Genomic DNA, 230924 nt, shown 5'->3' on the forward strand with positions numbered 1-230924 from the left:
TATATTCTTTTTTCAGCAAGAGTCCAAAAAGACTGAATATCTTGGAAAATATAGACGATACACTGGGACTGAAGTTCAAATTAGTCCAACCTGGGAAAACCCGCTGGCTTTCTCATGAGCAATCCTTGGCTGTTGTCTTAAAATTACTCCAGCCGTTATTACTGGCTTTGGAAAGTATCTACCAAAATGGGATGGATCTAAGTAGTGAGGCTGGTGGATTACTTTTTCTACTACGTTCAGAGAAGACTATTGCCCTTCTCTCTCACGTAAGTCTACTGTTGAAACCACTTGGGTCATTAAACAATGCCATTCAGGCATCTGCTACAACAGTAGTAGATCTTTGTCCAGCAACAGAAGCTACTTGGATCAATCAGAGAGGTATCCATTGAAAAAGTTCTGGAAGAAGCAAAGACTTCAGTCCAGAAGTTGACTAATGAAGGCATTTATATTGAAACCTTAAGTGAAGAAGACAAGAAGTGTTTCTTAAGACAACTGAAAAAGTACACAGACTTGATTCTTAAAAATCTACAACAGTGACTTCTAGATTCTACTCAACCTCTATGTAGCTTTTACAGATGCCTGTCCTATAAAACACCGACAGTTGAGTGGAGTGAGGCAGTACCAGCAATGGGGCTGCCATGTGCTCAAGACAGAATAGAGAATTTGAACACAGAGTGGAATATCATACAACATATGAATGAAGATTTCACTTCAACTTCTTTTTTATCATCACTAGTGGCTCAACCCGATGATCTTTGTGCTCTGTTTCCTGGGATGAAAGAAGTAGGAATTCATCTCTTGCTACTCCCAGTCACAACAGCTACAGTTGAGCGTTCTTTTTCATCATTGAACAGAATTTTGTGTTCTGAAAGAAGTCGCCTCTGCCTGATCATGTGAATGAACTAATGAGCATATCAGTTGAAGGAATGGAAGTACCGGATACACGAGAAGCCACCAAAGATGAACGCATTGCATTCCAGAAGTTCATTAACCGAGTTGTGCAAAATTATAACAAGAAACCAAGAAGGATGTAGACATAGTGCTTCATAGAAGGCTTGAGTAGCTAACTTTAATTTGTGTGATGATTTTAAAACATGAGTTAAATCTAATAAAATGGTCATGAAACTGGTCATGAAACCTTTTTCAGTTTTTACTATGGTGCCATACAGCCCACCTTCACCCTTACAGTCTCACCCCTCATCGGCCCTGACACCCACCCTGTAAATTCGAACACCCTCCCCCCATAATTTCAATTCCTGGGGAAACCACTCCTTCAAACATGAAGGTGGATCACTGCATTATTTCAGGGAGGCTTAATACAGGTGTAAAGGTCTGCTTGTATGTACCAGTTGCAGGATCAAGGCCTTAGCCATTCACTGACTTACTGCTTTGTGTGTCAAGCTTAAGACATTTAATTTAAAAATGCTGAATGCAAGCACTTAAACATTTGCTTAACTTTACTACTGTGAACAGTCCTCTCGAAATTAATATTTGTATTCACTAGTATTCTCATTTAGTGGGCCTCCAAGATAAATTTAAGAAACACATTTCTGAACTTTTAGTTTGAATGATCAGCAACTTGTTAGAAATAATTTAAGAGTTAGTTGTGCACAGTTCCTTTTCCTATTTAGATCCCACCTCTCTTCACCCACCCATTTATTATCCAACTGGTCCACAAGCAAACTGTGCACAAGTTACATTCCTCTTAACATCTTTAGGGTGGATTGGCATACAATGTAATATACACCACCGAGAAACCCCAAAGTAATCTCAGACCTGCCAACATTCACTCATTTGGAAAGAACTACTTACTCATTTGCATTGAAATTGTGGAACCCTTCAGGAGGAGGGATAGCTCAGTGGTTTGAGCATTGGCCTGCTAAATCCAGGGTTATGCATTCAATCCTTAAGGGGGCCATTCAGGGATCTGGGGCAAAAATTGGGGATTAGTCCTGCTTTGAGCAGGGGGGGTGAACTAGATGACCTCCTGAGGTCCCTTCCAACCCTGATATTCTATGATTCTAACCCTTACTCATGTTGGTGAGCATTTACTCTTATGATTATTTCTATTTAATAGGAAAACTTGGGAAAGCAAGTACTCACCAATGTAAGGGTTGCACAATCTAGCTGTTGGTATTAATTTTGAATCTGCATAAAAAACCTATTAAAAGGGATTTGGTAGAGTGTTTTACCAAGACAAAAACATCAAGGAGTCCTTGTGGCACCTTAGAGACTAACAAATTTATTTGGGCATAAACTCATTGAGTTTGTCACAGCTGGATCATCCCATTACAGAAGGGGCACTGCAGTCTTCTTCACTATCAGCTTCCCAAAAGCCAACCAAAGCTACTTTTTCTCTGTAAGATTTGAAAATTACAGTTAATTTTATTCCAAAAGCATGACAACAGCACCAGCATCTAGAGGATCTCTAGCTCCTCTTCTTTGCATGTTATAACAAATCTGCTTTCAGTTATTGATGCTGTTCATTGTCCAGGAGCTTTTCCAGTGAGAGCAATGTTCTTTCCTTGCCTCTAGTGTAGTTTGTCCCCCTTTTCTCCAGATTGTTTACAATGAGAATTCAGCATGGGAAAGCACTACACGGCAGGATGTTTTCAAGGATTTCCCTAGCTGGGAACACCCCAGACCCCCTTAAAAGGAGTTTCTCAGCTGCTTGTACCCTGCCTGCACCAACTCTTCCTCCTCTCTCAGACAGCGTTGTCTGAAGAAAAACTCTCCCAAAATCAAGAGACGGTTTATGCTCCCAAAGACACCTTTCCCCTAGCAGACTCTCCTTCTCTTTGATCTCTTATGACAGCTCAGGAGGTTTCTCCGTGAAATACCCCCTGCACCGGGAGCTCTTCCCACTCACGCCCCAACACACGGCGTTATTCTATTACATATGTTGTCGCCCCCCACCGCCCGGCGCGGGGACATTCTGCACCCCCACATCCCACCCCACAGCCCGGCGCGGGGACAGACACCCTGCACTCCCCACCCCATCGCCAGAGCGGGGACGCTGCCTGCCTGCACCCCGGTGTCTCTCCCAGCCCAGGCTGCCTCAGGCGGGGTTCGCCGGGAGACGTGAGCAGTGGCTCGTCGGGCGCTGGGGAGGCCGCTCCAGCGGGCGCGGTGCGCGGCTGGCTCCCGGCGCTGCTCTGCGGGGAGGGACGGGAGGCGGAGCCGCGGCCGGGCCGGGGCAGGCGGCTCTGCCTAGGGGCGGGGCGGGCTCGGCGTCAGGCTCGGGGGAAGCGTCGGGTAAAGCAGCGGCCGCGGGCAGGAGGAGCCGCCAACGCCAGAGCCGCCGTGGGCAGCGGGTGAGTGCGTGGGGCTGCGGCCCCCGGGGAGTTGTGTCGTTTCCTCCCTTCCCCAGAGCTGGGTGCGGCCACCCCCGTCTTCTCTTCCCCGGGCATCTGCAGCGTTCTCCCCCGCCCGCCTGGTACAAGCGCCCCCTGCCCAGGCACCCCCCGGGCACGTGTTTCCCGGCAGGGAAGGGCACCTACCCCGCCGCGCGCCCCCTCGTTCCCTGGCCCGGGCTGGGCCACTGTATGGGAGCAACTTTTCCTGGGGGCTACCGCCCCCGCGTCTGGCAGCGGCCGGGCCCGGGCCGGCCGGGCTCGGCTTGGGCAAGGGTAGAGCGTGAGTCGCCCCTAAGGCTTGGAGGCCACCAGCTGCTCCGCTCCTGGGCCAGGGCTTCCCCCGCTGGTTTCCGGGCCGAGGGTCTGTGCTGAGTCGGGGGCGCTCCTCGCCCAGCTGCTGCGGAGAGAACGGGTCCCTCTGCTCTTGCGGGCGGGGGCGGTAGTTGGGGTTTCTGTTGCAGCCCCTGTTGCTTAGCGGTTTGTGTCTCCTACGAAGAAACGACCATTTTTTTGTGTTTTCCTGGTTACTTCGGGATTTAGAAAGTCGCTTTATGGCTTCCCGTTTAATGGAAGACTCACACCCCTTCCTGTGTCTGGAGTGGTGGATCAGCGCTACTTGACAAGTGTGTGTTTCTCATCCTCTAGCTGTACCTTCATATGCTGTTCTTTCTACCTTGCCCAAGAAACACTTCAGTTTCCCTTTGACCAAAGTTTCTTATGCTGCATTGCTTACATATATACACACACAGGTACATCTTTGATATGATAGTAGCACAACAAATCTCGTAGTATTTGTCCTGGGGTGAGAGGAAGAGTCGGTAGTAGAGTCAGGTATATTAAAGGTGGTGGTGCAGCTTTTTAAATTGCAGTTGTCGGTAGTGCCATCTTGTTTATCATGGACCTGACTTATCCGCTATTGAAAGTGCTTTTCATTCTTACACTTCACGTTTGAAATTGTTTATGTTCTGACTTCTGTGCACTTACAAGGTGAGCAATGAAAATCAATTAAATGTATGCTTTTGGTCATAGTTTCACTTTAAGCTACCCAGCACTACATGTTCTGGCTTCTTCTGTCAACTGGAGAACACTTGTTTTAAAAACGTCTGAATTCCCCATGTGAATATTTGAGAATTAGAAACCTTTGGGTGTTAGATTTTTATAGAAGGTTGTTTTTGAAAAACATAGCCATTAGGCCAAAATGTAAATTGACACTATCCCTGTAAAGTTTTGCATCAGCATATTTTGGAAGACTCTGTAAAGATGATATGAAGACATAAAAATGCTCACATGAGAAATAATGAGTTACACACACACAGAGCTCTCCAGAGAAACACAGTATAAATTACCAAATGTTAACCTACAATGTAACTCAAGTATGGGTATTAAAATAGAAACACTAATTATCGAAGCTCCTTATTCAAAACCAAACAAAAAAATAACAAAACCACAGGCTCATAGCTTGGTATTCTGAATCCTTCCTACAATGCCAGATGTCAAACAAGGCCCCACCATCCCTATCTTCCCTGGGCCATACTTTACATGTCCTTTTTGTGTGGTAGTGTACTGAAAAAAATATAATGAACCTTTGATGGTCCCAGATTCCAGAAGCCAAATGCTGACTTTCCAGAAATCTTAACTATAATTAGCACTTTTTTGATCAATTTAGATTTAATTAAAAATAAAACATAAAGTTCCTATCTGATGATTTAAAATTCACAGTACAAAATAAAATATAAATGACTAGTCATCTCACCTTGTTAACAGAATGAATCAACTAATTCCTGGATGACGAAATAAACTCAGAACAGCATTAGGGGTTAGATGATGTGGTGATTAAAACACTCCTGACAACCTGGCACCTTCCCTGGTCTAGTGCTCCCACCATGGGAGTTGTACCAGTGGTGAAAAGATGATAAATTGTCGGGAAAGGGCTAATAACCAAAAGGTGTGTGTAATATCTAGGTCTTTCTACTGCAACTAGGTCAGTGCAAGTGGAGACCTGCACAGAACTCGTTGAACTCAGTAGAGGTTTGTGCAGGGTTCTAAATCTACAGATTGAGTTGCAAAAACAAGGTCTTAAATTGTATTTATTATCCTGTTAAATTTGTTTATGAAGCAAGGGAGGGAGCTCCAAATCAGGGGACTTCCAACGGGGGTTTAGTTTGAACACCTTACTTCCTCTATTATTTTGGAAGTGACTTAAACATGTGCAATGGGTGTCACAGTGTTTAGACTGAGACAAAGTTTGGTCTTGAATATATGTCTACAATTGCCATGATTGCAATGAATTATACGCATGTATGTAAGGGCAGAACCTCTGTATAGCATATTACCTCCTTGTTAAGTATTGTTATGGCTCAAAGTCAGGGGTGAAAGTAACACAGAGGACTTACCAAAACGGGGGCTGGCTCTGGCCCCCAGAAGGAGTGGGGCCTGAGGCGGAAGGGCAGGGAGGGGGGGGTCAGTGTCCCCCAGCCAGTGCATCCGCGCTGCCTGGCCCCTGCTGCCCAGGGCTCTGACTGTTGCCACGTCAGCAGCAACCAGAGCCCCAGGACGTTTTAAATTGCCGGCCCTGGGGCAGCAGCTCCTTTTGCCTGCTGGTCCCCCCCCCCCCCCCCCCGCGAGTGCTTTAAGCTGGGTCCTTTGCCACGGCAGCGCTTTAACATCACCTGCGTTTGGGTCGGTACCGGGGGCCACTGTTTACTGGTACCGAACCGGCTTACTTTCACCCCTGCTCAAAGGGAAACAGGTTATAATCTTGTCATTGTCTCAGTGCAAGAGCATGGGGACCTTCAAAATTAAACTGAAAGGTTGCAAAATCAAAATTGTAAATGGAAAAAATATTTTCTGCTCACACATAATTGGACTGTGAAACTCACTCTCACAGGATGTCAACAGAACATAAATTTAGTAAGATTCACAGAGGGATTGGATGTTTATATGGATAATAAAGATATGTAGTGTTAATCTTACTTCCGAAGTTTGTCTACGTTAAAATCTCATGCTTCAGGGGTTAAACCAGGGTTTAAATTCTCATAGAAGTATTTCCCAGAGCTTGCAGCTTCTGCCTTGCGGATTTGAAAAGCTCTGAACAGCTCCGGCTGAATTTAAACCCTGGTTTAAGCCAATATCTAACTTTTAGGATGAGACTTCATGGGGGCAAGTTATACCTCACTTATGTAGTGTGGGTTTTTGTACCTTGTCAGAGGCATCTGGTTCTGGCCATTGTTGGAGACAGTTCACTGGACTAGATCATGGGTCTGATCTACAATGGCAATTCCTATGTATATTATCAAAACTTGCTTTATTATTATTTTTTTTTGTATTTATTCAGTTTCTACCATTTCAATCCAAGTTGAAATACTTCCAGGCAAAAAGAGAACTCTAGTGTAAGACACAGAAATAACAATATAGATTATTTGTAAAAATAATCATAAACATCTTACAGTCCATTAAAGTAACACAAGTAACTCCATCTCCTCCAAGTGTGTGTGCACACACACAGTTCAGAGCTTTTGGGCTGATGTGAGAAGGAAAGATCTACTCTATATGCAGCTTCGGTTTTGATCTTACTCTTTGCTGGATACCTCCAGTGCCTTTCTCTAGCCTGTTTTTGTGGATATAGGGAGACCTTTTTCCAGATTTATCAATCTGATGTTTTTTTAACAAATACTCATTTCATTCTTTTTCCCCTCTAAACTGTTAGGTGGTTTGTGGCAAAGAGATATCTTAAAATAAATAAATAAGACAGGAAAACTTAAATTGGTGCTCATAAAAGCAGTGTCATTCAAAATTATTGCCAGTTATGGCACATTTCTTTAGTTTTTAAGGGCTGAATTTTCAAAACTCAGCTAAGTTGTGGTGAGGTAAGAGTGGTCTGTAGTTAAGGTACACGACAGATATACCCCAGTGAGATTTGGGATTCAGTTCCTTCTTCTGTTTCATACTTCCTGGGTGCACAAATCTCATCTCTTTTTATCTCAGTTCGTCATTTTTTAAACGTATATAAATACATCCCTACCTCAAATGGGAGTCGAACATAAATTCATGAATACTTGTGAGAAGCCTGGACACTACAGTGATTGGGAGGAGGAATATAAATACATAGTTAAATGGCCAAAAATGCTTGTTGCACATGAAAAATTAGTATCTGCGTGCACAAGTACAATGTTTGCATATTCAAATAGTATCTTTTGAGCACAATGGTTGAAAGTGTGTATTTTGGAGCTGCAGTGTATGCAGTGATTTCTTAAAAGCTGATCGTAAAATCTGCACACATAGTGGAGACCCTATTGGTATACAGAGAGCTGGTGTCTGAACATGACGTGACCGTAGTTGAAACAGGAATAGGTAGAACATTTGTAGACGGAAATTATTTCAGTGGGTGTTTCTGCTTTAAAATCACAGTAAACTGGCATATTTCTTTGCCAGTATGATCATGAGTTTAGTGAACGTATTAGAGCTGGTTAGGAATTTTCCATTGCAGTCTTTTCAGTGAAAAAGTCAGTTTCTGCAAAATAGATGATTTCTGCAGGGAAATCTCATATTCCCAAAAACATTTAGATTTTCCATTGTGGGAAAAAATCAAAATGAAGTATTTAGTTTGGGAGCTGGTCAACATGAATCAAAATAGTACAGTTTGTCAAACTAAATCAAAATGTTTTTGTTTTGTATCCATTAGACCTTGGTTTGCAGCTTGTTCAGGGTAAGTCCCTGGTGGGCTGTGAGGTGCTTTGTTAATCTGAGCATCCGCAGGTGCAGCCATTCGCAGCTTGCAGTGGCCACGGTCACTTTTTCCAGCCAATGGGAGCTGTAGAAAGTGGTGGGAACCAAGTTTGGGAACCCCTGCATTAGACGTTGGTCTGTTTTTGCTGGAACTGTTGCAGTGCATAATGTGAAATGAGGTTTGGATACTCATGCCCCCATTCTCAATGAGCTGGGTTTCCCAATATCAGTTCAACAAGGGGGGTGGGAGGGTAGCGGAAAGGGAAGGGGGTTTTCTGCTGCATTGTGGGAAATGCAGTCCGCTCAGGAAATTTTGCTGGTAGATGAGAATAGTGTGTGAGGGAACCAAAACCAGAATTTCCATGAGTTACCACGGCAGCTCAGGGGTCACAGATAAATGCTGAAACAAAACATTTAGATCTAGTTTGACAAACCAAAATGAAATGTTTCTATTCAGGAAAGTCATAATGTTTTGGTTCAACATTTTTGAACCAATTTTATTTGAATTTTCTGTTGCATGATAAAATTTCATATATGACTTTGTCCCAATTTAAGATAAAAACAAATGTCAAAATATCAGAAGGGATGGGAGTAAATATCGTAAGTACATAGGAGTAACAGACACTACAGAGAGCTGCTCTTGTACCTAAGGTTGTAGTGAACTCTTTTATTATGAGAAAAAGAATATGACCATGTAATTAAAGACAAAACTGTAATGTACGTACAAAAAAGGCAGGGTTAAGGTTGCATGGCCCACCACAGCTTTTGGATATTAATGTTCTCGAAACATAAGTTTTTGAGTGGAACTTATTTTATGCTTGTCAATTATCAGTTTTCCTTACAATGAGTGGAGCAGAAGCAGCTTGTTTATAACTTTGTTGCACATCAGGCTATTTCTGGCCCTTTTTGTTCAGTGTCAGATATTTCTGCTTTGTTTTTCAAGTCTGTTATCTATACTCTTCTTTTAAGAAGATATTTTGATATTGTTTTGGTCTGTAGTCTAGTGAGCTACCCTAACTGTGCAGATAAATAATTTGTAAATCGTTTCTAGAAGGATGTAAGTAGACAATGTGCAAAGAGCCTTCTGTTAGGAAGAATTCTTTTCACAGTGGTGAACAGAAATGAGACGCTTGACCTCTGTCTAAGGAAAGGGCTCTGCAATCGTCAGTGTAGAAGAGCTTTCTCTTCACAGCAGGCATCCAGTTATAGACCCCGGTGGCTATAATAATGCCTAATAACTATAGCCCACTGTCTTTTCCTCCCATAGCATTAATTTGCTTCATTATTGTTATATCAGGATATTAAATGAGATTAATCCACAGGTTTAGGTAACAGAGATATATAGTGCTCAGTTTTTCAGAGAACAAATGTATGTAGACAATAACTTAGTTCGTTTCTGTTATGATATTAAACTCTGTGTTCTATGTGATACATCTTTCTGCAACTGACAAAACAATTTAAATAGTCTGTTAAATGAAATTACAAGGTTGAAAAGCTTCATGTATCTTATTTCTATTTCTAAAGTTCATATAAATAAATATACCTAAATGGTCCTTGTTTTTCTTTTAATAAAATCCATGCCAGAAGTCCAATACTCATGACAAGCCAGACAATAACAAAAAATTGTCTGTACAATAGCATTGAGGAATTGAGAGAGAGGGGATCTTAACACCAAGTTTCAAAGGGTTCATGCAATGAGTGAGTTAAAGAAATGTCAGGTTAAGAATCTTAGAGGTTAAAAAAAAATCCTCATGTATTGCTACTAACATACCGTACATTATTAAACTGAATTTTAAAAAAATCTGTTTTTTTTCTATTAATGCTGTTTAGTTTACTATGTACACTCAAGCACTCAGACAATGAAGATAGCCTAGTCAGTTTTAGTATCTCCTGCACGAGCACAATGCTGTAGATTTCAGATGCTTCAGGAGTGGGAGTTTACTGTAAATAAGTGGGGTTTTTATTGGCCGGGGTAAAAACCTTGCTTTTACAATGGTGATATGCTTATGAGTAAAGATGTGCCTAAACTGACTTATGAAGCATAAGGACAATTAATTAAATGACTTAAGACTTCTTCTATAACTCTGATAAGTAGTGTTTGAAGGTACTTTTACAGGTGAAAATAAAGCTTTTTAAACTGTTGCAGGGACTTCTTTTGAAGAGTGAAACCACAATTGTGTCATCAAGAGGCATGATAGAATACCATGACTGCTATGTTGTATGGAGGAGCTGGTTTGCTATGCTTTTGGAACCAGACATTTAAAAGACTTCCTTTTTCGTGCTGCAAATTATAATCAATTACTATTCACAATAGAAATTGCTGTTTTGCAATTTTGTATGCGGTTATGAATCTATGCTACCATAAAATTATCCTTTTACAACTCTATTGCTTTCTTCATCTACATCTGGCCAGCAGGCTACAGGGCTTTCTTACAGAGGCAGAGCTCCTTTACTGGTGGATGCTTTGTCCCCTCAGTATGCTCTGCACCTTTTAGCCTGTTCATATTCTCAAGTTAGTGCAGAATGTGGCTGTGTGCTTATTGAGCTGAGTGTTTTGTCCCTGAATGTCTGTGTTCCAATGCTCCCGGACTGAAATTAAGGTGTTGATTTTTGAGCAATGAAGCCTTGAATGGTTTTGGACTAACTTAATTGACAGAAACCTTTTCTCCCCATGTGGTATATTTATGGTTACAATCAATAGAGGCTCCTAAAATAGAACATCTTCAGACGGGCAGAGCATTCTCCATGAGGAGCCCTTAATCAGTGAACATTCTTATCAGACCACCACATTAATGAATTGCCTGAATGCCAATCTTCAGGGCTGGCAGCAAGACTCCTCTATTTCTTGGGCTTTTAGGAAATGTTCCGGGAGGGTTGATATCTCTCTTTAGAATAAAGAGGTATTTTTCATCTCATGGCAGATTTTATGTGGATGTGGTATATGTTTTTACATTTCTTATGTAGACCATAATTTTAAACAAAATCTTCTAAATTTTTGGAAATGACCTTTTTAAAATAAATGTTGTCTCTATGAAGGGTAACATTTTCAAAAGTGCCCAACTCCATTTTCAAAAAAAGTGAAAATATTACACTGTATAAAAATTTTTAAATGGTCATTTCCAAGCAGTTTAATAGAAAACAAGTTCTGAAAAGATTAAACACAAGTAATCCCTTCTAGATAACTTATATATTTGTATTTATTTAAAATCATTGGTACACTATTAACTGGCTTTCAAATATATACTCGCTATCTTCAATGGGCTTTTTGAAATTGAGGTGACTTTGGTTGAAACCAGTTTTACCCCAGTTAGTTTTATCTTTGTGCACACATGTGCTCTGTGAAGTCCGAGATGCTGAATATAATTGGACTAGGAACTACTTCCTCACTGCAGTGGAAGCTGAAGGTTAGAAATACCAGTGTGTGGGGTTTGATATTTTTGATATTTAAGACATTTTTCTCATACTTCTAATATACTTGATTATGAGTGTTCAGATTAGAAAATAGTGTCAGGTAACTTGCTTCCAAAATTAGAGGTTGCTCTCCTTTTCCAAGTTATTGCATCTGAAAATGATGGTAGCCTAGATAGGTGCTATTGGCAAGGCTATTTGCAACATTTCACTGTGGAGAGGATTTCTCTTTACTCCATCTGTATATAAAGTACATAAGCATTGCTAGTTATGTCCCTCTGTGACAAGTTGATGTGTGTATTAGTTGAGTAAAAGGCAAAATGCACATTATTCTGGCTTTCTCGTCTCTTTTTTAATATAGAGAGATCAAGTTCACCAGTCGAAACTCACTTTAAGGGGTGGCATTCTCTCTGAAGACACTAGTTAGGAAATAAGTGGAAGTCAGTAATTATGCTAAAACGATTTTAAATTATAATTCTCAGTACTATCCTAGTTACCGTTCTGGAAACTTAAAGAAATGGTGGGTCCTCTTCCAGAGGTCTGTTAATGATTGACAGCTTTGACTGCCTCCTTTGCTGCTCAATAAAGGCCCCCTCCTATAGGAACAGATTGATGATTGTGCCATTTCTGATAAGAATTTCACAGGCATGAAAAGGTTTTCTTTATGACTCAATCACAAAATCTAAAGTGGGTTTAAATTGTTTGTTAATAAGGCACAGTGATTTATATAAAAATACCTTCTAATTCCATAATAAAAAATTGCCCATATAACTTACTTGGGAAGGGCAGTTATCTTTCATATTACCCATAACTCTAAAGCTGTGATGATGGTGGCAGTGAGTTGTTATGGCCTTTCCTTTGTGGAAAGGAGCTTAATAACTTTATCATGCCAAAGGGGTGTCCATAAATTTATGGATCATGGGAAAAATAACTCTTCTTGGTGAGAACAATGTGTATTTCTCTCTAAGTGGTCAGTAATTCACAGCAGTGGATGCAGAATGGTCACTTGCTGTAGCCAGGGTAGGGGAGAAATGTCTGTGACACGTCAGTCTCTTCTGAACATAGACTGATATCACTTGTTCATGTGAATGCTGGTTACATTTTCTTAAAGTTGCTGAATAAAATATTTTTATAACTGTTAGTTATGGTACAATAAACCTATAACACTGAAGACTGCTCTTGTAGATCCTCTTTGTGATGCATCTGGAGCTGCTTTGTAATTTCTTAATATTGTATGTTGACGTGGTTATTGAGATGTGTTCTGTATGACTGTTGGTTTTAACACAAAGTGAGACTTTCTGAAAAAACAAGCAGGAATAGAAAGAATGGCTCAAGATAAGGTATCTCTCTGCAGACCTGTGAGCGGTTAAGGGGCAATGCCAGGACTACTAGCTATGGAGATTTTTGCCTTCTCTCCAGATAATTTACAAAGCTGGCTTAAACCAGGACAGGAAAAGGCACCACAATGCAGGTGATCAAAAGAACTCTGGCAGGCTTATTAAAGAACACATTCTTGAGGGAAACACAGTGGGGAAGTTAGTTGTTTTGGAGAGTCAGGCTGAGCCACAGGATGGGGGTCTGAAGAAGTTAGGGCTTGCTAAATTATTAGGGGATGGTAAGTCTTTAGGTAAGATAGACAAACATGTAGGCTGTTTGTTTTAAAACAATTTTTCTTGAAATGCTTTGTTCCTACTGCAAAATAATCAATATTGTTATTTTCAGAGAACTGTCTGATCACCATATACCACTGGGGAAGAACAGCAGGTACCTAAAGTCAGCCGGACCTGCTGGGTAGGAATGATTGATACACAGGGTACTGTAGCCCAGGGCCAGGTCCAGGCATGGGAGAATATCTGAATTCCATTGCAGGATAGGGAAAGGGATAATGGTGCAGTTAGCCCTGAACATTGAAACTCTTGTCTTAAGAGAGATCCTCAAGCTATCACTAAATGTAATGGATAGTTTTATATTTCACCTCTTTAGGAGAATGTCCTTTTGTTGTTGTTGTTTTTGTTTTGATTTTGTCCATCAAGTAGCTGCTTAAGGCAGCTTTCAATGGCTCTTTGTTTGAGTAAACCCTTAATTTTCCAGGTTTGGATGTATGCATTTCAGAAGTAATGTCTGTCACAATATTTAACTTTAAATTACTGTATCAAAAATATTCTTTGCAGCTTATGCAATGGTATTAAAAATAACACCCAAGAATACACAAAGGCAAATAAAAATATTATCAATCTGAAAATATGCAATCCTAGAACAGCAAAGAGAAGATAAAGGAGCCCCAGCAATCAGGAGAGGAAATATACATAGTCTTTCATATGCTTAATTATGTTGTCCTCTTTTTAAAGAGCAGGCAAGAAGTTGCTACTGCAATGTGCATGAGTAATAAATATTTCAGGTTGGAAATGACTGGACATATGTAATACAGGATTTATATATTGAATATTTTTAAATTGTTGTGTGAGTTGATGATGATCTCCTGGTGAATCACAGCTGCCCCAGGATTGGTGGTGGTTAAACTAGTTGAAGGCTAGTATATCTCATTGTTTGGAGTGCTTGACTTTCTGGCTTCTGTCCACAGTTTGACTTTATCAGTACAGAATGCCTGCCTCATGGTTTAATGATAACTTGAATTTAAATAACTTAACCAGAGGTTTGAGAGGAGATGGCATATGAACTTTTGCAAATTAAACTGACTTCTTTATATACATAATTTATGCAGGCTTATAGGAACACTGTTCTTGAGGCTAGGAATAGATACAGCAAGTAGTTAACCATAGATGTTGTGTGGTGGCAAATCTGATGTAGCTGGAATATCTCTAGCCTTGGACAAACATACTAGTAATTCAGTCAGGTGACAATATACTGTGTGATAAGCAGAGTAGAAAAACCTGGATAGAGTCTCTCTCTTTGAGACTTTTTTGGCTTTCTGTGTGGAGAAGATTAATCAGGTAGGAACATCCTGTTTATCTGGCTGAGTTGTGGGCCATCTTTTTTTTTTTTCAGAGGAACAGCCGTGTTAGTCTGTATTCGCAAAAAGAAAAGGAGTACTTGTGGCACCTTAGAGACTAACCAATTTATTTGAGCATGAGCTTTCGTGAGCTACAGCTCTGCTCAAATAAATTGGTTAGTCTCTAAGGTGCCACAAGTACTCCTTTTTTTTTTTTTTTTTTTCTCTCCTCTTACTGGCCTGAGAAGTTTGATATCAATCCTTGTTTCTCATTTGGGATGCTCAAGGCCTACCAGCTCTTTTTTCCCCTCATCATCAAAGGTGAGCTCCAAATCAGGTTCAGAATAAATTGAACAGAATGAGCAGTTAATTCACCAAAAGCTACCATTGATGGTCTGGACTATGGAATTATATCACTCCATTTGAGCACAGTCACAAGGGAATCCACAGCTTTTCTTGACTAATCCAGTTGATGCTTTAAAAAATGGATTAAAAAAAAATAAGGGGCTAATTTGAGTCTACATCCCAAATCTTGTCATGTGATGTGATGCAGAGTTATATTGTTTCCTACTCATATTATTCAATGTTAAGTGATGCCTTAACATTGAATAATAACATTGTAGGGTACAACCAGATCTTGTAATGTGTTAATAAATTGGAGATGGTTCTTGGCTATTCACAATCTTAAGGAATCAGTTTTCTGAGGAAGTCAGGATGTTTCTACCAGACTTGTAACCTGGGAGATTCTCCTTCCTCACAGTGATCTAGTTCCTGTCACAGGATTTTGCCATTGAAACTCCTTCTGCTGTGAGCTACCAGCAGGGCATCTCCATCACAGGCAGAATGTGGGAATTTGTTTATTCTCTTACGTGACCACTTGTGAACATTCTTTGCATTGGCCGCCAGTAGAAAAAGGAGTGAATTGCAAATATGATTTGTTGAGATGCAAAGGCTAAAAAAGACTGGATCCAACCTATGTGAAGAAACTACTCTGAAGAAGGTTTATTGGCCTTTCTGGACTGTGCTCATCTTCAAACCTCCACTTGATGGTGCTGTCTGCTCACCTTAGTTTGGAGGGGTGGTCCCAGAGCTATGAGGGAGCCCACAACTGGAGGTCTGTATTAATCCTTCTCTCAGGAGGAGGAGGGAAATTAGACAATAAAACTTACTTTATTTTGTAGGTTGTATGGTGCTTGAGGAACTACTAGTATTTTTGTTTGTTATTGGCGTGTTTTGTACATATCTAATTGTATTTTTAATAGTAAAGCACTTTGCATCAAAAGGACACCTATTTTTTTTCCTGTATACAAATATTTTAGTGCCTTAGTTTTATGTAACTTATGTGGGAAAAGAATTTCAGATATTCTTTGTAAGTTGATTTTTGGCTTTATTTATCTGACAGTGTGTGTCATTTAAAAATACATTTACATTTTATATTTGTTTGCTGTGCAACACTTTCTGTGATGAACCCATCACATGTTTCTCAATTTCCATTACACTTTATCCTATAAATGGTAAATTATGTGGAATATTGTGGGTCAATGTCCTGGCTGCTGCTTCTTGCAGCCCCCGTTGGCCTGGAGCAGTGAACCGCGGCCAGGGGGAGCTGTGATCGGCCAAACCTGTGGACGTGGCAGGTATGCAAACTGGTCCGGCCCGCCAGGCAGCTTACTCTGACGGGCCACGTGCCAAAGGTTGCCGATCCCTGCTCTATCCCATAAAGCTATGCTCCTCAGGCTCCCTGGACTACTAAGTTATGCCACTGTTCCTTAAGAACTCTCTAGGGCAGTAAAAGCTAGAGCTAGGAAAGGTGGGTGTAGGTAGTGGCTCTGGAGAGTTTTTAAAATTAGTCAACATTAGGAGGTGAACTTAAACAAACTGTAACACAATTTAGAAAAATAAATATTTGTGAATTTCACATAAGATTTATTTTTGTTCAACATTGCTTTGTAATTATAAAATAAACATAAATCCCCTTAAACATTCAGGATGACCTGTATGAAATAACTAACATGTAGTACTTTCCTGAAGCCACGCTGAAGTGTTTGTCTTCTAAAAATAAATAGTGATGTCATTAACCTTGAATCCATCTCTTTATTTGTATGCGTGTTGTTTACTGTCATTTTGAGTCAATTTGTAGATTTTTGAAGCTATAAATAGTGTGCTTGAAACATTTACTGTTGGCAGCCCCCCTTTCTTTTTTCCAGATTGCATTCTGAACTCCATTTTGTATGTATGTTCATATTGAAATTGGGTTACAAATAATTATCTTGGTACTACTATGAAATATTTAAAATACTGTTGAAGTTCTTCAATTCAGTGTACTATGAACCTGGGGAAACCTTTATATTGTTAGCTCCTTTGGATGGTGGCAGATTCAGTTTTAAAAGATGCAATTTATCAATTGCTAAGATGAGTCTGTAAATTTTTGGGGGAAGATATTATGCAGCAGAATGAAGAGCAAAGGTTGCTTTAAGTCCCTTCCCATATTATTGTCCCTACTAGGGCCATACCCAGCCGAAGTTAGAGCAGCCTTCTGGATGCAGTTGCACAAGTACCCTTGCCCATGTCTCCTCTCCCACTGGCTCCCAGTCCCAGTCTTTCTTCCTGGGCTCCTCGGCTCCTCATCCAATATCCGTGTGTGTCCCTCTGACGTTTGTCTCAGTATCTTTGTCTTCCCTGCCCCATTGGTTTTCAGTCCCAGTTTTCCCCCAGCTCCTCATCTGATCTCAGACTTCTATTCCTCCCTCCCCGATTTCCCTTGCTGGCTCCAAGTCTCCCCCTTCCACTCTAAGCTTCCATTCTCATCACCCCCACTCCTCCCTAGTCTCCTGGTCCCAGTCTGTCTTTTGTCCCATCTACATTTGAATTAGGCAGCTTCCTCCTCCATGCTGCCTGAACCCAGCAGAGAAGTAACTGAGAACACAGGTGAGACATTTTCTCTGCTCTCATTTCAAGTGTCTGGACTGGATCTGACATAGCCCACTGCAGTGCAGAGGTGCAGTTTCCTGGAAAGGGCTTCTCAACTGTGTTGTAACAAGCCCAGTCTGATGGAATCTTCAGGGAATATAGCTGCTAACATCTAGGTAGTCTCTACTAAGCATGTGTGAACTTCCATTATTTCCCCCCCAAAGGCTTATAACTTGGCCAAATTGGGGCCTACTTTCATGGAGGTGTTGCATCTGCCAAAGTTCAAAGCATGGGGTCATGAAAGTTGTTCAAAGAAATGGTCGCTAAAAATTTTTATTGTAGGAAAAACATTCTTTTCCCTAGCCTTGTTCTTGGAAATGGCTCGACAGTTTTGGATGAAATTATCTCAAACAAATTCACTTCAGCCCAAATGGTTAAAATATGGCAGAGTTTTATAAGCAACTGAAAACAGGGGCTTCTTTTTTATAGTGATGACGGTCAGCAAACATTAGTGATAGGTGGTACCACCAGCCCCATCAGTCATTAATTTAATACTACAGTTGAGAATCTTACTTTTCCTAGGTAGCTTAATTTTCTCTTTTTTTCCAATAACTCCCATCTCTATAGCCATATCATCAAAATATGTATTACCTACACGTGCTTGTCTATAGTTGGCTCTCTTATATCTGACTGTTTTCCTACATGTTTGAGTTTCCCGTGTACTGTAATTTGTGAATTCTGCACCATCTGTTGTACTAGGTTTACTTTTGTCACATGGCTTTTGGTATGCCTAATTAACTGTTAATGATTTTCAATTACTTAAGCAAATTAGGGAAGCCAACACTGAAGTGTTGCTTTATTGGGATTTAGAAATCTTCTATCTCAGAATACAAGTTTCTCCACTTTAATACCTATCTTTAGGTATGTATCCTTTTTCTGAATCATATTTTTATTAGATGAAGTCAGCCTGACTGAAGTTCATAGTTATGGAGCAGATTAGCATAGAATGGAGCATGCTTCCTGAGGACATTTAAGACTCCTTATCTCAGCACCGTTGGGAGATTGTAGGCAGGACAAGACTCTTTCTACAATCATTATGAACTTCCAGTAGAACAGTAAGCTTATGTTCTTAGGGAAAAGGTCTTTCTTCGGAAGAGTCTTTTCAGTGCTGGGTTCTCTGGGTTCTAACCACTTGATAAAGTTGGCTGCTTTAAACACTGATTTATGTCTCCATTGTTACATTTCTTTGGTGCGTATGAAGACTAACTTGACCTACCTGCTATCTAGGTCAGTTTGTGGTTGAACAGATGTATTTATCCATGCTAGTAGTTCAAGAACTTGAATAAGATCATTAAAAACATCAACTCAACACTGTGATAATACCTTTGGAAGTTAATTATTTGAGGCCTGAAATCCTACAGTATCAACAACTGTAATAATTTTGTATATTAGCTTTCATTAGACGCTACTCTTCATTGCACCGTCTCTTATGAAGGGCTGGGAATATTATCAAGGACAATAATTACAATTAATTACAAATTACACCTACTGATTCTAAACTTGTGGTAGTTCTCAAATTTCACTAAAAGGGACATTAGATTAACGTCCCTTCTGAAGCTGGACTACTTAAATTAACTTACTACATTTCTACTTCAGTGAAGTCAAGAAAGTTTATTGATTGTTTGTCACATTGATAGATCAGTGTGGACATGTCTTGGTCGTACCTTTCTGTTTGTTTGTTAAATCTGTGTTGCGGAGAGTTAGACTGACACAGCATTACTTCCCCTAACTAAAGCCAGGTCTGCACTACAGATGTATATCAGTATAACTGCGTCGCTCAGGGGGGTGAAAAATCCACGCCCGAGTGACATAGTTATACTGACCTAACCCTGATGCAGACAGTGCTGCATTGGTGGGAGAGCTTCTCCCATTGACATAGCTACTGCCTCTCGTGGAGATGGATTAGTTATGCTGACAGGAGAAGCTCTCCTGTTGGCGCAGGCCCCTCTTCACTTCAGTAGAGCAGCTGCATCGGTGCAGCTGCGCCGATGCAGTGTTTTAAGTGTAGACCTGCCCTAAAAGGGATTATTGGGGTCTACATTTCATAACTTTCTTTTAACTTTTTTTTAATTTTGTGGGTCAGTATTTTACTACATGTCAGTATTCTATGTATTGCTAGCAAATGCATGCCACTGTTGAGGCTATTTACTTAAAAACTGGCTGGCTGGCTGTTTTTAACTTACTGAGTGTTTCCTATTTTCCTTCCAGTTTTTAAGATAGGCAAATTAATCTATTGGTCCATTTCTGAGTTGTATAGAGTTACTTATATACACATCACATGGATATCAACCACTGTTCACCCATAATTTAGCAGTCACTTATTTCAGTGGCTGCCATTGTTACCAACTGTGCTTTACCCGAGGGTAGTGTTCTTACTTCTGATGTACACTATAGTCAGCTGTCTACTTTGGAGCGTTTGCTTCTTCCTGTCAATCCAGTGTCAATCTGAAGACAGATGAAATTGCTTTTAAAGAAAAAGCATGTTGGCCAAAATATCACATGTCCCAGGTAGGTGACTAGACAGTTATTTCAACCCCTGCAGCTCTTGTCGACTTCCATTTAATCTGAATAACAGAATTGCGCATACTGGGGATTAAAATATACATTGTATTAGTCTTTGTGTTTACTTAGGTATGTCATCTGAGCCAATTAAAACTACTACTGTAACACTCCTATTATCAATAATTTAACATATCCACCAGAAACGGGGGGCACTAATGGAGACCTTGCAAATCAGCTAACTGGATCTTGTCTTAAAGCAATCTAGTATGTTACATATCTGAATCCTCTGAGGCACTTTTTTTTTTTCAGTACATGAGCTGTCAGTTTCTTTCTTGTCCTCACAGTTTGAGGTATCCATAGTGGATACAAATTATATACTGTACATATTTCCAAGGAAATAAACCCTTTAGTTAATCCTGCTGTAAAAGCAAAATACATTTTGGCACAGTTTGACACAAATATGAAAGGAGGGGGAAGGGAAGAAAGTAGACCAACTAGACTAGTTGGCTTAGAAACTCTCTGTTCTACAGCACATGGAATAGGGAAAGCAAATACATCCCTTTCTCTTCCCGATGATGATTTATTTAGAAAAAAAATCTTTTAGTCTTGCTTCAGTCTGATGTCTTCTGGAGTTTATTTTCCAGGTCACAGTTTTGTTTTGTTTTTTTTCTCAAAAAGCTATTCAGAGTTTTCAAGAATGACTGTTGTGATGCTGTCTAAAGGGGAAGGTGACAGTCTACACTAATATGGTCACCACTGTTACAAAATTGTGATAAATCTTGAACAAGGTGTGCTTTGTGAGGTATCGTTCAGAAAGTCATCGTTTGAGTATTATCATCTTGTTATAATGTGTATATTGAGTTACAATCCTATAGCAAAATTTCATAACTTCACATGCAGTGTTGATACAGGAGCACTCATTTGTTGCTGGTTTGGTTAAATCTCTAGAATATACCACCCATGTGGGAGTGTCTGCCCAGTTTTTTAACAGTCTGACCTGCTGTGGCTCTCTCGGCTGTGTTCCATAGCGGGTATGCTGACAACTATATCATACCCATCAGTTATCCTTTGACAACTCTGGTTTATTTCTTGGCAATATGAAGGATTGTGGATTTTTTCTTCCCTGCTACTAAGAACAAAAGTTGGAAAAAATCTGGGTGGGCATAGGTATCCTGGATCCATAGGGTCTGGTCTATTCCCCAGGCTGCAATGAATCTCTTGTGCTGAATCCCAAAGAGTGCCACAGTTCCAAAGGGGCAGGCCTTTGGCCTTCAAGACTCTGAGACTGGGCCTTCCAGTACCAGTACTGTCTCTCTATCTCTGGCTCGCTTCATCAAACCCAACTAAGTCAGGCCCCTGTGCGAGGGTTGTACTAGTCCCCTTCAGGGTGCGCTGCTCTCTTAGTATTTGCAGCAATCAGCCAGCCAAGCTGTTATGGACTCCCTTTCTGACGCTGGCTCCCTTCCTTTTGTCCTTAGTACCAGGTGAGAGCTGCTGAGGCCCTCCCAAAAGCAAATTCTTACCCCATATTCTGACACCTTTCAGTCTATTGATCTCGAGCTGGGGGCAGTAATTGCCATTCTCTGCCCACCCAGCTCTGAAGGCAGTGCAGAAGTAAGAGTGGCAATATGACAACCCTCCTACAATAGTCTTGACCCCCAGCTCCCTGTGTCCCTCTTTTGGATCAGACAGTTGTGTGACCTAAACAAGCACAAGAGCAGGTTCTAAGGATATGTCTATGCTTAAAATGCTATGGCGGCACAGCTGCGCTGCTGCTGCACTTCAGTACAGACACTACCTGCTCTGATGGATTCTCCCATCAGCATAAGTAATCGACTTCCTAGGGAGGCAGCAGCTAGGCCAACAGAAGAATTCTTCTGTCGATCTAGCACTGTGTATGTACACTGAGGGTTAGTTTTTGGCTTAACTATGCCACTTAGGGGGTGCGTGGGTGTGTTTTTCACATCCCTGAGTGACTTGGTTAAGACAACTTAAGTTTCTAGTGTAGACCAGGCCTAACCTTTCTTCAAGAAATGCAAACTAGAGAGGGAAACTGAGGCACACATAGGAATAAAAATATTACAGAAAATTGTCACTTTGTCACAATGGGCTTAAGATCATAAATCTTTTTTTTTTTTCAAAGGACAACTTCAGAAACTCTTTCTTGTATGCAAGGGTATATTGCTAGAACATTCTCATTTAAGCTTCACTCCTCTCAGTTTTCTTTTTAAAAGAATACTGGTTCTTTTGTAAAATTTTTGGCTCATGCCAACAAAAGATCTAGTACTAGTTAAATAGCAAATTTTCTCCTGGAAGCAATTTTTCCTAATATTTTCCAGTCTAGTGCATACTTAAAGTTTAGTATTCTTTTGTGGGAGACTAATTATACATATTCTACACAGGCAATTTTACATTCAAGGGATGAGGAGTAGGGAGGTGATATTTGGCCTCTTTTTGTCTTGCCATAGATCACTGTTTCCAGATTTATTTATCTTTGTTGGAAAAATCCCACTTCAAATATTTTTGTGGTGATAAATTCTGTTCTTGCGGTAGATTCATAGTGATACTATTTATCCTTGGAATGTCAAATTTTCAGTCTCCAATCTCACTTGTTTAAACACACACCCTTTATTTGAATTAATTAAAAAAAAAAACTTGTCCATCCTCCCTTTAATAAAACAAGCAAACAAAATTGGATATTTTGAATCATCCTTTCTAATAAAAACCTAAGAAAATAGGCCTTTCAGTGTGTCCTGAAGGTGAGCTAAACTTGGGTCACGTTGGATTAAAGCGGGGAAGCAAATTCCAAAGTTGAGGACCCTCGAATGAGAGCTCCTTGTCACAGCTGAACGAATCTATGGATTGGCAGCCTCCCTGCTAATCTAGGCTGCCAGATGGCTAGAGCATGTAGAGAGAGGGTGGTTTCCCAGATGCCTGGTAATCAAATAATAAAGTCCTTTATTGATCAAAACTAACACTTGTAATTTGCACCTGGAAATTATTTGGTAGCCAATGCGTGGAACACAGGTACAACATTCCTCATGTGTGAAACACTGTAAACCAGTAAAGAGTTTCAGCATAAAAAAAAACTCAGATGCATTTTACCATGGTCTCTGAGAATTGTATCTCTTGGTCACAGGAACCAGACAACAAACATCAAAATTGAACACAAAAATACTCTATAGCTTGGGATTTCTTTCCCACACCCACAACTTCTGGGGCTTAGGAGAATGGCCTTCTCTCAAGCAGTCTCTCCCTACTTGTTCTTGGAGCAGCTGTTATGGCCCCTGCCTGGAGTATGTGTGTGAATCAGGAACAGGTTAGGCATTAGTGTATCTGCACACTGTTACAAATGCATTGTAATTCTCACTTTAGAAATAAAATCTGGAAGTGTCCAGAAGCATGGATAATGAAGACAAGATCTGCTGTACCCAGAGGAAAAATGTTCAACCTCTCTGCTTAGCGTAGATATAGAAAGCACTCTTGGCCTCTGACACTTTTTTTGGACATCCAGAAGCAGCACAGAATTCAACAGAAGCCCCTAGAATATGAACTTTGTAAAAAAGTGGGTATATTCAAAGGAGCAAATATTCTTTTTTTGCCATCCCCTCTGGTTTTCCCTACAGCTAACCAGCATCTCCTTTCTGTTCTGGATTGAGCTTTAGTCAGTTGTCCGTCTTCCAAGCACCAGTTTCAGCCAGACGCTAGGAAAAATCAAACAGTCTCACTGTTTGTGTCCAGTGAAAGAGACGTAAAGCTGTACTGTCATATCAGTGACTGTACTGGAAGCCATCTCCTCAGGCTGAACATTGAACAGGAAGGTTGTCGGAAGAGAACCTGTGGTTCTCTACATAAATGGTCCTTTAGTGTTAGTATATGCCTCAGAATAGCGCGCGCGCGCTCTCTCGCTCTGTGTATATATTCATATAAAAATGGGGGGTTGGAATTCTTGACTAACACAAAAAATGTAAACTGAAATATAATTTGAGTGGCAGCACTTTTATTATTCCTTCATAAAGAGTATAAATGTGTACTGCTGCACCTTCTCAAACTTTGCTGGGTATTGTGTGCATTGCTGTTCCCGCCTTTCTGGTATATTTTTAAAAGGAAGTGCTGGCTGTCTTTGGCAGTACGTTTAAAGGATCAATGTTTACAAGCAGTGAAATGCATGTGGGTATTGTAGTGCTGTATTCAGGTGCAGACTTTAATCTTCAGAGCTGTGCTTGAACTGCAGGAAACATCTACTGAACATCTTTCTTCCTGCATGCTTTCTCATATGGATATATTAATATAAGTGTCTAGGCACACGCTGGTTGTAAACACATTACACAAAGCATTTTAGAAGCAAAAGTGTTACTTCAGACCTTCTGAAATCTCCCCGCCCCCATTTTCTTAGCTATGGAGCAAAGCAAACCAACTGAGACAGAAGCCTCTTAAGCAAGATCCTAATTGAAGTGGTGCATACTTCAAAAAACCCATACAAACGCTCCCCTCCCCCAAACACCCCTTTCACCTAAACGTTGATATGTAGATGTGAACTTTAAAATGATAAATTAAGGATTGGAATAACTTGGTGAATATCACAATGTTGTTACCTGGTGTCATCTAGGATTTTTGATCATGCTGTGAGCAAGACTTTGTTTCTGGTATTATAGATAATTTATCGGATTGTCTCTTTATCAGGTAAAAGACTTTCATGAAGGAGTTATCTTGAGTTTAAGGAAGAACAGTAAAATGTTTCCAAAGGGGTGTGTATGTTTCACAATGGGTGGAACATCTGTGCCACAGTGGTATGTGCAGGAATGAGTGGAAGTGCTGCATTTAAGTCTCATCATGGTCCTGAAAAAACTTGGGAGCACTGTTGTCATGTTACATTGGCAAAGGTCTGTCTGGCAGACCCTACCTCCATAAAATTCTTTGTAAAGAAAAAGGCAAATGTGGTCACATGTCTGGCACTACAGGGCCTGAAGTGGACCAGACCAAGTAATTGAAATAAATATGCTTGCACGTGTAGTCCATATGTTCCATAACCCAAGACATGTTGATGTTGAACGATGAGGTGAAGTGAGCTCCAAACTATGTTGTTGGAATGTGGTATTCTGGAGCCCATTTCCAAAGCAACTGTACAAACACTACAACAGTTCGTTCTCTGCACACAAAGATGTTGGGGTTTGTGACAGACAATGCTGTTTACATGAGCACAGACTGGAGAGAGAGCCTGGAATGAACTGTTTAATACCATGTAGTTTGTGCAGTATACTTGCTAAGCTAGTTTTATAGGGCATTTAGGTGAACTTCTCAGTGTAAATGACCTTGCTGTCTCTTTGTGTTTATATATAGAAATACATCATTTTGACAAGATTAGCTCATGTGACAGCGTTGTAATTTTGTCCTAATTACAAAATATCAAATGTGATATTAAAGGTATATCACTGCATACAGCTGCATTATTGCAAATGCTTAAAAAGTATAAATAAGGTTCAGTGAAAAGTCGCCTTGTGTGTGGCAAGGCACTGGGGATTTTTAACCTGAAGTCACAGGGGAAGCATTCAAGCAAAGAACTACCAAAAACGTCATGGCAGGCTATGGACAAAAGCTGCATGACTACATTTTGCAGATAAAAGTGACCATTCTACTCTATGTAAAATTCATTGAAGCCTTTTGAATTTTTAACCCTTCAAGGTATTGTAAACTTTTTGAGGAGAATCAGGTCTATTAGAATTTGTACTTGGTCAGTGTAAAGAAAAGAGAATAGTTCAAATTTAGTAGTTAGGCCAACACTGAACTAGGAGAGGTGGATTTAGGTGTGAGGTAGGTGTGTGGGGTTGGCTTTTAAGTGTGACCATTATATTAGGTGGGGTATTGCTAGTATAGAGGAACTACTGCTTCCCTTATTACTTCCCCATGTTTATAAATAGTGTAATAAAAACAGTTACGGTGCATAACTACTCTTCTAGATTTAAAAAGTGACTGATAGTAGGATCTTAGAGTTATAAGGCACTGATTCATAGGGTCCAAGGCCAGAAGGAACCATTGTGATCATCTCGTCTGACTTCCTGTACAACACAGGCCATAAAATGTCCCCAAAATAATTTCACTGTCAAGGATTCAATGGAATGTTGTTACTTCACAGACTATATCTCCCAATTCCAAATAATGTACAGTATAACATAGAGTATTTTAAAATTTAAATTAGCCTTTATTGAGCTTTGATTTAGAGATGTCTAGCTGGTTTAATGCAAAACATGCTTGCTTTTTTGTGGCGAATTGGATTAATTAATCATGAATGGTATGGATAAAGTGAATAAGGAGGTGCTATTTACCCCTTCACGTAACACCAGAACCAGAGATCACCCTATGACATTAATAGGCAACAGATTTTAAACAAACGTAAGGAAGTACTTCTTTACATAACACCTAGTCAGCCTGTGGAACTTGTTGCCATGATATGTTATGAAGGCCAAAAAAGAAGTTCTTGGAGCATAGGTCAATCAATAACTATTAGCCAAGATGGTCAGGGATGCAATCCTACGCTCTGGGTGTCCCTAAACATCTGATTGCCAGGAGCTGGGACTGGAAGATGGGATGAGTCACTTGATAATTGCCCTGTTCTGTTCATTCCCTTTGAAGCATCTGGAACTGGCCCCTGTTAGAAGAAGGAGACTGGGCTAGATGGACCATTGGTCTGATCCAGTATGGCAGTTCTTATGTAAATTCTAGCAAGACTCCATAGATGAACGATTGCTTGAATCGTTTTATGCAACAAATTCTCCCTTTTGTCTTGTTCAGAATAAACATTTCATTGACATGGTTCAGTCATTATGACCAAGTTACGTTCCACCCAGCTTAGCAGACATTGTTGGAAGGTTGCTGCATAGAGTATGAGAGAAGGAAATTGAACAGTGTACAAAAAACATTGACAAGAAATTTGTCTTGATGAGTGCAGCAATGTATACAATGATCCAGTAATTTGCTTGTGTGACAAAAGAATATGGGATTGTCTGTCTTAAAGGTGTAAGTGATATATCAGGAAGTGCCTACACAGCAGAATACTTAAAAGCAGTAGCAGTAAAAGCTTTAACAAACTTGGAATAAAAATCCAAGAGTCAGGTACTGTGTGTGACTTTGTCATAGACAATGCTACAACTGTAGTAAAGATGAGGATAAATGTAGAAGAAGATAATGAAGAGAACCTGAAACTTTCAACAGGTGGGGGTAGTGCTCATTTGATGCATCTTTTAGTCAAAGATGTGAGTATAATTTTCCATGAACTGGAAATCTCGAGCTTTGCCTAGCTCTAGCAGTGACATTTGAAAACTGTCTGATTTCCAAGCTAAGAAAGTGACCTTAATTGAATTAAACTCAAGAACTAATTGTACAGTAGAACCTAATAGATGATTTTGTAACTAAACTACAACATTTAGAATGTCTGCACAGATCTGTTTTGTAAGAGAGACAGCATGAAAAGATGGGTTCCTAAACATTTAGCCAGTAACACTGTCAGATGGCTCCAGCTCTCTTAGCTTCCTTGGGTTGGTAGGACTTTCCTTTATCCCTCTGATGCTTTGTAGGGATGCATAAAATCCTGTGGTCAGAGAGATGCTACTTATCTGGCTACCAAGTGCATAAAAGGCTTAAATTTGTTTTCTCTGCCTTATACATAATGCTTCAAAAAGTGTCTGCTTGTATTGACTTCTGTATATAAATACTGGTCTTCTAGTCAAAGATTTAAGGAAGGTTAAAATATTAGAATTTACTGAGAGGTACTAAAACTGGGACTTGATTCCCACAGTTTTAAATGCATTCATTCAGGAAAGGTCACTGCTGATGTCCTACAATTCTAAAATGAATTAGATTTGATCTGTGCTAACATGGTATGAATCCGATACTAAAAGAGAGAGCCATGAACAAGCTGGACACGAATAGTTGAGAGTGACTGTTTTCAACAAAGCTAACATTTTTACCGTTTTGCTATAACTGTATAGATTTCATTGTTTCCCTTTTATTTAGGATTGAGAGTTTGGATGTAACATGATGCACAAACCCTTAATTTCATTTTGTGAGTCTCATTTCTCCTCCCTTGGTTTGTGCTTCACACTCCTTCTTCCTCTCTTGCTCCTTGTTTCCCAACAGTAGAGGATTAGGCCTTTACCCCTACACATGTTCCTGGGGTGGGGGGGTAGAGGGTAGTCAAACACTTTTATGGCTTGTTATGGCAAATCTGGGGTCCCCTGCAAGGCCATTTGATTCAGTCTATAAATGGAAAGCCTGAACACTCAGTATGCAATCTGCCCAGCTGCAGTTCTCCTACCTGTCCAAACCAGCAGTACCCCTACAGTAGGAGGGACGTGGAGGGTAATTAATATGACAGGAAGGAAACTAGGAGTATGATTTCTCTGGGTATTTGCTTAAAGTTCATGAACCTGTTTAATAAATAAGTATGATCAAATAAGTATGTCTTCAGCAAGAGCTATCAGCCGTGTTGTTAGTGTTTCTAGACACTTTCTCAATAGGTGTGAGAGAATTCAGTCATGTGATCTTTGAGTTAGACATACTTATCATCGAGCTCTGAAGATGGGACTTAGGTCAAGAGGGGACACTGCCCAGTCGTGGACTGGTGACAGTCATGCTACCAGTCTTGATTACTGATCTGATGCAGCCAGGTTAATTACCTTGTGGAGTTCTTAGATGCCTGAAATAAAGCTGTACAGTGTGGTCATGGACACCCAGCACTATGGACCTCTGCTGTGTAAGTGGTGGTGGTATGTATCATGCTTGTATCATGTTGAAGACCTCCTTTTGAGAATTTTGTATAGAATCATAGAATATTAGGGTTGGAAGAGACTGAGAAGTTGCACCCCATAATGCTTTATGGAAATATACTTATGTAAATATAAATGACATAACTGGAATATGTTTTATGCTACATATGCCATGTAACATATCTCTGGAAAGGTTATGATCTACTGAATATATTCATCCTATTTGTATGCATGTATCATTTTTGTATTCAAAGTTATGAATCTTGGCTGTGCACTTGTTTGATTTTAAGTAACATTAGCAAGCCATTTGGGCAGCTTCTTCAGAAAGGAATTTGCAGGTTAAGTGCCCAATCAAGAAACGCTTAACCGACAATGGATCTTGGAAGGATCCAATCCACATAAGAAGTCTACTTGAGGATGTTCAAGGTAACATGTGAACAATGACTGCTAGCTGTAAGTTGTGAGTCATGCATGGATATGTGACTCGCCCATGTGACTCCAAAACTCCATCTTGTAGCTGGGATTCTACACAGGGGGAGGGAGGGGTGTCCACCCACGAGAGAAAGTGTATTTAAACCACTGGGAGGACCCCTTCATTTTGTCTTCAGCTGGCTCAAGAGATAGGATACCTAAACGAAACTGGAACAAAGGACACTAACCACTGGGATGTGAGTGATTGCTGGACCCAGACTAAAAGGAGACTAGTCTGTAAAAGGAAGCTGACTGGAACACCTCTGAGGGTGAGATTCCATTTGTAATCACTTCTTACTGTATTAGGTTTAGACTTGTGTGTTTTATTTTATTTTGCTTGGTAATTCACTTTGTTCTGTCTTTTACTACTTGGAACCACTTAAATCCTACTTTTTGTATTTAATAAAATCACTTTTTACTTATGAATTAACTCAGAGTATGTATTAATACCTGGAGGGGGCAAACAGCTGTTTATATCTCTCTATCAGTGTTATAGAGGGCGAACAATTCATTAGTTTACCCTGTATAAGCTTTATACAGGGTAAAATGGATTTATTTGCGTTTTGAACCCCATTGGGAGTTGGGCATCTGAGTGTTAGAGACAGGAACATTTCTTAAGCTGTTTCAGTTTAGTCTGCAGCTTGTTGTTCAGGCCTGGGTCTGTGTTTGTAGCCAGCAAGCATGTCTGGGACAACCAGGCAGGGTTCTGAAGTCCCAAGCTGGCAGGAATAGCAGGGGCAGAAATAGTCTTGGCACATCAGTTGGCAGCCCCAAGGGGGTTTCTGTGATTGAACCAGTTACAGAGAACTCAGGAGGTCATCTAGTCCAATCCCCTGCTCAAAGCAGGACCAACACCAACTAAATCATCCCAGCCATGGCTTTGTCGATCCGGGCCTCAAAACCTCTAAGGTTGGAGATTCCACTACCTCCCTAGGGAATCTATTCCAGTGCTTCACCACTCTCCTGGTGAAATAGTGTTTTCTAATATCCAGCCTAGACCTCCCCCACTGCAGCTTGAGACCACTTGCTTCTTGTTCTGTCATCTGCCACCACTGAGAAAAGCCTTGCTCCATCTTCTTTGGAACCCCCCCCCGCCCCTTCAGGTAGTTGAAGACTGCTATCAAATCCCCCTTCACTCTTCTCTTCTGCAGACTAAATAACCCCAGTTCCCTCAGCCTCTCCTCGTAAGTCATGTGCCCCAGCCCCCTGATCATTTTCGTTGCCCTCCGCTGGACTCTTTCCAATTTGTCCACATCCCTTCTGTCATGGGGGCCCGAAAACTAGACTCAGTACTCCATGTGTGGCCTCACCAGTGCCAAATAGAGGGGAATAATCACTTCCCTCGATCTGCTGGCAGTGCTCCTACTAATACAGCCCAATATGTTGTTGGCCTTCTTGGCAACAAGGGCACACTGCTGACTCTCATCCAGCTTCTCATTCACTGTAATCCCAAGGTCCTTTTCTGCAGAACTGCTGCTTAGCCAGTCGGTCCCCAGCCTGTTGCAGTGCATGGGATTCTTCCTTCCTAAGTGCAGGACTCTGCACTTGTCCTTGTTGAACCTCATCAGATATCTTTTGGCCCAGTCCTCCAATTTTGTCTGGGTCACTCTGGACCCTATCTGTACCCTCCAACGTATCTACCCTTCCCTCCAGTTTAGTGTCACCTGCAAACTTGCTGAGGGTGCAATTAATCCCATCATCCAGATCATTAATAAAGATGTTGAACAAAACCAGCCCCAGGACCCACCCCTGGGGCACTCCGCTTGATACCGGCTGCCAATTAGACATCGAGCCGTTGATCACTACTCATTGAGCCTGACAATCTAGCCAGATTTCTGTCCCCTTATATTCCATTTGTCCAATCCATACTTCTTTAACTTGCTGGCAAGAATACTGTGAGACACCCTATCAAAAGCTTTGCTAAAGTCAAGATATATCACGTCCACTGCTTTCCCCATATCCACAGAGCCAGTTATCTCATCATAGAAGGCAATCAGGTTGGTGAGGCATGACTTGCCCTTGGTGAATCCACGTTGACTGTTCCTGATCACCTTCCTCTCTTCCAAGTGCTTCAAAATGGATTCCTTGAGGACCTGCTCCCTGATTTTGCCAGGGACTGAAGTGAGGCTGACTGCGTTTTGCCCCCCCTCTGTGGTTTCATAATACTTGTAGTGGGGGAGGGGAATTGGTTTTCAGAATAGATGAAAATCTGTTTAACATTAAGGGAAAACATTACTTTAAATGAATGTTAGATTAAAAGCAATTTGCTCAAGTATGGAAGAAAATACTGGTGCAAACAACTATTTTCCTATTAATATATAGGTATTTTTTGAAAATGTACCCCTTAAATGGATTCATATTAAAAAAATGAATGGTCACAGGTGTTATAACTAGAAATATAAAAATAGTAGTAAAATATATTTGGATTTCAGTTTTCAGGTTGAATTAAAAGAAACAGATAACACTGATCCAAGTTTTTGTGTTAAAAATAGAAAGGGATTTTTAATTGTTCACTTGTGCTCAAGCAGAGCTATAAGTTGGGAAATAGCATGGGAGGGGGAATGTGTGCATGCTCCACATACACTAAATAATTAAAAGCTGAGCAACCGCTTGAATCATCGCTTTCAGGCCAGTATCTTAAATGTCATAAGCTAATAAAACTGATTTCAGATTAAACTTTGTCATAATTTAGACAAAGCTATAGGAAATGATTTTTCTAAGAAACAAAAAGACAAGCTGTTCAGTACTAAACACCTAAAATCACCTGTGGTTTTCCTTAAAAGCAAACAAAAACCCTGAAAACCAGGATGAATTGTTTATGGCAAGCTATGATGTGACATTAGTGGGTTTACTAGAAATCTCTACTAAAGAAACCTTGCTATACAGGCTTCTTTTGATATCTTGTCACTCCGCATTTCTCTCTGTTAACTTGAGCTTTGTCCTTCCAAAGTAATGTATTGGCAGATTAGTCATCGAAGCTGAGACATATGAATGTAGGATAAATATAATGTGGTGGTGTATGGAAGCTTTAGAGCGTGCCTGTTTGTATTATACAGTACCTGACCTATAAGTAAATGGGGGGCTTCAGTTTCTGTTGCTACCAGTATGTTGACCCTTGAAAGCATACATGTACATCCTATTAAAACAATGTCTTCACTTTGAAGAAAAGGACGTCTGCCTTAATGTAATAATATTAATAGTGTTAATTGGGAAAACAATATAGGACTGCTTATGAAATTGATACCTGACAATATTATTACTTGATCTGTGACTTCTGTAGATGTTGGAAGAATATCAGTAATGGCTTCAAGCGGTGACTCTTATTAAAAATCACATCACAATTTAATAGATTCAGGATTCATTGAGTTCTTTCAGCTCAGTGTCACATTCAGTGCCTCTGTGACAACCTTCATTTCCTGCTTAGCAAATCGAAGCCTGGTAGCTAGAGCCCCAGGAAGTTGTTAAAGCAATTAAAGGCTTCTGTCTCTCAGCACATTGCATGGTTACCATAGTATCCTCTGCCTCCAAGTCTTTACTGATGATGTCAGTATGCATACAGGGGTTATTCAGAGCATCTACATGAAGATGATTCACCCCTCGCTAAAGATCATAAGCCCTACTCCATATGCTATATCTTCTAGTATTATTTTGGAAACTTATGAGCTCGGAAGGTAAGTGGCTTCTGCTTCATATTTAACCATTTAAACATATCTTTCTGCTGTGTGAAATAGGAGGTGTTTTTTCCTCATTGCATCACTAGCTTAAATTCAGAGTCTCTGTCTTCTAGTATTTGAACCAGTTTCCTAGAACACAGCATTTAAACTTCCCAAAGCTTTTTTAACCTTATAAAATGTGCAAACTAAAAACAAACTTATAGTTAGAAATTGGTCAGCACCCCAGTTAGTAAGCAAATCTAGTAAAGTCAAAAAGGACTTTTTATTTTTAGTGATTTAAAATAAATGCAAATATCTAATATAAACAATTCCCACTCTTAGGACAGTGGGTGTCTTCATAAGCAACAAAAGCATAAACAAAATGTTAAACATAACTCTACTACTGCATGTTCAGACTGAAAAAAAACCATAAGAGATTTAAGTATAATGGGGATGCTTAGATGCTCCCTCTAGCCTCACAAATTAGCTTTCCTGTAGATTGTAAAAATCAAGCTTGCACATTTGTTAGATTTTTTTTTTTTTTTTAAAAACCTGAAGAGGCATCCACATGTGATGCCTCTTTAATCATCTGCCCACTTTTGTGTGGACTTTCTGCATGCCTCTTCTTTTGTTTTATGTAGTGGTATTGTAGCCGTGTTGGTCCCAGGATGTTAGCGAGACAAGGTGGGTGAAGTATTACCTTTTATTGCACCAACTTCTGTTGGTGAAAGACAAGCTTTCGAGCTTACACAGAGCTGTTCTTCAGGTCTGGGAAATTTACTCAGGTGTCATAGCTAAGGCTAAGATGTTGTCATGGTTATTTTTAGTACAAGTCATGGACAGGTCATGGGCAATATGTAAAAATTAATGGAAGCTGTGACCTGTCTGTGACTTTTGCTGTTGTGCCTTCCTGGTTTCCCTTACCACCGTGGTGGCTGAGAGTTGTGAGGTTTCCCCTCTGCCTGTGGCAGCTGGAAGCTGCAGGAGGGCCCCCCTCCGCTCACAGCAGCTGGGAGCTGCAGGGTGACCATATTTCCCAAAGAGAAAACGAGACACCCCCAGCCTCTCGCCCGAGGCATCCCCCTCCTTTGTAAGGCTGTCACCCATCACTGGAACCTTGCAGGGGGCCTCTTGTTGATGCTGTCACTGGAACCCTGCTAGGGCCCCTTTGGCTGCCAGCTGCAGAGTTCTGCGGCCCCTGGGGCTGAAGCCAAGAATATCACAGAGGTCTCTGGAAGTCATGGATTCCGTGACTTCCATGACCTCTGTGACATAAATGTAGCCTTAGTCATAGCTAAATACATGGTGGAACAGAATATTTAGCATAAGTAGTTAACACATGCATATATCCTAGACTTTCTCTTTGGAGCATGTTCTGTGGTATCTGAGTTCCTGGGTGTAGATAACAGATTTCTTAGTGTGTTTGGGATGGTTACTGCATCTGTGGAGGTAAATGTGGTGATCCGTGGGTTTCTTGTGTATATAGTTGTCGAAGCTGATCATGGCATCCTGCAAGTTGATGCTGGTGTGGGAGCGTTCTAGAGAGAGTTTAATGAATGAGTGATGATTGTTGAAATTGTGGTGGAAATTTATCGTTAATGTGTATCAGGGATATTGTCTTAACACACTCAAACCTACCTTCACCAAACAAGGACACTCTACCAGCGAAAAGAAAAGGAGTACTTGTGGCACCTTAGAGACTAACCAATTTATTTGAGCATGAGCTTTCGTGAGCTACAGCTCACTTCATCAGATGTTTACCGTGGAACACTTCATCAGATGTTTACCGTGGGATGTTTCCACAGTAAACATCTGATGAAGTGAGCTGTAGCTCACGAAAGCTCATGCTCAAATAAATTGGTTAGTCTCCAAGGTGCCACAAGTACTCCTTTTCTTTTTGCGAATACAGACTAACACGGCTGTTCCTCTGAAATCTACCAGCGAAGTAGATCGCATCATGGAATGGACCACCAAAATACTCCAAAGGACATGCTTCAATACAGATATGAAACCCCTTTCGACCACACACCACTATGTGGGTATCCTCAGACAACTACAGCCAAACAACTTTCATCCCACCCTGAAAGAAATCTGTCCTGAACCCTCTCTTCTGGCCTTCAAACAACCCCCAAGCCTCTCCAAGCTCATCATCCAATCAGGTTCCTCACAAACCAGGACACCAATTCAAAGCGGCACCAGACCCAGCCAGAATACCAGATGCAAAACCTGCAGACATATCTTCACTACTACAATAAGCCACACACCCTGCAACATACCTTTCAAGATCCTGGGATCCTACGGGTGCCTATCACAACATGTGGTGTACCTTGCCTAGTGCAATAAATATCCCATAGCAACTGTGTGAGGGAAACCAGACAATCACTATGCTCTCGAATGAACTCACACAGGAAAATGATAAAAGACAAAAGCATCACATCACCTGTGGATGAACACTTTTTACAAAGGTCAGATATAGAGTATCAGGGGGTATAGATATAGAGTGATCACTATCAGTCCTCATCATTAAAGGAAACCTGCACAACACCTTCAAAAGACGAACCTGGGAGTTTAAATTCATAACTAAGCTAGACACTAAAAATCATGGACTGAATAGAGATGCTGGATTTATGGCTTATTAGAACATTCTATAACCTAATAAACCCCCAGCTGCTTTCTGTCCTCCCTCCCCACCTTTCCTGTCTCTGAATGGAGGGGTGTTAACAGGCCACTTCACCTTGAAATATATATTAACTACTTATGCTAAATGTTCTGTTACACCTTGTATTGATCTGTGACACGACTCAGCAAAGAGCACTGCGCTGGCCCATGCCAGCTGACTCATGGAGGCCGGGCTCCAGCAATGAAACAGCCTGAGCCCAAGTTGGCTGGCGTGGGCCAGCCCTGGGTTTTTCTCTGCTGAGTAGACATACCCTTTGAGTAAGTGTCCCAGATCTGAAGAAGAGCTCTGTGTGGCTCAAAAGTTTGTGTGTCTCGGCAACAGAAGTTGGTCAAATAAAAGATATTCCTTCCCCCACCTTCTTTTTTTTTTTTTTGCCTTTTTTATATGAACTCCATCCTTGCTACCTGAGTGAATGTAAGTTATTATTGAAAGTTGTTATACCTGTCCTGATCAATAGAAATATTTTTATTGTGTACCTTGAAATCTGGAATTATGTACAAAATGTTACAGAAGCTCTACTCTTTCTGAGGAGAAATTTGCATGACTTCAAAACATTTTGTTTGTGTATATTAGGTTTACAATTATTTATATTGACAGGATCCCAGGCTGTTGTCTTCCCCTTGTTTTTCAGCTTTTCTTTCAATCTCTTTACATGTCTGATATGGCAATATTGTAAGTTGTTTGTTGGTTCATTTTTAAGAATAAATATCTTTTAAGAGAAGATATTTGGCAACTTATTGGGATGAGTTGAACTTTCATGATTGCACTACAGTACTTGTATTAGGTGAATTGAAAAATACTATTTCTTTGTTTCTTTACATTGCAAATACTTGTAATCAAAAATAAATATAATGTGAACACTGTACACTTTGTATTCTGTATTGTAATTGAAATCAATATATTTGAAAATGTAGAAAACATCCAAAAATATTTAAATAAATGGTATTCAATTGTTTAACAGTGTGATTAATCACAATTTTTTTAATTGCACGATTAATTGCAATTAATTTTTTAATCGCTTGACAGCCCTAATTTATTTAATGATGCGTCTTTGTCCAGAATACCATGTGCAGTACTAGTCACCTCCTCTCAAAAAGGGCATTGCAGAATTAGAGGGAGTTAAAGGGAGTTCAGAGAATGTTAACAAGAATGAGTAGGAGGTGTGTAAAAACTCCTCTGAAGAAAGATTGTAAAGATTGGGATTGTTTACCTTAGAAAGTAGATGAATGGGAGGGGACATGATAAAAATATATAAAATAATGAGTGGTTTAGAGAAAATAGATGGGAAGCTTCTATTGTCCCTCTCTGATAGTACAAGATCAAGAGGACAGTCAATGAAATTAAAAAACAGAAAATTCAAAACCAATAAAAGAAAATATTTCACAGAATATGCAATTAAATTGTAGAACTTATTGCCACGTTATGATGTTGAGGCCAAAAACTTTGCAAGATTCAAAGGGGATTGGACATCTATATGATAACCAGGATATCCAAATTTAGAAAATTAATGCCAGCAATTTTTGAAAAATATATTAAACCTCATGCATCAGGTCTTAAGACAATAACTGTAAAAGATAGGGAAGACACATACTGTGTGGGGCAGATTATCCCACATCTGTCAACATTGGGGTTACTTATATCTTCCTCTGAAGCACCTGGTGCTGGCCACAGGTAGAGGCAGGATGGACCACAGGTCTGATCCAGTCTGGCAGTTCTTGTTTTCTAAATCCCTTTTTCAGAAGTTTCCGTTTTCTTTTGATCTCTAGCAGTTTTCTCATCCTGTTTAATGCTTTAAGACTGAGTGCATATAAAGAATGTCATATGTTAGCAATTTCACTTAGCTTGGTACAGTACCAGAACAACTGATGGTTAATGAAATGTCAGGGCCGAGTAGGTATATGCATCTCTACCTGTTGCATAGGTTAATTTGACCTTTCAGTCATGCAATTAGTTACTTGTGTCAGTGTTTCTGTGTTGGGTTTGTTTTTTGATTCTCCAGTAGTGGACAAGTTTCAGTGACTACTCAAGTGGCTAGCATCCTTGTGGACAAACACTCAGTCCTGAGACATTAGTTGGGTCTTGTATAAAAACTCCACATTGGCTTTACAACATGAATTACACATCGTATTTCATCCACCTTAATGTAAAAGACACACTTCTGTATACTTGTTTAAAAGTTTTTTTTTCTTGACACTTGTTATTCCAGTGAACTATTTGAAAACACAGTGTTCCACAGGCAGCTTATACTTGCGGTTATGTAACCCACTGGTGAGTGTGTGTTTACAGGTTCCCCTAGTGCCCAGTCCACAGAGGACATGAGCTATTACAGTCCCGGCTAGCGAGCCTGAGCTATTTAGGTCAAGCTGTAGCAGCTTGAGCTCAGGCTCAGGAAGACTGAGTTATGTCAGCAGAGTAGCCATGATAGCCACCATCCTGGTGTATCATCCAGGATAGTGGCTGTCATGGCTACTCTTGTTGACATAACTTAGTCAACCTTATCTAGTCTTTTCTTTCAATAACTATTTAGATACATTTTAGAAAATGAAGATTTTCTCTTTCCTATCACCATCTGTTTTGTGGTGAGCTTGACCCTTCCTAAATTCCTTATGCTGAACAACCACTGGTCAGCGCCTAAAAATGTTAGCACCAGAAGATTTTAGGTTAGCCTCAGAGGCCAAACTCTACCTTGACAGCGATAAAATTCCTTTCTTATTACGATACAAATAATACATATTGTAGAGGTCTGTTTTACAAAATGAGAACATGCCAATATATTTCAGAACAAAAATATATTAGGGGAATCTCTGCTAAATGAATAAATGAGATTGAAGATTCAACTTTAGTATTCTGTTGCTCTTTAAACTGATGGTGAAATTTATCATAGTGTCTAGGCAGCAAGACTAGGGAAGACCTGTCAATGACAAAGACTTCAAACGTTTAACTTAAAAAAAAAAAAATTCTGCTTCATTATAATCCACTCTTCAAAAAGAGTACCCCAGTGCGTTAAGCCTGTTTTGCACAGGTAGACTATAGAAGAGTGGACATAGATAAATCGTTTCCTGACTCCTTTTTTTAAAAAAGCACGTAGCATCTGCCTTCTCTCTACTAGATTACAGTAATTATAATGAAAAAAATGTTCAGCCTTTAATTGATTTTTAAAGATGTTTGCTATCTACCTCCTCATTCTTTTAACTTGGGGGGAAAAAATTGCAGCTCGCCTTTTTAAGAGCCAAGAGATAAAGGAATTAGGCCCCAATCTTGCAAAGGCTTACACCCTTAATATAAAAACAACGAGGAGTCTTTGTGGCACCTTAGAGATTAACAAATTTATTTGGGCATACGCTTTCATGGGCTATAACCCACTTCATCAGGTGCATGGAGTGAAAAATACAGTAGGCAGGTATAAATATACAGCACATTAAAAGATGGGAGTTGCCTTACCAAGTAGGGGTCAGTGCTAACGAGGCAGTTCAATCAGTGTGGATGTGGCCCATTCCCAAGAGTCAGCCAGGGGTACCCAGAAGTCACCTACTACAGGACCGGTCCAACAAAGAAAGTAATTAAAACCTCTCCAACTCATCATCAAGGGTCTACAACCTATCCTGGAGGACAATCCCTCACTCACAGACCTTCAGAGACAGGCCAGTCTTCGCTTACAGGCAGCCCCCCAACCTGAAGAAAATACTCACCAGCAACTACCCACCACACAACAGAAACACTAAACCAGGAAGCAATCCCTGCAACAAACGCTGTTGCCAACTCTGTCCACAAGGGACAACATGATACGACCTAACTATGTCAGACACGCCATCAGGGGCTCGTTCACCTGCACATCTACCAGTGAGAGATGTGCCAGCAGTGCCCCTCTGCAGTGTACATTGGCCAAACTGGACAGTCTCCACGCAAAAGAATAAATGGACACAAATCAGACATCAAGAATTGTAACATTCAAAAACCAGTAGGAGAGCACTTCAGTCTCCCTGGATGTTGTACCAATAAATTAAAACCAGCAGGATCTTATTAAAGGGGAAAAAGGCAAAATGCCACATTTATTGTGAATACAGAAAGAATCATAGTAAGCAGTTAGTTATAGTTATAACATTCCATTCAATCTCATATTATTCACACATTCATTCCTACACACACACACACACACACAGAGGTTCTGCAAGGTTGTCGTCATAGGTAGCAGCCTTAGAGTTGCTCATGCCAAGCCACTGGCCGGTAGTCTGGACATGAGGAGGGAGCAGGGCCTTGTCAGATGCTCATTGATATGCTACTGGAAGTTGGTTTGCAGAATCAGACCCCCAAAGTTCTCACTTTCCAGAGTCCATTTTTATAGGAATTTCTTCCTATGCCAGTCTATGGGAATTGCTTCATCATGCTGTTGCTGAATCAATCAGCAGATAGCACATTCCAGACAGCTCCATGCTGCCAGATGTTATCTTGTTCTTTGGTTCTCCCGTTCTTGAGGCTGTTGGGTGGATTCCAGTCTGCCCTCCGGGGGTCCTCTGTTTATTTCCACTTGATGCCTTCTTCAGCTGATGGACACTGGATTCTTAGGCTGGCACCTCCCTGATCATTCAGTTATTATCCACACCAGGCATCCATCCACATACATCGTCTATCTCTATTTTAATCACAATTGTTAATACAACAAAAGGGCGAGGAGTGTCTGGGTGCTGTTTCTGTTGTTACAGAGTATTGCTTTGAGTCTCTCTGTGTGAATTGCTTTGAGAACAGACTCTGTCTTAGAATGTACTAACGCAATTAGCAGCTTGCAAGTTTCACACACAGAGGGAGAGAAACAGCACCAAAAACCAAGAGACCTCTTAATTAGTAATACCCTGGGATTTAAACTATGGGGAATCAAACTCATTTGTGATTTTAATACAGAACTTCTTTAATATGATCCAACATGGATGCTCAATAACAGACTTAAAAGTGGCCATTTTTCAACAAAAGAACTTCAGAAACAGACTTCAGCAAGAAACTGTAGAGCTGGAATTAATTTGCAAACTTAACAGCATCAAATTAGGCCTGAATAAAGCCTGGGAGTGGCTGGGTCACTACAAATAGTAATTTTCCCTCTGATACTCACACCTTCTTGTCAGCTGTTGGGAATGGGCCACATCCACCCTGATTGAATTGGCCTTGTTAGCACTGACCCCCACCTCCCCACTTGGTAAGGTAACTCCCATCTTTTCATGTGCTGTATATTTATACCTTCCTACTGTATTTTTCACTCTCTGCATCTGATGAAGTGGATTATAGCCTACAAAAGCTTATGCCCAAATAAATGTGTTAATCTATAAGGTGCCACAAGGACTCCTCATTTTTTTGCTGATACAGACTAACATGGCTATCCCTTTGAAACCTGACACTTTATGTACATGAAGTTGGTAGTTCCATTAAAGTCAGTGAGACTACTTAAAGATAAACTCATGCATAAATCTTGCAGGATTGGGGCCTTTATCAGAAGGGTCACCAGATTAGACTATAAAAATGTGTATTTATCTTTTTCATAATTCAGAAAATGGTTCCGTATCTTCCTGAAAACTGTTCAAATGCAAGTGTGGGGCTTATCATTGGCTCTCCATGCTGGTGTGGGTGCAGTGGAAAGGAACATTGCGTGACAAAGTTGTTATGGAATTTGGCTTATATTTTAGTTGTGTGTTTCTTTCTTACAGACTTTTTTCCAAATCAGTTTGTAGCAGAAGCGTGATCCAGTACAAACCTAGAACTGATTTTAGAATTGGTTTGTTGATTGTTAATATTTCCGGTATATATTGATTGGTAGCTGATGTTCCTTTATGTAGTGCAGTCATTTTCATAATGGTATTTTCCTGTTCTAAAACTATAATATTCAGGGGCTTGGAATTCTATTGGAATACTATAGACAAGGGTTTATTTTGTGTTTGTTTTTTTTTAAATAAAGAAACTTCAATACAAGATTCTGCCACAAGGAAGCAGGTATATTTCAAAGGAGATTTTCTTGAGAGAACTGAATGTTTTGGATGCAGGTTTGCTTGACTTTATTTTATAGTTGATATATTGCCATTTTTTGTGAGGTATGTTGTATACTTTCAATTTAGAAACAGTACTCAAGCTAGGGTGGGGTTCAGGAGTAAGGCGGTATAGTTGGATTCGCTATATCTTCTCATTCCTGCCTATTGGAGGGTGCGTGTGTGTGAAATGAAATCCTTTCTCACTTCCCATCCCTCTGCCCTTTTGAACATGATTTCCATTCCCATCAAAATAAAAAATTATTTTCAACCATAATGGATAACTTTACTGTATCTGGATTATCTCTTGGGGGAACAAGTATGGAATTATAAACAAGAGATGGTGGTAGTAAGAATTATACTATGCCATACTGTGGAATTGAGGTCTTAACTAAATTCCTAAGTACTGTACTTTGTCTACCCTTCATTAACAGAAATGCCTAATAGTGGAGGAGTTTATGCCCTGGTCTACACTAGGACTTTAGGTCAAATTTAGCAGCGTTAAATCGATGTAAACCTGCACCCGTCCACACAATGAAGCCCTTTATTTCGACTTAAAGGGCTCTTAAAATCGATTTCCTTACTCCACCCCTGACAAGTGGATTAGTGCTTAAATTGACCTTGCCGGCTCGAATTTGGGGTACTGTGGACACAATTGGATGGTATTGGCCTCCGGGAGCTATCCCAGAGTGCTCCATTGTGACCGCTCTGGACAGCACTCTCAACTTAGATGCACTGGCCAAGTAGACAGGAAAAGAACCGCGAACTTTTGAATCTCATTTCCTGTTTGGCCAGCGTGGCAAGCTGCACGTGACCATGCAGAGCTCATCAGCACAGGTGACCACGATGGAGTCCCAGAATCGCAAAAGAGCTCCAGCATGGACCGAACGGGAGGTACGGGATCTGATCGCTGTTTGGGGAGAGGAATCCGTGCTATCAGAACTCCGTTCCAGTTTTCGAAATGCCAAAACCCCAGGGCATGAAGGACAGAGGCCATAACAGGGACCCGAAGCAGTGCCGTGTGAAACTGAAGGAGCTGAGGCAAGCCTACCAGAAAACCAGAGAGGCGAACGGCCGCTCCGGTCAGAGCCCCAAACATGCCGCTTCTATGATGAGCTGCATGCCATTTTAGGGGGTTCAGCCACCACTACCCCAGCCGTGTTGTTTGACTCCTTCAATGGAGATGGAGGCAATACAGAAGCAGGTTTTGGGGATGAAGAAGAGGAGGAGGAGGAGGAGGTTGAGGTTGTAGATAGCTCACAGCAAGCAAGCGGAGAAACCGGTTTTCCTGACAGCCAGGAACTGTTTCTCACCCTGGACCTGGAGCCAGTACCCCCCGAACCCACCCAAGGCTGCCTCTTGGACCCAGCAGGCGGAGAAGGGACCACTGGTGAGTGTACCTTTTAAAATACTATACATGGTTTAAAAGCAAGCATGTGAAAGGATTACTTTGCCCTGGCATTCACGGTTCTCCTAGATGTAGTCCTAAAGCCTTTGCAAAAGGTTTCTGGGGAGGGCAGCCTTATTGCGTCCTTCATGGTAGGACACTTTACCACTCCAGGCCAGTAACACGTACTCGGGAATCATTGTAGAACAAAGCATTGCAGTGTATGTTTGCTGGCATTCAAACATCCGTTCTTTATCTCTATGTGTTATCCTCAGGAGAGTGAGATATAATTCATGGTCACCTGGTTGAAAGAGAGTGCTTTTCTTCAGGGGACACGCAGAGGAGCCCATTCCTGCTGGGCTGTTTGCCTGTGGCTAAACAGAAATGTTCCCCGCTGTTAGCCACAGGGAGGGGGGAAGGTTGAGGGGGTAGTCACGCGGTGGGGGGAGGCAAAATGTGACCTTGTAACGAAAGCACATGTGCTATGTATGTAATGTTAACAGCAAGGTTTACCCTGAAAGAGTGTAGCCACTGTTTTATAAAATGTGTCTTTTTAAATACCGCTGTCCCTTTTTTTTTCTCCACCAGCTGCATGTGTTTCAATGATCACAGGATCTTCTCCTTCCCAGAGGCTAGTGAAGCTTAGAAAGAAAAAAAAACGCACTCGCGATGAAATGTTCTCCGAGCTCATGTTGTCCTCCCACACTGACAGAGCACAGACGAATGCGTGGAGGCAAATAATGTCAGAGTGCAGGAAAGCACAAAATGACCGGGAGGAGAGGTGGTGGGCTGAAGAGAGTAAGTGGCGGGCTGAAGACAGGGCTGAAGCTCAAATGTGGCGGCAGCGTGATGAGAGGAGGCAGGATTCAATGCTGAGGCTGCTGCAGGACCAAACTAGTATGCTCCAGTGTATGGTTGAGCTGCAGCAAAGGCAGCTGGAGCACAGACTGCCACTGCAGCCCCTCTGTAACCAACCGCCCTCCTCCCCAAATTCCATAGCCTCCTCACCCAGACGCCCAAGAATGTGGTGGGGGGGCCTCCGGCCAACCAGCCACTCCACCACAGAGGATTGCCCAAAACAAAGAAGGCTGTCATTCAATAAATTTTAAAGTTGTAAACTTTTAAAGTGCTGTGTGGCATTTTCCTTCCCTCCTCCACCACCCCTCCTGTGCTACCTTGGTAGTCATCCCCCTATTTGTGTGATGAATGAATAAAGAATGCATGAATGAGAAGCAACAATGACTTTATTGCCTCTGCAAGCGGTGATTGAAGGGAGGAGGGGCGGGTGGTTAGCTTACAGGGAAGTAGAGTGAACCAAGGGGTGGGGGGTTTCATCAAGGAGAAACAAAGAGAACTTTCACACCCTAGCCTGGCCAGTCATGAAACTGGTTTTCAAAGCTTCTCTGATGTGTACCGCGCCCTCCTGTGCTCTTCTAACCGCCCAGGTGTCTGGCTGCGCGTAACCAGCAGCCAGGCGATTTGCCTCAACCTCCCACGCCGCCATAAACGTCCCCCCCTTACTCTCACAGATATTGTGGAGCACACAGCAAGCAGTAATAACAGTGGGAATATTGGTTTCGCTGAGGTCTAAGCGAGTCAGTAAACTGCGCCAGCGCGCCTTTAAACGTCCAAATGCACATTCTACCACCATTCTGCACTTGCTCAGCCTGTAGTTGAACAGCTCCTGACTACTGTCCAGGCTGCCTGTGTACGGCTTCATGAGCCATGGCATTAGGGGGTAGGCTGGGTCCCCAAGGATACATATAGGCATTTCAACATCCCCAACAGTTATTTTCTGGTCTGGGAATAAAGTCCCTTCCTGCAGCTTTTGAAACAGACCAGAGTTCCTGAAGATGCGAGCATCATGCACCTTTCCCGGCCATCCCACGTTGATGTTGGTGAAATGTCCCTTGTGATCCACCAGAGCTTGCAGCACGATCGAAAAGTACCCCTTGCGGTTTATGTACTTGGCGGCTTGGTGCTCCGGTGCCAAGATAGGGATATGGGTTCCGTCTATTGCCCCACCACAGTTAGGGAATCCCATTGCAGCAAAGCCATCCACTATGACCTGCACATTTCCCAGGGTCACTACCCTTGATATGAGCAGATCTTTGATTGCGTGGGCTACTTGCATCACAACAGCCCCCACAGTAGATTTGCCCACTCCAAATTGATTCCCAACTGACCGGTAGCTGTCTGGTGTTGCAAGCTTCCACAGGGCTATCGCCACTCGCTTCTCAACTGTGAGGGCTGCTCTCATCTTGGTATTCATGCACCTCAGGGCAGGGGAAAGCAAGTCACAAAGTTCTATGAAAGTGCCCTTACGCATGCGAAAGTTTCGCAGCCACTGGGAATCGTCCCAGACCTGCAACACTATGCGGTCCCACCAGTCTGTGCTTGTTTCCCGAGCCCAGAATCAGCGTTCCACAGCATGAACCTGCCCCATTAGCACCATGATGCATGCATTGGCAGAGCCCATGCTTTCAGAGAAATCTGTGTCCATGTCCTGATCACTCACGTGACCGCGCTGACGTCGCGTCCTCGCCCGGTATTGCTTTGCCAGGTTCCGGTGCTGCATATACTGCTGGATAATGCGTGTGGTGTTTAATGTGCTCCTAATTGCCAAAGTGAGCTGAGCGGCCTCCATGCTTGCCTTGGTATGGCGTCCGCACAGAAAAAAGGCGCGGAACGATTGTCTGCCATTGCTCTGACGGAGGGAGGGGCGACTGATGACACGGCTTACAGGGTTGGCTTCAGGGAGCTAAAATCAACAAAGGGAGTGTCTTTACATCAAGGAGTATTTCAGGCAGGACTTCACGGAGGGTTCCAAGAAGAAATGGTGCATCTAAGTTATCGTTCTTATTGGAACAAGGAGGTTAGCCTGGCCTCTGATTGATACATGGCTAGATTTACCTCGCTGCACCTTCTCTGTGAGTGACTGCAGTGTGACCTAGAGGAATGAGTCCCCTAGACAGGGGAGGAGGCAAATGAGTACAAAACAAATCTGGTCTCTTTCTTGTTTTGACCCACTCCATCTATCTTTTAGATCTTTGGCTGGCAGCAGACGGTGCAGAAGGACTGCATGCCATCCACATCTCATGGCTGCTCGGCAGAAGATGGTACAGTACGACTGCTAGCCATCCTCATCTCTTGCCTGCCTGGCAGAAGATGGTACAGTACGACTGCTAGCAGTCCGTATCGCCTGCCCGCTGACCATAAGACGGTTCAATAGGACTGACTGTAGGACTAAAGAGAATGACTTGGTCAAGTCACTCCAAATTTAGTCCCTGCACCCATGTCTGCCCAGGCGCTCCCAGCCGACATGGCCAGGAGCACCTCGGACACGACGAGGACAACTACCAGTCGTGTTGCACAGTCTGCTGCCAGAAGGCAATGGGTTGCTGCTACTGTGTAGCAAAGCCGTACCGCGTCTGCCAGCACCCAGGAGACATAGGGTGACGGTTACCTGAGCGGGCTCCATGCTTGCCGTGGTATGGCGTCTGCACAGGTAACTCAGGAAAAAAGGCGCGAAACGATTGTCTGCCCTTGCTTTCACGGAGGGAGGGAGGGAACGGGGGCCTGATGATATGTACCCAGAACCACCCACGACAATGTTTTAGCTCCATCAGGCATTGGGATCTCAACCCAGAATTCCAATGGGCAGCGGAGACTGCGGGAACTGTGGGATAGCTACCCACAGTGCAACGCTCCGGAAGTCGACTCTAGCCTCGGTACTGTGGAAGCGCTCCACCGAGTTAATGCACTTAGAGCATTTTCTGTGGGGGGACACACACTCGAATATATAAAACCGATTTCAAAAAAACCGACTTCTATAAATTCGACCTTATTCTGTAGTGTAGACATACTCTATGGAAGCAAAACAAAAAAGCAGAGTAATTCAGGCTTCTTCCAGTTTGCCCTTTGTGAGCAGATCCCATAGGACTAAATATTCAATGATTTGTGAAATCCTCCCCCCAGTTATGAATAGAAATTAGCTAAATTCTATATTAGCAAATGTGAATTCTAAAATGTATGTTTTTCATTCCTCTGGTAATTCATATTTATGGTGCCTGCAATTTTATTGTTACATACCATTGGTAAAAAATATAAGCTGTTACTCATAGTTCAATTATACATGTTCAGAAAAAGGTGAAAAACTTGCTGAAGTAATTACAGTATTTGTTTGCCACTGTATTATTGATGGTACATGACTATCCAGGAATAGGTAAGATGACTTAACAGGTATGGTACTGGACTGGAATTCAGGAGACACATCTTCAGTTCAGCTGCAGGGTACCTTGCATGTTACTTAGTTTACACTGTGACTCACTTTCCAATCTGTAAAATGACGACAGTGTTTCCCAACATCACAGAGGTGTTAATGATAGAATCTATTAATGATTACGAGAAGCATGGATGTTAGTGATAAAAACAGAAGTACCTAAATACACAATGAAATAGAAACAAAGCCTTTGTTTCATAAGTGCTGAAAAATGTACCTTCTTTTATCTCATCCTTCTGTACTGTTCTCTAGGAATAATTTTGTAACTCTCATGACAATGGACAAATAGATTTATTTTTTCTCTTGCTATACAAAGCTTTAATTGTTAGTTCAGTGCTTTTCAATGTGTGTTTTTTTTCCAAGCACGCTTTAGTATTGCACAGACTTTCATTTTATATTTGATCTAACGAAAACAGTTCAACTCTTTTCTGTGTAATTATTTAGTTATGCTCTTACATGTAGGACACAGCCCAATAGTGTGCAATGTTACTATGTCTTTGGAATTTTTATCCTGGACTTTGGACAAGAACTTTTCAAGTATAGAAGAAAAAAAGTAAACCTTTTTGCAATCATAATAGTTCCTTTAGGTGTACTTTGATGCTAAATATGAAAATAAGTTAAAACGTTTATGTTTAAGCCTATTTTTTTAAATGTGTGGCTAAGAGGGAGGATGAGTTTATTTTAATAACCATTTTACTATATGCATTTATGGAAAATATTAACCTTATTTAAGGTATAACAGCTTTTCGAAAATGTTATCAACACCTTAATTTTTCTTTTAAACCTTAGAACTTTTTATTTTTGCCAGAAATATTGAACATGGTAATTGTAGTAACCTTCTCTTATGAAAAGAGTATGGGTCATGTTTCCAAGACTGTGAAAATGTGGAGCTTTGGCAGTTACAGTGGATGGTTTTACTATAGTAATTAAAACACAGATGGAGCCCATTTCTTTCCCAAATGGTTGATTGGCAGATACACTGTGGTCAGCATTAGTCTGTGCTGAACACATAGGCACCATCTGTCTTCAGTCTGCTTACATAGGGTGGTCTCAGTAGAATTTTTATGATTGTCACATGAGCTAATTTTAACCTCCCCATTTAAGCAAAATATCCATCTTCTTCAGCCAGAGAGTTCAGGATTGCAGTATCAACAAAGACAGCAATTAAAGGGATTCCAGCAACAGGAAAATCTCACATCTGAAAATTTATATCCACGCTTAATTACAAATGACACCCAAGTTTACTGTAATTGAAAGAAATTAGTGGCAGTGGGAGTGCATATTCTTTATTTTTATTTCATAAAAGTGGGCTGGTTCATGGAAGCTTTGAGAGACAGTTGTTTTTTTCTGGCGATTGCTATTTTGTGCCTTAGAATCTAAGGCTTTGTCTACTTAAATTGGTTTAAAAAGTGATTTCATTAGAGTACAAGGATCAGAAGCCGGCTTGGAGCGGGTCTAGGATGTAATCTGATAGGTATTCCAGTGATTGTAAACAGTGCTTTCAATAAGCTTACGTGGAGGTGCAGGAGAGGTCATTGGAGAGGCAAGTGGGGTCAAGCGTGAGTTTTTTAAGATGGGAAAAGACTAAAGCACGTTTATATTTGAGAGGAAAGAGCCAGAGGGGGAGAGGTTAAAGAGAAGAGTTAGGGAGAGAAGGAGGGGAAGAGAGTGGATACGAGGGAGATCAAGAGGTAGGATGGGATGGGATGAGGTGACTGGCACAAGTGGTGAAGGGGTTAGAGGTGCAGAGCAGACAAACTGATGGGAAGAAGGAGGAGAAAACTGTGGGAGGAAAAGGGAAGTCAAGCTGAGGCGAGGAGGAAGGCTACATTGTATATAGTCCCCTTTCTTTTGGAAGAAATTGGTGATCTCCTCCTGTGCAGAGAGAAGTGGAGACAGGAGGAAGGGAAGGTCTGAGGAGTGAATCAAAGGTGGCAAAAATGCATCTGGGATTGTGGTTGTGAGATTCAATTAAGTTGGAGAAGTAGAGTTGTTTAGTTAGAAAAATGACAGAACTGAAGGAGGAGAGAATGAATTTGTAGCCGAGGAAGCTGGGCAAATAATGGTCTTTCGCCAGAGAAAATCTGCATGGGAGAGCTGGCGCAGAAGAAGCAGGTGTTGGGGGTGAGTGGGGTGGGGGGTTGGCAGGGCAGACCTTGAGATGGGAGAAAGGGACAAGAGAGTTAAGGGTGGAGGAAATCAACAAACCATATCAACGGGGAGAAAAGGGAAGAGAGGTCAGGGAGAAGAGGGTTGAGAGCAGGAGAGAAATCCTCATCACTGATGATGTAGAAGTCAATGAAAGGCTGAGTGACAGGACAGGAATGTGGGAGCTGTCAAATCAACCTTTTTTTGCTTGTGCAAAGCAACTCTGGCAGCAAATAGAACCCTTGGATTTACTCAGTTGTCCCCAGTCTGCTTTTGGATCTATGTATAGGTCAGAAGTTACATTGATATTATTGGATGATCATTATTTTCTAGCAGCTAATGGGAATCATTTGTTTGGGTTTTTTTAGATGCATCAGCTTTGAGCAGGAGTTGTATTCGTATGCGCATAGTCCCTAGGAGTAGATGGAATTGCTCTGGAGTTGGTCTGCTTTTACTTATATGAGGACCAGGATAATTGTGGATGGTTGTTAGGCCTAAGGATTCATTCTGTCCACAGCTGAAAGTGTGTGTGATCACTATCAGGCTTAGTAAGGCAATGTGGGCTGTCGTGCCATCTATAGTGATAGCCAGCAATATGTTACTTTCTCTGGCTGTAATGAAACAGTGGGGAGCAAGAATTAGTTTTTTCTATTGCATTATTTTTACATTCAAACTTTCTACCTGAAGACTTGTGACACATGCTTTTAGAATTGGTGTTCTCGTGTTAAATCTCCTCTCTTGGAAAAGGGAAATTAAACATGTTCCAACATTAGTCACATGTGATTTATGGATTAGGAGTCTATCTTCATATTGCTGAGAGAGCTTATTTAACTCTATCTTCCACCGTATCTATTTCCAGAGTATTTTTTTTTTTCATTATGGTTGTTCATTCTTTGATGTGGCTCTTCAGAAGAGCAGGAAAACATATATATCTCCATAATCAGACTTATTTTAATTACCTCTGGAAAATACTTCCTTCCTTAGGTTGAGGCAGGTGATTATCATTTTTAAATATGAGAGGGAGAGTAGAAAATATATTGGTCTTCATTCTATCTGTATTTTTTAAGAGTTTATTGGTAAACTCTAGAAAGATAAATTAAGCATATTTTACATATCATGTAGGCATTGAAAATAGCTGCAATTTTGTTTGCTTGTGTTTCAGACATCACTTTTGTTGGTCTGCCTCAGAAACTCTTCCAAAAGCTTAGTTCTACAGAAACTAGGGGAAAACATATCTCTGCTGGAGCGTGTTCTTGCAAACTTTACTCCTCACGTGGAGAGTGAGACTTGTATGACAGATCCATTGTCTTCTTCCTGGTTTTCAAGCCACTAAAATCTCAGTGGTACCATATTCCACTGAGCATATTCAATGGAGCATATTCAGTATGCAGGCTACCATGCCAGCCCACTGTATTCTATGAATGTTGGTTTTATTTATTCAGGTTTATAAGTAGAGGTCTACCAAATTTGTGGCCGTGAGGTACATGTCATAGGCCGTGATTTAAACTTTGAGAGTGGTCCGTTTGGATGAGCTGTTACCAGCAGGAGAGTGAGTTTGTGTGTGTATGGGGGTGGGGGGATGTGAGAAAACCTGGATTTGTGCAGGAAATAGCCCACCTTGATTATCATGCACATTGTGTAAAGAGTTGTCACTTTGGATGGGCTATCACCAGCAGGAGAGTGAATTTGTGTGGGGGGGTGGAGGGTGAGAAAACCTGGATTTGTGCTGGAAATGGCCCAACTTGATGATCACTTTAGATAAGCTATTACCAGCAGGACAGTGGGGTGGGAGGAGGTATTGTTTCATATTCTCTGTGTGTATATAAAGTCTGCTGCAGTTTCCACGGTATGCATCCGATGAAGTGAGCTGTAGCTCACGAAAGCTCATGCTCAAATAAATTGGTTAGTCTCTAAGGTGCCACAAGTACTCCTTTTCTTTTTGTGAATACAGACTAACACGGCTGTTACTCTGAAACATCTCTGGGAAATGTGGCCTTTTGTGTTTTTACCCTATCTAAACAAAAGTATACAGCATTTCTTAAATTGGGGGTCTGGACCCAAAAGGGGGTTAGATGCTTTTTGTAGCGGTGGTGTATTGACAACCCTTACTTCTCCACAGCCTTCAGAGCTGGGCACCCGGCCAGCAGTCGCTACTCTCTAACCACAAAGATCTGAAGGCAGAGCGGAAATTGGTGGCTGCTGGCCAGGGCCCCAGGTCTGAAGTCAGTGCTGCCGCCAGCAGAAGTAAGGGTGACATAGTATAGTATTGCCACCCTTACTTCTCCACTCCACTGCATTCAGGGTTGGGTGGCCAGAGAGCAGCAGCTGCTGGCCAGGCGGCCAGCTCTGAAGGCAGTACAGAAATAAAGGAGACGTGGCATATACAACTGTATGAACACAGCCGTGAAATGTGCTCTTTATGCCCTGACCAACCCACGAAAAATGTGATATTTCTCCATGATTTAAGCAGACCCTTATTTATAAGTCTAGTTCAGTGAATGAACACAGTATACTGCTGTGATTGACTCTCAGGCTGCATTTCTGGCCCCATGGTCAGATTTTCCAATGCCAGCTGCTCCAGAGAAATGGAAATGGCTTTCTTCAGTTTCTATATTGAATCAGATGTGCATGTATACCAAAGGGGAACCTGTTTGACCGTCTCAACATTAGTGGGCTGCTAAGACATGACCGTTTCTTTTTTTGGAAAAATCTTTAAGTGTGAGGAGGTTTTTATTGTTTTTCCTTCCAAGATTTAACACAGCCAGCTTCTAAAAGGTTTCAGAACCCAGCTAGGAAATATTTTTTTTCAGGTCCTTAAATGGGCCCCCAAACACAAACTAAGTACCTTTCACCAGAGTGCCCATCTTTCAGAGATTAAATGAAAGATATCACTGTTTGGTTTCACTGGCATTTAGAAAACTTTAAATGGTATTATAGAAGAGAACGTTATTAGAAAATGGCCACTGGTACTTCTAAAAGTTGGCTTTAGCCTTAATTTAATTAGATATAAAGTAGACACTACTTCTGATGCTACCACAGTCATAAAGTGAGTGTCAGACTCCTCTGTGTGTTATGAATAATGAAGCTTGGAAGATGGGGACTGGCTCTCTTGGGTACTTGTACAAATTAAAGTTAAGAGGAGAGAGTTTTTTTTCTTCAGACAGCCAAAATCTTACACCTTAGATTAAAATGTCAGCAATGTCTATATGTTGTAAGTTAATATGTGCTCTGACACACAGATTCTGTGAAAGACCCCATTGGTCTAGATGCAGCAATTTAAAATATTTATAGAATTTGTTTAAAAAAGCCTGTGTTTGCAATGGGAAAAATCAAGTTTTTAGCAAGAAGCAATATTTGATCTTATCCTGATCCTACAAGTGAGATTTTCATCTGAACTGTGTGTGGCTGCCTTGCTAAAGAATGCTTTGAGATACATGTGAGATTGCCCATTTCTCTGTCGCTTTAAAAAAGTCAATCTCACACCTTTTGAAAGGTAACAGTATTAGTAATCCGTACAAAAATATAAATTAATCTCTTGATCTGGCTGGTAATCCTGTGCTTCTTGGAAAGTTTTACAAAATGATTGACATGTGAAAGGAAAGTTGAGACCGCTTCCTATCTACTAGTTAGATATAACATGTACAGAAAAGTGCATTTAGCTAAATGGAATTACTTTTCACAACCTAAAGCCTTATTTCTTTCAGTCCGTATGTTTTCTGTAGAATTTAAGATCTCATTTTAAAACAGATTAGTGGGATAGGACTGTAGAAAAAGCACTGACCTGGTAGAGGAGTGGAACTAACATGGTCTGAAAGACATCTGACTACAGATGAGAATGGTGGTGGTACTATCTGCCAAATCAAAAGTGCCAGTTTTCACTTGGCCCAGATAGATAATTCTACTCCAGCAAGGATAGTCTGATATCTGGTTTCTGAAAAGCAGTGCCATTCCATACTGTGGATATTCCTTCTCCTATAGCCCTCAAAGCATATTTGTCTGCGTTTAGAAATGGGCTTTGTATACTGACAGCACCTACATAAAAATGTGTGCATGTATCTATTATAATTGAAATCTTCTGTAAATCTAGTGAAACCTGCTCATCGGTTCCTGGCAGTGTTCCAGTGCAGGCTTTCTGCTGTGAGGGCTGTGCGCTGCTGTTCCTTTCTAAATAAATTAATAAAAAATAGTTTCCAGTGCTGCTCCCTCAGGTATCTTTCCCTGAAAAACTGTTATGGGATGCTTTGGAGACAGAGAGCAAGTGTTCCCGACAGATCAAGTTAATGGAGGATATTTTATGTTTGGTGTTCTCTAAGTTTTTAAAGCATACTTCAAAAGGCAAAACAGAAATTTTTTCTCTCCATTGATCAAAGATGTTTGAGAAAGCAAAGACAAATAATTATATTCATTGCCAAAAGAGAACTGATCAGTAAATATTCCCATTTGGATTTGGAGCCTGTTACGGAGGGCTGGGTTTACCAGTAGCATCTCCAAGTGGTTAAGACCGCCACTTCCTCCATCTTGTCGACAACTCCTCCGGTACTGTGAGGTCTGCCATTCGGTGCGTGGTGACTTGGTCCTTGGTTGGGTCACCATTTTTTGGTTTACCACCTTCTGGGATAACAAAGTCCAAAGTAGCATGGCTCATCCTCACCCCGGGGTTTTCTCATTATCTTTATCCTCCCTTCACTCCTGAGAGGAGAGATATTACGAATATACGAGCATATTACGAATGCTACACCAAGAGTGTATGTAATGTGTTCTATCAAAAGGTAAAAGCAACAGAAACAAATAGTGATTTTACTTCTGCAAAATGTGTGACTCAGCTGGAATTCATAAATTGCCTTGTAGAGGCTCTAATGGATGGGAAAGTGGTGGGAATAGCCAATGCGGAGGCTAAGTACACAGAAATATGTGCTTTGAATAGGAATGAAGAGGAATAAATGCTTAACAGGCTCTTAAAGCACTTACTGTGGGATATGAATGTAGTTTTTAGAAATCCTGTCTGCAGAAATGAATCAGTGTATATCCTTAGCACCACATCTTTTGATGCTTTTATCAAAATTGGGAGTAAAGTGCTGCTGTCAACAGTAATATGGAGACTCTGTTTGCAGCTGCTAAACTTTTATGGAAATGCAGTCATGTCACTGTTTGCTTGGCTCCTGCTCATGTGCAGATCTCAGCATGATGTTGATCTACATGAGACTTTAGGAATGTATGAGTTCTCTATGGTACCACAATTGGTGTTTGAATGTGACAGAACAATGCATATGTGCCAGGTGAAAAGCAAACTAATGCATATCTTGCATGATTTTCCCAAGTCAGCACCTATTGACAATATGACTAGTATCTTATGCTAGCAGAGGCCTTTCAGTGTAGCAGCCATAGATGATATAGCTGAGGTACAAGCTCTCAGCAGTCCAGAAACTGTTAACATCTACTGAGATTTGGCTGGAATCCTCATGATGTGGCTGCAGAGAAAATACTGGACCTATGACAAAGTCCACCTCGTGTGACACAGATGGAGATGAGACTCCATGGTATTGCACCTGTCCAGTACAACATCATTGACTCCACGAACATCTCCAATGTTACAGTGAAGATGCTATTGTCTCATAGTTACACGAAGGAAGAGTTCACTGCATACCTTGCATGAAAAAGCCTGCAGCATGCTATGAATTGCTCAAAGAATTCTGTCATATTGCAAAGCTTTAGAACATGGTATACAAAGTTGCACCTGTAGCTCTTCAAGAGAATCTGTCCTGATTTGTTGTCCCTATACTTCTGCTAACTGCAGTTCCGGACCAGTCTAAAGTAGACACTGCCATCTGTACCACCATGGGAGCTATTTCTATGATGTGAACATATGTCCATCAGGGACGGAAATGAACTACCAATAGTTTTCTTTTATTAGCTAAGACAGAATTTTAACAGAGTGAAAGTGCATTAACACTTTGTGCTCATTTAGCCCTCTGAGCAGGTTTTTCATATACCTTTTTCCTTTTATAATGTAAAACCAACTCTAATATATTCAAGGGCAGAGTCACTCATTCCATTTTGCTTCCATGGATTTAAGTATTTTATAGAAGGTAGACTTCCTTTAAAAGACCTGCTAAGCTTTAGTTTTGGGATGTGTACTTTTGCTCTGAGTTAACTGATTCCTGTCCATTGTAATCCCACCACTATACACAGGCCTGGCTTTAAAATTTTGGAGAGGACCAATGAGTTTTGTGCATGCAATAATGAATGAACTTTGGGAACACCTAGAATTTAAGGTAATAGTAGGCCACAAATTGCCTGTGGTGGAAGTTTTACATGACTCAGTCTAGCAATTGGCATGAAAATATATCCATTTTCAGAATGGAAGGAACCTTAAAAACTGACTCTTAATACTTTTAATGTTTTCTAAAAATCAGTGAACTACGTGCATTACATGCCTCAGAGATGTATTTGGGGATGGTATGGTTTCTTCTGTTAAACTGACTTTCTACTGTGTGGTGGACCGTGGTAGAATCATAGAATCATAGAATATCAGGGTTGGAAGGGACCCCAGAAGGTCATCTAGTCCAACCCCCTGCTCAAAGCAGGACCAATTCCCAGTTAAATCATCCCAGCCAGGGCTTTGTCAAGCCTGACCTTAAAAACCTCTAAGGAAGGAGATTCTACCACCTCCCTAGGTAACGCATTCCAGTGTTTCACCACCCTCTTAGTGAAAAAGTTTTTCCTAATATCCAATCTAAACCTCCCCCACTGCAACTTGAGACCATTACTCCTCGTTCTGTCATCTGCTACCATTGAGAACAGTCTAGAGCCATCCTCTTTGGAACCCCCTTTCAGGTAGTTGAAAGCAGCTATCAAATCCCCCCTCATTCTTCTCTTCTGCAGGCTAAACAATCCCAGCTCCCTCAGCCTCTCCTCATAACTCATGTGTTCCAGTCCCCTAATCATTTTTGTTGCCCTTCGCTGGACTCTCTCCAATTTATCCACATCCTTCTTGAAGTGTGGGGCCCAAAACTGGACACAGTACTCCAGATGAGGCCTCACCAATGTCGAATAGTATGTGGGGGCTAGTAGATTGAGCAAGGTAGAAAGTAGACTGGCCGGCCTCCTGTCACCTCTTGTCCCTACTTTGGGTCTTACATCTGAAAAAATACAGAGTATAAGGAAAATGTGAAAATAAACTCTCTCACCTCAGAAGATGAATACTACTGTGGTGTACACCTAACTAGATAATAGTTATGGGAAGGTCTCAGGTATCAACACTTAAGTCAGAGTTTTTCTGCCTCTTGAGTTTATGCAATGGGAAATTAGATCTCATTTGAGCTGCTATTCAAGTGAACTGTGAAGACTTTCTGTCTTCAAAAAAAGTTTCATTTCTTCCAGGTAAACATTTTAAATCAAATTTCGGTCTGATGCCAAGCTCCGTTTAAATCCCATTATCCAGATGAAATAAGCTACCTCCCTCATTTCTAGGTAGAGTTAATGTGATTAAAATCCATGTGTTTTTTTCCTCAGCTACTGTATTTCATGTGCTACCTGTGATTCTGTCCATCTGGGGACTCCATTATTTGCACAAACAATTCACAGGTTTCATTTGGAAAAAGAAAACACTCAGCATTTAGTTCAGTGAGGTTATGTTTACTATTGACCCATAGGCACTAACGCATTGGTGCTCTGGAGTTCAAGCATCCACTGGAAAAAAATAGGGGGAGCACAGTACCTGCAGGGCCAGATTCATCTTTTCTGGGCCCCAGCACCCGGACTGTGGCTCCTCCCTGAGGCCCTGCCCCCATTCTGCCTCAAGGCCTCTTCCCCACAAGGCCTTACTTGCTGCTGAAACAGGTGGGAGGGGGAGAGAGGAGCACCCACCGGCAAAAACAAAAGTCAGCACCTGTGCATTGAACAGTCTACATTGGTGTATAAGAGTAAAGAAGAGAAGGATAAAAGATATCCTTTCTGAGAATACGGGTGTACAACCAGGTAGATTGCTCAATGGAGATTATTTTAATCTGATTCACAATTTAAGGGAACGATCTTCAGTGAAATGGAGAACCTCTGTTTATGTGTTAGAGCCTAATCTTATAGCTGTGCTGCACAAGCCCATTGATTAACTAGGTAATGGATATTGTTACATTGCAAATTCAGTGACAGCTCGGCCCTGTAAATAATTCAGCAGATAGATCTAAGATTTTCTATGGTTGGGTAATTTCTATGGATTTTAATAAAAACAAAAGATTTAAGCTTCTTATTTATAGCTATAGCAGACCTGAGAAACCAAATAGTATCATATTGGCATTTTAAGACTTATAGTTTACTATTATTCTTTAGGAATTCAGGAAACTTAAATCCACTTAGATTTCTAAAACTAAGATTAGATTTTATCTCATAGCAGTACTATGTATTTCTTCCTTTTTCAGAAATGTAGCTCGCTCAGTTCTGAACACTGATACACAATTACCTATCTGCCTGATTTTAAGTGTTTGTTTGATAAGCCAGTCATGCTTTGTGTTAGGAAATTGTATCTGAGCCTCTTAGAACTTTTCCCTTCACAACTTCAGTGTTGACGTATTTTTTTAAAATTAGTTACCATTATAAAAAATTTATTGATGTCAGCCCCTTCTAGTCTAGTTCATTTAAAAAAAAAAAAATCCTTTTCCTATGTATAGGCTATCTAGAGGTAATCTGTCTTCATAACCCTAAAATTCTAAGTAACTATGTTTTCCCTTGCACTGCCGGGGTAAATTTTTTCCAATTTATCATTGTGGAGTGCATCTGTTGCTCATGTTCCAAACAGATTAGACTGAATGCTTTCTGTTCATTTCAAGAGGTGGCAACATGAGGATGTAGTACAGTTTAAATGTATACAAGAAGATGGCACCAGTCCTACGTAAACATACTCCATAAACCTGGAAATAAAAATAAGAATTTGTTATATTATGTCTAACTTTTTCCCTGCTATGAGTTCCCTATTTTTATATATCTTCCCATTTATCTCATTTAGATCACAGAGGAGATTGCTTGTGGTTTTCTAATTTTTATTATTATTATTTATTATTATTGTCTACTACCTCTATAAACTAAATAGAAGGGAAAATCAAAATTCTTGTCTAAATCCCATTGGAAGTAGTTACCTTTGTTTATGCAGAGGACAAACACATTTGATGTGCTATAACAGTTTCTTATTTCATTTAATCTCCGTTTTCACAGACTGCTTTTAAAGTTATGATGATTTTCTAAGGATGCTATGAACTTTATATTCTCTTTATTATAAAAACGTACAAGGCCAATCAGCGCCTGATGGCTTCCTGAGTAATAGCATGTGGGTAGGACATGTTTCAGAGCAGCTTTGGAACTCTTGTCCTTGATGCTAGTTGGGAACATCCAAAATACATTATGAACCTATTAATCTGCAAACAGGAAGGGCACAATATAAACTTTAGTCTTGAAATCTGTATCCACTGGATGTAGAATGGTTAATGTAACCTTGACAAGAATTGTTGCTTCTTTGTCACCTTATTACTGCAGATCTATGCTGCAGCAGTCTCGTGCCCTGCTTCTTGTGCCTTGGGACTCTTGACAAAGTATTCAGTAAGGGGTACAGGTGCACATCCTAGGGTCAAACATTCTGGAATTGAAGATTATAAAGGCCCTCATGCCATTACTATCCTCAATTCCTTTACTTCTGTTAGCCCAGTGGTCTTGGCACTGACCCCAAACATTTGTTTGTACTGAATTACTAGTGTAAGAATGGTTTCAGAGTAGCAGTGTGTTAGACTGTATTCGCAAAAAGAAAAGGAGTACTTGTGGCACCTTAGAGGCTAACCAATTTATTTGAGCATAAGCTTTCGTGAGCTACAGCTCACTTCATCGGATGCATTCAGTGGAAAATACAGTGGGAAGACTTAAATACATAGAGAACATGAAACAATGGGTGTTACCATACACACTGTAATGAGAGTGATCACTTAAGGTGAGCGATTTACCAGCAGGAGAGCGGGGGGGGGGGGTGGACCAGCAGCTGAGCCTCTTCATTCATGTTCCCTCCTATTATCCATCATTCAAGGTTGGTTTCTTAGGTTCTGTAATATAAGACAGAGTTTCTGAGCTGCAGGCTTTGACAGACATTTTTGAAGCAACTTCTCTTAAGGATAACATTGTTTTTAGACCTCACAGTATTACCAAGTTTAAGCATTCAAAAATCATGAGTAAGAATGAGATTTTACAAATACATCTTGGATTCTTTCTATTTGCTATCTGTTCTTTGAGCCTCTAGCATTTGTTTTCAAGCTTTCCCCCACAATCACGAGGGCTAGAAATGTCATTTGTTTTTAATGAAACCCGAGATTCTCATGTAGTAACATGACTCAGGAGCTGTGGCTTTAAGAAAAAATCATCAAATATTGTGAGATTCAGTTACAAAAGTTGGCCAACATTCACCTCATCCAGAAGTTTTTGACTACAATACTTTCCAAATTTTATATAAATCAATTAGTTTGTCTGTATTTTTATCTTCCTGAGTCTTTTAATAGCAATATGAGTATATCTTGGATGTTAGATGAGCAAATAGTTGCTAGCTAGAAGGAATGAAGTTGTTAAGGAAGTCTCCTATTTATTTGTCACTTTTGATGCAAAGATTAAGGGACCAAGTTATTTAAATTCAGGGATTAGACAAAATTTATTAAATTGGGCCGTCATCTGTGTTAGAACATCGCTGCCATTCCTTACCTGTAGGATTTAGAGCCTATTCTACTGTTGTGATGGCAGACCTTTACATCTTTTAATTACCAGTTTTGCACAGTTGAAATCTGTAAAGCTGACACCTGGAGTTCAGTTCAGATTCATGAAGAATTCTCTCAAAGTTGAGTTCAGAGAGAATGATCAATTTGTATTCTTTGCTGCCTTTAATTAAAATACACCCAAGCCCTCCACATGGGGACTGTCACTCTTGGTTCTTCTATAGTATGGATTTGCAGAATTCCTGTGTCATGAAGGAGAAAGTTGATTTAACAGCATAGGTGTGAACTCCATGGGTGCTGCAGGGCTGGGGTGTGGGTGGGGCGGAGGTGGAGCAGGTGTCAGAAGAGGCAGGGCTGGGGCTTGGGTGGGGGCGGGGCCTAGGGCGAACAGGGGGGTCAAGCACCCTCCGGCTAGAGAGGAAGTTAGTTCCTATGTTTAACAGTATGTGTGTAGTTCTAATGTAATGTCTCTGCAGATCTTTTTCTTAAGTTAAGCCCCTTCTCCCTTATTCATCAAAGATTTAAGGAATCTAAATTTAAAGGAATTGGAAAGTATTAGAGGGCAAGCACCTGCATTCTTGATTCCATAGTGCTGGATCTGAAGTACAAGTGTATGAACTCTTCTTATGGACCAGTGTGTCTCTTGGACTGCAGGTAGTTTCTAGCTGTCCAAATGAGCAATGTTGAAAGGAAAATGCTTTTTTGGAAGAATAAAGCAAGTGCATATGTGCTGCATATTTTAAATGAATATTTCTTTGCTAGAATTGGCCTGAAATGTAGCTTTTCACAGCAAGAAACAATTGGTTTAATGTTAATATACCAAGTTAAGAATTTAAATCACCAACTGTGTTGATGGTGCTGCACAAAATCAAAGAATGTTATCTGCTTTCTAACCAGGGGAAAATTCTTTGATCGAGTATGGTACAGAGAGAGTGAGGATATAAACTGATGATTCACATATAGTATAGGCTTTTGAGTGAAAAAGTAGTATAAAGTATACAGATAGTAGAATGCATAAGGACAACATGACTAGAAGTTTCAATAACTGAATATTTGGAATCCTGCACTCAAGTGAGATGCAAAGCACCAATTATAGAAAATTGTACTTATAAATGTTCCTATCATGTGATTTTAATATTATACTTGCATACTTAAGACATTTTTAAAATACTAGTTTTAAAAGATTGTAGACAAATGTTCCCCTTTAATGGGTATCAAAATAAAGTACGTAACATATTGGTAGGGCCCTACCAAATTCAGGGTCCATTATGGTCAATTTCACAGCCATAGGATTTTAAAATTGGTAAATTGCCTCTTTTCAGATGTTTTAATTCTGAAATTTCACAGTGTTGCAACATGGGGGGGGGTCCCGACCCAAAAGGGGATAGAGTGTGGGGGGGTGTCATGCGATTGCCACCCTCACCGCTATGCTGCCTGAACTCTGAAGGCTGCAACTATGGAGCTCCCTGCATCCGCAGGAGGTTCCCAGAGTTGATCTGGTCTCCCCTCCCACCGCCCCCCCCCCCCACAGCACCTATGTAGGGGAAGAGCAAGTCCTGTCCCTCCCCTGCCCAGCTGGAGTTAGGAGTCCTCTTTGCTGGGGCCCTCCCAACACCAGAGGGAAGATCAGATCCAACTCCAGAAGCCTCCTCCAGCTGCAGGAACCTGTGAGGTATCTGGAGTTGTGTCCAGAGAGTGTCCTGCAGCAGGGTGAGGTATCTGGAGTTAGGTCTGCCCCACCCCCACCCCGCAGCAGCTGTGCAGGAGATGGATAAGTCCTGTCCCTCCCCTGCCCAGCCAGAGATAGGAGACCCCTTTGCTGTGGCACTCCTAGGAACAAGGGGACATTTGGCTTATTTTTCACAGTCTGTGAGGCGTTGTTCACAGCTGTGAAATTGGTAGGGCCCTATGACTGGGAATGGCAATGCAATATGCTCTAGGGAAGTGGTGGTAATGCCTATTTTAAATTTCCCTAAACTTTCTATTATAAAAATTATTGTGACCTTCTCGTAGGAGATCTCTGTGAGGATTCTCAGGGCACTCTGGGCTGTGTCTCACCTTGTTTCTTCTGGCCTCTAGTGTGACGGAGTCTTTCCTGTGCCTGGCTGGATGTCCGCTCCCTAACACCACCAGCCGTTCAGCCACTCGAGCACTCACTTCTGGGCTATGCGTGCCCTGTCTTCAACTTGCAGGTTAACAATAGGCACATCTCAATCCAAAAAAGAAAAGGAGTACTTGTGGCACCTTAGAGACTAACAAATTTATTTGAGCATAAGCTTTTGTGAGCTACAGCTCACTTCATTGGATGCGTGGATGCTGTAGCTCACGAAAGCTTATGCTCAAATAAATTTGTTAGTCTCTAAGGTGCCACAAGTCCTCCTTTTTGCGGATACAGAGTAACACGGCTGCTACTCTGATCCCAGTCCAAGAATCCCTTTGAAGCATTCCTCTGTGATATCTAACTCCTGACACTGGGCTACTAACAGAAATCTCAGATCCAAGTTTACCTTAAATCACTGCTGCTGTAAACCACACAGCACCTGTGAGCTCTTACAATGAAACAATAGTAGGTTTGTTTTAAAAAATAAAGTAACTAGAAATAAGAGAGAGTGGTGGAAGCAAATGGTAACAAAATGAAATAATAAAACACCTACCTGAGTCTATACCCATTAATAATTATGTTTCCTAATGAAGTAGTTTTCCCCCAAAAGTTCAGTCTATTGAAGCCTCTGATGGTTTTCCATTGAAACTCTTAGTAGTGTGCAAGATAAAACAGTTGAGCCTTGCATCACATTGTGGGCTTAACAGGATGGGGTAACAATTCCCCTTGCCTGCACGGATCCTCACCAAGAAATATTATCCCCGGTAACTAATTTAACTTCCAGAAATGGAGACAGTTTCATCTTCATTGTAATTGACATCTTTCACCTGGCACAGTCATCTCTTTCACAATCTTAGATTACTTGATGGAAAGACATCAGAGGGCTGTCTGAGTTCCATCAAGTTTCATTTAGATCAGTAACGGCTTTGCACTCACCGGTAGGTTTCTCGATTTTCTTTTTCCACACATCCAGCCACAACAGGGTCTTATGAATCGCTTTCTTCAAATTAGAGATCTCAATCTTGTTCTTACTGTCTTATGAAACAGCCATTTGAACCATGAGCTATGTGCTCCCTGTTACATTTGTCTATTAAGACATCCTTTTTGATGGCCATCGCTTCTTCCCAAAGGGTTGCTGAGCTTGAAGCTTTAATGGCAGTCCCTCTGTTCACTGTGTTCTCTAGGGAGAAGATATAGTTAAGACCACATTCCAATTTTTTTTTGCAAGATTTCTTCTGAGTTTCATGTTAACCAGACTATTCGCCTTCCTGTTGTCTTTCCAAAGCTGCATCAGATTATCCAGGAAACTACCTTCCATATACTTGATGTCAGAAAAGCTCTAGGCTTTTTCTTGCACAGAACCAGATGATTTAGAAAGTCCCCTAGGCTTCTTATGTCTATTGCAGATAGGTCCAAGGGATCCACTCCAAGCAGAGACATACTAAATGGAACTCTGGGTATATTTTTACCTGTTCGGCTCACGTCCAACTTCCTCTACAAGTGACTGCATATTCTACTAGATCTCAGTCTACATCTGTAGCTTTATTCAAGGATGTTCTGGTTGCTGAAATCTGCAGAGCTGCAACAGGGACCTTGGGGCATACTGTTTCCAATCATTATGCTTTGGTTCACAATGCTAGATTGGATACTGCAGTTGGCAACACAGTTCTCTCTTCAGTACTGGACTCTGTTCTGAACCTCCTGCCCCCTTAGGGTGGGGTTACTGCTTGGAAGTTACCTAAAGTGGGACACTCATGGAACACACACCTCAAAGAAATCCAGGTACTCCACAGGGTGAGTAACCTCTCCTTCTGGTAGTTTAGACCCCAAATCTAGTCACATATCCACGTTGCCTCTCCGAAAGAGCCAGTTGTTGTTATTGTTGTTATTATTATTATTATTATTGTCTTTGTCCTTAGCTTTGTTGTCTGTTATATGGGTAACATACTGTTTCCATGTGTGTTAAGCTGTTAGATATTTGTTTACTTGCTTCATTTAATGTGCGACCATGCCTTCATTTCTGCACACCATCCAAATTCTAAACTGAATATAGAATTGATTTTCTCCTGGGGTTTTCCATGGCACTCATCATTGTCATATCTGAGTGCTTCATAAGTACTAATGATTTTATCTTTATAACTCCCCTGAGACAAAAAGAGGGGGACTGTGCGTATTATCCCTATTTACCAAATGGGAAAAATTGAGAAAAAGACTAAGTGACTTGCCTGAGGCTGCACAGTGATTTAGTGGCAAAACCATGATTAGAACTCAGGACCTGCTGACTCCCCACCCTGTTATAGTTTCACCCTGGCATGCTACCCTCCTGGCAGAAATACTAAATATCCACAACTTCCATTAATCTGTGTTTCAGTTGCAAGTGCTCAGTACTACTGAAAATCTGGCCCAAGGCATCTCAAGTTGGGCAGCTAGAAAACAAGGAATCACAGTTAGGAGGCGCATGTTAAATCAAAATTTTTAAGTTGCTTGCCTGGCATTGCATAGGAATCTCTGTCAGACAGGAATAGAGGCCAGTTCTCCGATGGCATCATAGAAAATAGGGCTGAAATGGACCTTGAGAAGTTGACTCCAGCCGCTGCACTGAAGCAGGACCAAGTAAACCTAGACCATCCCTGACAGTGTTTGTCCAACCTGTTCTTAGAAATCACCAGGGATGATTCCTTGCAAGCCTATTCCAGAGCTTAACTACCCTTATAGATAGAAAGTTTTTTTCTAATATATAACCTAAATCTCCCTTGCTGCAGATGGAGCCAAGTACTTTCAGTGGACATGGTGTACAAATGATCATCGTCCTCTGTATAACACTCGTAAACATATTTGAAGACTGTTGTCAGGTACTCCCTCAGTCTTCTTTTCTTAAAACTGAACACGTGCCTGGTTCTTTTGGCCTTTCCTCATAGGTCAGGTTTTTCTAAACCATTTTTTATGATGTTGCTCTACTCTGGACTCTCTCCAGTTTGTCCACATCTTCTTTAATATGTGGTGCCTAGAGCTGGATGCAGTATTCCAACTGAGACCTCACTGGTGCCAAGTAGAGCAGACCGCTATCTCCTGTGCCTTACATATGACACTCCTGTTCACGTGTACTCCAGAAGGATATTTTCTCAGCTATATCACACTGTTGCCTCATGTTCAATTTGTGATCCACAGATTTTTTTCAGCAATCAGTTTTATTCCCTATTTTGTAGTTGTGCATTTGATTTTTTTCTTTGTAGTACTTGTCTTTTATTGAATTTCATCTTGTTGATTTCAGAAAAATTCTCCAATTTGTCAAGGTTATTTTGAATTCTTACCCTGTCCACCAAAGTTCTAGCAATTCCTCCCAGCTTGGTGTCATCTGCAGATTTTATAAGCATACTCTCCACTTCATTATCCAAGTCATTAATGAAAATATTGAATAGTACTGGACCCAGGACTGACCCCTGTGGCACCTCACTGGGTACGCACTCCTTGATTGACAGTGAACCGTTGATAATTGTTCCTAGAGTATAGTCTTTCAATCAGTTTTGCCCTTATCTTAAAGCAATTTCATCTAAAACATATTTCCCTAGTTTGCGTATGAGAATGTCATTTGGGATTGTGTCAAAAGCCTTACCTCCAGGAGGATGGACAAAAACACAACCAGGGCCCCTGACTCCTTCACCCTTGCTCCCAACACCCTACAGTCACTGCTGATCAGCTCAGGATCATACCTGGCAGTATCATTAGTGCCCACATGGATAAGCAGCATGGGGTGTTGCTCAGAGGGATGGATAAACGTTGGCAACCTTTATGTAACCTCGTGGATACAGGCTCCAGGCAAGCAGCACACCTCCCAGGACATCATGTCAGGTTGGCAGATGGGTGTGCCCATCCTCCTAAGAAGGGAGTCCCTGACCACCAGCACCCTCTGTCCCCTCCTGTAGGGTACAAGGGCTGTCAACCTCCCAGCCTTCGAGTGAGGTGGCTCCTCCTCCTCAGCCAATGGGGTCTGCTCGTCATCTGTTGCCATTACAGAATTGCCAGTTCTTGACTGCAGTGAACGTGGTATCTGGGTGGGTGGGGATGGAGCACTGTCTGCTGCCCAAGCTGGTGAGCAGCCAGTCTCCTCCCTGTAGAGCCACTGGTTCTCTCCTTCCTCTTCCAGTGCAGATGTAGTCATCTGTAGTTGGCTAACAGTCTCCATCCCAGATGTTTCCATGTGTGTCATGCTGAAGAAGTTCTCATGCTCCTGGATGCTACACAGATTGAGCCGTCTCCTCTTGCAGGTCTCTTTCGTGCTTACTGGGGGACTCCAGTAATAGATACTTCTCACATTAGGAGGTTTCCTCTGCTGGCTTTCATTGGTGGGGACATGCAGCCAGCATTCCCAGCAAGTCAAGACCAGGGACTTGGAGGAAGCCTGTATGATCAGGATGCCAGTCTGGCAGGACCCCCATAGGATGCAGGCAGAGGAAAGGCTAGCAGCAGTTTGGCGACACAACCTTTCCCTCCCACTGTGGGTTCTCCCTCATGGAATGCCTGCACATTAATGACAGGAAATACCCTTCTTGGATGGTATTAAGCTGCTTTAACTGCATGACAGTCTTTCTCTGCTCAACTTACAGGTTTTAGAGCAAAAGAGGCAGGAAACCTACAGACAACACCCCTATCTTTCACTATACTATCTGATTCATTCCCTGAACACCATCTATGCTGTGCATAGAATGATAATGATCATTCAATTAGAGACTGTCAGAATGAGTACCTGGTGATAGAATTAAGGTTGCATCTTCTTTCTGACATTCTCAGTAGGGGTTTGTGCTAGAGTTAGACCCCCCTAGTCCCAGTTCTCAAGATAATAAAGGAGAGGAAACTAAATTAACAAGTAAAGAGTAGCACCAGCTCCTCTGTCCTCTGTGTGCTTCCTAGAGATGAACAAAGCTTGGATCTCTGCTTGCTCCTTTCTGGGAGCTGAGGATGAAAGGTTGTCCACCTCCGCAGGCTGATCCCTTCTGAACTAGACTTCTCTCTTTTTAAGTGTCCTCCTCCAAGACTGGCATGTTTCACAAGTGAGATGGAGCAGGGCTGTCTGAGCCCAAAGTTGCTCTTTAACCCCTTCTTGCCTGGTAAAGAGTTTGTACCTTCTGTCATGTGCATAATCCATTGTAATTGTTTTCCATGTGGTCAATTATTTACTTAAACTTTCCTTTACTGTGGGTCTTAACATAGAGAAATAGAGGAGAGAGAAAAAAATTTTTAAAGGTAATTGTAAACCCGCAGAGACGGGAAGAGGACTCAGAAATGTTTTCCACGGTACTGGAAACTGTTCCTAACTACTTTTTTTTTAAAATTGACTAGAATTCCATTTGACTGTTTCTTTAAGAAGGAACTTCATTGAAGAGAACGGAGAACTCTGTAGCCAACAAACTGAGCTCCTTTTTAACTAAATTAAATTTTACAAATGTCTTCCATTTAATGGTTTTAAAGCATTATTAAAATATTATAAAAGCTCCTTTAAGATATGGATACCCAAGTCAAAAATGGAACTATAAGGACTGTTAGATAATTGTAAAAAAACAAAACACAACATCATAATGCTTTCTAAAGATGATTTGCAAAGCATAAGCACTAGCTGTCTTTGAAATAAGTCTTATTCTGATTGGAAAGGTGTTACACACTTGGTTAGAGAAAGCACAACAGTATGTATAATTCACTCTGAAGTATGTAAGAATTTTATCTTAAGGGCTACTTAATTTTATAAGATATTGTACACAGTTTCATTTTTATTTTTTCTTTACATGTATTAAAGCTAACTTTTGCACACTATTTCAAAATGTATGAACTGCATAATAAATATGCTTTTTAGAAACCATTTCCCAATTGGGCTGGGAAGATCAAATGAGAGAAAATAAATGTTGAGTTGTGCTCTATGCACATAATTTGTGTAATTTTGTTAGTTGTTTTTCTCCGCCTTAAATGTGGACATCTGGAATTTTAAATTCTTTTTAGGGATCCTGCTGACTTGTTAATCATTTCTGTGCTTTTTGTTAAATGGAGTATTTCTTGCATGTTTCCTGCTGGGAAAAAGGAGTAGCTTTAGAACAGGACATAACTGGATACTGTACATATCTGAGAAGTCTACTGCATTATCATCAACCAGTAAATGCTTTCTAGTACAGTGTGAAATTCTCCTGAGGACTGTAGAATGCAGATTCACAATTTAAAGGGAAGAGATGATGTATGCTGCTAAAAAGGGGTGTGTTTTGTTGTCTTGGGTGAAACCCACAAACACTGAACTTTTTACACATGGTGTGAAGTAGGAGAGCATCTAATGATATTGGTCAAACATTAAAGCTTTCATGAAAAATTTGTTTGGTAATGTTTTCTGTGGGGATAGTCAAAGAACAGAGAAGTTTGAAGACCAAGGAATACACTTAATTGAAATATATCATTGGTACAGTATACTTTATATAGATACAGATGTGTTATGAATGTAATATAGGCTGCTAGCCTCTATTACATTTTATATCTGTTTGAACAGACTCTGGCTATGTTGGTTCATTATACCACCCTGACATAACGGAGTTGGGAAAGGATTTCTTTCTAGGGGGAGAGGATCTACAAGTGTGGGCTGAACAGTTCTAAGGGATCTTAAGAGTAGCAAAATCTAACAGAAAAGTCTTGAACTGAACTTGTTTATTTGAGCATAAGCTTTCGTGAGCTACAGCTCGCTTCATCGGATGCATTCAGTGGAAAATACAGTGGGGAGATTTATATACATAGAGAATATGAAACAATGGATGTTACCATATACACTGTAACAAGAGTGATCCGGTAAGGTGAGCTATTACTCGGGGGGGGGGGGGCAGAGATTCCAATTCAGCAGTCTCTTGTTGGAGTCTGTTTTTGCAGTCTTTTTGTTGTAATATTGCGACCTTTAGGTCTGTAATCGAGTGACCAGAGAGATTGAAGTGTTCTCCGACTGGTTTTTGAATGTTTTGAACGTCTGATTTGTGTCCATTTATTTTTTTACATACAGTGTGTATGGTAACACCCATTGTTTCATGTTCTCTATGTATATAAATCTCCCCACTGTATTTTCCACTGAATGCATCTGATGAAGTGAACTGTAGCTCACGAAAGCTTATGCTCAAATAAATTTGTTAGTCTCTAAGGTGCCACAAGTCCTCCTTTTCTTTTTGCGAATACAGACTAACACGGCTGCTAATCTGAAACCTGAACTTGTTTTGTTATTAAAGCCAAATGCCAGGAAGGGAATGGGGCTTTACCTCTGCATAGTGTGGATTTTGTTTTAAAGCTGGTTCAGAGGCACCTACTCATACAGTATTATAAAAATCAAAAAGAGCTTTGAGAAATGGAAAATGCTGTGCTTTGCAAAAGAACATCCTATTTTGACAGATAAAAAGCTCTGGAAGAGCAGAAAGAATGCCCCTTCACCCCCCCCCCCCCCATAAAAGTCTGTGTGGTGGCTGGGATACAGATGCAGTTGAATAATTTGCAGCTGGCTATTCTGCCATCCAACCGTCCTGTTACATTTTATAAAATCCCTTAATTTCACAGCACCCCATGTATTAGGTGTCAATCAATATCCACATTTCACTGATGCAGAAACTTGAGTTGCACAGGTTAAATGCTTTGTTGAAGATCACATGTGCCATCTGTGGTGGAGCTGGAAAAAGAACCTAGGTGGTCTCACTCAGTATCGTGTGTTTAATATTTATGAAACAAGACGACAAACAGCATTTGTGAAAGAAAAATTAAAAACTGGAAACAGGCACTATGTAAGCTTCCCAGATAAAGCTTTATCGGTCTACTTGACTGTGGTCATTTGCCTCTCTTCCTTGCATCCTTGTCAAAGGAGAGAATACCAATTGCACTGAATTGTTTGGTGTTTTTGTGCTGTGGACGAAAGATTTTAAGGGCTAAATTGAGACTACCGAACACTTGCAACCCTTTTTCAGATGTGTTCTTGCGGTCGACACTGAACTATTGGAGTGACCAAGTTCCTGTCTGCTCTTCCATTCTTCAGTATTGATAATTCATTCCTTCTTGTTGTTCCTCTGAACTGCTTGCTTTGGATCCTTATAAATTTATATTCCGATAGTATTGTTAATCTGATTTTGTATTTTATCATTATGGAATTCTAGCTTCTTGGCCACTTTTTCAACCTAGTCTGTCAGGGCCTCATTCTCTTCCTAGCTGCTCATGACGGTTCTTCCACTCTCCCACGTTCCCCCTCCTCCCTAAATAATTCTCATTTTCCTTTCTGTACCTTGGGCTCTAGTTTCTCTCATTATTTCCATCCTTTTACTTCTTTTCTCTTGCGCCCTCTGGAGAACCCGTGCAACTTGGAAGCAAAACCACAGTTATCAAGATGTGCATATAATGAACCTAAGTAACAGTATAATCTTATTGTATCCCTTGTCCTCATTTTTCTCCCTCTCACTGCCTGGTACTCTCACTCATTGCATCATCTCTGAAATTAGACTGCAATCATAGAATATCAGGGTTGGAAGGGACCCCAGAAGGTCATCTAGTCCAACCCCCTGCTCGAAGCAGGACCAATTCCCAGTTAAATCATCCCAGCCAGGGCTTTGTCAAGCCTGACCTTAAAAACCTCTAAGGAAGGAGATTCTACCACCTCCCTAGGTAACGCATTCCAGTGTTTCACCACCCTCTTAGTGAAAAAGTTTTTCCTAATATCCAATCTAAACCTCCCCCACTGCAACTTGAGACCATTACTCCTTGTTCTGTCATCTGCTACCATTGAGAACAGTCTAGAGCCATCCTCTTTGGAACCCCCTTTCAGGTAGTTGAAAGCAGCTATCAAATCCCCCCTCATTCTTCTCTTCTGCAGGCTAAACAATCCCAGCTCCCTCAGCCTCTCCTCATAAGTCATGTGTTCCAGACCCCTAATCATTTTTGTTGCCCTTCGCTGGACTCTCTCCAATTTATCCACATCCTCCTTGTAGTGTGGGGCCCAAAACTGGACACAGTACTCCAGATGAGGCCTCACCAATGTCGAATAGAGGGGAAAGATCACGTCCCTCGATCTGCTCGCTATGCCCCTACTTATACATCCCAAAATGCCATTGGCCTTCTTGGCAACAAGGGCACACTGCTGACTCATATCCAGCTTCTCGTCCACTGTCACCCCTAGGTCCTTTTCTTTGAATTTACCCAAGAGAAGAGGTGATCAGAACTTACATTTCTCTTCTCCTCCATGTGATCACACACACTCATGATTTTTTTAAAGGCTGTCTGATGTACATGGGCCGAGAATTCTCTTTTAGTACAATCAAAGTGCCAGGATGCTGTACAGTTAGTGACCCATAACCTTATAATTAACATTTAAGTGTATGCTTATCTGCCCTCTGTTAAGGGATCAGTTTTTTGTCCGAGGCTTGTCTCTCATATGTCTCTTATTTTGATAGTTGTTACTCACTTTAGTTCCAGAACTCCCTATTTTCCCTGTACCTGTTACCACAACCTGCCCACATACCCCCCACATCCCGTACCCTACCGCCTCCCCCACATCCACACCCCGTGCTCCCCCACACTCCCTGTACCCTGCCACTACAGCCTCCCTGCTCCCAAACTCAGTCCACATCCCCACACTCTACCCACCCACTGTAGCCTGCCCACATCCCTGTATCCTGCCACTACAGCCTCCCTGCCCCAAACTTGTCTACATCCACACCCTGCACCCCCATACCCTGCCCAACCCCGTATTTCTCTTCCCCCTTCTCCCCCCCCCCCCGCCATTTGCCACTGTTTTTGGTATTCCATCACTTTATTCTTGAAAATCATGCACATCACAAATAAAGAATCATGAAACTAAAGTCATGGACAGTTACTTATGGTATGAATATTGGGGACATCTTTGTCCTATGCTTGGGCCTTGGCAGGTTAAGAGCTAGGGGGTTGAAGTCTGAATATGGTTATTTCTCAGTAACCATATACTTTGTATCGTCCTCAAATGAATAAAATACATGCAAATGAATATTATGGTTAAATTATGTATTTTTTTATATTAAAATGAAATGCGGTTTACTTTAAATTCAGTAATTTAAGTTAAACATTTCATTTTAGATATTTTATTATCTTTCTTTATTTGGTTTCTTTCATCACAGTCTCTGGTTGCTGGCAAAAAAGTTAATTTATCCTTTAAAATTTATTTTATACGAAACACCGGATCGTATTTCAGAATTTTTATACGTTCTTTAGAATTTGATGTTTGTATTTACTGCTGGAAGTGAAATTTTCAAACTGATTTTTTCCACTTCCCTTTGGAGAGAACTAGTCCATCTGCAATATCACATGGATTATTTGGTAGTTGTGTTTCTTAAATTTTAAACTTTGTATTTATAACCTTAAATTTAAAATACAGAATCTCATAAATCAGAAGAATGAGATTCCAACAGTTTTAAAGCAGTGAATGGAATAGTACCTTAAGCTTAAGTTTCTCTAGTTTACAAATGGCTGGAACACCTATTTACTAGATGAAAATAGCATGTTCTGCTATCACATGCTTGTTAAATTATTTCCTAAAAATAATTCTTAATTAAAATCCTGTGTCCATTCCTAGCTAGTTGATAACTGCAGTACCTACAGTATAAAAATTAAGAAACGTGTACTTTTGTGTGGATATTATTTCAATGATATATTGAGTAAACGGTATGCCATTTTGCTATAATTGTGTATTAAAGGTTTAATTAAAATATGAAGCATTTTATTCTCTAAATTTACAGTATCTGCAGACATTTTTGTGTATAATAATTTTTGTCTTTATTTACAGTATTTACAACCCTTGATGCTTGTCATGTGGGTTTTCCCTCAGTATGTTGAATGCATTGATATGTTGTGTGTATGTGTGTATAATGTGCTTTGTTCTTTAAAGCTTCTTTCCTTACCTCATATGCTCCTGGGTCTAAGCACTATATATTTCTCTTTTCACATGCTACTTAGCCATCTTCCATTTGAATAACTTTCCCAATATATAGTGTGGAAATTGCAATAGTTTTTGTGCATTTACGATGATGGAAGGGTAGTGAGAGACTCGGTGCATTCTTCACTGGGTTGGGCTAAAGCTTATGAAAGTACTAATGTATTAAAAAGCTTCAACAGGGATTTGCTGAGGACTAATGTTGTAATGTTAGTCATCCTTTATCTGCTTCTGTTTTTACAGGTTCTGAAGGATGGCTGATGTTGGTTTGTGTGATGCCACTCGGAGCCTCTGTCACTGTGGACTGACAAGTAACCTGCAGGTTTAACAGTACAGCAGGTTAAAAAACCATCAGGAATGCCACTTGCTTCAGCTCCTTAACTGGACAAAAGTACAGTGTAGCCTATTTGCAAAGCGAGAATCTTCAACTGATTTCTTTTTTGCAGCTAATAATAAAGACAACCTAACATCATCTACCTTCCTGGTTTACAGTGCTTCACCTTCCAAGACAGATGGTGTGTCAAAAGCTGTAAGATGCCTGCCGAACACACAATAATGAAGTAGTGAGCTGCTGCTGCCTAATTGTCAGGAACACAGCCGACAGAGCTGCACTACCCTTTTTCTGCTCCCTTAATCGGTCCAGGAACAGCAGGGTGGACATGGCTGGCCTCATTAACAACCTGCTAATACTGTTGCTTGTTTTTCAAAATAGCTGTTCGGGTTTCAGAAACCCACTTTCTGTCTTTAAGAGGTGGGTTATGCAGAAAACATCTTTTGGTATTTTCAGTGCATGCTGCTTAGTGATGCTATCACTTTGTCTAATGCAAGTGTTATAAAGATTAAAAAGTATGTACTAGCTAAAAATTATTTACAGAGAAGACACATTTTTGTATAGCGAGCTTCCTTTGAACTGAGATCCTCTTTAGAGTTTAAAAAGACGTTCTTTTGTTGTATTTTGGAGTCATGAAAAAGAAGAATCTGTTGAACCCCTTCTGTTGCTCCTTGAAATATGAATCTGCCTTAGCAATATGATTAAGATTAAATAATAAAAGAATAACTTAAGATTTGTGTGTAGCCCCACTGACATAGTTAACACATAATATATAGGTTTCAGAGTAACAGCCGTGTTAGTCTGTATTCGCAAAAAGAAAAGGAGTACTTGTGGCACCTTAGAGACTAACCAATTTATTTGAACATGCTCATGCTCAAATAAATTGGTTAGTCTCTAAGGTGCCACAAGTACTCCTTTTCTTTTTACATAATATATATTGTCCCTGTCCCCATGAGCTTACTAGCTAAACTGTTACTTCTTCATGAGATAGTGTCAGTTAGTTTGTAATGAGGGATCTGGTGTTTATTGTTTTAGATCTTTGAACACTAAATTATGTAGATAAATTTGGGGGTTGCATGTGTGGGGGAAATCCACTGTATTAGCACATAAGAAAATATAGCATTATATATTCAATGTACACCCTGTAGTTACCCCATCACATTTATCAACTGATAGAGTTAGAATTTACATTACATTAAATGTTTTTGTCATGTAGTCCTCATTAGTAACAAGTTGAATATTTGCTTTGTTTCTTTGGTTACATGTAGCATTTACTACAGACCCACTTAACTCCCACATATGAAGTTGTAAAATTTACTGGTAGGTAGTCTGGAGATACTGTAGGCAAATATGTATTCAATTATAATAAATCAACATCTCTAGAATCTAAAATCAGAAAGATTTTGTTTTTCTGCCCCATTCAAATTGAATTCTATATAAAATCTGAACTTTTAAAAAGCGTTGCTATTTTCCCTCAGCTGATAACACTATATGATATGTTTTGGCATATTAAGAAAAAATGTCCATATATGTATATACCTTAAACTGTAGTTCATATAAAGAGCTTATTTTTAGTAGTAAACTTTTTTTGGCTAGTACTTCATAGTTCAGTCTATTCTAATGAATCCCATGAACACCTCCAAAATATTCAGTAACTCACTTTTTAATCAAAAGATCATAAGGGTGTTAGACTCCCAAATTACATTGAAAATCAGTGGGAATTACATGTCTAATTCCCTTACGATCTACTGATAATTCCAATTTATACATATTGCTGCTTTTTTTTTTTTCTGGTAATATAAAAATACCAACTCTTGATCAGTAAACTTGAAACCATTTTTTAATTTTCTTCTCTTAAGGTATAAAGATACTACTAGATCTCTTTCAAGTGAATGCCTTGGAAACAACAGGCCGGTGATTTCTCTTGGTCTAACAGATTTTGCATTGGATATTCGCATGCCTGGGGTGACTCCTAAGCAGGTGAGACGAATATAGTATTTCATTGTCCCTCTCCATTACACTTTAAAACCAGAGGAAATGAATTTTGCTTACAGCATTAATAATTTTCTAAAAAGCAACAGGCTAAACTTTCTAGTCCCCTGAATACAGACAGAGCTATAGATTCCTACAGGAAGAGTCTAAAATATTGAGTAAAATAAGAGATTATAACTTTCAAATTACATAAGATGTTGTCATTTGATTCATGTTACTTAGATTATACTTGTTTTATAAACTGAATCCTTAAAGCCTAATTGTGTTGTGTTTTCAATAGAATAATATTCACAGTGATGGAGTATGCATTAACAAAGGAAAATGACTCTTAAAATGAAAACCTCTCCAACTGTGCTTTAACACATTAGTTTATATAGGTATGTGGTTCTCCAATCTGATTGCACCGTGATCCCCTTCTGATAACAACAATTACTACACGACCCCAGAAGGGGAGACCGAAGCCTGAGCCCACCCAAGTTCCGCCACCCCGGAAAGGGGGGGCCAAACCCAAAGCCTGACCCCACCGCCCTGGGTGGGGGCTCAAAGCTGAAACCCAAGGGCTTCAGCCCTAGGCAGGGGGCCTGTAACCTGAGCCCTGCCACCCACGGCTGAAGCACTCGAGCGTGGGCTTCGGCCCAGGGTGGTGGGTCTCGGGCTGGGGCCTGAGGCCAAAGCCCAAGTCTCAGCCAGTCCTAGCAACCCCATTAAAACAGGTCCCGACCCACAGTTTGAGAAGCGCTGATATAGGTTACAGCTAGATACACCAAGATACACCTATTGGCTCTGGTGATGGAGGGTGTCCAGGAGGCTCAGGTTACAGGACCTAGCTCTTATATTGCTGTTTCAGGCAATTGTGCCAAACAGAAAGGAAATAGAATGCATGCAACGCACAAACCCCCATTTGTGCTGCAATATTTATGACACTAAATTCAGTTCAGGAAAACGACCCTAACATGCGGTTCATTGCATAGTTTTCTCAGCATGATTTTCTTATCATATCCTGGGCAAATATAGATTGATATGATTGTTGGCAGGGAATATTAAAAAAAATATATAATTTTTTTTTAAAAAGTACCTTATTTTTAAGGTGTGTATAAAATAGTCAAACTTTCTACTGTCTCTTTTACAGTTTTACTAAGCATGATAAATTGTGATTAATTATTGTTTGCGGCCAGGCAGTGCCTGGGATTATGTCCTTTATTAAAAGATAGTACTTTTTTCCTTTTAAAGGGCTGCAGTGGCATGAGAACAGGATGTTGTGCTGCAGTAGATGACTCATTGTTGCAGATAGCACTTCTAGAAAAACTATTGAGGAAATATAAGGATTTCAATTACTGGGGACCTCCCTCTTGGAGCATATAATTTTGAGCCAGCTGTGACATTTTAATGATTGCAAAACAAGTAAAATTACTGCTATTGGAGCCTCTGACTGCATAAAAAGTATTTGAAAATATTCTTTTGGAGGGGGTGGGGGGGAAGTGCTTGAAGAATTCTGAGGTGCATGTATGGAATTTCACAGGTATTTGCTAGCAAAGCACAAGACCCATTAGTCGAAGATATAAAAAAATGTGTCTAACTCTGAAGAGCTATCTGTTTTTACTTTGCTCATCTAAAATCCATTAGTGCTAATAGAAAGAGAATCATGATAATTAAGCTTAAGATTCTGTCATAGGTATTTTTAGAAAAAGTCAGGGACAGGTTCATGGTCACTAAACAAAAATTCACGGGAACCCACAACCTGTCCCTGATTTTTACTAAAAATACCCTGGGGACAGGGCGGGGGACTAACCCAACCCTGGCTGCTGCTCCAGCAGCCCCAGGGCAGACAACTGCTTCAGTCCTGCCCCGTAGGAAGTCCTGGCGGTCCCAGAAAGTCATGGAATCCATGACAGAAACATACCCTTGATGATGATCATATATTTACGTGACACCCATATTCAAGAGCCTTCAGACAACTATCAGAAATATAACTAAGATGTAAAATGTAAGCAAAAAAAGATAAGAGAACCCTACCCAATTCCCAAACAGGCAAATGAAAATAAGTAAAGATATCTTCCATAAAAGAAACAAAGAAATCCTTTACAGTTTGGAAAGGAAACTTGGTCTTGGTCTTTGATCAGAATGTCACAGATAAACTTTGGTATGTTCTACAAGAGTTTATGTAGGAGTCGTCCTCCCCAGGCTGAGAAGGTAGCCCCCTTCTGCCCAAGGTTACTGTGTGGGATGGCTAGCAGCAGCTTTATCTGCAGTAAGCTCAGTTGCTGTGACAGGGCAGAACACTGGTGGAGGGTAGATATCTGTTCATTGCGTATGTGTGGGGTGGGGAGCTATACAATGGTCTCTTTGCTGTCTCATGCCTTCTGTCATCCAAGTGCAGGAGACTCTTGCTCCTGGCTGTTGACTGACGTGTGCTGCTTAAGCATGGCTCTACTGGAGACCTCTCTATTAAAGCCATTCATCTTGATGGATAATTTCAGCTGCCATGTAAAAGCATCATAGTTTCTCATCCTTTGGGGCTCAGAGTGGGAAGGAAAAAAGTGGTGCTACTTTTCTAAGTTCCACTCATGTGAGTTGCCAAAATAAGATACTGCTCATAGTAGATCGTGCAGATATTCAAAATGTAATTGTGTTCTTGCTTCATTCCTTCTTGATTGGGAGGAAAAAATAAGTAGTGGTACATTTCAAACATTACCTACCTACGATGCCAAAATGATACTTAACTTGCGGTAAAGTCTGCAGCATTATGATCCACCATCTTCCTCCTTACACAAGGAATTAAATAATTAAGTGTTGACATTTATCAGGCATCAATGAGATGTATGGGGCAGTTCTCACCTCTCCAAGCTGCTATTATGAGTTCTGTGTAGACTTGTCTCTGCTTTGGTTACACATGGCTCACATTCTTGCGGGTTTTTTCACAACCATAACAGTTAGACTTTCTTTTAAAAAAAAAATGAAAGCTGGGATTCAGGGGGGCAGGTTAGTAACTTTAGAGAAGTGCCAGTATGGCTTAGGGGTGCATACCTTCTGTTTCTGAGTCCTGCTTTTCTTCAGAGAGAAATGTGTTGACGTTGCATTATATTCTATAATATTGATGTGCACAAACTGAGAAGTTCATCATTCTAACCAGCAAGTGCAGTCTAATTTGAGTAAACAGGAGTAAGCTACACTTATTTGTTCTGGGGCAGAACTTTCCTCTCTGAACATTGTGTTTTCTATGAAGGATAGAGAAGTAGTGGTGAAGATATAAAAGTTTCTTGGATAATAGTTGAGCAGCTATATCTAATCAGTATCAATGGCAAAGAAATAAGACTATGGCATTTCGATTATTGGAAACTAAACTAATTTTAAAAGCTAAAGAAATCTGCAAAAATAGACAAAATTGATTATAAATCCACTTGACGGTAATTTCTCCTCTACATCTTAATGATTTTTTTGTTTAAATGTTTTTAAAATAATTTATAGCCAATAAGAACAAAGTTACTGTGGAGTATTACATCTTCTTGTACAATAGAGCCCAATGTGGGACTATTTTTTAATACCACTCCCATTCCACTTTACAATACCCACTCCCAACAACTCCTGCATTGTTTCTTGCATTTTTATACCACTCCCACCTGCAAAAACCTTAGATCCTGCAAATGCTACTAGAAACAAACAAAAAAATGGTTGGTTACTATGTAAACGGAATTCAGACACAATTTTTGCCACTCAAAGAATAAAAGATATCTTGCTTAAACCACGTAAAAAATACTTTAACTCCTCTTATAATAGACATGAAATCTTTCAATCCCTTGCTTAAATTTAAGTATTAAAAGTATAAAGTGTTTCCCACAACAAAATACATTTTACCCGCTCCCACTATTATGGCAGCAAGATCTGCGGGATCCCTGTCTGCTATGCAACACAGGCTTATTGCAAAGACAGGCTTCCCTGCAGCCCTCACTCCCCAACTCAGGCTCATATTCTGAGCTCCTCTTGCTTCCTGTTTCCTCTCCTTATATTCTCCCCAATTATCTTGTTAACACAGTGGTTATCACTCAGGTGCTCACAGTCCCCCATGGAAAGTGTGTAATTGCCCTCAGGTAGGACTGCATCTGCCTCCAGACTGCAGCAATGTCAGTGATCAGTGTGCTGCTGATAGCACCCTGTCACAGTCTCTCAAACAAACCTTTCCCCTCTCCTGTCTTTTTTGTGAATACTCTAAAAAGAGAAAACAAACTTTGACAACTAATTAGACATGTTCTATAGCAGGAGTGGGCAAATTTTTTGGCTTGAGGGCCACATCGGGGAATAGAAATTGTATGGTGGGCCATGAATGCTCACAAAATTGGGGCATGGATGAAGGAAGGGGTGCAGGTTCCGGCTGGGGGTGCGGGCTCTGGGGTGGGGTTGGGGATGAAAGGTTTGTGGTGCAGGAGTGTGTTCCAGGCTGGGATAGAGGGGTTTGGAGAGTGATCAGGGCTGGGGCAGGTGGTTGGGGCATGAGGAGAGGCTCAGGGGTGCTGGCTCTGAGTGGCACTTACCTCAAGTGGCTCCTGGAAGTAGTGGCATGTCCCTTCTCCGGCTCCTACCCGGAGGCACGGCCAGGCGGCTCTGCACACTGCCCCATTGACAGGCACTGCACCTGTAGCTCCCATTGGAGCGTTTAGGAGACAGAGTGGGGCCATGCTGCGGTTTCTGGGAGCTGCACAGAGCAGCCCCGGCACCCTGGCCGAAGCGGGGCTGCCCATGACCCTGCGCCCCAGCCAGAGTGGGGCTGAGCCATGTGGTGTGGCCCCTGACTCAGTGCCCCAGCTGGAGTGGGGCAAGCCCAGATCCCGCTTCCCAGCGGGAGCTTGCGGGCTGACTTAAAACGGCTCGTGGGCAGTAGTTTGCCCATCCCTGTTCTATAGGACTACTGTATGATCCTCAATTCATTCCTTTATTTATGATCAGTGGGACCAATGCACTTTGTAGCAAACCTTACTAACAAGTCCTACCAAACAAGCAAAGACAGTTTAAAAGGAGGAAAATAGAGCTTTTCCTAAGAAGTTCCAGTGGTGCTGGAAAATATTTTATAGTGGGGGTGTTGAAGGTGGAAACCATGTATTTGGGTTGTAATTACTACTTCTAGCCAGGGGGTGTGGCAGCACTCCTTGTTCCAGCACCTATGAAAAGTTCTGGTTTATTTTCATCCAGACAGATTTCAAAACAAAATCTTCAACTCATGGCTGTTTAATCAAACTAAGGCCACAACCCAAAAAGAAGTAAACTAACAGGTGCACACATTCTTCAACAAACGGTGTTATGAGGAGAGATCTCCTTCAAGCAGCAGCAGCCACCTTTCACTGTATTGGATGCCTTATTAAAATCTTTGTTTATAGGGTGCTGCCTTCTTCCTCTTGAGCTTCGGAGTGTATTTCTCTGACCTTAAGTTACTCTTCCTCCACCACAGGCAGATGTTGCCTCCCTAGGGAAACTGAGGCATGGGTAGACTTAAGAATCTGAGGGTACCCTTTTGGATCCTGAAGGGTCTGCACTGCCCATAACATATCCTCAGAAGACTGATTTAGGTCTCTGGCACTACCAATGGATAATGATATTGACCTCCTTTGTAAAGCACTTGGAAATCTATTGATGAAAAGTGCTAAATAGGAGCATGGTGGTGGTGCTTAGAATTCTTAATACAGGCTCTGGAAACAAAATGTACGTTATGGGAAAATGACTTATTGACATATTTGTAATCTTTTTTTAATCCATCCTACTTCTTTCTTTCCTTTGCTCTTATTTATTTACTTCACTGTCCCAAATATTTTCTTTTTGGCATTTTTTCTGCCCAATAATTTACTGAATACAAGTGAGTGAAGCTTTGTTACTTAAACTGCATGCAGCTAGTCCACATATGGGTCCTGTAAGTAGTGGGCTTTTTGATATATTGGGCAGTTTTCTAACAATGGAGAAAAAACATAATTTCTTTAAGGAGTAACTCCATGCTCCAGGCAGGTGAAGGAGTTCAACAGCAGCTGCATTGGTGGTGCCCCTGTATGTTGTATGCTAGTATGTTGCATCCTACTAGGAGCCAGCTGGTGTTACTTCTGGAGACCCAAAATTTAAAACTATTGCTAAAGTTAAGATGTGAATGTCTGCCTCTTGCAGCTGTCCATTGGATGCATACCCCTATAGTTTCCTGATTATTATTTTTTTTTAAAGATAAAACTTGTGGATCACGTTTTCAAACCATTTATTAATTCTGTGTGCTAGAATTCAGTGTGAAAGATCATTTAAGAAAAAATATATTTTGTATTTTATAAGTCCTGTGTAGGCTATGTGAAGCAAAGGTTACCAGGGTAAACATACATTTGTTTTAATTGAATACCAGAATTGTTAAGCACATGATAATCTACGCAACATATTGGCATGTCAGATACTGCAGCCCTGCCATATCTGAAGTGCCCTCTTTTAAATAATGTTTCCATTTTTTTTGGATTTTTGATTATGATGACCTTTTTTACGTACGAGAACTACAAAAATCTTCCTCGTTGAATCATTCAGAACTGTCCCTTTATGTCTGATTAAGGAGAGTACATTAACTGTGAAAAGCAAGCTTTGTGTTGCAAGAGCGTTGTCTGCACTTTGTGTAAAGAATGCAACAGTCATGTGGAATAGTTCCAAGCAGTTCTTATAATGTTCATTGAAGTACAAATTCAGGCAATATAAATCTGGAAATAAATGAAATAATTCTCCAGTTTGGTTAATAAATGTGAAGTGGTATATTTTCCCTGTTGATCTGATAGGAGTTTTAATAGGTGACTTTGAATAATGCATTATCTCAAACATGTAAAAAACCAACAACCCATAGTATGTAAATTTCTTCTGGTATTTATTACTAACTATACCAAAACTTTCAGATGGCATTTGTCCCAGATGTTCTGTATAGTAGGGTTACATGAGAAGTACAAGTAAGATGTGTAACATAAGGACTTCACATTGAATGCATCCAATGGTGAGCTGTAGCTCACGAAAGCTTATGCTCAAATAAATTTGTTAGTCTCTAAGGTGCCACAAGTCCTCCTTTTCTTTTTATAAGGACTCGAGTACATCTTACTGCTGGAGGTTCAATACCTAATGGGTTTTATCTGGGAGGAGTACTGGGGATTTTATTTAATTTTTAGGAGGATGTTCTTAAATCTTTCTTTATTCAGCAAATTGTTAGAGGTGGTAGCAGTACAAGAAAATGATTCATTATGGGCTTTGTTCATTGTTCACCAGTGTGGGACTTTTAAAGATAGAATGAAAATAGATGTACGAGTCTCTTTCAGAGACAGTGTAAGTGGGAATGGATGGGGGAGATGAATTTAAAAACATTTGGTCAATATGAAAGATGGAAAAACAACACTTTCAGGCAAGTTGAATGCTGTTTATGAAAATGTTTTTAAGTATGCAGAGTATAAACATGTTCAATTTGCAAGCTTTAGCAAACCAGTAATGCTGTTGTGATTGTACACATAATGTTTGTTTATAATTTAATATGAAATAATGACAAAAGATTGCAGGGCAATTGACATTTGCTTCTCTGCAGTTATATTGTTCATTAATAGCAGTGTCTCCATTAACTGAGGGGTTAGTATCAACCACTGGCAGTTTGGAAGATGGATAAAGGGAAATAGTGTAAGAATTATTCACTGTGAATTGATGAAATGGGCAAAAATACAGCAGTATGAATTTGAATTTGTGGTTATGCAGTTAAGTGCTTAAAGAACAGATCAGTGCCCCAGAGCTAGTAATAATTGATACTTTCTTCACAGTACTTCACAAAACTTAGAATTTAATGAATCCTCACAACATCCTTGGGTAGGGGGGAAGTAAACATATTATCCCAGTATTACACATGAGAAAACTGACATAAAGAGTTGGCTTACCCAAAGCACACTCGCATTCACAGCCATTGTATAATTATGGGGCGGGGCCAACAGAGCAGGAGGCCGCATACCAGAGCTGGTCAGACAAGTGGGCTCCATTCTATGGGTCTGTCCAAATAATTGTAACAAGCACCAGTGTTGGCTAGTTGGAGTTTTAGTGACAGGAAGTGGGCCTATTCCTGCTTCACCTACAAAGAAAATGCTTTCACCAATCATGTGGATCAAGTTCATTAATAGAAGCTCATCTTTTGGGGCCCAATCCTAAAATGGTGTAAATCAAAATCATTAACTTCAAAGGAGCTATGTCAGTTTACACCAGCAGAGAACCTGACCCATTATTTTTATTGTAAGTTTGATCCAAGTTTTGGTGTAACCTCTTAAATAAAATACTTAAGTTCCTTTTTGGAGGACACCATTGTTCCCATATTGTGTTACAGCCTTAGAGGAAATCATTTTTCTATTAAGAAATCTATTAATTTAACAAATGAAATCTAAAATTCTTTCCTCATTTGGACCAATAATATATCCTTCTCAGAAGCAGCCATGTCCACAAATTCTCAAAATGGAAATCTGTCTTCTCCTCACAGGATATCAGAACTGGGTGTCATATTGATGGAGGACCAATGCTGTGTATTCAGCAGTGATGAGGTAGTATTAAAAACAGTCCCAGCCCTTATCCCAAAATTTGATTCTTGCCAATTTTAAGTGGTAACAATATTATCCTATCCAAATCCTAAACCCAAAAAAAAAAAAAAAAATTCAGGTCCTAGTTGGATGTAAGAAAAGTCATCAAAACATTCTTAAAATACACTCAGTTTTACTAAGACCATCATGCTGATGTTGTTTATTACGAATTAGTAAATCAGAAATAATGTATTTAAAGCGTCAGTAAGTAGATATCAGGTTAATTGTCGGAGATTTATAAAACTAGTAGCCAACCCAGTTGTAACAAAGTACACTTCATTAGAAAAATGGCAGCTTCCCAGGCAGAACGAGTGGAATTCATGTAGGAAGAAAAATGAATCTTGCTCGAAGGTTCCTGGATTTAGGGGACACTATAAACTTGACCAGTTGCTGCTGGCTAATACAGCTTCTGACAGGAGTGACCTGAATTTAGTACATCTCTCTAAGTACTTCTGTAGAGATATTGCTTAATTTCTTCCTGTCCTGACTGTTTTTACTCACTTACGGCAAAATGTTCAGAATGTGAACCAATGAGCAGACAGTAACAAGATAAGAACTTTTCAAATAGATAAGAACAGATTTTCCATTCTGCACCAAACATGGGTATTCTAGACACAAATAATAGTAATATGCCAAAATAGTTGAATTAAAAAAAAACATTATTTACACAGAGAAAATTGCATATGATCTGATGCATCACAAACTTGGCAAACATATTCCTGAACTCTTACTATTAAAAGTAATGTTATTGCCGGGAATGTGGGAGCAACAACCGATTTTTCTTCCCCAATGTAAGTGAATTTACAGTTTCTGGAGCACAGCTGATTTACCTCTGGAATGTCATTTAACTGTCCTCTTAATGCTTAATGCATTAATGCTTTAACTGTCCTCTTGTTGACTCACTTCCACAACCTTTCTGAGACTAAAGAGAATGAAGTAAGTGTGTGTGTGAGAGAGAGAGATGGGGGGGGGGGGGGGAGGGCACTTGTCAGCTAGTAACTAGAACAACTTTCCTATTGGCCACCTAATATCCATTTAAAAATGTTTTACTTTTAATGTATTTCCTTTTATTCTAGAGTGCTTTTACAAACCATTGCTGTATTAATTTTAATTAAATGGGCCCAGTGAATCAAAGGTGTTAACATGACCTGGAAATTGTCAAACATTAAACAGTTCTGAACAAGGTCTGGGGTTTGGTATATGGAGACGTCAGTCTGCTTAGTACCATAGCAAACACACCATTAAACGTCCTTTTAACCTTGTATTAAAGATACAAAAAATAAGGGAAAGAATTAAAGCATTTAAAATGTTTCTTTTTAACAAGATGTTAAAATGTTAAGTATTAAATAAGTCTTTCTTTGTTCCCTTTCCCTTTAGGTGTAGAGAACATTTTGAAGGGGGAGTGGGAACCCTTGTTTGACAGTGTCTCAGATGTTAATAAATGTCCTTTTGTGGGTGTCATAAATGTAAAGGGAAGGGTAAACACCTTTAAATCCCTCCTGGCCAGAGGAAATACCCTTTCACCTGTTAAGGGTTAAGAAGCTAAGACAACTTCACTGGTATCTGACCAAAATGACCAATGATGAGACAAGATACTTTCAAAGCTGGGGGGGACGACAAAGGCTTCTCTCTGCGTTGTCTTTTGCAGGGACCAGAGCAGGAACGCAGGTCAGAACTCCTGTAAAGGGTTAATAAGCAATCTAGTTAGATATGCGTTAGACTCTGTTTTCTCCTAGAGCTCCAGGAAGAAATCACAGCCAGCGTTTCACCCTATCTGTGATTTGGGGTGTGTGTCATAAATATAAAAGGAAGGGTAAACACCTTTAAATCCCTCCTGGCCAGAGGAAAAACCCTTTCATCTGTAAAGGGTTAAGAAGCAATCTAGTTAGATATGCGTTAGATTCTGTTTTGTTTAAATGGTTGAGAAAATAAGCTGTGCTGAATGGAATGTATATTCCTGTTTTTGTGTCTTTTTGTAACTTAAGGTTTTGCCTAGAGGGATTCTCTATGTTTTGAATCTGATTACCCTGTAAGGTATTCACCATCCTGATTTTACAGAGGTGATTCTTCTACTTTTTCTTCAATTAAAATTCTTCTTTTTTAGAACCTGATTGCTTTTTCATTGTTCTTAAGATCCAAGGGTTTGGGTCTGTGTTCACCTATGCAAATTGGTGAGGATTTTTATCAAGCCTTCCCTAGGAAAGGGGATGTAGGGCTTGGGGGGATTGGGGTAGGGGGGAGGGAGACGTTTCGAAGTGGGTTCTTTCCCTGTTATGTTTGTTAGATGCTTGGTGGTGGCAGCAATAAGGTCCAGGAACAAAAGGTAAAATAGTTTGTACCTTGGGGAAGTTTTAACCTAAGCTGGTAAAAATAAGCTTAGGAGGTTTTTCATGCAGGTCCCCACATCTGTACCCTAGAGTTCAGGGTGGGGAAGGAACTTTGACATGGGGGAAAAGTTAGTTTATTTTGGCAGGAGCTGTTACGGTTGTTAAAATCCAATCCCATTCCTAGAAGACAAAACTAGGCAATAGCAAGAGAGGTGGAGAACAGAACAGCAAAGATAGAAAATGCAGCTTCTGTCTCTGGTGTTGACTTTGACTTGCAGTTTCATTGCTGAAAAACAGAGGCACAGCAAATGCTCTTATTAGCAATTCAAGACCTAGCAAACTTGTACAAACATTGGGCTGGTTAGGGCATTGCTTTTTAGCTGCCTTTCTGGTCACAGGCTTACAGCAGTGTTGCACAATATGCAGTCTTGGCTGGATAAGCCAGACTCCTACTGAACAGAAGCAAAAAGGAGCGGGATAGGAAAGAGAAGAAATAAGGCATCAGGGAAGGAAAAGGACTCATTGGCAGGGGCGATGACATTCCGGGTAGTGGATGGATTTTAGCTGAAGTTGATGGAGGTGTTGATTTCATCTGGGTCCTTCTTGCTGGTTTGGCCTGGCCTGGTCTGACCTACTGTTGCCAACCCTCCAGGATTGTCCTGGAATCTCCAGTCATGTGATGAAGCCTCCAGGAATATGTTCAACCAAAATTGGCAGCCCTAGCCTGGCCAGAACATCTCTCGGGATCAAAACAGAGAAGGTACTATGGTATATGCTGGAGTCTCAGGAGACAGTGGCAGACATGATGGTGAAGCTTGTGCCTTCCCCTTCTTTCAGTCAGCAATTGTTGCACTTTCACATCGCTGATTTCTCCCTAAAGTCTTCTCTTTTAAGGACCCTAAATTTTGGTTCATTGATTTCCACACTTCTTTTGTTTATCAGACATGATCTTAACACAATCCTTGAGTTATATCAGTAGGGATTTTAGTTTGAACTAATTCAGTCTTTGACTCCCTTTTGCATTTTTTCCTATTAGCATTTATTGTTACAGATTACTGAAACATTTTGTAAACTTACATCCACTTTCCCAGAGTTGAGCTCACAATTAGGATAAATTTGTAGGCCCAATTATTATAACATCAGCTATGTACAAAATAACTGAAGGTCGGTCACTTCTGAGATAGATGGTGGCAGCCAAACAGACAGATGACACACAGTTAATCCCAGTAACATGAAATAAGGTTGAATGTTCATTTTCTGAATTAATTGCTTTGAGATTACACAAAGTATTCTCTTCAGAATTCAAGACTGCTGCCCAGCAACTACACTGGAATGGAGATATTGTCTCCTTCTCGTAAACCCTCATAACCTATCCATAAATATTACTGAACAGTTAAAAAGGAAGTGGTGAAAGGTGGAACATGTAATTATGGTCCCCATCACTGTTTGTAAAGTATCTGGCATGTAGAACTGCAAGTAGGTTAGCATTGACTCAAACAGCTTGTGTTAGGTTGTTTAACTTTAGCTTTGCAGGCTAGTAGTGTATTAATCTTTTGAGAACATTGTATATAGTTGTGCTCCATTGTCCATAAAAATGGCCATACTGGGTCAGACCAAAGGTCCATCTAGCCCAGTATCCTGTCTTCCGATAGTGGCCAATGCCAGGTGCCCCAGAGGGAATGAACATAACAGGTAGTGAAGTGATCCATCCCCTGTTGCCCATTCCCAGCTTCTGGCAAACAGAGGCTAGGGACACCATCCCTGCCCATCCTGGCTAATAACTGTTGATGGACCTCTCCTCCATGAATATATCTAGTTCTTTTTTGAACCCTGTTATAGTCCTGGCCTTCACAGCCTCCTCTGGCAAAGATTTCCAAGGTTGACTCTGCGTTGTGTGAAGAAATGCTTCCTTTTGTTTGTTTTAAACCTGTTGCCTATTAATTTCATTTGGTGACCCCTAGTTCTTGTGTTATAAGAAGGAGTAAATAACACTTCCTTATTTACTTTCTCCACACCAGTCATGATTTTATAGACCTCAGTCATATCCCCCCTGAGTTGTCTTTTCCAAGCTGAAAAGTCCCAGTCTTATTAATCCCCCCTCGTATGGAAGCTGTTTCATTCCCATAATTCTTTTTGTTGCCCTTTTCTGAACCTTTTCCAATTCCAATATATTTTTTTGAGATGGGGCAATCACATCTGCACACAGTATTCAAGATATGGGTGTCCCTCTGTTTATCTTTTGCTGTGGTGTATTCTAGGTTAGAAATGCAAATGTATGAAAAGGTTTCTGTCATAATAAGAACTTTTCAGGTTCTTGAAAAGTGACAACACCTTAAAAACAAATATGGAGGTATACCAAATAATAGACCATATTAGTTTGATATCCGTTATTTCCCATTTATAGCAAAATACACAGTTGCAAAAACTTTCAATTCCTGATACCCCACAGCTCACACCAACATTGGAAAAAACAACAGTAGGGATAACTTAATGGTGGAACATCTCAAAAAGTATATCTTAATTATTCATTAAAGAAGGTGGACCTGTATCTATGAGATATTCAGCGGTTCTCAAACTTCTGTAATGGTGACCTCTTTCGCACAGCAAACCTATGAGTACAACCCCCCTCCCCAATAAATTAAATGTAAACCATCTTGCATAATTTTGCTGATATATAAATATTGAACAGCAATAGTTGACTAGTTTACTATAGTTTACTATTGCATCTTTCTCAGATCCTGTTAGAGGAGAGGCGCGTGCACGGGTACACACCCTACCTACAGCAGAGAGAGAAGAGACAAACATAGAAAAAACAGAATTAGTGGTGTTCCTCCGAAAATTAATATCCCATGTAACTTTTTTCTGTGGAGAAGTGTGGGATATTAACATTTAGAGGTGAATTACCAAAACTGGAGCTTTGTTTCGACAGAAGGAGACAGGTGTGGAGCACGGAAGTAGGTCTGAGAGTTATCCACAGATAGTTGAATTTGTTTTTGTGGATCAGATTACCCAGAGATAAGGGGTAGAGGAAGAAGAGATAGGAATAAGGACAGAGTGATGTGGAACACCAATAAAAAGCTGGAAGGCAGATGAGGGGGATCATCCAAAGGGCACACTGAAGCAGTAATTAGAGAGGTAGGAGGAAAACTGAGAGAAGACGCAGTAACAGAAGGCAAAGGAGGACAAGATTTCAAGAAGAGGAGCATGGTTGACTGTGTTGAAGGCAGCTGACAGGTCAAGGAGGATGTGGATGGAGTACCGGTTCTGAGACTTGACTAAGAAGTCACCAGAGGTTTTGATGAGAGCAGTTCCAGTTGAGTGCAAGGGACGGAAGCTGAACTGGAGAGTGTCCAGGATGGAATAGTGGAAGAGGTCTGCAACTACAAGCAGTGCATTCAATGAGCTTAGAGATGAAAAGAAAGAAGGGAAATGTGACAGCAGATGGAGAGGCAAGTGCGGTCAAGGATTTTTAAGATGAGAGAGATGCTAAAGTAAGTTTGCATTTTTGGGGGAAGAGTCAGAGGAGAGTGAGAGGTTAAGAGTAGTAAGGGATGGGATGAGTGAGCCTGAGGGAGATCAGGCGATGGGATGGTATCGCTGAGGCTCTGTCTCCAAACAGCACATTGTCTGCAGCAAACATTCCTTATTTGGACAGTTCCCAGTGTTGCTTTATACAGCAAAAGAGAGAAGTTGAGCAATATTCTGGTACAAAATGTCCCATAAATTCTTGCAGTTTATCAGGGAAACTTTTTGTCTCAGAAAGTGTGCAAAGTAACCAGGGGGCATCCATTTTAGACTTGATTTTGACTAACAAGGAGGAATGGGGTTGCGAATCTGAAGGCTGAAGGCCATTTGGATTTGATCATAAAATGAAAGATATGATTCTAAGGAAAGGAAGGAGTGAGTGCTGCAGAATAAAGACAGTGGACTTAAAAAAAAGCAGATTTTAACAAACTCAGAGATTTGGAAGGTAAGGTCCCATGGGAAGCACCTCCAAGAGAAAAAGAAGTTCAGGAAAGCTGGCAGTTTTTCAAGGAGACAATATTAAATGCACAACTGCTAGCTATTTTGATATGAAGAATAGCAAGAGGGCAATATGGCTCCATCAAGAATGACCTGAAAGTTGTAGAAGAATCCCACAAAGAGTGGGAACGTGAACAAATTGCTAGGAGGAGCACAAAAGAACAGCACAAACATTAGAGACAAAATCAGAAGGGCTAAGGCACAAAATGAGTTACTCCTTGGCAGAGTTATAAAAGGCAATAAGGAGAGATTCTTGAAATATATTGGGAGCAAGAGACAGACAACGAAAAAGTTGAGGGTCCTCTACTTAGCATGGAAGGAGAGCTAATAATAGAAGACATCAGGAAGGCTGAGGTGTTTAATGCCTGTTTTGCTTGTCTTCACTGAAAAGGTAAACTGTAAACCAGATACTTAACACAATCAATATTAAGAAAAATAGCAATGTATACGTTCAGGCCCGGGCTGGAGCCTGAGCTCTCAGACTCTTCCCCCCTTGTTGGATTTCAGAACCTCGGCTCCAGCCCTACTGTGAACATTTATATTGCTATTTTTAGCCTTGCAGCCCTAACCACGCAAGCCCAAGTCAATTGACCCAGGCTTTGAGACTCAGCATTGAGGGTTTTTCTTTGCAGTGTAGACATATCTTGTGGTGCAGTTGCCAGGAAGGCTAGTATTGTTCTGGAGCATATTAACAGGAAAGTTGTGTGTAATACATGGGAGCTAATTGTTACGCTCTGCTTGGCACTGGTGAGACTTCAGATACAATATTGTGTCCAGTTTTGGACACACATTAAGAAAGATGTGGACAAATTGAAGAGGGTCCAGAGGAGAGCGAATAAAATGTTAAAAGATTTAGAGATCCTGACTTTTGAGAGAAGGTTTAAAAAAAACTGTGCATCTTTCATCTTGAGAAAGGAAGACTGTGGGAGGGGGACATATAAGGGTAGTTAAGCACTGAAATAGGCTTCCAAGGGAGGTTTTGGGATCCCCATCATTGGAAGGATTTTAAGAACAGGTTGGACAAACACCTGTCAGGGATGGTCTAGGTTTACTTGGTCCTACCTCACCACTGTGAGTTGAACTAGATGATCTCTTTAGATTCCTTTCAGCTCTACATTTCTATGATTTTATGATTCTAAGACTTCAAGTTTTGTTGTTGCTTTAGGACTGGCAGAGTACCAGAGTGAGAGACCCTAAAGCAATGACTGTGATTAATTCCTTCCTTTACTGTGTCATCCGTTTTCAGTAGATTAGAGTCTGAGTTTTCTGACAGATTACTTAAGAGCCTTTGGCAATATGCTAAGATATAGAACACTTCATTGTGAGCGTAAGTGTAAAAAAAGAATGGGTGTGAATGTGTGTGGTGTTAGGTTGGATTGTGTGTAGAATAATGAAAACCTTGCCCAGGACATTTTACTACTTGGTTACATACTGTAATAGTAGGGCAGAGAATCACCATTGTGATTCAACAACAGCTGAAACAAATGTACATCACACCACCCAATTTGGTGCCCCTTAATTTCCAATGATGTGTATGGATTCATATATTTCTTAATCCAGAAGAGGGCCAATAGATCATCTAGTATGATCTCCTTTGTAACACAGGCCATAGAATTTCACCAATATACTGAGCCCAATGACTTGTGTTTGGCTGAATCATCTCTTCCAGGAGGCATCCAGTGTTGATTTGTAGAATCCAGGAAATGGAGAATCCACCATTTCCCTTGGTGGTTTGTTCCACAGGTTAATCACCTTCACTATTAACATTTTGTGCCTTTTTTTATATTTTAATTTGTCTGACTTCAGCTTCTACCTGTTAGTTCTTGTTGACTTTCAAAACACTGAACAGAGTTTGTTTCTTGATTTACTTGAAGTTTTATTTTTAAACATGCTGCTTGTGAACCCAAAGATTTAATGAAAAAAAGTAATGTGCAGAGTGTGTTGCTCTTTCAGTTCCTTTTGAGAGTTATGTTTTCAGTGTTGACTCCACAAAGGCACCTAGCTAGAATATATAACCACACCCAACATCAGCTGTATCATTTGTCCTTCTCTGCTTTTTCCTAGCTCCTGGCAAAAGACACAACAACTTAGCATATTGCTTTTTCTTATCTAATAGCGTACATAGCTGATCTATGTAACCACATAGTCTTATCAACGTTACACCTGTCCTTCCTCCTCAGTTATATCTGATTATTATTATTTGGGCATGTTTGCTGTATTTTGTCTTTAGGACAGAAACTTTATCTTGCTATGTATTTTGTACAGTGCTTACCACAGTGAGGCCCCTGTCCTACTGGAGCTTGTGGGCGCTAGTCTAATAAAAATAGATGATCTCTCTCGTTAAGAAATTATGCCCTATAAAATGTTCATGTTAAGATGCAGTAGTGAATAGTATCTTTTTTTTTTCCTCATCTGATACCATAATATAAATATGATATTGTTGGCCTCAGAGACAAACTGATATCTGTTGGATATAAAGAAACCATGGTAGCAAGCTAACTCATACATCATACAGTCTCCTTGGCCAAGATCTTTATAGAAGAGCATTGCTATTAATTGTGATTTTTGCTGGACAGAGTTTATTTTTATGGCGCCTGTCCTATAACCGGCGGGCAAAGATGGGATTGACTATTTAATTCACGTTGAGGCCAGTGCAGTCCATCACATCATTATTCTGTTTTGCACTATAGTTCACACACCATAGCAAGCATACCCCATGCTCTGAATTGTTAGGTTATTGCCCATTCTACTGATGAGCCTCCTGATATTATTAGGTTGACAGGGATCCAAAAATTTCCATTTAATTCGGTCCATCTTTTAATGATTTTAAAATCCAGTCTGAACCCTCAGGGTAAACAATGGATTTGGCAACCTGCCTTTAAAATATGATGATAGCTTTTACGTCAAAAGGACTGATATGCAGTCTTTTGGTGGTTTTTGGAAGCTTTCGGTTTTCATAAAAAAAAACTTCCTTTAGCATTGTTCTTGTTCATTCTTTCCACCCCTCTCCTTCCCTACCAGTGACTTCATTTGGAGTTCTGGGTACTCAGCATCTCTGAAAATATGAACCAAGTTGTTCATAACTGCAAAAGCAGTTGCTGATACTTCACTATGGCCACTATCTTGGGTTCACAGTGACTGCAACTGGCATTGTAGTAGTTCACGTTTAATTTTGAAGTATCTACTTGAGCACTTCCAATTTTTAAGTGATGTGCATTTAATGCTAAAACAAATGTTTTATTGCCCCAAAAGCATCAGTATAGACTTGAAGATGGTAACCATGAATTACATGTGATGGCTGGACTTCCTATTGCATCTCATGGGACCATTCTCATGTCTCATGGGAGCAGTGACCTAATTGCTCTTGAAAATGATGGTTCTGTACAATTAACAGTTGAAGAGAACTGAAAATAATATTTTGTGTTGCTTCTGTTCTTTTCCATTATTTTTTCTTAAAGGAGTACATTCTTTTCCTGATGCTCTGGCATAGTTCCAATTCATTCTAATTGGAGTGAGGTGCATGTATTAAAAAAGAACATATAGTTTTTAGATTGCTGCTGCTGCTGCTCTAGCACACATTTTCAATATTAATAAGCTTTGTGGCAGAAATAGACCACTTACTTAAGTCTAGGGACAAGCAAAGAATTTCTGATTCAGGTAGATGTGTATCTAGCCATGACTTACTGCTGTTTTCTAGAATGCAGTAAGTTATAGATTATAGTCAAATAGAGAAAAAATATTCAAATGTCCAATAAGGTGTTGTTTTATTTAGTGCGCTCCTTTGATTTACTTTGTATGATTGGATTAGAAGGCAAGTAACAAGTCTCCCTTTCTCTATGTTCTTAGTTGTTGGTTTTTTGGATAGCCTTAGCAAATAATTTCCATTTATGAGGCTATAAGTTTGGACAATTGCTTGTTCCCATGTGTCAGTAGAGCAGAGTTTCAATGTTAGAATTATTTTATTTCCATTCTAACAAGGTACAATTTTAAGATAATTTTTATTCTTTTTTGTTTCTTTAATAGTCTGATACCTACCTCTGCATGTCATTACATCTGCCAGTGGATGAGGAAGCCTATGTAGGTGAGTATGAGCTAAAGGGAAAAACCTGATCAGGACTTTTTGAAATCACTCCACAGCTTTCTTTGACTCATAAGAACTTAATCTTTTACTGTCAAAGTTTCTAAAATGCATTCATCATGCCTAATGCAGAAACAAACTAGAAAGAGCCACTTAGAGTCAAGATAACAAACTGTATCTGGGGAGATTCATGAGTAATAGTAGTTAAGGAGCTGCATGCAGATGCCTATGGCAGCTAATACCAAGCAGTCCCATTTGTGAAGTATTGGCTTTCTGTCTGTGGCTGGATATTTAATTCCATTCTACTGAACAGACTGTTTATTTACCTGCTAGTACAGGCAGTAAATCCTCTGCACTTATCATCAACAATGGCCACAGTAAGATTTTACTCGTCGGCAAAAAATGTCGTGTTTTTGTTGTTGTTTTTTTAAAATATATTCTGGCATGAATGAGATGACAAATAAATTGACAGGACCTACTATAGTAGTATCAGTGTTTAAATCAAGTAAGTAGATCACTAAAGTAAGCACCAGATGTTCAGTATGTCTTCTGGGTAGCTTCAATTTTATTCTACTCTGCTTCTAAACAATCTAGTTGTTCAGGAAAGGAAGGAGACAAGCAAATGGTTCATTTGACTGAAGTTAGTTTCATTTTCATGATGCATTGTAAATACTGGGAAAGGAAAACAATGGTAAAGGTAGAGCCCCTGTATTTTTCTACTTCCTTCTGCCAGAACGAGTCTTAGTGCACTGTATGAGGTGATCAATAAATGGGTTGAAAAGTATATATAGTTGCTGGTGGCATATTCTGAGTATATTTTCATGTGGAGCTCCCCACAGGAACTGACCCACAAATCTGCAATAGGACAATACCCTTGAATTTTTCACCCCTATATAGTTCTAATTGCCATATCAAAAATAAAAAAGTAGGAACTGTCAAGAAGCGAAGCAGCCCATAGCTGCAGCATTATTTTGTGGCTGTGAGATTGATGCCTGTAAAGAAAAAAGCATGACAGGGTTATCAAAGTAGTTCAGTCTTTAATAAACTATTACTCACCATACAGTGTGTGTAGTAGACTGTGCTGCTTTAGTTTGGTTAGAAAAATGTATATTAACCTAGATTATAGGCAAGTTTATGCGTAGTACTTCAATTAATTTCAAAATTGCAGCAGTTCCTTTCTTAGGAAATTTACTGTGAAAACCTTTTTTTTCTTTGCAGTACTTTTTTAAAATTTTTGTATTTACAAGCATTAAATATGTATGAAATGTTTTGTTGGTTGTTGTACGAGTGACTTACCAAAGAGCATGGTTTTTAAAAAAAACACAACCGTGGGCGAATTCACAGTAGTTGTGAATCATGTAAGGCGTCAGTGATGATCCAGATGAACCCCTTCATGTCTGTAAAAAGGCAGAAGCATAGCTTTTGGATACCTGTGTCTCCTGAGGAATTGCTCTTCTTGTTTTTAGATGGTTTAAACCCTTTGTTTCACTTGTTCCATAACATGCATATATTACAACTGGACATGTAATAGGTGAGTGCCTTAGGTGAATTAGAAATTCCAATTTCCACCATCCAGAATGATTCACTGCAGCTTAGTGACGTGTGTGTGGGCGATTTCAACAGCACAATGATATTCCTATATCTGCCTTGTATCGATGTTGTGGGCATCTTAGGTCTCTAGTGCTCTTGCCTCCACAGATGTTGTCATTCTCATTTTCCTTAAAATGCCTTCTTTTTCTTTAATTTGAGTTCTGTCAGATACCAGCAGGCAGCAAAGTACAGAGACTCTTATTCCCTCTTCCTCACGTGGTTTCTGTTTAAGATCAGAATCTTGAGGATATTCCTGTGTGCAGCAAAAGGACCAATTTATCCCTACTTCTAGGGGTATGTCTACACTGCGGTGAAAAGTATGATTGCAGCCCAGTTTGGCATACCTGCACTAGCTTTGATCTAGACACACTGACTAAACATAGCATTGAACATAGCATAGTACGTATCCTGAGTCCCTGGGGTGCTTGAGCAACCCACACTGCCTGTGGTGCCATGTCTTCACTGCTGTTTTTAGGCATGTTGGCTAGGTTAAAGCTAACGCTGGTATGCCAAGCTCTGCTGCCACCACACCTTCAACTGCAGTATAGACATACTGTAGGAGACAGAGATACTAGTCCATGAGGTATTTGGATGCACTATTTCACAGCTCTTTCTGGAGCAAGGATGTTGACTACTCAGTACCAGGTGCTCTGGATGATTATTAATAATGCACAAGTTAATGTTGTGTAAACTCGCAGTTCAATCAATCAATGACATAGAGTATGATACAAGGCAAGGCAAAGCTTGTATAGATCCACCAAAAAGAAACTGCTCCAGATGCCAATCGATATCCAGGAGAACAAGAGGGAATGGATCCGCAGAAATAAAATTCTCAAACTGCAACCATCATAATTTAGATTCCCAAAATAAAATATTACATTTTACAAGCAAAGTTTACTTTCTAAAAATAAAATGTGATATATTCCATTGCTCTTTGCAGTGGTGTTGTAGCCGTGTTGGTCCCAGGATATGAAAGACACAAGGTGGGTAATATCCTTTTTTGGACCTGAAGAAGAGCTGTGGAGCTCAAAAGCCTGTCTCTTTCACCAACAGGAGTTGGTCCAATAAAGGACGTTATTTCACTCACCATATCTCATTCTAAAAATAAAACAGTTGGAAGCAATAGAGTCACACTTGCAGCTGTATCCAGTGTATGTTGTGCATAGATAAAAGCCACAAGAGTCCTCTGTCTAAATTGACCAACCTGATCCAGAGCCTGTCCATAGACTATATTGACTAGAATTATAAGTTAACTCTTCATAGAATCATAGAATATCAGGGTTGGAAGGGACCTCAGGAGGTCATCTAGTCCAACCCCCTGCTCAAAAGCAGGACCCATCCCCAATTAAATCATCCCAGCCAGCGCTTTGTCAAGCCTGACCTTAAAAACTTCTAAGGAAGGAGATTCCACCACCTCCCTAGGCAACGCATTCCAGTGTTTCACCACCCTCCTAGTGAAAAAGTTTTTCCTAATATCCAACCTAAACCTCCCCCACTGCAACTTGAGACCATTACTCCTTGTCCTGTCCTCTTCCATCACTGAGAATAGTCTAGAACCATCCTCTCTGGAACCACCTCTCAGGTAGTTGAAAGCAGCTATCAAATCCCCCCTCATTCTTCTCTTCTGCAGACTAAACAATCCCAATTCCCTCAGCCTCTCCTCATAACCCATGTGTTCCAGACCCCTAATCGTTTTTGTTGCCCTTCGCTGGACTCTCTCCAATTTATCCACATCCTTCTTGTAGTGTGGGGCCCAAAACTGGACACAGTACTCCAGATGAGGCCTCACCAATGTCAGACTTCTATTAGAAGATGAACTTCATAATTAGCTGTTGAGTGTTATTCTAGATGGCCTTTTTTAGGGATAGCTATGTATATTCTGGTAGACATTGCCCATTCGCTGTATGATGTTCTTGGGATAGAGTCAAAATGTCAGGATTGGATGCTTATTGGAACTTGTTGAGCTTCCACCTTTCTCTCTCCTCTAGGCCCATGCATCTTGACTAAAGGCTATTTCTATTTTTGTTGTGTAGATCCCACCATTGACTTTAAGCTGAATATACATATATATCATGTAAAATGAAATTAAATGCCTGTGAGGTAAACCAGATGAGGAGAATTGTCTTGAAGGTATAAGTGACAATCCCTAATATACTTAAAACAATCATCAAGATTTTTTCTAAATATCTTCATAAATGTTTGGTTATTTTTATTTGGGCAAATAGAAAGTGTCTTCACTCCGACTGGTGCTGGCATTGCTACAATCTGTTTTTGACTACTGAGCAGTTGTCATAGCTGAAGGGTGTTCTACAGACACTCGGAAGAATTGAGTCTGACAGCAAGCCACTCAGCCAAGAAATTTGACTATCATCTTCATCCCTTTACTTTTGCTCACATGGCTGACCAGTAAATAAATGTCTTTTTCTTATTGACTGATGGTGAGCCTTTATCTGTCAAACTGCACTATACAAATGAGATGGAGCCTATTTGCAGATGGAAATAATTTGATTTATTGCTTTTTTCCCCCATACTCCTGAATGTTGCTGGTTTGTTACCACAGTATTGCATATTTAAACATGCTCATTGCCAGGTGACATTGCTCACTGCTAAAGTAACACATCTAGGTTCCTTTGTAATCCATCTAACAGTGAGTGTTCATATATCCTGGTCAGTCTTATTACATTCCTGAAAAATATGATAGAAAATTATTTTTAGGGAGTGGGGGGGGGAACTGTTTTTTAAAAGGGTAAGAGATATAAAGTTAATATCTTTAAGGATAGCCATATTAGAAAGGATTAGTTTAAATTGTTAAACTAGACACTGTTAGAATCAATTCCCCCCCCCCATCTCCCTCAGAGTTCATAATACAATTGATGGGGAGCTCTGTGTTGAGAAGTGAGGCCAAGTTTCTTTATATAAATACAGATATTTAGTATGTCCCTAGATTGCAATTCTTAATTCGGCTAATCTCCTTGTAGCATAATGGCATTTATAAATTATCACTTTTTTATATTACAAAATACATTGAGGTTGAAGTTAAAATCCCAGCTGGAAGATGTATGAGTGAAGATTTGAGCAAGAATATTATTTTCAACTACATAATGCACAAACTGTGTTTGCTGGGTGAATTTAATAAATAACATAAAGGGATTATATACAGAGCTGGTTGGAAACTTTACAACAAAACTTAGTTTTGTCAGCAAATGCTGATTCTCTGGAGCAAAATGTTTCACTTAATCTAATGCAGATTTGTCAAAACTTTCTCTGAAACACAGGCAAGCTTCTGTTGGAAATCTGCTGGTGTTCCAGGGTCACAGCTCTTCAGCAGACAACCTAGCAGCCCCCGGAACCCCAGCTAGAACCAGATCTTTGGGGGCCACGAGGCATCCTGCTCTGTGGCAGGGATCCTGCCAGAGCCCAGGCTGAAGCCATGGTTTCCTGGGGCTGTTAGGCTCCCTATTTGAGCCAGGGGTCTCAAGGCTTCCAGGGTTACTATCATAGAGCTGGGAGCCTGGAAGTCCTAGAACCATGTCCCAGTGACCTCCCCTCTGGGGCTGTCCCACCGTGTAGACTGCACAAGGTTGGGGACTTTCAGATTCCAGGGCCATCTGGCTCTCTGGGCTGCCTGCTTGGGAGTAATGGGATTGGAGTGGGAAAGAGGCCTAACTTAATGGATGAGTTTATGGTTGTCCTCGGGTAAGGGCATAGGTGCTATGGTTTTACACCTCAATCTTGAGGTCATCTGCAAATATCATTGCCACTCTGCTCCTGTTACCTGTCTTGTGTTGTGCTATACAAACTATTCAGGTGTTTACAGCTAAACTCATGTTCATCGCTTATGCCTGAAGTGCAGGTCTGTGGTTTACAATTGTGGATAGATAGAGGAGAGGTCAGAGAAGGGAGGTAGCTATAGTCATATATCTCTATGTAGAGGCTGGTGATTTCCTGCTGTGTCTCATGCCTCTAGTGCCAAAGATTTAGGCACTCAGGGTGCAGCTGGAACACAGAATTGCAGGACAGCAGTCTTGGAGAGCTCCCTTTGTGGGCTCGTCCATTCTCTCCCCACCACAAGGTGGGCTTGCAAAACTTAGGAACTCCTTGAGCCAAAAAAAACACTTACAGTCCAGACCAAAGTTCAATGACGTCAATGGGAGCCTTTCAAATAACAGTGGGTCAGGCCCTTACATTGAGTATGCATGCATATCTAATTATCCATTTGTTTTCACCTTTAGACATAAGGAAACATTCTACTTAGTGTTCTCAGCATGCAGTGTTCTAATAGTTGTATCTGTGGCTTAGATTAAAACATCCCAACAAAGACCTGAGGCAAAACCTTGATCACCTTGATTGATCGGTCTTTCAGCACTCATATAGATTGTGCCAATCACAACGCACCACAAAACATCAAAGAAAAAAAATCGCAGTCCTACTGGTATCAGACCAATAGATTGGATATCTATTGGTGTCAGACCAATACCACTGTCTTTTTCTTCAGTGTATAAAGTAACATTCAATTTCAAATTGTGCATTATTGTGAGAATTTAAAGGGAGACTATCAATTATGATTGACTGTAATCAGTTAAAAAAAATAGTTAAAAGCAATTGCAGGTATTACTGTATATATTACCGTATATATACCGATGGATTCCTTCATCAAGTAGTTGCTGAACCGACTAGAGGGGATGCCATTTTAGATTTGGTTTTGGTGAGTAGTGAGAACCTCATAGAAGAAATGGTTGTAGGGGACAACCTTGGTTCAAGTGATCATAAGCTAATTCAGTTCAAACTGAATGGAAGGATAAACAAAAATAAATCTGCGACTAGGGTTTTTGATTTCAAAAGGGCTGACTTTCAAAAATTAAGGAAATTAGTTAGGGAAGTGGATTGGACTGAAGAACTTCTGGATCTAAAGGCTGAGGAGGCCTGGGATGACTTCAAGTCAAAGCTGCAGAAGCTATCGGAAGCCTGCATCCCAAGAAAGGGGAAAAAATTCATAGGCAGGAGTTGTAGACCAAGCTGGATGAGCAAGCATCTCAGAGAGGTGATTAAGAAAAAACAGAAAGCATACAGGGAGTGGAAGATGGGCAGGATCAGCAAGGAAAGCTACCTTATTGAGGCCAGAACATGTAGGGATAAAGTGAGACAGGCTAAAAGTCAAGTAGAGTTGGACCTTGCAAAGGGAATTAAAACCAACAGTAAAAGGATCTATAGCCATATAAATAAGAAGAAAACAAACAAAGAAGAAGTGGGACCGCTAAACACTGAGGAGGAGTGGCGGTTAAGGATAATCTAGGCATGGCCCAATATCTAAACAAATACTTTGCCTCAGTCTTTAATGAGGCTAATGAGGATCTTGGGGATAATGGTGGCATGACAAATGGGAATGAGGATATGGAGGTAGATATTACCATATCTGAGGTAGAAGCGAAACTTGAACAGCTTAATGGGACTAAATCGGGGGGCCCAGATAATCTTCATCCAAGAATATTAAAGGAATTGGCACATGAAATTGCAAGCCCATTAGCAAGAATTTTTAATGAATCTGTAAACTCAGGGGTTGTACTGTATGATTGGAGAATTGCTAACATAGTTCCTATTTTTAAGAAAGGGGAAAAAAAGTGATCTGGGTAATTATAGGCCTGTTAGTTTGACATCTGTAGTATGCAAGGTCTTGAAAAATATTTTGAAGGAGAAAGTAGTTAAGGACATCGAGGTCAATGGTAAATGGGACAAAATACAACACGGTTTTACAAAAGGTAGATCGTGCCAAACCAACCTGATCTCCTTCTTTGAGAAAGTAACAGATTTTTTTAGACAAAGGAAACGCAGTGGATCTAATTTACCTAGATTTCAGTAAGGTGACTGATACTGTGCCACATGGGGAATTGTTAGTAAAATTGAAAAAGATGGGGATCGATATGAAAATTGAAAGGTGGATAAGGAATTGGTTAACAGGGAGACTACAGCGGGTCATACTGAAAGGTGAACCCTCAGACTGGAGGGAGGTTACTAGTGGAGTTCCTCAGGGATCGGTTTTGGGACCAATCTTATTTAATCTTTTTATTACTGACCTCGGCACAAAAAGTGGGAGTGTGCTAATAAAGTTTGAAGATGATACAAAGCTGGGAGGTATTGCCAATTTAGAGAGAGACCGGGATATCATACAGGAAGATCTGGATGACCTTATAAACTGGAATAATAGTCATAGGATGAAATTTAATAGTGAGAAGTGCCAGGTCATGTATTTAGGGATTAATAACAAGAATTTTAGTTATAAGATGGGGGCGCATCAATTAGAAGTAACGGAAGAGGAGAAGGACTTTGGAGTATTGGTTGATCACAGGATGACTATGAGCTGCCAATGTGATATAGCCGTGAAAAAAGCTAATTCGGTCTTGGGATGCCTCAGGCGAGGTATTTCCAGTAGGGATAAGGAGGTTTTAGTATCGTTATACAAGGCACTGGTGAGGACCTCACCTGGAATACGGTGTACAGTTCTGGTCTCCCATGTTTAAGAAGGATGAATTCATACTGGAACAGGTACAGAGAAGGGCTACTAGGATGATCCGAGGAATGGAAAACTTGTCTTATGAAAGGAGACTCAAGGAGCTTGGCTTGTTTAGCCTAACTAAAAGAAGGTTGAGGGGAGATATGATTGCTCTCTCTAAATATATCAGAGGGATAAATACCAGAGAGGGAGAGGAATTATTTAAGCTCAGTACCAATGTGGACACAAGAACAAATGGATATAAACTGGCCATCGGGAAGTTTAGACTTGAAATTAGACGAAGGTTTCTAACCATCAGAGGAGTGAAGTTTTAGAATAGCCTTCCAAGGGAAGCAGTGGGGCAAATGACCTATCTGGCTTTAAGATTAAACTCGATAAGCTTATGGAGGAGATGGTATGATGGGATAACATGATTTTGGCAATTAATTGATCTTTAACTATTCATGGTAAATAGGCCCAATGGCCTGTGATGGGATGTTAGATGGGGTGGGATCTGAGTTACTAAAGAGAATTCTTTCCTGGGTATCTGGCTGGTGAATCTTGCCCACATGCTCAGGGTTCAGCTGATCACCATATCTGGGGTCGGGAAGGAATTTTCCTCCAGGCCAGATGGGAAGATCTGCCTGATCACTGGCACTGATAACTTGCTGGAGGATTCTCTGCTCCTTGAAGTCTTTAAACCATGATTTGAGGACTTCAATAGCTCAGACGTAGGTGAGAGGTTTATCGCAGGAGTGGGTGGGTGAGATTCTGTGGCCTGCATTGTGCAGGAGGTCAGACTAGATGATCATAATGGTCCCTTCTGACCTTAATATCTAGGTATCTATGAATCTTTCCAAAGTTTTATTATAAAATTTCAAAAGGAATATGCATTTGAACTGTCACAAATAGGAAATATGGACAGAACACCGATGACATTTGATCTTCCAAGTAACAGAACTGTAACCAGTGTTGGTGAAAAAACAGTTTTAATTAAAACCACTGGCTCTGAAAAAATCCATTTTACGGTGGTTTTATCATGTTTGGCAAATGGATCAAAGCTCCCTCTTGTAGTTTTTAAAAGAAAAACCTTGCCTAAAAACATGAAATTTCCTGCTCGTGTCATCATACGTGCACACAAAAAGGGATGGATGGATGAAAGTGCAGGACAGATGGATGAGGTGAAAAATGTGGCCAAAAATATGAAAACTACTTTGGCTGTAATACCTGGAGGCTTAACTACAGTTCTACAACCACTTGATGTCTGCCTGAACAAACCCTTTAAAGACAGGCCACGCAACATGTGGTCTGAATGGATGTGCTCAGGCATGGTAAAGTTGACAAAAGGCGGGAATCTTATGAAGCCCAAAATCAATCTGGTTGCCCAGTGGATCAAGGACGCATGAGTGTCCATTCCTCGGAAACTATAGAAAAATCATTTGGGAAATGCTGTATCAGCAATGCACTCGACGGGTCAGAAGATGATGCCATATTTGATGATGACACAACAGAGGCTGATGAGAAGGAATCTGAGTCTGAAGACGACACTGCTGACATCTACAATGACAATGCAGGTGCAGCTGTGACTGAAGCAGAGTTTAATTAACGGGTTGGTGAATCAGAGACTGATTCAGATTTTGAAGGATTTTAAGACTTTTTAAAGTCTCATATTGTTTTGTTTTTAAATGTCCATTTACTGATTTTAAACATTGACTGTAATTCTGAAGGTGAATACATATTTGTTCAGTTATTATTATAACAGGTTTTTCGTTAATTACCCAAAAGTTTTGCTAGAATTATTTTAATGTATTTCTTGTGATGCCAGCTTTTAAAATATAGCATGGGTTGGAAAACTTTGGCTCCCAGCCCACCAGGGTAAGCCGCTGGCGGGTCGGGATGTTTTGTTTACTTGGAGCGTCTGCAGGCCAGGAGCCCCTTGGCTCCCAGGGGCCACAGTTTGCCATTCCCAGCCAATGGGAAGCATCCTGCAGCTCCCGTTGGGTGGGAACGGCAAACCGCGGCCACTGGGAGCTGAGGGGCTCCATGCCTGTGAACGCTCCAGGTAAATAAAACGTCCCGTCCCAACTCGCTAGCAGCTTACCCTGATGGGCCAGGAGCAAAAGTTTGCCAACCCCTAAAATACAGGGTATTCTTATTAAAGGGTCATACAGTTTATACTATTTTTACCTATCCGGTCGGGGGGTCGGCTTATAAACAATCAGGCTAATGAACGAGTATATATGGTATATTTGCGCCTGCTAATTTTTATGGTTTTACAATTACATTTTCCAGTTTTTAAAAGAAACATTTTATTTTCTCTGAAATTACTACAGTTGAAATATTAGATGTTAGTTAAAACAGCAAGTAAAATTATTCAGACAGAAGTGTGGTGTGTTTTTTGATTGAGATTTTTCTTTTTTTTTAAGTAACACAGAAAGGCCAGCCTTCAAGAAAGTAAATTACTCACAATATAATTTCCACATGTGTCAGATTCTACAATAAAGATAATCCTGTTTCACATTTATGAACTATTTACGACCTCCTTTAGAAAACTTATTTCTTGCTTAAGTTGTCAATAGCAGCTTAAAATGCTTATGAATCAAGTTGAGAACTTCACATTAATGACACATTGTCTCATTCAAGAGTTAATTGTAATTTCACTATTAAGACACAGTGATTAAAAAGGTGGAAACAAAAGGTCTTTAATACGGAATTGTTCTATGATTATGGAATAAATAGAATTTGCAGGCAAAAATGTTGTATGCTGTTGCTTTGAGCTTTTGTCTTGCTTGCAAATGGACTACAGGTAAAAGTAAAACTAACAGCACTGAATACATATTTTTGTAATGTGCCTGTTACAGTGGGATCTGGATGCTCTGTATACATGGCTTAAACTGGATCACTAGCATTTAAAATGTGAAGAGCAAAACCACAATGCTATTAGACAAAGAATCGAGACATTTGAACATTGACCTTTACCCATTTGTCCAGGATTTCAAGGCACTCAGTCACAGAAAGCTTTAGGCAAGGTGGCCATATTCACTTTTAAACACATCTGTAGCTTAGCAGGAGCAAATTCTGTAGATGTAGACCATATATGTGGTGTTTTGGAAGGAGAGGCAGTCTTAGCTAATTTTGATAAGCAATTTATTTAGGCAAGCTCCCCACTTTAAAATCTATTTCAGGCTTCTTAATTCTTTCTGAAAAGTACTAGTTCTTAGCAATCCCCCAGTCACATAACGTAGGAAGATAGACTTGGATTTTTAAAGAATTCTAAGGGCATTAGGCACCAAGCTCCCATTGCACTTCATTGGGATTAATTCTTTTAGGCACCTTAGAAAATCCCAGTTGTAGCCTGTATTCCTGTATGCATCTGGTGCCCAGCTGACCTTTCTCATAGAGTGAGAGGTTTCACTTGAATAAGGTTTAGTAAATTGGGAAGAGTGAGACCCAGAGCATGAGTATTTGACCCGTGCTTGAGCTGGTAAGGCAATTAGGAGAAGGGCTTCTGTTTCCCCATCAGCTAAACTTTCTCAGATCAGCTCCAGTGTAAGAACACATGCTTTTTTGTTTGTTTGTTTTAATTTTGGTTTGTTTATTTTTCCCTACCTCCTCTTTGAGTCATCTAAAATACATATAGTCCATATCCTGTCTTTTCAGAAAATGAAGCAAAAGGCTGGTCTGTTTTCTCTGAAGTTCTTTAAGCATCCACTGATAATTTATCATTTAATTGAGGTCCTACGGGCAAAATATGATGATTTGATGGCATTAACTGTGAAGTCAAGGGACTATCCTGAGAGATTTTACTCCACCACTACTGAAAATAAAGATTTGTAGCCACTTATAAGCGAATGATTAATAGTGATTAACAGCAAGTATCTGACATGGGGAGCACAACCAGTGTTCGATCATTCTCAGGACAGGTGGATAATGAGGAAGAAATCATGAAAATATTTGGATGTCAAAGGCAAATAGAGAGAGAGCGAGCATGGCTGAGGAAGACAAATGGTTAAGAGGGCTTCTCAAGAAATTCTAGTTTTTATAAAAATAGCCTAATTTTTGGATTTTGAGATATAGCTTGACTTGATGCATGTATACTTTCATAGAGTTTAAGGCGGAAAGGCACTTCATCAGATTATCTCATTTGACTACCAGTATATCACAGGCTGTTAGATTTTATTGATATTGCCCTAGATTATGCCCAAAGACTTTAGTTAGACCGAAAGAAGATTCTATATTCAATTCTTTCTTCCCCTTTCTACTATCTTACAAGACTATAGTATTTTCTCTTTGGAAAAAATAAGTACGTAGACATCTCACACCATACTTTGAGTTGTTTTGGTGATACTGTGCTGTCAGTTTAAGTATCACAACTCACAGATGATTTTGTAGCATCCTGAGGGAATTGTTAAACTCCAGATGTCACCTTGGAATTGCTGCTTCTATTATTCCTTTGCTGATTGCTTTATAGCTTTGTTTTCCGATGCATAAGCATAACTAAAATATTTAAATATTCTTTTGTAATATTAAACAAAGCTTTAAAATAATGAACTGGCCCCAGGCATTCTTCTCCAAGAGAGTGCCTGGCTGTAAACTGCTTTTGCACAGTCTTGTGGCTCCTGTGGGGCAATGCTTTTTAAAATGTCAATAGACCGCATTTCAGTATTGCCTCTGATTGATTCTCCCCCCTCCCCGCCCCCCAGTTGTGCAGTGGTTAAGTACTTAATATATTGCCAAAAAAACAAGATGGGGCAATCACTTGAAAGGTGCTCATTTCTTCAATTCATAACATTAAATTAAGGGATAGGGTAGTTTACATCCTGTTGTTTTTAAGTGATTCTATCAAGTTAAAAATGATATTAAAAATGCTCTGCTTGTACTTGTAAAGCACTGTCCTTCAACAGTGGACGTTTTAAGAAACAGTTGAAGAGCTGTGTGTGGCTTGAAAGCTTCTCTCTCACCATAGAATCATAGAATATCAGGGTTGAAAGGGACCTCAGGGGTCATCTAGTCCAACCCCCTGCTCAGAGCAGGACCGATCCCCAACTAAATCATCTCAGCTAGGGCTTTGTCAAGCCTGACCTTAAAAACCTCTAAGGAAGGAGATTCCACCACCTCTCTAGGTAACACATTCCAGTGCTTCACCACCCTCCTAGTGAAGACGTTTTCCCTAATATCCCACCTAAACCTCCCACACTACAACTTGAGACCATTACTCCTTGTTTTGTCTTCTGCTACCGCTGAGAACAGTCTAGATCCATCCTTTTTGGAACCTCCTTTCAGGTAGTTGAAGGCAGCCATCAAATCCCCCCTCGTTCTTCTCTTCTGCAGACTAAATAATCCCAGTTCCCTCAGCCTCTCCTCATAAGCTCATAAGCACAGCTACAGACTAGGGACCGAATGGCTAGGCAGCAGTTCTGCAGAAAAGGACCTAGGGGTGACAGTGGACGAGAAGCTGGATATGAGTCAGCAGTGTGCCCTTGTTGCCAAGAAGGCCAATGGCATTTTGGGATGTATAAGTAGGGGCATAGTGAGCAGATCGAGGGACGTGATCGTCCCCCTCTATTCGACATTGGTGAGGCTTCATCTGGAGTACCGTGTCCAGTTTTGGGCCCCACACTACAAGAAGGATGTGGATAAATTGGAGAGAGTCCAGCGAAGGGCAACAAAAATGATTAGGGGTCTGGAACACATGACTTACGAGGAGAGGCTGAGGGAACTGGGATTGTTTAGTCTGCGGAAGAGAAGAATGAGGGGGGGGATTTGATAGCTGCTTTCAACTACCTGAGAGGTGGTTCTAGACTATTCTCAGTGGTGGAAGAGGACAGGACAAGGAGTAATGGTCTCAAGTTGCAGTGGGGGAGGTTTAGGTTGGATATTAGGAAAAACTTTTTCACTAGGAGGGTGGTGAAACACTGGAATGCGTTGCCTAGGGAGGTGGTGGAATCTCCTTCCTTAGAAGTTTTTAAGGTCAGGCTTGACAAAGCGCTGGCTGGGATGATTTAATTGGGGATGGGTCCTGCTTTTGAGTAGGGGGTTGGACTAGATGACCTCCTGAGGTCCCTTCCAACCCTGATATTCTATGATTCTAAGTCACGTGCTCCAGCCCCCTAATCATTTTTGTTGCCCTCCGCTGGACTCCTTCCAATTTTTCCACATCCTTCTTGTAGTGTGGGGCCCAAAACTGGACACGGTACTCCAGATGAGGCCTCACCAATGTCGAATAGAGGGAAACGATCATGTCCCTCGTTCTGCTGGTAATGCTCTTACTTATACAGCCCAAAATGCCATTAGCCTTCTTGGCAACAAGGGAACACTCTTGACTCATATCCAGCTTTGTAGATATTGGTCTACAGACAGAATTTGGTCCAATAAAAGACATTACCTCACCCACCTTGTCTCATTTTAAGAAAGTCATTTAACTTTCACCATTTTGTTTGTTTACTAGCAATTCCTTCAGCTCTGACAAAAAGCTTTTACTCTTTTTTCTTTTGTGGTTTCGGGCATGAACTAGAACAATGTTTGGGTTGCAGAAGCTGCCAGAGTTATGTTTGAAGCTGGGGTGATGGTTGTTAGATTTTTTTTCAGAATGTAATGGGAACTTTTTGGTACCCCTAAGTCTTGACTCATTTGTATCGTTGTATGATACCTGATAGTATATACTGATATCTGTGAGCAAAACTAGCCATTTGTTTGGCTATTTTGCCTAAGCATGTGAGCAGTTTTAGTGGGGCTGCTCTCCCCTCTCCCCACATCGATTAGTTTGGGGGAGAAGGTTGAATGGGTGTTCAGGGGATGTGACACAGTGCTTGGAGGAGAGGAATGGGGAAGATGCAAGAGCCTTGCTTGGCAAGACTGGGGCTGGCCTGTCCTTCTCCTTGGGTTCTCCATCTTCATACTGGCTGTGCGAATGGGCTGGCCCATTGTCTTTCACATGCTTCCCGTCCCCTCACCCTCTATTTAAAGTCTCTCCCGGGATTTTCAAAAGTCTCTAACTTCTATTAGCTGCCTCGTCTGTCCTACAGGAGCTGTGGCTTTAGGATTCTGTGGGTCTGACCAAATGCCTATTTTTGGATCAGGAAGGATTTTTTTCATTTTGGGCCAAATTGGCAGAGGTCTGGTAGGGTTTCTTGCCTTTCTCGCAGCGTCATGGAGACACAGTTGGATTGAAAGTGGTAGGATTTGAGATATGATATTTAGAAGTATGTCTGGACAGGGAAAAGAAGGTATAATCCATTCAGTGTAATTCCTTTTTGTCCTGTAGTAAGAAATTGACATTGAAAAACAACAAAAACACAACTTGCAATATACAGCTCTTCTTTCTGTTACTTAAACACTCTGGCAGTGCTGAGCCCACACATCAGAGTGAACACAAAAACCAAAAAATTATCCCTGTTCATGACACCATGAACAAACGATGGTATAACAATATCTTCATTATGCACCGAATGGACAATCTCAAAATGGTCTGCTGTAGTGAGAATAAAACTCACATTTATACTAGTTTATTAATTTGTCTTTCAGTTGACTTCAGGCCTCAAGCAAGCATGGACACGGTCCATCACATGTTACTTTTTGGATGTAACGTACCTTCTTCTACTGAGAATTACTGGTAAGAATTACAGGCTCATATCGATTGTTTTGCTTTAACATGTCACTAATGCTGACTTATCTTCATGCACACATTTTATAAGGCTCTCACAGATTTTAATTGAGGAAAAAAGAAGGAAAGGGAGAAGAAACACATTCAGTTCTTATTCCTTCCAAACCTTATTTTTGAATGTTTTTTGTTAAACATTAGATACAAATATAAGCCTTACATTTTTGGTCCCAGGAAATTTGCAAGATTTACCAATCCACAGCAGTGGCTCATAAAGAAGAACAGTTAAAAATTTTCCCAACATCAGAATTTGAGTTGCCCCTTGTTGTACTGTTATCTGCTGTGTTCAAGTTACTGAGAACTCCTTAATTCGAAGCACTAAAACTCAACACTGAGGCATGGAGGCCCAGATTTTTAAAAATGGGAGCCTAAAGTTTAGGCTCCTAAGGCCATATTTAGGCTAACTAAGAGACCTAACTTTTACAAATGCTGAGCATCCAGAAGCTCCCTTTGAACTATAGTAAATAGTTATTTGACTATGGGAGTAAGAAGAGCAGGATTTGGCCCTTAATCTGGAAGGTTCCCCATTTATGGTAGTTTTATGGTGAGGATGTGAAAATTGGTTTTGTTTCAAAAATTTCAAGTTACCCCTAAACTTACATCCAACTGTTGCTCCTCTAAACAAAAACTTTTTAATAGAAATGAAGTGATGTACAGTGAAGGAAGAAAGGGCTCTACCTCCTGAAAGCAAAGAAATTCAGAGGAAAGAAAATTTTTCCACTTAAAATTAATGGATTCAATTTTCTTACATATTATCAAAAATGTAGTTTAGATTTTACTTTTTTTTTTTTTCCAGTTTAAACAAAGTGCCAGTTATGGCCTCTCAGTGAACTTACAGCAAATAATTACAAAATAATATGAATATACAACCACAAGAAAAAAAATCAGATCCTTTTTCAAGCTATACTTGGAAAATGCCCGAGTAAATAGGACACGTTGCAAAGACTTGTGCTCTTAGGCTTAAGGAGGTTAGCAAATTCCCAAGCTGAGAACATTTTCAGCCAAATTGTTTTCTCTCACATTTATCACCCAGTTCTGGTAACCACGATGAATGCTGCCATCTTGTCTTGAAAAGCATAGCTTTATTTTTATTTTTTTATGCTCAGGTTAAGTGATTAATTTGAAAGTACAGAGTTTCCATGGATTCCTCCTCCTAGCCCCAGTAAACACTTTTCTTTGTCCTCAGTAACTGCCCCTTCTGTCATTTATTAAAATATATTTACAGTTATTAAGTTTACATGAAAAAGATATACACAGCATGAAAGAGTTCTTAGGATGTAGCCTCTTCAAATTAGTTTGTGCCTGCCCATACTACAGCCTTTTATGTCTTGTTTAAAACAAGCAGATTGCATTAATAATGTATGTAGTTGTTTTTTTTATATATATGGAAATCTGCTACATTTGCATGAACTTGTTAGTGCCTGAAGCTTTTAATATACTGTGCTGTGGTTCCTGTTTAGATTGACTTGGTGCTCAGTTCAAAATAATAGACTGTGAGGAAGTGATTTTTCTACTTGGATTTGAACTATAGATATTATGATTGTACAAGAAAATCTCCTGTAGCTCTTATTCAGTTAGTAGCATTTGTATACCTTTTCCTAAACTTTCGTCCACCAGAGAAAAATATGGCAGTGCCTGAGAACCTATGCAAAAGTAGTCTTCGGCTTCTCTCTCCCGTCACAAGGTCAGCCCTGCCAGACAACAGCCCTGGCTTAACCCTCTGCTCCTGCTCTTGCACTGTGGAGTCTCCCGCTGGTGGAAATCCTATGGCACTGCTAACTTCCTCCAATACAAATTTGTTCTCTCCTCTTTTAGTTCTGCCTGCACTTAATTTCTCTCCCAACACAGGAACTCACTGGTCTGTTTCGAAGAGAAAATTGACATGATATGAAGGATCTTCCCCCACCCTTCAGGTTCCCTTCCCACATTTCTGTGTCTGAGATAGGAGAAACGGAGGAGAGATTTTCATCTGCTCTCCTCCTCTAACCCCTTTGCTTGGCCCACTAATCCCATTCCTTCCCCTGGTCTCACTTGTGCCTGCTCTTGCCTTCTCCCTTACCCCTTACTCTTCTTCTTAACCTCTCCCTCTCCTGTGGCTCATAAGAACATAAGAAAGGCCATACTGGGTCAGACCAAAGGTCCATCCAGCCCAGTATCCTGTCTACCAATAGTGGCCGATGCCAGGTGCCTCAGGGGGAGTGAACTTAACAGGTAATGATCAAGTGATCTGTCTCCTGCCATCCATCTCCACCCTCTGACAAACAGAGGCTAGGGACACCATTCCTTGTCTGTTCTGGCTAACAGCCATTAATGGACTTACCTCCATGAATTTATCCAGTTATCTTTTAAACCCTGTTATAGTCCTAGCTTTCACAACCTCCTCAGGCAAGGGGTTCCACAGGTTGACCGTGCGCTGAGTGAAGGAGAACTTCCTTTTATTTGTTTTAAACCTGCTACCCATTAATTTCATTTGGTGGCCCCTAGTTCTTATATTATGGGAACAAATAAATAACTTTTCCTTATTCACTTTCTCCACACCACTCATGATTTTATATACCTCTATCATATCCCCCCTTAGTCTCCTCTTTTCCAAGCTAAAAAGTCCTAGCCTCTTTAATCTCTCCTCATATGGGGACTGTTCCAAACCCCTAATCATTTTAAAGAAAAGGAGTACTTGTGGCACCTTAGAGACGAACAAATTTATTTGAGCATAAGCTTTCATGAGCTACAGCTCTAGCTCATGAAAGCTTATGCTCAAATAAATTTGTTCATCTCTAAGGTGCCACAAGTACTCCCTTTTCTTTTTGCGGATACAGACTAACACGGCTGCTACTCTGAAACTAATCATTTTAGTTGCTCTTTTTTGAATCTTTTCTAATGCCAGTATAACTTTTTTGAGATGAGGGGACCATCTCAAAAAAAGAGAAGGGGCTCTTTCTCCTCACGATACAAACATGTTTTAGTTTCTCCAATCTTAAAACAAAACAAATCACCTTTGACCCCACTAGCCCCGTCAGCTACCACCCTGTCTACCTTTCAACTCTAATCTCATTGAACGCAGTGTTTCTAATTGATGCCTGGAGTCCCTCTCCTCCATTTACACCCTTGACCCTTTCTAATCTTGCTTCTGCTCCTTGTACTCCACTGAAGCCACGCTCACCAAAGTCTCTAATGACCTTTTTGTGGCTAAATCTCAGAACCAGTATTTCATCCTCATCCTGTTTGGCCTGTCAGCCACCTTGGACACCACCAACCATGCTCCTCTTGAAATCTTGTCCTTCATTGGCTTGCTTGACTGTCCTTTCCTGGTTCTCCTCTGACTCACTAATCATTCTTTCAGTGTGTCCTTCAGAAGACCCTTCCCATCTCCACTCCAGCTTCCTGTGGTTAGCGTACAGGGCTCTTTCCTTAGTCCCTTTCTTCTGCCTCTACATCCTCTTTCTGGGTAATCTCCTCTGAAAACACAAATTCAACTACCTATGAGGATGACTCAAAAATCTACCTCTCTGCTCCAGAACAGTCTCCTTCTATCCAAACTAAAGTCTCAGCTTGTATTTCTGATATCTCATGATGTCTAGCTATCCATTCAAGCACAACATGGCGAAAACAGAGCTCTTAATCTTTCTCCCTGCTACCTCCTTTCTTGATCACTGTGGACAACTCTGTACTGCCTGATATTCAGGCCCATAACTGGGGTGTCCGTATCTATTCAGACCTCTGTCAAAGTCCTCACATCGAGCCTATGTCTAAATCTTGACTATTCTTTCTGTGTAATATTTCTAAGAAACAGTCTTTCCTATCCATCCCACAGTTTAACTTTCATTCAGGCTCTTTTTATATTCCATAATGATTACTACAACATCCTTCTCTCTGACCTTGAGAAATACAATCTTGTATCTGTCTCGTATCCACTCAGAATGCTGCGGCAAGGATCGCTTTCTTAGCCTATCACTTTGACCACGTCCTCCCTCTTTTTGCTTCCGTCAGCTGACTTGCCCTTCTGTATCACAACAAACATAAGCTACTTGTCTTTACTTTCAAATTCCCTTATGGCCTATCCCAACCCTACCAATCATCTTTCATTCAGTATCACGTTGTCAACTCCAATTGGCCCATGATGTCGGCCTCCGCTACCACTTATTAAATTTTGTGTTTTCTCCGATGCTGCGCCTCACGCTTCGGAAGAACTTTCTATAAAACTAATGTATTATCTTCCTTCAAATCCCTCTTTAAAACAATCCTTTCCATGATACCTACAGAAAACTTAACAGTTAGGCACTGGTGTGCTGAGGACCACTGTTTATCATGTTAACCAATATAGTTTATTTTTTTTACTCCCCTGTCATTCAGTCTGTATTTATCTATTGTCTCATCTTACATTTGACTGTAAGCTCGTTGGTACAGGACCATATTTTAGTTCTGTGTTTGAACAGCTCTTAGCTCAATAGGAATCTGGTCTATGACTGGGGCACCTAGGTACTTTGGTAATACTACTATAAACAACAATACTTTTCTCACCAACTCCTCTGGATAACTAAGGAACATGAGTGGTGAAGGGCTCTGGAACAATATTGTACAATTCTCAGCCAAATCATTTGGGATGTGAAGAAGGTTTAGGAAGAATGAAATAATGGGAAAAGGACATTATCAGAAATTATTATTATTATTATATGTAACAAGATTTTCTTAACAATCATCTTTCAGTATCAAAAATTAGAAGAAGATATAACTGTGTCTTTTCTCTGCTTCACAACATCCTGCACGTACAAACCGGAGCATAGTCTACTCCACAAGGATTCATAGACTTTAATGCCAGAGACAACCATTATGATCACCTGTCAGGTCTGACCCCCTTCATAAAACAGGGCATAGAATTTCACCCAATAATTGCTGCATCGCACCTTTAACTTCTGTTTGAGTTAGAGCATGTGTTTTTCGAAAGGTACAATTACAGTAGATTCAACTCTTCCAATCTGAGATGATTCTGTTCTCTGTGACAGGCACAGATAGTCAAAACAAATCAAGTTTATTCTCTTGACGTACTGTAATATTTTTCTAAACCAGTAAATCGTAGAAATCCGAGAAATAACTGCATCAATAGCCCCAATAATGATTGGAAGGACAATGATACATGTTAAGTTATCACTGCTTGACAAAAATAGAACTATTTACGTTTTCAGATGCTATTTCTGGGTGCAGTGTGGCCATCCTTGAGTGCAACATAACTGAAATAAAACTGGTTAGTTCATGTTATCCATAGCATTGTGTGAATTCAGAGGATCTTTTCCATCTATTGTCAGATCTTTTTGAAAGGTGGTTTTTGGGGAGCATGCTCAAATATAAATAGCCCAAAAAGAAATGTATACAAATTCTGGATTTCAGATTTGTGTATATGAATTTCATCACCAGAGGAAGTTGGATAGCATTACAGAACACTTCATATAAACATTAGCAGGTTACTTTATTGTTATAGAGAAACTGAAAGTTCCCCCTACTGAATTGTTTGAAACAGGTGCATCTAATATATCTGGGGGGGAAAAGCAGTTGGGTATAATAAAGAGAAAAATCTGAGAATTTCCCAAAAAACTGCAAGTATTCATTGGCTTTAACAAAAATGTATGGCATTCTTGTTGGAATTTCATATTTGTTTCCTCTAGTTTGCTTAATAGTATGCTTATGTTTGTATTTTAATATCCAGATACTATTGCAAGTCACAAGTAGAGTCATTCAGAAATCTTTAAACAGCAGGATTATTAAAAAGATCATCCTTTTTGGTTGCCTTCTCGACCTTTATCAGCCTGTGCATTCCAGCGATTGTCCCCTGTGCAGAGCTGGAACGATTAATCCAGAGTTTAGAATGAGTAGATAAAAGCTTAAGACCTACTTATCAAGTAATTCATTCAAAATAAAAGATGGCTGTTCCCGTTTTAAAAAAAAATAATTGAAAGAGCGGGATGTTGTGGAGACTTCCAATTTTGTAAACTTGGTAAGATTTGAAAGCTAGCCATTTGAACTTTACAATGCTACAATGTTTTGTGAAGATTAGATTTTTGCTCCAGTTCTCTCTTTGGATGTTTTCAGGATAACTTTGGAACTTAAATGTACTTTAACAAAATACAAGAAGAGGCTGCTTAACATGCTAACCCTCCATGTTAGGGTAATTCAGAGTGACAGTCTAGCACTATTTAGTGACTGACCCAGTTGAAGGCACTTACGCTATAGAATGGTTCCCTTACGCGTTGGAGGTTAAGAGGTTGTCAAAGAGGATATCAAAGGTTCAGGAACTCAAGACAATTAAAGTTGCAGACGAACATTCTCATCAATATGGTATGAATATTAATAAGTCAAAAGGGGGCTTTGAAACACATTTTAAATTTTGATTGGGACATTAATATTTGAAAAGGGCAATATAAATGAGAATCCTATGAGGACTAACCTGAAATAATAACCTAGCTGCTAGGAATGAGAGCATTGGAAAGCAGCTTTGCTGTAAATTGCTGGAAATAACACAATTCATTGCTACTTGGTCCTGAACTCCATGGTGTTTTTGTCTTTTCCTGTTTTGTAACAATTTTAGTTTTTGATTTTCAATTTTCCGTTATTAATTCACACTGTATAAGTTCATATCAGGTCAGACATAGCGTATGCTCGGATAAGACTGTTCACCATCTTGTCAGTTGTATAGTTTCAGTTTTGTTCCATTTAGAGAACCGAGCCCACATTCAATCTGCACCAAAAGTTTAAAATATATGCATGTATCTGTACACTTTAGAAGATCAGAAAACCTGGAGTTCTTGAAATACAAATGTAGCTTTTCCATCAGTGTTTTGAAAACTCTTTGTTTTTCCTCAGCTATTATTATTTTTTCTTCTTTTTAAGAAAACAATCTCTGGTCATTTTCTAGCTGCTTGAACAGTTTAGCATAGTTGGAAACAGTTCTTGCAGATTTGTTCCCAAATTCATGGTCTGCATATTTTATTTTCTTCCATTATTAGGAAGGCAACTAATGTGTGGTTGCACATGCATACCAAAGCAAATTCAGTGGCAAAAAACTGTATTAACTCAGTGTTAAACTTGTTTGGTGGAATGTCATTCCCTGGCAGAACGTTCAGTTGACCAAAACAGGTAACACAGGAAAACCAGGAAATGCAGAGTTAAGGTTGCCCATGTTTTAGACCCCAAATTTGCAATACTAATATGCCCCAGAAGGCCTACCAAATTTCATAGAAATCTGAGTAACCATTTGGATTTTAGATGGAAGAAATGGAAAACTCTTAAACATTTTTTCTGCATTGGCACATGTGCAGTGTAAAATATGTACATTTTCTTAAATACTGTTCTCAGTTTGGGTCCCTCAAAGATTTAATTGATGCCATGCCTACCATACGTAAAATTCAACAGACTGAGGCCATTTCAACCCACATCACATCAATAAAAAGAAAAGAAGTACTTGTGGCACCTTAGAGACTAACAAGTACTCCTTTTCTTTTTGCGGATACAGACTAACACGACTGCTACTCTGAAACCTGTCACATCAATAGTTTGATATAAATGGCTGTTTGCAGGAGGCTTATATCTCCACACCCCCTGGTTTAACAGATTCCAGATTTGGGTCATTAACCGTACCCTGCACTGTTCCGAGGCACAGCAAATTTTAAAGAAATCTAAGCATGTTGATTTTAGGGGACTTAGAAAGGCCCACCCTTAAACACACATAATAATGCACCCTTAACTATTGTGGCACTCCCACGATAGTTAAGTGTGGACCTTGCTTTGGTTATCCCACTTTTGGTTGGATCAGTTAGTATTCTAGTATGGCCTACAGGTTCAAACCCTCTAGCGTCTGCAGTTAGTGTTAAAATTGGTGCCCTGTTTTGTGATCTGTCACTTGACAAGAACATTACACCTCTCCTTTGCGATTATTATGATTTAATTTTTTGCACACTCAAGAAAAGTGTTAGAAATCTCTCACAAATGAGTAAAATACAGCCACTGTCCTAGAGAGCATACAGTCTAAAATAATCCCGACCTGATAAAGTGAGGGTCATAAATAGATAGGTTGAGGGGAAAGGCAATAAGATCATGCTGTTCTTTGATTGCATTGCTATTTTTCTTATCTAGTGCTTTCTACTCCCCACCCCATGCTGTAGACAGACTTCCCTTTGCCACCTGCACTTATTGCTAGTGGATTTCTGGGGTAATTTTAAAGTGTTGGTTTTAATCTGAAACTCTGATTTGTCTTCTTTCTATGTGGGACATCACGGCTTCTATCCCCATGTGCTACTTTGTTAGCTGCAGTCATATGAGGCACTTGAGCTAACAGCCTCTTGGTGTAATTGGATGGAAAGAAGTGCTGTCTTAGTAAGGATTCATGAGCTACGGAACTCATTTCTCACCTTGGTTTGCCAGATGGACAGTTTGGTGACCATCGAAACGTTCTGCAAGGCTCTCTTGTTCCCCAGTCTCTTCCTGGGGGGAGAGGAAAGGAGGTTGTGATGTACGCTGCAAAGGTGGCCATATTGGTAGCCAGGAAAGTTTTCTTTGTCGGAGCACTGTATTTAGGGTTCATGAAACGTATTTTGGTAAAATTAGCATTTCAATGTACATAGTCCACCTGGAGCTTGAGAGAGCTGCAAATGGCAAAATCAAAATATAATAAATTATATTTTCTTTTCTCTATGGTTTTAGGGACTGTGATGAAGGAACGTGCACAGACAAGTCCAACATTTTATATGCTTGGGCAAGAAATGCTCCTCCCACCAGACTACCCAAAGGTATGGTACCTTTCATTTTATGGAATTCCCTCTTTGGGCAGGAGGGATAGGAGAGGAGGAGGAGGCGCTCCCTGCTCCCTCCTGCAATCTCTTTTTTTCTGTCTTTCATTTAGTGGTTTCAGTTGGTTGAAAGTGTACATACTTCAATCTCATTAATTGTGGTAATTAATATTATTTACTTTGTAGGCACTAATGAACATATGTGGTTTTTTTATTCCATGTAACATTATGGATTATAAATCAGAACTAACGGAGAACAATATAATAATTAGCTCTTGCACAACACGTCATGCATAGGTCTCCGAGTGCTTTTCAACTAAGTGAAAGTTTCATTATCTTCATTTCACAGATAGGGAAATTGAGGCGAGAGAAAGTGACTTGCACAGTGTCCCAGAGCAGGTCAGTGGTGGAGCTGGGAATAGAACCCAGGTCTTCTGACTTCTAGTTCAGTGCCCTTGCCACTTGAATGCACTGCATCCCACTACAATGGGGGAATGCAGGAGGGGGGGCTGTTTGTTTTTGAAGGAAAAAGAGAAAGCATAAATACAGATTTCAGAGTAGCAGCCGTGTTAGTCTGTATTCGCAAAAAGAAAAGGAGTACTTGTGGCACCTTAGAGACTAACAAATTTATTTGAGCATAAGCTTTCATGAGTTGCATCCGATGAAGTGAGCTGTAGCTCACGAAAGCTTGTGCTCAAATAAATTTGTTAGTCTCTAAGGTGCCACAAGTACTCCTGTTCTTTTCATAAATACAGAGTTAGAGACCCTTCAACTCTTAAGCGAGAATTGTGAGATTTTATATAGGGACATACAGTGGCAGTCCACCAGAAGTTGCCTGGCCTCCACTTGCATCTTTTTTATTCCTCTGGAAGCAACGCTTGTATAAGGTGGAAATTGTGAACTCGTTCTTTTCATGTCCCCAGCTGGTTTTATTTATTGTCCATCCCCTTTGTCTTACTAGACGCCTTGGAGGAGTTGGAAGATTCTCTGTATTCCTTCCTTATTCTTCTGTCTGTGCTGGTTTGGGCAGGTGGTAGAAGGAGGGCTGTTAGGAATTTATACATGCTGTCACTGAGGTCTGTACAAGCACCACCTCTGAACTGGGTACCTTTCAGTGATCTTGCAATTGCAAAATTAAAATCTTTATAGCTTAAATAAGCTGTGGGCTGGGGAGTTACTGGAAAGTTTTGTGTACATGCTCAGGAATTTGGGTTATTTTTAATATGATGATTGAAACATGTAAAGTTTTAGGATTCATATAAGCATCCTAACTTCTGTGTGCCTAACCAAACCTGTTGAGGGACCCACAAAACCCTGTGATTCCCTGTCCCCAACCACACCTCCCTTAGTGGGTGCCGTGGACCTGCAATTCTGGGACATTGCCTGGCATATGTAGGTAATGGATAGATGGGCTTTCCCTCACCAGCATCTTCAGGGTGATTTTCCCCTATTCTCTTTCTAGGAGCTGGGACCTCTGGGGCTTCTCTCTTCCCTTATTGTATCTCTTCTGGGAGGCATCTGGTCTTCTCTGTCTGCCTTTCTTTTGGAAGTGGGGAAGATTCTGGGATTTCTGCACCTTGTTTTCCCTTCTCCTGATTCCTGCTAAAGTGCTTGCCAGCTGTCCCTGTTGCCTCTGAGTGCTAAGATGAGAATCCGGGCAGAGGTATAGAAAAGGACTGGACAGACAGTGTTTTGCTCTGGTTTCAGAGTAGCAGCCGTGTTAGTCTGTATCTGCAAAAAGAAAAGGAGTACTTGTGGCACCTTAGAGACTGACAAATTTATTTGAGCATAAGCTTTTGTGAGCTACAGCTCACTTCATCGAATGCATTTTTTTGCTCTGTGGCTATTATCCTTCTGTGCCAATCTCAGAAGCCCAACAGATGGGACAGAGCAGGGAAAAGGGGAAGGAATGCACAGGCAGCCACAGACCTCCTTGCTCCTCACCACAGCTATAGGAGTTTATCAAAATCTTCCTTAATAAAAAAACCTTATTTTGTAGAACTCAACTCACAGCCTAGGACTGGGAATTTTCCAGGACAGGTATCTGAAAACTCTAGGCAGTCACAGCCTTAATGAGATGATTGACAGGCATGCCTTTGTGACAAATGCATGGTGGTGGTCTTTTCTCTTTGATTCACCTTTCCCATGTTTTAGGTGCACCACTACACACATTTAAAATCACAGATGTAAAAAAAAAAAAACTTATGTAATGTAAAAAAAAGAGATCATCATCATAGCGACAATGACAAAATCCCACAAAAATCTATATCGCTTCTGCCGTAACCTCTCTTACGGATTCAGTCACATTTTCCCTCCAATTGTGCCATCTCTTCTCCTCTGTGCCTCTTACCTCTGAGGAAAAGCTTGGGCAAATAGATGCATTTTTAATGTTATCTAAGGACTATCCAAAATCCTCCCTGGATTAAGTGGAGAAGATTGAGGAAGATTTTGATAAACTTTCCCAACTTTAAAAAGAATTTAACTTGGAAAAGAAAAATTTGGAAGCAGAGCTTGGTGGTTGACAAAAATTATACAAGGAGTTGGGAGCCTTTAAAATGCCAGATCTATCCCCTTACAACACACACCACTGTGTATGTAGATAATGGGTCCTGTTTGTAATTCAATAGCACAAGTGCATTTCAGACAAGCTCCAAAAAGAGAGAGAAACTATCTGATTAGAGGCTTCCATGTAAATATATGTGTCTTTCAATTTTGTCGTGTATTTTGAGTCTGGGAACTTACAGATCTGTAAGGCCTTTCTGTACACAATCTGTTTCACAGCTTGATGTTTTGAAACAATTGGAGAGCACATATATGCCTTCATTTTTATATGACATTGTTCTTTGGATGAATCCCATCAGATTTTCAGTGGGCCACTCTCAGTGTAATACTCTGTTGCATTATTCCAGGACAACCTCTGGAGTGTACTGGAAATATATTCACAATCTATGGAAGATGTAGCTTTTGTTTAAGGATATCTTTATTTTATTGCAATCCCTTTAAACTGAGTCATCTTTCCCCTTTATCCATGAGTTCCATTTCCATGAACAGTGACTAGCTTTTCTAGAAATCTCCTTGTATATTAATCAGCAGGGACATTACTTGAGCTCTGAGTATATTCACTTGGATGGGGGAAAAAAACTTGAATTGTAGCTACAGTTGACCAAAACTGCACAATCCAGGGAGCCACGGTGCTAAAGTACATGCCAAACCCCAGCTGGCAATTTGTTGCTGTCTCTAAACCACTCATGACTGCAGATGTTTAAATGAGATACCAGTCTTCCTTTCTTTCCTTATTTTTTTCTTATTGATATTATGATTGTGCGTAGAAATTCTACAACCCTCTTCACAGAGAAGCTTTGCCACTGGCAGTTATTAATCTAGTGGGATTCACAGGCTGAATAGGCAAAGATTGCCTTTTCTGCTTCTCTCCAAGTATTTTAATTGTTGGGCAGGTGTGGAAAGATCCTTATCAGTGATGCTGGTGCTCTGTAATTTGTGTTCATTCTTTCAAGTTCCTCTGTAATATCTATTGATGATTTGTTACCCCATTGTTATTTTACTTGGAAACCTGCACATTTTGACAACTTCCATGAAAATAACAATTTTTGCTGTGTTGAACATTTTGGGGTGGAAAATTAAGTTTCCGTATTTCTAATCTTAATATTTTATGCATAAATACATAGCAATTTACATCTTGTTACACTTAAATTAACTGTTTAAATGGGAAATGAAAATAAACATTCATTACATTAGGATCCTTTATGGCTAATCAAGAACACGTGCATCTTCTTGTTTTATAATCCTACCTAATATGCATTGGAATGAAGGAATTATTTGCCTAAATCAGTCTACTCTTCATTGATGACTATGACTCAGACTGATGAATATCAGAAGTTTATGTTCCGTGACACTTCAGCTCCATTTTATTTATGTATTTATTTTGTAGTTTCTATGACCAGTAGTTTTTTCAGACATCTTAAAATGAAACTTTCCTCCTCCATTGCCAGTCTAAATATTCAGTCTTGGACTTTTAGACAGTGTTACTAGTGTCTAACTATTTAAAATACACCTTTTGTATTGTTTCCATAACCCTAACTCATCTTCTTTATTTTAAGGTGTTGGATTCAAAGTTGGAGGAGAAACGGGTAGCAAATATTTTGTGCTCCAAGTACATTATGGGGATGTCAGTGCATTCAGAGGTATGTATTTTGGAAACTGTAGTCTGTAAATATGATTTCATATATTCCTTTCTGAAAAAATTTAGATTGCTTCACCAAAAAAAATAAAAGCATTTGTTACCTATTAAAATAATTTCCATTGGAGTTGCCACGAGTGGGGGTAGAAGAAAAGGGCATGCTGTGTTCAGGTGAGCACCTAAAAAGTTAACTTAAAAATATAAGCTTGACTTAAACTTTTTAAAAGATGTATGGAAAGGAGAAAGACAAGGTTATATTTTAATAAAATTTCAAAGAAAACAACAAAAGGCAACTGTGGTCATCTTCACGATTGGCTCTGTAAGCAGAGTCAGACTCCTTCTCAGAACAATTTAACATCTTTTTTCCTCTGAGAAAGTTATTTTGCATCTTTCTTTCAAGTTTATATTTTAGTGTAAAATACTTTAAAATAGAATAGCATATTAGAATAGATTTTGTATTCATAAACCTTGATTTTTCAGTTCTGTTAATGAGTGCAATAAATCAGTGCAAAATAGCTATGCCTATATCTGGTTTGAATCTTGGTTAAGGAGAGAGACATTAGTCAATCAATCAGTATTCAAAGAAGCACAATACTCTCAAAATACTCATGTTATTAAGAAAATATAAACATTGCTCTTTGGTTTGTTTTTGTTGATGCATGTGGATAGACTCTACAGCCAGAATATACGTTTTTTTGCTCTAGTATATCTATCTAATAGAACATCTAAAATATACACCAGTACTACCAGCATCTGTGAGAGGCTGGGAGGACCATAAATTTATATTTATTACACATTTTTTGTGAATTTCTATAACATAAGGGGCAAATACCCACCTTGTAAGCCTCCTGTTTTCTGCACATTTTTCTGAATTAGGAGTTTTGTTCTCTAGTCACGAATCAAAAATCCAGATGGTGGCTTCCCTGTTTACCGTCGCCTAAAGGGACAGACTGCATTTGATACACTTTCATATAAACACCACAAAAATCCAATTTATGTGAGGCATGAGTACAGTCAGCTATTCAAATATTAATCCTTTTCAAAACTGGAGCTAATATGGCTCTTATAAATTAGGTAGTACACCTGTGATCAAATACAGTAACAAGTTTGGATCCGAAAAGTAATTTGTTAGTGAAAGCTTTGAGGCAGGATCACTGACTTTTATTTGTTTGTTTCATTTTGTAAAGTGCTGTTTACTTTCAAAATCCTTAAAGCATTCAGCTTTGCTAAATTGGATCAACATGCATTTAAAAGATTTGTCAATTCTATACGTTGTTTCAAAAACTTAAACTGCATGAGTTAGGAAACGATTCCCCTTTTTAAATGGTAAATCCAAATCTTTTTTTTCTTTTTGATGTAGAATTACACCATTATTAAAATATATCTCTTGCTAATATTTTGCCAGCATAGTTTTATTCCCTGTCCTTAAATTAGCAAGGACTTCACTAAAATGTTCAGTACTGGGTCCTGAGGTAAAAAAGCAGAGTGACTTGAACCTACCAAGAACTATACCAATCTCAGAAACACATTGAAGTGTTGTCTTCTTGCTTTACAGTGAAATACTTGCACAAAAAAACCAAAAGAATTCATTATATTTCTGGTGACATGGATATGATATCTTGATATTTAATAGAAAAGCTGTGACCAGAGTTATAAAAAATAATTAGTTTTGCTGATTTCATTTTTGTAAGTATCTTTTGATATCTCAAATTAATCATCTCAAACATAGCTAGTATATTGTTAACTGGTATAAGTGAGCATTTGTATTTCATTATTATAAATCCCTCTCGAATCTATTTTTTGGACAAGGGGAAATATATATAGTAGCAGTGTAACTAATGCAGAACTTCAAAACAAACAAACATAAAGTGACTTATTCTGACATTTTTCAGATATGTGCATTTATTTCTCCACACTTGAGGATTGTTTGCAATACAGGATTGGTGCATTAGCCATATGGCCTTCTGTTATCCTTTAACAGACCAAACTGTACATTATTATGCTGCTGGATTTTGACCATGATGTATTACAATGTGGCTTTTAAACCTGGGTATGAAGATCCCTGATGATTTAGGGTGGGAAATACAAATATTTGTAGGCGCTAAAGAAAAAAAAATGAAATAGGGGAATTGCATCATTTCATACAGTGGCATAAAGGAGCATGACTAGTTTGGAGATTAAACAAAGAAGTTTATATAACAGGAATGGGGGTGGGGGTTGAATTCTAATAGCAAGATACAGTATGTTACAAAATTGAATAATCTTCCAGTATTGAAAACCCTGTCATTTCATGCACTTAAAAATAGATTTCAGTATACAAAGCATTAGAAATTGTACTATAGAAAATAATTCAGCACAAGCAGGGAGATGTACTCAGTGATTGAATAAGTTCCTGCTACTTCTACTTGTTTTTATTTTTAAAAGTTTTTAAATGTTTGTGATATGAGGGGATATAAGGCTGTAAAGCCTCATAATAATTGACAAAAAAAAAGTCTGCACAAATGGCAGTGCTGTACCTGTTTTAATTTTATGTGGACAGTAGAAGGGTATATTGCACAACTGTGGCTGCTCCTATCTGTGCTCAGAAAGAATCTGTTTCTACATCTAACAATACAGGTGAGCCAGTGCAAACCCTTGGGAATCGTCATTTGCCAGAAGAATTTATAATTAAAATCACAACCCTCCGAAGAAAATATATTAGGAGAGAGCCTGCTCTTCGTTATTGCTTGGGGAAGTTGAGAGTTCCTTTTCAGTATTAAGTACAAGTCACATGTGGGATTTTTTTTTTTTTAAAAATTTCTAATAATAAAGCTTGAGTAGGTCTGGTTTATTTTTTAAATGGAAAACAATGAACCCCTGAAGTTGTTTGCCTGCTACACGAGCATTTAAAATTTCTTAAATTAGGGAATGAATCTGATAGTTTAATCTCACAGTTAATAAGATTTTTGTTCCTCTTCTGTTCTTTGTCACAAAAATCCATTGTGGTGACTGCTTTAACTTACACAACCTATCTTTTCAAGTTTCCAAAGTAAGGTAGAAGAAAGGGCTTGGGGGAAGATTATCAGTATTTCTGTTAATCTCAATAGCTCTACTTTTTGTCAGTAGTTGATGGGATTGTTGGATACTACTGAAGTTGTTAGAAGAGAGAGATTAAAATAAGTATGACAAAATACCATACTTGTACTGTGTGCTCCAACCTTTTATTTTTAACATGCAAAATATTTCATTTTTCTTCTGTGATCAAAAAAAGCTTCTAATTTAGCTTGCTTGTGATAATCTCAGTCTGAGTAGGGAAAAATGTAATCTGATATAATTCTCTCTAAACCTTGATTGCACTCCTCAAGCAGATTTAATGTTGAGCTCTGTGAACAGCTTTAGAAATATTTTTAACACTTCAGAAATTATCCAAAAGAAACTTGTCTTATATGTGCCAAGACTTAAACTGCTAAGAGAGGGATTTCCAATTGTAAGAATATAATAGTTGCACTTTTTTACAAAGTAGAGTACACATAATGTGTAATAATTCAGAATGAAGGATGAAATCTATTCACTTAATTCATGTCATCTGGCACTTTCTCAGTAATGAAAACAATAGTAACAGTCCACGGATTCAGTAGCAGTATTCAGAGTTCAATGTACTGTGACATAAGACATTACAGATATACTTTTTTACTGGATATATAAGTATAAAATATTTGGCTGTAGATATAGTAATGAATTATGCATATTTTAATTATTCAACTCTGCTCCCATTTGCACTTTCATTCTTTTCTCCCAAAGTACACACACAGATCTGTACTGTAATTTTTCAACTGATTTCATTTAACCAGTTAATAAGCAAATTATGCTATTTTTCTCAGATACAGCCCAAATGATAATGCTTCTGTATTTAGTTAAACATTACTGTTTTGTAGTCAGAGACTAAAGTTAAAGACCACTACATGTGGTCCAAAACACTTATGGGTTAAAAAATAAAGCCTAACTGCAAAAAGAACAAACTTTGCTATATAGAGTGAGATCTGTAAAAACAGTCCTGTTTAGAAAAGTGTTATCAAATTGAATGACGGGGGGAAGGAGAATCAGTTTTTTGTTTTATTACTATTTATGCCCCTAAACAAAAAACTACATTAAGGTGGAGTTATGGTTGTAGAAGTACATATGATGAAATTAAGGGTGAAAAAGATGTCAATTATTCCAAATACAAGCATTACAAAACCAGGACATTCAAAATTAAGGTTCAGTGTAAATGAAATCAGAATATTTTAAGGTATAGAAATGCACAATTAAGGAACTCAAACAACTTTAACTCTGCCCTGTAGGGATGTGCAATGCTATAACACTGCTACTATGATTAATCTGTTTCAGCGTGAATGGATCCAGATTGGATTAAACTGAGTTTTAAAAATATATTGGGAGGCGCAGGGATTCCCTCCGCGCCCCCGCCCCCCTTTCTCATACTGTTGCTACAGGGCAGAGTTAATGTTATTTGGCTGCTTGTAATGTGTGTGCCTTAATCCTTCTCTGCATATACCAGGTTGTAGTCCCTGCCCCCAAAGAGTCCAAAACAATTAAGAATAACAAAGGCCGAGGGGAAAAAAATACAACTCGCAAGTGAAGCGGTCAAGCTGACTACTTAATGCACATTTTTTGGGATGGTAATCGACTAAAAGAGGAGAAGAGGTTTATGGCGTATGGGAAGTGAGAGAACAGAAGAAGAAGAGGGAGATGGGAAGCAGTCATGGAAAAGGGCACATTGGCACCTGGATCTGTACTTCCCTTTCTGCTTTGGTTTCTAGGGAAACTGAAATGTTTTGACCCAACAGGTCCACTGAGAAGTTGGAAGCCAAATGGTTGGGGGCTGAAATGGGGCCAGTATTGCAGGGCATGAGCTCCCTAGGCTTGGTGGGAGAAGTCAGGCAAGATACAGTTAGGACCTATTTTATCTTTATTTTAGGGTTCTTAAATGCACACTATGTAGCTCTGAATTTTGGACATACCAAGTTACCCTGTGTTGTTAAACTTGATCATTTAAAAAGCTGATTCTTTCCTAATAGCGATTTTTTAAACTTGTTTTATCCACATGAAATGTTTTGGATCTGACATTTTTCTTTGCTTTACATTGTAATTAACTTACTGCATTGTTTGAAAAATCTAGTATCTTTAAGTACAAGTGATGAAGACTTTTGGGGCAGATTTTCAAATGCACAAATGACAGACCCCATCTGCCATTTGTGCCTTTGAAAAAATCTCCACTTTCATAAGTTAAGTCTAGAAACCTCTGCACCCACCATTGGGCTTCAAAAGGAAGAGAACATGTGGAGCGCACAGGAGCTAAAATGCTTCTCCCACCCCTTTCTCAACAAAATAAGTGTTGTCACATATTTCAGTGAGGTGGACACACCTATATAGATTCACAGGTTTTTAACACTAGAAGGAACCATTGTGATCATCTAATATGACATCCTGTATAACACAGAGCATAGAACCTCCCTATTTTAATTCCTGCTGCAAATCTAATCGTTGTACTTGTGCTAGAGCACACTTCTAGAAAAACATCCAGTCTTGATTTTAAAATTTCCAGCAATGGAGAATCCATCACAGCCCTTGATAAACTGTTTAAATGGTTAATTATCCTCTTTCTAAAAAATTTTGCTTTATTTCTAGTTTGAATGTATCTATCTCTAACTTCCACCCTTTGTTTCTTGTTATACCTTTCTCTGCTAGATTGAAAGGTCCTCTAGTATCATATTCTATTCCCTGTATAGGTACTTAAAGACTGACCAAGTCACCCCTTAACTTTTTCTGTGTTAAGCTAAACAGATTGAGTTCTTAGAGCCTATAACTATAAGGCATGGTTTCCAATCATTTAATCATTCTTGTAGCACTTCTCTGAACCATCTCCAGTTTTTCAATGTCCTCCTTGAAGGGTGGACACCAGTACTGGACAGGGTATTCCAATAGCAGTTGCTCCTGTGCCAAATGCAGAGGTACGATAACCTCGCTATTGCTATTTGAAATTACCCCGTTTATACCCTCAACGTTTGCATCAGCCCCTTGGGCCACAGCATTGCACTGGGAGCTCATGTTCAGCTGGTTAGCCACCATGATCCCCATGTCTCTTTCATGGTCACGGCTTCCCAGGATACATTCCGTAATTATGGGCTACATTTGTTGTTCCTAGATACAAGTCCGTATGTTTAGTCATGTTGAATCGCACATTGTTTGCTTGTGCTCAGCTTACCAAACGATCCGAATCGCTTTGTATCAGGGACCTGCCGTCTTACTTATTTACCATCCTCCCAATTTTTGTGTCATCCGCAATGTGTCATCAGTGACAACTTTATGGTTTCTTTCACTTTCATTAATAAAAATGATAGTCTAAATCCAAGAACCCATCCCTGCGAAACTGCACTAGAAACATAGCCACTTGAAAATGATTTCTCATTTAGAACTACATTTTGGCAGCTATCATTTAACCAGTTTTTAATTATATCATGTTTGCCATCTAGATTTTGTATTGTTCTTGTTTATTAATCATGATGTCATGCAGTACCAAGTCAAATCCCTTACAGAAGTCAAAGGTAATAGTACTAATGTAATATACTTAATCAACCAAATCTGTAGTCTTATGAAAAATAGATGTCAAATTAGTTTGACAATATCTAATTTCTGTTATCCCATGTTGATTGACATTAATTGTATTACCCTTCATTAATTCTTTATGAATCAAGTCCTATCTCAGCCATTCCATTATTTGCCTCAGATTGACAGGCTGGTAGTTACGTGGGTTTATTCTTTTTAAATATAGGCACAGCCTTAGCTTTGTTCTAGTCCTCTGCAATTTCCCAGTGTTCCAAGACTTATTGAAAATCAACATCAATGGTCCAGAGAACTGCTCAATCAATTTTTTCAGAATTCTCAGATGTAAATTACCTAGATCTGATGATTTAAAATATAGCTTTAGTTGTTGCTTTTTAACATCATCTGTATTTACTGTTGGGAGTGGAAATTGTTTCATCATTATGACATCTGCTTTTTGACACCCAAATATTTCAGTTCTGTATTTATTGAACACTGCCCCCTTTTTTTGCATTATTACTGACAATTCTACCATTTTTATATAGCGATCAGTCAGTACCATTGTTAGGATGCCTGCTGGCCATAGATTTCTTCTCTTACCAATTTTCTACACTTCCTAGCTTCTAACTGATATTTACTGCTATCCATTTCCCCTTTTTTTACATTTGTTTATATACTGCATAGCTATTTTCACTTTCTCTTTATACCAGGCTTGCTTTTGGATTGTGGCTTTTGAGGTACTTAGTAAAGTGCTCGTAAACGGTTCAATTTTTCTGTTTAAATTCTTTTTCTGTGATGATTTGGCTCATAATTGTTTTCAACCCTGTCAATTAGCCTTTTTAAAGCAGCAAGTACACATACTACTGGTTTGAATGTTAATCTGTTTGAAGGATGCAGCTCCGGATCAACAAATCTGTGAGACCTTTTTCCAGTCAAAAGTGGTGAATTGGAGTGCTGCTCATGCCAGCTTTAAGTCCTCTGTGGCTCTACTACGCAGATGCAATGGCAAAATAGTGGCTGAACCGTTCATTGCTGTTTATTGTGAGGGGACTGGGTGGTGCATGAAGGGCAGGCACTCTGTATGGATGTCCCAGAATTCAGAACTTGGAAGTAAAACTGGTTAGGAATTTTTCAAAAGGGTTTTTTGTAAAAAAAAAATGCCAGTTTTCTCACAAAAAGTTTCAATTTTGACAGATACCAGATTCAGCTAGATGTTTGTCAAGTCCAGAGTGGGAGTTGTGGAGGGAAGAAACAGGAGGGAAACTCCCTGCCCCAGAATAGCTAATGACACTCACCTGAGGATAGGGGTGGGAAACCCAGGTTCCAGTCCTTCCTCGGAATAGGGTGGTACAGTGACTTAAACCGGACTCCCCGACATCCCAGGTGAGCTCCCGTTACAATTCCAAGAGGAGACATTGGGTATATCTATACTGTGGAAAAAAGCCCCACAGCAGCAAGTATCAGAGCCTAGATCAAATGAGTTAGGCTCATGCTATGAGGCTAAAAATAACAGTGTATTTTTCCCAACTTGAGCTGGAGCCTAGGCTCTGAGACCCTCCCCATCATCAGGTTTCAGAGCCCAGGCTCCAGCCAAAGCAGGAAGTATGCTGGTATTTTTAGCACTGTAGCACAAGCCCAAATCAGTTGACCTGGGCTCTGAAACTTACTGCTGGGGTGAGGGGGGTTGTTGTTTTGCAGTGTACGCATACCCATTGAGATCCACTCCCAAACATGTCTAACCGCTAGCCTATGGGATGGTGGGTCTCTCCTGCTCCCAATAAAAAAAAAGTCAAGAGGTGTCAGTTTTGTCCTGATGTGAAACTGGAAAAATGTCTGAACTCTCAAAATATTGACAGGATGGGAAAATCATTTCCCACCCAGCTCTACTTTGAAGCTGAGATTTCTGTTGGATTTTCTGGCTCCATGCGTTTAGACACCCAAACACTCCTTTTTGCAGCTGCCATTCTTTCTCATCCAACATGTTTTACATTGTGCACATTCCTTCTTGGGTGTAACACTTTTCTGTAGATTATTTTTTTCCTTAGGAGGAGTTTTATGGTGCTTAAGTACTACAGTGATATACAGTTTACAAATACAGTGGATAGATGTGGTTCTTGGTTAATGGGCATGTGATTTGGGCATTGCAGACCTACCATAATTTTCCTTTAAAAACATAAGTGACTATAGAATTTACAATACATTGTGTGTTGATTTTCTTGATAAGGTTAAAATTCCCAGCTTCCTGCAAAGATCTGCATGATGATTGGCTTGCTGTTGAAAAAATTATATACAGTATTTGTGTAGTCTATCCACATGCAGTAGTGTGTTGACTATAAAGGTTTTATGCTACTTAGAAGAGTGACACTAAAATTGCATCACGGGATTTTGTGTTTGCATGTCATTGTTTTGCATATCCAATGTTCTCAGGTCACAAGGAAAAAAGACCAACAACCTTGCAAACTAAACCTGGAAATTAACAGTCAGTGAGGTTTCTCCTTTTCATACGTCCTCATGACTTCAAAGAACAAAACAAAACAAAAAAACTGCAGGCTAAATTATGACATCATAGATACCTGTGCAACTCCATTGCCTTAACTAGTTTTGCATAGGTGTAACTAATCGGGAAAGTAAAGTAAACCATTCTATTGATTTATAAGAAGAAATAGAATCCAGCTAGCATTCTCTTAGCTGCGTTGAGTCTGCAGAGCTGACAGAAGCATAAAAAAGAAAAAATCAGTGCAGTCTGTTTTATCACTGCAGTAAGCATATGTGACTCTGAATACACACAGGGACAAGATCTGTTTGAGCATTTTTACAGCATCATTTTTTCAGAGTATAACTACACTTTAAGTGCTGAAAATGACTATGATATGACACAGAGAAAATGGATATGAAGATCTTTTATCAAAAATATAAGCCCTACAGGATTTATGTTACTATGATCCAAATATAAGGCAAATACTTTTACTATTAAGCTAGTCTCCTTGACTAATATAAAAGAGAATTCATAGGTGTTAAATTATTCAGCAGAAGAAACACACATTGTACTATGAATAAAGTAGGAACAGATTGGAAATTACAAAGAAAAAATAATCAAACATTTTATCCAAAGGCAGCAGAGTGAAAAGTGGATTCCATAGAGAATTTCAGAAACCTCTTTTTAGAAAAATGTAATGTAAAACAAATTGAATGGTGTGTATTGAATTTGATTTTTTTAAACAGATTTTAAGTGTTTTCATTAGATTCTGCATGGTTTGGATGATGATCATGATTGTGTTGAAAATGTAGTGATTTGTTTGACTCTCAGGGTAGAAAATTAAGAATTTTTAATAAAAATACAATCCTTACAGGGTTGAAATCTAAAGAAGATACTTAACTGAAGACAGTTGTAGCCCAATGGATAAATATATATATAAATGTATAGGTATTAAATTGCCCACTTAGAACTTCCCATACTATTCACTGAATCCTATGCAAATATTATAAATACATAGGATAAAATAATGAAAATATTGAAGATAGATTTCAGACCAGGTTTCTTAATTCATAACAAATACCCATGTAGGCAAAAGGCACTAAAAATTAGACATTATGTTTGTTTCCAACAATAGATAAGATCTCTAGAGGAAGAGTTTTCTCAAGTATTTAGTAGATCTGGCTGAGAAACTGAATTTCTTTTCCTCAAAAATTTGACATTTTGGAAAACATTTCACCCTCAGTCAGGATAAAATGCCAACACTTGAATTTTTTTATGGAAGTGAAATTCCTCAATATTTTGTTTTGGAAACTAAAACAATCCCAGAAGCCCTGGGAGCTCTGGTTCTGTGTCAGCCCACCTGATTGTATACAGCCAGGGAAGAGTCCAGGAGGGTGACCTCTCAGGAAACCTGCCTAAGTTCCATCAGAATTTTTGCCAAAATTGACACATCTTTTCAGAACATTTTAAATTTTGAGAAATCAGCATTTTCTGTCCAAAAAAACCCTTTCTGTCAGAATATTTCAACCAGCTCTAGCATTTAGTAACTCATTTCTCCATTAAAAACTGGTGAAAAGTGACATAGGTCGCCTGCACAATATCATTTCTTTACTGAATTAAGCACACATTGGCTATTGGACTTAGTTTTAGTAATACTTTTTTAAAAGTAAATCTTAATATGGTGATAAAGAAAATGATCTCTGTTTATATTTCAAACCATAGTGCTGCATTTTAACCTGCACCATTATTTTTGCATTGATAAAAGATATGAACAAAGGCAGGATTCTTCTTATTTGATCTCTGTTGGAAATCCAGCATAGAGAATCATCTTGAAAGGAACCTGCTTCTGAGGTGGATGAATGTATTTTCTTGTATGTGCCATAGGGCAAAATGGAAGCTAATAATTTTTTTGTCCTAGAGCAATGTGTACTTGCTCTATAGCTGAAATGTAAAATTAAAGCAGTTAGGCTAGCCAGAGTGACAGGTTGGAAAGATGATTTTAAGATTTTGTTGGATTTGTGCAATATTTCACCACCGTTGCTTAGTTGTAACAGCATTTATTAGAAAAGCTCTATTGGAGACTGAGACATCTGCTGCCATTGCTTCATTCTTTTCACCTGTGCTGAACTGAGCGCTCAGCAGCTCTGATAGTTTCAGGAATGTGAGTTCTGGGGAGGGGAAGCAGTTGTTAAAGAACATTTATCTCTGCAGACATTTTGAGACCATTTAGAGAAATGCTCGTATTTACCTGCAAAAATTAGCAACTTCTCTAGGCGATCACTTGCACAAGTCTGGAATCTAGCCCAGTCTTTGTATTAATTTGCTTTTGCTGTAGTGCACTGTAAGTCAGCTTTCTATTATCTACAATGATGTGATTCTCCGAGTTGAGTAATACGAGTGCTTTATCTTGTGGCAATACAGGTTAGCTTGTTCGCTGATAGTTTTGGCTTTACTTTGGTATTGCTAAATCCAGATTAAAGAGGAACTTTGCCTGTTTGCTCAACTCTCTGAAAGTTGTGAAGGTAGAAAGCATTTGAGCAGGAGTAAACTGAAATACATCTGACGTGTTTATATAGGAAAACCGCTATGCACTAAAAGTGAGGGCCAAGATTTAAAAAAGTGACTAGTAATTTGGGGTGTCTGTTTTTTCGGTGTCCAACTTCAGACAGATTTTTTGCTGCTTCCTGAAAATCAGCCCCCTAAAAGTGTCTCAGGTTAGAGACCCCAAAAATAAGGCAAAAAAAAATTACTAAACATGCTTGAAAATCTGGCCCTTAGTAAAAAAGGGTGTATCCAAAACATTCTCTATTATAGCAAATATTTTCCAACCTTCATTACACCTGATACAGAGTAATCTATTATACAGTTTCAACCTTGTACAAGCCACGATTTGTGGCACTGCAGCCCGTGCCATAAAACAACAACAAAAAAATTTTTAGCACAATTTGAAGTGGGGGAAGGTGAAATAGAGAAGACCCCAAGAAGGAACTGAATCCTAAAAATGAAGATTGTGGTACATAGAATGAACATGGTGTTAATTACGGGGATGAGGCCAGGCAGGATAGGTATTTATTCCTGAAGATTGTGAGAAAAATAGATGTAATCTAGAAGCACTTTAATGCCTTAGAAAATTAAACGACCTTTCTCTCTCTCTTTCTGTCCTGTACTTAGTTTTTCTTCAGTTTTCCTACTCAAGGTCCAATAACTTTCCTTCCCTAGTGTTTTCTGACCCTGGACTTGGTTCTTTTGGAAGCAGCATTTGTTTTGTGTGATTGACAAGTATTGCTCTTTCTGGCATGAGGTATGTTCACCACTTTTTTTCCCCTGGACCTCAGCAACTGCTTACTGCATTTTTTTTCATGGTCTACTTTAGCTTTCAATCTTGCCTTCCTCCTCTTTTCTCCCTATATATCTAAACTATGTGCTCAAAATAAACTGAGACCTATGAGCATGGAAAATAAATTCTCGCTTTCCATAGAGACCCCCCCAATATGTCAGTATTAAAATCTCAAGAGGGGGAAAAATGGAATTTTTGAGAGAAGATCAATAGATCAGGGGGAGGAAAGACTTCAGTGTGTCATCACTCAGAATTTAATAGGACAAGTTAATTTTTGATAGAGTATTTCATCGTTTGTGAATGTATTGATGCATTGCTCACTCATTTGAATGTGTTTCATACACAACGTGGTTTAGTACTTGCCCTGTTCTGATTAAAAGAATTCTTTCAAGGTTAAAATTTAACCAATGTTCTACATGCATTAATGTTAGTGCATTTGAATTTGAATATTATGTGTTATATGAAACATCTGAAGTAAAGGTGTTTTAAACAGGTTTAAAGTTCACATGCAGTCCCATGCACATAATTTTTTGAATAACATAATAGTTCAAAATGTGAAAGCCTATTCCTTAAAAAGCATACATGTTAGTGATCTGCATTTTTCCTGGTTTTTAGAATTCTCAGCAAATAAAAATCCATATTATAGAGCACATCTTTCATTATAACGAGCTTTGTTTTATAACTCTCTGTGGGAAAGTACTGTCTTTCACCCTCATTGGGCATTATGATTATCTTAACTAAAGCTTTGTTTAAACGATTAGTACTAAACCAGTCATATTACATAAAACGTATGTGGTATTTAAAAAAGAATAGCCCTCATCAAAAATCTTCATTTCCCATTGTTCATAGTGAACCATGTGTATTTGGCAAGTTGTTTTGCTGTTTTGTAATATGGAGAGAGATGTGACAACAATAATGGCTAATTTTGAGTATATCATTGTGTTGCTGTGGCGATTTGCAGGACTGTTACTTTGAATGTAATTGAAATTCTGTGCTTGTGGTTTCTGCTGAAACCATATTTCACCCACTGTAAAAGAGCATTAAGAATTACAGAATTCTTTCTATTTCAGGCCTTACTCTGCACAGTTTGAGATGCAGTCAGAGGTTCCATTTATATTGAAAGGATCTGCTTTTCTTATCTGTGTTGACACTTAAGTTTTCAGCTGCTTTTGTTTCTCCTTCATCACACTTTTTTCTTTCAAGAAGCCTCATTAGACATTGCTTTCTGAACATTTGATGTGACTATAGTAAATGGGTCTTATCTGGCTGATAACAGTGATCAAGATAAGAAAGCTTCATTCAGTTCTGTTTCCTTTATACATATTAAGAATTTTTTTGCTTTGTTTCTGTGTGTGAAAGATTCAGCACCAATGACTTGCAGCTTCAGTTTGTTTACTGTAGATATACCTGTTGAAAAAATGTAACCAAGGAAACATAAACGCTCAAATACCATGGTGATGGGAATAAGTGAGAACCTAGAGAGGTTGTTTTGACAACTTTCTTTACTGATGTAGCATTTTTAATAATTCATGAGTACACAGTACTACAAAAAGAGTTAGTTACTTTCCACCATTGTCCATTTTATATTTTCTCCTAAATTTGTTTGTGTTTTATTTAAGGAAAACTCAAATGTTAGTGAAAGAAAGCTGAAGCAAAGATTATCAGTTAATCGTGAGATGTTGTACGCAACACAATATCTAGTTATAAAAAAAGTTTATGCTGATTTTATTTAAATCTTAACCCTTTGTAACTAGCCAGACTGTGATCACTCTTTTTCTCATATCTGTATATGTTCACCACTCTTTCTTGGAGTAAGGGTGTGAAGAAAATACACCACACTGTTCAGATTGACTCTTTTTTTTTAAAGTACAGTTACTTCCTGATTAGCAGAAAATATCCCCATTCTTTTTTAATCTGTCAAATTAATTCTGTAACAAAAAGCTTGATCCTGCTTTTAGTCCAGAGTAGTTATCTAAAAAATGTCATTAGCAATTCTGTCTCTCCTTGTGCATCACAATGAACCACTTTACATGCACCTTATTTCTGGTTGATTATTTGAAACATTTAAAGATACTATCAGTTAAAAAAATTCATTTGTTTTAACACTTTTCACCTATAATTGTTACAGTTATCACATAAGATTAACAAAAAGATTAGGAGATAAGAATTTTTGTCTGTGTTTTTTATCCAGTTCATTTACTTTGTGTATTTAATAGCAGTTGTTCTTCAGACACTTTCATTATCTCAGTATAGCCGGTTTCTATGTAAAACATTTTCTAGAATAGGAAGATATGGCTGTAAAAACAAAAACAAAAAAAGTCAAGCCGGTTAAAAACCGGAAACTGTTTTTAACTCTGTTTCAAATTGACTAGATATCAAGTTAAGTGTCCTTTTTAAGTTGAAGTGTTACGATCGTTGGGCAATGATTACATAATACGTTAATGATGTTGAACATAGTGGAGGATGGTGAATGAAATGATATTTTTTTTCTTCAAGTACAATATCTAAGTGCAAATGCTGACTTTATAATGAGGCAATGTTGCCATTTCTGTCACAGTGAATTTTGTTTTAATGGATAAAAAGTTTAGATTCCCCTCTGCAAAATCATTTGTTTTCAATCCTTTTTGCCAAACTTAAATTAGCTGGTAGTGTAGCAAAATGACTGCTTTTGAGCTTTACAAAAATGTCTTCCCGTCAACTCACATATACATTTCAAGGCACAAAGTTCTGCATTTTTTAATCTTGCCAAAAAATGCTGTCTCTGTTACTTTTTCATGCTGGAGATCACTCCTGGTTTTGCTTTAAAAACTAAGTGCAGCATTATGATTTCAGACTGCTGTAGTTCTGAACAATAAATAAAATAATTCGAAGCCTTACACAGTTCAGAGGATTGTGATGCAAATACAATTTCACCATCAAGACTGGTGCAGGGAGAATAAGTGTAACATGTATAGCAAAGACGTCTTATCTTTTGACACTTTTTTATCCACTAAGTAAAAATCACATAAAACTTAGTTACTAATCATTAAATAAATTAACTCCTGTTTCATGTTTTGTGCAGATAAACACAAGGATTGCTCTGGTGTAACATTACATCTGACACATCAAAGGTAAGCACTTTTAATACATGTAATGGAATTCATCCAAATTTAATTCAACAGGGCTCCCCTGTTGCCGTAGAAGCTGATGTGAGTTTGGTCACTTATTTCAGTGGCAACAGATCCAAAATTATTTTGCACAGCCTGAAATGAACACACATGAACACAAGCTTTGAATAACATTATAGTTTTACAATAAAATGCACCATTTATTGCCTATTAGTCAAATGCTCTCACATTAGGTAACTTTCTTATATTTTGCTCCACATAACATCATAACCGTTGGAAGATGTTAGTTTGGGAGCCTAGTATGGTATTAGAAATTAGGGGTGGGAAAGAAGCTAAAGAGGAATATACATGTTAATGTTGTTTTAGTGTTTGCCCTATTTCTTCTCAAACTTGTGAAAAAATCTTTCAAATTTACTTCCTCTTTAAAAAAAAGGTGGGGGAGAAAGGCTATGACATCTCATTTGACATCACAAAGACTTGGTGGTATAACACATATGACTGGAATATTGGTATAGAAGGGTACAGCTTGCTCAGGAAGGACAAGCAGGGGATAAAGGGAGAAGGTGTTGCCTTGTATATCCAAAATATATACACTTGGACTGAGATTGAGATGGAAATAGGAAAAAGACATGTTTGAAAGTCTCTGGGTAAGGATAAAAGGGGTAAAAAAACAAGGGTGATGTCATGGTAGGGTTCAACTACAGACCACCTAACCAGCAAAAAGAGGTGGATGAGGATTTTTGTAAACAACTAACAAAATCATCCAAAGCACAGGAGTTGTGAGGGTACACCGCAAGAAGGACAGGAGACTTGTTATGGGTTTTAATCAGGCTGCAACTTTATTATATAGATATCTGGGACTTCCCTGCTGATAAAGTGTACAGTGCAGGGAAATCCATGCTTATTCAAATCAATTCTCCAGAGCTTCCACCAGCCCCCCCTTTTGTTTAATCCATGCTTATTCAAATCAATTTTTTGGGGCTTCCGCCAGCCCCCCTTTGTTTCCATCCAGGTCCCCCAGCCGACCCATGGCTTGGACCTTACCATCCACCAGCCTCGTAAGAGGGTTAAGGAGGGCTATGAGAACAGAGGGGGAAAGGGTTGGCTCCCTGTCATACCAATTATCAGAGTCCCTGAACCCCCTCCCCCCATTCTGTTCCTTTATCCAGTACCTCCTTTTAAGTCCTTTACCAGGCCATTTATCTGGTCACTGGCTGCCCTCCCTTTGGAGTACCTGCACTGAACATCCGCCACAACGAGGCACCAGCCATTTGCTAGGCTGCCTCCCCACTTCTCCGTGCCCCTGGAGCCATGCTGCTTAAACAATCCTGATTGTGCTTCCCTGGAGACATGCTGGCTTCCTCACTGCTTGGACATAGAGAGTTGCCCCACCCAGGTTTTGTACCTTTATGCACGTTCCTTGGGGGGGGATGGGAGGGGAGTCATTGCTACAAAGCTGACCACAGAGCGCCTTTTACAGCAGTTTCTGACCTTATTGCTCTCCCCCCACCTCCTCCGTACCACCACAAAGCAGAGCTGCCCTTCTTTGGGTAAGCTGAGACAAATTCTGCCCCCTTTAGTTGTGGTGCAGTCATTGGTAGCGATGGGGGACTTCAACTACCCAGACGTCTGTTGGGAAAATAACACAACAGGGCACAGATTATCCAACAAGTTCTTAGAAAGTACTGGAGACAATTTTTTATTTCAGAATGTGGAGAAAGCCACTAAGGCAGAGGTGGGCAAACTAAGGCCCACAGGCCACATCCAGCCAACGGGACCATCCTGCCCAGCCCCTGAGCTCCTGGCCCAAGAGGCTCGCTCCCGGCCCCTCCCCCGCCGTTCTCCCTCCCTTGCATCCTCAGCGCACCATGCTGCTGATGTAGTGTATTAAACTGCTCCACGTAGGAATGTGCTACTGGTAGCAGTTACAGAGAGCAATATACTACACTAAACACCATCGCAACGCTCTGGGCGGCCGGGCAATTCTCTGGGCAGCGCAGCTGTAGCACCACCAGCCACTGGTGCTCTGTGCTGCACAGTAAGGGGGCAGGGAGTAGGTGGGGTTGGATAGAGGGCAGGGGAGTTAGGGGTGGTAGTCAGGGAGTGGGGATGTGGATGGGGTTGGGGCGGTCAGAGGGCAGGGAACGGGGGATGGGGGGGTTGAATGGGGGCAGGGGTCCCGTGGGGCAGTCAGGAAGGAGGGGGGGTTGGATGGGCAGTGGGGGGCATTCAGGGGCAGGGGTTCCAGGGGCGGTCAGGGGACAGGGAGCAAGGAGGGGGGTGGATGGGGCAGGGGTCCTGGGGGGGCTATCAGGGAACGGGGGGGTTGGATGGGGCAGGAGTCCTGGGGGTGGGGGGCATCAGAGAGTGAGAAGCAAGGGTGGGAGATAGGGGGAGGAGGCGGCACAACCTCCCCTAACCGGCCCTCCGTACAATTTACAAAACCCGATGTGGCCCTCAGGCCAAAAAGTTTGCCCACCTCTGCACTAAGGGGAGAGGCTGTTCTACATTTGATTTTAACAAATAGGGAGGAACTAGTTGAGAATTTGAAGGTGGAAGACAGCTTGGGTGAAAGTGATCGTGAAATGATAGCGTTCATGATTCTAAGGAATGGTACGAGGGAAAACAACACAATAAAGATAATGGATTTCAAGAAGGCAGACGTTAGCAAGATCCCATGGGAAGCAAGTCTAGGAAAAAACCGTCCAAAAGAACTGGCAATTTTTCAGTGAGACATTAAGGGCACAAGAGCAAACTATCCCACTGTGTAGGAAAGATAGGAAGTATGGCAAGAGACCATACTGGCTTAACCAGGAGATCTTCAATGATCTGAAACTCAAAAAAGAGTCCTGCAAAAGGTTTTTTAGGTCAAATTACAAAGGATAAATATAAACAACGTAAGCATATAGGGACAAAATTAGAAAGGCCAAGGCAGATTGATTAAACTAGCTAGAGACATAAAGGGTAACAGGAAAACATTCTACAAATAAATTACAAGCAAGAGGAAGACCAAGGACAGAGTAGACCTTTTATGCTGGGGGCGGGGAGGGGAGGAACAATAACTGAAAATATGGAAGTGGCAGAAGTGCTAAATGATTTTTTTGTTTCAATTTTCACCAAAAAGTTTAGTAGCAATTGGATATCTAACTTAATGAATGCCAGTGAAAATGAGGTAGGATCAGAGACTAACTTAGGGAAAGAACAAGCTAAAAATTGCTTAAACAAGTTAGCAAAAACAACAAAGAGTCCTTGTGGCACCTTAGAGACTAACAAATTTATTTGGTTATAAGCTTTTGTGGGCTAAAACCCACTTCATCAGATGCATGGAGTGAAAAATATAGTAAGCTCTGTGTGTGTGTGTGTGTGTGTGTGTGTGTGTGTATACACAACACATGAAAAGATGGGAGTTGCCTTACCAAGGGGGGTGGGAGGGGGCTCAGTGCTAATGAGGCAAATTCAATTAAGGTGGAAGTGGCCTATTCTCAACAGTTGACAAGAAGGGGTGAGTATCAGCAGAGGGAAAATTACTTTTTGTAGTGACGCATCCACTCCCAGTCTTTATTCAGGCCTAATCTGATGCTGTATTTTTCACTCTGTGCGTCTAATGAAGTGGGTTTTAGCCCACAAAAGCTTATGCCCAAATAAATTTATTAGTCTCTAAGGTGCCACAAGGACTCCTCGTTGTTTTTGCTGATACAGACTAACTCGGCTACCATTCTGAAACCTTAAACAAGTTAGATGTCTCCATGTCACCAGGGTCTGAGGAAATATATTCTAGAATACTCAAGGAGCTGATTAAAGAGAGATCTGAGACATTAGCATTATATCATAGAGCAGGTCCTCAAGGAATCAATTCTGAAGCACTTAGAGGAGAGGAAAGTGATCAGGAACAGTCAGCATGGATTCACCAAGGGCAAGTCATGCCTGACTAATCTAATTGCCTTCTATGACGAGATAACGGGCTCTGTGGATGAGGGGAAAGCAGTGGACGTGTTGTTCCTTGACTTTAGCAAAGCTTTTGACACAGTCTCCCACAGTATTCTTGCCAGTAAGTTTAAAGAAGTATGGGCTGGATGAATGAACTATAAGGTGGATAGAAAGCTGATTAGATTGTCGGGCTCAACGGGTAGTGATCAGTGGCTCCATGTCTAGTTGGCAGCTGGTATCAAGCGGAGTGCCCCAAGGGTCGGTCCTGGGGCCGGTTTTGTTCAATATCTTCATTAATGATCTGGAGGATGGTGTGGATTGCACCCTCTGCAAGTTTGCAGATGACGCTAAACTGGGAGGAGAGGTAGATACGCTGGAGGGTAGGGATAGGATACAGAGGGCCCTAGACAAATTAGAGGATTGGGCCAAAAGAAATCTGATGAGGTTCAACAAGGACAAGCGCAGAGTCCTGCACTTAGGACGGAAGAATCCCATGCATTGCTACAGACTAGGGACCAAATGGCTAGGCAGCAGTTTTGCAGAAAAGGACGTAGGGGTTACAGTGGATGAGAAGCTGGATATGAGTCAACGGTGTGCCCTTGTTGCCAAGAAGGCCAATGGCATTTTGGACTATATAAGAAGGGGCATTGCCAGCAGATCGAGGGACGTGATCGTTCCCCTCTATTCGACATTGGTGAGGCCTCATCTGGAGTACTGTGTCCAGTTTTGGGCCCCACACTACAAGAAGGATGTGGAAAAATTGGAAAGCGTCCAGCGGAGGGCAACAAAAATTATTAGGGGACTGGAACACATGACTTACGGGGAGAGGCTGAGGGAACTGGGATTGTTTAGTCTGCAGAAGAGAAGAATGAGGGGGGATTTGATAGCTGCTTTGAGCTACCTGAAAGGGGATTCCAAAGAGGATGGATCTAGACTGTTCTCAGTGATACGAGATGACAGAACGTGGAGTAACAGTCTCAAGTTGCAGTGGGGGAGGTTTAGGTGGGATATTAGGAAAAACTTTTTCACTAGGAGGGTGGTGAAGCACTGGAATGGGTTACCTAGGGAGGTGGTGGAATCTCCTTCCTTTGAGGTTTTTAAGGTCAGGCTTGACAAACCTCTGGCTGGGATGATTTAGTTGGGGATTGGTCCTGCTTTGAGCAGGGGGTTGGATTAGATGACCTCCTGAGGTCCCTTCCAACCGTGATATTCTATGATACTCCACTTAGGAAGAACAATCAGTTGCACACATACAAAATGGGAAATGACGATCTAGAAAGCAGTGCTGCGGAAAGGGATCTGGGGGGTCATAGTGGATCACAAGCTAAATATGAGTCAACATTGTAACGCTGTTACCAAAAAAAAAAAAAAAAAAGCAAACATCATTCTAGGATACATTAGCAGGAGTGTAGTAAACAAGACACGAGAAGTAATTCTCCCGCTGTACTCCGCGCTGATTAGATCTCTGCTGGAGTATTGTGTCCAGTTCTGGGCGCTGCATTTCAGGAAAGATGTGGACAAATTGGAGAAAGTCCAGAGAAGAGCAACAAAAATTATTAAAGGTTAGAAAACATGACCTATGACTGAAGATTGAAAAAATTGGGTTTGTTTAGTCTGGAAAAGAGAAGACGGAGCAGGGGTCGGAGAGGGGACATAACAGTTTTCAAGTACATAAAAGATTGTTACAAGGAGGAGGGGGAAAATTGTTCTCTTTAACCTCTGAGGATAGGACAAGAAGCAATAGGCTTAAATTGCAGCAAGGGCGATTTAGGTTGGACATTAGAAAAAACTTCATAACTATCAGGGTCATTAAGCACTGGAATAAATTGCCTAGGCAGGTGTGGAATCTCTGTGATTGGAGATTTTTAAAAGCAAGTTAGATAAACACCTGTCAGGGATGGTCTAAATAATACTTAATCCTGCCTCCAGTACAGGGCACTGAACTAGAAGACCTCTTGAGGTCCCTTCCAGTCCTATGATTTTATGATTCTCCACCCTGAAAACTGATTTTTAATAGTAATACTACATTTTAAGTTTGCTATCTATGGAGACTTTTTTACTTGTTACGGATTTTATCGCCTGTAGAGGACCATTTTCCAATTAATTGGTTTATGGAGCTTTGAGGTAAATGTGATTATTTTTCTGCAGGCAGCCTTTGATTGCTGGCATGTATCTTATGATGTCTGTGAATACTGTTATACCACCAGGGGAAAAAGGTGAGTGAGAACCTTATAAAGCAATCTGTGTAATTTTTATCTTCTGATGTTCATCTGTCTAATATGGAAAATATTTTCACAGAGACTCTCTGAATTGTAAAATCATAGGTGAAAGAGTTTATTGCTAACTAAAATAAATACTAAAAAATACCTACACTCTTCAATTTATATTGCTGTTCCATCAGATTAGGTTCAAAGAGTCTAACAGTATGGAATAGAAGAATAATCATCAATGTAACATAATCTGAAAATTGTTTTTGATTTTGTTTTTAAAAATTACATAATCAATAGGCAACTATTTTATTTATATATAGCCTAATTCTTCTCTTTAGAGAAACAAACATTTTACTTTCCAATAAAAAGTTCACTTCTTGGGGAAAAAGTAGGTGACTATTTTTTCTTTAAAAAATGTAATACATGCAGGAACATTTGCTACTGTCTAAGATTGCAGAATTTCACTCTTTATCCCTTTTCTGATTTCATCTGCAACCCACTGAAATCTGAAGTTTCTGGGATCTTTCTCTTAATCTGCTACAGCACGGGTTGGCAACTGTCGGCATGCAGCCCATCAGGGTAATCCACTGGCGGGCTGCAAGATATTTTGTTTACCTTGACTGTTCGCAGGCACAGCCCCCTGCAGCTCCCAGTTGCTGAGACACACTGGCCGCCACTTCCCATACCTTCAGTTGGCCAGGAATGGCAAACTGTTGTCACTGGAAGCTGAGCAGGCTGTGCCTGTGGATGGTCAACATAAATAAAATGTCTTGCGGCCCGCCAACAGATTATCTGATGGGCCTCATGCCAAAGGTTGCCAATCCCTGAGCCACAGATTTCCTTACTTACTAAGAAGTTTATCAAAAATTTGAATTTCTTTCCCTGCAGGAATTTCTCATATTTCAAAATGCTGTTTTTCTCCCAAATTGAGATGAAAAGTTGAAATATTGAAATTAGTTCAAGGAACAAATATTTCCAAAACATTTTGGTTCAGAAATGGGAAAATGTTTCATTGTGGCATTTTCGATCAAAATATTCTGATATTCCCAAATCAAAATGGTAAATTTCTGTTTATTAAATGGACTTAACATGTTTCATTTTGAGCAATTTAACGTTAATTTGCAGTTTCCTATGGTGGTACATTGCCTCACAGGAGCTGTAGCTTGGATGTCTGATTGTCCCGATTGTTTCCTAACCACAACTCCACTGGGGCAATGCACCACCATATGGAATGCAGTCGAATATTCAACTGTCACTGAATTAGACATTTTAGGTCAGTTCAGCAAACTAATATTTTTATCTGAGTCAGTCTGAACCAAAGCTAAATATTTTGATGCATTTTCAGACAGAAAATAAAATTTAAAAAAATCTGAAAAATTGAAACTTTCTCACAGAAAATTTTCATTTTGCAGAAATTGAATTTTCTGTTTGGGAAATTTTCATCTAAATGATTTTTTTTTAAATCAGCTGAACTAATAACTTTGGACCTCCTGGTATTCACCCAGTTTAACAGTTCTTTATAGGCTGTTTTACTCTAACCTGCCCAGAAATTTTGACATGGTAAAAAGAAGAGATGGTTGGTTACAGGAGGCCCCAGTAGAAGAGCTGTCTGCTGGGCAACATGTCCCTTGTGCAGGCTGGTGCCTTATTTTCTCCCCAGATGATGGCTCCCAGTCTTCAGGCAGGCTGGAGTCTTTCCCAAAGGAAGCCCTCATCCACAAAAGCATAGGATTGTGTGAGAGACACAGGAAGACAGGACCCTAGACGTAGCCCTGTTAGTGTCCATGCCTGAATCTGACTCTCTGAAACTGCCTTGTGATTATACGTGGTTTTTATACATTAAAATGAAACCTCCGTTATCTCTTTTACTACTCTTAATTTGCCTATGTGAGTTTCCCCAGTGTGTTTATCTTCTTTGTCTCTTATCTATGTTTTTTCTGTACTGTTCAACCCGATAATATATTAGCAAAATTATTGTTCTAAATTATTGCAGAGCTATTTGCTATAGCTTCTAGGTTTCAGCCCAGAAGTAGATGCATTTCAGTAGTGCTTGAAGTGATCCATGTGTATAATTTGTATGTCAGCTTCTTAGTGAAAGTATGTGGGGATCATTTTGGCCTAAAGTTCCTATAGAAATGTAAGAGATTATTGTCCACTGCCTTTTAAACCTGCACCTACATTGCAGATTTTGTACACTACTTCCAAATTTATGTTTCAGTGAAGTACTGTAAAAGTCACTTTCCTTGAGTGAATAAGTAGCATTTTTAAAATGTTTTATTCTTGTTTGTTTTAACAGTGGTTGATGCAGATATTGCCTGCCATTATCAAAAGTATCCAATGCACCTCTTTGCCTATAGAGTTCATACACACCGATTAGGTAAGAGTTCATTACCGCTATAATTCAGGTATTTGCCTCTCTTTTATAACTAAAAATGCTATACAACCTTAACTTACAATCTGAGTTAAATATAGATCCAAAAATCTTCTTATCACATTATTTAAACTTGAGCAGAAAATGTACATAATTGTTTAAAATATTTCTTTCTTTAATCATTCTATTAATTTAAGTAATACATCTTTAAGAGAAAAATAGCTAATACAAAATATGTTGATTTTCTAAAGTATTACATCTGACATTCATGCAGTGGTAAATGTTTATTGTAGGTAAGGTGGTAAGTGGATACAGAGTGAGAAATGGTCAGTGGACCTTGATTGGTAGACAGAGTCCGCAACTACCACAGGTTTGTTTAGTTTTTTCTTGTTTTTAATTATGCTTATTTAAGTCTTAGCAGCAAAGTCTAATAAATTTGTTTTATGTATTTCTGCTTTAGCTTTCCATGATATATTCTTGTGTTTTTTAAAATTTATAGGATTCTGTTCAGATATAACATGTAATTAACTTTTCTCATCAAATGGAGTTGGAGAGCCACAAAGTTATCATACTGTGACAGTCATATTTGCATCGTGTTTCATTGATATGTGATTTTGTGCCATCACTACCGAATGCTGCTATGTTTTGCTGCAATATTATCATAGAATCCTAGAATATCAGGGTTGGAAGGGACCTCAGGAGTCATCTAGTCCAACCCCCTGCTCAAAGCAGGGCCAATCCCCAATTTTTGCCTCAGATCCCTAAATGGCCCCCTCAAGGATTGAACTCTCAACCCTGGCTTTAGCAGGCAATGCTTAAACCACTGAGCTATCCCCCAGCCCCATTATGATGTAGACATCACAGTGTAATAGCATGTTGTGTTTTTTATGACACACATTGATTGGCACAAGTGTCACAATAGCCAAAAGCAATCTTCTTTCCTCATATCAGGCAGCTGGCAGGAAAGGAGATAGAAACAGTAGAAGAAAGTGTCTCCTTTATCTCTTTACTTCTCCATTCGGTTACTTAAAAGATGGGGAGGGAATCCTAGTTGCTCTCTTTACTTTCCTATCTCCATCCTTCACAAAGGAGAACAGCTCCTGCACTGACAGTCTGCATTCTCAGCAGTGCCTTGCATATATCTAGTAATATAGGGAGCAGTCTTGTGAGCAAGATTCATAATTCATTATTTTATATCCTTGACATATTTTTACCTTTTTAAAACATTGTGAAGTTGTACCAGAGAGTCAAACAAACAAAACCAGCTGTTGTTTATTCACCAGCGAGCTAGTATACAGTGTTCAAAAGGTTTTTTGCTAACTGATGTCACCATCATGATTTGTGTTGAGACACGTAGTGAGAGCCACTGAGAGAGAGGTGTGGCACTTAAAATAATTTTAGTTTTGTTGGGGTTTTATGTTCTGTTCGTTTCTTTCACTGAGACTGATTAGTCATGGTAGAATTATGTTAATTGTTCTGTGGATTACCTTTAAAGCATTTTAATTTCAGACTCATATTATTTTTGTGTGCATATATTTTAATGTAGAGAATGAAATTATATATATGAAAATGATTCACAGATAAAATAAGAAAACAGAGGATGTCACCTATTGAGAGTGTTCACTAATTCTAATACATCATTTTCCTTGGATTCTCTTTCAGGCCTTCTATCCTGTGGAACACCCAGTAGACATTAGCTTTGGTGATACTTTAGCAGCGAGGTGTCTTTTCACTGGTGAAGGTAGAACTATGGAGACGCACATAGGGTATGATTTTTATACTTTATTAAAAAACCTCTTTTACCATTGTACTGGTTGTGTAGAACATGCATTCATGTTTTCGATCCCCTCAAAGGTATCTGAACAAACTTCTTCATTCTGTTGGGATTGTTTGGCTTGCTCCCCAGACAGTTAGGAATATAAACATGGTCAGGAAAGGGCCATTCAGGCCTACATAATTGCCTGTACTTTGGCTAATAATCCCCCTTCTAACCACATTGCTCAAATTAACCCATTCAGCCAAATACCTGATTTAGAAGTATATCTAAAAGGACTATTTCACAGGAGTATTTTTTCAAAAACTCCAAGTTAAAAGTATTTTCTGTCACTTGGTGGCATTGATGGCTCAAGATAATTTAAGGACAACATAGCACATGATTAACTACACATTACAGATTTTCTGATATTTTCTTCCAGGAGTAATTATTACCTAAGTTTATTATTTTGGGTTACATTTAAGAAATCTTAAGTACCAAAAAGGAAAAATAGTATTGTTGGATAAAAGACTGAGTTTTTCTTTCATGTACAGGCTGACAGGCGACAATAAGATTCAAATTTTCTTCTGAATGATTTATTATTTATTACTTTTCAGTGGTGCTATTCAGCAGGAGATAATGCCTGGGCTGTAAATTGTCCATTTTACTATGTATACATTTTTATTTTTAAAATAGACACATTAGCTTCTCACGTGAGAGTCCATTTTTTAAAACATTAATTCTTTCTTCACTCTGTGAGATGTAGTAGGAAAAGGGATATGTACGAGGTTGAGTCTTCCACTTCTGGAGTTAGATACTGCAGCTGTTAAAGGGGCTAATCCTGCAGTGTGCTGAGCACCCTCAAGTCCCTTGACTTCAGCACAGATTTTGATGTTCGGCACTTGATAGTCATATTTCTTTAAGCAAATAGTTAAAGTACTTGTGTGGGTAACAGCAACTGAAGGAGAAATGAGAGGGAATATGTTGGAAAACTGTTTTTTATAAAGCTCACAAAATTAGTATAAATATATCCAAATGTAAGATACAAACTGAAACGTTGTTTAAAAAAAGAAATGTAAAACTTGCACAATGAATAAAATGTACCCCACTATAAAATAATCTTAAGACTATTATTGAACAATAATATCGTTTTTAATGGTAGTAAGAGGATATCTTGTCTAGGGAAGATTTTTTTGTATGTGCTAATATCCTTTCAACGATTAAGAGTAATATGAATCTCATGTTAATTTCTGCTAATTCCTTTAGTTTAGGCATTGGAATTACCTCCCTCTCAGTATATATCTGTCCAACCAGACATTGTAGCCATACTGTAGAAATTTCCAAATCCATTGCTATTGCATATGAAAACTTAAACCAGTAAATCGAAACATTATTCCGTTCGAGAATGTTTGAATATTTCCTGCACATAAAAGCTAGAAATAAATATTGGGAACAGATGTGCCCTGACACTAATGCTAAATGTTTAATATAAAAAAAACTTAAAAATTCATTATGCGGCTTATACTTGACGTCCATTAAACTGGAGCAAAAACACATGCACATTAAGCAGTTACACAGAAGGCTGAAACATTTTGTGGAAGTGCACAAAGATACAGTGGTAAGAAGAAATTACCACCATAATAAGTATTAAAAATTCTAGATGAAAATCACACAATTAGATCCACAATTAACATTACTGAGTACTGCACTGGATATCTGTGAAGTTACTACTAATACAATTAAACTATAAAGAATGCATGGATTACGTATCTTTCTTAAAAACAAATGAAAATGTTGTGAAACTGAAAATAGTCCCCTTGACTATTTTAATAACAAGTCTTTGAGCCACACACATTATTTCCTGGAAAATGGATAAAGTAGCCGCATCTTTATTTCTATTGTTCCCGTTCTGAGCTTTAAAAATCATTTAACAAGGAAATATGTATCAAAAATCATTGGAATTTATATTTGTCAGTAAATACCAATGATTGATTTAGCTATATAATGTTTATAGATTCTTTTAAGGCCAAAAGAGACCATTATGATCATCTAATCTGACCTACTGCATAACTCAGGCCACAGAACCTTACACAGCAATTCCTGCATCAAGCCCACAACTTCTGTTTGAGGTACAGCTTAGCAGTCCTTGTTTAAATCTTGGAAAACAAGGCCCTGATTCTGCATTTGCCTTGTCTTCATGCACATTGAATTGCCTAGTCAAGACCGAAAAGGTTCATCTTGTTTTGTTTAATTCTGTTTCTTTGTGCAAAGGATAGTAATTCTAAATTTGCACTGATTCCTAAAAGAAACAAGTTTATCTTGGTTTAATCAAATTTTGTCCTATCCACACTGGACTGTATTTGTCAGACAACCCGAATGCTGCTAGAGCTAGCTCCTTTGCTGTTTCTCCTCTGGCTTCAGTTGCTTTTACCATTAACTTATTTTTCCCTTGTCATACAAAAGCCTACATTAAAAGAATGTTACAGTTGCACAGTCAAACCCTCAAATGTTAGGAAATGCAAATACTCCTAACATTCTCCCTGCCACCTCTCCAGACCCAACTCCTCATCTCTCTGCATTCTAGTGAGACTACATTCTTCTTTTCCTTGCTGCCTGAGCACCAACAGGGAGAGCATTTGCAGAAACCACTGACCTGTTTCAGCTGAAATTTTCCAAACTAATTCAGCATGAGGCATGCTACAGTTAGTTTGGCAAAATTATAAGCAACTGAAAGCTTAAAATGGAAAGTGTCAGATAACTTTAACTATAATCATTGCTTCCCATGCCTCCTATCAAATATATGTAAAAATTCATACACACACCACTTACTACACTTTAAAAAAAATAATTCAATGGGGATTTTCTGTCTAAAATTCAGATTTTGTTCCCTAGTTCTTGACTCTTTTAACCGTGTAAAAATTTCTTGTTAATAGGCATTCAGTCTCTTTCATATCAGTGAAAACTTTCATTGGGTCCTCTCTTATCCAGCTGCATTCAACTTTACTCATAAAAGATTCTTCAGATATGGTCATACTATTGTGTTATACTTCACCTCTTTAAAGTCAACAAAGACTTAGCTGTGCTAGATTGTTCATGCAATGTTGTTGTAGCCTTGTCAGTCTCAGGATATTAGAGAAGGTGGGTGTGGTAATATTTTTTATACTTCATCGTGAATAGTCCCTTAGAATATGTGCTAACTACTTATGCTAAGCTGCCTGTTCAATCTTGCATTTAGCCTATGACACTTTTAATACGTTTTCCCAGACCTGAAGAAGAGCTCTCTGTAATTAAGAAGTTTGTCTCTCTCACCAACAGAAGTTAGTCCAATAAAAGATATTACTTCACCCATCTCTCTGTACACTGTTCATGGCTGCGCACAATATTCCATCTGGAGTCTAACAAATGTCTTGTTCGGTATTGTGACGGGGCAAGGCCAGATGGCTACAGAAAAGTAGTGGGAGATAGATATATTAGCTCCAAGCTAAACAAATCACTGGTACCAGGATAAGTGAAATGGCAGCTGCTCCAGGTCAGTTAAGACACCTGGGCCCAATTAAGAACTTTCCAGAAGGCAGGGAGAAGGCTAGGTTGATTGGGTCACCTGAAGCTAATCAGGGGCTGGCTGAAACTAGTTAAAAGACTCCCAGTCAGTCAGGTGGGTGTGCATGTCAGGAGCTGTGGGAGGAAGCTGCACTGTCAGAGAGACTGAGTAGTACACACCATATCAGGCACAAGGAAGGAGGCCCTGAGGTAAGGGTGAAGTGGAGCTTGAGGAAGTGAGGGCTTCTGTGGGGGAAGTAGCCTAGGGAATTGTACATGTCATGTTTCTAAAAGGTCAGCTACCATAGCTGATACTATTAGGGTCCCTGGGCTGGAGCCCGGAGTAGAGGGTGGGCCCCCCTCCACCTTTGCCCCCTGATTAATCACTGAGATTGGGAGACAACAGAGACTGTGCAAGGAGGGATAACTTCTCCTCACCTCCCTCGCTGGCTTATGATGAATATGGCTCAGTGGACTGTGACCCTTGTCTCTAGAGAGAGAAGGGTTACATGGAGGGTCACAGTGAGCCACTGAGGCTAGCGAAATCTGCCAGGAAACGCGGGAACCACGGAGGCAAGGACAGAGCTTTTGTCACAGTATCAACTCTGGTTTATTATTCTATTCCTCTGCTAATACATGCCGGTATCTTCTTTGATTTTTTTTTAACTGCTGCTGTGCACAGAATGATGGTTTTAATGATTTTTCTACCATAACCTCCAAACTCTTTTTTCTAATCAATGTGCTGGATGATTGTCCTGTTCATCACACTTTTTTTTCAGTTTGATTCCTTCCTCCTATATTATTTACTTTTATATCTGGATAAATAAAACTGAATTTGTCATCTTTTGGCCCACTTAAGTTATTTAGAATCTAGCTGCTTTTTTCCCATTAAACATTGTACCACCCATTCCTCTGCAAAGTGAAAATTTCTTGGTCTTGTTTTTTAATGTTTGTGTTGAAATATATAAAGAAAAGATCTTCTGGTTTGGAGGTGATCTTGAAAGCGTGGAAAATATTCTTTAACTTGCACCTTATTTTGTAATCTTATTCCATGATTCTTCATCTTAACTGTTAATAATGAGTGCTGAATTTGACAAAAAAATCCAAGTATGCACCCCACTTGGATGTATAAATAATCTGAATACAAAGGTAACTATTAAGTAGATTTCTACTGTGTATGGCAAAGAAACTTTTATTTTATCGAAGAAACAAGTTTTCCTATTCCTCTTCTATTAACTCCTTAGTCAATATTTATTCAAAAGTAGACACAAAATTGCCTGCCCAGAGCTCAAGGAACTTTTTAAAGAATTTGACATACACACAACCAGAGGAATAAGAAGACATACCCCCAACATTTTAACTCCTGCACATCATCTTGCTTTATGAATTTAAACCTCCCCAGTTTCCTCATGACATCCCTCAATCTGCCCTTTCCCCACTGTCTGTTTCCCCACTGAAAATAGATGGGTCATGTTGCACATGTCAAAGATCTGTCTATGTGGGCCCTGACAGACCAGATTCAAGGTTAATTTGTGGGCCCTGATTATGAAAGTAACTGGGCAATTGCAGAACCATTACCTCAGTTTCCAAGATTTATTGAGGTGAGGTACAGGATACCTCTTCAAAAATTGCCTGACATCAGTTACCTCTGTAAGCTTGAGTTCCTCTGCTGTTCTTAACTGTTACAATATAACATGGGTAGAGAGTTTTACTTTGTGCAGTAGCTTGGTCCCAAAGTATTCAAAGATTCATAGATCAAGATCACAAGTTTTTAAACTGTGTCTGGAAACCAACAGGCAGTGCTTGCAAATATCACTACCAACCATCACTCAAAGAACTATGGTGATAGACATGGTATAAGAAACTATCAAGCTTCTTATACCATGCCTAACACCAGAGTTCAAGTGATAGTCCAGATCATATTCCACAGCTGGTGATTGCACATCCTGTGTGCATGCATCAGAGAATCTTCTAATTAGCAATGCCTGTGGGGAGGTGCCTTTCATTCCCTTGTGTACTCAGGATGGGTATAAAGGGCAGAATCACCCCCTGCCAACATCCTCAGGTCCTTCTTACTGCCACGGAACAGCTCTGTTCAGAGCAAATTACCTCTTTTATTTAGTTGGCAGTGTTAGCTAGTCAGTCTTTGTGGGACTGTCAAGACTACCATCCGCCAATGGGACTGGTACCACCTTTGGTTCCACATGGGAGACCACAAGTCACCTTCAAGCTCTGCCCCTCATGTGAAGCAGTCATGCCGGTATCTCATCTGCCTCAGCGAGAGGCGTGTTCTGGACTGGTGAATGATCTGCACGTCCTTTTTGAAGCAGACCCAGAATTTGAGGGAGTCTCACCTGAAGACGTTCCTTCTCAAGTAGTCCATGCATCCAGGTGTGGACCCCTGTCCTGAGGTTTCCAGACTGTCAGGGATCAGAGATATTCAAGGTCTGCACTTGAGGCATTTTCAGAATGATCCAAAGGTGCCTCACAAATCAGCCTCACTACTGCGAAAACACCAGGATCGACTGGACACCAAGCAGAGAAAAGAGGCACAAAACACCTTCCCCAGGCTCAGACATTAAACCTCATAAGACAACTAGGTTGTTATCAAAGGTCCCTCAAAGCTGAGGAAAAGCTCTCACTGAGCACTGGGATGAGCACTAGCTGAGGTGACCCAGACATGCTGCAGGTATCACCTAGCACTATCTCAGCCATCATGGGCATCATGGTACCGAGCCCAACTTCACCTCACAAGACACCGACGACAACGCAAGCAAGACTGCAGCCTCAGTCCACCTCGGTGGCATGGGAGTTTGGGCCTCCCGCCATGTACACAGAGAAGTCTCCTGGCCCCTTCAGGAATGCAAGCACCATATGCCAATTCTACAGTCCAGTTTCCTGGGTCTGGTGTTGCCTGCAGGAAGTTCTCTGTGCCCCTTGGGACTGATACCATTGGTGCTACCAATGCCAGGGAGGACTCTCCCACTCTCAGAGGAGTACTGCCTGTCATCCTTGGCCCATATTTTTCCACAGCAGAATCCACGTGTCCACACCAGGAACTAGTGGCAACTTTAGAGAACACAGAAGCAAATTCCAGGCTTTGATGTCAGAGGGGCAGCTGGACACTAAAATTGACCTTCAGACAGCCTTAAATGCCACAGATGCACACTCCTGGGCAATGGCTGCTGCATTCATTGTGGCTTCTTTCCTTGAGAATTCCAAGGGAGCTACACATTGCAGTCAGGAACCTGCCCTTTGAAGTTTGCTCCTTGTTTTATAACATGAGGTCACTTAAAGACTCTAGGGCCACACTCAGGTTCTTTGTGGTCTACACCCCAACCACTCCGAGCATTTTACACCAGAAGCTTCAGTCCCTCTTAGCTCTCAGTGCCATAGAAGAGGTCATCTCGCAGCAAAGGAAAAAAAGATTTTCCTCATCCAAAAAAAAAAAGTGAGGGCTTTGAGCCGTCCTGGGACGTAAAGGGCCTGAACACCTACATCAAAAGGTTCAGATTCCGGATGGTGTCCATGGTATCTAGCATCCCGTCCCTAGATCACCATGCTGCCATCAACCTTCAGGATTCATATGTCCACAGCACAATTCACTGAGCCCACAAGTGCTTCCTGAGGTTTGCATTAGGAGACAATCGCTACCAGTGCCAAGTTTTGCCATTTGGGCTCTCAACAGCACCCACATTATTTACAAAATGTCTGGCAGTGGTGGAGGCCTAATCCAGAAGGATAGGTATCCAGGTGTTTCCCTACTTTGAAAACTGGCCAGTCAAAGGTCACTCAGAGCCCCAGGTGCAGTCCAGTGTGAGAATAATATTTAAGATACTGTCATGTCTAGGCCTGCTGGTGAACATAAAGAAATTGACCCTTACACCCACGTGACCGATAGTGTTCATAGGGGCTGTGATGGATGCCACCAAGGCTTGGCCTGCCTGCCACCCAGAAGATTTGGGACCTTGCAGAACTTGTGTTTTGATCTACAGTCCAACCCTCAAACTCAGATAAGAGACTGCCTCATGCTGATGGGCCTCAAGCCAGCATGCACCTTCAACACACCATAGGCAAGGTTCCACTTTAGTCAGTTGCAGGCATAGATGCTGTCAACTTGCTGCAGACAGCATTTGGATTTGCGAGTATACATCTAACTGTCAGTCCTTCAAACCGTGGACTGGTGGAAAGATTCCCCACAACGCCTGCGGTGGAGTCCCATTTTCTCCAGATCCTCTGTCCAGGATGATACTTAAAGTTGCTTCCATGATTGGATGGGAGGCACATATGACCACCATTTGGCCCAGGGCCAGTGGTCAGTGGTGGAGAGGTCCTCACAACAAACGTACTGGAACTATGGGCTATGCACAATGCTTGAAGATTATTCCTGCTGGACATTCAGGGCTATTCCATCCAGATGATTTCTGACAACATGGCTGCAATATTTTATCTCAGCAAGCAAGGAGGGAGCAGATCATTATGACCCTGCCAGGAAGCAGTGCAACTATGGAAGTTTGTCAGGAGGCATGATATCCGTTTGTTAGCAGTTGACTTGACAGGGCTGGACAACATAGTGGTGGACAATCTGAGTAGACATTTCATGAGGAATCATGAATGGTCAGTTCATTGAGAGGGTTTCTTCTTGGTCTTTGCAAATGGGGGACCTGTTTGCCACAGATATTTCTTAAGTGGGGGAAGAGGCTCAGTGTCCTAGTTGGATGCATTCCTCCTCCCCTGGATAAAGGCGCTCTTCTACAATGTCTTCCCTCTCCCCCCCCCCCCCCCAATTCTGCTGCTCCCAAAGATGTTGCAGAAGATCCAGCATGAGAGGGCTACAGTGATCTTACTGGCCCCAGCATGCCAAGGCAGACCTGGTATTCAGTCCTGTGCAGCTTCTCCATAGTGCCCCCAGCCTCTCACCTGGTGACCAAATCTTCTGACTAAGAATGAGGGCAGGTTTCTCCCTCCACTCTCTCCCCCTGACTGTGTGGACACTCACTGGTTGATGCTGTCAGAGAGCTCATGCTCCAGCTCAATACAGGAGATACTGATAAATAGCAGGAAGCAATCAACCTGGACCTTGTTGTCACAGATCCTAGGAAGCATCTCTTCCAGGCCACCCACTAGGAATGCTGTGAGAAGAATCCAAGCCTCTGTGCTTTTCAAGCTCCTGGCATCTGAACAGTGTCCAACCACAACCCAAATCTTCACATCCCTAGGCACGCACTCTGGGTGCAGACCTCCTATCTGGCACCCCCGTCTAAAGGTAGGAACTTGCTATCTAGCTGCCTAGCCATTCTGGGCACTCCACTGGCCCTTGAGACTCCCCAATACTTAAACACACCCCTCTCCCACGATTCCACACCAAAGGTGTGAAACTTCTGGTTTACAGTTTAACTCTCTTGAGGACATGCAGTAGTCAGACAGCCCAGTCTAACATCCTTAGTGCTCTGCTATATTTAATCATTGAAAGTACAGATTACAGGTCTCCCAAAACAATGAAACATCCTAACCACAGTGTCCCTCACTAGTTCACCCTTGCCTTGGGAGTTCTTAGGGTAACATCTGTGTTGCATCAGGCAGGCAGACAGGCAGCATCTTCACCCCCTTTCTATGCTCCTGCTGCAGCAGCCTCCCTCGTCATGCTCTGGTGCAAAATGGCTCTCTTCCCCAGTTCCCCACTGAGATCCCTTTATAGATTAATGCTGGGGTGACCTGCTTCTTTTATTCTGTTCCAGGTAACTGTCAATTTCTTCCAAAACCCCCTTCAAACAAGAGGAAGAAAGGGTTTTCTCCCAGCTAATGCAAATGCATTGTCCCGGTGTGTTTTACTTTGAATATGTTGTTTGCAGTGTTGTTGTGGTTATGTTGGTCCAGGACATGAGAAAGACAAGGTGGATGAGGTAGTATCTTTCGTTGGACCAATGGAAGTTGGTCAGAATTTCCCTGGACCAGGCAGGTGTCTGGAGTCACTCTGTCATTTGAAACAGTAGTATTCTCCTTAAGCTCTTTGCAGGTGCATCTCACAGCCATATTGGCCATACATCCACTGATTGACCACTTCTCTGTCTTTTCACACTCAGGGGCAAAGAGGTTCCTGGATGGCATCTCTAGAATCTTTCCGCCACCTAAGTTCCCTGCCTCAGTGTGGGACCTCAATCTGGGTCTTGTCATGGAGACCTCATTTGAGCCATTGGCAACATGTCCATTTCTCTGTGTGTGTGTGAAAGTTGCCTTTCTTCTGATAGTTACATTGGCCTGGCAGATGGGAGAGATACAGACTTTGATGACAGGAGCACCATACGCTGTCAGACATAGGGATAATGAGATCCCACCCTAGACTCCTGCCTAAGGTGGTATTCAAATTCCATATCAATAAAACCATCAGTATGGTTGTATTCTTACCGAAGCCTCATGCGGGAAGGGTGGAGCAGCAGTTACATGCATTGAATGTGAGAAGGGCCCTGCTATTCTACTTGGACAGGACTAGGTGCTTTCAGAAATCTGCCAGGTTTTTTGTTACTTATGGAGAGAGGGTTAGGGGACAGGCAATGTCCACTCAGGAGTATCTAGCTGGATAGCCCAGTGCATTAGTTCATGGTTTTTACTGGCAGTGGCACCTCCCACTGGCAGAGTACTAGCTAGTGCGTTCCACCAGAGCGCAGGCCCATAAGGGATGTTTGCAGGTCAGCAACTTGGTCATCTGTACACACATTCACAAAGCATTGTGCAAGCAACCAACGCCAGTCCTGGGTTTGGCAAGGCGTGCTTCAGTCCCTGTTGGCGTGAACTCCTTGTACTTGCATCCAGGAAGGACTACTGTTTGGGAGTCACCAGCTGTGGAATATGATACAGATTATCACTGGAAGAAGAAAAAGATGTTCCCTGTATAGTAATGGATGTTCTTTGAAATAGCGGGGATCGGTTGTGGAGTGAGTGAGTGTGGTGTATGGATTACACATTTCTGAGTCCACAAGCTATGAGCTCTGCAAGTGGTGAAGGACCTGAAGGGGTGACTCTACCCTTTATACCCTCACTGGGTGCACAAGGGAGCAAAGGTCACATGCACCACCCCACAGGCACTGGTAACTAGAAAGTGCTCTGACATGTGCACTCGACATGCAGTCACCAGCTGCGGAGTATGTGTAAGGACTGCACATCTTGAAGAACATGAAAAGAAGGTTACTATACAGGTAAATAATCTTCTTTTTCAGAGCAAATATTGATGTCAAGAAGTAGGCCCATATGACACACAGCACACTAGCCTAACCTTAAAGTGACAGATATGCATATATGTAGCAGGCTCCAAATCCAAAATGAAGATCATAGTTTTCTGGAGAAGAGCAGTCTTGCCCATAGCTCTGTCTATGAATCCACTTGCAGCTTAAGATATAATATTTTGGGGTGAAAAGGGAAGGGCAATTTTAAACTGTTGGACCACCAAATAATTTTATTTAAAAATTATTAAAAATTCTTGGTCCAGAGAAACAAGAAATGGTAGGTAAGCTCTTACTAATTGTTTCTCTTGCTGCCAACTTAGGGGTATGGCTCCCACTATTTAGTCACCTTTGGGGACACCATGATCAAGATCAAGTGAAATAATCGCAATTATTAAGGAAACAAAACATTAAACAAAACACCACAAATGATATAATACAAGAGATAAACTGGTGATGTCCAGTACAATCTCTTCTGTATATCTCTCTGTGAAAGGCTTTAACAGAGATGACACCATTGGGGGTGCTTTTCTCCTGGTAAATTAAGACCAAAGTATATTATTTCTCCAAAGTATAGTTAATTCAATTTTAATATCTTATTAGATACCTAAAACTGTTCGTGTAGGGGCAAGTGGATCCTGTTGCTTATTAATAAATAACCAGACAGTTTATATTAGGGGAAAGTACGCAGCCTTAACTAAACCCTATGAAACTGAAGAAAATATTTAAATTAGTTCCCTACAATAATCCATTTAAGGATCTGTTCTAAGACAGGGAAATTATGAATATTAGGAATCTTCAGTCCAGTTATGTCCCACTGTTTCTCTGTTTATCAGTGTTTAGGCCCAATTTCCTCTCCAGAATATAGTCTAACCACTTGTTGATTAACAGGAGAAAGCGTCTTTTAAGTTACAACAGCATTTTAATATTCCAGCAAAATCATTACAAAACCAGGGACGCAGGACCAGGGGGCCATGGCACTCCCACTTTTTGAAAGTGGATGGGCTTGCTGGTCCACTTTTTACCACAGACCCTGCCCCTGCCACTCCTTTTCCCATGAGTCCCCGCCCCCTGGCCAGGCCAGCTGCTGGAGCCCAGGGAGCTGTGGGGAGCTGCAGATTCTTCACCTGCTCTGGGCAGAGAGTCTGGAGGGCGAAGACATGGGCCGGGGGCTGCTCTCAGGTACCCCACACCCCGGGCAGGTGGGGGGCCCAGGTTTCCCGGCCCCACTCTGGCTTCTGACTTGGCCGGGGGTAGGGCCTCAGGGGGAAGAGGGGAAGGGGTGGGAGCAGAGGGGCCCTGGTCCCCTAGTTTTGGGAAGGCTCCACCACCCCTGTTTAAAACAAATCCCCTGTTAACTTCCTCTCACCAGTCCATGTTGAAGTCTTTGGGAGGTTTTCATTGGTTGGTTTCTTCTGGAGCCATGTGTGTGTGTCAGTTTGCTTGTGAAGTGCTATGTTTGAGCAGAGTAGTAGATAGTGTGTGAGAGGTGCTCATGTGTTTTTAAACCCTTCTTCTTTTCATGAAATTATAGGAAAGCATAACCTCCTTCGACTGGTTGCTGTCCCTCTCCCGTTGGCTTCATGCCTTCTAGTTTGGCTTAGATGACATTTCTAGCTCCCGAATAGGCCATCTGTTTAATGAATATGCAACATTTCTTTACTTGCCTCTGTTCTTCTTATGGCAAGAAAGACCCAGATTACTTTTAAAATTAATTTTAACTTTTTTTATTCGGTCCATTTTTTGAGATAGTTTCAATTTTATTAGCGTTTGAAAAAAAAAAAATTCTGTTTTCAAAAAGTCCAAACACTCCTGTTCTTTATACAAAAGAATTTAGTTCTCAACGCAGTCTTTTTAAATTAAATACCTCTTACAAAGTCTTCAGCTTAAATATTTAGAGTTGTTTCTTTGGAGGGATGATTCTTGTCTTTTGGAGTTGGTTGAGGGGTTTGTTTGTGCACTGCCAAGAATTAATTACCTATCACTATAAATATTCTATATGTAAATGGTTCTTTCTTTAGATTAGCAAGGTCACTAGATTCCATGTTGGTACACAGAGCATTTTACTATTTACACAGCAGTGACATTAAGAGCTTTGCATTTAGCTAACATATTTGCAGGTATGTATTTCACAAAGGTATCTGTCATTTCAACATTTAAGAAGAAAACAAAAGTTTCAAACATCTCCAACTTAACATGTTTTTCCTCTACAACTTTTAAGAACACAAGCCGATTTTCTTGCAAGAGGGTGGGCTTGGTAGAGCCCAGTTTACCTAGATTTGTTGCTCTGATAGCACACCCTACATTTCTTTTTACCGTTAGGCCTCTGCTTAAAATTGTAGTGTTTTATATGCTCTGTCCCCTCGAGGTTTGCTCATCCTTGGGAGATAGAAGCAGGAAGCTTCTAGAATGTCTTTGATCAGCTTTAACATTTTGTAACATAACTAGCTACACATATATTACTATAATCCCAAGCATCCTGGCTATAACAGTCTTCTAGCTACAGCTTAATATTCAGTAAAGGTGAAAATAAGTTTTAATGACTTAGAAAATATTAAGTTATAATAATTATATAAATCTCATTTTTGCATCAATATTGAGGTCTCTCCCACACAATATGTACCACAGCTCAAAACCTCAGTAACAAACTGAACTGCAACCCATATCTTCCCTCTAATCTTCATGCACATGTCAAGCAAATAAGTAAAGATGTGTAAGAAAACATCCTTGGGCTGTATTCATATGCGCCTATAGCAAAACTATCCTGCATGTTGTTGAATTTCTTAACTACATCAGTGTGCTACTTACTGGCCATATAATCTATGAATTCATTACAGCTGTACCTATCCACATTGCACAATAAGATCTGGAAATCCCTCTGATTATTGTGGCTCTGCAAGCCAAGTGATGGAATCAAAGCTTCTGCATGAGGCAGTGTGTTTAGGGTAGCCACTTGAATCTCTATATCAGTTCTTCCATTCATTAAAAGCTTTCATTCATGAAACTGAATATTTCATTCTGAATGTCTGAATTTAGGATTTCAGTATATTATCTAAAACTTACTATTCATAAATTATTTCCTTTATTTCCTAGATAATGTCAAGTATATTAAATTTTATTTCTTATAAATGTTTTGACAATATCAAGATGTGTCAAGTGAACCAGAGTCCATTTCTGAGTTGCACATCATTTTACTTAGGTTTTAAAGAGGAGGCAATTATACTGGCAGGTATCGGAGTTAGACAGTGAGGAAGTGAATGATTTTTAAAAGCTTAAGCAGAGCTTGCCAAGACAGAGGCTGATTTCCGTGGTCCCCAAGGGACACTACATTTCCAAAGCATGAAGAAATCAATTCACCTTTTGGAACGGTTTTTCTTGTCTCTCCCTCTCTGACTGGTGTTGTTGTTATTGCTATGGTACATAAATGCAGTGCTTGATGATGTCACTGGAAAAGTCAGCATTGACGTCTTTTGCAAACGGCTAATAGTCCGCCCCCGTACCTTTTTTTTGAGTGTAGTCTGTCTGGCTAATGGGGCAAACTAATTAAAAAATGTTTCTCAATGTAAGCCACCTTTTGTGAACCTTTCATTAAAAAGCCTGTCTATTGAATTGTCAGGAATACTGAAGAATGTATCTACCAACATGCAGCTATAAATAAAATATAGAGCAACCTGTGTGGCTTGAAGAAAAAAATCAGGCCTATGTAACAGTAGGTCATTTATTTAAGCCATGAAGTATTGTTTCTGAAAAACTTGCTCTTCATATTGAGTGGATTTCTCTTGAAGACAGAGTTATGTGGCAATACAAAATAGCCCACGTCTTCCTCAAGCCCATGAGGAACAGTTATTGTTGAATTGTATTTTGGATCATTCCTGCAACACAAGCTGCTTCCTCTCAGATGCTTGTGATTACGTTTTTTCTCGAGACTGCAGTACCACCTTACCAATCTGGGAGATGCTTATGGTGTTTTATTATGTAGCGAAACTGACTGTGGTGCTGCATTACTCCTCTCATTTCTGGCAATAAATGGAAGAATTAGATTGTGAAAAAGATAATCGCATTGAATGCTGGGTACTGAAATTAAATGTAAATTATTTGTAAAGATTTGTAAATAAGATATAACATCTAGGTTGAAAGACACTACAGCAAAGAATATTTAAGGAGTGAAATAGATGGTTGATACGTGGTTATCCCTTTCAACAAAACAAGCACATTGTTGATGGTAACATGCCAAGAGATGCAAGGGGGACTGGGAGAAGAAAATGGGAGAAGGGCAGTTTGAACACCCCACTAACTTAATGCCACTTCCTTTACATTCAAAACACAAACCATTCTCAAGGGTTTTCTTGGATGACTAAGGAATTTCTGCAGTCTGGTATTCCACAGTGTAAATGGAAAGAAGCTGCATGTATTGAAAAGCTGTGGTGTGTATTTTATTGGGAACTATTTTTCAAAAGAGCTTCAGTGCAACCTTTTTATCAATTGCTGGCAGACTAAAATAGATTTTTCTTCTTGCGTTTGGTAACATCTAAATGCACAGCTCACATTTTATTCTCTAACTCTTAAAAAATATATTCTATATTGTGTTGCTTTAGGGGCACAGCCAGCGACGAAATGTGCAATTTCTACATTATGTATTACATGGAGGCCAAACATGCTGTTTCATACATGACCTGTACACAGAATATAAACCCAGATATGTTCAGAAACATTCCACAGGAGGCAAATATTCCTATTCCAGTCAAGTCTGATATGATCATGATGACGCATGGACATCATCATGAAGGTAAAAAGAAAATTGTCTGAAATTGGTTTCACTCTTCGTTTGTTATATGAGAGACATGCTTAACTATGCAATTTGTATATAAGGATTATTTTTTAAGAATCTAGATATGTTCTTTTGAAATTTATGAAATGCATAGGTCTGAGATGCAGTTGTTAAATGCTGATTCATTGGTAGCAGTGATTTGTGGAAGTTTGCTTTATTAGTCTTTTATCCACTTCTTTGTTCAGGATTGCCAAGTTTCCTTCCTCCCTCCCATGGTCCAGCCATAGTTTTATCATTACATTACATGGCTTATGCAACTAAGGTGTGTCTCAGTCTTTCCAAAGTGTCACATCCTATATTGCCCATTAAGAAGTGTTTAGTACTGTAGTTTCCCTGTCCCGTTTGCTGTGTGGTCCAGTACATCACTTCAGTGATATTTTTAGCAAGTGCTGGTTGGCATGAGAGAGCCAAAAGGTTTTGCCACACACCTGAGCTCTCTCATACGTTGCTCGAGCTCTAGACTGTGTGTCAAGCATTCCTAAATGAGGATGTGTTGTCTGCTGGGTTAGAACATAGACTAGAAGCCGGATATCCTAGGTTCTGTTTCCAGCTACCAGTTCATTGTAGTCCTGATCTGAAATCAATTGAAATCAGTAAGAGTCTTCCGTAGAAAGTAGTTTTAAACTCTCTCTGACATTTTTTAAATTGATGTAATCAGGGGTGAAAGTAAGTCGAGTGATTTACTGATACGCTGGGGCCAGCTCTGGCCCCCAGAAGGGGCGGGGTTGAGGAGGTCAGAGCCAGTCCCAGCCCATCCTGTAAGGTAAGTGCACCCTCCTCCCCCGCAACGGGGTAGCAGGAGCAGCCCAGGGCTCCGGGGGCTATTTAAAGGGCCCAGGGCGGCAGAGGCAGCTGGAGCCCTGGCCCTTTAAATAGCCCCCGGAGCCTCCCCCTACCCTAGGGCTCTGGGGGCTGTTTAAAGGGCCCAGGGCTCCCCTGCTTCTACCGCCCCAGCCCTTTAAATAGCCCCCGGCTTCCTGGAGTAGCAGTGGCGGGGCTCCGACGGCTATTTAAAGGGCCTGGGCGATAGAAGCAGGGGAGCCCAGGGCCCTTTAAATAGCCTCCAGGGCCCTGCAGCCACTACCCCAGGGCTCCAGCAGTGGGGCTCTAGAGGCCATTTAAAGGGCCTGGGCTCCAGCCACTGCTGGGAGCCCCAGGCCCTTTAAATTGCCCCCTGGGGAAGCCGGGTTGCTGGGGCATACTAGCTTACTTTCACCTCTGGGCATAATGCCAATCTACCTCTTAAAGTTTTTGTGAAACTTAATGTTTGTAAAGCACTTCCGTCCTATGAGCTGAAAGTAATATATTATGTCATGTCTTTGGCTCTTCCTGCTTTAATTTTAGAATACTTAATTGTACTGGTCAGTTGTATGAAACATAATATATTATGTTTTAATAATCTACTACATGTATATCATTTACTGTACTACTACTTTGTCTGTTTTCCCTGAGCAACAGAAACATATAGAAAGTAAATGCTTGAGTTCGCTAAAAAAAAAAAATGTATAGGAAAATGTTAAATTCAGTCTATATACAAAGAGATTATTGGTATATTCTTAACCCTCTTTAGAAACCAAGAAAACAGATGATAGTTTTTCACTGAAGCAGCCAAAAAGAGAAGAGGAAGAGGTTTTGGATCAGGGTATGTATAATGAACTCTAACCATATTAAAAGAAAAAAAAAGGATTCATTAATTTAAATCACCAGTAAACCATATCCTGATTATATTATGAATTAATGTATTGTATCTTTTCTTTTATCATCTAAAATGTAATGCATTCTTTACAACTATGTTGCTGTGCTTTATATAATGAATAATTCAGAAGGAATTGGTCAATTACCAGTCTCCAGCCTTGCAGGTAAAATTCATTAGTGCAATTTAATCTCATTAGATTTCCCTGTTCCTGGTTTAATTTGCATAACACCATTCTAATTTATCTGTCTGTTCACGGTGCCATAGCATGGGATCACAGGAGTGGTGGTTGTCCTGCAGAACGATAATTCAATAACTATTCTATTATATTTTTATTTCTTTAATATGAAAATATATTTTAAATTAACAATCTGTGTGTGATCTATTATTAGAAAACCATTTGAACAAAATCAGGGAAATTAAGAATTAAATTGAATTAAGAGTGGCATAGCAATCCTACATTCCTAAGTGTGGAATAATATGAGAAGAAAACCTATATACATAAAGGGAGTACTATCTTGTGCTTTGTATTGATGCAATATGTAATGAGTTAAGTATAGTGTAACAGGGTTAATACTGAGCCTCTTTTTGCTATATTTATATTGACAAATTTAAAATGTATGTACCAGTGTATTGCATGTATGTGGATTGCAAAGCAGCTGCTATGTATCTTGTTCCTCTGTAATGCTTCTCAGAAGTTACTGCATCACATCGGACATTGAGAGGTATATTAAAATTTGGCAGTATTTCTGGTTCATTTGGACCAGATATAATACCAGTGCACCTGTTAAGAATATTGATTTGATATTACACTTTTCCCAAGGAGCCACTATGATGTCAGTGAAGTTTGATGCATTTTTACTTGAATTTAGCTGGTCTTTACAATTTGGAAGTGCACAGTAATACATAAGTGGAACTGGTGGATTATTGTAATGAGTTAAGAGTGTCCGTTACAGTTAATTTTATGTTAAAGGATGAAATTTTCAAAAGTGCACTCAGCATGAGCCGCACTCAGCATGAGCCCTACTCTGGTGCCATTGAAGACTATGGTAAAAGTTCCTTTGACTTCGGTGGGCACAGAGTTAGGCCATTGCTAAGAGCTTTTGAGTATCTCATCCAAAGTGGTAAATCTACCACATGCACAAAAACCACTTTTCAGAGTAACAGCCGTGTTAGTCTGTATTCACAAAAAGAAAAGGAGTACTTGTGGCACCTTAGAGACTAACCAATTTATTTGAGCATGAGCTTTTGTGAGCTGAGATGAAGCTTATGCTCAGATAAATTGGTTAGTCTCTAAGGTGCCACAAGTACTCTTTTTTTTTTTTTTGCAAAAACCACTTTGTAAAGTTAAATAATTTAAATCACTTAAAGTTACAAATAAATAAAAATTTGGAATTCAGAAAATCATAAGTTTTAGAGCATCTTAACTAAAAGTACTTTAAATTACTAAAGCCTGGTTTTACAACTGTGTATTTAAAACACATCTTAAAGTATGTCTACAGTGGAGTTGGCCTTGTAATTTGCAGCTTAAGGAAGTATCCTCACAATAAATCCAATCAAGCTTGCACGCTAAATATCAAAACATAGCCATAGTGGCATGAGCCACGAGATGGATTAGCCACCTGAGTGTGTACATAGGGCTTCAGATAGGATCATACTCGGGGCGGTTAGGCCATCCTGCCACTCGCACTGCTGCAGGTACACTTCTCTTTTTAATGTGCAAGCTCTGTCAGAGCTAGCACAGGTATTTCTACCAGAGCTGAAAATTACACTTCTAGCTCCAGAGTAGATGTACCATGAGTTATTCCAGATGTATATTTTTATAAAGTAATAAATTTAGGCTGATGGTTCTTATTTGATATTCCAGTCCAATACCAAATAAATCAGTAAATAAATCATTTTGTAAACACCGAACGAGATTTACTATGAGAAGCAACTTGTACCTTGATCGTGGCCACATTAGCAATGAGTACTATAATATTTAGGAAAGTTTTGTTTTCTATTTGTTTGAGAGCATTCAGTAATGTTCAAAACACATTTATTTTTCTTAAAGATGTGGTTTGAAACGCTTCCAGATGTTTTCAAAGAACAATATCTGCAATGCAGTCTTGTTTGCTGTGAGACAACTATTTGGTGTGCACATCTTCATCTAACTTGTTTCTATGGAAACTGGATCTCTGTTGTATTGTCTGTTTGAAGTTAGTTGTGTTTTAAGACATCAAAACCCTTGAAGAGTCTACATTAGGGTATTTTGTTTTGTATTCTTAAATGTTGATTGGGCCAGAGTCTCCTCTCATTCACACCAGTTTTACACCATTATAGCTTCATTGAGTTCAGTGGAGTAATTCCTTTTTACCTAGGTGCAATGAAGGGAAAATCAGACCCACTGATTTTGCTTCTTTTCTTTAAGATTTTTCCTCTTCCTAGCAGCTGTTGAGTATTAGTATAAATCATGTTTCTTTGTATTTATAAGCCACCGCTACAGTGGTACAATCACATAGAAATTATATCAAAATAGGCGCTAACAGAGGAGAGAGAATTCCACAGTCCTTTGCAAACCACGCAGTCAGAGATGTCTGTGGACACACAAGCACACCAACTGATGTTCACAAAAGACTGGCTCAGGCTAGTAAGCTATATGAAGAAACCAGGGAACTGAAGGTGGCCTATTAAATTGCATGCATTTCTGAGTGTTCTTTTTTTAATAAATTAGGCCCTTAAATTTGCTCAGAGAATAGTTCTTTAGTGATAACTTATCCTTAATTATCTTTATTGCTTATTGGAGAAGCATTTAAAAATACTGGCACATGTTTGAAATAGTTTTCTGATTTATTAATGTAAAGCTTTGCATTCTTTATGAATCTTTGTAACATACCAACTTTGCTTTCCCCTTTTTAATTCCAAGTATTTAGAGTATTTACCATAACTATCTCAAAAGAATGAGATATTAAATAATGTGCAAAAAATATTTGCAGCTCCAGGGTAGGTCAGCAGGACAAAGTAGGTAATAGCTGCTATTATATCAATGTATTAGTCTCAAAACACGATTTCCAAAGTCTCAAAATCCCCCACGTGAAAGTATCTTTCAGCCCAGAAAGTTTTTGTAAAATCATTACCTGTATTTTACCAGGTATTGAATACCACATTATCCACCCTGATTATTCATAGAATCATAGAATATCAGGGTTGGAAGGGACCTCAGGAGGTCATCTAGTCCAACCCCCTACTCAAAGCAGAACCAATCCCCAACTAAATTATAACTAAATCAATTTTGTTGAAATTTGGTTTGTCTGTGCAAATGATTGCACACGTCCATGATGTAAAATGTATTTTATTGTGAGTTCAGTGGTATGGCTGCAGCCTTTTGAGAGATGTGCCGCCTTATCCCAATAGAAGCCAGATGTTTTGTGAAGGTGAGAGGAGGTCAGGAAAGGGGGAGGGAGAGTTAAAGAAGCTATATTATGTGTTCTTTGAAGGGGATTGCACATTCTGCCCTTTCATGGTGGAGAAAAGGGTTCATATTGGTGGTTACCTGAGGAGAAAATGGTTAGCACAGTATCCGTGTTGCTTGACACAAAAATGACAAAGCAACAGTGGTACTTTAAAATTCTTCTTTAGACAATTGAAGCTTTTTTTATAAGTAACTTGATCTCAGAATCAGAATAATGAATATTTGTTTCTTTTGCAATACTGGAAGCATCTGGGGAAAAATAGAAATAAATTAAATTCTGCCATCCTTACTCATGATGAATAGTACCCTATTCAGTTTGTGAACCCATTGAAATAAATGTTGCTGAGCACAGAGAAAAACACTACTCACTGTGTAAGGATGGCAGAATTAGATCCTTTAAACGGAAAATGAAGATTTTTAACAGAGTTTAGCTTAATGAAACTGACTTCACTTCATTGATGTTTAGCACAATCATGCAGATACGTGGTGAGGGGTGGGTGGAAGGAATCTTTATTTTTTTATAAACATTATGTCTGCATATGCTTGATATTCTGATTTAGACACGCTCACAGACTTGAGTGCTTTCTGCTATTACTAAAGCAGAGCCAGTACTATACCTTTTGCCTATCATAGGGGAAAGTCAAAGTGAGTAATTGTTACTCAGAATTTTTTTTTTGTCTGTCTAGAGTAACTTGGACAAATTGGATACAACATATATAGTACTGAGAACACTATTATCTGTTCATACCGGTCACCATAGTGTCTATTAGGCATCTCTTCTCCCCTTGTGGAAAAAGGCCTTAATGTGTTTCATTCCATTTGTTCAAAACCGTCCCTGCTGTAGTCTTTGTGGCACAGTATAATCAATCTTTCTGCTCAAAGGTTAACACAAACTGCTGTATTCCCAAGACACAGAGGATATGACAAAAATATAATTTGTAGAGGGAAAACACTATATGAGCTCTGGTAGTGAAAGGTCTTCAAACACCTTCTGTGAAACAGAATAATTTAACAAGTGGTTTTATGCTAACTAAAATGAATTACTATTGACATATTAACAAAAAGAAGGGAACTGGAATGCACAGTAGCTGTAATCATTTTCACTAAAAGAATAAAAGGAATATAGGCATGTTATATAATGTCATGTCAGCTAATTTATGTTCTCTTACAAGATTCTCTAATGTAGTAGCTGGCATGTTGTGAATACTCCAATGATTACATAATTGTCAAAATCATTTTAATAGCATTAATTTTTCTTTATAAGTATCTTTAACTAGTATTTGATTAGATGCTTATACGTATTTTCACATAATAAAAATATAGGAATGACCATACTGGGTCAGACCCATGGTCCAGCTAACCCAGTATCCTGTCTTCTGACAGTGCCAAGAGCCAGATACTTCAGAAGGAATTAACAGAACAGACCAATTTGAGTGATTCATCCCCTGTCGTCCAGTTCCAGGTTTTGGCAGTCAGAGGTTTAGGGACACCCGAACATGGGGGGGTGTCCCTGACCATCTTTGCTAATAGCCATTGATGGCTGTATCCTTCATACCCTCTACTTCTTTTGTGTACGTAGTTATATTTTTGGCCTTCACAGCATTTCCTGGCAATGTGTTCCACAGGTTGACTGTGCAGTGTGCGAAGGCGTACTTCCTTAGTTGGCCTTGCAAGGCGTACTTCCTTAGTTTGATTTTAATCCTGCTGCCTATTAATTTCATTGCGTGACTCCTGGTTCTTGTGTTATGCAAAGGAATAAATAACAATTCCCTATTCACTTTCTAGTCACCATTCATGATTTTATAGACCTCTTTCATATCCCCTTTTAGTCATCTCTTTTCAAAGCTGAACAGTCCCAGTCTTTAATCTCTCCTCAGATGGAAGCTGTTCCATATCCTTACCATTTTTATTGCCCTTCTATGTACTTTTTCCAATTCTAATGTATCTTTGTTGAGATGGGGCAACCAGAACTGCACACAGTATTCAAGGTGCAGGGGTACTATGGATTTATATAGTGGCATTATAAACCTATTTAGAATCTATTTCTTCTTCTTCGAGTGCTTGTTCACGTCCATTCCACATTAGGTGTGCGTGCACTGCATGCACGAGCTTCAGAAACTTTTTCCCTTAGTGGGTCCCGGCGGGCCCCCTGAGTGGCACCACTGTGCCCCACATATATACCCCTACCAGCCCAACCCCCTCCAGTTCCTTCTTACCGTCTGTGCGCTCTCTCCCTCTCTCTCCCCCCTAGAAGAGCAGTCCCTTAGCCTTAGAGTAGCTGTTATCAGTTTGTTTACCTATAGATTGTGAACACTTAAGTGATTAGGTGCTTGGAGGCCTCCAGCACTGGCCACAGGGCTTGCTGCAGGCCCACTGCTTCAAGGCTTGCGCCATGTGCCGCAAACCTATGCCAGTTAGTGACCCCCACGACTCGTGTCTACGTTGCCTGGGGGATGGACATCAAACTGAAAGGTGTAGGATTTGCAAGGCGTTCAAGCCAAGGGACAAGGAAAGAAAGAGACTTTCGCCTAAAGCAACTGTTGATGGAGGCCGCATTGCAGGCGCCGGGTCCGGAGCACCCAATGCCGGCTCAGGCTTCCTCGATGTGTAGTGCCCCAGAGCCGTCAGGAGACCTAGCACCAGAGAAGCACTGTAAACTGTCGGCCCTGGAGTGCCAGACTTGGCCCTGGCACCGATCGTCCTTCCCGGTGCGGCCCCTGGCGCAGCCTAAAGGAAGGTGTGGTCGTTCCCCGCACAGGAGGCTGGTGCCTCCCAAGGCACCGAGCACTGACAAGAGCGGGAAGGCCGTGGTACAGGCGGTCCTGGTGGCACAAGCCCCACTGAGCCCAGACCTAAGTGAGCTCAGTGCGGACGATGGGCTCGAGGGCATAAAGGATCAGCCCTCTACGCCTGGCACCTTTGAGGGCGCAAAGGACCTCATCGAGCTGTCAGCGGTGAGCCCCCTCCCGTATGGGGAGAACCCTCCGGCACCCATGCCTTGGGCGCCATCGAGGGGTAAGCCGCAATGGTGTGTCGCTCGAAGACACCGTCCCGGCACCACTCCTGGAGTTGGTCCCGGTCAAGCGCTGACTCTGCAGACTCGCACTTGCCAGTGGCCCAGAAGGAGGTTGCGGCACTGGCAGCAGGTCGATGCAAAGAAGCGCCAGGAAGGGCACATTGCTCTCCAGCACCGCCCAGAGACTGGCACCGGGAGGAGTTGAGACAGCCCTCGCCAGAGGTCTCCCACAGATGGTCCCGGTCCAGGGAATGCCGGCGCCAGTCCCGATCTCAGTCCCAGTCACTGTCTCGGGGGTTCCGGTACTGCTCCCAGTCCTGCTCAGCCAGGAGGCGCTCATTCTCCCACCGGCACAGATCATTGGCACCGCCATGGCCTTCGCAATCGGCATCACCGCAGTCCGGTGCCGGCTCCGGCCGCTATAGCTACCCACATCGGGGCCCGGACAGCAGGGACCCTCAGGGGAGCTGGCAATGTCAATGGGGGCCGCCAGGCCATTGGCCCTTCTGGACCCCTTGGGCCTATCAGGAGCACCAAGGGGCTCCGTCCAGGGCAAGTTACTCGGTGCAGCAGTCCCGGTCCCCAAACCTATGCCAGACGGTGCCAGAGGCAACCGTATCCAGGCCTCCAGCATCCCCCCAGTTTATATAGGAGAGTCTGGGAACGAGCCCGGTGCCGTCTCATGGACTCCCACCCCGGCCTGAGCCAGGGGCCCGTGCCACAGGAGATGGGGAGCAGGAGGACCAACCAGAGGGGGTCGAGCAGCAGCTAACCTCCTCGTCTTCCCTCGATGAGGCGGTGGTGGGTACAGAGGTATCCAGCCCTCGGCCAATAGACCATGGAGCCCACCAGGAACTGCAGCGCAGAGTTGCCCAAATTTGGGGTTGCAGGCCAAGGAGATGGTTGAGCAGGAGGACCCCATGGTGAACATTTTGAACCCCGAAGGGCCATCCAGAATAGCGCTCCCGCTCATTAAGACCATTCAGTCTAACTATAAGACTGTATGGCACACCCCAGCGCTCCAATGGCTAAAGGAGTGGAGCATAAATACTTTGCCCCATCTAAGGGCTATGAGTTCCTATTCTGCCACCCGAGTCCATGCTCCCTAGTGGTTTCGGCGGTGAACAAAAGGGAGCGCCATGGACACCAGGCCCCGGCCCCTAAGGCCAAGGAGGCGAAACGCCTGGACCTTTTTGGTAGAAAGGTGTACTCATCTGGGGGCCTTCAGTTGAGGATTGCTAAGCAGCAGGCCATCCTCAACAGGCACAGTTTCAACTCTTGGACGATGGTGGAGAAGCTTAAGGACAAGGTTCCCAACAGGAGTTCACGGCCCTGGTGGACGAGGGCAAGGCAGTAGCCAAGACCTCTCTCCAGGCCTCCTTGGATTCGGCAGACGCGGCGGCTAGAACAGTCGCGTCAGGGGTGGTCATGAGGCGCTCGGCATGGCTCCAGGAGTCAGGCCTGCCCCTCGAGGTCCAGAATACACTCCAGGACCTCCCCTTCAAAGGGCCCGGGCTCTTCTGGGATCAGACAGATGCGAGGCTGCATAGTGTCAAGGACTCGCGGGCTACGCTCAAGTCGCTGGGTATGCACACCCCGGCGACCCAGAGGAAGCCCTTTAAGCCTCAGCCTCCCCCTCAACGCCAGTACCAGCCTGGCCATAGGCATGAGCCTTACCGTAGGCGAGGCAGGGATAACTGGCGACGGCGCAACAACAATAATAACAATAATGCACCGGGCCAGAACCAAGGCCAGCACAAACCCCAGCCGGGCACTAAGCCAGGCTTTTGAAGGTGCACTCGAGGACAGTATACCAGACCAGTCACCGGATCCGTCCCTTTGTTTCCTGAGCTGCCTGTCCCGTTTCTCCCGTGCGTGGTCCAGATTATGTCGGACCGTTGGGTCTTACACACGGTGCGGAATGGGTACTCGCTGCAGTTCGCCCCCCTCCCACCCCCCTTCCCCGTCCCTCTTCAGGGACCCTTCTTATGAGCATCTCCTAGAGGAGGAAGTTCGCTCGCTGCTACGAGCGGGGGCGGTAGAGGCGGTGCCTCGTGGGCCTAAAGGGAAAAGGGTTCTACTCCTGCTACTTCCTCATTCCCAAGGCCAAAGGGGGCCTTCGCCCAATCCAAGACCTGCGCGGGCTCAACAAATTCTTGGTCAAGGCCCGGTTCCGCATAGTCTCTCTGGGCACCATCATCCCTTCCCTAGATCTGGGGGACTGGTACGCTGCCCTCGACATGAAGGACGCGTACTTTCATATCGCCATTTTCCCATCACATCGGCGGTTCCTACGATTCACCGTGGGCCAAGAACATTGTCAGGTTCTCCCGTTTGGTCTAGCCACAGCCCTAAGGGTGTTCACGAAGTGCATGGCGGTGGTGGCAACCTTCTTATGGAGGTAGAGAATCCGGGTGTACCCATACCTCGACGACCGGCTCCTGGTGGGCCGATCCAAGGCGGAGGTGCGGGGCCATGTAGAGATGGCCCTGAGATTGTTCCACGAGCTGGGGCTCCTGGTCAACAACACCAAGTCCAGTCTCGTACCCACGCAGAGAGTGGAATTCATAGGGGCGGTCCTGGACGCGGTGCAGGCCAGGTCAAGCCTTCCAGTATCCTGATTCCGGGCTATCCAACAAGCAGTGGCCTCCCTGCGCCAGTTTCCAACACCAGCCAGGTGTTGCCTGCGGCTGCTGGGCCACATGGCAGCATGCACGCACGTGGTCAGGCATGCCTGACTGAGACTCAGGACTCTGCAGGCATGGCTTGCTCAGGTGTACCGTGCAGGCAGGGACTCTCTGGACTTGGTAGTGACAGCCCCAAGGGAGGTGCTGGACACCCTGCTGTGGTGGCAGTCCCAGCCTGTGGTTTGTGAAGGCATCCTCTTTGCTGCCCCACTTCCAGACCTGACACTGGTGACGGACACGTCAGACCACGGACGGGGGGCTCACCTGGGGGAACCTCATGACCCAGGGGTTGTGGTCCGAGGCAGAGTGGTCGCTCCATATCAACGTGAAGGAGCTCAGGGCAGTTGGTCTCGCCTGCCAGACGTTTCACGCCACTCTGAGTGGCCACAGCGTGACAGCTCTGACAGACAACACTACTACTATGTTTTATATAAACAAGCAGGGCGGGGCTCGTTCCTCGCCATTCTGTCACGAGGCTCTCCTCCTCTGGGGCCTTTGCATAGCCCATGCGATTCACCTCAAGGCATCCTATCTCCCGGGGGTGCGGAACGAGCTGGCGGACTCCCTCAGCAGGTCGTACCGCATGCACGATTGGATGCTCAGGGCGGACGTTGTGCTTTTGCTCTTCCACAGGTGTGGGTTTCCCTGGGCAGATCTGTTTGCCACTAGGGCCAATGCCCAGTGCCCACGGTTCTGCTCATTCCAGGGCCGCAGCGCGGGCTCACTCGCGGACGCGTTTGCGTTCCCGTGGAGAGGGGGCTTGATGTACGCCTTCCCCCCGCTCCCCTTAGTGCACAAGGTCCTGCTCAAGGTGCACAGGGACAGGGCGGCGGTGATCCTCAGTGCCCCAGCCTGGGCCTGCCAACACTGGTACACATCGCTCCTAGAGCTGTCAGTGAATGCCCCAGTAGTCCTGCCCCTACATCGGGACCTCATTACACAGGACGGCGGGCGGCTTCTCCGCCACGACCTGCAGTCACTGCACCCAACGGCGTGGAGGCTCTGTGGCTAAATGCCCTAGAGAGCCAGTGCACCCTTCCTGTGCAGCAGATTCTGCTTGGCAGTAGAAAGCCCTCTACCAGGGCAGCCTATATGGCCAAGTGGAAAAGGTTCTCGTGTTGGTGTGAACCCCCACAGGTGCGGCCGGGCCACGCCCCGGTGCAGGCCATTCTGGAGTACCTCCTGCACCTCAAGCAGCAAGGGCTAGCCCCATCCTCACTCAGAGTGCACCTGGCGGCCATCTCTGCCTTCCATCGTGGGGTTCTCGGGGGGCTCAGTGTTTTCCCACCCAATGGTGGGCTGGTTCCTTAAAGGGTTGGAGAGGGTGTTCCCGTACTCCCACCCCCACAGTCCCTCCATGGAACCTTAACCTGGTCCTTTCCATACTCAAGGGACCCCCTTTCAAGCCCCTCGCTACCTGTTCTCTCCTCGACCTTTCCTGGAAGGTGGCGTTTCTGGTTGCCATTATCTCGGCCAGAAGGGTGTCCGAACTGAGGGCCCTCACTTCTGAGCCACCATACACAGTATTTCACAAGGACAAGGTGCAGCTCAGCCACACCTCAAGTTCCTCCCTAAGGTGGTGTCCCAATTCCATCTGGGCCAGGACATTCGTCTGCCGGTGTTCTTCCCGAAATCCCATACGGACTCAAGTCACCGCAGCTTGCACACCTTGGATATGTGTCGAGCGCTGGTGTTCTATTTGGAGCGCACCAAGCCCTTCGCAAATCCGTGCAGCTGTTTTGGCTGTGGCCGAGAGGTTAAAAGGCCTCCCAGTGTCAGCACAGCAGATTTAGTCTTGGATTACAAGCTGCATCCAGTTGTGCTGTGAGCTCGCAGGTGTTCTGGCAGTCATGATCCACTCGGCCAGGGCGCAGGCGACTTCCACGGCGTTCCTGGCACAGGTCCTGATCCAGGAGATCTGCAGAGCAGACACCTGGTCTTCAGTGCACACCTTCACGACCCACTGTGCGGTCAACCAGCAAGCCAGAGAGGACGCGGCAGTTGGCAGAGCGGTCCTCCGAGCAGTTGTTCCGTGACTCCTACCCTCCTCCAGAGGTAAGCTTGTAATTCACCTAATGTGGAATGGATGTGAACAAGCACTCGAAGTAGAAAAAACGGTTACTTACTTTCTCATAACTGTTCTTCGAGAAGTGGTGTTCACGTCCATTCCACCACCCACACTCCTACCCCTCTGTTGGAGTCTCCGGCAAGAAGGAACTGGAGGGGGTCGGGCTGGTGGGGGTATATATGCAGGGCACAGTGGGGCCACTCGGGGGGCCCGCCGGCCCAACAGGAGCCACTAAGGGGAAACATTTCTGACAGTCATGCACGCGGTGCGTGCACACCTAATGTGGAATGGACATGAACACCATATCTCGAAGAACAACAGTTACGAGAAAGTAAGTAACCATTTTTTTCCTACTGGTTCTTAACATTCTGTGAGCTCTTTTGACCGCTGCTGAACATTGAGCAAATATTTTCAGAGAACTATCCATGATGACTCAAGGTCTTTCTTGAGTGGTAATAGCTAATTTAGACCTCAATATTTTATATGTCTAGTTGGAATTATATTTTCCAATGTGCATTACTTTGCACTTATCAACATTGAATTTCATCTGCCATTTTGTTGCCCAGTCACCCAGTTTTGTGAGATCCGTTTGTAACTCTTCACAGTCAGCTTTGAACTTAATTTTCCTGAGTAATTTTGTATCATCTGTGAACTTTGCCACCTAACTGTTTACCCCTTTTCCCAGATCATTTCTGAATATGTTGAACAGCACTGGTCCCAGTAGAGATCCTTGGGGGACCCCACTATTTACCTGTCTCCACTGTGAAAACCGACTGTTTATTCCTACTCTTTGTTTCCTATCTTTTAATCAGTTACTGATACTGAGAGGACCTTTCTTCTTATCCCACGACTGCCTACTTTGGTGAGGGACCTTATCAAAGGCTTTGTGAAAGTCAAGTACACTCTATCCACTGGATCAACCTTGTCTACAATTTGTTGACTCCCTCAAAGAATTCTAATAGATTGGTGAGGCATGAGTTCCCTTTACAAAAGACATGTTTACTCTTCCCCAACATATTGTGTTCATCTGTGTATCTGATAAGTCTACTCTTTACTATGGTTTCAACCAGTTTGCCTGGTACTGAGTTAGGCTTACTGGCCTGTAATTGCCAGGATTGCCTATGAAGCCTTTCTTAAAAATCAGTGTTTCATTAGCTATCCTCCAGTCATCTGGTACTGAGACTGATTTAAGTGATAGCTTACGTACCACAGTTAATAGTTCTGAAATTGCAAAACTCTTGGGTGAATACCATCTGGTTCTGGTTACTTATTACTGTTTAATTATCAATTTTTCCAAAACCACATCTACTGATGCCTCAATCTGAGAGAGTTCCCCAGATTTGTCACCTAAAAAGAATGGCTCAGGTATGGGAAACTTCATCCTCTGCAGTGACAACTGATGCAGAGAATTCATTTAGGTTCTCCGCAATGTCCTTGTCTTCCTTGAGTGCTCTTTTACTACCTTGAGTGTCCAGTGGCCCCACTGATTTTGTTCCTGCTTCTGTTGTACTTTTAAAAATATGTGCCATTCATTTTTGTACCTTTACACTTGATTTGCCAGAGTTTGTTCCTTTCTATTTAATTAGTAGGATTTGACTTTCAATTTTTAAAAGATGTCTTTTTGTGTCTAACTGCCTAATTTACTCTGGTTGCCATGGTGGCAATTTTTTTGGTCCTCATACTGCCTTTTTTTTTTGGGGTGGGTGCAGGGGGTACATATAGTTTGAGCCTCTATTGTAGTGCTTTTAAGAAGTTTCCATGCAGCTTGCAGGCATTTCACTCTTGTGACTGTTCCTTTTAATTTCCATTTAACTAGACTCCTCATTTTTGTGTTCTCCTTTTTCAACTTAAATGCTGCTGTGGGGATTTCTTTTGGTGTGCGTCCCCTCCAAGGATGTTCAATTTAGTTACATTATGGTTGCTATTACCGAGCGGTTGAACTATGTGCACCTCTTGGACCAGACCCTGTGCACCACTTAGGACTAAATCAAGAATTGGCTCTCCCCTTGTGGGTTCCCAGACTGCAAGGAGCCATCATTAGTGTTTAAAAAATTTATCTCTGCATCCCATCCTGAGGTGACATGTTCTGAGTTAATATGGGAATAGTTGAAATCCCTAATTATTATTGGGTTTTCTGTTTTTGTAGCCTCTCTAATCTCCTTGAGCCTTTCACAATCACCATTACCATCCTGGTCAGGTGGTTGGTAGTGTATACCTACTACTATACTGTTGTTATTCAAGCTTGGAATTTCTGACCATATTGATTCTGTGGTACTGTTTGAGTCATTTAAGATTTTTACTATATTCAACTCTATGCTTTCTTTCACATATACTGGCTACTCCGCCACCAGCATGACCTACTCTGTCATTCCTATGTATTTTGTACCCTGGTATTACCATATCCCATAGATTATTGTCAGTCCACCAAGTTTCTGTGTTGCCTATTATATCAATATCCTTATTTAATACCAGGCACTCAAGTTCACTCATCTTAGTATTTAGACTTCTAGTACTTATATACAAGCATGTTCATGTGATGTAATTGAATGGGACTCTTTCATTTGACTGTTTCTCTTCAGTTCCTACTTGTACATTAGCAAATTCTATCCTCTTCTTTTTACTAGGACATACATTATCCCCTTTAATAAATCATTCCCTAAAGGATGACACTATCCAAACCATGTGTTCCTCCACACCTGTCAGCTTTCCCCAGCCCTTAGCTTAAAAAAAGCAGCAAGGTATCGCTTACTTAGTGAACGCATCTATCAACTGCAATTCTGAATACTCCAGAAAGCTGTAGGAAGCCTGATGAATGACAGTTACAGAATTTGTTTCCTAACAGAATAGTCAGATACAGGTGGTAGTTTATCAAACTGCCATGGCTTGGATTACAAATTTAAAGCTCATGATTCCAGGCCATCCTTGTAGTAATGGGAAGCTCTCTCATTTTTTGTGCATCCAATTTAATCACAAAGGGAAAAGTTTCCTTTGAAACAGTGTGTGCTGAAAGAAGAAAAACAGAAAGGAAGAAATATTTGATCTCTGAGTCCAATATTGGTGTCAAAATATTGTTGTGAAAAAATCTTTCACTGGAAAAGCTACTGTGAACTGTTAATTGATTTAAAGTAAATAAACCAGAGAGACTGAGGGAAGACATTAGATTAGTTATGGTTTTGTTGCAGAATTTTATATATATATATATATATATATATATATATATATATAAAGAAGTTAAATGTGGTTTTTTTTTCATTTTAGTAATCAGCATTAATGTTTAATGGGCACCAACAGTTTAGAAAGAAGTGTCCCTGTGTCTGGGCCTAAGGAATCTAGTACTGTAAATATTTCATTCATATAGTACCTCTTACCCTACACCTGAAACTGAACCTGAGATTCCTCAATCTCACTGTTCTTCTGCTGTCAGCAAGTATCTGTGAAATCCCTTGGGAAAGCATGTGTCTCAGCCCCTTTTAATGGCTGATCCACATAGGGGACGGCAACCTACCACTGCTATCAGTTATTCCCTTAGATCAAATAGCAGAGGTCTGTGCTGTGGATCTAAAGGTCCGACCCTGCTAGTGACCCAAGTTGGGAGTCTGTATGGTTCTAAATTGGGGTTTTTTCAATTTTTTTTAAATTAGGAAATTACATACTTCCCTCTCCCCCCTTCATTTAAAAGAACATTGCGGTTGCAAAGTCAAGCATTCAAAAGTTAGGATATTCCAGAATGAAGGTTGCCCTGCAAATTTAATTAAGCCCCACTGTGCATATGCATTATAATAGTCTTTAATTACATGACCACATCTTATTTTCCCCACAGGACTCCTGCTCCATTCAGTGCACAGGCTGGATCTGCTCTGGGGCTGAACCAGGGTTGTGTAGTGAAGGACCCTGCTTCATTTGTTGCAGAAGTTGGAAGGTGTATAGTGAATAAGGCAGAGGGTTGCAGTGAGAGAAAGAACAGTCTCATGGTTAAGGCAGTTCTGTGCCACCCTGGAGAAATGGATTGTATCCCTGCCTCTGCCACAGAGTTCCTGTGAGATGCTGGGCAAGTCACATAAATCAGATTTTTTGTAGACGGTCACTAATTTTGTGTTCCTCACACTAACTGTGTGTTCTGGTGCCCAACATGAAACACCCGGGGCCAAATTTGCAGAAGTTATGAGCCCTTACAACGCAGTTGAAATGATTGGACGTGTGCTTTGAACATATTCTGTGTTATATAATGATAAGTATTCTGAAAAATCAGTGTCTGGTGTTTCAAGTTGACCACCCAAAATTAGTGGATAATTTTTTTGCCAATTTTGTCTTCATTATTCTGTGCCTCGGTTCTCCATCTGTAAAACAGTGATAGTAATACCCCCAATCTCACAGGTGTGTTGTACAGATAGTTTTTAATGTTTGTAAAACATTTATACAATGGTGAGACACCCAGGACAAAATTAATAGTTTTTTTTATTCAGTTAGGGTTTGGATAGTGTGCAGTAAATAAGGCCTGAGGCCACACACTAAATGAGGAGGGTACAAAGAGCTATTAAATAGCTCCTCATTCACAGAATGATGCAGGGGTTCCTGTGGAAAAATAACGTGTGATCATATAATTAAAGACTGTATCATAATGCACATGGGGAACGAATTAAGGTAGCACAAGCAACATTAATTCTGACCTTTCCTAACTTTTCAATGCCTGACTTAAATGTAATCTTAAAATATTTTAATGTAATTTTTTTGTATATAATTCTTGCACACAATGGTATTTTGGGATTGCTAGAAATACATTGTTCAGGCTGCCTGAACTTCTTAGTGCAGTTCTGGATCTTATAAACGATGTAGCAGAGGAAGAACTCAATGGCACTATTACTTAGAGACAGCCTGGATCAGGGGCAAAGGAGGAGAGAGGTGCTCAATATAGTATAGAGGTTACAAATCGGATGACAGGGAGAATAGTGGAATTATTGATATTGATGCAGAAAGAGGGAGGCTTGAAAGGGAAGAAAAAGTTCAGGTTCCACCATTCTGAACCTGAGTTGATCTGAGACACCCTGAATTAAATGATGGATAGAGAGGTGTAGGTCTGAGAGGCTGAAGGATTTTTAGGAGTCTTCGGTCTAGAGGTGATATCTGAGGACCGCTAGACAGAGTATGGGGAGAAAGGGGGAGGAGGACTGATCTAACCCTGAGGAGGTGGAGTCACTGAAAAATGCTGGAGTTAAAGGAGGACAAGAACCAGGACTTTACATGATGGCATTATGCTCAGAAATGCGATGCTGATTGACAATGCTGAAAGTGGCTGCTGGAAGATGAAAACAGAGAAGTCCTTTGATTAGATCAGAAGAAGATTGTTGATGGCCTTGGCAAATACCTTTTCAGTGTAGCAGAAAGGGGAGAAACCAGACTGCCAGTGATCCAAGAGAGAATTAGAGCAGAGAAAGTCATGGGAGTAGGAATAGACTGCATATTCCAGGAGCAGAGAGAGAGTAATAAAACAAGTACTCAGTTTAAATGGGATGTTTCAGGGCTTGTCTACACTGGCAAGTTTCTGCGCAGTAAAGCAACTTTTTACCCTCAAACTGCAGACATGTACACGCTGCCAGGCCACTTTGTGCGCAGAAACTCCTCAGTTGCAGCACTGCAAAAAAAAAACCACCTTGATGACAGTCGTAAGGCTATTTGAGCAGAGGCTCCAGTGCTCTATTGCCAGTGCAGACGTTTGATTGCTTTCTGCACTGTAATTGGCCACCAGAGCTGTCCCATAATGCCTCAAGTGACTGCTCTGCTCACTGTTTTGAACTCTGCTGCCCTGAACGCATGCACCCCTCCCCTTTCAAAGCACCGTTTCTGACAGCCGTTGCGTGCTGTGCTGATCTGCTCCAGGACACAAAGCAAACCATTAATGTGGAATGCTCGTGCTGTTGAACACAGAGACAGGTGTGAGAGAGAGAGAGAGAGAGCGCCCGGGGGGGGGGGGGAGGCGGGGACTGATGTCAAGGTTTCCCCCTCCCCCTGCCTCAGGACTGATTGCTTCCTGCCACTGTCTGAAAATACATGACAGCATGCTGACACACTCTCTGTCCCCCAGAACACAGTCTCTCTCTCCCCTTCCTACACACACACACACACTCCCCCCCACACACACACACACTTCAGTTGAAAAGCAGCTGGCAATGTAATATGATGCAGGTTTCATGGGCATCCTGTGACTTGTGCCTGCACCATTGCAAACCCTTCTCAAAGCACCGCGTGGCCAGTTGTACAGTGGGATAGCTACCACAATGCACTGCTGTCTTTGCCATTGCAAGAGCTGCTATTGTGGATGTACTCCAGCATTACAAGGAGCACAGTGTGGACACACAACAGCGGTTTAATTCCAGCGTTTTAATAAAAGTGGTATAACTTGTGGTACAGAAACTTGCCAGTGTAAACATATCCTCAGTCTTCACTGGATTTGCCATTAGGCTTATGTGGTTTGTGAAGTAATGTTGTGTTTAACTGTTTAGGGACTTTACTTTCTGTAACATTCAAAAGACTGTCCAGCAGCAGTTACCAATCATAAAACTACAGATATAAGTGAAGATATATTCCAGTAAAATCATGACACAAATGAGAACCACATTGTCAAGGAAAATATTTTTTTATTAGAATGATACCTGATTTTATATTAAGGAAAATAATTAAGTGGATGCAGCTGGCTTATCACATTTCATAACATGAAGGTCACTTTTTTGTTCTAAAAAATAGAAAAGCTAGATTTTTAAAAGAAACTGTGAATCTGAAGATTGCAAAAATATATTTTAGTAAATGTAGTCTCAAATTGAGTAGCATGGGCAATGACATGGATTAAGTCTGACTGGAATACAAATTCATTAAAATCTCTTTCATATATAGCCATATTGTAACCTGGGGTTTTCTGAACATAAAGCTCTTGGTAACTTTTACTCTTGGCAAGGCAGTGGCAGGAAATAAATCAATGGGGACACAGCCATTCAGCTGACAGATGGATGACACAAGCAGTGCATACAAGAGTGCTCTTACTTAAAGCTACACTGTGTTTAGCTCAAGCACTTAACACATATCTACAACAGGGTAGTAAAAACACTCCAACCCTCAATAATTACCAAAGTCTGGCATGGTTTTAAAGTGGTAGAACGACAGACATCTGATGGCCTTTCTTCTGTCTGCCATTGGGGATCCTCAGATGTGTCCATGAGGTGATCCAACTAGCCCAAACTTCTCCCCCCTTATTTATCGTGTTAGTACGACAATAACATATTAATCAAGAAAACTGGTCAAGTAAGCAATTTCAAAGGTTAAGCAAGGGGTTTCCTGAGACTATTAATTAGACAGATGTGTTTTTGTGAAGTCCACATGCTTGAGGGTCTTGACAAACACCTCCGAGGGCAAATATAGATAAGCTTCCTTCTTTTCTAAAACCACTTTCCTCAACAGTTTCAACAGAGATCTTTTCAGGAAGGATGCAGGGAAAGACTCCCTTCTTGTGGTCGCTCACACACGTATGCCTTCTGGCTTAGTTGTGCTAAGGCTGCTGCATAGGCCCACTAGAGACCTATTGACCTGGCTGTTTTTGGCGATAAGCATGATAATTGATATGCCAACTACCAGTAGTGATCCAGATAATTTACTGATCCACCAAGATCTCTCCTGCCCTTCTCCCTCCTTCAAAAAACCTGTAACCTCTCCGACACAGATTTTTTTACCCAACCCCTTTTCCCCAGGATTCTTTAATTTTTCTTTCTCAGACAGGTGCTTCTTTCCCTTAGACTCTTTGACATACCTTTCCCCAGCACTCTCTTAAATACAATTCTTGCTTACTAGATTGGCCTTTTTGTTGTATCTCCTCAGACCACATGGCCATGTTTCAAGGATTCTCTCTCAATCACTGCTGGATGTTTGTTTGCTCTCCTGTTAAATCTTTCTCTTTCATAGTCAGATCCACAGATCCTCATATTGATTCCATGCAGCAGGCCTTCACCCTATTAGTAGCTTTAGAGGTATAAGTAGTCCTGTTAGTCACTGACAAGAAGAGGGTGTGTCAAAGTCTCTGAAGACCCAGACAGTTCCAGTTCTGTCTCCACTGCGTCTGCCCATTCCCCCAGAGCCTCAATAGGTGCAAGTAGGCTTGCTCCAGGCCAGGGATTCTCAACCTTTTTCTTTTTGAGGCCCCTCCCACCCCCAGCATGCTATAAAAACTCCATGGTACACCTGTGCTAGGGCCATCAGTAGGAGGAAGCAAACAGGGCAATTGACCCCAGGACCCCATGCCACAGGGGACCCCAGGAAGCGAAGCTGCTCAGGCCCGGGTGGCTGAGCTTGGGGCAGTGGGGCTTCGGCTTTCTGCCTTGAGCCTCAGTGAGTCTAATTCCAGCCCTGCTTGGCAGATCCCCTTAAATCTGCTTGTAGTCCCCCACAGGGGACCTCAGACCCCTGATGGAGAACTGCTGCTCCAGGCAATCCCTGCTGCAGAGCAAAAACTAAAATGAAAAGAGAGCTGCTCAAATGTGATTCAGAATTATTAGGACTGTGCTGACGGGGCTGCCTTTTAGTCAGAAATAAAGCCCTCCTTTCTGTTTGCCTAAGAATCCAGCAACCTGAGTCCTTCTCCCCTTCACAGAGTACAATGTGATGGACAAAAATAGTAGTGTAGCTGCAGTAGCGCAGGCAATGGGAATGGCGGCCCGTGCTAACTGCCCCAGCTACAAACCCAAATGGACCCTGAGGAAGAATAAATATATATTGTAGGCAAAGCTGATTATAGAAGTGTGTTTTTAAATGTCTGGGGTTGTTGGTTTGTAAATCTGCATTTGGACAGGTTAGTTGAATTTAGCAGTAGACTGCCATTTAGAATAGGTTTTATGAGGCATACTAGCAGAGATGGCATAACAAATTTTGTTCAGGTCTAATTTGCTTTGTTCGTTTTGCTGAAATTGGCCCTATTACTTCAGCAATTATTATCCAACAGAAGTTTTCACCTGGGATATTCCTCTTTGAAGGCCAGAGATTGGAAGCCTAGTTGAAATCATTGAACCAGGACCATTTATAAACCTGACAGAATCTCTTAGGGTTTTTTTGAAAGACTTAATTTCCCCCATACCAAGTTAATGATCATGAATTATCAGTGAATGAGGTGAAACTTAGTTATCATTCTGACTTCCTAATACTTAATATAAAACTTTTTAAAAAATGTATATGGTACTCTGAGTGTAATTTAAAAATTAAATCATAAATTCCTTAATCATAACTTATCTCCTCATTAGGTGTACGTAGAATGAAATGAAATCACTATATATTTACCACAAATTAGAAGCATAATTTGTTTGTTGAATTTCTGTTCCCCTCTGGCTCTAACATACAGACAGAACTGACATTTGCTTAGAGCAGCAAAATGTTCAGTTATTGTGTGGGTGACTGCAAGCTGGTAGAGTATATATAGGCTAGTTTGGCTTAGAGCAGCAGAATCCCTAAGGATAGCTCCCACTGTTACCATTTTAAGTCTGTTTACAAGATTAAACATAAATCAGTGTGGTTAACTGATTTTTGGCCAAAAAAAAAAAAATCTACATTTTACACATAGGTTAATTTTTCTTTTTCTGTGTTCTTGGACCAACATTCTAGAACTTGATACAGGCATGGTAGGTTATGGGAAAGCATGCTGATTTGTTATAATACTGTAGGTACAACTGCTTCCTGTTTGCTTGGGGAGTGATTTTTGGGAAGGAGTCTTCTGCAATCTGCAGGAATGGACTGAAGAATGCTACTATGTCTAATTAAAAATTGTTTGTAAATATATCTAGTAGCTAGTGAGTCTGCTTTCTGCAGCACGTTATGTTGAAATTATTGCAGATTAGGTTTTCTTTCTTGTAGCCTGGGCTTCTTAAGCAATAATACTTTTTTTTTAAAAAAAAAGGTATTTTGAAAGGTATGCCTATTATCATTATTGATTTCAGAAATGATAACATTGACAAGACTACAGAATTCTCATCTTTCTTTTATAAGTCTGCAGTACTCTGGCTTCTGAATCCAGCAGAGTGCTCTGTAGATATCCTTTACTGAAATTCTTGTTGAAATCATGGACGCATTCCTTTGTTCCTACGAACATCTTTAGAGAGGTGATGTTTTCTTTTTTGGTCCTGAAATGTCAGGAAAAATTGGACATTATTATGTAAATTAAGGCTAATAAAGGGTTGGTATCTCTTCATGCCATAGGCTTTCTTCATTAAAATTTATGAAAGACTGAAAACAGTTCCTTCATGCACTAGCCATATCAATGACTTGAGTATGAAAAGTATGAATACTTTTTTATATTACTGTAGTTTGCTAAAACTGTAGAAAACTTTATAATCTATTATAATCTCCTCCCCCCTCCCCCTTATCTTTTCTCTTTTCTGTACAGGTGATTTCTATTCACTCATTTCCAAGCTGCTAGGAGAAAGGGAAGATGTTGTTCATGTGCATAAGTATAACCCTACCGAAAAAGCAGAATCAGATCTTGTAGCTGAGATTGCTAATGTAGTCCAAAAGAAGGATCTTGGCTGGTTTGATGCCAGAGAGGTTACAAATCACGATGAAAGGGCCAATACTAGTCTCGCCAGAAACAGAATTCACAAATTTCACAGACTAGAATCCACCTTGAGGCCACCAGAGAACAGGCATGTCTCTTTACAGCATGGTGAGGGAAGCTCGGAAAAAGAACATACTGGAGGTGGGTTAGGGGTTCATTTTAAGTAATGTACTACTGCAAAGTAAGAGCTGTGATCCACATTAGCAAAATCTGAAGGGAATATCAGTTGATGCTTGAAATACTTTCACAAAAATATCTAATGATGAAAAGTGTCTTTTTACATCTCTCGATGATATATAAATCATAAACTTTTCCCTCCCATTATCACAAAAGGCTATAGTGTACTGGAAAAATTGAGTTAGAATAATCAGATCCAAATAGTTCACTTTTGGGGCTGTTAAATTGAAACATTGAGAGTTGAACAAATTGTGGTTAATTTGGCATTCTGCTAAATAGATGTAAACAAATATGGATATAGTAGTGAATTCAAGTGTTTTATTTTTCCCTTTTGCAACTGGCTTCATTGAAATGACTAATGGGGGCGATCTTCACACCCTTGTTGACTTTTTTTCAGCTGACTTGACTTGTAAAACATCAAGATTTTACAAGCTCTATTTCTTGTAGTTCCACTAACTATTTTCCCCTAAATGAAGAAAAGTAGTTATTATTGAGGAATAGTCCAGAAAGTCAATAGTTATTTCTTTATTTCAAACCAGGATTGGCTACTCTAATTAGCAGATTAAAACTCGTTCCCATCAGGTTTCTATGACAGCAAAAACCATAAAAGCATATTTGTTTTTCTTGTGTTGTGGTCTCTGTGATATTGATTGTGTTTAGTCTCGCTAATGTGGAAAGGCAGATAATACAGCATGTGAAGGGTATCTGTTATGTATGCATGGCAGCCATTGGTGTGTGTGAGCTGTAGCAGCCCAGGCTGCCTTTATGTTGCAAACAGCCAGCTTGCTGTTTCCAAATACATTTTCCTTACAAACATAAATTATTCATCATCCATTTGATTTTTATTTGCAATTTAAAATATGAGCATGGAATGCTTTCTGCTCACATGCAGTTCAAATACAGTGTAATAATTGCTAAATACAGGATTTAATATTTAATAGACTACCAGAGATATGGACTTCTAGTATTAGGTGTTGCTACTTGCTTTTAAATGAAATACAGCCACAGTTATAGGCAAGAGAGGCAGGGAGGAAAGGATGAGGAGTGTTCACTGTTATGGCCCTGATTTTCTTCTCCCATATACAAGTGTAAATCAGGAATAGCACCATTAAAGACAGTGAAGTTCAACTGGTGCTAGTGCATGGAAAATTCAATAGTTATTTTACATCTATAGTTGGTACTGATGCATCTGCTGCTGGAATACTGTGTTCAGTTGTGGTGCCCACACTTCAAGAAAGATGTTGCTAAATTGGAGAGGGTTCAAAAAGGAGTCACAAGAATGATTAGAGGATTAGAAACCTGCCTTATATTAATGGACTCAAAGAGCTCAATTTATTTAGCTTAACAAAGAGAAGGTTAAGGGGTGACATGATTACAGTCCATAGATATCTACAGGGGGAACAAATATTTAATAATGGGCTCTTCAGTCTAGCAGAGAAAGGTATAACATGGGTCAGTGGTTGGAAGCTGAAGCTAGACAAATTCAGACAGGAAATAAGGCTTAAACTTCTTATGGTGAGAGTAGTTAACCATTGGAACAATTTACCGAGGGGTTGTTGTGGATTCTCCATCACTGACCCTTTTTAAATGCAATACAATGTTTTTCTAAAAGATGGGCTGTAGTTACTTAGGGAAAAATGTATGTCCTGTGTTATACGGGAGGTCAGACTAGATGATCAGACTGGTCCCTTTCAACCTTGGAATCTATGAATCTATCTGCATTATCTAAAAGTGCAGCTATCTTGGTGTGTTGTGGATGGAGATGTGGTGGTTGATATAGCTGGATCCTGAACCATTGATGGCTTTGAAGATTATAACTAAGACCCTGAACTGGCAAAACAAGTAGATTTGGAGCTGAGCCAATGGAGGATGCAGAGTGATGTACTCACAATGGCTTTACACCACTGAGAAGCTGGCTCCCATGTTCTGTGCAAACTAGAGAAGTTGTGTTGTTTCCAACATTGGTCTTGGATACAATGAATTGCTATCTGCAAGTGAAGAATACCTCGAGCGCTCTGACTTGGATGCTTCTCTGAGATGAAGTAGTCAAGAGTCGCACAGCAAATGGAAGGTGGAAGACAAAACCAGGCTCCAAGATGTTTGTCCTTGACTCTTAATTTGTTGATTCTTGCAAATGTGATCAAATTTATTATCTTAGTTCCATGTCAAAAACTGTGCTGCGTGAGAGATCTATGTAATTTTAATCCCTATATAACATATTTGTTCTTTCTTGTTTCTCCACACTCAAGTTGTAAAAGTCTCTCAACCCATCTACTTAGACCTTTCAACAGTGGCTTACGCAGAGAGAAAGAGACACACCTAGAGTTGAAAATATCAACTTAAACCCAGTTATAACATGATTTGGCTCTGTCCACACTGGCTGGCCAAACTGTGTTATCTAGTTCAGTAATCTTATGTGTGGTAACTTATTTCCTTGCTATTTTCATTTTCCCCTGCTGTGCTAAACTTCTTTTGATTTTGATTACTTGAAAGTGCACCAAAAGAACAAGGCTTTGGGGGAGAAGAAATGGAATCAAGATGTGACTGAGCAATAGATCTTGTTGAGAGTGAGGGAGACATGTATGGGTGGGGCCTTTTTCACCTTGAGCTCCCTCAGGCTCAATGACAGAACCAGTAAAAAGAAGTGTGAGAAGGAAAAGAAGTGCTTCAGGGACACCTCACCCCACCCTGCAAAAAAATTTTAAAGAGTTTTAAGTTTTATTTTTTATTTTCCTTCTTCATTCTGATGTTCTCAGTGGCCTAGTCTGCAGAACAGGGTTCTGGTTTCAGCTGCCTGAGGGGAAACTATACCATGCAGAAAATGAGAGGGGAAAATTTAACTCAAGCCCTTTGGGGAAAGAGGAGCCTCCTCTGTCATCTCCCTTTTCCCTCCCCTTCTGCCTACAGAAAATATTTTTAAGCAAGAAAAACTCTGACGCGAAAAAATGAGCTGTTTGTTCATGAACTCTGTTTGTTCATGTGTACAGAAACTTTTCCAGCACGTCACAAAGTGTTGCTTTGTGGATACTTGCCATTAAGATATTCTTCTTAATATAATGCTGCCTCATGAAACTTTTTACCATTTTCCTGTATGGAAAAAATCACATTTTTCCATGAAGGAAAAAATCCAGCTGTAATATTTTGTAATGGGATGATCTTTCCTTTCAAACTTAAGCAAGAAGGAATTGTTCAAATGACTTTAGAGCTTATATTTAAAAGTGGGTATTTACAATACCATATTTGGGTTTAATATCTGCACTACTGCAATAAAATTAAATGTAAACTATGGCAAACCATTACCCTGTGAATCTGTTCTTGAATGTTCTAATTGTTCTTCTCTTTCAGAAGCCAAGCAGTAGATATTGTTTCACAGATCTGATTGTCTCGTTTTACAAGTGACTTACTTTTTCCTCACATAAAAATAGAAAGACTTGGATTTTAAAAACATACTCCTCTAAAGAAGCAGTTGTCATATAGAAATATGATTTATTTTCCTATTGATGTCTGCGTGTATGTAGACAAATAAACAATACTGAACACCAAACAAGACCAAAAGCACTCTTGATCTCACTGCTGAAGGACATAACTCAGGTTTCTGCATGGATTATGCTTTGTTGGCTACCCTCAGGAATTCAGGCAACAAAACCATTGCAAGTAGAGTGATGGGTCATACAAGAGACTCATCAATCTCTAGTATTTACATTAGAAATTTAAAATGCTACGTCACATTTTTGAAAATAAGTATAGTGTATATGATGCCACTGGAAGTGTAAATCATAATGACTAACTCTGAGATTATAGTCGTCGTTACTAATGGCTTTGGTAGTGTATGTATTACACTGTAAATCCAACCTGGATTGTGATGGACAATATAGGACCCAAAAGATGGTTGAATGCTAGATCTTGGGACATAAAGATTTCAGAGGCGATTCTAAATTATTTCGTTTTGGCCAAGAAGTCCCTGGATTCACTTAATTTCATTCCTTGAAGAACAAGGTGGAAAAAAAAATCTTCAGTACTGAAATCATTTTGTTACTGCAGAAAATTTGAGGTAAAAGCAAAAAAAAATAAATAAATAAACCACAAACAAAATTGGCCAAAGCCAGTATTTTTTAAATGTTCCTAGTTTCACATTTCTTTTTCTTTTTTGGTACAAACAAGGAGACTGACTCAAATTAGTAGAATGGCTCTTTTGTTATATTACTATGTTTTTGATATATAGTGTCAAAATCAGATCTGGCTTATGTAAAAATTACCAGATATTTATGTCCTCAGATGTAAAGTGGGTCACGAGATAAATGAGGACAGATATTCCCTCCTTACCTATCCCACCCCACCTTTTTTTAGGTCTTTTCAGATACTTCATTATAATTTCTAGCTCTTTTTGTCAGTAAATTACCTGGGACTATGTAATGCGCGATCTCAGGATATGCGGACTATAGTAAAGGAGGTGACTGACTCCCAAAAGCACATAAGTAAATCCTGCAAGGTACTGCTAGTTTGTTTGGGTCACATCATTGTTTTGTTTATTTTTTGTATTGCTTGCTTCTTTCCTCCCTGTGTTTTTTTTATACAACATTTTTGTTTTGAAAAACATGATAGGCTTGCCCTGCTTGCTCTCAGTCACCCACTTTTGATACCATTCCAATTAAAATTAAACTAGAAAACATTAAAAGTATTTTAATAAAATGCCAAACTAATGTGGTATTACTAGAATTATCTCTAAACTATACATGCTGATTATTTGAGATAGCAATTTTGTATATATTTTATTAATTCTTTCAGTGTACTAGGAACATACAATTGATAATAAAACAATATTCTGTGTATATATATGCTATTAAGATGGAGAAGAGAATAAAATCAAAGGCAGGTTCTCAATTTTTCTGTCATTTTTCATAGCTCAGGATGCCACTGCTTGTGCATGATATACATTTATCATAAGAAAGTTACTGCTTGGAATCAAATGGCAACACATTTAATAGAAATATTGCATGTAAGGAAATGTGCATGTCCTTCTATCATAAATCAGTGAATTTTCTACCAATTTCATATTTTCACATTAATATACTGCATTAATTTCTTTTTTAGATTTCCACATAGAAGAGGCTGTGGACTGGCCTGGAGCAAACCTCAAACTAGGCCAGGTTTCTGGGCTGGCCCTGGACCCTAAAAATAACCTGGTTATTTTCCACAGGGGTGATCACGTGTGGGATGGAAAGTAAGTGGATGTTCTATCAAGTAGTATATTTAAATAGTTGACTATGCTGTTTGTTCAACATATTTTCTTTAGGCAGGAAATGGACATAGAATGTTCCTGCTTACAATAGTTAGATATGGGGAGGGTGACTGGTTAGATGACATAGTTTTGAGTCTCCCGAGTTACTAGATCTTTAGAACAGTAAGATAAGGCTAGTGTGTCATGTAATGCTTCCCCAAAACAAATTTGATCCACTAATTTGATAAAACTTCACAGTGTTTTTGTGCTCCCATGAAACTTCTCACGCCAAAAATTGCTATTTCTCCACTGCTTGGGGTTTAAGGGAGAAATAAAATGAGATCCCAAAAGTAAGAGCAACTTATTTGTAGCAAAATATGAGCAATTAAAAAAATAAAAAATAAACCACTATTTTGGTATTACATATCATATAGTTCCTCCTGCTGTCCTAACTAACAGGTAGTCAATACGCTGGATGGAATTTTCCAAGTGTCTGAGTGACTGACTTTCAGTGGGACTGGTGCTGATGAGTTACTTAAGCACTTCTGAAAATCCCACCTACTGTCTTTCAAGCCAAATTCTACCCCTGAATGAGCATTTGTGACACGGGGCTGATGTTGAAATCAGTTTAAGCATGCAGCTGAGAACAGAATTTAGCCTGCAGAAGTGTGAATTTTACAATTGATAGCACTGATAGTGGTGCACAAACAAGGTAAACAAAATGCAGTCATGGTGGCTGGTGGCCTCTTTGAAATAGTAGGAGGCAGCAATCAGTTTGCTGCATTGAAAAAGACTAATTTGTTATGAGAAGAAGTTATTTTATTCAGACTTCTAAGGAGGTTTCACTGATAATTAAGGTTAAGATTTTGTCACGGTTATTTTTAGTAAAAGTCACGGACAGGTGGGACGCAATAAACAAAAATTCACAGAAGCCTGCGACCTGTCCGTGACTTTTACTAAGAATTGCGGTGGGGTAGTGGGAACTGAAGTCCGAGCCCTGCCACCCGGTTGAGGCTCTGCCTCTGCTATGCAGGGCTGACAGCCTCCGATGCAGCCACAAGGGCTGACAGCCCCAGTCCCTGTTGCAGCCACGAGGGCCGAAGCCGAAGAAGTCATGGAGATTAGTCAGTCATGGAATCCGTGACCTCCGTGACTAAATCATATCCTTACTAATAATGAAGAAATAAGTTGTGTTTGTGTATATGGCTGCTTTGTCTTGATTCAGAAAAGTATATTAATATATTTTGTTATTTGAAGTGATATGTAACTATCTCTTTTTTGTATGTATATATTAAAATTGTATGGATAAATTTTAAAACATTCAGGAAGAAAAAAACACAGCATCTCTACTAAACATGGCTTAATGTATCTTGCAAGTAACCTGTTCTACATATATGTATACATAAACATGACACTTAAGAGTATGTTTGTTTCAATCTTTGTGGTGAAATTTAATTTTATCATAATTAATAGTCTCTCTAAAAGTTTGTACTTTTTGATAGATTATTTTATAGCCTTCTTTGCTTGAGAAAGCTGTCTCCTATCCCTGTAATGAAAACAGTACATTTGATTATAGCTTTTAGCCAATGGACTACTATGATGGATAAGAAATAAATCTTTTAAGTCTCTTGTGCAGTATTTCAAAGTGATCTTTCTATCTGAAGTTTATATAAACATGGACTGTGTGATTTGAAAGGGTGACGCATACATAGGTTGTGTTATTCAGGCTTCAAGTAAGAGCTTATATTGAAGTTATTCTTTTCATCTCCCCTCCCACACATGCAAATAAATGCTGGTTTTTGTGTCATTGAAGAAAAAGTTGAATCAAAAACATTTCAGAATAATTGGCAGTTATTGTTACTGTGTGACTCCTATCATCATTTGTCACTTCTGAAATTTGTGTTTTGAGAGTTTGGCAATTGTGATATATTCACCCCAAGTCCAGAACATACAACTGGAAACTGAACCTACCAATAATGATCATGAGTGTCTGGTATATGTACGGAGCAGTTTTAAAACTCCCTTTCAGCCTTTGAAGACGTGTTTCTGTCCCATGTAGCATATTCATTATATTGGATGCTGCCCATTCTAAGTGAGGTCAGCCCTAACAATGGAGATGGAAGAAGGAACTGGGATGGAAACATGCAGAGTTAGATGTGCCTGGTGAAGGAAACATGGAGAAGAAGCAAAGCAGGAAAACACACACAATTCAATATCAGTCTTAACTAAGTTAATGTTTCTGATTGGCTGCCAATATGCAAAGCCATTCATTGAACATAATAACCTTCATCAGATCATAAATTTGATGAATTCTTGGCCTTGGGGTTCAATTCATTTTCACTGATGGAGTGCTTCACCAGCATGCTAGATAGAAAGAAGCAAACACAAATTTGCAGAGCTTTAGCACTGCACAAATGGTTCCCATGTATTATTAATATGTGCTATAACAAGGAGGCTCCTCAGACAGCAGAATGCAGCTGAGTGAAAGGTCTGTATGGCTTATAATGCAAACTCCGTCTGCTTTAGAACACTAAACTAGGTAGTTTAATATTGTTGTACAATGCTAACCTCTATAATCCAGGGTTAGTTTATAAATTGATCTGTTGCTTCAGTGAATCTGAGGTGATTTTACATTTTTCCTTAAGTGAATCAAATACCCTGTCTGTGCGATCACTACAGAACAGCTTTTTCTGTTTTTATAAAGCAAGTGCTATTCAAAGTGGAAAAGATTAGAACTGTTCAGTCAGTTATGTAACTGATCAAAGTGAGTATCTTCACAGTTTTATGATGAAAAAGGCAGTCTGGTTATGTGGTTTATAAAATATGTAATACAGGATTTAAATCAGATTTTTGAACTGTAAGTCTGCTGTGGTCTGAGTGCCTCTCAAAGCTGCATTTCTAATTAGCAAAGGCTAGAAATATGAATTTAAAATGCTGTGCCAAGTGTTACAACTGTGAGGGATACTAATCAGAATGTGACCTCTGGAGCTATGCTCTCTAGGACAGTGGAAATCAGGTGCTCTGCAAAGGTGACTTGTCTGCTTTCTGATGGAGTACATGCCTGATTCATCACAGTATTAGGGCTTGCCTGTATGAACATTACTTTGTAGCAAACTGGGGTGTAATTCTATCCTACACTAGCTATCTGTGTGGACCCTGTTACTCTGCATTAAAAGTTCCCTAGGCACTTTAAACTATTCCAGTTTCAAAGAAGGGGTAGATCAAAATGCATTACAGAAGTTGTAATGCATGGCAGCAGGATCTACCCCAGGTATTCAGTGCACAGCAGACTACTGCGGGAGCAGCTGTACGCTCCAGTTTACCACAAACTAAGGGTTCGGAGAAAGAAGCCCTTAGCACTTCCTAATAGTGGATTTTTTTATTAGCATTATCAGCAACATCGTTAGCAAAGGAGGTGGGATTGTAATTATGGAAATACATGAAGGGTGGAATTAGAGCCACCAGCATAACATGGAGGACTCCAGATGTACTCTGATCCTAGATCAGAATGCTTGTCAGCAAAATCAGTCTGTTGAGAGTAAACAGAGAGTTTACTAGCATGATATTAAGTATCATGCCTCATGGGTTTGATTTTAGACCTAGTATTAGTCAGCATGATCCATATTTCTGTTTTCCTCCCCCACTCCCAAATCATTTAAACAGAAGAAAGTCCGTGATCACACACAAGGATGTATAATATCTTCGGCCTGAGCTTTTTTTCAGGGATAGCGAAGGGGCTAACAACTGGCTCCATGGCTTTAACAAATAGATTAGGCAGGAAATAGCTACCAGGCAGTGTGGATGGGGGTTTAGGCCCAGGCAGATGTGCCCTGAGTTATTGGTTGTATGGTGGGAGACATGTACATCGCACTGGACCCGGTTAAATCCCTGGTAAGAGAGAATAGGAGACAGGACACATAATGCACCTCCCACTATTAAAAAAAAGTTGCAGCCTGCTGCTTAAATCCATTCCATGTATCTGTCATTCATTTGTCTGTCTCTTGATCAGTGACTGAACAGTAAATTACCCTGCCTCTGTACAAAGGACTCTAGCTCCTAAGTTTAGGACGAAAAAAAAGAGGAATGTTCTAGAAACTGCCACCCTGTTCATCATCGTTTATGAGAAAAGGAAGGGATTTATTGGTACCTTTCAAAAAATAAAACCTAGATGATGATATAACAAGTAGTGTCAGGTCATGTACATTTTAATGACACAGGAATATAACCCTAAAGATTTTCTAATTGTGGTTTGTGTATAAACTTAATAAATAAATCAACCAACTAATCAATGGATGTGGGACAGACCTGAGTAGTCTATCACTTTCCCAAATGGAAAACTGTGGACAGATAACTTCCCCATAACATTAAATATTTATACCGTTCATGCTGTAATGTACAGCGTATTAATAGTTTTATTCACAGCCATGTCTGAAGCTTTGTAAAGTAGCTTCCTTTTTACCAAAATGTATTGATCACAATTGGATTGAACTCAGTAGGGACTAAGAAACTGCTTTTAAGAAAAAGTAATAGTAATTCAAGTATGTTCAAACATTTTAGTCAAAAATTAAATTACATTTTCTACACCTAATTAGATTAAATTTTTGGTTTGAAGAATTCCACTTATATGCACGTACCGTTAGTGCTTAGCTTCCTTGAATGCGGAGCACTTTTTGAAATCAATTTATGGACAGAGATACGTACACTAATACTTTCTTCTTAGTTAAGCATGTGGAAATTTGACCTCGTACAAGTAGCTCAAATTCACTTTCTGTGAATTTAAGAAATCTTAGCTCCCTAAATTTTGGGTTAAAAGTTGAGATGGCAGAACTAAATCTTGCTTGTTCTTGAATTTACTTGCTGTATACTTAGTTATTTTGGGGGTGCAGTTGTAGGAAAGCGGACATGTACATAGTATGACATGCTTTTCTACCAAACGTTTTCTGAAAAGTAGAAAAAGAAAGTAGGTGTTACTGGAATAAACACCGGCAAGAATATTAAAGTGCACAGAAAATTTACATAAATTAATGCAGTATGTTAACAATTCAGGTTTAAGACTTTCTTGGCAACTATCTTCATGAGTACTCTGAGAAGCATGAAACAACAAAAATTCTCTGTGTCATTACAAAGAAAATAAAAAGTGAAGCTGAAATTTGCTTTTTTAACAATGATTGAAAATACAGGATTGTCTTGGTTGTGTCTGCTCATTTTGATTACACACATTCACTGTCACTGGGAATGACATCTGTGAGAAGAGCTGCAATCCAAAACACTTCCGTGATAATACAGAAGTATAAGAAGATGCATAAAAACTTAGAAAATTTAAGATTTTTCCCTTATTAGTCTACAAAGTTCTGCTATAAGTCATGTATCTTTCTTGTGAACTGAAACGTCTAACATATTCACTTTGTATTTCAATATATCTTTATAGTTCATTTGACAGTAGCTTTGTTTATCAACAAAGAGGACTTGGACCAATTGAACAGAACACAATTCTTGTAATAGACCCAAGTAATGCAGACATTCTTGATTCCACAGGCAAAAATCTGTAAGTTGTATTTACTTTTATTAATCAAACTTTTATATTCTTGTATACTGCATTTCATCCTGAAGCGTTTAATCAGTATATTTTTTTATTCTAAGACTTATGTCACATATCATCTCTCTCACATTTGGTTTCATTTATAAAAAATTAAAAAATCAACCAGTATTGCGAACAGCAGGCAATGGATGAAAACCAACTTTGCTATTGTCTCCCTCCACTCCCTAACAATCAATACCCTTCATCTACTGACCCAAATTAACAAATACTCGTATGGAGCAAATGTATCTGGCAGAGCATTGTAAAGGCTGCCCTTGCTGGCACAAGGGATTGAATGTGAGGACCAGGGCTGAGGGCCCTTTACCAAGAAAGTCCAGCTGCCTGTAACTTTAACCCTGTATGCTGACAACAAGAGCATTCCAACCGACTGCAGCAGTGGGGCATAGAGGTATCTCAGTATCTTAGATAGTAGTAGGGGCACAAGGCTTTGTAGATGATGAGCAAAATCTTGAATTGCTCTTGGGGAAAAAATTAGACACTAATGTAGATAATAGACCAGTCATGGATTGTAACAGTATCTGCCACATCACTTTCGTTTTTTAAATGCAGTTCTTTTAAATTTATGTTTGCAGATTTTATTTGCCACATGGCTTGAGTATAGATAAAGATGGTAACTACTGGGTCACTGATGTAGCTCTCCATCAGGTATGTGTTTTTCTGGAACAATGTTTTGTTCAATGTTTCTGTTTTCAGTGTTTTTCTGGAAGTACTGTATGTGATCTCATTACTTTTAGTTGAATTCGTTTGTATATTTTGCTAAAGGCTTAATAAAATTATTAAATTGTGGCTGTTAAGATATACACTAAAGGCTTGTCCATATGGGGAAATTCACTAGAGTAGCTATAGCGGAATTAGTTATTCCAGAATAACGTCTTATATGGACACTGTTGTGGAATAAAAGTGACTTAATTCTAAAATAATTACTTTGCTATAGCAGAATAACTTATGCTGGTCAATTTCCCCGTATAGACAAGTATTAAATGGTCAGCTACCTCATTGGCTGAAATTGCTGCTGATTTATATTTTATGCAGATTTTTTCCAGAATCAACGCCATTACATTCTTGATGATGGATTTCTTCATTGAAGCGATATGTATATAAAAAGCCTAATAAAATAAATGTGCATGTAAAAATGTTCTTTCTATAGAGCAGATTTATATACTTTCCCTAAACAATCACTATTATACTTGGACTAGCTATCATGCATCACTTTCTATAACTTGAAATCTCTTATGTTTTCCATTGACTACAAAAGGTGTTCAAATTGGGAGTACATGATAAAGAACCTTTATTGATCCTGGGAAGATCTTTGCAACCAGGCAGTGACAAAAATCACTTCTGTCAACCAACCGATGTGGCCGTGGATCCAGTCACAGGCAACATTTATGTGTCTGATGGCTACTGTAACAGCCGAATTGTTGTGTTCTCTCCAAACGGAATGTTCACCATGCAGTGGGGGGAAGGTACTGATTAAAGCTCTTGATGTTTAACTAGCTACTGAGCCTGCTGTGGTCTTAAACTATTAAATGCAGCCTATGTAAAATTGTTTACTGAGATTACTGTAACAGAAATAAGTGGTAAATAATGCTCACAGGCCCTGATTGGATATCAGGGTCGTCTTATCTTTTGAATGCCATCATACGTAGTTCTATATGTATATGTAGTTCTATATGTAGATTTTTTTTAACACATCTTTTAAAAAGCAGAAGGAAAAGACTGTGTACGCTTCCAGAACAACTATGCACATGAATTTACTAGGTTATCAATAAAATGCCCCTATTTTAATAAACATTTTTTTTAAATATTGCTTGAATAAGAACTTAAAATTCTGAGGTGTGGTAACTTCTTGTTAAGCTTTGGCATAGTCCTTTCAATTCTTGTAAATAATTAAATCCCTGTTTAACTCAAGAAATTATATATGAAACTTTTTTCTTTGTCAAGCATTTTGTGGTGAAGTAAGTAACTTCAGTACAAACATTTGTGCCTGATTTTTCCCTTCAGTATCGTGGTTTAAAGTGAAAATAACTCCATTTACTTTATTAGGTTTAAACTGTTGGTGGGAATGAGAATCGTGTATTCTTTTTCCCATGGTTATATTGCACAATGTAGAATAACACTATTTCTAGCCAAAGATGATTATTTCAGATTGCGAATTTTTTGGATATTTTCTTTTGCAGAGACTTCAGTAGGCAAAGCCAAACCTGGCCAGTTCCGAATCCCTCACAGCTTAACACTGGTACCTGAGTTTGGTCAGCTGTGTGTAGCAGACAGGGAAAATGGACGAATTCAGTGTTTTAGGTCAGAAACTGGAGAGTTCACAAGAGAAATCAAACACAAATTGTTTGGAAGAGAATTATTTGCAGTTTCATATATTCCAGGTAATGGCTTTTTTCATGTTCTTCATATTTAAGTTATATGCTTAATCACTTCAATAACACAACACACAATATTATTTAATTAAGAGACTATCTCATATCTTAGGCCAGAAATTTGTTCTTTTTCAAAATTATATAGATTTTTGCAACTGTCTAATTTTGGAAAAAAACTACCTTTCCATTCGAGAAATTATGAAGAAATGAACTTTCTTAAATGTAATGCCAACAAATAGGCAATATTGTTTGCACTTTTTACCTTCGTGGTTACACAGTCAAATAACAAGCTCCATTAGAGAAACAGGAAAATATATTTCCAAACAACAGGAAAAGAAATTGTCAAATTTCTTAGAGAACAATAATAAAAATCGGAGAATAAAAAATAATTACATGATGGTGTTGCTGTTTTTAAATACCAAAACTTAAGGTGGTGTGGGGTTTTTTTGTTTGTTTGTTTTTTTTAATTTAATAGCCAAATGTGTATGTTTATGTTGGGAGCAAAGTAAAAAGTTAAATCCAGAGTTCAGGGATGTTCAGATTGTGGCTGCATTTCTCTCTCTTCTTCGGCTACTATTTTAAAAATAAATAAATAAAATAAAAAGAACCCTCCAGTTTGCTATCTTATGTACCACCTATATTCTGAGGCCTGAAAACTCAAAGTAAACAGTAGACATAAATACTTTCTAAGGTTTTTAAACAGTTTCATACCAGGTTTGAAATCTGTATTCATCACTTTATTTGTGCTGTAACTATGGGTATGTGTTGCTTCTTTTGCATGAGGAAAGAGAGGTGTATTTGGGAATGAAAGGAGAGAAATGGTCAGGTAAAAGAGGATGACAGTGATGAGAGCAAAATAACCAGACAAGGAAGTAGAAAAGAGAAAACAGGAAGAAAAATAAAAGGGTGGTGAAAACAGGAGAAAGAATAAACCAAAAGGGGAGAGAATACCATGCTTAAAACAGCACTTCTTGTCCATCATAAACAGGAAGTACTGCTTCCTGAAGAGCCTGTTCAGAGATTTGGAAGTGCAAAAGCTCTAGAAAAGTGCTGAAGCAACCAACCTGAGTTGGTTTTTGTTTTGTTTGTTTTTGTTTGTCTTGGACACAACTGGAACCAAGGATGCCAAGTGGTTGAGAGGATCTTCTGTGCTCTCACATAGCACACAAGAACCAATCTGCCATCACAGTACCCTTTGAAGTAGCCAATTAACCATTATGGTAGACAGGTACTCCATCTTTCATCATGCTCACACACATACACCCTGACTCTGAACAGGGTGCCAGCTGGTGTCTTTTACTCTGTCAGTGCAGACCAAACCAGCCCACTGCTGGGACAAAAGTTGCTGTGGGGGAGGTTTAGGTTGGATATTAGGAAAAACTGTTTCATTAGGAGGGTGGTGAAGCACTGGAATGGGTTACCTAGGGAGGTGGTGGAATCTCCATCCTTAGAGGTTTTTAAGGCCCGGCTTGACAAAGCCCTGGCTGGGATGATTTGGATGGGGTTGGTCCTGCTTTGAGCAGGGGGTTGGACTAGATGACCTCGTGAGGTCTCTTCCAACCCTAATCTTCTATGATTCTATGAAAACCGGGTGTTTCGTTTTGTTTGTTTAAATTAAGCTTAAAAGACAAAAAAGGGTAGAGAAGGAGGACTCGTTTCTTTTGACCCTTAAATGCTTACAGATATCATCTTTTCAGAGATGAGCTCCAGCTCATTTCTGCTAGATTTTAAACTTCCAGGGAATTTGTATGCTTCTTTTTGATTTCTTTTTCCCTTCCTCTATTCATTCTGAATCTGGTGAAGTGCAGGTAACTCCCTCGGAGGACTTTCCTGTTCCATCCTATTGGTTTACACAGCTTCCAACATTCCCTAATTCAATTTAAATAAATGTTTAATTGTGTCTGGAGCTCTTGTTCTTCCATAGTTGCTTCTGATTCTGTCTCTTTGAGGCAACTTTTTTATTTATGCTATTTTGTAAATAGAAGAGAATAATCTGTAGGTCACTAATGAATGAGTGTGTGTTTGTTGCAGGTGGTCTGCTCTTTGCAGTTAATGGAATGCCGTATCCTGGAGACATAGTGCAAGGATTTGTGATGAATTTTTCCACTGGAGAAATAATTGACACTTTCATTCCTGTTAGAAAGGTACAGTATTTCACAGTGTTCTTGGTGGATTTAGGACATGGGTACACTGATGTCTAACTCCCTCACACTTCATACAAACTTTAACGTTTAGCAGGATGATTCCAGGGTCTGAGGCTGCTGTATTATGTTGTACTGGATTGTAATTTTTCTTCATATACTCTAAGGCATCCTTTGCACACTGTTGATCAGGTGAAACCCCAGAACAATACAAGTTTCAATACAGCAGCTGTCCAAGGTTCACTACGCAACTGACATTTTAAATTGCCATGTGGATATTGCAAGTCAGAGATGAGACTGGGTGACTTATCCAAACTGAGCTGCGCCTTTCAAGTTCATTTAAGGAAAGGGTAGAGGTTCAGAGTTCTTATTTTTTTAAACAGTAATAATATACCAATATAAACAGTAATAGTACTCCTGTCTGGAGATATAAATTTATATAATGTGACTACATGCATTCCTTGCAGAAGACCAGTGTAGAACTATGGGATACCAAATTTTCACTCAAGTAATACTGTAATTTAAAGTTATTTTTAAATATTGGGACAGGGTCAGGCCAGATGGCTACAGGAGAGTGATAGAAGGCAGATACATTAGCCCCAGGTTAAGGAGGTCTCTTTTCCTTGGGAAGGTAACATGGGCAGTTCCAGAACAATCAGGAACTTGCTGGAACCAATTAAGGCAGACAGGCTAATTAGGACACCTGGAGCCAATTTAAGAAGCTGCTAGAATCAATTAAGACAGGCAGGCTAATCAGGGCACCTGGTTTAAAAATGACCTCATTTCAGTCAGTGGGGGGCGTGCAAGGAGCTGAGAGTGAGGGCGTGGTGCTGGAGGACTGAGGAGTACAAATGCTATGTGGCATCAGGAAGAAGGTCCTGTGGTGAGGATACAGAAGGTGTTGGGAGGAGGCTATGGGGAGGTAGCCCAGGGAGTTGTAGTTGTCACACAGCTGTTACAAGAAACACTGTAGACAGCTGTGATCCACAGGGCCCTGGGCTGGAACCTAGAGTAGAGGGCGGGCCTGGGTTCCCCCCAACTCCCTGTTGGATACCGGAGGAGTTGTCCTGGACTGTGGGTCCCACCAGAGGGGAAGGTCCCTGGCCAGTCTCCCAACCCACTAGGTGGATCAGCAGAGACAGCAGGGATTGTTCTCCTTCTGTTTCCCTATGCTAGCCAGTGATGAGGTTAGCTGAGTGAATGGCAGGTTCGAGCCACTAGCAAAAGTCGCCAAACTGAGGGCTGCCGTGAATCTCTGAGGCGAGCAAATCCGCCAATAAGCGCTGGACCCACCAAGGCAGAGAAGGAACTTTGTCACAATATACTAAAAGTTCTCCTAGCCTATCGTAAATCAAAGAAGGGGTGTCAGAAGTTGCCAGTATTGTGTATCTCATACCCTATTTGTTGCAATCCTATTTTAAGCTGTGCCAAACATTGTCTTTCTCAGTGTTCATATATTGCTGTGCACCTATACACAATTCTATAAATAAAAATAAACTGGCTTGAAACCAACATTCATGGTTTTGCACAAACCTGTTTAGAAACATGCCACACAGTAATTTATGCTTTTTAATTTTTGTGTTACTACTGTTTCCAGGCAGAGAAAGACCTTATAAGACTGTGGAGATGTTGTTTTTATTTTTTGAGAGGGAGTGGATGTTGATAATCAGGACAAAGTTTGAAGCTGACTCCCTTAATTATATTGGCAAACTTTTCGTGCACACTTAAAGGGGATTGCTGAAAATTTGATTCTTGGGCCTGCATAGTAAACCATTTGCACAACTTTCAGAAATATCCTGTAGTGAAAAGATGCCATTCTTTTTCCCAGGAATATCTTCAGAGAGGTAAATGAATGAAAGCTATTTAAGCTCTGATTCAATATTTCTTCATACAAGAACGTTTTTAAGGTTCTTACAAATAAAAGCAAGTAAAGCACTCATCTGCATCCTTTCCCCTAGGAAGGGACAAATAACCTAAAACAGTTTGACATGGGGGAGGGAGATCTTATATTTATTAGTGATTTGGCAGGATAACTGCCCCTACGCTTGTAGTTAATATTTATATCATTCCTTCTGCATCATTCTCCATCCCATTCAGGAAATTGGGGATAATTGTCCCATATTAGCTGACGGTTCCGTATATTTAGTGTGACTTTTTTCTCTGTGTATAGCAGATCATTGTTGGGATTCTCAGGTTAAGGATGTATTAATCAGTTGTAAGGAAATAGATCACCTTTCAGAACCCAACAGGACTAGTTCACCCTTTCATTCATTCATCCAGTGTACTCACTTGGAACAGAAAAGGCTTGATGTGACAGTTGTTTTCTTGCTGCTGAACAGGAAGCTGATCCTAAATAGGATTCCTAAGACTGATCTCTTTGGAAATATAACAATTCCCAAATTAGTCTGAAAGACAATGAATTAAAGCTGAAGAGTGAGAGAGAGGATGTGCCTACATTGATGGGAATATTTGTCCAGTGAGGGATCAGTTGATTTCTGTGTCTTGAACGGTGTGAAAGATATCTGGAAAAGGCATGTAAGGCAGGAACAACATTTGCTTCTCTAAAGATATCTCTAAAGGATTCTCACTCCTGTGCCGATAGCTCCTCAGTGCAAGACTCATGAAACGGTCTTAGCTCTGAGAGGGATTAACTCTTGAGGGCAGTGTTAGTAGGGGGTAGAGCACGTAGAAGATTAGGGTTGGAAAAGACCTCAGGAGGTCATCTAGTCCAACCCCCTGCTCAAAGCAGGACCAACCCCATCCAAATCATCCCAGCCAGGGCTTTGTCAAACCAGGCCTTAAAAACCTCTAAGGATGGAGAGTCCACAACCTCCTAGTGAAATAGTTTTTCCTGATATCCAACCTAGACTTCCCCCATTGCTCTTTGTTCTGTCATCTGCCAACACTGAGAACAACCTGGCTCCACCCTCTTTGGAACCTACCTTTAGGTAGTTGAAGGCTGCTATCAAATCCCCCCTCACGCTTCTTTTCTGCAGACTAAGTAAGCCCAGTTCCCTCAGCCTCTCCTCATAAGTCATGTGCTCCCGCCCCCTAATCATTTTCATTGCCCTCCGCTGGACTCTCTCCAATTTATCCACATCCTTTCTGTAGTGGGGGGCCCAAAACTGGACGCAACACTCCAGATGTGGCCTCACCAGTGCCGAATAGAGGGGAATCATCACCTCCCTCGATCTGCTAGTAATGCTCCTACTAATGCAGCCCAATATGCCGTTAGCCTTTGTGGCAACAAGGGCACACTGTTGACTCAATATCCAGCTTCTCGTCCACTGTAATCCCCAGGTCCTTTTCTGCAGAACTGCTGCTTAGCCAGTTGGTCCCCAGCCTGTTGCAGTGCATGGGATTCTTCCATCTTAAGTGTAGGATTCTGCACTTGTCCTTTGTTGAACCTCATCAGATTTCTTTTGGCCCAATCCTCCAATTTTTTTCTAGTCACTCTGGACCCTATCTCTACCCTCCAGCATATCTACCTCTTCCCCCAGCTTAGTGTCATCCATGAACTTGCAGAGGGTGCAATCCATCCCATCATCCAGATCATTAATGAAGATGTTGAACAAAACCGGCCCCAGGACTGACCCTGGGGCACTCCACATGATACCGGCTGCCAATTAGACATCAAGCCATTGATCACTACACATTGATCCTGATGATCTAGCCAGCTTTCTATCCACTTTATAGTCCATTCATCCAATCCATACTTTTTAAACTTGCTGGCAAGAATACTAGGGAGACCGTATCAAAAGCTTTGCTAAAGTCAGCTATCAGGCTCACTGCTGACAATTCGGCAATAGTAGTTTCAATGGAAAAAAGAAGATATTTAATTGTCCATTTTTCCCTAAGTAAATGAGTTTTAAATTGCACAACACATAAGTACTGCCTTAGAATTTACCCAGTACAAAGCAGCTTATTGCCTCTCATGGAAGTCCCTCATTTAACTAAGGATAGCGTTCCAGCCAAGAAACTAATTTGATGTGTAAAGCCAAACAGAAGAAGAGACTGATCTCTGTAGATTAAAGGCCAAATATCCAATTTTATTATTCTTTCCTTCCCTATGTTTCAGCCTCTTCCCTCTCCTCCGCACTACCTTCCTCCCCCATTCTTTTTAACTAGGAAAAGATTACCACTTGCAGCAAACACTATCTGTGGGTTTTATGAGAACCAGTTAGTGACTGATACTACGAGATGGACTTGAATTAACGCTGTTATGTACCTTGATATTGCCCCTGGTTTGTCTTTCACAGTATGTTATCTGGCACAAAAAACTGTTTATTAATAATTTGCTCCAGTAAATTATGCAACTTCTCGAAGCTAGGAGTTAATTTTTGCCAGCATGCTAACATTAGAGTTGCCAGGCATCCAGTCCTCAACTGGAATGCCCAGTCGAAAACTGACCTCAGCGGCTCCAGTTGCCACTGTCAACTGGGCCGTTAAAAGTCTGGTTGGCTCCACAACTCCCATTGGCCGAGAACCGTGACCAATGAAAGCTGCGGGAGCAGTGCCTGCGGGTGCGAGGGCAGAACGTGGAGCCTTCCTGGCCACCCATACACCTAGGGGCTGCAGAGACCTGGCGGACGCTTCCTGGGAGCAGCAGTAAGCGCCACTGGGACCCCAACCCCCTCCCAACCCTCTGCCCCAGCCCAGAATCCCCTCCCGCACCCTAACCCCCTGCCCCAGCCTGGAGTCCCCTCCAGTACCCAAACTCCCTCCTGGAGTCCACACCCTCCCCAACACCCTGCCCCCAGCCCTGAGTCCCCTCCTTCATCCCAAATCCCTCATCCCCGGCCCCAACCCAGAGCCCACACCCCCAGCTGGAGCCCACACTCCGGAGCCGCCTCCTGCACCCCAAAATCCTCAGAGCCTGCTCCCCCAGCCAGAGCTCTCACCTCACCTCCCGCATCCAACCCCCTGCCCCAGCCCGGTGAAACTGAGTGAGGGTGGGGGAGAGTGAGCAACGGAGGGAGGGGGAATGGAGTGAGTGGGGGGATGGAGTGAGTGGGGGCGGGGCCTTGGAGAAGGGGTGGGGCAGGGGCAGGGCCTCGGGATCTGGTGCGGGATGGGGTGTTCAGTTTTGTGCAATTAAAAAGTTGGCAACCCTAGCTAACATAGGAGCCCTTCATTCACCTATTCCAAGAGTTAAATATGCAGTTGTTTGCAACAATTGAAAATATATTAGTATGTAAAATATTCAGAAATAATTGTTTATTTCAAATATTCAGACACAATTAGCTAGGCCTGATGACATAGAGGATATCACTATGCATTATCATGTAGGAGACAAGATCAGCCTCATGATTCTTATTCCCAAATACATGGGAAACATTCTCATTGTTTTTCACTCCCATATCTCAATCCTTGAAAGACTGCGTGGCGGGGGTAGGGATGTGGTGAAGGGGTTTAGCACTTTCCATGCTGCTGAGAATGTACAGTAATTGGGATATTTGCTGACTTGAAAGTATATGGAGACCTTATGGGAGAGAAAGCAAACTAATATTGTTGGTTTACAGCTGTTGGGCCCAATTCTTAAGTTTACTAATTTTATTCCGCTTTGGAAGTAACTAACCACTTGGTATACACCTTGCTAGAATTACTAGAGGGTAAATGATTCTGTATCAATGCTTACAGCTGCAATAGTGATGAAGTATATTATATTATGTCCAAAAAACCTACATTAAAATATCATCAAGGTTGTAAAGTCAAGCACTCAAAAGTTAGGAAATGCCAGTTGCCTATACAAGTATGTGGAGGTTTATACATAAAAATCTTCTACTTTAGTGCATATTATATGTCTATAAAATATACGTGCACTCTACTTATGTGATGGCTATACATATTCGTCACTTTCCCTCTCCTCTGTCCATCTACTATATTTATAAACAAGTTAGCTTTTAATTTAATTGTGTAGCACAGTAATATCCACATTCAGTTCTTTACATGTTTAAGCAAAATATTGACAAAAATGGACTGTGCAAAAAAAGTGTAAATCACTAGGTTTGAATTGTTTGCACAATGTATGGCATGTTAAGCTCTCTATAAATCATGACAATAACTACTGCCCTTGGAGGAAGTGAACACCTGATGGAGATGTAATTCCTGTCTCTTCTTTCCTTTGAAGGCCTGGCACCAGCATAAGCTTATAGCACCCATTATATGAGAGCTAAATTTGGCTCTGTATCTCAAATTTTTGATTAAACAGGCCTTTTGCATTTGTGTTTTAATTCTAATACATTGTGTAGTCATTCAGGAGTGATTTGTGGCTGTTTATCTTGACAGAGCTTTGAGATGCCACATGACGTTGTTGCTTCAGAAGACAAAACAGTGTACATTGGAGATGCTTATGCCAAAACAGTATGGAAGTTCACTTCCACAGAAAGTATGTTGCTTTTGTTTTGACTTGTACTTTAAAAGATACTTCCCTGAAACCATGTTCTCAGTGACTGATATCCCCTGTCCATTGTCTGTACCTTGATTAAGGATTGGTTTCATTGCTTGAGCTAAACAGTTGAATTTTATTTTTCCACGTTCATGTTCACAGTTCATTGCTTAAAATAAGCATGTTTCGCAAAAAACTGGCTGCTCTTTTTACCATTCGTTTGTAACATTAATTCCTGGTCTATATCAAATATGAATCCTGGGCAGATTAACTAATTTGTCACAGAGCTTCATATGAAATTGTATATCCCAGTGAGTATTTTTCTTGTTACATCGTTTGTACGTATTTAAACAAATGCTTAAGATTAATTTTTTCCAGTTCTGTAATGTATCATTTGTTGACAATGCCCTCTGTTTACTTAGAGGTTGTGATACAGGAAATTCTCTGCGGCTGAAGTAAAGCCAGAAGTCCAAACTGAGTCCATTTTAATTTTAATTGTATCTAATTTATGATAACATTGTTAAACTGGTCCTCACCCACCTGTCCAAGACCACATGTTAGCATAGTATCAGCCATTGATTCCCCTCCTCCTCTTTCCCCTAAATAGTGTTAAGAATTTGGAACTAGTGAAATGTTTCAGAATGTGCCTTTTCAGATAGGATGACACTTCCACTGTTTAAGTACTTATCTTTATGTTATATAAAACCTTTTCGTCCACAAAAGTCTCAAAATGCTTTATAAACCATATTGCAAACTGCATGTATAGAATTACTTCACCCACTGATGAAATACAGCCACTTCTGAGATAGAATGTGGTGGCTGTTTCATATTATATAGCAGCTGCAACACAGTTTGGGCAGGAAGCGAAGAATAATGTCCCTTGGAATTTCAGAGGTAAGTTCGGTTTGGGAGAATGAAATTGCTATGCTGGAATTTGGCCAAGGCACTAGATTTAATACCCCAACTCTTGTGCAAAGTGCCGTAGGATTTTTAATAAAACGTGAACCTTGGGTTGTTTATTTCACCTGAAAGACTCCACCTCCAGTATCACAATGCCCCAAATGCCATACTGGGGTATTGATTCAATGAAGCCTCTAATGGCAAAGTACTACCTACTATATCCCCACACCTTCCTCCAGGGTTTAGATTTTTCCCCTGGTAATGTCCCATTTATTACTAATTAAATCCAACCATGTTAATCATATGAAATGTGATGAGCTCTTATGTGCCCACAAAACCACTTTGTGGCACAGGAGTTGGACATTTATTGAGAACTGCCTTTGTGAATCACGCTCATGCTTTCATAAGATTCTGATGACACTGATAGTTAGTTGACGCTCTTTGGTGAAGTTCAGACACAATGTGATATTTACTAGAGGATTGTACATTTGGTAAAGATGTCAAGAGTCTTTCTAAAATGTCAGTTGGCCTGAAGAGCAATTTTGTGTTACAGAAATGGAGCATCGATCAGTTAAAAAGGCTGGTATTGAAGTGCAGGAAATAAAAGGTTAGTCAGATTCCTTATGGGAATGGGCATACCAGAGTTGTACTGGAAAGCGTTTCTGTGCTTTGTAAATACTCTTGCCAGGAAATATCAGGGAGGGAATGCTAACTAGTCTGACAGTAATTAAATTTTTTGCTATCATTTTCTGTAGTTCAGAGTTACAATGAACTGGCATGGGGAGGGGACATAGGGTAGCATGTTGCATTGCTGGTAGACCCAATATAATGGGAGAATCAAACACTTCAACTTCACTGGTGAAAAGTGTCTCTCAGAAATGTACCCAATGGACTGTCCTGTATGACCCTCCATTATCCACAAAATAGCATCGGCATCAGCTCTGTTAGATGCAGAAGTGGCTGTGGTATGTAGTTGTCTCAATTATCCAGAAAAAAATAGTAGCATATTTGAAATAGCTGTTGGTTCCATTTTCTTTTTATTTAGTCTGTACAGCATATTGACAGTGCTGGTTACATTATTAATAATGGCATAAAGCATTTTCTTTTGCTCAAATTTGTTCCTCCAATCTACTTTTTTCCCCCTTTTTTTCAAAATAACAGGGTGAAAATGAATTCAAAGAGAAAAGAATCAAAAGAACGTAGGGACTTAAAATAGGCAGGTAAAGAAACATAGATAGCACAAGGTTTAAAGGGGGTAAGGTAATGATCTAAGGTAGATGAAGAGGAATTATTTTAAAATTATAATAGTCTATTACACAAGTCTCTTCTACAGAAGAAGTGGTAATTTACCCTGAAAAAAATGCACTGTAGTTATACTGTTTTTACTTTGGCAGAATTCAGAGCACCAGGCTTTAGATATAAATGGAAATATGAAAAAAACATCAACATCACTAAATGTAAACATGTTAGTACAAAGTAGACTGCCTTTAAGACACGATAATACTAGCATCCTCTTCTCTCATCAGACAATCTCACCCAAAGTACTCAGCAGAAAAATATGCCTGGAAGTGCAACAAATCCAGATGAGGCAGATGAGGGTGAAAAGCCCATAGCAGCACTGAGGCTTTTTTGGCAAAGGTACCCTGCTAGCTGCCGCCTCTCATTTAATCAGGGATATCTAGATTAGAATAGTTCAGTAGTATCACATAGATTCAGAGAGAGTCTTTCAAATAACCACTTGCTATACAACTTCGGGGCACGTAGGTTAAAATCAATAGTTTTTAGCTTCCCCCTGGAAGCTAATAGGCAGCAAATGTTCCTCTGGGGGGAATTCTCGGCCAAAAAATTAAAAATACTGCACACAATATTTTAAAATTCTGTTTATTACATTTGTCAATATAACCATGCCAGTTTCAATTATGTTGGTAATTTATTTCAAAATACCTGTCAGCAAGTATGTCTGTAACAATACAGAGGAAAAAAAAAATCTAGGAAAAAAATTTTGACAAATAGATTCCTTACTAGACATATTAATACAGAACTTTGAGTAATTCATTTAAACTACAATACATAAACATATTTCCTGCACCCCTCAGAAGAAGTGCAAAGACTTGGGGTAGAGGGAGGGAGGAAGCCTGGGAGCAAACCTGGAGAGTGGTTGTGTGTGGATGGGAGAAGTATGGAACAGGTTTTTGGAGGGGTTGGGGGTGGGAAGGGATTGTACAGAGTTGGGGAGCCTCCCCCATGTAGGCCCTGGCTGACCCCTAGCCTCTCCCATTTTAGTTGGGCACATCTGCCCGCGTCCCCATGTATCTCTGCACCCTCTTACCCCACGTCCCAATTTGTGTCTGCAGCTCCCTTCTCCATGTTACCCGGGGTTTTGCTGAACTCAGAGCTCTTGGTAACTTTACTCTTTGCAAGGTGATGACAGGAAATAAATCAATGGGGGACACGGCACGTCTGGCCAATAGATAGTTGATGTAAGCAGGCAAACAAAGGTGCTTTCACTCTAAGCGTCTACTTTATTTAGTCTAAAGTGTGATGGATTTGGTCACAGAGATCCCCTTGGGACTGTCACCTGATGTGCTGAAATTACCTCTGAGCCCGTTTTCACTGCCAGCTTGGGACTTCAGAACCCTGCCTTGTTGAGCCAGACACGCTAGCCTGCAACAACACAGACTCGAGATCTGGGCCAATGCCCCCAAAGCTGCAGTCTTTAACCAAAAACAGCTCAGCAGGTTACCTCTCCAGCACCCAGACACCGAGTTCCCAATGGGATCCAAGTCCCAAATAAATCCGTTTTACTCTGTATAAAGCTTATACAGCGTAAACTCATAAATTGTCCGCCCTCTATAACACTGATAGAGAAAGATACACAGCTGTTTGCTCCCCTAGGTATTAATCACTTACTCTGGGTTTACTAGTAAACAAAAGTGATTTTATTAAGTATAAAAAGTAGGATTTAGGTGGTTTCAAGTAATAACAGAACAAAGTCACCAAGCAAAATAAAGCAAAAACACGCAAGTCTAAGCCTAATACATTAAAGAAACTGATTACAGATAATATCTCACCCTCAGAGATGTTCCAATAAGCGTCTTTCACAGACTACACTCCTTCCTAGTCTGGGGCCAATCCTTTCCCCTGGTATAGTTCTTGTTCGTTCCAGCAGACATCTCAGGTGGTAGGCAGGGGCTTTCTCATGACTGGCTGCCCCCTTTGTTCTGTTCCACCCCCTTTTATAGCTTTAGCACAAGGCAGGAATCTTTTCTCTTTGGGTCCCCACCCCTCCTCCTAAATGGAAAAGTACCAGATTTAAGATGGATTTCATTATCAGGTGACATGGTCACATGTCACTGTGAGACCCCTAGTCCCCGTTCCCCATGGGCAGGCCCACACGTACACAGGAAGACTTTCAAGTAACTAAGGCCATTTTCAACTGATTGTTTCTGGAGCACCCTTAATGGCCCCCACTTAATATGTTTACATCAGTGATACAAGTTTATATCTTATTCTCCTAACTCCAGACATAGAAATAATACGTGCAAACAAATAGGGTGAACATACTTAGTAGATTATAAGCTTTCTAATGACCCCGTACAAGGAGTATTTAGCATAAAGCATATTCCAGTTATGTCATATTCATAAGCATATTTCCATAAAACGTATGGAGTGCAACGTCACATCAAGTACTTACACATGTCTGCAGCACATTAGTAGAGCACCCCAAATTAACCCCAGTTTAATATTTACCCAAGGTCTCAAGTGGATATCTGTAGACTTCCAGTGGCCAGCTAGCCATCTGCAGGGGAACTTGAGAGGTGTCTCAAAATATCCCAAGTATTCAAATGTCCTCTGAGCTCAGATCTCTTCATCTTTTTATACCCAGTTTGTTAGTATTACATGGCTTGTTCATCAAAAAACTGCTGAGCTGAAGTTGTGTGTGGAGTTTTCCAGCCTGTCAGGCAGGGAATTTTTCTTCAGTTAACCAGCTGTATTTCACATAACAATAGTTAACTATGGCCAGACTTTTCATTTTGCACAACTGCATGCTTCAGCAAAAACTCAAGTCAGGAGGGCACTGGGTCATGTTCACTCCTTGTTGTCACTCACTTTCCCCTCCCCTGCTGGTCTGTTAGTTGTGCTAAGGATTCAGCAACTGCCTTTCTAGCTGCTTTCAGCAATGAATATAACAATTGGTATGCCGGCTGTGGGCAGTGGTCTAGGCATGCTACTGCACTTTGGGCTACCAAAAATCTCCCCCTCCTACACCCATGAATCCCTGCTCCTCTCTACCCCCTGTCCCCATGGGGCCCTGCAGCCACCCTCCCATTCAGCCCCTGGCATAATGCTGTCATCCTACTAGCCCCTAAGCTTATGCCCCAGTCTGTCCTCCCCCACTAGCCCTTCTGTACTCCATGTCAGCAGCCCCATGTGCTCAATTCTGTCTGGTGCCTCCTACCTGGCCCTGCTCTGACGAACGCAACCTCTCCACCAGCTGGTTGCCCTCTCTTCTGGAACCACAGCAGCCCTTGGTGGGTGAAAGGTGTAAGTCCAGCAGAATCTGTATTCTGCAGAGAAAATAAAATCTGCTGGGGACATAAATTCTGCTCGTATGTAGTGGCACAGAATTCCCCCAGGAGTAAAATGTATAGATATAATATACTTTCTGTGTGATGTTCTGCTTAATGTGGATTGATGTGGTATGCACTAGCTATAACTTACAGATGGTAGAGTGCTCTTATTACAGTAGTCTAATCTCAAAATGAGACACAAATTTGGAAAACTGATTAACATCAGAAAGTGCCTTTAGCTATAGCTGCTACCTGAGCAGCCAAAGATCTATAAAAGCCCCCACAGTCATTCTCTGTCATGACCCATAAAATGTGAAGCCTCACTACATAGCAAAACTTGGAGAGCATTTCACAAAACAAACGATATAATTTTATAAATATACATACAAATATTGCACTTATGCATATATATATGTTCATACGACGTATAGCAAGCTTTTAAATTCATCTAATATAATATCAGAAAAGGTTTCTGATGCAGCAGTTTTTTTAAAAAGTTTAAAATAATATAAAATAAATTAGTCCATGATATTAGTATGAAGTTGTGTTTTTACTAATTAAAAATGTTTCTCAAAAATATGCCATAAAAGTTTCTTCGAAATTCTTAAATAAATAAATAAATAAATTTAAAGAATTTCCTTAGAAACCCCTTTTCTAATCTTATGTGGCAACCAAATACAGTTCTAGAATCAGAGTATTTTCAAATGCACCCAAGTGAGCAAAGAGCCTAAATCCTATTTCCTTTCAATAGTCACAATCTGTAATCTGTTACCAATGAGCAGTCAAGTAATCAGTGAGATTTTCATAAAATAGGTTAGTCTATCCATTGCTATAATGCTAAAGGGTACAGTATGCACCTTATTGGGAAGGAGAAGGCGGCTGTATGACTGAACTGGCAATATACTTTCATACTTTCCAGGATGAATTAAAGTGTTCAGATTTCAAAGGAGTGAATTTATTGGTTGGGGTTAGACAGGGTTCAGTTCCAAACAGAATTTGTGGCTTCATTTTGCTTGAAGTTTCACCCTATGTTCCCAGGTCAAACACCTCCACCAACTTACCCTCCTTGTTCTTCTGGCTTTTCCCTTCGTGTGTTTGTTTGATGCAGCCTGATGGCAGCACAGTGCACTGGGAGTGGACTCCTCTCTCCATGCTCCTTGGCCAAGATTGAGTCCAGGATGTAGGTTCCAGAAAGTTTTCATCCTGCAACCCCTCCTCATAGAAGTTGTGGAGTTCTCTTCTCCTGGGATACACCCAAACAGTAGTCTTAATAAAAACAAGATTTATTAAAAATGGAGAAAATGGAATATAAACAAAATAAATTTGTTTTAAAATGTCTTGATTTACACTTCCTAGAAGCTAAACTAGAACTCAGTCCCCTCTCTGGTCACAGTGGCTGTCCCCAGTACCAACTCTGCTGTGTCAAAGTGAGAGCAACATAAAGAATTTGCTGGGAACTGAAAGGTAACGCCTACTTAGGCATAAAATTGAACAGTCTGCAACAATTCTCATCTTCATTACAGAAGTGTGGTCCATGGAGAATAAGGGCTTGTCTTCACTAAAGTTTTAGCTTGAGATATAAATGAAGTGTTGCCCCTAGCCTGACTCCTGTGCACACACACAAATTTTAGCTCGAGTTAAGTGATATTTTTAAACCAGCAATTCCCAAACTTTGGGTCATGATCCCACGTAAGGTTGCTGCAATCCCAAGTGTTCAGAGGATGCCATTTTACAAAATGGCACCCTCCATGTAGCGTGACCTCACACACACCATATGTGTGCGAGGTCATACTGTGTGGAGGATGCCATTTTGTAAAACAAAATGGTGTCCGACATGCTGCAGTTGACTTCACACATAAACTGCGTATGAGGTCAAGCTGCAAGGACAACTCCATTTAAAAATGGCATCCTCCATGCTGTCTGGGGTCGCAGGAAGCAATACATGTGAAAATGGGGTCATACAGGGAAAATGTTGGGAACTGCGGCTTTAAACTAAAGCCAGCTGGCCTGTCAGGGGCTGTGGGTTGAAGTTTGAGTGCTGCTGATGCTCCAGCTAGTAAAGCAGTGGGGACTTGGTTACTCAGTCAGCTGCTAATCCAACCACTGTGCAGCTCGACCATTTTACAGTGTGACTGCTCTCACCTGACCAAGGCTAACTCATGAGAAGTTAACTCAAGTGTAGGTAACTTTCTCAAATGCCCCAGTGAACACAAGCCCTAAGAAGTTTCAGTGGCTCATTTCATGCTGGGACCTGGTAATCGTTGGCTGCCACTTCTCCATATTAAAGACTAAGGGAACTCACAGCTGCATTATAGAACTCTCTGGACTTTACTTGACTCCACAGGCCACACTTTGGCTACCCCGGTAGAAAATACTGAAGTGTATATAGTTTTATTGGAGTTCATCCAAAACATTACCAGCTGTACAGATTTACTAGCAATACACACATGTCAAACTTCACAGCTGAAATTGCACCTTTTTGGGATCATATTATCCAGCTCCCTTCTCAATATGGCACATGTTCCTCCTTGATAACTATAGTCTACCAATAGCATCAACCTCCTTTTCCCATTCATCCTCCTCCATGGCACTGTAGGGAAAAGGAAATGAACTGGTGGAATCATTTCACATGGCATAATTCTAGCAACTAAAGTTGTGGATAAAATGCAACCACAATACAATTAATGCCTATCTCGCAAAGTGTGAGCTGCTCTGAACGAACACACACATACATACAAATCCCCTCTGGGTTAATTGTTTCAAGGACTGTAACAAATACATTCCCTTTTTATTCTTGATAATACAAAAATGTAACCGGTTACTTGCAAAAGGATCTATGCAGCTAACGTAAGGGGATGTCTTCCTGAGAAAGTAATGTCATGCCTTGCTTTGTTATAACAATGGAATGCTTCAGGATTTTCCCATCATTCAAATGTTGGAATTCTTTAGGAGCAACTCTCCCTGACAGTTGTTCCATCTCCATCCTCTGAACTGCAAATATTAGAGAAATAAAGAGAGTACACTCTAATCTTCTCAGACATTTAGAAAGTTATATCTCTATTCCCCTGCATGGCTCTTGAGATGACACCAGCAGTAGCTAAGAAATCCCGTGAGCATGTCATTTTATAGTTTTAATGGTGCCTATTATTAATTACTGAAAATTTCCGGGGCATTAGCATGTTCTTTTCAAGCATGTTGCTTGAAATGCCAAGATACCGATGTCAATTCTCTTCTTTTCTTAAAGAAGCAGAGACAGTTATAGAAGCCAGACTGAAAAACAAACCTGTTTCAACGGAGTCTCAAAAGAAGTGGGAAAAACATCATATTGTCGAACAGGCCAGCCCTGGAATTTCCTTTGTTCTTATTACAACTCTTCTAATTATTCCTATTGTTGTCCTGTTGGCAATTGCTGTATTTATTCGATGGAGGAAGACAAGGGTCTATGGAGGTAACCATGAATAACTCTTAAATTCCAGAACAACAGACTTTTATTATTCAAAGACATCATTGAACAGGCAGGGCCAAAATTATGAAAAGAGTCCTGTTGTCTGTATTTAATCCTGTGTACAGGTACCATGGCAATGCATTCTAATCCTGTGTTGGCATCCACAAATGACTGTGTCTGTAAATACATTTATTATTGTACCTTAATAAACCACTTTTTCAGTATTTCCTTCTAAATCTTCCCTTTAGTTGTTATCAGGGTAAAACTGGTTCTGAAATCCCAGAAAGAGCCTTCTGATTATAATTATTTTGATTTAGATAAATCCTTTATTTTAAAATTCAATGTATAATGTACTTAGAGATGCTTTTCATGTTGGGAAAGCTTAGAATACTTTTTTCTTCAAAATAAGTGCAGCTTTAAAAAAAAAAAAAAAGACCGATAAAGATATAAACAAAAAGGAGTACTTGTGGCACCTTAGAGACGAACCAATTTATTTGAGCGTAAGCTTTCGTGAGCTACAGCTCACTTCATCGGATGCATCACGAAAGCTTACGCTCAAATAAATTGCTTAGTCTCTAAGGTGCCACAAGTACTCCTTTTCTTTTTGCGAATACAGACTAACCTGGCTGCTACTCTGAAAGATATAAACAGTATTACAGGATTTCCCAGAAATAAACAAATTGCAAACATTAACAAAAAATGTCTGAGGGGAACATAAATGGTAGTTCACTTACTATCTCATGCATTTTCTGAGTCATACATACGTTTCTATTATGTATGTGCCTTCATCCCTTTGAAATCCAGCTGTGACCTTCTTAATGCGTATTTATAGTGCTAAAACTGTGACGTTGTCTCCAGTTCATACTGTAGTAACCTATTATAACACATTTTACTTTCTTCGAAACTGTCACATGAATTAGCAATTAAATGTTCATTTCCTGGATTATCTGTATGCCATAAAAAGTTGGTAAAACAGACAGAATAAAACATACATGAATTGTGCAAATAACATAGTTCCACCACTATTACAGACCCAATGTAATTGAAATCCTCACACAAAATGCATAAAGTTTGAAGTGCAGTGATAATGGTGGAAGAAAATCTTGCTTGCAAATGTTCAGCATTGAAAAGTAATACTGCATGAGGAGTTGTTGTTTTTAGTGTTAAATATGCAAACACTCCAGAGGGCTAAATCATAATAAAAAGCAGATATGAATAAGACCTCTTAAATCTACCTGTCCATCTCCCAGCATGCAGATTTGTTCCTTCTAGTGCATTTTGGAGTAACTGAAATTACAGTGGATGGGAACATTTTGATAAAACTGGACTTTGTTAAATATCTAGAATATATTTAAACTGGTAAAAACAAATCACTTAGTTCTGCAAATTCTTTGCACTGATTTATGAGTATATACAAAGTAGTGTGTAGAAAAAACAATTTGGTTGTGTTTTTTTGTTTTCCTTTGGATTTGCAGTGGGAGAATCACTATCATTTTCCAGTAGCTCAAGAAATTTGGAGATCATTGAAGTGTCTACCATGGATCTAGAGTGTTTCAAGAGCAAACTGTACCACATGCATGTCCAAATGAGAACAGAAGTATAGTACTGTTTGGCATGTCTTACTACAACTTGCAGTGTGCTGGAATATAATTATCCAGACAGTGTAAGTGATGAAGTTGTTCTTCTCCAACTGTAGTCTTCACGATCACAAAAGCCAGCAGTTGAGAAAGTGGTTCTCGGATTTGACTGAGAATTTAATCATCTTAATGGCTGCAATGACGTATAGAAAGAATGGCACAAACTGAAAATAAAGAGTGTGTCCTTTTTCCCACTATGAGTTAGAATTCTACCCTAACCATGAAACTGGACAATATCAATTTTTCTCTCAACTGCTGATCAGTATCAGAAAATGCACTGTTTCAGAATAGGGCCATTGATGCTTATTTTGAAATTTGCTTTATCTTTTCAGCTGATGCAGACCACAAACTTGAATCAAGTTCAGGAAGAATCTTGGGCAGACTTCAAGGTAAGTAAAATGCAAGATATCTTTGACTGTTAAGAGTCCAATAACTCAGATTTTATTCAAGTAAGTCAACACAGAAACATGTTTGAGAATAAATACTGTATATTTAATACCTTGGTGCTGGGAGTGGGATTTTCCAAGGGCAGAGGTGGGGGAAGTCTCTCCTCCTCAGCTCTCTCTTTATTATAAATATATATAATGCCTTCCTCCTACCACCTTTTATATGTCCGCTCAAGATGATCTGCCATTCCTGCCAAGAAGCTGGTACCTGTCATAATGAGTTATCCCTGTTTCTTATAGTGAATGAAATGAAGCGCTGCCTCTGGGATGGCTAATTATGTTCAAACTGGTCAGGACACACGAGATGCTGTTCAGACGGTTGTTATAGCTGAATCCTAAAGGAAGCTCTAAAAAAACCCATTTGTAATTTTGTTTGCCACAACCTATGTGCCTAGCTTCCCAAGATGGTTCATGTGCTGGCCTTCTTCGAGGGCTTGGTGGAAGGTGCTTTTGGGAAAAGGATAAGGGTCATTAAAGTGGGTAATGGATGAGTGGTAGGAATTTTTTTTTCAAATTCAGTAATGGAAAGCTTACCTTAGGTATTTCCTTTCTACAGGAAAAGGTAGTGGAGGCCTTAACCTTGGGAACTTCTTTGCAAGCCACAAAAGCTACAGTCGGAAAGGGTTTGACCGACTTAGTACTGAAGGGAGTGATCAAGAAAAAGATGAAGATGATGGTACAGACTCAGAAGAAGAGTATTCAGCTCCCCCACCCCCACCAGTATCTTCCTCATCATGAAACCAGCCTTTGATTTATTCTACATTGAATGATTCTACCAAGAACATCAGATTCCTTTTCCCTTTAGCACGTTTAAGATTTTGTGTATTTAATTGTAAACTGTACTAGTCTGCGTGGGGCTGTACACTGGGATTTGTTTGGTTTTAGTTTGGTTTGGGGTTTTTTTTAAGTGGAGGAGTGTGTGGAAGTTTTATATCAGTGCCGTTGTCTTTATGTGAACATCTTAATAAAGAAAACAATCCTCTTTTAATGGCAGTACTGATTTAAAGTAGTAGTATTTTATCATTTCTGTTTTGGGACCTTTTCTGTATTTGTAAATAAGTCCCATTATCTGCTTTAGCACAATATTTTCCTCATGACATTTCAGTTGTCAGTTTCTTTCTTTTGTGCCTTTCCTGTTCAATATCCTTAAACTATTGCAGTACAGAGGAAATACAGTGCCACAAGAAAACAAAGCTACTAAATCTTCTTCTATTTTTTTAAAATCACATAATATTGCATTGAGAGAGAGAAAAAGTCTCTATTTAATTCTTTTTTCTTCCTCCTTAGTTGGTGTGTTTCTGAGATGTCTTATTTTTAGATAGTATTACTGTTAAAATACTATTTTCTGAGGCTGAATGTAATTTGTGTAATAAAGTGTTCGCAGAGCATTTGCTGTCAGAGTGTATTTTGGAATTTTTGCATATTTGAAGGGTTTTTGTACACAACTTTTGTAACAATAACACAGACCACTTCTTACAGTGAAAAATGTGCTATTTTGTATGAGTTGGAAGATATTTTGTTATGTAGCAGCTTTAAAGGGGAAAAAAACAAGACTAACTTACATACATGTATAAAATCAAACAAACATTTAAAGAGGAATCTTGCCTGTATATCAAAATTGCAGGGTATTTATTTTAATAAAACATGATCAGAGCTAAGAAGAAACCTGTGTCTCAGATTGCATATGAAAATAAATTAGTTTAGGCAACTAGTATAAGTTTGCTTACAGAACTGATACTCTTAATTTTTCTAAATTTCCTCCCCCATTCATGCAACATAGTCCTCATTTCTGCAATATGATGACTCACTATTTTATATTTGCTGAAGACCGGCTAGATAATTATGCTGAATGTGTGAGTCATCTAAAGTGACTCATTTGTGTGACATTGTCATGATTCATCAGTCTCCTTTGAGGATCAGAGGCATAGATTAATCTCATTTTATTTAAAATCTGCACATACAGGCTGAGAGAGCAAAAAATTGCTACAGGGTCCTATGAAATGACTTTCATCACATTTACTATAATGGGCTGTTGCTGGTGCTTAAGGAGGTTTCTTGGGGGCAAATGTATTGTATTGCTGGAACACAGACTGATTCATCCCTGACCAGATAAGGCCTTGTACCTCTTCTTTCGGGAACAAAGGGTAAAAAACTTAACTACCCTTCTCTGTTTTTTCTTAGAAGAGAAGTGGTAACTCCTCTAGGGTTAAACTCCCAAAATGCAACCATTTTTCAGGCCATTAGAGCGCTGATGCTGTAGCTCTGAAAGTACTGTTTTTTTCCCCCTAACAAAATGACTCTGTCTCACACTTGGGACCCTGGAGAGCATTAGTGTTCTTTTGGGTGCAACTTTATTATAGCTGAGCCATTTGCTTGCCTTAAACTTGCATACAAGCAAAAATAATGAGAATTCGAGCAGGAAGAAACCTAAAAAAGTAAAAAGAAAAGGAGTACTTGTGGCACCTTAGAGACTAACCAATTTATTTGAGCATAAGCTTTCGTGAGCTACAGCTCACTTCATCGGATGCATACCATTGAGGGTACCTCATTAGGGTGCAAGATGTTACCTGCTTTGTGCTGAGAGCTGAACTGCCCAACTTTTAACTAATACAGTTAATCAAAACCCATGGTGGTACCATATTATTGGACAAGACAAGATCTTATATTTAATAATGAGTGCCTCTGAGCATGTGCACTCTTATTAAACGGGCTGTTATGAGCCTGTCTATTTTCTGATGTTTAGATTTAGCAATTGTGAGCTAACTATCTTGGGAGCCACAATGTATGGAAATGCACTCAGAGATTAGCGTGTAATTAAATATTAACTGAAAACAACTGCAGTGAAGAAGACAGTGTTATAACTTCTGCATTTGAAAGCTGGGTGGTCAAACTCATCTCAATTGAGGGTGGTGGTGTTTTTTTTTTAAATGAAAATCATCAAGTTTGAGTGCAGGCGAACACATACTTGACCAAAAAGCATAAAGACACCATAGTATTTACAGGAAATGTTACACCAGTTGGGTCCATTTATTGTTTTGTTGAATGTTGTTAAAAGTGGAGCCCTCTTTAACACTTGTTTTAAATGATAAACCTGGGTCACTAATGTTCTGTAGGAACCAATCGAAAATAGTCTGGGGTTTTTAAAAGCCAAGTGTGGCTGCCTCTTGTTCAGATGTGGCTCTTGGTGGAGTGCATATGAGCCTTCTCTTCCTTACTTAATCCTGTCTACACTACAAAAATTATATATCGCTGACGATGGGTGCAACTGAGCATGGTTTAAATGGAAGTATAAAAGGACAAACTTGTTCAGCAGGACATAAAACAATTGTAGTCTATGCCTTCTCCAGCGTGCAGGGACTAGTCTCTACTAGACCCCACTGTGGTGCAAGCCATCCCAAAAATGGTTGAAATCAGGCACAGTATAGCTCCACTAGCCAGTATTGCATTGCTAGCTTTGGATAAGGGCACATACTGTAATCTCCAAAGGGGTGGGTTGCCACCACAGTTGTGCTCCCCGGGAGGCATACTGCAGTTCCACAGCTTTTCCTGTTCAAGGCTGTGCTTTAATAACACAGTCTGGCCCTAAATGAGCAGAGGAGAGATGCAGTAAAAAGAACTAATTTTTGCTGTACCTAAAGGTAACGTGCAATGGAAAAATCATGCAGGAAAACAATAGATCAGAGTATTCTTTTTGCACAATTGTTTAATAACCAGCAGATCCTCCTCAAAAGAATCTCTGTTAAAAGAATAACCATGTGTTATCTACTGAAAGAAAAATATTAGTTATTTGTTGTCAAAGTAGAATTGGCTTACATAGCATGTGCCCTTTTATCTCACTGACAGCAGATGTCCACCAATTAACAGAAAATGCTTTTTAAGTAATAAACGCTGGAAGAAATGCCAACTCCAAGCCTTCAAAAATCACGACTGATCATATAGTGTGATTTTTTTTTAATGGATTTTTTTGTATCTTGTGGATTCATTTTTTTTTTTGAGCTTTTCTCAGCCACTGTGGGGGCTAGACACTTTTTAGTTGAAAGCTCAGATTCTCATATAATCACATGGCTCTAGGAGCTGGGGCTTTAAGAAAAACACCAAATACTGAGAGTTGGCAACAGTGCTGCCTGAGGAGCTGCAGTGACCCTCTCCCATTAGTGAATAATGCCATGAACTTTGGATAAGGCAGGGAAGGAACCTGCTATTTGTCCCAAGTTTGAGTTGGGCAGCTCAGAGAGGTGGCCCCTCTGAATATAGGTAGTTCACAATGAGCAAACCAGGAGGCAACTGTAGGCTCCTGGTAGAAGAGCCAACAAACAGACCTGCACCACTAAGTCACCTGAAGGTGTCCCGGTTAAACAAAATTATATCCCAGTTAAGCAGCTGTCCTTTCTATCAAGTACCATTAGGTGTAAATTGGCTCCCTAGGAGGCATCTTGATTAAGTAGAGTTTTCCAATTAAGCAGTGCACTGTAGTAGTTAATGAGGATTTATAAATCAATGCAGTAAATTGCAACAGTTCCTTGCTCTCCACTAAGCTAGATTCATGTACATCCTTTCAGAGAACTTTTAGTTCCCTAGTATGATTCCTGGTACTGTCGCATAGGGGCATGAATTGGTGGGGGCTGGGTAGAGTTGTGAGGGGCATGGCATGAGGAACCTGCAGATTTCTGCTGCCTTACCCTGAAGTGTATAAGAAGTGTTGTATTAATAAAAATTGTTTGTTTATCCAAATGTGCTAGCAACATATTAACATAAAATGTCTTGGGTAGAAAAACTAGGTAAGGTCACTGCTTATAGAGCAAGCCAAAAATAAGGGCTACACTGGATTAAATCAAACATTCAGAGACGCCATGACATTGTTCTTTTAAATGTGCTTTTCTTATTGAAACAATGTCCTGTGACATACTGTGCAATTATTCTGGTCTCCTGCTGTGTGTAATGGATGACTGCTGTAACAGGAAAAAGGGGAAAGACCGCTGTTTCTGAACCTAGACATGGGATGCCTAATTCATCTCTGACTCGCTAGTCAAATTCTGGCTCTGCACTTCAGTGTGGTTGCATGCCTGTAACAGATGCTACAAAGAAGAGCACAAGCGAAATGCCTATGTTGCTTAGAACATGTTTTCTGTTTAAAATAGCAGCATACAGCTTGCACAGCACAGTTTTAACATCCCATCATTTTACTTTTATATCTAACCTTTCTTACTCTAGAATGAATATGATAACTTCTTGATTCATCATGAATTATCATAAAATGTGATTTTAAAATATTCAACATCTGCATGAATGGTCTGTTCAAATCACCCTTCTTTGATACTTTTCCGCTATTGTTCCTGTGTAATATTTAGATTCATCTGTGCCATTGAACAGCATGGGACAGCAGAGAGGAATTTACTATCATACAGGGAGGGTTTGCATTCTGCAGAGATCTGATATTTCGCTCTGCAAAACCTGCAACTCCTTTCTGCTTTTGAAGCTTCTTGTCTGAGAAGCTAACCGACCTAGCTGACTTCATTGTACAATTCTTCCAGCAAGTACACAGTAGGTGAAACTACAGGGACATAGAGTTAAGGCACGTGCATATACAGCTCAAATGTCACTCTCTGTAATTCCATTCCACAGAGCTTTGGTATCCTCTCACTTTTATTGTTAAAGTTATTAACACCAGAAACAAAACAGCATGAAACTGAGGTTCTAGAAAGAGCCATTTACATTAAAATCATGAATCCCACAATATTTTGTTTTTTGCTTGAATAATTTATAGTTCATTTTGGATCACTTATTGTGTCCCACATTTGAAAACGAGCAGGTTGAGTGGGCTTCATGCACATCTTCTGTTACTTACACAACCCTTTGTAAGCGAGCCACATGTGGATAGCGATGGGTTTTCAAGTGTGCGTTCAAGAGGATGTTCAGTGTGCTGAGGATGTTCAGTGTGCTATTGCAAAACATAGCTAGTGTTTGGTGCAGTATTTAGTAATGGCAGGAATTGCATAAACCTGTGGTACATAATTTCCATCGTCAGTGTAGGGTGGGCCATGTGTTCCTCAAAACTGAGCATTATGGGTGTAGTAAGAAGAGACAGAAACAAACAATACTAATAGTGTTCACTTTCAGTTTCTGCCCTGGTGTTTTTCAAAACCTGTCTTACGCAAGTGTTTGTAATCCCCTCCAAACTGGCCACCCAAAGGAGCCAACTGCTGGATGAGCTCATGAAAATGATAGTGTGCTATCAGGTGTATACAGATGTAGGTTACGATCTTCTCCCCACACAAGCACTTTCACTGAATCTACCCTGGCTCCCTGAGTCCTTGAATTAGCTCTCCCCAGCATGTAGAGTCAAAGCCACTGGAGCCAGGGATTTGGGAAGGAGAGGGAGACATGGGTCACCCTTTTCTCTTTCTCATTTTCCCATGCTCATCAACCAGATACCCACCAAAACCATCCTCTGCAATGCTGTCACCCCCCCTTTCCTATTATGGGAGCCCTAGTTTTTCATTTTGGAAAGCCGTACCCATGTATCTGTTCTAGTATATCATCTGTGTAATACCCTACAGAGCACAAAGTTTCAGCAGTCAGAGAAATTCACTGATGTATCTGATTGCACATAGTGGCTGTTTTTTTATAGGGAGGTTTGTTTTATGTTCCGAGATTGTTGCAAGATACCAAACTGGTATTTTTGTAGTGGTTGGGTTGTTGATAATGGCATAAAACCACACAAAGAACCATGAAATGTTAAAGTGCTGCACCCTCCCTTTCTTGTCAAAAACATAGTTTGGGAGAGAATTGTGCTACAGTCATTTGTTTCCCCATCTGTTTTTAACAGTTACTGCAGACTTTTCATCCACGTTTATTGACTTGACTAGCTTTACAATGGAGTTCTTATTTAAACTATTGCAGTGAGTGACTGACACCTTGTGGCAAAATTTGTAAGGAAGAAATACAACCACATTTTTATATACATAGAATCATAGAAGATTAGGGTTGGAAGAGACCTCAGGTGGTCATCTAGTCCAACCCCCTTCTCAAAGTGGGACCAACCCCATCTAAATCATTCCAGCCAGGGCTTTGTCAAGCCGGGCCTTAAAAATCTCTAAGGATGGAGAGTCCACCACCTCCTAGTGAAATAGTTTTTCCTGATATCCAACCTAGACTTCCCCCATTGCTCTTTGTTCTGTCATCTGCCAACACTGAGAACAACCTGGCTCCATCCTCTTTGGAACCCACCTTTAGGTAGTTGAAGGCTGCTATCAAACCCCCCTCACTCTTCTTTTCTGCAGATTAAGTAAGCCCAGTTCCCTCAGCCTCTCCTCATAAGTCATGTGTTCCAGCCCCCTAATCATTTTCATTGCCCTCCACTGGACTCTCTCCAATTTGTCCACATCCCTTCTAAAGTGGGGGACCCAAAACTGGATGCAATACTCCAGGTGTGGCCCCACCAGTGCCGAATAGAGGGGAATCATCACTTCCCTCGATCTGCTGGCAATGGGATGCAATCGCAATGCAGCCCAATATGCCATTAACCTTCTTGGCAACAAGGGAACACTATTGACTCATATCCAGCTTCTCGTCCACTGTAATCCCCAGGTCCTTTTCTGCAGAACTGCTGCTTAGCCAGTCAGTCCCCAGCCTGTAGCAGTGCATGGGATTCTTCTGTCCTAAGTGCAGGACTCTGCACTTGTCCTTGTTGAACGTCATCAGATTTCTTTTGGCCCAATTCTCCAATTTGTGCAGGTCACTCTGGACCCTATCCCTACCCTCCAGTGTATCTACCTCTCCCCCCAGCTTAGTGTCATCCATGAACTTGCTGAGGATACACTCCATCACATCATCCAGGTCATTAATGAAGATTTTGAACAAAACCAGCCCCAGGAGTCAGTCACTCTGCTTGATACCGGCTGCCACCTAGACATCGAGCTGTTGATCACTACCCATTGAGCCTGACGATCTAGCCAGCTTTCTATCCACCTTATAGTCCATTCATCCAGCCCATACTTTTTTAACTTGCTGGCAAGAACACTGTGGGAGACCATGTCAAAAGCTTTGCTAAAGTCAAGGTATATCACGTCCAAATAATAATTTCCAAAACTACTATAAAAGATTGTTAAGGTTGCAAAATCAAACACTCCAGAGTTAGGAAATGCCAGAATTTATGGCTGACTTTGCAACCTACATTCAGCCCCTTGCTATGTGTATATTATAATACAGTCTATCCTGACTTGATCCCATACTATTCTTTCTCACCAGACTCCTCATTCAGAGCACAAGATGGATACCATTCACGTTTTACACATGGAGAACTGAGGCACAGAGAGATCAAGGCCAAATTGTCAAAAGTGTCCATTAATTTTGGGTGCCTGACTTGAGGAGCCTGGGGTCTCTAGTATTATGTGGTACTTTACATAGGTGCTGACTTTATTTTTCCCTGGGGGTGCTCCACCCCCACTGTGCCCCTTCCCCTGAGGCCCTACCCCCGCTCCAACCCCTCCCCCAAGACCCCTACTCACCCGCCGTCAAGTGCCTCCCCGGGCAGCCAAACACCTGTGGTACTTTATATGTTCAAAGCACAGCCCAGGTGCTGTGAGTGCTCAGCACTTCTGCAAATCAGACCCCCAGGCTCTCAAGTTGGGCACCCAGAAAATGAGAAACACCCAATAATGACGACCTGTGGAGAGTTTGTGTAAATGATTTGTCCAGTACAGTAACTCCTCACTTAAAGTCGTCCCGGTTAACGTTGTTACGTTGCTGATCAATTAGGGAACGTGCTCGTTTAAAGTTGCACAGTGCTCCCTTATAACGTTGTTTGGCAGCCGCCTGCTTTGTCCACTGCTTGCAGAAAGAGCAGCCTGTTGCAGCTAGCTGGTAGGTGGTTGGAACCAGGGTGGACCGGCAGCCCCCTGCCCCCATCAGCTCCCCGCTCCCCTAAGTTCCCTGTGCAGCAGCTGCTCAGCGGCTACCAGTCGCTGCCAGTTCTGCTGTCCCTCCCCCCACTGCCATGTGCTGCTTCTGCCCTCTGCCTTGGAGCTGCTCTAGGGAGCCTCCTGCTTGCTGTGCAGGGGAGGTGGGGAAGGGGGGGTTAGTGTCAGGGTGCCCCCCCCCCGCTTACCCCTTCTCCATATAGAGCAGGGGGGAGACACAACAGGGCTCAGGACAGAGAGAGCTGGCTCCAGCTGCTGTCTCAACTTCCCAATCTTTTTAAAGGCAATGTACTTAGAGTGTGGTGTCAGGGTACTTAAAGGGGCATTGCGCATCTCTCTCTCTCTCCCACACACAGGGTGTCTCTGTCTCTCTCTGCCATGCTGTCTTCCCTCCCTCCATTTGTGCGGCCTTGTAGAGTGTGAGGCTACATTAACAGCAATGTGTTAACCCTTGAAGGCTCAGCCCAGTTAGCGAGTTCATCATTTAGCAGTAAGCCATCCCCTGGGAAATAGCCCACTCTAACTTCATCACCTCAACCAAGATTCACAATCATTAGCGGGAGGGGGGATAGCTCAGTGGTTGGAGCATTGGCCCTGTTAAGCCTAGGGTTTTGAGTTCAGTCCTTAAGGGGGCCATTTAGGCATCTGGGGCAAAAACTGGGGATAGGTCCTGCTTTGAGCAGCGGGTTGGACTAGCTAACCCCCTGGGGTCCCTTCCAACCCAGATATTCTGTGATCTTTGCTGTGTACAATATTGAATTGTTTGTTTAAAACTTATACAGTACATGTATATATATAATATAGTATTTTGTCTGGTGAAAAAAATTTCCCTGGACCCTAACCCCCCCCCCCCATTTACGTGAATTCTTATAGGGAAATTGGATTCGCTTAACATAATTTTGCTTAAAGTCACATTTTTCAGGAACATAACTATGTTAAGTGAGGAGTTACTGTACCACATAGGAACTTTGTAGTAGAGGCAGAGGTAGAATCCAGTTCTCCAGGGCAGCATTCAACTGAATTTACCATGAGACCCTCCTTTCTCTTCCTGCAATCCCCTCCCTCATTCCCTGCACACCTGTGGCTCTGTGGGGGTTGCCATTGCTGCTGAGCTTCTGCTTCCCTGAGGTTGGTGCTGCATCTCTGGAGGAGCAGT

General features: G+C 40.5%; 1 protein-coding gene across 11 annotated transcripts; it reads left to right on the top strand.

Moving 5' to 3' along the window:
- The first annotated feature begins 3226 nt into the window (after positions 1–3226).
- PAM (peptidylglycine alpha-amidating monooxygenase) lies at positions 3227–222515 on the top strand. 11 transcript variants are annotated; one of them, XM_073344601.2, is made up of 27 exons: positions 3227–3314; positions 73322–73469; positions 73571–73829; positions 75269–75389; positions 94360–94417; positions 110016–110103; positions 118840–118925; positions 123044–123127; positions 138577–138625; positions 144698–144765; positions 147056–147136; positions 147424–147500; positions 148793–148896; positions 164236–164426; positions 166039–166110; positions 187792–188100; positions 193228–193357; positions 198783–198899; positions 199526–199598; positions 200209–200416; positions 201131–201331; positions 203354–203466; positions 209752–209851; positions 211305–211358; positions 218567–218770; positions 220737–220793; positions 221407–222515. In XM_073344601.2, the coding sequence occupies exons 3-27, from the start codon at positions 73738–73740 to the stop codon at positions 221586–221588; spliced, it is 2919 nt and encodes a 972-aa protein (XP_073200702.1). In that variant the 5' UTR covers positions 3227–3314; positions 73322–73469; positions 73571–73737; the 3' UTR covers positions 221589–222515. The 11 variants fall into 11 exon arrangements, 10 of the variants coding, with proteins under 10 accessions (XP_073200702.1, XP_073200700.1, XP_073200703.1 ...); XR_012158986.2 differs by lacking the exon at positions 221407–222515 and adding an exon at positions 220243–220430 and having other exon boundaries at positions 73322–73829; XM_073344599.2 differs by having other exon boundaries at positions 73322–73829.
- The last annotated feature ends 8409 nt before the right edge of the window (positions 222516–230924 follow it).

Source organism: Lepidochelys kempii, chromosome 5 (genome assembly GCF_965140285.1).
Source record: "Lepidochelys kempii isolate rLepKem1 chromosome 5, rLepKem1.hap1, whole genome shotgun sequence".
Classification (NCBI taxonomy): domain Eukaryota; kingdom Metazoa; phylum Chordata; order Testudines; family Cheloniidae; genus Lepidochelys; species Lepidochelys kempii.

Coding starts and splice junctions, on each gene's coding strand:
- PAM (XM_073344599.2), top strand. CDS start 73,738: ATGGCTGGCCTCATTAACAACCTGCTAATACTGTTGCTTGTTTTTCAA. Junction 138,626..144,697: donor TTACATCTGACACATCAAAG/GTAAGCACTTTT, acceptor ATTTTTCTGCAG/GCAGCCTTTGATTGCTGGCA. Junction 199,599..200,208: donor CTGATGTAGCTCTCCATCAG/GTATGTGTTTTT, acceptor TGACTACAAAAG/GTGTTCAAATTGGGAGTACA.